General features: G+C 33.9%; 7 protein-coding genes across 13 annotated transcripts in view; 4 read left to right on the top strand and 3 right to left on the bottom strand.

Moving 5' to 3' along the window:
- Positions 1 to 13,546: 13,546 nt before the first annotated feature.
- On the top strand, positions 13,547 to 16,275 carry LOC123680475 (ankyrin-1-like). Its single transcript, XM_045618392.1, has 2 exons — positions 13,547 to 13,686; positions 14,626 to 16,275. The coding sequence occupies exons 1-2, from the start codon at positions 13,597 to 13,599 to the stop codon at positions 15,802 to 15,804; spliced, it is 1,269 nt and encodes a 422-aa protein (XP_045474348.1). The 5' UTR covers positions 13,547 to 13,596; the 3' UTR covers positions 15,805 to 16,275.
- A 14,129-nt stretch (positions 16,276 to 30,404) lies between these two features.
- On the bottom strand, positions 30,405 to 175,241 carry LOC123680476 (zinc finger protein 358-like). Its single transcript, XM_045618393.1, has 6 exons — positions 174,517 to 175,241; positions 63,514 to 63,796; positions 56,464 to 56,712; positions 56,215 to 56,384; positions 37,210 to 37,375; positions 30,405 to 30,542 (listed from the first exon to the last, which is right to left on the bottom strand). Exons 1-6 carry the CDS (start codon positions 174,706 to 174,708, stop codon positions 30,514 to 30,516), a joined length of 1,089 nt encoding a protein of 362 aa, XP_045474349.1. The 5' UTR covers positions 174,709 to 175,241; the 3' UTR covers positions 30,405 to 30,513.
- A 14,291-nt stretch (positions 175,242 to 189,532) lies between these two features.
- LOC123680478 (fibroblast growth factor receptor substrate 2) lies at positions 189,533 to 200,387 on the top strand. Of its 4 annotated transcripts, none has more exons than XM_045618398.1 (3): positions 189,533 to 189,733; positions 190,176 to 191,359; positions 200,187 to 200,387. In XM_045618398.1, exons 1-2 carry the CDS (start codon positions 189,721 to 189,723, stop codon positions 191,339 to 191,341), a joined length of 1,179 nt encoding a protein of 392 aa, XP_045474354.1. In that variant the 5' UTR covers positions 189,533 to 189,720; the 3' UTR covers positions 191,342 to 191,359; positions 200,187 to 200,387. The 4 variants fall into 4 exon arrangements, with proteins under 4 accessions (XP_045474354.1, XP_045474353.1, XP_045474352.1 ...); XM_045618397.1 differs by lacking the exon at positions 200,187 to 200,387 and adding an exon at positions 193,471 to 194,594; XM_045618396.1 differs by lacking the exon at positions 200,187 to 200,387 and having other exon boundaries at positions 190,176 to 194,594.
- LOC123680477 (brahma-associated protein of 60 kDa) lies at positions 197,319 to 199,978 on the bottom strand. Its single transcript, XM_045618394.1, has 7 exons — positions 199,722 to 199,978; positions 199,443 to 199,612; positions 199,092 to 199,373; positions 198,838 to 199,036; positions 198,349 to 198,723; positions 198,082 to 198,288; positions 197,319 to 197,622 (listed from the first exon to the last, which is right to left on the bottom strand). The coding sequence occupies exons 1-7, from the start codon at positions 199,836 to 199,838 to the stop codon at positions 197,467 to 197,469; spliced, it is 1,506 nt and encodes a 501-aa protein (XP_045474350.1). The 5' UTR covers positions 199,839 to 199,978; the 3' UTR covers positions 197,319 to 197,466.
- Positions 200,388 to 200,488: 101 nt separating the features above from the next.
- On the top strand, positions 200,489 to 201,162 carry LOC123680481 (eukaryotic translation initiation factor 1A, X-chromosomal). Its single transcript, XM_045618401.1, has one exon. It carries the CDS (start codon positions 200,621 to 200,623, stop codon positions 201,065 to 201,067), a length of 447 nt encoding a protein of 148 aa, XP_045474357.1. The 5' UTR covers positions 200,489 to 200,620; the 3' UTR covers positions 201,068 to 201,162.
- Positions 201,163 to 202,671: 1,509 nt separating this feature from the next.
- On the bottom strand, positions 202,672 to 204,411 carry LOC123680479 (peroxisomal membrane protein PMP22). The gene is made up of 4 exons (XM_045618400.1): positions 204,120 to 204,411; positions 203,967 to 204,062; positions 203,319 to 203,601; positions 202,672 to 202,942 (listed from the first exon to the last, which is right to left on the bottom strand). The coding sequence occupies exons 1-4, from the start codon at positions 204,206 to 204,208 to the stop codon at positions 202,838 to 202,840; spliced, it is 573 nt and encodes a 190-aa protein (XP_045474356.1). The 5' UTR covers positions 204,209 to 204,411; the 3' UTR covers positions 202,672 to 202,837.
- Positions 204,412 to 208,459: 4,048 nt separating this feature from the next.
- Positions 208,460 to 288,358, top strand: part of LOC123680482 — a 129,571-nt gene continuing 49,672 nt past the window's right edge. The window contains exons 1-4 of one of the 4 annotated variants that reach the window (XM_045618406.1): positions 208,460 to 208,766; positions 245,757 to 245,824; positions 273,848 to 273,853; positions 275,046 to 275,242. In XM_045618406.1, coding sequence (XP_045474362.1) covers positions 275,084 to 275,242 — 159 coding nt within the window. In that variant the 5' untranslated portion in view covers positions 208,460 to 208,766; positions 245,757 to 245,824; positions 273,848 to 273,853; positions 275,046 to 275,083. Of the gene's footprint in view, positions 208,767 to 242,154; positions 242,338 to 242,593; positions 242,684 to 245,756; positions 245,825 to 273,847; positions 273,854 to 275,039; positions 275,243 to 288,358 lie in introns of those variants that run through there. The other 3 variants (XM_045618403.1, XM_045618402.1, XM_045618405.1) reach the window with 3 other exon arrangements.

Consider the following 288,358-nt stretch of genomic DNA (forward strand, 5'->3'; position numbering starts at 1 on the left):
CGATGAAAATTTGATTGACATATCAGGTGATTTTTTTTTATTAATTCAGAGTATCAATTAATCGATATCCTCGTAGAATGAAACTGTTCAACAATATATTATTAGAGAAATGAGCAATATTTTACTAAATGTGTGTAACACATTCTATTGAATAATTTGAAAGTTTTCTGATTCATTTTTTCCTCTTATGAGTTGTTATAAAGGATTCTCCTTTCTAATAAGGCTTCACAATAAATATTACTGTGCATATTTGGTGAATGGTTTTCGTAAAAAAGGTTTCATTCTGATGGAAAAAATGTATTTTAAAAGAAATGAATGGATGTCTATTCCATTGTAAAAATACAGGTATGCCGAATGGTTACAGATGTTACGATTCCATGAAATTTTCCATGATCAACTCAAATATTTGAGGTTGTATGTTCACGATAATTTCACGAATTCCATCTTCAACTTATTGAATTTATTATGGAGCATTGGCATAGACCTCATCTTCCATGTGAAATCAAAGAAAAAATCTAAAACTGTTAAATCAAAAGATGTCGGTGGCCAAATGTGATCACCTCTTTTTTTCAAGCTCCTTGGCTTGATCTTGGCTTGATTTCAAGTCAAGCTCAAGTCAAGTAGTAGCTTTTCAATCTTAAGTTATGTATTCATTCATCAAGTACTCGAATCATATCGAGCTATTTGATTTTTAGCAGTTTTATTGTGTAGTGTAACATCAATAAAAAAATGATGAAATGAGAAGGAACCTTGCAAAAAAACACTTTTATTTTATAACTTATTGTATAAAAGTGCCGAAAATATCAACTCTTTTGAAAAAAAAAATTAAATCACTATAAATCATAATAAAATAAAAAATAATAAAGTTTCTTAATATTCAGAAACCTCCAAGCTTTGTTTGATTTCATAATTTTCCATCCAGGATCTAAGACACATGTGGCATCTTATAGATTTGTCGCATAACCTATTGTGGGTTGTTGTAACAGTCGAGCAGCTCTGGAAAATTGTCTTTTGATAGGAGCTGAAGATGGTGGCGTTGATAAAAAATCCTTGGCCATTTTTCCCAAGTTTGGAGAGATATTTCTGAAACTACCGATATCTACCAGTAGATTTAATAGAAATGTGAGAAAACTAATAATAAAGTCACACTGGCGAATGCTTCAGTCTCTCGGCTCTCTAGGAATCCCCTTATTTAGTCTTAGCGAACACGAGATTGCAGAAATATATACCGTGCGACGCGTGCATATCAAGCTCAAGTAATATCAAGTAGCTTGATATCAAGTCAAGCAATAAATATCTTAAATCAAGTCAAGTCAGGCTCAAGTATATAAATTTTCACGAGCTTGATTTTCAAGTCAAGTAGTTGGTTAAAATGTCAAGCTACTTGGCTTAATGAATCTCTACCCATTCATCGTAACAGTTACACCCAATTCACACCACCCGTCAAAAACCGCACCAAACAGAGACACGTTGAGGATGGAGAGGCTTTTCAACAATCATTCTTGGAGTTTGCGAGATCCAAATTCGACAATTATTGATTTCACTTTTGTTGGCCGAGAGACTGCAAAATTGTAACCATTTTTGTAATGTGGGTACCTATTTTTTACAATTTCAGTGTATTATTGGAAGGTGCATGGTTCCATTTTTGGTAATGGTGTTGTTTTAAAATTTTAAAATTAAACTCCTTATTGGAAATTACTTCACAATCTCAAAACATCCAGAAGATAACAATTTGAGGGACAATTGCTTATACGCCCTCTGATGTCGTGTGCGAAAAGTTAGAAACTTCAATTCTTCAAATATGTCAGATATTTAGTGCTTAATTAGTGCAGTCTAAACTTTTCAAGCATCAAAGTAAATAATCAGCAATATCTTGAAAAAAGTGTTTATGTTTTTTCATGATGATTCAAAAAACCAATAACAAAAATAATAAATCATTAATTAGTGGTAAAGGAATTTTTCCACAAATCGAAAATGTTGGTGTGAAATTTGTTCTGAAACTTTTAATGTTGACTTCTCAAAAAATACGTGTTGTTTGAATAGTTTTACACTTAACCAATAGACACTAATCAGACACTAAATATCTGATATAGTTCAAGAATTAGTGCTTTGAACTTTTCGCTGACATCACGCATCTGAAAGTGGGAGTATATGCAATTTTTAAGTGTTCCCAACCTAGTTATCTGGATGTAGGATGGATCAGATCAGATTGCAAAGGATTTATCAATAAGAGGTTCAATTTTGAATAACACTTTATGGACTATCGATGCTTTCTTTAGATGGGGTGGCTCTTTTTTTATCATTATATCATACCAATGTGGACTTTTTGTGCAATGATTTGTTTTGTTACATATTATCCGAAAAAAGGAACCCATCGCATTCCACCTTGTTCTTTTCTAATACTTACGTACCCATTATGTTACAAGAAAGCAATCTGCTGCCTGATTAATGAACTCTAGACATATAAAGAATGGGTACACGTTGCGCCACCTCAGTTGCATACAAAGGAGTAGACCATAAGCAACAGAAAAGAAGATCGTTCGTTATCAATCAAATAGTTCAATCAAAAACCTGCCGTTACACCTCATACGGACCTGAATTGATTATTTCAGACTTGAAAGTCGAATTTGATTAGATGAATTTATTAAAATCTTTTTCGGCTAACGGTTTTCGCTGACAGAAGGCAGAAGGATCCTCAGCGGGTCTCCATTTTGAAAGGTTTTCAAATCGATGTTGGCACATTTCAGGATGGGGTGCACCATACTGAAGAATTATTGAAATTTTTGTAGATACTGACGTTTATGTTTGGGTTCGGGTAGGAAGTATGCATTCAATTCGAAGATCAATCAAATAAATCGCCCTCAAAGTAATGATGCATCTTATTGAAGTGGCATTTATTCTTGTTCAACAATATAAGAAAAGTTAAGTTCGATGTTTTTTAGAGAGGCTTTGTTGGACCTTTCAGAAGTTCAGAAGTTTGCTGTATCTGGTGTCTCAAATGCGTTGTGTAGTCAAGATATTCACGGCTTAGCTTGATTTTCAAGCTGTTTGGCTTGAGCTTGACTTGATTTCAAGTCCAGCTCAAGACAAGTAGTTTTTCAAAGTCAAGTTAAGTATTTATTTATCAAGTACTAGCAGTTTCATTGTGTAGTGTATATAAGAAACGTAAATATTAACTTTTTCGAAATAGAAACATAAATTAAATCACTATAAATCATAACAAAATAAGAAATTATAAAAAAAATTGAGTTTCTTAATATTGAGAAATCTCCATGCCTTGTTTGATTTCATAATTTTACCCCCAGGATCTAACACACATGAGGCATCTTATAGATTTGTCGCCTAACCTATTGAGGGTTTGAGCAACTGGAAGAGCAGCTCTGGAAAATTGTCATTCAAGAGGAGCTGAAGATGCTGGCGTTGGCCAAGTTTAGAAAGATATTTATGAAGCTACCAAATCTAGCAATTAATTTGATAGAAATGTGAGAAAACCAGTAATAAAGTCTTTCGGCGCTCGAGAATTCCCCTTATTTAGTCTAAGCGAACACGAGATTGCAGGAATATATACCGTGCGACGCATGCATATCAAGCTCAAGTAATATCAAGTAGCAAGTAGTCAAGCTATAAATATCTAAAATCAAGTCAAGTCAAGTTAATGTATAATTATGTAATTTTTCAAGTCAAGTAGTTTATTTGAATGTCAAGCTACTTGGCTTGATAAATCCCTATCAAGGGATCTCATAATACCTTTGAGCTAGAAAAAATTGAATGGCACATTTTCGGGCTCGATTTTTGAGGGAATTGAACCCTGATAAATTCAATTGATTTCAAGATAAAAGAGAAAATTGGAAAAATGCTTGAAATGTAAAGTTCTTATAATTTTTTTATTACTGGTGCTAAAAACATGAAACAACACATTCTACAGGCACTTTTTCAGTGGAATCCATTGGTGTAACCATTCGTTTTCTATTGCACTTAGTTTTGAATTTATAATACAAACTCTTGTTTTTTTAAATGTGAACCATAAAAATTTTTACAACAAATTAAATTATTTTTTTCTCTTTCAGAAATATATAACATGCTATATAAAAGTTTTAGTTCCACACGACAAATCAACCACTTGTCTATCTATGGTAATCTGTAACTTCAGACAATTAAGATATACGGTGGCCACCAAGGACTCCGCTTTTAACACCGTTAAAGTTTTTCCTTAGTCACATTCAAATAACAACATTTGATATTTGAAATTGTTGAGAAAATCTTGTGACCATCGAATATTTTAATTATCTGAATTTCACAGATTATCATGGATAGGTACTTGGTTGATTTTGCCGTGTGAAACTGAAACTTATAGTTCGATAAGAAAAATCATGTTGCATATTTTTGAAAAAGGAAAAAACTGATTTTATTTGTTATAGAAATTTTTGTAGTTTAAATTGAAAAGAACAAGTTTGTATTATAACTTCAAAACAAATTGCAATTAAAAAAGAGGTTTTTTGAATCAATTCCAAGGATATGTAACTTATGTGAGAAAGTAAGATATAATTATATACCTATTTTAAGCATAACTAACAAAGGGTCATATTATTCTAAATGGATTGTACGTTGAGAAATATCTTATTTCATTATTAACAACGAAACAAGGTTTTTAGCATTCATGAAGTAATAAAATAAGAGGTAGGTTTAATACTCGACCTATGAATAGAAATGGAACAAACTATCAAAATATATTTGCTATGCATGATTTTTTTTTGGAACAGTTTCATGTACCCATTTACCTACAACAATTACAAAAGAACACTTATTGTACTTCTATTTTTAGCAAATTTATGCTCAAAATATTTTGATAGTTTAATCGATTATACTGGGAGAATTTTTGAGTTGAAACAGTTAAAAACCTCGAAATGGAAACGTCTTATAGAAAAATTAAATGAAGAAAAAAAAAATTGTTTTGAGGGGGTAGTCCACTTATGATACTACCTCTTCCAGTTCCTCCTTCACCTTTGTGGGAGAGGGGGCTCAATTTTGAAATTTTGAATGGAAACCTCAATTTTTTATAGCAGATCCGGATTCGGCAAAAAATACGAAAGTTTTGTATGAATAATTCTTCACAATTAGTCACAGATGGTTCTGTGATCGAATTTGAATTCTCCGTCCAAAAGACTCCAATATATCAGTTCTATTAATCATGAAATTTTAGTCGTAAATCACCCAACTATACGTTGGAACGATGGAAAACAGATCGATTTCAATTTTTTCTTTTCATTCAATTACATCCCTTTTAATTAATGGACTCGCTCTGCTCGCCGAAGGGGCTCCGCCCCTTGGACCCCGTCACTATGCCGGTAGATCCTTCACTGGGTATCCCTCTAGAAAATAAAAGATTTTTTTCGGAAACCTTGTATCGTTAGCTGATTTTAGACGATTCACTCGGTATCCTATGCTGATTCTAGGGTAGAATTCTATATGACTTCTTTCCTAGAACATACCATTTCGCCCTTGCTCACATGAAAATATTTGATGCAAATAACTTTCCATGACGACAAATCAAGGGCGGTCCTAGCCTTAAGTTTGAGGGGGTTCGCCGTTAAGGGTTTCGAGTTTTTCTATGGTACCAAATCCCAGATTACACCGATATCGAGCTTAACCTCTCAAAAATATTTATATTTAGATATTTATATGAATATTTATACAGGGTGTTTCAAGTTCGAAGGCCTATTAGACGTTTCTGGAGAACGGGGCCGATTTGAAATCTGAAAGTTCAAAATATGGCATTGTTCATGCTGCCCTATTCAGCTAAAATATTTTAGAAGTTCTGGCACTTCCGGTTATACAAGAATAAAAAAAAATTCTTCGAAAAAAACATTTTTTTTCATTTTATGTCTCAGATATTATCAAGATTTCCATTCTCAATTACTCTCTGCTAAAATTATTGCGTTAGTTCTCATAGTTTTCAAAATATTAAGAAAAAACCTTAAAAAAGAGAGAATTTCCATAGTCAGTATCACGTGAATTATTTTCACTGTGAATATCCTATGCGTAGGTATACTCAATTCACTTTCACAAACTAGAATGATGTTGGAATATCGTGCATATCTTGAATTTGAAAAATATCATCACAGGGTGTTTCAAATATTGTGCCAAAAATTGTAAACAAAATTTGTTCATAACTTTCGATTTTCAAATCTGAACCCTATTTTTTTGTGATTTCGTTGAATTCTACGGAAAAAAATAAGGGTAGTGTTCAAACATGATTGTGCTCTCAAATTCAATAATTCAAGAGTTATTCGAGATTTTATGAATTTATGTTATACGTAGAGTCAATTTCATTCAATCTGTTTCTAGAGTGCGTTTCAAATATTCAATTATTTCAAAGTGACAGGTGTACTCATTATTGAATCTAGTAGATTATAATTTGACGATATGAATCCCCGTTATTCAAATAATGAAATTCTGGATCTATTCCATATCTACGGTGAATGCAACAGAATTGTTTCGAGAACTTGTCGAGCATTCAATCAGAAATATCCACATTTACCACCAATTGACGAGAAGATAATTCGGAAGGATGTTTCAAACTTTCTGTTACTCCCTTTTCATCACCACGCTGATTTTTTCCTGAATTCATAAAATATATTCTACCGCTTTTTCATATGAATAGAATTGGCACACAGGAGTCCTGCATGATTTTATTTCATTTGGTAGGTAGAGGTTTTTTTCTTCTAGGTAGGTACTCCATCTAGTATAATGGATATTCATGAAGTATGCAACATCCTTTCAAGAAGATGAGGAAATTTCTAATTTAAAATTTGATGAGTTCTACCAATAATTCTATTGCATTCATCGTGAATATGGAATTAGATATTTATAATACAAGTGCAGAACTTATTGATATTCTTCCAAGAGTTCAAAATGACCGAGTAGTAGAATGAGCCTTCTGTACGAGTTTTAAACATTATGTTCCCGAATTCACTGCCTTTTTATTGAAATTGACGGAAATTTCCATAAATATCTATTAGTGATTTTTGCATTGAAAAATGTTGGTTGGCAGAACAGTTTTCTGTATCACAAATTTGACAAATAATAGATAAATCCGTTCCAGTCTATTTTGTTCCACAAAATGTGCCGGAAAGAACTGATTTGCCACTTAATTAGAGAAAAGTATATCCAGAATTTTGTCATTTGAATATCGGAAATTCAATTCGTGAAATCAAATTAGTGAAGCTTTGATAATGAAAATACCTGTCACATGTAAAGTAATTAGATATTTGAATTTCTATGGTCATAGAGTATTATTGCTAGTCTGTCTGGAAACAGATCGAATAAAATTGACCCTACGTATAACATAAATTCATAAAATCTTGAATTATTGAATTTGAGAGCATAATCATGTTTGGACACTACCCTTATTTTTTACCGTAGAATCCAGCGAAATCACAAAAAAATAGGGTTCTAATTTGAAAATCGAAAGTTATGATCAAAGTTTGTTCACAATTTTTGGCACAATATTTGAAACACCCTGTGATGATATTTCTCAAATTCAAGATATGCACGATGTTCCAACATCATTTTAGTTTGAGAAAGTGAATTGAAATAGGCAAAGGATATTCACAGTAAAAATAATTCAGGTAATTGTGACTAAGGAAATTCTCTCTTTTTCACGGTTTTTCCTTGATATTTTGAAAAGTATGAGGACTAACACAATAATTTTAGCAAAGAGTAATTGAGAATGGAAATCTCGATAATATCTGAGACATATAAAATGAAAAAAAAGTTTGTTTTGAAAAAAAATTTTTTAATTCTTATATAACCGGAAGCGCCTGAACTTCGAAAATATTTTAGCTGAACAATGTCATATTCCGAAATTTTAGATTTAGGCGTACAACTTTGGTCCTGCCGTTTTGCAATAGCTGGCTGTAACGGTAAGTGGTAGTCGAAATGAATATATCGTAGATGTCATACAATAAGTTTAGTTATTTGTGAACATAACGCCATCGACATGTTAGTCGATTTGTGTCTGCATCATAAAGTTATTCACGATTAACCATGTCAGCTTACGAGCCAAATTCTCGTCATTTGAGGGAGGTTTTAATTTTCTACTGAAATATGAATAAATCTGCGGCTGAGGCTCATCGAATGCTCTCAAATACCTATGGTGAGGCCGCTATTAGTGAAAGAACGTGCCGAGAGTGGTTTCAACGCTTCAAGAATGGTGATTTTGATGTCGAAGACCAGCATCGCGGTGGAAGAGAGAAGGTTTTTGAAGATGCAGAATTGGAGGCAATACTTGATCAAGACTCATTTCAAACGCAACAATAGTTGACAGGATCATTAGGACTACAAGCCATTTCAAAACGCCTGAAAGTCATAGGAATGATTCAGAAACAAGAAAAGTGGGTGTCGTACGAGTTGAAGCCGGGAGGTGTTTGAACGGAGTTTGACGGAAGGAATTTCTGCATCGGATTGGGACTGGAGACGAAAAACGGGTTCATTACGATAATCCCAAGCACATAAAATCATGTGGATATCCCGGCCATGCTTCCACGTCGACGGCTAAACCGAATATTCTCGGTTCTAAGGTCATGCTCAGTATTTGGTGGGACCAGCTCGGCGTAGTGTATTATGAGTTGTTAAAACCGACTGAAACGATCACAGGCGATCGTTATCGAACGCAATCAATTGAGAGACAAACCGCCGCAATACGACGAGAGAGTAGATGAATTGGTTTTACTGCGTGACAATGCTCGACTCCATGTTGCGAAAGTCAAGATATACTTGAAAAAGTTGAAATGGGAATTCCTACCTCACCCGACGTATTCTCCAGACGTTGCTCCCTCGGACTATCACTTGTTTCGATCAATAGCACACAGCCTGGCTGACCAGCTGACCTATCTTATGAAGAATTAAAAACTTGGATCGATTCGTGGATCGCTTCAAAAGATGACCAGTTTTTTCAATTCGTACGCTGCCCGAAAGATGTGAGAAAGTATAGTGATCAGCGATGGGCAATATTTCGAATCATAAATGTATAACCAGTGTTTTACAATAAAGCCTCAAATTTCGGTAAAAAAATTTGTGCGCTTATGTATTTGTTATATTATAATATATTTATTAACTTATCACGATTTTAGCCATTCAGGTAGAAATTTAAAAAAAAATAGTAAATCTATTGTTTCATAAGAAAAAAAAGAAGACAATTGGCAAGTATAACACAAAATCTAATTTGGTCTGTGAACCCTTGAAAACATTGTAATCACAGCTTCGTCGTCAACATCAATGTCCCTGTATATGTTCAGGAGGACTAAACTGAATCCGATGCCAATATCGAAAAAACCGGAATAACACCATATGAACTACCATTTATTCATCACGGAATAAGCCGAATTTTCTGCTCGAATAGCTTTGCGAAAATTATGAGTTCCCATACAGTTTTATAATACGTCATAATCTCAAACAATCTATTAATATGAATTTCCACCAAGTAAAAAACCGATCCCATCAAGAAGATCTGGCATACAGGCAACGTTGCAGATTATTAGACCTAATATTAGGTCTATGCATCTGACACACGTTACGTATTAAACATGATGGCCGCCGCCATATATAAACAATCGATAAAACCATCGATTTTGACGAAAAAAAGGCATTTTTATTTCAGGGAAAGCTTGAATTGTGATTAATTAATCATTTCTAACGAGAATCAGTTAATAAAATACAAGAAAACTAGCTATTAATGTGGATAACCTCGCCTTCATTAAGCCAATTTCACAATTAAAAAAAAAAAACTAGCTGGATTGAAGAATTTATGACAGCGGATTTGTGATCTAAGACCCAAAATAAGTAAGTCTGCAAAATTTCATCACTTTTGAATCATTATTAAAATTAATTCTATATAGTAAACATTGTTTTTCTTTTCAGAAGATGGATTATTTTCGTTTGGATGGATAATTATACAGGATATTTATTTGTCGAATATCAATTATAAGTATCTAGAGATGTTGGACCAATTCAAGTCTGAAAATTGAGATTAAAGCTTCAAATTATTAACTTATTTTTAAAGAAATACACAATATTTGATCAACAATTATATAGGGTGCATATATTTAAAGTAGTAATTAGACATTTTAAAATTTGAAATTCTCATTTCTCTAGAAATGGCAATTTCTTTCTATTTTAAAAAGTTTGGGAAAAATGCATAATCAAAATGTGAGAGTTATTATCAGTCAATAGAAATACTACCTGAAAAAGAAACTGCATTCAATGTTTATTTTCAGTTTTGACAAATATTGAATTTACATAATCATTCGATAAGATCTATGAAAAGACCTACAGTGAAATTTTGTTTTAGGAATATTCAGTATAGCTATAATAAACTGAAAAGGGGCAGAATAAATAGATCTACCTTTCAAAAACCCATGGCTAATGTTGCCTTACAAACAATCGTAATAATATCATATATTCTTTGAGAAATCAGGTTATAAGAAGTCCCTCATTTCCGAGGTTCATCAATACTTTTTTCAGTTGAGCAACAAATTATACTTCTATTTCATAATTTATTAAGAAATACAATATTCGATCAACAATTATATAGGGTGTATATATTTAGAATACAAGGAAGGACACCTTTTGAAATCTAAAAATTTGGTTAATAGTAGGTTATTTTCCATAATTTATAATATTGAAAGACCAATTGGACATTCCTGAAGAACTAAGGCGTTTTTAGAATCTGAAAATTGTATCGATGAATTTTGCATATTTCTTGAAGGTATATGGACAAAAATGATTTTTGTGGGTTCTGGTGAATGATCAAAGGGATACAGGTAACAATTTCATTAATACCAGTCGCGATGTAGTTATCATAGATAAGGGATGATATAGAAATTTCACTAGATAATTCTGATTCAGTGGAGGACAGCTGAATTCAAGCTTAATAATCGTGATGGTTCGTTACGTTATAGAGCAAGCTTGTAGCTCTGGGTTTTACTCAGAAGTAAATTGAACAGGGCAATATATATAGTAAATGAAATTTTGACAGATATTAGTTGAAAAAGATCAACAATTGAGCATTGTATTTACATAAAATCAAAAAATAACTTGCTAACTGTTGTTGCATTGTACTTGGATGACTTTTTTGTTTTAACAAATGTTAATTCTGAATGAATATATCTGATAGAAAATTTAAGTGATAATTTTATCGTAAAGAATTTAGGGAAAGCTAAAAATGTTTAGGGATGAATATCACTAGAAATTATGAAAAAGGTAGTATAGTAATTGTTTATATTCTTCAAATATGTATTGCAATAATTCAACATGTCTAATTGTAAACATATGAAAACTCCTTTGAAAACTTAATTGAAATTTGATTCAACAAAAGAGAGTTGTAATAATAGGTATATACATTTTTATAAAAGTTTAATCATTCATTCATGACATGGCAGGTATTAATAAATAGTTACCTTTTAAAGTATTTTATACCTACATTGAATTGCTGGAAAATTCATACCAATTTCGAAAGTAACTGCCATGTCAAAATTCTTCATATACTGAATGATCCTTCAAATTTTATTTCTGTTGTAACATTTTGACTAGTAATTCAAGTGAAAAATTCGAACTGATTTTATATATGTATATAGTATAGCTATAAATGAACAACCTGAAAAGAGACAGAATGAATAGACTTGCCTTTCGAATACCCATGGCTTATGTTACGTCATAAGCAAATTTAATATCTAGGTAGAACCTTTTTGAGAAATCGGGTTATAAATTTGAGAGTCTCTTAATTTCCAAGGTTTCAGTTGAACGACAAATAATATTATGATAATATAACAGGGTATATATGGTTGAAATTATTCGTATGAAAGATTTCACAACGATTTGATTTCTTCATTATAAATTCAACAGCACTGCACTCAAATTCTTCAAAAACTGATAGGTCACTTATATTTTTGCACTCTTCAGTCGTAAAAGTGTATATTTTAGATATTCAAAAAACACATGGAAATTTTTTGAATGTCATCTGACTAACTTGGCTCTTTTTCCAGTAATAAAGCCAATTGTGAATTATCTATAAGGAGTTTTTCTATCTGTTTAATACATGATCAGATGAAGCTTCTGTTCTCTTTTGTAGTTCCATCTTTTGTCGCAATAGATTCAAATTCTCACGAAAGAGAATGTAGTTTTATAGTTTGTGGAAAATAAACGAAAAATTCCTGAAATAAAGTAACATTCATCCAATGGAATCAATAATTATACAAACCCTTCAAACGAACCTGAACTGAAAATGCATTCGATGATATCAATGTTCATTTCCAAATTTTGACAAATATCTATCGAATTTTCGATTCGCCGAAGACTTTGCATTTTATCTGTCGGCATTTATTTAAAGAATAACAATTTTGGAAACTGCAAACTTTTTCAAGAACTTTCATATATCGAAATGGAATATTTATTATTAACATGACACTGACAGCCAAATTGTCCACAGATACCACAGAAATATGGGACTTGAAATGTCAAAATGATCCGAAACACCCCGTATACTCGAAAACCGCGGGGAGAATCGAAGGTTTGGGATTTTTCCCGGGATCTCCAGACGATTTTGAGGGGGGTCTTATTCTTGTCATTTTTGCTCTAGATGGTCCCGTTTGGGCTGTGATTTTACGTTTATAGTTTGACGTATATGTGCAAGCGGTTTTATATATACTTAGATTTGTTAAACCAAAGACACAAAGAACAATATATTTTCCCCTTTTCCAAATAATCAATGAGTGTACATGTACTGAAAACAAACAATTCAGCAGGGAACGTTAAAATTTCATGATAATCGAACAGATATGTTTAAGTCGTTCAGACAGAAAATTTAAATTCGATTGCAGTACCATCTGTTGGGAATTTAAAAAAATTGTTCGTACAAAACTTTTGTATTTTTCTATAGAATTTTAATTAGCAACAAAAAACAGGGATATCTTTTTGAAGTTACCCCCACAAGAGCGAAGTAAATGAAAGAGATTTTAAGATAAGCATATTCCTCCTTCAAAACCATCAATCTTTTGTTCGAAATATTTTCCTGTAAGGTTTTTCCTCTCTGACTGAATCAACATTAAAAATCACCTGGTAGGTATTGAAAAGTCTTATATAATTTCTGCAATCTGAACACTTGACAAAACTCTAAATGTATTTTTCGGAGTATTTATTAGTGTCGTACCATCTGCTGAGCTCTCGATCAGCATGCAAAGACATGATTACCACAATATTGAGTATGTAAACAATACAGTAGTTTTGATTTTTTGTTCACAAAATATCATGGAAATAATTCGCTATCAAATTAGTGGGTGACCACATCGCTTATCTTCTTTGATAAATAATTATAATTTTTTTTTAATTCGTATAGTAAGATATATTTGTATTTTAAAATAAAATAAAATATTTATGAAAGCCTCGTTTGTTTTTAGTAGTCCATAGAATTCATATGGCAATATGTCAAAGTGGTAAACAGAGGTTGACAGTCTTAATCGTTTTCTATTTCAGTAAAGCAAATAATGAATATCCGGTGTTTATGCTTCAATAGAAGTATAAAATGCAAAAAGTTATTACGAAATGAGTTTTTTGAAAAGTGAAGAATTGATGAGATTATATTTCTCTGAAATTATATTTTTGATACCGTATATTACGTATAATAATGAACAGGTTAATTTTTTCAGGTCTACAATCAATAGTTGAATTCGTTCTGATGTGAAATAATTTTTTTTTTGTTTTCACCTTCACCTATATCATAATGTAATTCATTTCGATATTTTTGATACCGTATATATCGTAGAATAATGAATTGGTGAATTTTTTCAGGTCTACAATCAATAGTTGAATTCGTTCTGATGTGAAATATTTTTTCTTGTTTTACTTCACCTATATTATAATGTAATTTATTTCGATATTTTTGATACCGTATATATCGTATAATAATGAATTGGTGAATTTTTTCAGGTCTACAATCAATAGTTGAATTCGTTCTGATGTGAAATATTTTTTCTTGTTTTACTTCACCTATATTATAATGTAATTTATTTCGATATTTTTGATACCGTATATATCGTATAATAATGAATTGGTGAATTTTTTCAGGTCTACAATCAATAGTTGAATTCGTTCTGATGTGAAATGATTTTTTTTGTTTTACTTCACCTATATTATAATGTAATTTATTGAGTGAATCATTTCAATTGAGCCTTCAATCATCTGTTCGAAATATTTATTCGATTTATTTTCAATCTCCTACGCTGCATGAATCAAAATTTATTATTATTATTTCAAATTAGTTGCAGGTGGATGTAAACCAATTCAAACTCTACTGGTGGAAGACATCAACTAATACAATATTACCATTACAATAACCAATACTACGTTATAAATTATGGTGGTTAACAATAGCAACCTAAATTTCAATTCACGTTATAATTTACCAAATAAAAATATTTTTCAGGTTTTTCAGCTGTAGTTGCTCCCAGAAATGTCATTTTATTAGCAATTTATCGATATAAATTAGTGAAAAATTATTGAAAATAAACAGTGAAGCCAATATCCATTAAAATAATTTCTTTTACCATGAATTCATGAATATATTTATTGCAGGTTGAAGAAAGAGAAGTGGACGAGAGAGGACGCAACGCTTTACACATCCTTTGTTCTCAAAGAGAATATGAAGAACCATATTGGATGATTAGGAGACTGATAAAGAGAAAATTCAATCCTAATACTCCAGATAAAGAAGGAAAAACGCCTCTGCACTTAGCTGTCATATCTGAGAATTTCAGAGCTCTGAAGCTTCTCATGAAAAACGGTGGTAACATCAACGTTCTAGATGAAGATGGCTGGCCACCTATGTTTTATTTAAGACGTTGCAAGCACATGGCGCACATACTTAAACATAATCCCGATTTGAATTATCGGGATAAGTATGGAAATAATATTTTTCAATTTTTCTGCAAATTCGACCCATTTAAAACAAATCCATTTTTTATGTTAGCAAAGCATAATATAAACTTTGGAAATGTAAATAACAAGGGGCAAAATTGTCTTCACATTCTAACTAGATACAATAAGTTTATTTATTTCGTTGGCCAAAAAGATGATCCGAAAATCAAATTAATGAAATTTCTTATACAGAAAGGTGCAAGTGTAAAACAGAAAAATTTTAGACTAGAAACACCACTGCACTTGGCAGTTGTATATGATCCCGATTTTGTGTCTGTTTTCTTACATGCAGGTGCTGCACTTGATGTGGTCGATGAAGATAACTTAACACCATTTGATATTGCAATTTACGAAGGAGGTCTAGCTCTCAAAGAAGTAATTAGGTATATAGTGTTCAGAAAGCACAGACGTTTACCTATTAAAAAAAGAAATATGGATTTAATTAATTCAATGGAGGATTTAAAAAAAATTTTTGAAGAACTTGAGGGTCCCATGGAAGATCTCAAGAATGAAAAAATTGTTCCTTCTTCTCCAACAACATACTACGACATTATTTCTAGCACCAAAAATGAACTTTTGCAGATTGTTAACAATTCTGGAATTGAGGGAATGCTTGGTGATGTGGGAGAACGATTATCGAACAATCAATATAGGGAAGAGATTTTGATGGTTATTGAGGAAGGGATATTTCTGAGAGATCAGCAATTAGCCATAGACATTCTGACAGAAAGTCTTGGACGTAGATTACCATATTTATGTGTAGAGAGAATTGTAAGCTTTATGTCTGCAGAAATGATCAAGGAATTGATTAATAGTAATGGAAATCCCAATCAATGATCTCAAGTCAAACAATTGTTATCATGTTATCATTTAGTTTCCACAAAAATCATTGCAACCCCTACATATTGATCTCATAACGTCAATAATCTTGCTGACAAAATGATTCCAAATATTTTATATGTATAATATACTTTTTTATTTATTTTAAATATTCGAAAAATAACGTAATGACAAAATTTGACGAATTATAAAAAAGTTGCTAGACTAAAAAAAACACATATTCTAATGATTGTATCACTTAATTTCATTTTTATTCTAGTTCATGTATCTTATAGATATATAATTTCTCTGTATGTTAAAATTTCCCCTCCAACATTATCTGTTCGAATTCAAACATAAGATGATAAAAATAATCAAATCAAAACTGAGGCTTTTATAGTTACTATGAAACTGCCGCTAATATGTGACAAACTTCTTATGTGCCTTAATTTATACTTTGTGAATATTCAATAAATTGTATAATTATGATAAAATGTTTATCTTATATCCCAAAAATTCTATCTCATGTAAGTTTAGCTTGGTTTTCACTGAGAAAGAAGAATCAATTTCAGAAGTTTACATGAATTCAAAAAAGGATTATTATTTGCATGAAATTATAATAATGATTTGATGTTTCTACCTTCATCTGATTCCTGATGGTTCAAAATGAATTATAATAACTTCATAGGGATATTTTCATTTTTCATATAAGTCATTTCAAAATGTCACAGATTATTATCACTAACCTGACAAAACTTAATAAAAAACCATTTGTTAGATACTACAAACATTATTGAAGAAACTGTAGTAGCAATTTAATAATTTATTATAAGAACTATCAAGTAAGAAATCATTTGGAAATGAAAAAATTCTAGTATTCATCCTATTAAGTTCTATCTATAAAATATTTTTATCGACATTTCCTTAGGGTTACATAGTTTTAAGAATTTTAAGAAATTGGGAAAGGGGGTGGAGAAAACTTTAATAATAAAAAGCTTTAGATAAGTTACATAGGCGTACAACTTCGCTTTTTTTTCGAAATCTGTGGCTTCATTGTGAAAAACTGGTTATACATTTATGATTCAAAGTATTGTCTATCGCTGGCCACTACTTTCTCCCATCTTTCGGGCAGCGTACGAATACTGCGATAAAAAAACTGGTCAGCTTTCGAAGAGTTGAAACCGCGAATAGATCCAATTTTTTTCTTCTTCATAAGACCGGAAGTGCTGGCCAGCCAGTCCATGTGCCATTGATACAAACAAGTGATACTCCGAGGGAGCAACGTCTGGAGAATACGGCGGATGGGGTAGGACATCCCATTTCAACGTTTCCAAGTATGTCTTGACCACTTTCGCAACATGAGTTCGATTGAATTCATGCAGTAAAATCACTTTATTATGTCTTTCGTTGTATTGCGGGCGTTTGTCTTTCAATGCTCAGCTCAAACGCATTAATTGCGTTCGTTAACGATCGCTTGTGATTGTGCCAGTCGGTTTTGACAATTCATAACACAATACGCCGAACTGGTCCCTCGAAATACGGAGAATGACCTTGGAACCGTGAATATTCGGTTTGGCCGTCAACGTGTAAGCATGTGCTTAGGATTATCGTAAAGAAGGTATCTGATAAATTGAATTCGATCTTTGTAATATATCATAATCTTAAAGATAAGACTCCTATACCCAAAGATCGAATTCAATTTATCAGATACCTTGCCTAAATTGCGAGAGGAATTATATAGGACAGACTAAGCAGTACCTCCAAAATAGAATTAGACTAGCAGGGGTCTGCTGGACATCATAGAACTTGCTGATGGGCAGACAGAAAGCCAACCAACATAATTCCGAGACCAAGCAAGACCATATTTCATATCACAGCCAGCAATCCAAGAAAATCTGTAAAGATGATAGAGGAGTCCAAACATAGAAGACATTTCAACGTGTTAAATATGGCCATGTTGACATTGAAGCGTTCACCACTTCAACTATTGACTCACGTAAGCTGGAACGTTTCAAGAAAGGATTTGTGGCGGCTTCTCATAAAGCTCCACATAACAACAATAAACACAGCACTCGGTGGCCTAGAGGATTCTTTTATATATATTTTCATTTTGTAAAATATTGTATGTCAATTTTTCTGGTACCAGATATTTTAAAAATTCGGATTGTGAAATACTTGTGTGAATATAAGAGGTGTTTGTCCCTTCCATTTGGTGAATTCGGAGATCAGAACCACTACTCAAATCAAACGACTGTTCTCGCGCATTTTGAGTTGTAACAAAGAGGTTACTTATAATTTTGGCGCCCAACGTGGGGCAGTTAAGGTCTTTTTGGCCATTTGATCATTAGATCTCTCGGTTTTCCTGGTGGAGGTGGCTGTTAATTCGGGGTTGATCATTATACTCGTTTATCATCATTTTTGGGATCATCTCCCAGCAATTATATCTGATTTTTCAGTTGGCATTTATTTTTTCATATTATTTCTATTGTTTATAAGCAAGTTTTGATTCCAACATAAAAACAGAGTGAAATTTCGCGGCATCAATAATTGAAATTCCGAAAACCTTAAGAGATGGATGAAGCAATTTGCTTTCTACGAACAACCAACCATCGTTCAAGACTCACATAACTTTTCGCCGGCAGCTTTAAAGAAGAAAAAACAATGGACGAACTCGAGCACATATTCCTGATTAGAGTGCAGAGCAGACACGTGACAGGAGCAGTGTCTAATTAGGAGTCCATCACGAACAGGACAACTACGATATGTGTTTAGTGTTTTCTAGATTTGCAGGCCGATACACGAGATCCAATCTTCCTATTTTTCCAATTTTCCCCTTTTTGTCTCATCCTGCCGAAAGCAAAAAGTAAAACAAAGGTTTTTTTTTTGGTATTTTTTCTTCACAAAATTCCTGATTGATGTTCCTGATAAACGCTGAAAGTTTGATTATTACATTGAGAGACCTTCATCAAAAGGCAGCCCAACATCATTGTCAATTGTCAGCTTACAAGCCGAAGTATTTTACTCTCCTTGCTATTGAAGAACTGTCACACCAAAGCTCTTATCAACTTCGGTGGAGGAAGATTGGCTCAATATAGAGCTAGGACTAATTTCTTCAGGGAAGTAAATTGTGATTTTGAAAAATTCTTGTACATTTATAAATTTCGGATTCACTTATATATATTTTCATTTTGTAAAATATTGTATGTCAATTTTTCTGGTACCAGATATTTTAAAGATTCGTACCAGATATTTTTAAGTTTCGGATTGTAAAATACTTGTGTGAATATAAGAGATATTTTATTGACCTGGGTTTTTGTCCCTTTCATTTGGTGAATTCAGAGATCAGAACCACGATTCAAATCAAACGATTGTTCTCGGGCATTTTGAGTTGTAACAAAGAGGTTACACATAATTTTGGCGCCCAACGTGGGGCACTTAAGGTCTTTTTGGCCATTCGATCATTAGATCTCTCAGTCAGATCCTGGTGGAGGTGGATGTTAATTCGGGGTTGATCATTATCCTCGTTTATCATCATTTTTGGGATCATCTGGAGCAATTATATCTGATTTTTCAGTCGGCATTTATTTTTTTATATCATTTCTATTGTTTATATGCAAGTTTTGATTCCAACATAAAAACAGAGTGAAATTTCGCGGCATCAATAATTGAAATTCCGAAAACCTTAAGAGATGGATGAAGCAATTTGCTTTCTACGAACAACCAACCATCGTTCAAGACTCACATAACTTTTCGCCGGCAGCTTTAAAGAAGAAAAAACAATGGACGAACTCGAGCACATATTCCTGATTAGAGTGCAGAGCAGACACGTGACAGGAGCAGTGTCTAATTAGGAGTCCATCACGAACAGGACAACTACGATATGTGTTTAGTGTTTTCTAGATTGCAGGCCGATACGCAAGATCCAATCTTTTCTGCAAGGATGGGTTATTATTTGCAGGCATGTCCTGGGGCGGCTTACTACTGCGTTTGGTGCTGCTGGTTCTTGTTTCTATCGCTTGCAATCAAGCTGAAATTGCCGAGTTGAAATTAAATGCGAATTTATTTGATTGGAAAGCGGACGTCACGTCTGGGGAATGCAGATGCCTTTTCATTACCGGTAGCACGTCATCCGACTTCTGATCATAATATGATCGTCTGCTCCTTTCAGATCATTCCGATGGTATTCAATATCTCATACCGTTTGTGCTTGATTATTTTCTATAAAGATTCGTTATTTTGCATTTTTTGGTTCGTTATATATTCGTACATACCAGCAAAATTAAGGGAACATCTTAACTAAGGTTGTTGTTCATTTTCTCTTGAACTCTTTGGCTTTTTTAGCAATTTTTTTCAAGTTGTTGCTTGATTCCTCTTTTCAAACTATCGTCCTCAGTTACTTCGTTTTTTGTTATACAGGGTGATACTGGTATCAGCATATTGAATGTTTATGTAAAAAGTTGTCTTCTGTTTGTTATGCTCTTTATAGGTTAAAATCTATAACCAATATGGAAATTTGCATGGCTTATTACAATGCTCAATTCAAGTCATGGATAATTTATGGCCTTGTATTCTGGGGGACTTCTCACGCACTAAATCGAGTCTTTCTTCTTCAAAAGAGAGCATTACGACATATGGCTGGAGTTCCTATGAGAACATTATGTAGAGGGCTTTTCAAAAAATTCGGTGTTTTGCCAGTGGTATCTCAGTTCATCTTGGAAATTGTAACATATGTAAAAACTAATGACGGTTCATTTCTGCGTATGAATTACAATCATACTTACTCAACAACACACTCTTCGCTACTAATCATACCACGTCACACTCTGGTGGGATATGAGAGGTCTCCCAGATATATGGGAATTAAGTTGTTCAATTCCCTTCCAAAGCACTATAGGGATATTGAAAGTGTACAAAGTTTCAGAAGGGCAGTTAATGATTTCTTAATGTCTCAATGTCTCTATACCCTAACTGAATATTATGATTGTTGTATGCATATCATGTTAGGAAGTTGATATACTTAATATGTTTTAAATAATGGCTAGTATGTGAAATTTTTCATTCTATTGTTGTTTTATTGACTTGTCCAATACGTATTTGTAATATGTCGCTATGGATGAATAAATTATTATTATTATTCATTGGTAAATGGGCGGACGCTAAGGGTATATAGAGGACACTGAGGCGAATCAGAATCACCTATATTTGTAGGGTCTTTCTCTCTATATAATCAAGATACAGGGTGTTCCATTAATGTTGTCAATTTCTTCAATTACCCATAACTTTCGAACAACCCTATATATTTTCATGATTTTTGGTCCGGCCTATAAAATATTGATAAATTATATTCAACCTTAAAAACCACCCTGTAAATTTCTTGAAATTGATAGGATATTCGAATGAAGGAGAAAAAACTGAAGGAAGCAAGGTATTTCTCGAACTTCCGCATGCGATTTCAATCAATAAATCTAGTAGTAATAGGAAAAGTTCAGAAGATAGATTTAGGCGATGAAATCGCTGGACTGGTTTTTAGCTGGATTTTGCGAAATCAAAAAATGTAATAAAGATTTTTATTTCGCGATGAAGCACAATTTACCAGAGATGGTATTCTCTCTCTCTTAATCTAACCCTCGTAAAGGTGTAGTGACATCATGTCGCGACTCTTTGAACGAGCTGCTTCCAGGACTCCCTATCTTGGGCATGATGAGATGGTATTAATAATTTAAAAAATCACATGTCTGTGCCGAACCAAATTTTTTTACTACAGAATAGGCCAATTGTCAATAGAGGTTTTCATTTAATGTATGGTGTGGTGTTTATATATAATAATATATTGGTTGGTCCGTACGTGTTATCACCCTTTTTCACTGGTGAGGTTTATTTTGACTTTCTTCAAAATATTTAACCTGTTTTGCTTGATGCAGCTGTTGATGTCGGAGGCATGTTTTTTCAACACGATGTGGCTGCACTTAATTTCAAGTCCATTATGACCAATTTCTTGAAAGTCAAATTTTCGAATAGTTGGATAGGTAAGGTTTAACCTTATAACTGGCTGCAAAGAGCCTCGACTTGAATCCTTCCAATTATTTTGTTTGGGGTTACAAAATCAGAAGTCTTCTCGATACAAATGAACGATAGAATGCAACTTCTTCAGAGAATCGAGGAAGCCTGCACAAATTGTGAAATAATCAATAAATGATAAGAAAATCAAATCAATTGCCATTTTGAGCAATTTTTGTGAAACTTTTTTTTTTCAAGGGATTTTTTATAGCATAGGGTTTTTATTAAGATATTATGTTAGATAGTTTAGTATGTTCTTCAAAACTTATTTTATCGTTTATTTTCAATTTAGTTATTCGATAAATAAATTTATGCCTCGATGTTATCGTTTTCAGTGGGGGATATCGTTGATTGAAATCATTAAAGATTCCTTTATACAAAGACCTCTGAAAACCTCTGCATTTTGTTGTATCTCAATTTTGTGACTCAAAAATTGACTAGATCGAGTATTAAAATCGCATGCGGAAGTTCGAGAAATACCTTGCTCCCTTTAGTTTTTTCTCCTTTATTCGAATATCCTAACTAATTCAAGATTTTTCAATATGCAGGGTGTTTTTTTTGGTTGAATCTTATTTATCAATTTTTTCTAGGCTGGACCTGAACAAAAACCGTTGCTATGTCTGTATGAATCATTTGATGCAAAGAATAAACGTACCAAATATTATGAGAATATATAAGGTGGTTCGAAAGTTATGGGTAAATGAAGAAATTGAGAAAATCAATCAAACACTCTGTATCTTGATTATAAAGAGAGATAGACACTTCAAATATTCTGACCCGCCTCAGTGTCCTCTATCTATCCTCAACTTCCGCCCATTTACCAATGAATCACCCAGTATACATGGGTAAACAAAAATAATGAAAAGTAAGCTTTTATTGACAAACGACTACGTTTACAAACACTTCATTTTTTCTGAACATTGGAAAAGAGGGTAATTTTGCACAATGCTTCATTCTTATGCATATTTTTCAGGTTATAAGCTCCTTACAAGGATGAATATTGGTCATTCCAAAAACGTTAAATATAAAAAAATCGACAACATTGTGTCCTTTCCTTCGCAATAATATATCTTTATGATATATTTGGTTTATGTTTGTCTTGAAATACAATTAATACAAAAAATGACAAAATATTAATAACCATCCAAAAGAGTATTCAAAAGAACTAAAATTGTACAAATTGAGTAAACGGTTAATTTAATAACTAAATTAACATAAAGACAGGCGTACGTTTCGGAATTTTTATTTATCAATACAATTTTCCTCATCAAGTAGACTCAATTAACTTTCATAATACCTTTATTACATTCATAATATTTTTCTAATACAATTTGCTTATGTAAATTTGTTTTTAACGTTTGATATTTTATTCCTGAGTTTTTGAAATAATAGGCATTTTGAAGTCTCTTTTAATCTATTATCTTCTATTTCTATCTCAATGTTTAAATTAACAACCAAGTCATTTATTAGAATCCTCTTAACATATGGATATCATTCTTTGAGACTATTAGTTCTAGGATTTTTTAATAACGTCATCTAGCCCATTCCTTGATATAAATGATTCGATGATTTCAGTATCCTCTGAGCTGCAGATGGCTAAATTAAAATAATATCCAACGTATATAACACAAAAATGGTAATAGATTTGAACACCAAAATGAAGCCTTACTGCAGAGATCGTTATGGTGAAAACAATGAAAAATATGAGTCAATTAATAGCCGGAGAATTAAGAATTGTTAATAATAAAGGGTATTTTTTTTAGAGCTATAGAACTTCAAATTGCAATAAAACAACGATGGATTATTCGATTGACATTAATTTTATTTATCCGCAAGATAATCTTGTGGCATTACATTTTAAATATGATTTCTGGAATATGACCGCCACAACTGGCTCGGATGTAGTCCAATCTGGACGTCCAATTTTTGATGACTTTTTCCAACATTTGTGGCCGTATATCGGCAATAACACGCCGAATGTTGTTTTCCAAATGGTCAAGGGTTTGTGGCTTTTCCGCATAGACCAATGAATTTACATGGCCCCACAGAAAGTAGCGGTGTTAAATCACAAGATCTTGGAGGCCAATTCATAGGTCCAAAACGTGAAATTAGGCGGTGACCAAACGTGTCCTTCGATAAATCGATTGTGGCACGAGCTGTGTGACATGTTGCGCCGTCTTGTTGAAACCACAGCTCTTGGACATCATGGTTGTTCAATTCAGGAATGGAAAAATTAGTAATCATGGCTCTATACCGATCACCATTGACTGTAACGTTCTGGCCATCATCGTTTTTGAAGAAGTACGGATCAATGATTCCACCAGTCCATAAAGCGCACCAAACAGTCAGTTTTTCTGGATGTAACGGTGTTTCGACATACACTTGAGGATAAGCTTCACTCCAAATGCGGCAGTTTGTTTGTTGACGTAGCCATTCAACCAGAAGTGCGCTTCATCGCTAAACAGAATAAAATGGACGTATTCCGCACAGAACCATTATTTTCGAAATGAAATTGCACTATTTGCAAGCGTTGTTCAGGCGTGAGTCTTTCAATAATGAATTGCCAAACCAAACTGAGAATAAATCACTTGACAGCTGTCCAATCGGTCGCCATCTTGAACAGTACTGCCAACTTAAAGTTATATACTTCGAAAAAAAACACCCTATATTTGAGAGGAGAGCCTGCCCTGAAAGTTCAAGTTTCTTGGTTTTCTTGTTCAAGAATTATTGGGTTTAAAGCTGGAACTTTCGAGCATATATTTGCTTCATAGGTTTTTCCAATGAGAGGTTTCATTTTGACTAGGGCACTATCTGGGCAGCTGTCAATTTTGAAGCGTTTATCCTTTGACATTTGAGGAGTGAAAAGTGTTGCTTTCACCAAATTCACAACGCAATGGATAGAATTCTGCATTTCATTGTACACTGAAGGGTTATTTTTCACCACATCCTCAAATCAGGGCAATCAGTTCTTCTTCTTAGTCATTGACATACCGTTGTTTCAATACCATAAGTGTACGATCAATATTTTCAGACTTCTGCAAATAAGACGTTCCTTTCAAAAATATAAAAAAGCAGAATAACAAGGAATCGATGTATCTCGATATGGCACAAACATATCGTTTATACTTATCTTAGGTGAGCGATGCAGGCATGCCGAAAAGATTAAAATATTTCAACTTCTACTGGGCGTCCCCATCTTAATTTCACTGAGTACCTGCCTCCTGTATTAATTTCCTTGGAGCGGGCGTCATGCACCATTGTGCACGCTCATGTGAAATACTCATTATGCTAACTCGTCGATGATTTGAATAAAATTAAGTCTAGTACATCAGCGAGTGCCTTGAAGTGGGATTTTATTTATAAGCTAATATTGTAAACGTCGAACTCATGCGATAATTTTCGATCCGGTAGCATCTTTTCAAATTAGACTTTCAGAAAATAATGATATATTAATACCCGTGAGTGCTACTAGTATGTAAAATAGCTTTATAATCTATATGGAGCGATGTATATTATTTAGCCGGCGGTTATAATTTCTGCCCACCATCTAGACGGAGCGTTATTACCCGCGTGAACCCAACGAATTGTTCAAGAATCAACTGACGCAGGTGAAAATATACACTGTGTCCGAAAAGTATGGAACAAATTTATTATTAGCTAAACAGACCATTTTAAGAAATAATCCTGAAACATGTCGATTTTAATTTTAATTTACCGTATTTTAAAATAATAATCTAATATACAGGGTGAATTACTTTCCAGTAACGACATCACCGACATTTTTTTCAAATGCAACACCCCCATTTTGTCTCAATTTTCCGATTACTCTAGCTGAGCTGATTCCAAAAATGTATCACATGTTGATTCCAATTGGTAATGGATGGACAAAAATACAATAGTTTTGTGTGTGCTCATAAAGTAACGCGTAACATTCTTTATTAATTAAATTAACAATATTATCAAAAATACTTATTGTCTAGCAGCAATTGGTTTGAATGTAACACCCTGTACTTTGTTACATTTTTAGATTAATAAAAATGAGCTGATTCCAAACTTAATGGATACTTGTGGTCTAGCAGACAGAATATGAAAGAAATTATTTCTTATCAATTAAAAAACATGGTCGTCTTGTTTTTTGTGAAATGTCATTATTTGTTTAGTAATTTATTGGTGTTCAATGACAGTTTAGTACTACAATATTTTTGGTATTCGTGAATGTTTTAATTATTGCTTAGATTTAATTTGAAGTAGAAATTATTTTTCGAAGTATTTTTGTCCACCCTGTACCAATTGGAATCAACATGTGATACATTTTTGGCATCAGCTCAGCTAGAGTAATCGGAAATTTGAGACAAAATGGGGGTGTTCCATTAAAAAAAATGACGGTGACGTCATTAGTCGAAAGTAATTCACCCTGTGTAATAGATTATTATTTCAAAATACGGTAAATTAAAATAAAAAATTGACGTGTTCTGGGATTATTTCTTAAAATAGTCTGTTCAGCTAAAAATGAATTTGTTACATACCTTACGGACACAATATATACACACATCGTCAAAAATCTTTAGCCCCCTAAGTTTCTCAAGCAATAAACAATCTATGTTCTGGAAATGAGATGAATATTTTCCTCTATTTCAACTGCAATATATTTGATAGAAAATCTTCGTTCGTTACTCTTTGTTTTATTCAGGATTAGACAAAATAGGAGAAATCAGAAAAAATCTAAATTTATCGATTATTTATTTTTGATTAATTATAGTTATTCCACAACTGAATCCAAATTCAATAGTCCGTATGACTACCTCTTCTTTCAATCAATAGGCCCAATATGCTTAGGCATCCCACGAATCAACTCAAACTCCAACTTCTGCTACAGACTCTAATGCAAGTCTCTCAGTTTGATCTGTTCAAGCCAAGTTGGACGATTTGCATGCTTCTATGAAGCAAGCTTAATATTTGTAGGTGTATGTGAGTCGTAAACAGATCTATGATTTTTTAACTACCTTGGACTAACAAACTGATATTACATCTGAATTATCTAAGTCAATGATTACCTTTTTTCCTACCTCGAGATTCATCGAAAATATAACATTTACCATTTTGAAATTCCGAACATTCTTATGATGATTGTCTACTAGATATTGGTCATTGTGGTATTGAAGGAAACGAACAAGCCGATGAACTTGCAAAAATGACCTCAAGGTTAACACCCGTTGGTCTTAGGACTTCCTGTGGGCTTGTAAAAGACCAATGTTAGGCAGAGGTCCAGCAATGGGAGTTGAACAATGAAAAACTGGAGGAACACCCCAGGACTTGCTCGGCAAAGAAATTTGTGATGCTCTCATCTACCTATACCAGGATGCTCTTAAACCTACCACGCGCTGGCCTTCGGGTATTGGTAGGACTGCTGACAGGACACTATCGGTGCAAATACCTTTTGTACCGCTTGAGTAAGTCAGGAGATTTGCGGGCTTTGTTGAGGTAGAAACAGCCAAATACATAGAGTGCAAATATCCGGGGCTGATTGACCTAAGAACCACTTACTTGGTAAAGTCAGTTCTGAATACTAACGAAGTAATATCCAATGCTCCTAAGGATGTCGTCAGTTTCCTTAAAAGTATCGATGGCCTCCCTGGGTTTGTATGAATAGGTAGGGTTAAGAACAAAAGATCAATTCGGTCGTAGCTCCCGGAAGGCTAACAGAGTTGCAACGATCCCGATTCAATGAAATTGAATTAAATTATGCAATAACTGGAGAGAGAAGGTTGACTATGCATATGCAAATGCATGCAATACGATCTCTAATAATTACAAGGTAGAAAACTCAACTCAAATTTACTACCATCAAAATTACCATCTATATTTCAAATAGTGGCATGTTCTAAAGAAGCATATGTGTGCCACGAAGAACATGGTTCAGAATTTCGAAAGTACCTACTTGCGTGAGCTGGTAGCAGATAAAAGTGCGATTATTCCATCATTTCCACCAAAAAAAAAAAAAAAATTCTTCAATGAACTAACTTCAACTCAGCTTAAACTAACTCAATTCCAATGATTAAAATTTCATTTCTGTCTTGAAACTCTGGCATGTTCTGGGAAGGCTGACGTGGAGTGTGTCTTTAATAACATAGCTCCAGATTTCGAAAATACCTACGCAGAGGTGGTAGCAGACAAAATGGCGTATCGCTGAAGGCAAATACTCACATGTTCAACGAATGCGGTTATTATAAGCATGCTATGTAGTCATCTCCACCATATCTTCACCCATGAAATCCTCTGCACGCACCTTGCAAATTTTCATTATTAAAGATGCAGTAGACGTCGATTTGGGAATGTTGCAGAATTACAGAATGAGCTTCCTTTGCCTCGGGGAAATCGTAAGTTACAATTTTCTTGATTATTTAGTTTATAATATCTATACCTGTATATAATATGACGATCTTATGAATATAATCCAACTGGGCACTTCTAGAAAACGGAGAAAATTAAAAATGATGGAATCATATAAAAAGTGATAATTAACTTAATTTTCTGGACAATTGTTTCACCGCAATGTGGTTGAAATTTTGCACGAAGCTTCTAATTATCATTATGAAATTATTCCGAATCAACATCCAGAACTGCGTCGGCTTGTGGTCACGGAAATATTGAGTAATTATTTTTCGATATTTTTTTTTAATTTTCTATAGTTTTGGTAATACGATCAGCATGAAACTTAGGAAGGCTCAAAATTCCCGTTTTAGAACCAAATGCAAATTTTCATTTCGATCGAATAGTAGTTTTGAAATTAACTGGAAAATAACCTTTCCAACGGCCATATGCAGCCTCTATTCGGATTTTGACTATTAAAATACTCAACCACGGTATTCGAGATCCAAAATTATCCTGAAAATTTCAAGTTTACAAGTCTTTTTGTTCGTGAGTTATCGTTTTTGTGGCCGGACAGACAAAATTGAATTTATTAATTAAAATATTAATAAAAATTAATAAAATTAATAATGAACTTCATTAGCAGGTAAAAATATGAAACAGAAAATCATGAATCACATAAAAAAACAAATATGACATAATAGGTATAATTTAATCTGCTAAGAGGAGACTAATGGTAAAAAAACTGTTTATATATAAGTTCCCAAAAAGACCCCCAAGAATACAAAGAAAAACAAAAAGACTTCAGCAGTAAGTATTAGGTACATGTGAGTTAGATATATATAAAAAAAAATAAATGAAAAAAACTAAAATAAGAAAAAATGAAAAATAATTCAATTCAATTCAGTATAGTTTGGATCTATTTGAAAAAAATAATAATGAAATAAAGTAAAAATATAAAAAATGAAAGAAATATATTTTCTTAACTTTTCTTTCAAGACGAATCCTGGCTAAAAATTGTTATTATATGAGAGCAATCTAGTCGGAGAACCATCGCAGAAAAACAAAGAAAATTAAATAAATGGAATCATGTATGAAAAATAATAATAATTTTAATTTTCATAAAAATTGTTTCATCTCATTACGGTTTAAATTTTACAATCAACATCTCAAAACTTAAAGCTACAACGTATGTGCTGTTGGAATATTATGATAATATTTGATGATAACTGGACGACAAAGGATATACCTAATGTAAAGTAAGTTTAGGTATATTGGAACCGGAATTTCCAAACTATCTGAAGAGTGATCTTTGGATACCTGAGTACTATTATTATTACTTACTTGGACTTGGCAGCTCACTTCAGGTTGTCGGTGGAACCTAGGATTTTTATCTGCGTTGAGGAAGTCAATCTTTCAATTTTTTATAATTTTTGTTTTGTTTTGTTGCTTACAATTTTTTATTTCTTCTAATCTTATTTCTTCTAATCAATAGGGGTGTCCCCAATAAACCCTCTTCCTTATTATGCCAATGTCGAGTAATATCTTAGTAGAATAAATGAAAGCATAGACTATTCTATATATTTCCTGATTGAAAGTTCCAGATTCATTATATTAATATATTTTGTTCTACCATTTCCAATAATGAAGATTTGGAATCTTTAGATGAAGAACAAATCACGCCATTGAAATTTTCATTGTTTTAGTCCTGCTAGGGTCATTTGATCTAAAGGCTGGAATGATTTGAAATTTTTTAAAGCAAAGTCCTAACCCAATATTTTCGGAGTAATTAAATTTTGATATTTGCAGGATATTCGTTGATCATTCTTTTCATTAACAATTTTTTCAGAAATCTAGTAAGAGAAAGAGGAAATAATAGACCTCAATGTAAAATGTATTTTTGTGTAATTTTGTTCTCTTAAGTGGGTACAATGTAGCTTCGAAACATTCGGTGCTTATTCCTTCGCTTTGTAATACAAAATAATAATTGAATTATTACTTTTAATGGAATAATTCGGTCTGAATATACATATTAAATAATTACGTTGTATAGATCATACTATGGATCATACAGTTATTTTTGAAGGATTGAAATCCAGGGAAATTGATACTCTGAGCTCAATAAAAGACTTTTATTTACAATTTTTACATATATGCATTTTGAAATACATAAAAATATTATTTCAATAATATATAATTTATAAAATTCAAATAACAATAAAATAAGATAAATTAAACTTAACTAAGATCACTTACATTTTTTTGTAAAAGAAATTTTGTAAAGAATATTCTTCTTGTTGTTCACCCCTTACGAGTACCGGATGGTTTGCCTGTAACAAAAATTATAATTAAGTTAAAAGATCCTGAGTGGGGAAAATAATTATTGAAAATTCTATTCATTTTTAGATGTCATAAAACTCAAGCAGACAGGCAGAAAAGCCATAAAACAATACGTATCCCTAAAAATGCCGACAGGACATAATTTCAATGAATTATCGAAGATCGCCAGAACATGTGAGATTGGACCCATCTGATCAAAATCGTTACCAATTTATTCACGTAATATCTATTAACTTAGTAATTTCAGCTCTTTGACTGACTGGTCGCATAATATAGTGATAGTGATTTGGGCATTCACTCAGCGTACACATCGTTGATGCTTCTGGGGGTACCTTGTAATTTGTATTCGGTTGGAAATTAAAATTCTGAAGTAGCCAAAATACTGAAAGAGTAAATTACGCCAGAGACGGAGTCAGGAAATTCTGGGCTATGAAATTTTTAGTTCTTATGGTACGAAATTCAGAATTTCACTACATACACCCAATAAATTTAGTAGGTAGATATAGCCTTTCTGTTCAAACATAGAGCGCAATAAATTGCAGCAGTAAACTACTTAGTTTCTGTAAAGATCTCCTGAATGATGCCAGAAAAAAGTGTCCTAATTTTCGAGTAATTTTATATTCTTTTTTTTCTTCTTCTTGCTTATAAGAGCTGGTAATTTTATATAATAGTAGTATATAATAGTATATTCTGAAAGAAGTTGCAGAAAAATGGCTTCTATTCCAACACGAACGCATGAGTGTTGGAATGGCTTTCCGCAACGAGAATTAGACGATATTTTCTCTATTTCAGTCAAGTTTTTTGACATATTGTCGAAATTCCATGATTAATTCAGATTATACATCCTAGTGACTTTTGTACTGTATTTTGGCAGTCGGTGGGACTGTTACGAAAATTGGCAGATTACGGAATTTGAATTTGGATCGTCCGTTTCAAATTTGAAATGATTTATAATAACGCATTGAATTCGTGAAATATGCCTGACGACATCGATTTAACACCACCAGAATCAAGAGAAATTGTGAATAACGTTGCAAATCATTTCACTATATCCAAATTATATTGTATTGATAATTGAAGTGTGTTAAAATTTGATAGGATCGGAAGTCATTGTAGACAACCACAAAACGAAAATTATAATTGAAATGCTCGCGTCGCAGGGCATATATTTCTGCAATTTCGTGAGCGTTTGGACTAAATAAGGGGATTCCTCGAGCTCCGAGAGACTGAAGCATTCGCCAGTGTGACTTTATTAGTAGTTTTCTCCCATTTCTATGGAATCTATTGGTAGATTTTGGTATTTTCAGAAATATCTTTCCAAACTTAGCCAAACTGACCAAGGATTCTTCATTAACGCCAGCATCTTCAGCTCCTGTTGAATTTTCCAAAGCTGCTCTTCCAGTTACAAAAACCCGCAATAGGTTAGGCGACAAATCTATAAGATGCCTCATGTGTCTTAGATCCTGGATGGAAAATTATGAAATCAAACAAAGCCAGGACGATTCTCAATTCAGAACCTTTATTTTTTGTATTATTTTTCATTTTGTTTTGATTTATGATGATTCAATTTATGTTTCTATTTCTAAAAAATTGATATTTTCGCTTTTTTTATACAATGAGTTTAATAAATAAAAGGTTCCTCCTCATTTCATAATTTTTTTATTGATGTGACACTATACAAACTACTAACAATCAAGTAGCTTGATGGATAAATACTTAACTTGACTTGAAATTGAAAAACTACTACTTGACTTGAGCTTGACTTGATTTCAAGTCACGTTGAAGTCCTTATGCCAATAATTCTCTGACTATTTACTATCTTAAAACCAACATTCGTCAAGATATTAGTGAGATATAGCCCGAAATGTGCACACATATCATCTGAAATTACACCACAAGGATCAAATCCTGTAAGAGATACGGGGAAGACATTTAAATGTTGTTGTATTCCACATATAATGGGAAGGTACAGGTATTATATTGAAATGAAAATTCGATCGATATTCTAAATGAAAGTTTGTTTTATTTACGTTCACTTTCGGAATTACAAAAGGAATAAAGTTTATAATATCAATTCGCATTTAAAAATATACAAGCTCTATTAGTGTGACGTCACACACCGCCATTTTCGGTTCTCCTGTCAGTATTCGGAATCCAAACAAATAAATTGTCATTCAAATTAGTACGGTGTCGTTGAAGGAATTGGTTTATGTTCATAAATAAGAGTATTTGAGGAACGATTTCGGTATTAATTGATAGACAGAAAGAACGAGGTTAATACCATTAAGTTTGAATCCTGTATCATTCTCCAGATTCTGTATAAAGCCGTGTTTATTGTGTTGAACTTCAAGTTCGAACTTACTGGCATTAATCTCGTGCCTTCCGTCTATCAATCAATAGTAAAATCGTGCCTTAAATAATGTTATTTATCAAAATAAGACAATTCCTTTAACGACAACGTACTAATTTGAATGACAATTTATTTGTTTGGATTCCGAACACTGACAATAGAACCAAAAATGGCGGTGTGTGACGTCGTCACTAATAGAGCGTATTGCTTGCGGTTTTGTTTACGAAATATTCTCGAACGAGTTCCGTGGCGATCTTCTAGTTCCTACCCTGTGCATTTCGATGAGCCCATAGTGCGACGGCAAGGCCAGATAATATCCCGTCCAGGGAAGAGCGGCCAGGGTATAATTACCCATGGACAGTAGTTCGATAGCGAAGCATAATCACAGGCCTGGGCCCCGCTGGCTGTACCCGTTCTTTGCTACCGTTCTCGAGGAAAGACGTTCGGATTACGAGGAGCCGATTAATAGCTTCAGGGCTTAGGGCACTTTCTGCGAAGACCGAACTTGTCAAGGAAAGATTGGATAATCAAGGCGGATATCCAGCGGGAAAATCGTTCCTAGAAAAAACGAGAAAAACGATGATGTGAAGGCTGGAACTTTTATGCGCTCGTTTATTCATGCGCCAGTTGCGCTCTTGAAAACCATATAATTGTTTCATGAATGAACGAGGGCCCAAATACCCTTAATTTCACGTCCGTACTCAGTGATGATGTCACTGATGACGTCACATCCATAGCCAAGACGAAGAACTGAGTGGTCTCAATGATTTGATGTGAATACAGTGAAAAATGAAGTGCAGAATTCTATCCATTTCGTTCTGAATGTGGTTGTAGCAACATTTTCCACTAACTGTACCAAAATAAGGTGTATCTTTTTTAATCATGAAGTAATAAACATAGATAGAGGGAGTATACGTCATTTTTACTTGTCCCCAACATGGTTAGATTAGGTTGTCGGATTGTGATGTATTTCCAAATCCACAGTTTTACTATATCATTATGAATGTATATTATATTGAACGAAAAATATGTGAGTGATTCCCGATTAAATATCTGAATTTGAATATTTGGAATCCGATATTTTTCCTAATTGTGGAATTTTTAATAAGCAGAATATTTATCATTTTCTGTATCTACCTGCTGAAATCCAAGGTTTGCCAACTTTTGCTACCCTAGTGTCATCGTTTGATTCACGTCTTTTGGCGCACTTGACGTTTTTTTTCTGAATTTCTGATATATTTAGCTATTTATTTCAATATATTTTGAGTTAATATGACACATTGTTTTACTATGGGACATAAGAAGTGCGTTCTTTGCGGAGAAACTCGCGAATTGAGTGAAATATATTATCACTGATACGTTTTCATTTCCGCACGCTTCATGTCAAATTTGATAGTTCATGTTGGAGAAAAAATTTGCTTACTGAAAAAGACATATGCTCCCTCTATTGTAAATGTTTAATACTCTGAGATTCTAATATAAGGTCCTCATGATGAAAACATTCAACACAATGTCACCTATGAACTTATGAATGTGACTACGAACAATTTTCCTTAGGAAACAAAAATTCTCATGAATATGACGCATATATACCTGAAAGTTTGGCTGGAAACACGATAACTTTCAAACGAAATTTTAAGGGTAGGTTTGGATCTCGAATGACAGGGATAAGATTTTCAATGAACAAGCTCCGACCACAGATTTTCTGTGAATACAGCCGTTCGAAATTTTGTTTCCTTGTTAATTTCGAAACTACAGATTATATCGAAATGAAACGCTGTACTCAGATGTGAAATAATAAATTTAAACTCCATACGAAATTTCAAATTGATCGCGACTCCAGAACCAGAGAAAATTCAAGAAGAAGATCGAAGAAACCCTATTTTTCCATTACTAAAAGAAACGTCGGAGCTGAGATGTACAACTTAGATTTAAAGTTACATTTTCAGCTTCTTGCAAAGTTTCTAGCTGAACACATATTCTAAACCATAAAAAATTAATGAATATTGACAAGAAATATTCAATATTACCGTGACAATAGAATATTTCGGGTTGAGATTTGCGTATAGAAAATATGTATAGAAAAAATAACATTTTCAAGATTCGCGTTAATATTTCGTGTAGATAGTGTCATCAAATTAAAACCATAAAAAGCTCAAACAACTCAATCTGGGCTGATTTTTCTGTTCTAGCTATGATTTTAAACAATCGAAAACAAATTTTAAACGGCAAGAGAATAACAGTAGCGAAATATTGTAGAAGTCTCCACCTTGAACGAGTTCAGAGAGTAATAAATATTAATATTTCCTTTAGTTAAATCGAAAATTTATCTACATCAGTGGATATATTAATTTCATTCTCCAATAAAATAGAATATACGGTAAGTGCTTATCTTGTTTCAAGAAACATCAGTTATAAGCGTTATAGCAAAGAAATTTGCTCAACGGGAAGAAATCCTTCTGCAGTGTATTTCTTGCTATCGCTATACAGTAATCTTCTATTACCCCAATAAAAATCACCCTTATCTCGAAACGACTACTGTTTTCCAATCGAATGGACTAATGGAATTCAGATCATAGAAGCAATCTCAATTAACTCAACTAATAAATTGTATCACATATATCATAAACGATAAATTCCGAGGAATACCGAACAAATACTTCGTTTTTAATGATGTGAATTTTAATTAAAAGAGAAACAAAGGGGTGGGGCTAGTTCTGACATCAAAGGGGCCGCTCTGATAATACTCCTTGCAGTGGCAGACTTGTGGATTCCGCTTCATTTGGGTCCAGTCAATGAGAAATTTATATCCGATAGATTACACACTAATGCAAGATCGTATATATCGTCTGGGTTCTTTATGAGAAAGCTGGGATGTTCATGAAATACAGATCGGGTATATATTGTTCCGAATTGAGGTTTTTTTTTGTAAAATAACTGAGTGATGAATTGGAAATGCAGAGCTTTCAGCTGAAGTTGTGTTACCAGTGATTTATAAACAAGAATTTATAATATTGCAATAAGGATGAAATATTTTATAGATCCGGTCTTCATGGATATTCATTTTGAATGAAATTATGAATTGATTTTGTAAAAAATGTCGTACAATTACGGAATAGCCTACACCTCCAAGTATTAAACAAAGATAGAGGGAGCATACGTCATTTTCAGCAAGCAAATTTTGTCCTCAACATGAACTATCAAATATGACATGAAGCGCGCAGAAATGGAAACATATCAGTGACACGATATTTCACTCAATTCGCGAGTTTCTCCACAAAGAACGCACTTCTTATGTCCCATAGTCAATCAATGTTTCATATTGACTCAAAATATATCGAAATAAATAGCTAAATATATCAGAAATTCAGTAAACAAACTTCAAACGCGCCAAATGACGTGAAAGAACCGATGACACTAGGAGAGCAAAAGTTGCCAAACCTTGGATTTCAGCAGGTAGATACAGAAAAGAATAAATATTCTGCTTATTATAAATTCGACAATTAGGAAAATATCGGATTCCAAATATTCAAATTTGCATATTCAATCGGGAATTACTCACTTAAATATATTTTGTTCAATAAAATATACGTTCACAATGATATAGTAAAACTGTGGATTTGAAAATATATCACAATCCGACAACGTAATCCAACCATGTTTGGGACATGTAAAAATTGATACTTTCTCTATCTGTGTTTTATTACAATATGGCCTACACTAAACTATTACATGGGATCATCGACAAACCATTTATTATTTATGAGCCTTTTTTTATTCAATATACTTTTTTAATTGGCTCTTACGAAATTTGTGATTCATACTGCATAGCTTACATTCATTTTCATACTCATATTATTCATATTCATTTCCCCCGTCATCATATTGTTAATTCTCAGTTCTCAGTAGTTCAATGGCAATTAATAATAATAATAAAATTTAATTAATAGTCAATGTGCAGAGAAAAACTCAACTGCGGATCCAATACAACACCCAGATATTTAATCTCATATTTGATTCAGAAAATTTTTTACAATCTGATTTTGAACCTAAAACCATACATTTTGTTTTGATAGTATTCAGTTAACTTGGAAAAATAAAGCATAATACATAAATCAAACAATTTGAGTGAAGCCTATCGGAATCTTAGAATGTTGTACCAGTACAGGGCTAATTTCGATAAATCAAATAAAAAGCTGCTCTGCGAATATCTGGTGCTTTCACATCTTAATTTTTTTGAGTTTGACAGTCCTCGATGAGACCGAGTTCATAGAGTTTAAAATTTCATTTTAATTCATGATGCTTACCAGTATGGAGGAAGAGATGATTTTTTAAATTTGTATGTTTTGAGAATCCTCTCGAACAGATGTGACATTTGAAGGGCCATGAGCCAGAATGGACGTACATATGAGATCTGAGGTCACCTGGAGTTGGAAACGATTTACTACACAGGTTGCATTTGTGTGGTTTATCCTGAAACAAAGAAATCATTTTAACCAACTTTCATTCAAAAAACAATGAATTACTCGTATAACATTAAATTTCATTAGCTCCACTTTAAATGTGTTGAAAATATATTGATGGTGCTTCAAATCAACGTATCAACATTTTCAATATACAAGAAACTTTTTAACTCTTCAATTTCATAAAAAAACAATTGATATATACCTAAATGAAGATAAATACCTATTATGATAAGGTCCTAAAAGAAACTTTTATTCCTAATCTATTAACATTTTCGAAATTCGAATTTTCATTTTTTTGTTCGCATCTGTACAGTGCATCCCATTTTGGGTGAGACAGCCAGGTTTCTCGCTTGTTATTTAAGATAGAGCCTTGCGGTTTTCACGTTCCTGTCCTACTTTTTCGTGAAACTCAAGTTGGTCTAATCAGATTCTGCATAACTGTTTCCGTTCAAAAGATACAGGGTGATTTTGGAAATTGATAATTTGCGGACTCCTCCTTTATCTCCGAAATTATTAGAAATAATGCTGAGCTGAAAACTACGTCTGAATCAGAATTCTGCGTAGAATCCAGTGGCGTACTCAATATTTTTTTTCGGGGTATGGTTTTGAAGATTCAACACAAACCTATATTTTTTTTAATGGAACACCCTATATATCATTACTTCGTTGAATTCGTTATTTTTTTCCCTTCAAAATGATATATGATACTATGTAGGTAGGAAGTTCAGAAATGTTAAAAAACACTGAAACGTCAAATAATGATGATTTTTTTGTAAATGGGCCATGAATTTCCTGTTTCAATAAGAGGATTATTACTTTCGATTTTTAAAATTAGTAGGTCATTGATTACACAAACATCCTTGTTGTTATTATGACTACTATGCATTTGGGAGCATTGTTTTATCAAGTAGGCATTGGAGGGAAAAAACCAATCGGATCTAGCTGTCATCGCTATAAATTATTGTTATCATTATTGATTCTTCTTTTCTATGAAAAATCCATTGCCCATTAACAAAAAATCATCATTATTTGATGTTTTAGTGTTTTTTTTAACATTTCTGAACGTCCTTTCTACATAGTGTCATATATCATTTCGAAGGGAAAAAAATAACGAATTCAACGAAGTAATGATACACATGGTGTTTCATTAAAAAAAACATAAGTTTGTGTTGAATCTTCAAAACCATACCCCGAAAAAAATATTGAGTACGCCACTGGATTCTACGCAGAATTCTGATTCAGACGTAGTTTTTACCTCAGCATTATTTCTAATAACTTCGGAGATAAAGAAGGGGTCCGAAAAGTATCAATTTCCAAAATAACCCTGTATCTTTTGAACAGAAACAGTTATGCACAATCTGATTAGACCAACTTGAGTTTCACGAAAAAGTAGGGCAGGAACGTGAAAACCGCAAGGCTCTATCCTAAATAACAAGCGAGAAACCTGGCTGTCTCGCCCAAAATGGGATGCACTGTACATAACAACGGCATCTAAACATGTTCCCAAGAAATCAAGCTACTATTCAAAAAAATTATAGCTAAAATCGTCTTGAGTTTTCAAGAGAAAATGAAATACTTCGTTGACATATGTATATTTTATGATATGATCAACATAATCGGCATATCAACATTTATTCAACAGTTATTAATTTTTTTTTGGCTACTCTTTCCTATGATTCCAAATATTTTATTATGAAATATAAAATTTGCAGTTTTTTTGTCTCTTGCTTCGTCCTTATTTAAAATCGTCATTAAAGTTCTCATATTCTTCTGATCATCTGAATACTCATACATATTCTTCAAACCGATCAGATTCAATTTGAAACTTCGAATATCATCTTCGAAGACACGAACACAAGAACGGGATGTGATAAGCAAGATCAAAGCACTCAGCCTCGCATCCATCCATCTCTGAAACCTTATAGTACTCGAACGAAATTAATGAGCCCGATAAAATCATATCTCATTTTTAGTTTTGACGTTAATACAAATAGAAATTCGTTCGGCCTTCCTTTTTTTTATTACATTTCTTTTCTTGAATGGCGGCAGGATAGCGGAGAGTCAAACACCTGCCCGATGCGTTGTGGAGAGGAGCGGTCGGATGTAATAAGCATCACGAAATAATACCAGTGGCGTAGAGAAGGGTTACATTCATGTAAAGGTGCTAAATTGGGATTTTTTGAAATTTGGCAATATTTTTGGGAGTCTCTGCAGTTTGAATACCATTTGGCCAAAATGTAAGTGTTTTGGTCCGAAAATCGAATCAAATCTCAATCAAAATTCATATCAAATAATATGAGAACACAAATCTAGTCATTAGAAGGAAATTGAAAACGTATTAAAATACTCGTACAAAGTGTATGACGCTAAATGAATTTAAAATCGTTGTACTATTTTTCTATGAAGCATGAAATTGAGAGTTTGGATTCTATTGGAATATTTGCTATAAACTTTCCTACACATACAATTGATGATTTGAAAAATTTATAATTATCTTCACTCTCATTGTGAGCCATATTTGAATTTTTGTGAACAATTTCATTTTATATAAATTACGATTGAGCTCCATTGCAGCAACATTCTCAAATTGCTCGGAAATGCACAGGTTGTACCAAAAAGTGTAAATAACGAAACATGATGTTTTTATCGAATTTTCAGGTTGCATGGAATAAATGAATCTAAGATTGTCCGAAGTTTTATATGCTCAAAACTTAGGTACCTACAATTTTTGCGATATTTCGATTTTTTATAAATTGTAGAGTGAAACACGTTGATTTTTCATTTTAATTTACCGTAATTTAAAATAATAATCTAATATACAGGGTGAATTACTTTCGAGTAATGACGTCACCGTCATTTGTTTCGAATGGAACATCCCCATTTTGTCTCAATTTTCTGATTACTCTAGCTGAGCTGATTCCAAATATGTATCACTAGTTGATTCCAATTGGTACAAAGTGGACAAAAATAATACATTAAATCTAAGCAATAATTAAAACATTCACGAATACCAAAAATATTGTATTACTAAACTGTCAATGATCACCAATAAATTACTGAACAAATAATGACATTTCATAAAAAAGTAGACGACTGTTTTTTTTTAAATTGATAATAAATCATTTCTTTCATATTCTGTCTGCTAGACCACAAGTACTAAACATGTTTGGAAACAGCTCATTTTTATTAATCTAAAAATATAACAAACTACAGGGTGTTACATTCAAACCAATTGCCGCTAGACAATAAGTATTTTTGATAGTATTGTTAATTTAACTAATAAAGAAAATTACGGGTTACTTTATGAGCACACACAAAACTATTGTATTTTTGTCCACCCTGTACCAATTGGAATCAACATGTTATACATTTTTTGGATCAGCACAGCTAAAGTAATCGGAAAATTGAGACAAAATGGGAGTGTTCCATTTCAAAAAAATGTCGGTGACGTCATTACTCGAAAGTAATTCACTCTGTATATCAGATTATTATTTTGAAATACGGTAAACTAAAATCAAAAATCGACATGTTTCAGGATTATTTCTCAAAATGCTCTGTTTAGCTAAAAATGAATTTGTTCCATACTTTACGGACACAATGTATTTCCGTTGAAGTACCTATCAAACATTATACTAGAAGTTTTTTCGATTTTCCAGAATAATACTTTTATAATGTTAACTCTATTGCTGAATTAGTCGTAGCGTCAGTGCATAATAAAAGAAACATTTGTTTTTTCCAAATCGAATCATAAATCTGCTGTAACAAATTTAATTGAAGACAGTAAGAGTCCGCATCTTTTTTGAAAGGTTGTACTATATTAAATTTCATGCTGGTTTTTATTCAACCAATGATTGAAAATTATCCAATTATTTTGGAAATGAGGATGGATGTGATTCTGGACAAATTAGGTGTGAAATTCGACTGGTGCTGTGAATTCAACAGAAGGCCTCAAATTAGTTCTGGTTTATTGATGTTGGAGAGAAATAACTCTGTGATTAATCTTCTGGGGAATCGTTCATATTGTTTTTAGAACGCGTTCACTCTCAACTTTAATTTACAACTTCGTGATTATAAAGAAATATCATTCAAACTAAGTTAGGAATCAGAAATTGGTAGTTGCATTTGAATACCACTGACATATTCCTCAACGATGAGAATATTATTATATAGCGTTATTGGATCGTTTGAAGGATGAAATCGTTAAGAAACGACCCCATTTGAAGAAAAAAAGATGATTTTTCATCAAGACAATACGCCGTGTCACAAATCAATGAAAACAATGACAAAATTACTTCGAATTGCTTCTGCAACCACCGTTTTCGACAGATCTGGCCCCCAGCGACTTTTTCCTGTTCTCAGACCTCAAAAGAATGCTCGCTGGAAAGAAATTTAGCGCCAATGAAGAAGTAGTCGCCGAAACTGAGGCCTATTTTAAAGCGAAAGACAAATCGTACTACAAAATTGGTATCGAAAAGTTGGAAGATCACTATAATCGCTGTATTGCCCTCGAAGGCAACTATGTTGAATAATAAAATCGAATTTTGCCAAAAAAATGTGTTTTACTATGGTAGACCGGGAACTTTTCAATTGGCCTGTTAGGAAATACTCTAACTCCAAAAAGTTCAGTGTTCACTATGGTTACTGTTACAAATGCTTCCAGTGGAGTTCTATGAGAATAATGAAGAGATACCTATCTCCCGTTTTAGCCAGTCATTTGCCTCCTACAGCTTCTGACAAGCGGGTTGACAGTTATTCAGGCCACTGTATTCATTAACATTGACATATCGAATGGCTCATAGGCAGTACAACCGCTTTATCTGATGTTTTCTATTCAGTTGAGCCGAAACCTATTCATCTCAAGAAGGCTGGATAGACTCCATAATATATACACGTCAGTCAATGGAGCTACAGCGTTTCGGAACTGCAAGAAACGTACCAGATCTTATCTTGATCGAGTAGGTACTGCATTAAAATCATATAGCAATTAAGTGGATTATTGAATATGAGAAAATCCTGATGCAGGATATACCACCACATGATTGATGGTTTAAAACAATGGAGCATATGTTCAAATCACAAAAAAACCATTTGGAATGATTCATTGATAAATATTTCTATTCACTTGATTTTTAGTTCTTCTAGATTACCATTATTCTTAAAAAATTGAATCGCATAAAAAAATAGAGTATTTTTCGACAATATTTTGAGACTTTTCAATGAAATTTATATTGTTTTCAGTCTTTTCAGAAGAATTATTGACAAAAAATATACAAAATAATAAGTATATAATTTGAAAAGAATAGGAAATAAGAAAATTGAATTAAATGAATGGTAATAAAAATTTCAGGATCGACTGAACGGAAAAGAGAATCCAGCAAATCAAAAAGTTGCATTGTATAATTTTCTTCTGCGTATACCATCCATTTTCCAAGAGAACTAACCGTAGAATGCCTAGAGGAGCTGCTTTTACACCAACATTTCTTCTTATTGAAATAGAAACATAACTTAAATCACTATAAATCATGACAAAATAAAAAATAAAAAAAGTTCCTCAATATTGAGAAACCTCCAGGCTTAGTTTGATTTCATAATTTTCCATCAAGGATCTAATACACATGAAGCATCTCATAGATTAGTAGCCTAACCTATTGCGGGTTTTTGTAACTGCAAGAGCAGCTCTGGATAATTGTCTTTCTATAGGAGCTGAAGATGCTGGCGTTGATAAAAATCCTCGGTCATTTTGGTCCAGTTTAAAAAGATATTTCGGAAACTACCAAAATCTACCAATAGATTTCATAGAAATGTGAGAAAACTACTAATAAAGTCACACTGGCGAATGCTTCAGTCTCTCGGTGCTCGAGGAATCCCCTTATTTAGTCTAAGCGCGAACGAGATTGCAGAAATATATGCCGTGCGACGCGTGCATATCAAGCTCAAGTAATATCAAGTAGCTTGATATCAAGTCAGGCAATAAATATCTAAAATCAAGTCAAGCCAAGCTCAAGTATGTAATTATTCACGAGCTTGATTTTCAAGTCAAATAGTTGGTTAAAATATCAAGCTACTTAGCTTGATGAATCCTTAATTACAGAGGAAAAAGTAAACCTAGTTTCCGAGTTTAAATATTTGTTTTTATTCTATTGTAAAATCTTCTTCGGAAAATAATAACTCATTCGACGACCTTGAATTCTAGATCACTGTTTATCATAATCTGTCATAACTAGAAACTTTATGAATAATATATTTCTCTCATGCGTCGCTCACAAACCTCAATAAATTAATAAACAAGTATGTTATACATAATTGAAAGTCAGTGGCAGGTGTTACACAAGTATTCTTTGCCTGTTCAGTAGGGAAAAAAATCCGGATTTTTTGACATTGACAGCAAATAAATAATTTCCGGTTTATTAGAATCGATTGATCTGTCACAATGGAATGGGTCTATATTCGAATTGAATTGTACCGACCGTATTTCACAATCTTATTGAACGCAGGTTGATTTTTCCGGTGCACTAGGTTGGAAGTTTTTTCTGTGCAGTAATCACAATTGCAGAACTATTTTCTCTATTTCTAATGAATGAATGTTGAATTAAATTGCGTGTCATATTATCCAAGGTTAAGGTGGTTTATAGTGGACAAAAATTCGATTCAAATTAGCGAAAGATAAAGGGTATTATTATTGCGAAACGTAAATTATTAGAAATGTGCTTGCCCAACTGATCCTTCAGATAGGGAAACGAATTTTAAACCTAGTTAATGAGTTTTCCATATCATAACAACGAAGTGACGTCAAACGTAATTGAGAGTGAAATTATTGTTCCCATTTGCCATTTTCTCATGATACCAAAAAAGCTCAATCCTACGACTTTGAATGATTCTTATATTTACAATGATGAATTGCCAATGTGTTTATGAAATGTTTATATATTTAAGGAGGTGATTCTTGGAGCCAGTTTAAGAAAAAAACTTTATATGAACGTACGTCGTAAACGTGCTAACTTTTGAGATACAAGGTGCTAAAGTTTCCGGCTCCAAGAATCACCGCTTTCCCCTTGAATATTTTAGCATAATTAAGGAACCAGTGTGAAGAGAAGAATTTCACCCCTTTCCCCTTAAATATAAGCATAATTGAGGTACACCCTGTGAAAAAAAGAATTTACTTGAGCTCGACACAAGTTACTCAAAGGCGTATAACTTTGCTTCCGCCGTGTTTTCCGAAATTCGAAGCTTTATTGCTCGTTATACATTTATGATTCAAAGTATTGTTCATCGCTGGCCACTACTTTATCCCATCTTTCGGCGGGTGGGGTAGGACGTCCCATTTCAACGTTTTCAAGGGTTTCTTGACCACTTTCGCATAATGGGGTCGAGCATTGCCATTCTGTAAAATCACTTTATCACGTCTCTTGTTGTATTGCGGCCGATTGTCTTTCAATGCTCGGCCCAAACGCATTGATTGCTTTCGATAACGATCGCTTGTGATTGTTTCTGTCGGTTTTAACAACTCATAATACACTACACCAAGCTGGTCTCACCAAACACTGAGTATGACTTTGGAACCGTGATTTCGGTTTGGTCGTCGACGTGGAAGCATGGCTGGGATATCCCCTTGATTTTCTGCGTTTAGGATTATCAGAATGATCCCATTTTTCGTCTCCAGTCAATATGCGATGCAGAAATATCTTTCTTCTTTGCCTTGCAAGCAGCTTTTCACAAGCAAACAAACGCCGTTCAAAATCTCTCGACTTCAATGCGTACGAAACCCAATTTCATTGTTTCCAAATCATTTCCATGACTTTCAGGCATTTTGAAATGGCTTGTTGCGTCACTGCCAATTATTGTTGCGTTTGACATGAGTCTTGATCAAGTAATGCCTCCAATTCTGCATCTTCGAAAACCTCCACTCTTCCACCGCCATGTTAGTCTTCGACGTCAAAATCGCCGTTCTTGAAGCGTTGAAACCACTCTCGGTACGTTCTTTCACAAATAGATGCCTCAAATATTTGGGAGCATTCTTTGAGCCTCAGCCTCAGATTTATTCATATTGAAGCAGAAAATTAAAACCTCCCGCAAATGACGAAAATTTGGCTTGTAAACTGACATGTTTAATCGAGAATAATTTTATGATGCAGACACAAATCGATTAAAATTTCGATGGCGTTATGTTTACAAATACCTAAGCTTATTAATAGACTTTCAATTTTGCCACAATAAAAGTCTCACTTTCATACCCAATACAACGCAGTATCAACGAAAGATTTCTAGAAAATTACCAATCAAAATGACTCAAATTCCAAATCAAGATATAAATATCAAGATGATATTATCCATGTAAAAACGCACGGAACCATGAATTCCTCCTCATTTTCCCACACACTACCCGAAGATTCCCTGATAGGTGTTTAACATGCCAGAACCTTACCGTGCGGTAAATTAATTCATTTGAATTACATCTTAGTTAATTTGGGCCACTGAGTCAGTAACGCTCAGCTAACATCCGTGAGAACTTCTTGAAGACGTTGTGGTTCGCTGCCTTCCAGACCTTATTGTTGGTGCATATATGTCATTAGGATGACCTTGCGGGAGCACCCTTTAACCTTTGTGACTCGGTGGTCATGGTCTGACTGTTCGAAATTGTTGAGAAATGTGGGGATATGTTTGTGGGTGGGAGTACCTATTGAAAGTACGAATTTCTGGACAAAAAATTGTAATTGTAAAGATTGTAATGAAGTATGTACAGATAAGCATTCATCAAGCCAAGTAGCTTGACATTTTTACCAACTACTTGACTTGAAAATCAAGCTCGTGAAAAATTACATGCTTGAGCTTGACTTGACTTGATTTCAGATATTTATTGCTTGACTTGATATCAAGCTACTTAATATTACTTGAGCTTGATATGCACGCGTCGCACGGTATATATTTCTGCAATCTCGTGCGCGCTTAGGCTAAATAAGGGGACTAAATTCGCCAGTGTGACTTTATTAGTAGTTTTCTCACATTTCTATAAAGATATTGGTAGATTTTGGTAGTTTCAGATATATCTTTCCAAACTTGTCCAAAATGGCCAAGGATTTTTGTCAACGCCAGCATCTTCAGCTCCTGTGGAAAGACAATTTTCCAGAGCTAATCTTACAGTTACAAAAACCCGCAATTGGTTAGGCGACAAATCTATAAAATGCCTCATGTGTCTTAGATCCTGGATAGGAAATTATGAAATCAAACAAAGCCTGGAGGTTTCTCAATATTAAGAAACTCAACTTTTTTATTATTTTTATTTTGGTTTGATTCGTAGTTATTTAATTTATGTTTCTGTTTCAAAAAAGTTGATATTTTCGATTCTTTTATACAATAAGTTTAATGAAAAAAAGTTTTTTTTGCAAGGTTTCTTCCCATTGCATCATTTTTTTTATTGATCAAGTAGCTTGAAATTATTCAACTACTTAATAAATAAATACTTGACTTGACTTGAGATTGAGAAACTCCTTGACTTGAGCTTGACTGAACATCAAGTCGAGCTCACGCCAAGTAGCTTGAAAATCAAGCCAAGCCGTGAATCCCTATGTACAGAGGATGTCCCAAAATTGATGCTGAAAGCATCTTGAGAACTATAAAACTTAGAGAAAAAATCAGAAAGAGTCTGAGGCGTCTTTAATATAAATGGCATAGTTTAATTTCCTCTGGAAGATTGTTATATATTTTGATGGCCAAATAATTCGTAACTTTCTGTACTAGCTTCATTTTATGATATGGCACGCAGATATCTTGTCATTGTGATGGAATTCACCACTTTCGATGTATTTGTGCTTGTTTTCATGAACATAAAGCATACAATTAGAGATGAAATGGTCATAAAAGGCCAGGATTTTGTGTTTTACAGTATTATCTACAGAGTCCAATAGGCAAATACAAAAAAGGTGGGGTTCAGGTTCTTCAGCCCCTCCTCAAGTTAGCACAGGGTCCTCGTGTTTGAGGATCACTTTACAGAATCTTCCCACAGCACCCCCAAACAACCTGTAGAAGTTTCATCAAGTTCGGAATTATTTCCAGCAGACCCCACTTTTTTTGCTCTATCACTGGACTATTATTTGGATCGACTGTATCTCAATTGATATTGGGTTGTTCACAAAAAAGTCTGTGAATACAAAATTGTAGAGAATTTAATGGACTACAACTTTGAAAATGAACGTTCTGGTCGAAAACTACTTAGTTTAGAAGTTATGAGCTAAAAACTGAGAAAAGTCCGAAAATTTTGAGGTTCTTTGGCCCTCCTCAAGTAGGCACAGGGTCCTCGTGTTGGATATCTTGACAGAGTGGAGGCACAATAAAACATTACCAAACCATTTTTTCAATATCAAAATCACACCTTTCATCGGAAAAACTTCTACAAAATATAAACTATATTTACAATGTAATCCAGGAATCTTGACCTCTTCGCCTCAGTACCTACAACAGCTGATGATCTATAAGCCGCCAAGATTATTCAACATGAGGAAACTTACGCAATTCACCGCCAATAGTTACCATCGACAATAAATTGATGCTATCATCAATGTAATTTAGAATGGGAAGCTTGGATGGCTTTAAATTACGACTAATCACATTATATAGCGTGGTCTAACATATGGTTCAGTCCTCCGTAGATCAAGATCGCGAGTTCCATAGATGATTGCTTCTCGAGTTATTTACCTAAGGGGGTCTTTGGGATGTTGCTGGCAGCATTTCGTTATTTCGTAAAATGACCGCCTCTCAACCGGTAGTTTCGTAGATAAGGTTCATCTACGGCAAGATCGTTCTGCTTCAAAAGTCCACAGTAATTCCTATACAATGTCCTTTGAGATTACCTCAACGCTAACGATCTGCTTGCTACCATTCAACAATATCGAAAATTTAAGTGAGAAACTAAAGGGTTTTACAATGAGAAGTTCAATTTTGATATTAAAAAAGAAATGAGTATATTCAAAGAGGAAGATGTGTCATTTTTCACGTGTCTGTCAAACTTTGGTACCCATTCATTACCCCTCTGGCATTCCTGCGATGACCAAACATTGTACCGTGTTCGAATTTGTACAGTCGCTTCATCTTCTTTTTTTTCGGAGCAAATAAGTAGAGGGCAGCACTGTACGACGACTTTCAGGAAATTATAATTTACCCCTTTTGTAATGATTTCTATAGGTTTTTTTTTCACGAATATTTCAAAAATATATCAGTGCATAGGGATTCACGGCTTGGCTTGTTATTCAAGCTACTTGTCTCAAGCTCAAGTAGCTCGACCTTGACTTGAAATCAACTCAAGTTCAAGTCAAGTAGTAGATTTTCAATGTTAAGTCAAGTACTTAATAAATAAATACTTGACTTGACATTGAAAAACTACTACTTGACTTGAACTTGAGTTGATTTCAAGTCAAGCTCAAGCTACTTGAGCTTGAGACTAAGCCAAGTAGATTGAATATCAAGCCAAGCCGTGAATGCTTAGAAGTAATAATGTTTAATAATAATGATGTATTTAATAATAATAAGTACCGGGTTTTTCACCATAATTTGACCCCCCTTTAACTTGTTACTGAAAGAAGTACAAAATAGTAATTTACGTAACAAGTCCGGAAAATAGGGTTTTTTTGGACGAATAGACAAAATAACACTTTCGCTGCTGCTTTCCATATTTTATTGCGATTGCGATCAAAAAACATGCAAATTTATGACAACTAATTTCATATGAACTGTCAGCCGTTATCTCGGTTGCTATGGATTCTATGATTCTTTTCCGGCCTAGTCCGGGAAGTACGTACTTTCTGGACTAGGCCGGGAAATGCTACTTTCTCAGAGAAAAAGCGTCCGGGAAGTGGTCACTTCCCGGTTGCCGAAAAAAATGTTTTTCACAAAAGTTTCAAGAAATCGACTAGTGTTTTTTTGAATGATTTCACAAAACGAAATAAATAGACCGAACATATGTTATATATTCGAAATCAGGAGAAAAAGAGCTATTCAAATAAAGAAAAATATACATATACAAAAAATTCCATTTGAAAAAATGAAGTTGCAATCAATATGTTGCTCACTCTGTATATATTTTGTTTTGTGAAATCATTTTGAAAAACACTAGTCGGTTTCGTGAAACTTTTGTGGAAAACATTTTTTTGTACCACTTTCAGTAACAAAGTTAAAGGGGGGGTCAAATTATGGTGAAAAACCCGATACATATCATCATTTTTTTTGCGAAAAATGAAAAGTTATCAAAGTTTTGTTTTCATTCGCCAATTAAAAATATTTACTTTCGTCGTCACTGAATCTAGTGCAGCTTCTGAGCGAAATTTTTTCAAATTGACATAACAGAAATAAAAAAATAATGAGTCGAGGAAAATTGTTTCGGCAAACTATTTCAACAGTGCAGAAAATTCTACTGAATTGATTAATAAATCAGTGAGTCTATTGAATTTGTACGACGCAATAAAAAATAATTGAGATTTAACCATTTTTAATTATAGTTAATGAAGTTCGAGAATTCAACAAACATTTACTTCCTCTGTTGAATTTCAGTCAAGTCACTATTTTGTCTGACCATGAAAGCATAAAAAGTGACTACTCTAAAATCAAACTTCAATATGTATTATGAACTGGAGTTAATAAAGTCGATATTCAACAACTTTTTTGGATTATTTATGTTTATTTAATGACTTCAACATTTATGGCTACGCATATTTTATAGTTCTTTCAATAAAGAGTTTTTTCCATAAATAGACCTCCTGATGGAGATGAAGCTCTGTTTTTCTATAATTTCAAAATATCTGTTCTATAATTTTTTTATTTCTTTCTGTAAAGCTTTGAAAGGATCAATAAATTTGCTATGTCACCCTGAAAAAATACTCCAAACATCTTCCTATATTTATATAATTTCAATTTTTTCCAGGATATCATAACGATCATTGTGTTCAATCAATGCACGAAACACCTTGCAAACGTCTGTTCGATTGCAGGTTCTTAACGAATCACGCAAAATCGTTAAGTCAAGTGGGGTAAGAGGCAGTAGTAGACTCCCCTGTCTCGAGTCCAGTCAAATGTATTGTGGGAACTCAAGAAACACAACGCTCTCTGGCCATCTGCCATCTCAAGCGAAGAGCTAAGACATCCGGTTCCTGCCCTGGCATCGCGAAAGATAGTGATCGATTGTGGCTTGAATAAATCACTAGCGCACAGAGGATGGAACCAAAAGAATATGCAAAAACGTTCGAACTATTGTTCTTCAAACATTACACCTATATTTATATTTTTTATTTTTATATTTTTAACTTATAATTTTTGTTATTTTATTAATTTTTATATTCAAGAGATTCATTACTCCCTCTACATCTGAAGAGTTGACTATTTTTGATTACCAAGTATTTCATCGAGATGATATTATACACTCCGGAGTAGAGCTTCAAATTGAAAAAAATAATTGTTAAATAGGCTAAAATATACAAGAGGAAATTAACTACAAACTTCAGTGAGATTTTATCCTTTCCCTAATTTTGACGATATTTCCCACTGACGTTCAATTAGAAATCAAAACTGATATCAGTTATTATTGACTCAATAAAAAAAATAAAACTTCATTCTTCACAAGTTCCTTCTCCTTGACATTTCTGGAGTGCTACTCGAAGGAACTCTTTCTACAATTGTCGAGTACTTCGAGAATTTTAATCCAAATATTAACGATCTTTTTTATAGTTTGTTGCCCGCCCATATATTTGCATGTGCTATCTGAGAAAACAGCGGGCTCTTCAAGTTTTAACGATGTTAAAATTACCTCTTTTCGTTTTATAGATTATTAAAAGACTGTCGACTTTTGGATTGAGAAATTAAAGTGCCGTTTTTCACTGTTTTATTTTATAATTGTAACTGTATTCTTCGTTTTTTATACGGACGTATCTATTTTTAGTTCCGATATTATGGTGATAAATTTCATCTTCGAAATATATCTATTAATGGTTCATAATACTGTGAAGCAGTAAGGATTTTGAGATTGAGAAAAACTGGAGAATTTGTCAATGATTCGAGAAAAATGCCAAATTCGTTATTTTATTAGACACTGTATGAGGCGCATTTCACTTGTTTCATTTCGTCTGTTAATGACATAAATGAATATTGATTTTGCGATTTAATTAAAAAATTGATGCGATATCGAAATAAAATGTAGTGACTCTTTGTTTGCCCGAGAGATGGCGCCCGTTCTGCGCAATACTCGGCAGAACGGTACCGCTGATGCAGAAAGCTACCGTTTTATGACAAAATCATCACCGAAATATTCGGTGATTTTTGAAGAATTTCTTACGAATTGAATTAATTCCTCTCGATTGATAATCCTTATTATGATTGAGTATAATGAAATAGACGGTGTAAGCGAAATAACGACATCTACGGAATACTGATTGAACTATATGGCATAGCGTCTATTTAAGGATGTGCTCGCCTCCTGGGAGATCCATAAATATCATTGTCTCCCAGTACGCTCAATTCAAGCTGAGTTTCCTTCCATAAAAGTCGAAAGATGCTCATCAAAACGTACAAGTGGAATCATTTGGAGCGGCTGCAAACTCGTAAAGCCATCCGATGGGAAAAATAAGAAGACTCCTCAGACATTTGTCGTGTTCTGTGATCTGAAGTGACTATTGACTAGGTGATTGACAGCAAGGGGTATCACGCTCTTTGATCCTTACAGGGCGCGCTTGATGAGTAACAGATTGCATACAACACGGTGAAGGAGGATTGACTGTTGATAGGTATTTAGACACTGTAGCTGTGTTTAGCTTTCTATGGAACAAATGTGGATATATCAAGGAACGTCGGTTGAGTTTTCCCTGGACAAATATACGTAAATATCAGGTGACAATTGCCGAGGTTTCTCCTTTTTTCGTCGGCTTCCTGTTTCAATCCCACATTTTACTTTATCGAAATTCAGAAAGTTAAAAACAACTTGAATACTACGACAATAGAGAATTTTCAATAAAATAACATTGATTCACGATCAAATATGCAAATTCGAATATTTGGGATTCAATATTTTTCCCAATTATCGAAAAATATCGAAAAATTTATAAATATTCTGCTTATTATAAATATAATAAGCAGAATATTTTTTAATTTCTGTATCTACCTGCCGAAATTCAAGTTTTGGCAACTATTGCTCTCCTAGTGTCATCGGTTGTTTCACGTCGTTTGGCGCGCTTGAAGTTTGTTTTCTGAATTTCTGATATATTTGAGTATTCATTTCAATATATTTTGAGTTAATATAAAACGTTGATTCACAATGGACATAAGAAGTGAGTTCTTTGTGGAGAAACTCGCGAGTTGAGTGAAATATCGTATCACTGATATGTTTCCGCGCGCTTCATGTCAAATTTGATAGTTCATGTTGGGGACAAAATTTGCTTACTGTTTCTAGCATTGTATATTTACAAATCAAGACGTATCCTAGCCAATACTGTATAACTAATGATTTTTTTTTGAAAGCTTGAGAATTTTAATATGTAGATGTAAGGGTAATTGGTGAATAACTTGAGTTGAGGATTGGCTTTGCTCCATATTCGGCAATTTTGCTTATTGACGAAGCCATTCTACTAGAACTGAGCTTCATCACTAAACGCATTTCTTTGGCAAAAATGCTCATCTTCAGCCAGTTTCAAATTAACCTAATCAGGAAAATGCGACAGAAACGATGTTCAATTGGTTTCAATTCCTATAGGAGTTGCATTTTATAGGCACTTAAGCCAAGATTCTTACGTAAAATTGTCCACGTAGTTGAAGGACAAAGGCCATCAAATAGAGAATGGCGACGTTCCTATCGACATTTCGGCATCTTCTTCAACGCTTCGCGCTACAGAAGCATTATTCTCTTCGGTACGCAAATTTCTATATCTTTTTGATATTTTAAAATCGAGGAGAGTAATATTAATGCAAAAATGATCAATAACTGCACTAATTGTTTGCTCACTAGGCCGATTATGTTGACCGTAAAATGGACCAAATGCTCTATGAACTTCACGAACAGATTTATTTTGAAAAATAACAAATAAAACGGCTGATATTTGGAAATAATCGATGAAAAGAAAAATAAGTACAATTTCCAATAGAGTAATAACATCATACCATATTAGATTTATTTTGTTCAAAGTAAATTTCCACAATTTATGAGCGTTGTTCTGGCGTTGAACGATTGTTGATGAATTGCCAAACCTTACTGAACAGAAATGTCAACATAGTTTGACATTCACAACTGTCAAACCATAGACAACGACCATCGAAACTTCTCTTGAATTTAAAAAAACCAACCGTTAGGACGTTACTTGTAATGAACTATTCAATAGTTTAAAACTTGCAGTAGGTATTTTTGTATTGAATATGTGGAGATCAAAACCTAGTCAAACCTTGCAGAGTGGTTCTTTTCTTATGGGAATAAAAAATAAATCATAGTACGAAATAAGTTTTATTGAAGAAATTTGATATACCGAAATTTTCCACTCATGGTCAACTTACATGGGGTAGGTATGACCCTTATTTTAACTAAATTCCAATGAGCCTTATCGTTGAATTGCACCATTTTTCACCTGCAATCCCAGTTAACACTAATCTCTCCTTTATTACCCAAAAAAACATAAAACCCACATCTCCAAGATTTGACATCTACATCGATGCCCCATATTTATATAATCCATACGGACAGCTACCTGCCTATCTTCTTGACAAATTCCATCCTCTCTAACCCGATTCTGATTGTTTTTTTTTTTTAATCCGCTGACTGATTCACCCTTTTCAACAGTCCACTTACGACGTTGTTACATTCTGGAAATCCCATATGTTTCTTGGCCTCTTTTCATAAAAAATGAATTATTGTAATTATAGAAGGGTCGCATCGCATATGTTGATATGCCGCTGAAAATTTCAACCTTGGCTCTGGTATTGTTTGGTGGATGGGTGGTGGTATCGTTGGTTCAAGCACCTGCTACTTTTATATGGGATACTTTAACGATCTTCGACGAACAAAGAGCTGTACACTGTGACTTATGAATCGAGTCCAAATTTGTGACTTTGCACCACTTTTTATAGTTTGCTTGGTGTAACTTATTCGTTTGTTTGTGAAATGAGTCCTGTGCAAAGTATGTTTAATTTGAACATTTTAGTTGTCGACTGCTGTGGTTAGAATCATATGAAAAGGTGCAAACTTCTTTTTTTCATTTTTAAAAATTTGGCAAAGTGACCCGCAAATCGGTGCGAGTTTGCCAATGCCTTAAAAATGCGTTTTTTGGCAATTTAATGAAGTGCTGGCGGTATATGTTAGTGCACTAATGCCTCCTAGTTCGCCCATATATATTTTCTTAATTTTATTCCAAAGAGTTCTTCTAGGAATGTTGTACACTTCGGAAGCTGTCTGTATTGAAATGTTTTCATTTCGAACAGCATTGATTGCTCGGATTAGTGTTTTTTTCGTATAATTACTATATTTCCTTGCATCCAACTTCTTTTTGTATCGATGACTCATAATTGTGCCTCAAAACAAAACAGGTGAAACAAATTTGGTATGTGGCAATGTCTCCCGCCAAAGGGACACAATAGAAAAATTTCCCGAAATGTCGAAATCCTTTCAACCAAATGTTTTCAGTTTTTTTTTAACGTGACGTTTAATGAATGTAAGCAGCTAAAAATATTTCGATGTACCGTTCGCCATATTTTCTGAACAACTCCTAGTATTTCGCATATATACCCACGTTAAAAAATTACCCGCTCACATAACATACCGTAGCACACCATTCAAAGTACGCCAGACGACTGCGACGGTTGCAACATGTGGGTATATAGTGTGGTTAAAGGTTCCGATTCGTGATTTCTGTAAGATGTTGCCAACTTTACGAAACCGCTTTCACCCGGCTTTCTTCCATTATTTCCTCGATATTAGATACTAAGAAAATACCGATGAAGTTCAACACTTTTTTTCTATTTTCTAGTAACCAATTAGCACATTTGCGGCTGTACCTATGTCTTCGATAATCATCTTTGAGGTCTGGAATCGATTGTGAAGCATTGACATATACCTTATCTTTCACGTGGCCTCTTAGAAAAAAGTCTAAAGGTGTTAAATAACAAGATCTCGATGGCCAATTGTAATCCCCTCTTCGAGAAATACCACGTTCAAAAACCTTTTTTTGCAAAGTTGCGATTGTTTCGTTGCTTGTGTTGTGAACTGTGACAGCTGCCTTAAAGTGGGCTATTCAAAATCATACATCTTATTGGAAAACCCTATATAATATTTCAGTGATCTTCCATAAATTAATCATGGGAAATTTTTCTTCTAGTCATTCCATTTAATTGAAGGATTACATACAACATTTGCATAATGCACTCGATAATGCATAAAAGTGGGTTCAAGATGTGTGAAAACCTGGAAAATATCATTCCATTTAGACGTTTAATATGGAAAATGATTTGATTCACAAGCGAAGCACGAATCTTGAATAATTGAGAAGGATAATTAGAACTGAGCTGATTAAAGCAGAAAAATGTGATCAACATTAAAAATAATAACTCAATATTCTTGTTATGATGGATTATGCATTTATAACAAAATTACTGATATGTACTCATATTATATCAGTGGAAGATTTCTTTTTTAAGTACGGAATGAATTATTCCATATGATTTATTACGATATAATAATATATAAGATGTGGTGAAGAATTCTAAAAATTCATCATAATGAAAATTTTATAATGAATCAAAACTTCATTTGGTATTTGTTGGTTCCAGAGCGCCGAACACTTTTTCTTGGTTAACAAATGGAGGCAAATCATTGTGAAATATCAAAACAATTCTTACCTTGATATGTGTCATACGGTGATAATATAGATTCGATGAAGCTGTAAACCTCTTCAAACAAACAGGACACTGATGTGGCTTCTCTCCGCTGTGGATCCTTCGGTGCGTATTCAACGAAGATGACGTGCTGAATCCTTTACCACAAACCATACAAACGTGTGGTTTTTCTCCTATAAAAACAAAACAAAAATCCAATTTTTAGCCTTCCGTATTTTTATAGACGAATTTTTTTCTACAAGCAATATTTACCCGTGTGTGTTCTCATGTGTCTTTTCAACAACGACGGTCTATCGAAGGCTTTACTGCAAACTCCACATGGAAGTAACGTCCTCTCTCTGGGCCTTGCTCTGGGAGTCGTGATCATTTTTTCGGGTAAATCTCCTTGTGAACTAGCTGCTGAACTGTCTCCAGATACTGATTTTCTTTCATCTTCGTTTGATGGCGGTGAGCTACTCAAGGCCCTCGATAAAAGTGACATTGAGAGATCTAAAGGTGAATCTGCAAGAAACATATTCAGTTGAATACAAAATTGTTTCAAATATTTATGTAATATAGATAAAAGCTACAATGTGACTTTAACATCCATAAATATAAAAAAGTCGATGTATTTCAGTTTCTTATTCATTACAAATTGTATAAAAAAATAAATATAAAAAAATGAATAATAAAAAATGAACTCAAGTCTGTTCTAAGTTTCATATTGGGTTTCATATGCTTAAAACTTACTGTTCTTGAGGTATTTTACTTTTTAATGAATTGGAGGGCCTTTGGAAAAACCTAATGTCTTCAAAATATATGAACAGAACAGAGGTAAGTTATGATCTTTTGATAATCATTGAAAACTACTGGGTGTTCAAAATGAGACAATTCATTGATGACTTATTCAAACGTTGATATATGACTTATTCCAAATGGCATACCCTATATTTTATTTTTTGTTATGTAGCAATTTTATAGGACTTTTTTTGCTTGAAATTATCTAAGAAATCTCTGATTTCCCTTTGTACTTCCAATTTAGAAACCCCCTTCATTTTTTTATTCATATCGAATTCATTAGGTTTTTTCAAAGACTCTCAAATTTATGAAAAATCGCAATAATGTTTTGAATAAAGTTTTTTATGGTCATTTACACTTTTTTGGTAAATCCTATGTATTTATGAACAATTTGGGAATATAGCTCTTTTGGATGCTAATGAGACTGTGTCGAAAAAAAATTGAAATTTCAGCGCAATAGAGCATAGCGTAAACGGTGGAACAATCTGTATATTTAGGTACACAGCTATGTGCATAGGAGCATAAATTCACGAGCTCTCAAAATATCCTGCGGCCAAGTCAGCACTTTTTCCTATTTTTCAGGTTTCAATGAACATGCAGATTTTCGAAAAATGATCAGTTCGCCTCTGGTCCACCGAGCTGGGATTCTGTTGAATTAATGGCTTCCTCATATCACGGTAGACAGTGTATCGAATTGGCGGAACGAGGCTGGCGCACATAGACGGTATTTAAAGAAGACTGGACGCTGTTTTTTCGAGAGACTGTTTTATACTGCAATACCGTAACCGTATAGTCGTCGTCGATACAGTCGTTTTTAATTATGTTTTCAGCCTACCACCGAGGTATTTATACCTATACCGAAAAAAAAAATAATTAATTTCTTCGGCATAACACATTGTCCGTCAGAATTGTAAATAAACACGGTGGAAAAAAAAGTTCGCTATTATTTTCAGGCAGGCAGCTGATTGATGAGTGTAATGAAGGACTATGTATTGTCTTTCATTTTCGGTCTTCGTTCGGTCTATCGGGTCTATTTTTTCTTTCAAATCTCGAATATTGTATGAGGAGTTGATCACGTAATTGCTCTTTCATAACACACGAAAATATTGCAATTTTGGTGGAGAAAAATTTTCTCGAATCCTATTATCATTGAATGTCAAGACTGCATACTTTTGAGGGCATATCTTCTACAAAGTTGAGTATACTAATACTATAAGAAACTGATGATTGCTATTTGATGTTGGGCTTGTATAAAATACAGCAACAAAAATAGATATCTTAATTCATGAAAAGTGTATTTTTCAGTGGAATATTTTTTCAATTTTAGTGAATAAAGAATCATTATAAAATAAACAGGTTGATTCAACTTTAAGTGGAATTTCAGGGATTTTTCATGCAATTTCAAAGAAAATTTTAAATACACACACATGCCTTTTATGCATTGTCACAGAGATATGGGTTGATCAAGTTTATTAGATAAAAGTATTTGCCATTTGATTGGTTAATCTAGTGTAACCTCAGAGTGATAAACATAGATAGAGGAAGCATATGTCATTTTTAGTAAGCAAATTTTGTCGCCAACATGAACTATCAAATTTGACAAGAAGCGCGCGGAAATGAATACATATCAGTGATACGATGTTTCACTCAATTCGCGAGTTTCTCCACAAAGAACGCTCTTCTTTTATCCCATAGTGAATCAACGTTTCATATCAACTCAATATTCAGAAATATATTGAAATAAATACCTCAATATATCAGAAATTCAGAAAACAAACTTCAAGAGCGCCAAAAGAAGTGAAACAACCGATGACACTAGGAGAGCCAAAGTTGCCAAACCTTGAATTTCAGCATGTAGATACAGAAAATAATGAATATTCTGCTTACTATATTTTCGACAATTAGGAAAAATATCGGATTCCAAATATTAAAATTCGCATTTTTATCGGGAATCACTGAAATAAATATATTTCATTCAATATAATATACATTCATAACGATATAGTAAAATTGTGGATTTGAAAATATATCATAATCTGACAATGTAATCTAACCATGTTGGGAACATGTAAAAATTCCCCTATCTTTGTTTATTACTTATTAGTGTAACTAAACAGTAATGTCTACGAATTTATTGACATTTATCGACAATGAAGTCTGAATCGTATACAAGGTGATGCTGTCATAATCTTTTATGCAATCCAAACTACCTACAGTGAGTCTCAAATCCCTCTTGATAGTTCACCACTTTTTGAATATGAGAAATTCGAAAATTATCTCTGAACTCCTTGTTATAAAAAGGGGAGCAGATAATACAAGCATATTCTAGTTCTCATTGTACGTTGGAATAGTTTTAATGTATGGAATGATTGATTATTCAGTTAATCCACTGATTATTTGTCGTATATTGTAGGCAAATTAGAAAATAGCACCAAATAAGGCTCAGTAATTTATACTTGTACTTTTGTGTCGTGGAAAGTATATTCCCTCCAAAAATTGTCTATAAGACGAATAGTGACTCGATTAACTAATGTTATCCTTCTTAAATTTCTCTGAGTATTCTCAAATCAGCACCAATTTTGATGATACAATTCAACAATTTCTACACATTGAAGCGTGTATCTTTTCACAACCTACTGAACATAAATACCGTAAGAAATGTCAAAAAATAATAATTCTAGGAGATGACCCTTCATTATAAGTGAAGCCTATCCATGTTCGTTTAGAAATTTCCTAATCAATCTAAAACTCTGGATTGGAGCATTATCTATTAATATCCAGCCACACGCACTTAACTTGAAGATTAAACTAAATGAACTAAAGTGATTCTAGTTCAAGTTTTAAATATGTAACTCGACTAAGTCAAGTGTAAGATGACGTCTGGAGACCACCTATATGGGGAGTGGACATTTTACCAAACTTACATACTCCTGAGAGCCAATCATTTATATTTCAGATTCATTTATGTCGTTATGCCATTGAAATTCTTAGTTAGCTGTTACAAAAGTATTAATTGACATGAAAGTGGTGTTTCTGAATACTTTGGCAAAAAAGCTTATATGGAAAAAATGTAATTCTTGATGAGGAACGTGAGATATTTTTCTCCAATAACTTGTTTCTTTACTTTTCGATCTTGGTTTTCATTTCCAGAAATCAACCTAAGTAATAAAAGCCTCAAAATTTTGAGAAAATTGGAAAGTACTTAACCATTCTAAATAATTGTAATATCCTAATCAATACATAAGTCATATGTTGAACTAAATGTTGAATCACTCTGTATGAATGATTTGATTTCAACGCGACGAAAATACTAATGCATGATCCGATCTCCATGGAACCACTAATGATGGATAGATATGGAATCTCGAGTGTTCTAAATTCAAATCCCATGAGACTTTAAGATCCCTTGGACCGCAGCATCTACCTTGATAATTCAATAGTCTGCATCGCAAAAGCCTCTCAAATCGCGAAACAAAAACCTGTCCATTAATACGTGATTGGCGTTCTTGCCATCGAACAATGGCTAATTCAGAGAGAATAAGAAAAGAAGTCCAAAGCCAGAGTGACGGATTTATAGCCCCCTTTGCACAATTTAACATTTTGATTGTGGTTAATTTTCGATCTACCTAAAATGGATGCCCCTACGAACTTGCAAGGGAGCTTTGCTCATCTCCGGCATAGACAAAAACGAATCAAACAGTTAGGTTATATCAGTGCCAACATGAATATGTTGAATATGGAGATGGTGCTTTTTGCTTGTTCGTGGAGGGCCACTCAGTTTTAATTGGATTCTTTCAAACGGGCTAGGTGGCAACCGGCAAACACAGAGATTCGCCGATTCTCTACTTTTCCAGGCCTCAACTTAACTTCTTATAATCACTTCATTAATTACCAACAGAAACAATTTCAGTAGAATATTTAAAATTTCTATCACATATAAGATGTAGTAAAAAGAAATCCTTTATCCACACAGAGAAACCTTCCTGGTAGTCAATCCTAGCTTGTCGACCGTTTTTGCTTGACGTTGTCGTAATTAATCCACTATTCAACTCCAGTCACCAACCGCTCCAAAAAATGGATCGATTTTGTTGCGATTCAGCAGCGATTCGCAGATGGAAATTCGGTCCATGAGGTTTATTGAGTTAACTCGTGCTTCTTCTTGAAACCAGTCTCATGCAAATGGTTCCAAACGGTTTTTTGTGCAATCTTCTGCTATTGGGCAATCGGAACAGTGCTTACATGTCGGTCGGACTTGACAATGTCCATGATTTCATCGACCTTATCAACAATTTTTTTTTTTCAATTGGCTTCCAGCACGTGGTGCATCTTTGACATCGAAATTACTGGAACGGAATCGAAGAAACCAGAATTTTTCTTGAATGCTGTTACAGCATCAGGACCATTAATATCATTTACATTTTTAGCCGCCTGGCTTTCATTTTCGCCTTTATCAAGAAACACTGAACACCTAAAATCTACATGTTCTATCATAATATAAACTTCCGTCTCATATTTGTATAAAGGTAACAGTCAAGAAATCTTGGGAAAAATTTCATTTCTACCCGAACTTATTTCCAATTTTTTCTTACCTCCTAGATAATAGGACTGCCAGATTATAATCATGCAAACCTTTATGGATTAATACTTTTCTTCAATCTGTAATCAAAGTATGACAAGAAAATTTGGCTTTTGGAATAGAGCTCTAATAATATCTTCAACAAAATTCTAATTGTTGATCCTTCAGAGAAAGTTCCAGGTTTCGATCTTCCAAGAAAAATTTGTTGTCATTTTGAAGAGCGTACTATTACAACGACCATGGCCAGTTCTGAGTCGATTCAAAATACAACAAATTTTCCTAGGAAGATTGAAACCTAGAACTTTTTCTAAAGGATCAACGATAACACTTTTGTTGAAGACATTACAAGAACTCCTTTCCGAACGCCAAATTCCCTTGTCGCTTTCATTAGATTGAAGGAAAGTATTAATCCATAAAGGTTTGCGTGACATTAATCAGTCAGTTCTACTATTTGGGAGCTAAGATACAATTGGAAATAATTTCGGGTAGAAATGAAATTTATCCCAAGATTTCTTGACTGCAACCTCTCTCCGAATATGAGGTGGAACTATATGTGATAGCACCGGTAACCAACGTAAAAGTGTAGATCTAATAGTTCCACTAATAATTCTCATAAAAACGTTAAGCTGTGCATCAATTTTATGAACATGAGCACTATTGAACCAAACAGAACAACAGTATTCAGCAGCAGAAAAAACCAAGGCCAAGGCTGCCGTACGAAGATTGCTGGCACAGCACCCCATGAAGATCCTGCTAATTTTTGAAGGGTATTATTCCTTGGCTTCAATTTCAAACGCAAATTTTCAAAGTGAACCTTGAAATTCAAAGGAGAATCAAGTTTAACTCCGAGATATTTGGGTGCATAATTATGATTCAAGACGGAATCATTGAAGGTTATTTTCAATTTTCTGTATTTTGTTGATTATTTGAATGAAAACAGGATACGTCTGTTTTATTTAGTTTAGGGCATACAAGAAAATAATTTTCCATAATATTTAGATCTTCATTGAAAGAGCAATATCATCGGCATAAATGAATTTCTCAGATGAAGTAACAGGGATATCACACAAGTATAAATTGAAAAGTATGGGAGACAAAACCGATCCCTGCGGAAGACCATTATTCAACGTTTTGAAACTACTACTTTTGTCACCAACAAAAACACGAAGTCTCCTATCAGACAGACAACATGTTTTCGATCAAACGAATCATGAGATAAAACCATATACAATCTTTGAAATCCTTCACACATATTTTCACATAAAGCTCCTCGAAATGATTAAAAGTTTATGGTACAAGATACCAGCTACAATTTTATGCTTTTACATTCGAGAATACCGATATTAATCTCTCAATTATCCAGAAATCCGTGGTATACTCTTCATGAACCTGACATACCTAGAATATGCGCCCACATAACTGCGGTAACCATAAAGGAACAAGGGGTAATCGAAGGATTTCCATTAGTCTATCGGCTTGTAAACAAATAGAGCCTCAAAACAATCCCGACTCGAACAAAAAAGTGGCGTTATTTATGAGAGTTACACCGGCTGGAGGTTTGAAATTGTTGCACGTAGACGCTATGCTGAAGCGTTCTAGCGCTCAAGACGCTCTGGTTGACACCAAGGGTATGGGAGATGTTAAATAAATAAATATTTTGTTTTTGTGTCCAGATCAAAACCTTTATTTTGTCCTAATCAGTAAGGTATTTTCTCTAATTATGTGTCAAATCCATTAATTCTGCCATTCCTTGTAGAAAAAATCGTGCGGGAATATCTCAGTTTCAAACAGAAAAATCACTAATAGTTATTTAGAATACAAGTGCAGAAGGCATTGATATGCTTCCACGAGTTCAAAAGTCAAAAACGAGCTATTTTTTAAATCGGGCAAAGTTAGAAAAATTTGGTAATATTTGAATAATAACTGAAACTATGTCTATAGCTACTCACCTTCTAAAATAGAATCCATGGTCTGTCTGAAGAGTGACGCCCTCATCCTGACAAAAAATAGTTCTTCCGGCCTTTCTGGAAGGTAATACACTAGGAGTTCTGTGTCTGGTGCTATTGGTTTGACAGCCTCATAAACAGGTTCACCTTTCATCTTTGTCGCCACGAAGTTGACAGAAGGGTTGAATGAATTCGAGATCCTTACGAAACGTACCCAGTTGCAGTGTCTGATTTTTCTCGATCCATCGAATGAAATTTCGTCGTAACATCCAAACCTATGTCGTATCTGAAAAAAAAAATTTCATGATTTACTTAAAAATTTACATATTAATTTTTTTTATTGCGGCGATTAAAATAATCGAATACTTGCATCCTCAATTTTCATTGAAAGAATTCAGTTGTGATTTATCGTGAACAGCAGTGTTAACTTAATTTTTATCAATTTAATTTTTTCATTAGTTTTATATTCAATTGGACATTCAAAGCCATTTTTATGCTTTTTATTTCAGACCCTATATGTTCTTCAACTAGAGTTATACTTGTTTATTTCTTGTACTGAATAAAGTTATGTTATGTTAAAGGCTTTTTCAATAAGAGGTTTCATTTTGGATATTGAAAAAAACGAGTACGTTTTGAGAGAAATTGGTGGATATTTCATTTTTTATTTCTATTTCTGACTGAATGAATTGATGATTCATGTTTGAAGACATCTTCCTCCTCATCCAAACGTAGTAAATTCTGCAATAATGCAAATTTAATTCCTCGAAAAATAAATGTTTATCGTCAATTAATAGAATAACCATAATTCCAAGAAGCAAATTGAAGTATTGAAAAATCCATATTCAAGAGTTTGTAATGACGTAAGTGATCCAGTACTAGAAAAGATTTTTTTTTTTAATATAGAAGAATTCATTTAAATTCAATATTCGAAAAATTCTTTCAATAACAAGTTATTAAATAACACATCAGGGATTTAATTAATGAAGGTATTTATAATTTGAATATGTATAGTAATAAGTAATATTAAGTGAATTCTATTAATTTCGAATTAAGATGAATTGAGAAGATTTATCCGATAAATTCTTCCAAGAATCATTAAAATATCACTGACATATCTCTTCAAATACATTAATTGTAATTTTCATTATCATCACTTTGAATTCAGATGCAGTTTATCAGGCAAACTGCTATTTATTATTTTCGATTTCCTGTTTTTTTTGTTTTTTTTTTAAGAAATAAGCAAATGTAGCATATTTTCAGAATAGTTTGAAATATTTTCTCTTTGCACCAAGACGCACAATCCTAGTGTTAGGCTTTGGATGTATGGTTGTGACATTTATATAGTTATATATTTATATAGTTATATATTTATATAGCCAAATTTTTGTCGACTTGACAGCCTAAAAATAAAAAAAATCATGCGGTAATGTAATATTAAATTTTCCGGAATATATTAGCTATGTTGCCTTTTTTTATTGAAATTTGAGGAAAAATAGCACAATGTAATTGAGAAATAATCAGTTCCATTTCATGAGCTCACACTTTAACTCCTAATAAAATAAGAAGAGCCATGAACTGAAGTTACGAATTATTGTTATTTATAATACAACATCAGAAGACATTCTTCCATGAGTTCAAAAACGATCCACAAAGTTTCGCTTGTACTACTAGATACACAATGTACTATTTCATCAATGAATGACCAATTTGACCCACATTTTCTCCCTCCAATAATTCATCTCCTACCACACCTACCCTTAATTAAAACTTCAAAACTATCCCCGATTCTCACAACCCTCGAAGTTCCATGGAACAGGTGATATTTGGAGAGTATTTTTTATGAATCAAGGTGCTCTCTCGAGGAAAGAATGACTTATATTTATGACGTGACAAGGAAATCATTATGAAAGGACAGGGTATTACCTGAAATTCACCTTGCTCAATCATTAAAAACGGTCTGGAATCTCGACGAATGCCTTGCTAGTTTTTAGTGTTACACCGATTATACTGAGTTTTTTCCCGTGGAAGGCACCTGGCGATCTTGTGTTCCGAAAATTAGGATAATTGAGATTTCTTTCACTGAAAATGAGGGTGGAGGATCTATCGGATCCTCCGGACATAAGGGAGAGGAAGCAATTAGGAAACAAAGATATCAAAAGGTGGTATTGGTAAGGGGGAAAACCAGATCAAATTAGTGCGGAGTGACATATGCCAGATCTGATTGTATAGGAGTTGTTTGTGTGGTTGAAATAATTAATCATATATGAACGGTGGTCTTGGCTTATTATATCCAATAAACCTTCGGAAATGATATATGTACAGACTGCTGCGTAACAGATTTTACTTTAAAAAAAGTAAAAAAGCACCTACCATAGAGTAATAAACAAAGATAGAGAGAGTATATGCAATTTTTACATGTCCACATCATGCTTAGATTACGTTGTCGGATTGTGATATATGTATTTTCAAATCCACAATTTTACTATATCGTTAAAAATGTATATTTTATTGAATGAAATATATTTATTTGAGTGATTCCCGATTAAATGAGAAAATTTGAATAATTGGAATCCGATATTTTTCCTAATTGTCGAATTTATTATAAGCGCAAAATATTTGAATAGTAATACACACAATGATTATGAAAAAACAGTAGGTATTTCGAAACTATATCACACATTCATATACCTCGAAAGTTAGGGCGTTCACGACATTCCTTCATTTGAAGTTTTTTTTTTAATTGAATGCAAGGAATCCCATCCTCAAATTTTATTATATCTTTAAGTAACACACTGTATAGCTCGCTGTATAGTAAATCAGGCACTAATTTATTTTTTGCAATAATAAAGAAATATTTTTTTTAGTGAGAGATGCCTTTTTTTCAATTGAATTTTAATCCTAACATGAAAAAAATTGTTAACAGGGCAATGACAAAGATAGAAATGCATAACAGTATATTCTAAAATGAGTTGCAAAATAGGCTCCTGTTCCAACACGAATTCGAAAATGAGCGACGAAGGAACGAGTCTTGGAATTTCCTTCTGCAACGAGTATTAGACGATATTTTCTCTATTTCAGTCAAATTTTGTGGAATATTGTCGAAATTCAATGAAATATTCAGATTATACATCCTAGTGACTTTTGTATTGTATCTTGGCATTTGGTGTGACTGTTACGAGAATTGACAGATTACGGCATTTGCATTTGAATCGTACGTTTCGACTTATAATTATGTATAAATCAAATAATTTGACAACTTTGTGTCTAATCCTTCACAATAATATATCTGTATGATATATTCAGTTTATTTTTGTCTTGGAATATATTCCAATTCTAAAAATGACAAATTTAATAATCAACCAAAAGAAAAATATATATATATAAACTGAATATATCATACAGATATATTATTGTGAAGGATTAGACACAAAGTTGTCAAATTATTTGATTTATATTAAATATCCTTCATCAAGAAGACTCATTAAACTTTTATAATTATAATTATGTGTTAAATTTGTGAATAATGTCTGTCGAAATCGATTCAACACCACCAGAATTAACAGAAATTGTGAAAAATGTTGCAAATCATTTCACTGTATCCAAATTATAATTGATATCATTAAATTGACAATTGACGTGTGTTGAAATTTGATAGGATCGGAAGTCAGTGTAGACAACCACCAAACAAAAATATAACTGAAAACAATGCTGTAATGAGATCATAACAGCAAAATTTTTAGTAAATACTGTAATAGTTATTTCTCTAATTCTGTGGTTATTCCGTTCATTCTTCCACATCTTGTAGAACAAAATCATGCGAGAATATATCAGAAACGCACAGTTTTCATGGTTATATTTTATTATTCTATGTTGGCACTCCGAACTTTCCGCTACGGCTTTATCTGTCAATTCATCAAATTGCCTTAAAGAAATCAGTTCTGCCAACCAACATTTTTCAATGCAAAAATCACTGAAATATATTTATGGAAATATTTCATTAATTTCAATGAAAATGCAATGAATTAGAGAAAATAATGTATAGTACTCGTACAGAAGGCTCATTCTACCACTCGTTCATTCCAAAACTCGCCACTTCGTGGCTCGTTTTTGAATTTTGAACTCGTGGAAGAATATCAATGCCTTCTGCACTTGTATTATAAATAACTATTCAAATCCACAATTTTACTATATCGTTAAAAATGTATATTTTATTGAATGAAATATATATTTGAGTGATTCCCGATTAAATGAGAAAATTTGAATATTTGGAATCCGATATTTTTCCTAATTGTCGAATTTATTATGAGCGCAAAATATTTGAATAGTAATACACACAATGGTTATGAAAAAACAGTATTTCGAAACTATATCACACATACATATACCTCGAAAGTTAGGGCGTTCACGACATTCCTTCATTTGAAGTTTTTTTTTTTTAATTGAATGCAAGGAATCCCATCCTCAAATTTTATTAAATCTTTAAGTAACACACTGTATCGTAAATCAGGCACTAATTTATTTTTGCAATAATAAAGAAATATTTTTTTTAGTGAGAGATGCCTTTTCTTCAATTGAATTTTAATCCTAACATGAAAAAAATTGTTAACAGGGCAATGACAAAGATAGAAATGCATAACAGTATATTCTAAAATGAGTTGCAAAATAGGCTCCTGTTTCAACACGAATTCGAAAATGAGCCTTCGCTCATTTTCGAAGGAACGAGTGTTGGAATTTCCTTCTGCAACTAGTATTAGATGATATTTTCTCTATTTCAGTCAAGTTTTGTGAAATATAATCGAAATTCAATGCAAAATACAGATTATACATCCTAGTGACTTTCATATTGTGTCTTGGCAGTTGATGTGACTGTTACGAAAATTGACAGATTACGGAATTTGAATTTGAATCGTACGTTTGGAATTTTGAAATAATTCATAATAACGCTTTAAATTCGTGAATTATGTCTGACGAAATCAATTCAACATCACTAGAATCAAGAAAAATTGCGAATAATGTTGCAAATCATTTCACCGTATCCAAATTATATTACATTGAATATTGACGTGTGTTGAATTTTGATAGGATCGGAAGGCAGTGTAGACAACTACAAAATGAAAAATATAACTGAAAACAATGCTGTAATGAGGACATTACAGGACTGTTTTTAGTACTTAAATGAACTAATTACTATAATGAAATAGGAAAAATTACATTTTTCTACCAGTTATGTGAAGATATAGGAAAATTTTCAGAAAGTTCTCTCTAAAACGTTCATTATTCAATATTACATCGACAATCTATTCAGTTGAAGTTTCGAATGGATCAATTAAATAAGATTTACCCACATCGACAGACCGACGCAATCGAGCCGGCATGCAGATGATCCCTAGACAAGGTGAAGACCACCCTACTACTTTTTATCTGAAAACAGTATCGTCGATGAATCGTCCGCGATTACAGACAATTACGATGGTCCCACGATAGCGGCCTGATTGGAGATAATGCGAAAAAGAGCGCAGGAACGCAAACGGTAGCAATTGCAGATAACTAACGACATCGGCGAGATGAAAGGAGCCGCGAAGGACCACGCCGGTGGATGCATAAACGGATGCAAGCATGTATTAGACGCGGTCCCAGCGCCGCTTCTGTATCGGAGACAATGGGACACAGTACCATTGGCGTGCAAGGATACTTTCTCGACGGAGAAAACTGAAACTATAATTATTTTTTAATATAATGAACAAGAATAATGGTAAGTAGGACAGCCAGTGGAACACAACTTTTTAACTGAGCAACGTTTCGTCTGTATATTCAGACTTCTTCACAGATAGAATACAATAATAGACCATTACAGAATCTTTGAAAAACTTTAGGTGGTGGCTCACCCTTAGTTCTTTGTTGCCGGCTAACTATGTGATACATGAAACTTTGAACACACAGTGTATAAATAAAATTTTGTTAAGTAGGGTAAATGCACTGGTTAGCCGACCGGAACTGGTTCTCGACCATTCCGTGATTTGAGATAAAATTATAATGAAAATATATCAGGGAGTGCAAAATTTTTTCGCGATACGTGTTCTCGACCATTCTACCTTTCCAAGATAGTTTGCATAGTAGTGGTAAAGGTCAAAGTTTTCGTGCTAAAAATTAGTTTATAATCGTCTATCATAGAAAAGGGTTCTTTCTCGTCCTCTCTTAGAAAAGTGCTTTGTGATATATGACCAGAAAATAGTAATTATTTCTTATTTTAAATGAATTATGTGTGTATATTTTGTTCCATATCAACTATAAGATATATTTTGGAGTGTATTTCAATCAAGAAGCAGATAAATGTATATTTTTTTGTTGAATATTCGGCGGTCGCGAACTGGTATTGTAAAATTTGTATCTTTTATTTCTCGACCAAAGTGGTCGAGAACCAATATGTTACTTCAATAATTGTTTATGTCAACCGATATATTTCTGTTGGATCATTTTCGTTTTTTTTTCCTATACCCTGTTTCATTTATATATTTACTTTCTGAATATTAGTTTGCGTCCACCGAATATACGTTGAAACACTTATTTCTACCCTTTGTTTATTCGCGGTCGAGAACCAATTTGATTGTACTTAATTCTCGACCACTGGTGGTCGGTGTTTTTTATTTTATTTACTCATGAGTTACTAAATAGATATTAAGAGCAAAATAACCAAATAATGTTGTATGAGTTGCTATTTTGAAATATTTATAGAAAGTGGAAACTTTTGCAAAATATTTTTTTTTTACGTTTCGAGTGTTTCTTACTTGATAAGCTCATCTGAAACCCATCTGAGTGATAGGTAGTGATGTCGATGGTACGTACGATACGAAATTAAGTACTAATCACTCATCTCGCTCTAAAGTTTTTCTATAAGATTTTTAGTGGTGCGGCCACTATTAGTAGTGGTCGAAAACTAACACAAAAATGGTCGAGAACTCTGCAGCGTGGTCGAGAACCGAAGGTTATTGAGATTTTCTATATGTTTCCACATTTCAAAGGTTAAATGCGGAAAGAACATTTGGAATTATATGACAAATCATTTAAAACTCGCCAAAGAATCGATGAAAACCAACACCATTGAAATTTGATAAGTTTATGTGTGAAAAAATCGTGCTCGAAATCGATGTTTCTGTTAACTGGTTGAGAACCAGGGCATTTACCATATTTACACTTAAAATAATAAATTAGAACAGACATCAGATTTAGAAATATGAAATGGAAAATTTACATGTCAAATGGCAATTTCAACTTATGAGCAGATGTATGATAACACAATAAATATAACAATGCGAAACAAGCTACACATGTGCATGTTATTCTTTCTCGCGGCTGGCCTCTATTCAATCTGTACAAATTCAAAATATTGGAATGAACAGAACTCAAATGTTGGGTATCAGTTCTGTCATTTACAGTGGGGTTAATATTGACATATACCATCTCACCGATGCACCTTTTATAATAACTAAATTCATAGTTATCAATACGAATTCTGCAATGGATATTGAAAATATAATGCAATAAAATAGTGTTTATGAATTCTCCATATAAAAATCAAGAAAGTGTTGGACGTCTCAATATCTTAGTGATGAATTGCGATAATTAGAAACAACATTGTTTTGGCATAAACTCCTGAATTTAAATGGATATTTTATTTTTCTCATCTCTATGTTAATGTTATCGATGTTTCATAGAGCATCGTAGAATTATAATCAATTTTCTCTGGGAATACGTATATGATTAGATAATAATCTGCGAAAATATTTTTAGGTAATTGGTTATTAGTTGTGACCTCAAGAGGAGTTGAATATATTGATAAATGATTCTAATATAGGGAAGAACAGTTGAATGTAATTACAAAATGTTGGATGGATGAACCGCTACTGGTTGAATATTTTTTTCAACTGACCTAAATGTTGCTGTTCATTAACCATAGTTTATTTTACCCGATATTCTTTTCACAATATTCATTCGTATTCTCAATGAAACATAACATTTTGTAGTGATTCTAGAAGGGAATTGTAGGTTTTTGTGACAAAGTAGGCAATAAACTATATTCTGAGGAACAAAGTTAAGAAAGCAAGAAGCAAAAATAAATATGGATTGACATATTGAGTTGCAGCTCGAACACTGTAACATTTTGACGTTAGCGTTGAGATTGAAATTTAATTAAAGAAGTTTCGTTCCACTGCGACCTTATGGTCTATTGTGCCCCCCATCAGAGCTATTCTCGACATAGCATGATCTACAGCTCGCCTTCCAGAGTTCCAGAGTTCTAATGAACTCCAGTATCTGGTATAGCTTGAAGGAAGCTACTTCCTCACTTTTACAAGTTTCTTGAGGCATTCCATCGCCAGGAGATCCGGAGTTTCCTCCCCACAGAATCTGTACTCGTTATTTTCTGCTAGACCCATTCTCATGAGGTGTTTCCTAAGGCCCTGTGAGGAATCCAGTGAGGAGCAAGAATATACAACATATGCTTGCTAAGATCAAGATACTTCTTGGATCTTGTAGTATCAAAGTTTCGAAGAAACTTTTTGGAATGATCCAATCCTGAAAGATTGCGCCAAAGTGTTTCTCTGGTTATTCTTGCCTATTTCATTGAGTTTTTTCGGCACTTCAATAGTATCTTAGTAGGCTGACTATCAGAATTAGCGTTACTATATCTTTAATGGAATAGACAAGGTGAAAGATTTTCAAATTCCTATCCATAATGTAGGAATACGTCTACTATTCTCTAACAGTCATGGCTTCCAGTTACCAAACTCATGTTTACACCTCGGGTTACACTTAAAAGTAACGTGATTCTTTCTGATTGATTTTTGAGATAAAATGGCTGATTGTTCCATATTTTTCATGAAAATCTTATTAAACTAAATGTTAAATTGAAAAAGAGTAATTTTTTAGAATTCTTTTAACATATTCTATTCTCTGAAACCATTAGATTTTGATTCTTTAGTTCTGTCATCTAGCATATTCTACCATCCTTTCCATTAGCGTTTATGCTATTGAACAATACTGTTTGCATTGCTCATTGTGTACATACTCCTCCCAAACTCCTACCCAAAATTGAATGACAATCTGTTATTCGTTGGTTGTGAGACCAGGTAGGTTCACCGAGCGCAATATTTGAACAACCAACGCTCAAGAGTTGTGGGAACAATACCGTGAAAGAGTATTGTGGGTGGTGACATAATCCATCAAACGTCCATTGGCGGTGGCCGGTGAACAAACCTTAACAAAATGAACAAGCTCGCAGCGCCTTGTACTGAAGGGATGACAATTCTATTCATTCTAGTAAATATTCGAAATTATTATAATTTATAAAAAAAAAAATTTTTTCGCTTGAATTGAAAAAAGATAGAACACCATGTTTCTTCAGGTTAGGGCATGAAAAACTATAATGAAGGTAATTAAAGCCTGAACAATGTAACAATATTTATAGCAGATAAATGTAAATCATTTCATTCAATTGGCATCATGGTTCTTTTCACAAATCATAAACAAGAATTTATATTCTGAACGATTTCCAATAAAATGAGAGTATAACATAAAAATTTCCTTTCATACATTCAATACGAAAAAGTTCACATGCATTTCTAAAGAAATACCCTAGAATACACCGGAGTCAGAATTAATTATCAACATTAACACTCGCACTTTTATACCCTTTGTGAGGATACAACCTGATATATTATCCCTGCAACAACCATTATAATTCATCCATTCAACGAAAAATATTTTCACGTGTTTGAAGTCAGCCTCAAGCAATTAGTTCCTTTTCTTGTACCAGGCAAACTTCCTGCTGGGTAACTGTAAACACTGAGTGAATACGCAGAGGCAACGCTGACCAAAAAGGCAAATGATATATTGCGTAATATTTACTAAGATATGGTATATTTTATTGTGACTGTATATCCTGCGGAATTTGCATCTTATCGGTAGCTGACTTCCATATCTCGTCAATATTTAACATCAAGGGAATTTCTTCTGATCTGCCCACGGTTCAAGAATCCAGGAATAGATAATGGGAAAATTTGCATCCAATCGATACTGAATTAAAAGTATCCGAGATTTGAATCAATTTCAAGTGATGTTCTGAACAGGATGCAATAACAAAAAATGAAAAGATATAACTCCTGAGATTGAAGGCTTCTGAAATGAACACAAAAATACTTTGATACATATTTTATCTACTTCAACATTAGCAAACCAATTGTTGCTGATAATTATTCTATCATCCGAGGATTATTTCATTATCGGTAGTACCTTCAATTTAGGAACATCTTGTAGGTGTAGCAAATAACAGTGAATTATTGTTTCAAATTTGAGAATAATAAAATAATTGAATGAAGCATTAACAACAAAAAATTCAGAAATCCAATACGCCAAAGTCGATGTTGATTGCAGAGTGAGTCAAAAATGTGCTTTCTGGAGGTACATTGAAAAATAAGTATAGTTTGATGAATAAACTAATGGTCTTAAATGCATATATAGATATATCCTTCCAAAATTGATAAAATTAAAAAAATTTCTCCGCATAACTTCTAAACGGTGAATGTCACCAGATTGAAATTTCATGCATGAATGTATGTTCTTATGATTTTAAATTTTTTTATTACACTTTTACATTTCTGATATTGTTATAAAGTTTTTTTTTAGTGGGTGAGTCATGATTTTTTTGGGACAACTTCTTTCGTTATATTAGTTTTGGTGAAAAAAATAGAAGCGAAGAAAATTACACGAAAAAGTTACTCTTATCCAAATACAAATAATTGAATCGTTTTCGAGATATTTGAGTTTTGTAGTGACATGATGTCATGATGTAGAAATGTAATAATAGTATATTCTAAAACAAGTTGCAGAATGGGCTCCTATTACAACACGAATGCGAAATTCGAACGCATGAGTGTTGGAATTGCCTTCTGCAACGAGTATTAGACGATATTTCCTCTATTTCAGTCAAGTTTTGTGAAATATTGTCGAAATTCAATGAAAAATTCAGATTATAAATCCTAGTGACTTTTGTATTGTATCTTGGTAGTTGGTGTGACTGTTACGGAAATTGACAGATTATGGAATATGAATTTGAATCGTACCTTTCGAATTTTGAAATAATTTACAATAACGCATTAAATTCGTGAATTATGTCTGACAAAATGGATTTAACACCATAAGAATTAAGAGAAATTGCGAATAATGTTGCAAATAATTTCACTTTATCCAAATTATATTTTATCCACAATTATTGACGTTTATTGAAATTCGATAGGATTGGAAGTCAGTATAGACAACCACAAAACGAAAAATATAACTGAAAACGATGCTGTAATGAGTTCATTACAGCACTTCTTTTAGAACTGTGATGAACTCATTACGATACTGAAATAGAGAAAAAAAATTATTTTATAAAAACATACATTTATTCACGAAATTTCAATCTGGTGGCATTCACCGTTCAGGAGTTATGCGGAGAATTTTTAATTTTATCAACTTTGGAAGTATCTCCCTTAATATGCATTTTGGGCCATAAGTTTATATATCAAACTGTACTTATTTTTCAATGTACTATCGCCCTCAGAAAGCTAGGTACACATTTTTGACACAACCTGTACAAGACATTGAAGTTCTCTTCATTTTTTCAATTTGTTAAATAGCCAATTCTTATAACTAACAAATACGATTCATGAATGAAAGTGTTCGTTAGTTTCAATCAATGGATCGACTTGAAGATCCTCCGGTTCAGATAACAAAATCACCGAATGTCAGTTTTCACACCGATCTGGCTTAAAATCAGGCTCGTCCGTGGAAAAACCTAAAACACAAGAGAAGATACGAAGAATCCGAAATCTGCATAAATGATATCGGTGTCCCTTGCTCAAAATTAGACGATTCTCATCAAACTATTTTAGCAGATGCACTATTGAAATGTTTTTTCTTTTCGAAATATGTTTCTCGATGGATAAATCAAATGTACCACCCTTAAATAAGTATTATTATCTACTGGGAGTTGTAACAGTGAATAAAATCGAATAAAACTTTAAGAACAAACAATTCAGAGCTCCAATAAGTCAGAGACAATGTAGTATATCAGACATTGAAGTTTTATATTCATTTTTTTAATTTGTAATAAAATAGTAAATTTTTCATGACTAACATAAATGCTATTCATGAATGAAAGAGTTCGTTAGTTTCAATCAATGAATCGACTTGAAGATCCTCCGGTTCAGATACGAAATCAACGAATGTCAGTTTTCACACCGATCTGGCTTAAAATCAGGCTCGTCTGTGGAAAAACCTAAAACACAAGAGAGATACGAAGAATCCCAAATCAGCATAAATGATATCGGTGTCCCATGCTCAAAATTAGACGATTCTCATCAAACTATTTTAGCAGATGCACTATTGAAATGTTTTTTCTTTTCGAAATATGTTTCTCGATGGATAAATCAAATGTACCACCCTTAAATGAGTTTATTTTCTACTGGGAGTTGTAACAGTGAATGAAATCGAATAAAACTTTAAGAACAAACAATTCAGAACTCCAATAAGTCAGAGACAATGTAGTATATGAGACATTGATGTTTTATATTCATGTTTTTAATTTGTAATAAAATAGTAAATTTTTCCTGACTAACATAAATGCTATTCATGAATGAAAGAGTTCGTTAGTTTCAATCAATGAATCGACTTGAAGATCCTCCGGTTAAGATAACGAAATCACCGAATGTCAGTTTTCACACCGATCTGGCTTAAAATCAGGCTCGTCTGCGGAAAAACCTAAAACACAAGAGAGATACGAAGAATCCGAAATCAGCATGAATGACATCGGCGTATATATGCCCCGATTGTCCCCTTTGGTCTGCCGCCGTGCAGCCCCACTGATACAATTTAAGGCCCTTATTCCATTATTCAGCGCATTATGCTGTCCACAGGCAGACCCATCACCCGTGTCCGATTCAGTTCGTCCTGTTAGGCTTGATTTATACGAATTCGGGAACGTAGTTTCGTTCGCGAAGTTGCATTGTCTGCCCTCTCGCGGTGTTTTACATGCTTATAATGGCTTTAAAGCCGTGCCGCCGCCTAAGATCCGACTGTTTCCATCTTGTGGCGATATCTAGATATCGGCTAATATCTCCCCGCATCTCTACACTGCTTGAATGAATTATGATAAACAGGCTGTATATACCGGATTTTATGTATTATTAATGGATTCGAGGTATGTCAGATTCGACTTTGCCAATTATTTTCTAGTTTTCGATGGAAATAAATCCAGCGGTGACTTGTTCGAGAAATTTATGGAGGGAGCGTATATGATTGGATACAGCTTTTATATACGAGATCGCATTGGTATCTCGAATCCATGAAACTACCGGACAAGACTGGAATGTTTTCTCCACGTTTACATATATTCCATATTCAATTAATTATAAATTATAAAACCTTACTCGTCTTTAAAATCGGTAACTTTTCAATAAAGATGGAAAAAAGTTACATGTTACAGATTGCTTCAATACCACTTTTTGACCCAACAAATTTCAGCTCGTCTGAGCCCATGACAAATATTGATGTGATCTTAGCTTTTGCTCTCGAAAGAAGAGAAACCGAAAAGCACATGTTGATATTTCCTTTTATTTGCGAGATATTTACATCACAAAAAAAAATAGCGAGAAAATAACATCTAATATTTACTTGATGATATATATCCAATTGAGTTGAGATTTGGCTTGTATATACATAATCACAATTTCTTTGTGCGCCATTAATTATATGTTTTGGTACTCATTTACCCAATCTGTAGAAAAAATGAATAAAGATTCGAAAAAACTGCTATAATCATAATAAAAAAGTTGAACTACAAGAAACGCCCTGTATCTCGAAAGAGTTTGCGGGCCCATATTTATTGGATTTCTTGTTTTGAAATTATCCAAGGAAACTCCCATTTTCCTTTGTTCCTCCAACTTAAGAACACCCTGTGATATATTTAATTCATTTTTATGATTCATAAAAATGGGTTACATTCCTATAAACTTACTGATGAATCAAATGATTTTCACGCACATTGAATTTCCTTCATATAACAAATTGGGCGTTAATGAATAATAAAATACTCGATCAAGAGAAGTGTTCAGAACAGTTGAACCAGGCCATATCGGTCTGTTGAATTGGCCAGCCAATTCTCCTGATATGGATCCTGTTGAGAATGTATGGGATTGCTAGATACGTTCACAATCGTATCAGATTGCAAATGAGCAAGCTGTAGCGACTAGCGATTGTAACATAAAGTAATGGAACAATATTCTAGTATACTATCAATCAGTCGATTATTTCAATGCAAAGATGAATCGTTATTTTATCAAACAATGGAGGAGATGATATCGACTGTTGAAATATATGTTTTCTCATTTTTCTGAATGAATACTATCAACATTTCGGAACCATTTGTTACTTAAGAATTTTTCATGTGCTATACTAATTTGTGGATTGATTTTATTTTTTTTTACTAAACACTGTTATAACCTACTATCGCTCTATTCAACGAGAAAATATTATGAGTAATATGTTTTAGAATAACTTGAATTGGTAATGTGCATCACTATTTGGGGTCATTTAATTCATATTTAGATAGTTATTCTGACATATCATATTGACAAAGGATTTGCAACTTACTAATGTAAGATTTTAGATGAAGTGGAATCATTGAGCAAATATACATACTTAAGTGTACCAATTTTTGGATAACATATACTAGTATAAATAGATGTATCATTAGAAATCGTAATAATTTCACAGAATCATTTTTGATTTCTTTTAATTCTACAGGATATTTCGATTCAACTGAAATAATCCTATAATGAATTTTATGATGAAGTTTCAGGATATATTTTCCATATAATGACACAAAATGCTAGTGAAAGAAATTTTTGAGAAACAAAGTTCTTAATAAATTATCTACATTAGAATTAAAACATCATTGAATAAAACTGAATGAAGAATTGAGGATAACCTAATATGAATTCAATGCAAATATAATTATTATTTATTTCATAAAAATCTCTTTAGATTTTATTGACAAAAATCCATCGAAAATAGAATATAAAATGATATTCTCTTCAAAACACATACTAAAACTTCAAAATACATTTCCGATCATCAAATGTATACCACTATAAAAGCACGAATTTTAAATTTCAACATATCATAGAAACTCTCCCAAGATCTTCAAATCCGCCTCTGTGGTCCTAGTATTCTTCAGGCATTCGACATAGCGGCAACTGACCGTAACATAACAAGAGGAACGCGCCTTTCTCTATTATGAGCAAAGGTCAGGACTGACAAAAAAAGTCTTGCAATTGGTCAAATCATCTGATTTCGTTCTGATCGTTGACTGAATCTGATTACTTGAAATTATCAATTTACTGGATTATTGTGATGTGATTGTTTGCTCGGTCTGAGGAAAAAAGGAATCATTTTTTTCTGTATGATTTTTCCAAATTTTTTTTTTGTATAAACCTTCTCATGACAGTAATGAACATAACAACAACAAAATTCCATTTGGTGCAGTCGATTGAACGTGATGCTTTTACATAATATCCATAGATCCTCATTTATACAGGGTGTTTCCAAGTAAGGCGTGGATTATTTTTGTGGCCAACGAGAAATCCGGATCTAACACCGTTAAAATAGACTAAGGAGCGAGAGGATTCAGAGTGAATTTCAGGCGTAAAGTAACAACTGAAGAAATAAGAAAGAGGGCACGTGAATGGTGCAGGTCATTTCAAACATAATTTATGAATACATTTTCTACTGAAATTACGAGTTTGATTGCAATGAAAAAATATTTAATTTTTACTTTCCTTTCTTCATTTCCTTCCCCTTTCAAACCAAAATCTGCTGAAACAAAACTACTGCCTGCATTCTAACGGAATTTTTTCAGGATATAAAGAAGGAATTTGTAAAATTTTTGAAATAATTTTGTCATACATAAATTGTGGAATTCGAAAGTTGCAGGCAAATTTATATTAGAAATTTACTCTTCTTTTCTTCATATACCAACATTCAAATCATACTAATTCTTATTCCACATCTAATACAGCATGGTTTTCCTTTTTTCATACTTATCATATCCTTTTCTGATGAAAATAATCCTAAATTTAAATCAAACTTGGTCAACGTAGAAAAAATTGACAAAAAATGAAGTAAGGTAAGACGTTTTTTGAAAAACATAAGAACTCAAATATCTTGGAAACTGTTGATTCTCGGTTAGCAATGAATATGGCTTAATCGACAGCAAATGAGTCCTTCAAGGTTCACGTCTAATTTGAAAACACCCTGTATATAAAAAAAAATAAGAAAAAATTAAATATTCCTACAAATATAGATTTAATAAAGAAAAAAAAATTACGTTTTCACGACAAAACGCTCATAAACTGATATGGGTAATTCCAATGATGCCATATCGATATACGAGATCCCGTTCTTCATAAATGCTACTCCAGAATGTTTTCAATGGAAATATTTATGCATTCCCGATTAAAATTCAATACGAAAGAAATATGCCTCAAATGCCTTATTGACTTGATGGAATCCAGACTGTATGGTATATCGCACTGACTGACCTGGAATATCTTGTGTAATTGAGGCTATTCATCCTTCAATATTAGATATTCGAAATGTGAAGTAGCGTTATTGATTGACTGAAAACTAGTATTTCTCGCTATGAAGACCATAAAAGCAAAACGGAACAAATAAAGCATCAATGCGTATCGTATCATTCATCTGTTTCTTTCATCCGAAACGAATCCACAATTGGTCCAATTTCCAAACAAACAAGAAAATTATTAAATTACATGATGGTTTTGTAGGTGAAAATGCCAAATATATTGAATTTGATCTACTTAAATTGAAACTATTAAAAATCTGCAAGAAGGGTCTGAAAATTTATTTTCCATGGCATATACAGGGTGTTCCAAATTTCAGGGAAATTAATTTGTGGTCGGATACAACAACTCTTTCCATGAAAAAGAAATCCTATAAACATATATCCTAACAAGCTTCGTTTTAGAAATACAGGATGTTTTGATTTGATAACAAATCATTTCTTTACTTATAACTCAAGTAGTATTGCATTCATTGTTTAAATTTTTGGGTATTGAAGTGTTGATAATGTAATGTTTCGAATAAGGTAAGTGTCTCCTGCCAAAATCATCCACTGGCGTAGATCTAGATGATTCTTTTCTTATTGAAAATTTACACCCCTATCTTCTTTTTAGAAAAATTGTTTCTTTTTTTAAATCAACAGAGCTTCATTGAGAAAAAGGATTGTTCAAAAATTTTAATAGAATGTAGGTACACTTTTCGAGATAATTGTTTACGAATGTACAAAGCAAACACTATCCACAAAAATCTATAAATATGAATTATTCAAATTTTTCCATTAATGAAAGTACAATGATTGATGTAATGTATCATGCTTTCAGATGGCATTCAATTGAACATTTCACAAAGAGAATTTATCAGACAACAAGAAAAAAAATTTACGAAAATGTTTTTTCGTTCGAGTGTCTTTCAGAAATGCTTAATTAATTGCCATCCTAAAGCATGCAGTACGTCAGTTTTTGTACTTTCTTCATCACTAATGGGAACATTTGAAAAATTAATTCCCTTCGATTTTTAAGGGGACTGTTTGATTTATACTCGATTATCTCGAAAATGGTATATTCTATAAAAAAATCAAGAAACATTTTTTCAATGAAGCTCTGTTGATTTCAGAAATAAAACAATTTTTTCTAAAAAAGACAGTAGTGTAGATTTTCAATAAAAAAAATTATCGCAGCCCTATGTCTATGCCACTGGATAATTTTGGCAGGAGATACTACCTAAATCTAAACATTTCATTATCAAGACTTTTGTACCTAAAAATTTAAACAATGATTATAATGATACTAGAGTAATAAGTGAAAAATTGTTTTTTTTTTAAACTTTAACACCCTGTATATCGAAAACGAAGCTTGTTGGAATATATGTTTATAGCATTTTTTCATGAAAAAAGTTGATCTATCCGACGCCAAAGTTATTGCATTAAAATCTGGACCACCTGTAGTATATTGACCACTTCCAATGTTTCATTGTGAATTGGTAATGAAAAATTTTATGAAAAGGATATGGTACTGCAACCGTAGCCGTGAGGGTCATTTTCTGATATTTTTCCATATTTATTAGCATTCTTTTCCTTTTACGATTAAATAAATATCCATTGATTGATTATATGTTTATATTAAAATGGAACTTCTTATTGGAAAATCCTCTAATTCACTGAGTCCAATATCTTTAGACGGTTGTTAACAATTTGAATGTAAGGTTTGTTTTTCCATATTCTCCCTGAATTTTATATGATTTTGAAGATGTTATTCGCAGAAATCTTAACCCTAATAGGCAGACGGACAGAATCGAATTTAAGATTGAATTCAACATCAGTGGAGTCGATCCTTATCGTTTGAGATCATTCCCAACTCAAAAAATACAAAACTGTGAAGAAATCATACGGATCAAACAAGCACTCAAAAAATATGAAGGTTGTATGTATAGAAAAGGTAGAGCATCGTGTCAGACCCAAATTTAACTACAATACAATTCATTATTCCCAATCCCAAGAACTAAGCATACTCCGGCAAGCTGCTTTAACATATTAGAACGTAAAATAATGATACGTTATGAAACACGCGATATCGACATTATCGACTATACGATTAAATACTTTATGATGATTGAGATATATCTCAAATGAAGATCAAGCAGTTTCATCAATGTAGAAAAATAAAGCTATTATTCGTGCCGAGAAGAATCTGGTAGCAATTACTAAAGCCAGAGTTGATGAACTGAAAACAATCGATTCTAGATGAACCAGGATGTTGCCGCCCATGAATCATTTTGTGACTTTAAATTAACGTTGAATTTCGTAAAACCGTTAACAGACAAGATGGGCGAGTGGTTTTACCCTTCGATAAAACATTGGGAGTTCTTATGAAGATTTATAGCCTGCACTGGCAATATAGTTTTTCCGCCGAACCTTTCACTAATATCCTGCATCAATATGTTAACGTTATGACTAAAGTGCAACTATAAAGCCTCGAATCGTTTTGTCCATTTACGTAAAGGAAACTAATTATCATTTTTTCCATCTGCTTCAGAATCCGCATACAAGAATTTACGCTCGAAAAATGAAGGCAAATGTGGAACGTACCTGAATGAAGATTAACCATCGTCAATTATTGTATACGGAATGATATAAACATAAACGAATTCATGCGTGTGTTTATAAACGAATTTGTAGTTTTATTACATAGGCGTACAACTTTGCTTCCAACGTTTTTTCCGAAATTCGAGGATTTATTGTAAAAAACTGGTTATACATTTATGATTCAAAGTATTGTCCATCGGTGGCCACTACTTTCTCCCATCTTCGTACGAATCCCGCGTCTAAAAATTGTCATCTTTTGAAGCGATCCACGAATCGATCCTATTTTTACTTCTTCATAATACCGGTAGTGCTGGTCAGCCAGGCCGTGTGCCATTGTTCGAAACAAATGATAGTCCGAGGAAACAACGCCTGGAGAATTTCAACGTTTCCAAGTATGTCTTGACCCCCTTCGCAACATGGAGTCGAGCATTGCACGCATGCTGTGAAATCACTTTAACATGTCTCTTGTTGTATTGCGACCGTTTGTTTTTCAATGCTCGACTCAAACGCTTTAATTACGTTCGGTAACGATTGTCTATTATTGTTTCAGTCTGTTTCAACAACTGATAATACACAACGTCGAGCTGGTCCCATTAAATACTGAGCATGACCTTGGAACCGTGAAAATTCAGTTTGTCATCGAGGTGAAAGCAAGGCCGGGATATCCCCATCATTTACTGCGCTTGGGATTTACGTAATGAACCCATTTTTCGTCTCCAGTCACCATGCGATACAAACAGCCCAAATAGCGAGCTATTCAAAACGAAACATCCCATTAAAAAAAACTACATTCTTAAATTATAAACTTTTCAAAATATCAAGAAAATCAACACCATGGTACCTTTCATCTCTATTACTTCAGCTAATTATTTCTTTGTTATGCAATCCCGAATACTTCTTCTCTGAACTCGGGGCTAAAATTTAAGGACAACTGCACCAGCTTAGAAGTAAATGGAAAGAAGAAGGAGTAAAAGTAAAGATTCAAAATTAATACTTAGCCCAGTTTTAATTGACCATACTGAAAAAAATGTATTAGTACCTACAAAAGGTGAGTTTGGCAAGTAACTAATATTTTTTCTATAATTTTCTGATAACTATTATGACCCAGCCTGTTTTCTGCTTTCAACTTGACGGGGACACCCTGTATTGAAATTTATTGAGATTTTTCATTTAATTACAAACATTTTCAATGAAAGGGCATCAATAACATTCTCGAAATTTATACTTTATAGTGTGAAATTCAGAATAAAGTTGTGAGTAAAACTATTGATGCTTCTCTAGGTATATCGTTGAGATTTTTTGTTGTTGAACGAACAGGATCCTCAAGAACGAATGAATAAACAAGAGACCGTTGCAATAAAACATAGAACAGAATATCCTAGCACATCCTAGGAATTCGCTCAGCGAATCGGTGTCAGAACCTATCCAAGCATAAAATTAAAACCATCAGCGACAGGATCATACACTTACTTCCTAGAGATCAAATGCAAACCGTTTCATAAAAAGACAAAGCCATCATGCATAAAGAAATGATATTAAACTCGCCTTGCCCACAGAAGATTAATAGCCGGTAGGAAAAAATTCAGGTTGATTTAAAGTAAATACCGAAGTGAAATTATTGCTTGGACTTGGATGATCTGCTTACTATACCTCAAGAATGTTCCTTGAGGGGACATGAATCTAAGTTGAGAATGATGGATTGTTTGTTGGTACGGTATTTTACGTGATAGTTTCTGGTAACGGTCTGATTGTTCATCAAATGATCAAAGACAAATGATCGAGTTCTTTTCCAGGGGGCAAATATGCTACCCACATTGTTCATACAAGGTGCTTCATTATTGTTTTCACCGAAAATTCTGGGACATCGATCAAAGAGTCAAGTTTGTTCTAGGAATTTATTTCCGAAACGAATCAACATATCTTTGAACGCATTTTAGTTGATTATTTCCAATTATAAATTTTTGGAATAAGAAAAAATTTTCGATGCTCCCCTTGAAATTTTCATACACTGTTTAGAGCTATTCTCGGAAACTGTAGCAGCTATTCGCATGACTTTTGGTACAAAAATTAAGTTGCTATACCGCACAGATCTTGCAAATTCGAGATTATGCTTCATGAATATTTGGAGGAAAATCATGAAGGAATTTGGAATGTAAAGGATGTTCCTGAATTGTTCCTAAGCGTCGCAACTGCTCGGTAATTTCACAAATTCCATGTTTAAGGTCTTGAATAGATTGCATTGGCATATACTTTACCTTTCACGTCGGTCCAAATAAAAAGTCTGAAAGTGGTAAATCACAAGATCTCGGAGGCCAATTGTGATCACCTCTACAAGATATAATACGAACGGGAAACTTTTCTTGCAAAATTGCAATTGTTTCGTTGCTTGCGTAGTACGTATTATAAACTTAGGGATTCATCAAGCCAAGTGCCTCGACATTTGAACTTGACTTGAAAATCAAGCTCGTGAAAAATTACATACTTGAGCTTGACTTGACTTGATTTTAGATATTTATTGCTCGACTTAATATCAAGCTGATATTACTGAGATCGCTCAGACTAAATAAGGGGATTCCTCGAGCGCCGAGAGACTGAAGCATTCGCCAGTGTGACTTTATCAGTAGTTTTCTCACATTTCTTTGAAATCTATTGGTAGATTTTGGTAGTTTCAGAAATATCTTTCCAAACTTGGCCAAAATGACCGAGGAATTTTTTATCAATGCCAGCATCTTCAGTTCCTGTTGAAAAACAATTTTCCAGAGCTTACTGTTACAAAAACCCGCAATAGGTTAGGCGACAAATCTCTGAGATGCCTCATGTGTCTTAGATCCAGGATGGAAAATTATGAAATAAAACAAAGCCTGGAGGTTTCTCAATATTAAGGAACTTTATTTTTTCATCATTTTTTATTTTGTTATGATTTATGTTTCTATTTCAAAAATGTTGATATTCTCGGTTCTTTTATACAATAAGTTTAATGAGTTAAAGTGTTTTTTGCAAAGTTCCTTCTCATTTCACCATTTTTTCATTGATGTGATACTACACAATAAGACTACTTAAAATCAAGTAGCTTGATATGATTCAAGTACTTAATAAATAAATACTTGACTTGACTTGAGATTGAAAAATTACTAGTCGACTTGAGCCAAATAGCTTGAAAATCAAGCCAAGCCGTGAATCCCTATATAAACTGGTCTTTTTTTGACTTAGTTTCGAGAGTTTTAATAACGTAACTTTTTTTGTTCATAGAATCAATCAATTTGTGTTTGTCTGAACCAATCGATACCTTAGAAATATTTTCATAAGGGACAACTAGTCAAAGTCAATATTTAATACAAAAAAATAGATATTTTGGTGTCAAAGAAGCCCCATATGGACGGGGATACTTTAACATGGCATTTTATTAAGAGAAAACCACCAATAAGTACCATTTGGTGGTTAGTTTGACACAAAACTAATGAGATTATTTCACTTCCAGTTAAAGGTAGCTTTGTCTTGTTGAAAATAAACGTCGTCTACATCACTATCTGACGATTTCGGCAATAAAAAAATCCTTCTTTTGCACTTGCCTTATAAATGACTACTTTGAACAGAAGCAACATTTTATAGATGTTTTCTGACAATTTAATTTCATGAACGTATTGAAACGATGTTTCTATCGACTAAATAAAGCAATAAAATTAATAGACAATGGATAGAAGATTGATAAAATCCACTACTATAGTAACATTCGTAATTAATTCTCATTGATTTATACACCTCTATCCCTTCGAGAAATCAACGAATAGCGATAATAAAACCGAATTCAAGACGAAACACAGTCGATTCCACGGCAATATATCCTTCACCGAAGAAGAATAATGTTCCTAGTCTCGTCTAGCCAAGGAACAGTTACGCCTCTGCCTATTACCTACTGAGGTAGCTCATATTGCCAGCTCCTTGCGGCACTAAGTAGGAACCACACCCAGGCAGTGATTACTATAAAATAAAACAGAGCGAAAACCGCTAGAAAAGAGAAGAAACGGAGAAGGCCAGAGGCGACACTCCACTCCACATCGCTCTGTGGTCGCTCTCTGGTCCGAGGGACGGGTGCGTGAGCGATCTGGAATCGGTGCTGCGGGCGCAAAGCTACCGATTACCTACACTTACACGCATATCAGGAACATCGCTATCGCACCGGACTTTTGCTCCGAAATCACGGGCGTAGGTAAATATTTTCTCTAAAGGTCGGTTCACACATATCAGTCATGTCATGATGCCGTTCTGTCAATTCCGTGAAGTATCAAAGAATATGTTTCATTGAAAGTGGCGCTGTTTACACTGGGCAGGCGCAGTCACTAATCAGAACCATCAGTCTCAGTGCAGTCACCAACAATTCCTTCTGAACGATGTCTTATGGTTTTGACGGACTAAATTTTTTCTACTTCAAATTCCTCGTCTACAATATCTAAGTGGTCAATATTCACCTATCGAAATACTCTACTTGTACCAAATTCGGAGAATAATATCCAAAAGGAACAAGAGCATGCAACACAATTTTACTTTCTTCAGTTCCAACGCGATACAGATGTTTTTACTCATTGATTTCAAAAATAATGAATGTCCAATGAAAAAACATATATTTGTAAATCTTGCTTTTATATATTTCTAGTTTACTATGCAGTATTTTGAAAGTTGAAACAACTCTTGGTCATTCTGAAATACTGAAAAAACTTCGTTTCATCGTCGATTCATTATTTGAATATCGCCTCTCTTTCTATTTCTTTTTCTATGGCTCGTGAACACATTTTCTTCTCTTCTTCTATTGTTTCACTTCCCTTTCAGTTAAAAAAATTGATTCATCAAGTATTTAAATCATATCAAGATACTTGGTTTTTAGCAGTTTTATAGTTTAGTGTTACATCAATAAAAAAATGTTAAGTAACCTTGCAAAACACACTACTATTCATTGAACTTATGTAAAAGAACCGAAAATATAAAATTTCTTGAAATAGAAACGTAAATTAAATCACTATAAATCATGACAAAATTTAAAATAATAAAAAAATAAAGTTTCTTAATATTGAGAAACCTCCAGGCTTTGATTGATTTCATAATTTTCCATCCAGGGTCTAAGTCAAATGAGGCATCTAATAGATTTGTCGCTTAACCTATTGCGGGTTTTTGTAACTGTAAGAGCAGCTCTGAAAAATTGTCTTTAAAGAAGAGCTGCTGGCGTTGATAAAAAATCCTTGACCATTTTGGCCAAGTTTATAAGGATATTTCTGAAACTAGCAAAATCTACCAATAGATTTCATAGAAATCTAAGAAAAATACTAATAAAGTGACACTGGCGAATGCTTCAGTCTCTCTGTGCTCGAGGAATCCCCTTATTTAGTCTAAGAGCGCACGAGATTGCAGAAATATATGCCGTGCGACGCGTGCAGTCAAGTTATAAATATGTAAAATCAAGTCAAGTCAAACATAAGTATGTAATTTTTCACGAGCTTGATTTTCAAGTCAAGTAGTTGGTTAAAATGTCAAGCTTCTTGGCTTGATGAATCCCTAGACCTGACTGATGTGTGTGGATTGACCTTAATTCTGTGGCAAATCCGTTCATTCTATCATACCTTGTAGTATAAAATCCATCGAGAATATCTCAGATTCAAACAGATTTCTTAGTTATATTTCATTATTTGGTGTTGGTACTCTTAATTCTTCTGTCAGGGATTTATCTATTATCTTTCAAATTTTTGGTAAAGAATACAGTTCAGCCAACCAATATTTTTTAATACCATAAACAGTGAACGATATTTTTGGAAATATTTCATCAGAAATGCCAGATTTTTTTAAGGGGGAAAAAGATGTCTAACACCATCTAGTTTACATTAAATCCATATTGTATTTTTTTGAAACTTTTAAGGGGGTCCAGGGGATTCCTGGCCCCCATCCTAGCGACGCCACTCTTCTCACCTATAATTTATAAATCCCCTCGATGAAGCACTTGGGAAGTATCAATACAGAAATAGAAATGGATGAAATCATCTTCAACCGGAAATAGCTTCGGAAATAAAATATTTCACATTAAAAATGAGAAAAAACATTGAATATCTTGACACAAACCATCACTGACAGGATGGTATATATATATCCCATGAAAGATCTTCTTGCACGCCATTGGAAGTACCTCTCCTTTTGAGCGTGCTCTGATCAATTTCAGCCAAAACCGCATCTAATGCTTATTAGGCGGCAAAAAACTAGAATGGCCTTAGGTTTTAGCCCAAGAAATCGTAAAGGTCTGTATAATGTAAGCTAGTCACGGACGGATACACTTGGTAAGATTCCATCGGACAAATCATTCATACATTAAAGCGAACAGTACTTGTTTTCAGTAATTGAACTGAAGTATTCACGTAGATTGAATCACAGAAATTGTAATTCTAATATTCATACTCGTGTTAATTCTTTTGATTTGCAGTTATAGTTTTATTTCACACGGTTTCCTGAAGGTACATAGGAGTACGAATATGTTATTTCGATTATCTATTGAAATATAGGCAACTTAATTTCTAATGAATGATAGAATAGTTATTTCTCTAATTCTGTGGTTATTCCGTTCATTCTTCCACATCTTGTAGAACAAAATCGTGCGAGAATATATCAGAAGCGCACAGTTTTCATGGTTATATTTTATTATTATATGTTGGTACTCCGAACTTTCCGCCACAGCTATATCTGTCAATTCATCAATTCGCCTTGAAGAAATCAGTTCTGCCAACCAACATTTTTCATTGCAAAAATCACTAAATGATATTTATGGAAATATTTCATTAATTTCAATAAAAATGCAATGTATTAGAGAAAATAATGTATAATAAGGCTCATTCTACCACTCGTTCATTCAAAAACTCGCCACTTCGTGGCTCGTTTTTGAATTTTGAACTCGTGGAAGAATATCAATACCTTCTGCACTTGTATTATAAAAAACTATTATTATACAAGTGCAGAAGGCATTGATATTCTTCCACGAGTTCAAAATTCAAAAATGAGCCACGAATTGGCGAGTTTTTGAATGAACGAGTGGTAGAATGGGCCTTCTGTACGAGTATTATACATTATTTTCTCTAATTCATTGCATTTTCCTTGAAATTGATGAAATATTTCCATAAATATATTTTAGTGATTTTTGCATCGAAAAATGTTGGTTGGCAGAACTGATTTCTTTAAGGCAAATTGATGAATTGCCAGATAAAGCCGTGGCGGAAAGTTCGGAGTACCAACATATAATAATAAAATATAACCATGAAAACTGTGCGTTTCTGATATATTCTCGCACGATTTTGTTCTACAAGATGTGGAAGAATGAACGGAATAACCACAGAATTAGAGAAAATTAGAATACAGCACTATCAGCTAACATTTGATTGAAAATATACAGGATGTTCCTAAATTAGAGGTACAAATATAAAAACACATTCCTCGAATAATTTTGAGAAAAAAATCCTAAAGTTTGCTTTTTTCAAGTCCTTTTCTCAAAGCACCATCTCTTCACAAGATTTAACTTGAATTGGGCATAGATATTCCAATATAAAGTTTTTTTCATCATGTACTATCCTAATTTTGAATGCAAATCGTCAAGGTGATATTTTTCTGGTGTCCGCATCCACCAGAACTGTTTATTGATGGATAACTGGTATTTGCAACGATTTTGCACGCTTCAATTCATGTTACACTATTGGGTTTTCATAGACGCGGTAATTTGTCAATTCATCGTATGCCATTGGTCGGGATGTGGATGCGCGTATCTAGAGAAGGAAACAGAGGGAATTTTTCTTGAAGATTTTCAGTAATTATCGAGACTTCAGGAAATATACGTTCCTTGTTTTTTGACTTCAGCCATTAGAATTAGAGTACTATAGCTTCCTGCTAAGTTCTGGTGTTAAGAAGGCTGAAAATAATCTACAGAAGACGTTACATCTTAATAGCACAGTAATTCATTAAAATCTGATTTGAGTTAAGTTTTTATTTCAATATTATTTGTTTAGAGGATTGATTTTTGTATATTTTAAATTTATTTGATTTGTAAAAACCTGGGTAGGAGTTTTTTTGCCAAATAAGCCTAACCACCCCTAAAAATCAGTCTTAGAGTCTCATGGACAATTGTAACGTTACAACAGCAATAAGGAGATCAGATTAAAAGTAAAGATTTTAATGCTCGATCAAGTGAGAAACAGAGACCCAAGTAGATCAAAGAAACGAATTAGATAAGTGGTCCCTAGCGTTATCCACTTCAAACCGTATAAAAATCCAGGGGACATACGATACGAAGGATCAATTTTCGTCAGCATTCATCAACAGAGTCAAGAGAATACCTCTTTTTCAATCACGTTATTCATCAGACGAAGTCGCTCGGAATAAATTCCTTTCAGAGTTCATATAGCTCGAATCTCATTGTTGTTTAATGACTCAATCCAGCCGTGTTTGTGAAGAAGAGAAAGCACGTAAAGGGATACCCATCTAACAACAAAAGCATTGGCGAGTCATCCTTTAATTGCAGTATGAAATAACAGGATAGAAACTCGTTCAAGATCACGGTCGTCAAGCACCCAAGGTGTTTGATATCACATTTACAGTTTGTTTACAATCCCCTTCTTTACACGGATTGCTGACTATGATTTGTATGGTATAGCACCAGGCTAAATCTTTGGGTCATGCTCGGCCGACCGTGTTTTGAAGGGGTGGTCAAGAGCTATTACACGAACAAATTGCTAGTTCAGATTAAATCATTTTAAACAAATTAATATGATGGTATCTTGTTATGAATGGCTGAGTATCTGTCGTCGCCTTTTAAGATTGTATCTTGTTAATCCTGGTTGAATTTATCAATTGCTATGTATGGGGGTGTGTCATCAATATTATTTATTGCGTCAAGGTTGAAATCCTTTCGTAAATGTCAGGGAAAATTTATACAAATATATGTAGGTAATAGAAACCTTTTTTTTTAGATAATTGATATTATTCCGATCATTGAGAGGTGACAATGGATAGAAGTATTGAACATGTCAAATTTTGCATTGCGAATCGAATTTCGTGTACCAAGATGCTAAACATTTTTCAGAATTTATTATTTTCAGTAGATAAAAGGAAGCGTGCAAAAAGTACTGAAGCCGACAAATTGAAAAAAAATTGGTTACAGAAATTCAACAATTGATTTCAATTACTTTTGATGTGTTGATTTCGAAATGTTCTCAGATTTTTTCTTTCAGCTCTGTTTTTTGAGACACAGGTCAATTGATGAAAATTCTTACACTAGCCAAAAATGAAGGAATTAATATCTTTAATTCAATTAAAAATTAAAATTTAAAATATCAAAACAAATAAACATCCCTCCATCAGTAGAAAGGCGTTTTCTAATGACCTCAAGAGAAGAGGCTTATTAGACAGTGATGAAATCATGTTGAAAAATCTGGCAATTGAAAGGTTTATATCAATCAAGTAACAATAGAATAATTCCTTTGACAAAACCAAGCCTTAATTTCTCAATCAAGAAAGAAGAACAAATTCAAACTATTCACAATCTATCTGGTTGTTCGAGTCATGCACGTTTTCCATTTTCTCATTCACATCTTCTTTGATCCATTGGCCTCTACGAACGCAATACTAAATTGAATAACAGTAGTTGACTAGACGGATATTTGAAAGTGAATTGCACGTGCCGTTCAATCTCTTCGAAGCCCTAGGAACATGGACCACGACTGTTCGTGATCGGAACTGAACAAGGATCGACTTCAACCAAACCACTTGATGTGCATCAGTTAATACCAGGTACGTATCGTGAATTATCCAACTAAAATAAATCCTTTTTTGGTTAAATTACACTTGCAGCTCACTCGGTATTTCATGTTCCACGAATAATGAAGGTAAGAAATTGCTTCAACTAGAATTTAGACGAGAATTTGATGGAGACTTCAACGGTAGGTTAAGAACGAAACCCGGAGATCTCAACGTTCGATTAAGCGCGAAACAGTCCGAAATACACAGGGTTAGAACCGTTGGAGACACAGGGTGGCTTAAATAACAAAAAAGTTGCGTTATTTAGGGATTAGTCTATTGGTGTTAACAGATCCAAAATATCTCCGATGGTTCCCGAAATATCTCCAAAAAACTAAAAATCGAGATTTTCTTTTTTCTGTATAAGTCATTTATTTTTGGAGATAACTTCACGACATTCAGTTTGTAGTCATTATCCAATGTAGAGATTCTAATGGTGTTTCACAAGATCTAATGGTGTTGTCAGATTTTTTTGTTTTTCATTGTTTCAGAGACGCAATAGTCAATGTTTTTTTCTTATGGACGCCATATTGGTTTTCATTATGAGGTGATGAAGACAAGAAATTAGAATTCAACAATGTATCACACTCTACAAAAATATCAAATCTAGGTAAGCAAATTTGAAGAGTTGTTATGTGAAATCATCACTTGACTATCGCGTCTCTGAAACAATAAAAAACAAAAAAATCTGAAGACACCATTAGTATTTCTATATTGGATAATGGCTATTAACCAAATGTCGTGAAGTTATCTCCAAAAACTAATGAGTTATACAGAAAAAAAGAGATATTTCGGATCTGTTCTCACCAAGACACTCATCCCTAAATAACGCAATTTTTTTGTGATTTAAGCCTGTCTTTCTAACTGTTTTTGATATCCCTGTAGTGGCCCTCTAAATAGTTCTAACCCTGTATATAATTATAACGCTTCATAAAAGTGGAATAAAGTACAGTCCTGCGCGATCACGGAAGTTTTAACGTTTTCATGTCAAATATTGTGACATTTAGTATTATCATCCTGTTCAAGTCACTATAACTCACATATATCTCCTGTTCAGCACCGAGTTTGGAGAGGAAATAAAAACTAGTACTTATATTATTCTCAGACTATTTGTCATCAATCATATTTATGAGTTTTTATATATAATCTACATTATAGACTTCTTGAGGTATTTGATGTTTTTGTTTTCATTGTTTATGAGGAAAATTATTCGTTCTTTATTATCAGCATGTTCCAACATAACTGTAGTGAGTTATGCGTTCGCATATTTATCAGAATTCATTGATCAGTTTTTGAGCTTGATGTATCAAGTAGAGAAGGAAATATTAATGATATAATTTTTATCAATATGCACGTTTGCATTGATAATTTCCTTCATTGTTAAATTGATCAATCAAAAATTTCCTTTTTGGAATGAATTCTATTCTGATTTTATATTGAATTCCTTAACATTAATTTTCGATAATCCAAATAGACTCAAATCAGAATTATTCTCTGTAAAAAATTCCATTTTCATTAGAATTTTCAGATTATTATTTCGGAATTAAGAGTAATTTTTCTCGAAAGCATCTCTCATCTGAATTGAACGTCAGAAATATCAAATTCAATGGAACCACAACAAAAAGTGAATTTTACATCAATTCCAGCAATTCAAGATATACTCTATAGGTATAAGTGTTACTCGAAGAGTCAAATGGATTTTTTTTCTTCTAAATAGATATGGTTCACAGTTTTTCAAGTACTTTGAATTTAGGACAGATCCCTCAAAGATGAAACTTGATATAGTCTGAGAACTAAAGCATATCAAAAATTAGAGCTAAGTAGCTGTTTTTTTTGCAAATTAAGCATTTTTTTAAAGGGTTTCAAGAATTTTGTGAACTGTGACTCTAAAATTTTCACTATTTTTGTAGTGAATTTCAAGGCATTGTTGAAGCGTTTTGGATTCAATTTTTAGTAATAGTGTTGTTTTTACTTGTCAAATGTCAAAAGATGAGAGCTTCAAAAGTGACATTTTCCAGATAGCAGACTATCAAAATGAAACCTCTCATTGGAAAACCCTATATTATAGCAATTCCGATTATGTCTAGTAAATAAATTCACCAAAAAGGAAATCACTTCAAAAAGAAGCCCAACGATAAAGTAGTCATACCTAAATGGAAAATATCTTATAAAAACAAACCCCATCTTCATGTCACGCCATTCATAACGAAAGCCATTGCAAGATCACCATCAGATTATCTACTAATGAAGATACTTAGTTGATCTGTAATGAATAATAGAGTCTTGCGTTTATTATGGCGCTATAACTGTCAACAGTAAATCAATCGTCTTGATTCTGAATAAAATAGCAACTCGTTGTAAAGTGACTCATTGTATATGGATAGATTTATGGTTTTGTATATTTTTTGTAGCATAAACTTTCATCAAAGCTCGAGTAACAGTCGCCTCCTCGAAAAAGGCTAATTCATCCTATAATTGGAGAGTCAAATAAGAACTTTACTTGTACCGAGAGTAATTCTAATTTTTTAAAACTGGACGATTCAAGCAGATTGCTGGAATTCGAGGCTTAAATCATTGGACCCATTAAAGCGAGAATAATTATTCCACTCTAATCGCGAATAACTCTGATATCCTAGAAAAAATTTAGCTCTTTAGTACCATTACCAAGGACTAATGTTATCTTGACGATGGTAACTTAACGAGCCCTGGTACTTGACTTTATGCTCGAATAAATTTACACACTTCTACAAAAAGCCTATTAATGAAAAATCTTTCGAGGTCTTCAAATCTGAAATGCTCATAGATAGAGCCTTAATATATTGACGTTTTAATTGGCTGGAAATGAGTTTTCAGTTTGTTCAATGCTGAATATTCGGCTATAAAATTATTTTACTGCCTGTCTTTATAGAGTTGTCGGGCTTTTAACAGTCTAAGGTGCATACAAGAGCCACTAAGCGCTTCCCGTTCTACAGAGCGATTCAATTTTAATTTTAATTTTTATTATTCATCAAATTATGCTTTTTAAGATCGAGTCAATAACAACTTATTCGATAATATTGATTACTCTTCAGGAATTTCCACATCATCACAAGACAGTCCTAAATAATTTCAACGTTTGTCTAAAGGGTGTTTTTTTAGAGCTATAGAACTTTAAATTGCATTAAATCAACGATGGATTATTCGATCGACATGAATTTTATTTATCGTCAAGATAATCTTACATTTTAAATATGATTTCTAGCATATGACCGCCACGGCTGGCTCGGATGTACTCCAATCTGGACGTCCAATTTTCGATGACTTTTTCCAACATTTGTGGCCGTATATCGGCAATAACACGGCGAATGTTGTCTTCCAAATGGTCAAGGGTTTGTGGCTTATCCGCATAGACCAATGACTTTACATAGCCCCACAAAAAGTAGTCTAGGGGTGTTAAATCACAAGATCTTGGAGGCCAATTCACAGATCCAAAACGTGAAATTAGGCGATCACCAAACGTGTCTTTCAATAAATCGATTGTGGCACGAGTTGTGTGACATGTTGCGACGTCTGGTTGGAATCACAGCTCCTGGACATCAAGGTTGTTCAATTCAAAAATGAAAAAGTTAGTAATCATGGCTCTATACCGATCACCATTTACTGTAACATTCTGGCCATCATCGTTTTTGAAGAAGTACGGACCAATGATTCCACCAGCCCATAAAGCGCACCAAACAGTCAGTTTTTCTGGATGTAACGGTGTTTCGACATACACTTGAGGATTAGCTTCACTCCAAATGTGGCAGTTTTGTTTGTTGACCTAGCCATTCAACCAGAAGTGCGCTTCATCGCTAAACAATATAAAATGGACGTAGTGCGCGATACGTATTCCGCACAGAACCATTATTTTCGAAATAAAATTGCACTATTTGCAAGCGTTGTTCAGGCGTGAGTCTATTAATGATGAATTGCCAAACCCAACTGAGAATAAATCACTTGACAGCTGTCAAATCGGTCGCCATGTTGAACAGTAATGCCAACTTAAAGTTATATATCTCGAAGAAAAACACCCGTTCTTATGAATAGGCTATGATGAATTCAAAAAGGGTTTTATATTATGTTTATGTTGAAGGATGTTCTTTCAATTCAAATATTGATATTATCGATGAAATGAAAGTATACAACACTGCAATCAGCCATGTTATCTGAAGCACAAATCAGAGCAAATAAGTAATTTTTAAGTGAAACCCATAGACATTCGTATGTTAGCATAATATTCTATTATCTTCCACATATTGAATTTCCAAACTATAGTCCAAACTTTAGCTGTCAAACATAATGATATTTTTTCCATTGAATTGAATTTTAATTCCTTTTATTTGTCTATTACAAATTTATCAGAATACTATATTGTTTAATAGATCAGATAATAGACATTTCTCGGGATAACTCTTGAAACTTAAAATATTATCAAGTATTAGTTTTTGTTTTTTAAGAATAAAAAATGCAATAAGTTCATCAGTTACATGAAATAGTCATTTTATAGAAAGAAATGTATTCAAATTATGTAATCATTATTTTTCTTCGTGTAGGGGTCTTATTTAGATATACTAATTTGAGGTTAATTTTTCTTGAAGACACTCTGTAGATATAGATAAGTTGAAAGCTTTCGCCGTCAGATTATCCACAGAGTTGAAAAATTTAAAGCTTTTTATCACTTAACTGCAGCTACGCGCTGCAATCTTTATAGAAATCTCTGAAGATGTAGTTGTAGACGAAAGTCAAGTGAAAAACAATAAAGACTTCAGCTTATAACTCTGGAATTATCAAACTAGTGGTAAATCCTTGTAAAATGAAAGAATTCGTTTTAAACGGAGCAATATAGTCAAAAAGAAACAAGCCATGGTATCAGAAAATCATACCATCAATTTCAATTGGTCTATTTATAACGGCACCATCACCGACAAAGAAAGCAATTCGTGAACGTACCGAAAAATGCTTCCATTATTGTTATTACTTTTTCAACAGCCAAATGAATATTCCTATATCAGTATATTATTATTATCAGGGAATTTATAGTACGTAATAACATGATTGATTTTCATTCTATCAGAACACTGTGGTCCAGCAACTGATCGTTATTTATGATCTGTTGGCTGACTATTGAAGAGATTGTGTCATGAAGAATTCATCATCATTGATCTTCAAAGATTAGGAATGAAATAATGAACACTAAGATTCATTAAAGAATTCAAATCAACATTTTCTTATGAATAATCAATCTCACTTATATTATGATTCAATTATAATCCTTTGAATCCTTTGGTTATTAAAAAAACAAGAAAATTAAAATATAACTTTAACACCTTGTTTCTTGGAAACGAAGCATTTCCGGACATATAAAGGGTGTTCTTTTTAGAGCTATAGAACTTTAAATTGCAATAAAACAACGATGGAATATTCGATTGACATGAATTTTATTTATCCGCAAGATAATCTTGTGGCATTAGATTTTAAATATGATTTCAGGCATATGACTGCCACGGCTGGTTCGGATGTAGTCCAATCTGGACGTCCAATTTTCGATGACTTTTTCCAACATTTGTGGCCGTATATCGGCAATAACACGGCGAATGTTGTCTTCCAAATGGTCAAGGGTTTGTGGCTTATCCGCATAGACCAATGACTTTACATAGCCCCCACAGAAAGTAGTCTAGCGGTGTTAAATCACAAGATCTTGGAGGCCAATTCACAGATCCAAAACGTGAAATTAGGCGGTCACCAAACGTGTCTTTCAATAAATCGATTGTGGCACGAGCTGTGTGACATGTTACGCCGTGTTGTTGGAACCACAGCTCCTGGACATCATGGTTGTTCAATTCAGGAATGAAAAAGTTAGTAATCATGGCTCTATACCGATCACCATTGACTGTAACGTTCTGACCATCATCGTTTTTGAAGAAGTACGGACCAATGATTCCACCAGCCCATAAAGCGCACCAAAGAGTCAGTTTTTCTGGATGTAACGGTGTTTCGACATACACTTGAGGATAAGCTTCACTCCAAATGCGGCAGTTTTGTTTGTTGACGTAGCCATTCAACCAGAAGTGCGCTTCATCGCTAAGGGGTTGTCCATTAATCACGTGAGGCTTGAAAGGGGGGGGAGGGGTTTGATAAAAATCACGAAAATATCACAAGGGGGAGGGGGGGTGTAGTAAGATATCACGTGTATTTATTTTTTCGTCAAACTCGCGATTTTTAAACAAATATTAAGCGGCACGGCGCGGCGTGTAGTGACCTTGACTACGTTGAATATATTCATGTACTAGTACAATACAAATTTTTCCTATGATTACACTTTTTGTTTATTATTATTGTTATGGCAATCAAAAAAAACTTGCAACCAGGTGTAGACATTTTTATTATGGTCCTTAATTTCAGAAGAAAGATTATAGTTTATACCTGTATTTAAATTAAGATAATATTCAGAAAATTTTAAGATTCGTTGTAGGTACTAAAAATACACGTGATGTTGAGAAGGGGGAGGGGGGTGGTCTTAAACCTCACTACGTATCACCAATGGGGGAGGGGGGTTTAAAACATGCTAAAAAAAGATCACGTGAAATTGCACTATTTGCAAGCGTTGTTCAGGCGTGAGTCTATTCATGATGAATTGCCAAACTAAACTGAGAATAAATTATTTGACTGCTGTTGAATCGGTCGCCATCTCGAACAGTAATGCCAACTTAAAGTTGTATACCTCAAAAAAAACACCCGTTATAATAAAAGGTTTATTCTTTTCTGATCGAATATAACTCAAATTATTAAAAAGAGCGAATAACGAAATTAATAAAAAGACGGTGTGTATATTGTTCAACATTTTAAGAACTCTGATAACATCAAAGTTGAGCTAATGAAATAATTGGAGAAATGAAAAACTATTTTGTTCACAGACCACAATTCTAAAATATGGTATCAGGAAGCTTGGCAAACGGTTTTTCTATGACTTTCTATTCTAATGTCTCCATTTCGCCACTCAAAAATCGTGTGCTAGAACGTCTAGTACAGTTTCATCGCTCTCCACAGATAGTAATTTAATTTTAATGCACGCTTCTCGCTGTGCTTTTTATAGCGAACCTACACCATGATCATTATAGAGTAATGCGAATCTCGTAACAAATAAAACTGTGGAATGTCGACTTATCTCTGAAGAAAGCCCATGCACGTTATCTTCTCTTAATTCAGTTCCTGGAAAGTAAGTCATACCCATCATTTTCACACCTAGTTACGGTTTTTACAAACATATTAATCTTCCTCACCTTGATCTCAATGACCAGAGCATAATCATCTTAGACTGGTGAAAAAGTCTCCTAATTCTGTAACACACACGTACACATTTCAAGAAGATCTCTTTTATTTTCTCCGTATGATTGCTGAGTGATACCTGATATTTTGCATGCCCGTGGGGCCCTAGGGGCCCCATCAAAACCGAATTAAATCGAGAATTATTTCCTTTTGGGATTTCGGATTTTTGAACTCGGAAAAATAATATATTTTCTTCGGCGATTATGTTCAGCCAGAAGAACGTCTTGAAGATTACAAGTTCGAGATTGAATTCATTTTAATGATGTTGTAATGTGGATTTAATGATTAAATGATCGGGGATGTGTCAGGATGGACGGTTTGATATGTTGACATGCAAATGAAGGCTTTTCTTACGAAAGTGATTAACATATTGAGAGGCGAGGAGGTTAAAAATTGTATATAATCTTGTTAAGGGTTAAATAATAATATGCAAATATGGAGACTGCGGAGAAATTAAAAATTAATATTTGAGGAGATTTTATGGGAAAAAAGTTGAATTTTTATAAAGGGGTTTTCAAAGGTTGGTTTCATTATAATATTGAGTATATTTTGGGAGAAATCGATAAATGTTTATTTCATTGTAAAGAAGAAGACCTACCATTCGAGTCAAATGGACGCCAGAGATATGGTTAAAGCACCCCTTCAAGCCATTTTTCATGACCAATTCACACGTTTGCGGCAGTATGTCCTCGATAACTTCACGAATTCTATCTTTAAGGTCTTGAATCGATTGTGAAGCATTAGCGTAGACCTTATCCTTCACGTGGCTTCAAAGAAAAAAAAAGGTTAAAGGTGTTAAATCACAAGATCTCGGTGGCCAATTGTGACCACCTCTTCGGGAAATATTACGGCCCAAAAACTTTTCTTGCAAAATTGCTATTGTTTTGTTGCTTGTGTGGCATGAAGCTTTGTCTTGATGAGAATAAACATCGTTTACATCAATATCTTCCAATTCCCGCCTCAAAAAATGATTAATCATAGGTCGATAGCGCACTCTATTCACCGTAACAGTTTCACCAGCCTCATTTTCGAATAAGTTTGGCCCAATCACACCACCAGCCCAAAAACCGTATCAAATAGGGACACCTTGAATAAGAATTGAGCGATTTGACTTGATATTCAAGCTACTTGACTTGATATTTAATTTAATTGACTTGAGCTTGACCTGAAATCAACTCAAGTTCACCCAACTCAAGTGAAGCACTTAATAAATAAACACTTGACTTGACTTCGAACTACTACTTGACTTTCAAGTCAAGCTCAAGTCAAGTAGCTTGAATATCAATCAAGATCAAGTCAAGTAGCTTGAATATCATTCAAGATCAAGTCAAGTAGGTTGAATATCAAGTCAAGCCGTGATTCCCTAACCTTGAGGATGGAGAGGCTGTTCAGAAATCATTCTTGGATTTTCTGAGTACCAAATGTGACAATTTTGTTCATTAACGTAACCTCCGAGGTAAAAATGGGCCTCATCGCTGACAATGATGCCTTGAGAGCTAAGCCTTTATGCAAAATACGGTGTTATGTCGTTTGTGAACTGCCTCATTTCCAAGATCGACAAGGAACCGACAAACCTGGTTTTTCGTCAACACTACAGGCTATAGCAGCAATAGTCTCAATTTGTTTTCACGACGACCCAAAAACGCTTTTTTTTCTGATCGAACCAATATTGAGCTATATCGCCTTAGTTACCATGTGTCATAACACACTCATATTTCCCAAGGGAAATATGAAACGTCAGTTCATATTTCCCTAGGGAAATATGAAACTATTTCTTTATTTAGTAACAAAATGGAAACTGCAATTGTTGAAATTTCCACTAAAAGTATTTCCACCAGATACAAAGGAAGAAGAAATATCTTGTTCATAATTATTCGACGACGAGACTACAGTTTTCTTGAGAACATTCCTTGCAGCAGCAGTCTCGGACGATTCTCCCAAAACGGTCTTCAAAGATTGTGATGCTGCAGATGGCTCACCCTCCACACCTGCTATCATCTTCGCTACCTTATTTTTGTGCAGCATACTGTCCGCCAGATAGCCTTCTGCAACAGACGAACTTTTCCAACCACCATGTCTCTTGAGTGTTGTCATTGAGGCTCCCGCATCGGCAACCAATGTCGCGGATGTTCGTCTTCCACAATGACCTGTATAGGTTTTCGGATTATCTAAACCCAACCATTCAGCAACCTTACTCGGAATTTTTCCGAAGGTATTTTTGCCGACAGGCTGAAGAGTACACTTCTTATTCCTATAAGCTACGAAGAACCTAAGAACGCCTTGCGGGCGCAACGCTGAATACTCCCTCACCAAACGAGCAGCACCCAGATCTTCTTCATCAATTATAGTGAATATTCTGTTTATATCATTCTTAGTCTTTGAGACTTTGATTATGATTACCGAACCACGATCTTCGATATCTGAAGATAGCATATTCACCAACTCTCGTGTTCTGCAGGCGCCAAAGATTTCCATTATTAAAACAACCTTCAAAATTATGAATGTAAAAATCTTATCAACAGAGGAAATCAAAATGAAACTTTTACCTTATACATCAAAAAAACGTCATTAGGAGCTTCACTCAAGAATGTCTTGAGCTGCTCCCGGGACAACACTGATGATTTTTTAGGAACGTATCCTTTATTTTTGTTCTTAACAAATGCTTCGACTTCATCGAATAATTTGACATCAGTTTTTTCCTTCAAATGTAGCATTGATCTTAACATCGATAGTTTCGGCCATAACGTGTTTGGAGAATATTTCTGGGACTGGGGATCGAATGAATTAATCATACATCAAGAATAACAAGAATCAGAGCAACATACCAAATCTTGGAAATATGCTAACAAAATACTATCGCTCACACCGTCCACCAATTTTTTTCTTTTCCACTCCTGAAAGCATTCGTACTCTTTACTGTAGGCAGCTTGAGATTTGGCTGGAACCAAAGATTCACGGGCCTTTGCCGCTTGAGTTTCGACGTAGTTCGACATTTTTTCATTAATTTTATTTTTGACAAGACGTCAAAATGAAACCAGTCAACCAAGATTCTCAGAAACATGGCCCATAGCAACGTTAAAAATTTAATTATTACAAAAATATACAATCTAATAATAATTTTTCCTTATCAGATTGTTTCAATCAGAAAAAAACTATTGATTACACCACGGGAAATATGAATACATTTCCCTCGGTTGTCTATACATCCCTCGGGCTCCGCCCTCGGGATGTAACTTTGACAACCTCGGGAAATATACTATTCATATTTCCCTAGTTGTAATAATAGCTATAGTTTTGCGAACTGTGATTTTATAGCGAATTTATTTAATTTCAAAGCGTTGTTCAAGCATGTTTCGTTGAATTTACAGTAATAGAGTAGTTTTTTGTCAAATGTCAGAAGATAACAGCAGCCCAGATAGCGTGTTATTCAGAATGAAACTCCTTATTGGTATACCCTTTACATTTTATGAATATCACAACTATAAGTTCAGTAATTACATATGAAAATTTTGAACATAAAAAACATTGAGCATGAAAACTCTTCTGAAGTCAAGTTCTACGAAATAATCCACAAGAATTTAAAGGGGAAGTAGCCTAGCAGTGGAAAGTAGTGAAGTTCAAATCATAATTGTGTAGATTTCCCAAGTAGGTACCTCTAGTTTTATCTCCTCTGAATAAACTCATTACTCTTGTATTATTTTGATTAATCCCCATCAATCTATCACGTTAATGAACATGCATTTGTAATACAGCCATTCTTCAGCACAATTTTCATGGATGATGAGTTTCTCATATTTATCAAGAAAAACATGATGAAGAGCTTGTTAAGATGGTATAAATCAAGATGGATTTGAAGCACGGAGTCGAACCTATTAGTCAAAAATCTGCATCATCAACGTACAAGTAACATCATTCTTCATTTGGTCGTGATGACTATGGGAAAGTAGAGAATAGCTTATTTAAGGTGAAGATGATCATTGCAGATCTCAGAATTTGTCAGGAATTCGAATTATTTGCATTGTCCTCGATTATTTCTGGTTGAAATGATCCTAAGAGCAATAAACATAGGTAGAAAGACAATATGTCAATTTCAGTGAGAAAATTTTGTCCCCAACATGAACATTCAAATTTGACATGAAGCGCGCGGAAATGGAAACATATCAGTGATTCGATATTTTACTCAATTCGCGAGTTTCTTCTCAAAGAACGGACTTCTTATGTCCCATAGTGAATCAACGTTTCATATTAACTCAAAATATATTGAAATAAATACCTTAATATATCAGAAATTCAGAAAACAAACATTCAAGCGCGCAAACGACGTGAAACAACCGATGACACTAGGAGAGCAAAAGTTGCCAAACCTTGGATTTCAGAAGGTGGATATAGGAAATAATACATACAGGGTAGTCATTTGAAAACGAAACAGACAAGATTACAGACGAAATAAAGATTTTCGATAGAAATGCTCGGACAGGTCGATTTCTGTTTCGAGGGGGACAACTTAAGATGTAGGTTACGGACGCATAGCGCTTCAACCCTTGCTGCTACAACCCCCACCCCCAATTTTTGAATAGGGAAGATGGGGTGAGTGATACCTCAATTTAAAGGTATTTTTATACTGATTTCAGCACAGTAATTGTTTTTTCATTTTATGCATTAGTTCTCGAAATATTCATGCGTTAGTTAGTTAGGAAGGAAGCCACAGTCATTGTTGTTTTGAAGTTCAAAATGTCGATTTTTCACAAAACACTACAAGTGCCATGAAAACACCACTTCATTTTCAAATACTTAGTTAAGAATATTTCGAGAACTAACGCATAAAATGAAAAAACAATTACTGTGCTGAAATCAGTTTAAAAATACCTTTCAAATGGGGTATCACTCACCCCATCTTCCCTATTCAAAATTTGGGGGTGAGGGTTGTAGTAGCAAGGGTTGAAGCGCTATGCGTCCGTAACCTACATCTTAAGTTGTCTCCCTCGAAACAGAAATCGACCTGTCCGAGCATTTCTATCGAAAAACTGTATTTCGTCTGTAATCTCGTCTGTTTCGTTTTCAAATGACCACCCTGTATATTCATAACGATATGGTAAAATTGTGGATTTGAAAATATATCACAATCCGACAACGTAATCTGACCATGTTGGAGACATGTAAAAATTTCGTATACTCCCTCTATTTATGTTTATTACTCTATGAAATGATCAAGTAGATTCATAAATAAGATCACAATTTCAATGATCTGACAGTTATAAATCCAAAACCATAAGGCAGATTTGGACAAATTCACACTCCAAAAGTATCCTGAAAATTTCAAGCCTTTTTTGAAATTTATCCAGTTCAAATTGAATTTGACTACGAAATCTTATCCATTCAACCTAATCGTTCTAAAATTACAAAAATTTCCTGAATATGACAGGTGCAATATGGAACCAACAAGCAACCATAAGAAAATGACAGTTTTCCTAAGTAAATATCCAAATGAGGTAGATATGCCTTTTTCCTCAGAGGAAAGAAAAGATAGAGGTGCCTTATAGCATTTGTTGACATCGCTATAAAATTTTTGTTTACAAACACTTATAATGTACTGCGTTGCCATTCTGAGGAAAAAGTAAACTTTTCTCCGTTCTGTCGCATAGATGTTTTGCGAATATTCTGTGGATTTGGCAACACGGTTCTGTTGTTGTTATTGCACGTGACAACTAGAGGTGCGTTAAGGGTTAACTATTCATTTTAATTTCAAGTTTGTAATCGGCGTTATTTCATACAAGTTTGTGAATTTTAAGTTACATATTGTTAATTTTAATCATGGTAAATACTCGAAAAACATGTATAGTGTTTAAAACATCGGAAATGAAAACCTAACCTATCATAGGTAAGTTCACGTTTTGAGTCCACAGGCGTAGAATATTTGTGAGATATCGAAAACTTAATTCAATGCTAACATTTGTAGGTTTCCTTCAAATAGAGAATTTAGCAAAATATGGTGCCACGCGTTAAGATTGCAAATGAACAATTTGCCGAAATATGCATATGTTTGTTGCAAACATTTCAGAACCGAAAACTTAATAAGAGGCAGTAAGAGAACCATTGACTACGCCACTGAAATGTTTACCGCCCCTCTAGTTGTCAATTTTGCAGGTTTGTTGTTGTCCTATCTCACTTTATCATCATACTGTTGCAATTGATTACAATACAACGCTATTTACGTCTAAGGGCACCTCTATCTTTTCTTTCCTCTGAGCCTTTTTCCTATATGAGATCAGTGCACTTCCTTGCTACCGATCAATAAGAAGTGTGAAACTGTTATCTCCGTAATTTCCTCGTGTATAAGATCAGATATTCCCCCAAACATCCACAGCCAATGCGATAATCATCGTGATACCCGAGCCGTATCCTTAAACTCAGGCCAGAAAATGAAATAGTGATCGTTACTCCGTGAACATTTTTCTAAATGAAGGATCGATGATTATAGACAAATGCAATACAGTTACATGTAATTATATCACTATTTATTGATCGGCAATAAAGTAGCACGTAAGGTAGAATTAGGATCAATTTGTTTTCAGCTCTGTATTGGTCACTTCAAGCCGGATAGTGTGTTCTTTTTTATTACTCTATGGTTAAATTACACGCTCCAGTACAGATTTCTACGAGATTGATGATTACTGATTTTAAAATATCTCCCGAATTTCCAATTAACTGTTGTAGACCACTGATTAACACTTGAGCGGGCAGAACTTGAATTTATGTTGTCAAGAATATAATCGTACACCTGGAGCATCGATGATCATGTAACTGGACATTTTTTAGTTGTAGGTGTGATTTTTTTTATTCCATTCATTATTTCGAATTTTATTCATTTTTAAGGATTCATCAAGCCAAGTAGCTTGACATTTTAACCAACTACTTGACTTGGAAATCAAGCTCATGAAATATTACATACTTAAGCTTGACTTGACTTGATTTTAGATATTTATTGCTTGACTTGATATCAAGCTACTTGATATTACTTGAGCTTGATATGCACAAATCGCACGACATATATTTCTGCATTTTCGTGCGCGCTTAGACTAAATATAAGGGGATTCCTCGAGCGCCGAGAGACTGAAGTATTCGCCAGTGTGACTTTATTAGTAGTTTTCTAACATTTCTATGGAATCTATTGGTAGGTTTTGGTTCAAAAATAACGCCAGCATCTCCAGCTCCTTTCAAAAGACAATTTTCCAGAGTTGCTCTTCCAGCTACAAAAACCCACAATAGGTTAGGTAACAAATCTATAAGATGCCTCATGTGTCTTAGATCCTGGATGAAATATTATGAAATCAAACAAAGCACGGAGGTTTCTCAATATTGAGAAACATTATTTTTTCATTATTTTCGATTTTGTTATGACTTATATTGATTTAATTTATGTTGTTATTTCAAAAAAGTTGATATTTTCGGTTCTTTTAAACAATAAGTTTGATAAATGAAAGTGTTTTTTGCAAGGTTCCTTCTCATTTGATAATTTTTTATTGGTGTGACACTACACAATAAAACTGTTAAAACTCAAGTAGCTATGATTCAAGTACTTGATAAATAAATACTTGACTATGAGATTGAAAAACTACTACTTGATTTGACCTTGACTTAAAATCAAGTCAAGCTCAAGACAAGTAGCTTGAAAATCAAGCCAATCCCTGACTCCCTATTCGTTATATACGCATCTGAATTACCGAAACAACGGAACTTTTACAAATTTAATGGTGAATGATTGATGCATATCTATATCTAGAGGGGTCTATTAAAAAATTTCGAAACTATTTTTCAAATTTAATTTCTCGAGTTGAAAACATTTTTAAATAACTGTTATTTGATTCAGTATTTTGTATAAATTCGTTCGAATCAATTCATAGAAAGCAGATTGAAGTAATCTATATAAATATTTGTATAAAACACTGAATTACGGTGAATTAAAGGCAAATATACTATGGGAGTGTAATGAGAATTTTCTCTAAAACTTTCCATTTCACTAATTAAATATGAGAAAAACTCGATATTTAATGAAACAATTGAAATCACTATCCTGAGTTGTAGGTATAGTAAAGTATGAACCATTTACAAGGTAACTACAATTCAATTCACATCATTGTTGATAAAATAGATGAAAGGCGTTATTATCTATTGTGAAATTAGTTTCAATTCAGAAAATCATTAATGTTCATTAATTTTTTTCTGATATAAATGAGAAAATATGATGACCTTCAATGAACTCTAATGTATTTTTCTTCCGAGATAATAGCTTGTCAAAAATTTGAGAAAATCAAGTCTTCCTGGAACTGAAAGCCACTGATCATCTTAACAGTACTGAAACAACACCCAGATTTTTTGATTCGACCATCCCACAAATGATGAATAGCTGTTCCATTAATTGCCTTTAAATTAGCTCGAAAATATAGCTTCATTAAATGATTGAGACACTTCTGAGAGTTATTATTGCTTGGAGTTTGAAATATATTGATGGTTGTTAGAATTTTAATTAGCCAGATGTACCGTCTACTGTATTTTTAGTTGAACGTAGTTCGATGCTTTCAACTGATGGATAGAATGGAATACTTTTTTCTTTGAAGAAAAACATCGTGTTACTTTCAAGAAAACTTATATTTTATCGTTGAGGATGAAACTTCTTAAAACTAACTTTTTAAGTGAACTTGAAATACTCTTTTGTTTTATCATTTTTATCAATTAACAGTTGTGATCGTTAGAGTAAAAATTTGAAACACTGGAAATTTTGGAATAACATTTTGGAATGTGTAGAATCCAAAAATCGAAAAGAAAGAGGAATTGACGTCTGCTCTTGAAGAAAACAATAAAGGTAAATCCAATAATAGGTTACTTTTTGAATATTCCTCCATCTGGCAACTATTTCTTTTGAATCTGTATTTTTTTTGACATTGAAACAAGTTAAATTACGCGTTCACATACTAAAAATGGGACTAAAACAAGCATCAGCAAAGATTAAAAATTGTTGAAACTCACTACAAAAATGGTGAAAATTTTTCAGACACAATTAGCAGAACTGAAGCACCTTCTGGTGGAAAAATTTAAGCCACAATATGAAAATTAGTCATGGAAAATTTCATGAAAATTATCCGGTGCTTCAACTGTAGCTGTATCGGCAATTTGACTGTTATCGTTAAGGGTGTTCGATTCCTTGTTCACGCCAATGCTATTCCAGTACTAATCAACAACATTTGTGAATTCCAAAATACAGGTCGGATTCATTTCATTTTTTGAGTGAACAATGACCTGATAGTGAACTTGAACGTATCGTTTCGAGTTTCAAAAAAAAAAATCGATCGTATTCCGCAAATTGAACTTTGAAATTAAACATAATATTCTTTACATGACTATTCAGCTTCAGAGAGACTTCTCATTTCAAGTAACTCAACGTTAAATGTTCAGTGATATTATGAGTTTTATTATATAGTTTATATAGCTTTCTTCAAATGTTGAAATGAAAACTCCTATTGGAAAACGCTCTATTAGCTGGAAATTTCTTCAAAATTTCGAATTCTTCACCGAATTCATTTTTGGGGCAAAACAAAAAGATATCTTTTCGAATTTGATAATATTATTTTCCAATATCCATCGATTAAGAATACCTGCGAGATAAAATTAAATGAATGAACAGTCCAGTAGATTGTTGAATTTGCTATTAAATTTCGATGAAAAAAAACCTCAGAGTAATAAACATAGATAAAGGAAGCATACGTCATTTTCAGTAAGGGAATTTGTCTCCAACATGAACTATCGAATTTGACATGAGGTGCGCGGAAATGAAAGCATATCAGTGATATGAAATTTCACTCAATTAGCGAGTTTCTTCACAAAGAACGCACTTCTTATGTCCCATAGTAAACCAACGTTTCATATTACCTCAAAATATATCGAGATAAATATATCAGAAATTCAGAAATCAAACTTCAAGCTCGCCAAACGACATGAAACAACCGATGACACTAGGAGAGCAAAAGTTGCCAAACCTTGGATTTCAGCAGGTAGATATAGAAAAAAAATAAACATTCTGCTACTATAAATTCGACAATTAGGAAAAACATCGGAGTCTAAATATTCAAAATTGCATATTCAATGGAAATCACTCAAATAAATATATTTAATTCAATATAATATACATTTAGAACGATAAAGTAACATTGTAGATTTGAAAATACGTCACAATCCAACAACATAACCTAACCATGTTGGAGACATGTAAAAATTTCATATACTCCCTCTGTCTATGTTTATTACTCTATGGGCAAAAACCTATCCAGTTTCATTCACACATTTCTAGTGAATCGCCACCGATATTTCATTCATGAAATTCGTCGGTATATTCCAGTTTTAACACGCGCTTGATTATTCGTCACAAGACCTTTTATTTTGTAAAACAAACATATAAACGTATAAACAACCACGCTGTTCCGCGACTCGATTTGACAAGCACGTACAGTTGCGATTGCTCAGGCTCGCTCAGTACAAACAAAGGGGGGCCTGCTACATCGTTATCACGTAACATCGAACACGGGTACTAGCGACTCCAGTTAACACTAGTTGACAATGATGGACAATTGATCGTATGCGGTCTCCGCTTGTTTCCCAGTCATGTACGAGATGAAATGACAATTAAATCCGCTGCGAGAGTGCTAACTAGATCGATAATTCATCAGAAATGTCAATTGGAGCAAATAAGAGCAATTATCATAGGTACGATCTGGTACTTCGGTGGTATGCTCTAATGAATGATTTAGGAATTCAATCCTAATTATTTTGTAAAGGGTGCTTCGGCAAGCAAATTTGATTTTACCGCCATATTGGCTATCATATTGACACAAGACAGATCGATACATTTCAATGTATGTGTATGGGGAGTGATTCAGATGCAAACAGCTTTTCTTTTTCGGCTTGTTGCTAATCGGACTGTATGTGGAAGGGAGGAGGGTGAATATTATATTATTGATGTTAAATCCTGAGATTTCAACTTGCCAACACTGTTTGTCTGTTCATTTACTATTGAATCATTGAATAAAACGGAAGACCTTCACATATACTCGTATGGAATATCAAAATATCCAACAGAGCTTTGGTACCTATAAAGCTCACTCCAATTGTTATTGCCAATCGATTTCTGTTTTAACACAGACCAATCATTTTTAATGAAAAGCTTTCAATTGTAAACTTCTTTGAGGATTATGATCTATAGATACCGATTTGTTTTATTCTATCAAAAAACATCTTAGACTAAGGACAAAAAAATTACTCGTCAGGCTTTCCACGACAACTAGAAAAACTATTTCAAACTTTCTGATTAGGTAAAAAAAACTTCTGTGGATGGAGAACTAAAAAAAATTGTTACCTTGAATCAATTGTTCCTCATATGGAAGCGTCTTGAATTCGATTAGGTCGAATGAAGATGATTCAATTATGAATTAACTTCAACTCACCCAGAATGAAAGAATGTTTTAAAACATTGTGAACTTACCTGGAATAAAGAGAAACATAAATTAATAAAATTACGTATGAAAGAGGTATAATTTAAAAATTTCAAATAACAATATTTTAAAAAACTTTCAAATTTATAGTTTTTCAAATAAAATAATGCATTTCATGTAAGTTGAATGTTGGTATCAAAATTTATGGAATGAATATTTGACATCAGAAATCATAAAAACTATCATATAAATTCTCAGAACTTATAAAATAGGCCAAAAGGTATGAGGTTAGGTAGTCGAAATTTCCACAAAAATGTACCCATTCATTTACTCTCAATTGGGTAAAAAAAAATATATACTCAAAATTATCGACTTTTTAACTACCTGTAGGGGAAGAAATTTTCTAACTCTCAAAAATAGCAAATGCAACACCTTATATCATGGTGAGCTAAGTAATGTCCACAAATGTATCTTTCATATTTTATCGAAATAATCTTCTCAAATTCAATTTCTTCATCAAGCTTAAGTAGTGTAATTCTGAATATGTATGAGGTATTCCTCAATCAACACTCCGAAAAATAAAAAACATAGATCACTTCAGGAGTCAATAATCTTTTCGATATATCTTTTAGCAAATATTCTTGTTAATTTGACAGCTCGTCTATTAGTCAAAAGATTGGAGATGGAAACCATGCTGCTTTTTATAATTGGTACTGAGTTGTGAAAGCAATTACCTTATCAGATTTTCAATGGACCCTCAACGTGGTATATCGGTTAATAACTTGTCTATCCACTTGTTTCGTGAATAGCTCAACGATCTGATCTTTGATCTAACAAAGAGTTAAGAGGTCCCTCCTTACTAGTTGAATATAAAACTTCAGGAGTCCAATGGACTCTCCCTTCGAATTGTATAAAACACAAAATAAATTTTAATGTTAGGTTTCGGAACTTTTTTTTTGTTGAGATCTCAAACTGCTATTAAAGCACTGAGAATAATAAGTTCTTTTTTCCACTACTGTTATGGTATAGTACTCAGAGGAAAGATGTATAGTATATCCAAAGTCACTTGGAGGAAGCCAGAATATTTGGATTATACAAGGGTTGTCCAAGTTTGCAGAAATTCTTTTGCGGCCAGTGAATTTATTGCCTAACAAATACTTTCAAATAAACCGCGGTATTTAGCGGATCGCGGTATCCACTTCAAAGGGACATCTGGCCAATCGTTTTTATGGACTAGTTCAAGTGACTTTGGATATACTATAGGGTGTTTTTTTCGAGGTATATAACTTTAAGTTGGCATTACTGTTCAATATGGCGACCGATTTAACAGCTGTCAAGTGATTTATTCTCAGTTTGGTTTGGCAATTCATCATGAATAGACTCACGCCTGAACAACGCTTGCAAATAGTGCAATTTTATTTCGAAAATAATGGTTCTGTGCGGAATACGTAACGCGCACTACGTCCATTTTATTTTGTTTTGCGATGAAGCGCACTTCTGGTTGAATGGCTACGTCAACAAACAAAACTTCCGCATTTGGAGTGAAGCTAATCCTCAAGTGTATGTCGAAACACCGTTACACTCAGAAAAACTGACTGTTTGGTGCGCTTTATGGGCTGGTGGAATCATTGGTCCGTACTTCTTCAAAAACGATGATGGCTAGAACGTTACAGTCAATGGTGATCGGTATAGAGCCATGATTACTAACTTTTTCATTCCTGAATTGAACAACCATGATGTCCAGGAGCTGTGGTTCCAACAAGACGGCGCAACATGTCACACAGCTCGTGCCACAACCGATGTATTCAAAGACACGTTTGGTGGCCGCCTAATTTCACGTTTTGGACCTCTGAATTGTCCTTCAAGATCTTGTGATTTAACACCGCTAGACTACTTTCTGTGGGGCTATGTAAAGTCATTGGTCTATGCGGAGAAGCCACAAACCCTTGACCATTTGGAAGACAACATGTTATTGCCGATATACGGCCACAAATGTTGGAAAAAGTCAGCGAAAATTGGACGTCCAGATTGGACTACATCCGAGCCAGCCGTGGCGGACATATGCCAGAAATCATATTTAAAATGTAATGCCACTAGATTATCTTGCGGATAAATAAAATTCATGTCAATCGAATACTCCATCGTTGTTTTATTGCAATTTAAAGTTCTATAGCTCTGAAAAGAACACCTTTTAGGTGTCAATCTCCCTAGGAAAATTTGGTATATTTTAAATCCTTTTAGGATTGTTATGGTCATGGTCGTTCCAATAGTATGCTTTCAAATGCTATGTGCGGCAAGTTTATTGACCAGCCTCGTCTGGTAAGTGTCAATTACCTCCCTTATAGTGTAAATAACTATTTAATCAGAAAATCAAAGGAAACGAAGATGCCATGATTCCAATACACTGGCCAGAAAAAGATCATACCAAATATTATCTTCAATTTCATCGAAATAATATCAAAACTCAATCGATAATTTTGGAATGCTAATCTACATCAAAAAACCAACCAATGCTGTCATGTTGACCATTAGACACATCGATTAATGATCTCGCAAAAGATAACCTCGAATCTCATTGAGTAAAACCAGTGATGGGTCCAAGACACCGCCTACTACGTTTCTCTAGAACATGATAAACAGCTTTATAAAGTGAGCCTCGTCCATTGACAGCTGTAACAAGACGCATTGACAGTAAAGGGCTTTTTATTTGCTGCATTAAGGCAGTTTATATTTTAATCTTCTATGCACCTTAATCGCCTTACACATTCGTTGATTCGTTATTCGGAGTGGTAATTGAATCTGAAGATACATTTTCTCACGGGGCATTAACTTTCAATGGAGCATTAAATCAGTGGAATATTAATCATATCGTATGGGACGAGAATGTCCTGTGCTCCAAGATAAGTCCTAGGGAGTTATGCTCATTTTACTAGCGATGGGACGTTTTGACTGGTATATCTGATATGTCTTTATTGGCTGTGTTTTTTTAGAGTCGAGTTAAGTAAAGTTATAATACAGGGTGTGCCAAGTTGAAGGGCCTATATTAGTCTTTTCTGGAGAACTGAACCTATTCGAGTATTGAGTTTTTGAAATTCGAAATATGCTCAGATTATTTTTGATGTGTCAAAATGCATTCACAATACTAGATGCTTAAGTAAATCTAGAAAATATTTTATAACAGGTGTTTTTTTTCGAGGTATATAACTTCAAGTTGGCATTTCTGTTCGAGATGGCGACCGATTTAACAGCTCTCAAGTGATTTATTCTCAGTTTGGTTTGGCAATTCATCATGAATAGACTCACGCCTGAACAACGCTTGTAAATAGTGCAATTTTATTTCGAAAATAATGGTTCTGTGCGGATTACGTATCGCGCACTACGTCCATTTTATTTTGTTTAGCGATGAAGCGCACTTCTGGTTGAATGGCTGCGTCAACAAACAAAACTGCCGCATTTGGAGTGAAGCTAATCCTCAAGTGTATGTCGAAACACCGTTACACTCAGAAAAACTGACTGTTTGGTGCGCTTTATGGGCTGGTGGAATCATTGGTCCCTACTTCTTCAAAAACGATGATGGCCAGAACGTTACAGTCAATGGTGATCGGTATAGAGCCATGATTACTAACTTTTTCATTCCTGAATTGAACAACCATGATGTCCAGGAGCTGTGGTTCCAACAAGACGGCGCAACATGTCACACAGCTCTTGCCACAATCGATTTATTGAAAGACACGTTTGGTGACCGCCTAATTTCACATTTTGGACCTGTGAATTGGCCTCCAAGATCTTGTGATTTAACACCGCTAGACTACTTTCTGTGGGGCTATGTAAAGTCATTGGTCTATGCTGAAAAGCCACAAACCCTTGACTATTTGGAAGACAACATTCGCCGTGTTATTGCCGATATACGACCACAAATGTTGGAAAAAGGCATCGAAAATTGGACGTCCAGATTGCACTACATTCGAGCCAGCCATGGCGGTCATATGCCAGAAATCATATTTAAAATGTAATGCCAAAAGATCATCTTGCGGATAACTAAGATTCATGTCAATCGAATAATCCATCGTTGTTTTTTGCAATTTAAAGTTCTACAGCTCTAAAAAACAACCCTTATTTGCTCAATTGGGAGATGTAGGAACGTTTGTGACTTTTACGGTTAGATCATTACTTCTGTAATCAAAGTCAGTTTGAAATTTTGAGCCATCTTCAATCTAATTAGATTAGTTCCCAATTCCAATTTGATGGAACTCGTACCTACACAAGTTTCAGTTTATGAATTTTGATGGTTTTCCCTAAATGTATATAACGCTCTGACGAGGAAAAATTGTTAAAAAATTTTTAATCTCACGTCAGTCTTTGTTTTTATTTACGTCAAAATAATATATTATATTGATATCGATAGTGAAAATATCCTCGTGAGAAACAACACAGTATTTGTAAAACTCACAATAACCTACCTCTAATTTTAGGAATCCACCTGTATGAAATTTATCTTAATAACATGAAATCATAGGAACTGGTTTTCACGAATATTCATAATGAATCCAATAAAAGAGATCAATGATTGACGGGATCTATCCTTTGAGAAAAAATGTATGAAAAACTATATAGAAACATTAGATATGAAGTCGTCAACAAACCAATGCCCTAAACAAAAATTGTAAAACTGGTTCTCATTCTAGAAATTTGAAAAAAAGTCCAAAAACAGTTACAATCAATTTTAGGAAACATCTAATCAAGAAACGAATCAAATTGAATGGGGTATTTGAAGATGTCGCTTGCAATTCTCCGAAAATGGGGATTTTAACTAGTCGATATCTCCTTAGGAGAGCCAACATATAGTGGAATGAATCTTTTTCACCGTTCTCTATTTCTGTCTAAATTGGTTCAAAATTCCATCTACAAAAAGCCGAAATGACAGACACTTTTTTATCGTCTAGCTTCTCGGAAGATGCCACTAATTGACACTTGAAAAACGACGTCAGATGTTACGCCATTCGATGTAAAAGTGGCAGAGATCAGTGAGGAACACCTATTAAGCTCATCTCAAAAAAAGACGTAATGTTCTTTCATGTTCTTAATGCCATAAAGTCGCAATTACACGATACGAAGTAGGCATTCATTACCTTAGAAGCGACTCTGTATCGTCATTTATTCACTTTGAGTCTTCAAGAAATTGAATAGCTCACTCGACTTCTAATACGATTATATTATTGCGTTGTGTTTTTATCCTCTTCTTCCAACGTTCATATATAGAAGACAGTTGGTCCGATGATTGTTGTTAATCTTCTGTGATGTGTTGTTACATTGTCAGTTTACTGCGAGGTTTTTGGTTTTGTTTTCTATAGAAGTGCGCACTGCGGAGTCTAGATTTTCCTGATTCAACATCATATATCTGCAGGAGTTATGTAATGCGATTTTTCGTTTTATTGAATCGGCGAACAGAAATGTTTTTACACCTATTACTATATTCTAGCTACGTAGAGAATAAACAATACTCGTTTTACAAGAAGAAGGTTTTACACATAAATACACATCTTTCTCTTTTTTCTTACATTCCATTTTTATGAGAATTAATTGTGTAATTGTTGTTGACAACTGGAATTATCAATTGGTTGAACATTTCACTGTACTTGACTTTTATATTTTTGGAGAACGTCCAAGAATGTTACTATCTCAGAGTAATGAACATAAATAGAGGAGATAGAGGAAGCATATGTCATTTTCAGTGAGCAAGTTTTGTCCCCAACATGAACTATCAAATAGCGCGAAAAAATAAAAACATATCAATTATACGATATTTTACTCAATTCGCGAGTTTCTCCAAAAAGAACGCACTTCTTATCTTCCAATCAACGTTTCATATTAACTCAAAATATATTGACATAAATACCTAAATATTTCCGAAATCAAACTTCAAACGCGCCAAACGACGTGAAACAACCGATGACGCTAGGAGAGCAAAAGTTACCAAACCTAGGATTTCAGCAGGTACATACTAAAAAAAATAAGTATTCTGCTTATTATAAATTCGACAATTAGGAAAAATATCGGATTCTAATTATTCAAATTTGCATATTTAATGGGGAATCACTACAATAAATATATTTCAGTCAATATAATGTACAGGGTGGGCAAATAAGCAAGGTAAGCGGCTATATCTCAGGATTCACTCATTTATTTTTTTTTTATCTATTTCAACGGTACAACCATTTTACATGATAACGAAAACAAATAAACAGTAATAAAACAAAGGAAATAATTCAGCTCAGCTGAAGGCCCAGAAAATATACAAAAAAAAATATGAACATGAAACAGTTTTATTCAATTATTGAAATATCTTTTGATCGCGAATAGGGACTCATTCAACAAATCCAAATCCGATTCATTAGATGCTCTCATCGCCCTATCCACTGGGTTGTTATAGGAATAGTTCCTGGTATGAAACTCAGGTACAAGAAAATCTCTGTGGCGCAAATTAACATGTACTGCATTGAAATTCAATCTTGCCAGTAGATAGGGGCAATCAATGAGGTCATTAAGGAGCTTATAAACAAACATTATCCCGAAATTTTTTCTTCGTTCCAGAAGGGTTTTCAAGGATAAGCCGGACATCAATAAACCATAGTCAATCTCACCAGACGGAATGCCCCGCTTATAACCTATCCATCTCAAAAACTCATCGTAGAGACTTGCGGTAAAAAATTTTACCACTAAAGTGTACAAGAAAACACACTGGAAGTTCATACCTCTACCGCTATGGGGCGTAATAGCTACCGTCGAGTAGAAAAATGAATTTTACTCGAAAATGTTTTATATGAAGTTGAAGAAAAAATATCATCACTGCAATCCTTGGAAAATTCTCTATCTTTTTGAATTGTCACTTTCGATTTTACGACATCAAATAAGGGTAGGTGAAAGGAAGAAATCTGACTGATTGAAACACCTGTAACTTCAGTTTGGCTCAACAATTTTGAGCAAATTAGATCTCGTCTGAAAGATAATATCTTGTTGATTGAGGACAAAATATAGTCATGATAAATTTGTTTTTGCTGCTTTCAATAGGGGGCGCTAAGTCAGAAGTTCATTGTTTTGTTCATTTTACTGCGAAATTTCAAATGTAATGATAGGATTTTCTTAACAGAAACAGAAGTTCCATCAAATTTGCATGAAAAAATCTGAAGGTGGAAAGCGATAATTTCAGGCGTTCTGAAGTTATGGCCGAAAGAAGATTTTCTTCAACTGATGCACTGCGAAAAACCAAATCGTGTCGTTAAGTTCTAATAGAAACAGAAATCCCATCAAATTTGTATGAAAAAACCAAAAGGTTGCAAAGCGATAGCTTCAGGCGATATAGTAAAATTGAGGATTTGAAAATATATCACAATCTGACAACGTATTCTTACCATGTTGGTGACATGTAAAAATTGTATATACTCCCTCTATCTATGTTTATTATCCTATGTATGGTTACTATGGAAATGATCCCAATATTGAAGTAGGCGAAACACCAAAACTATTATACCACGTCGTCAAGGGTATATCCATCTTATCAATACAACGTAACTATGGGAAATTTACGGATTCTATTGATTCATCAGAACATGAATTATATAATTGACAAAATACCCACGAACGTGGGACAAGTGAATAAAAAAAAAGTTTATCTTAATTATAGCTAACAAAAAAAACTGTCGTAGAATAGACCCCTGATGAAGTCCAATCTCCTGTTTGTTGTTTTACCATTCGAGCACATTGACGCTCCTGAATGAGCTCATTACCGCAAAAACACTCGAACCAAGGCCTCCGATGTATCGGCCGAAGAAAAATTCGTGGTCAAACCCACATCCATATCGGGACGGCCAGAAGTGGAGAGCTTATACCTTTCACGCTCTCCTTAATTTATGGTGTACAGAACCGTAAGTCAGTAGTTGACGTTATTATGATACACTGCAGATTTACCCTTTACAAAGGCCATTATTAAGCATAAAGCTTCTCACTCCAGTGGATATTTCCCGGATACCGGCTACTTTATTATTGCTTGGTAGCGTTTTAAATTCAGAGTTGATTAACTAACATCAGCAGCAAGGGATTTATCTAATAAAAATGAGATGAAGTGGACGTTATGTTATCCTCTTTGAAATGAATCGGACCATATCACGCAAGTTTATCGAGGGGGCTGTACTCCGGTTAAAAACACGCCTATGGAAATTTAATTAAATGGCTTTCACACCCTTACACCTACTTATAATAATACATATAATAATTTGAGAAAAAATTGAGAAAATTAATGATGAGTCAGAAGCTTTTTAGCAGTTGTTCGTCCATAAACTAATTTTCTTTTCACATGAAATATCTATGTGGATATATAGGGTGATTCACCGCGATGGCCCAGTAGACGTTAATAGACCATTCGATGTTTCGATAACTAAATTTGGCATTTCTTGAATTGTAATCAATTATTCGTAATTGAATATTTTATTGGTTAATAGATATCTCAACAATCCCAACGAACAATTGATAACAATTCATGGAATGTTAAATTTAGTTATCGAAACATTGAATTTTAGTTTATTTTCTGTGTTTTTCGCAAGTCACAGACTCTCCACACAATAAGAATTTGCAGTTTTTCCCCGTTTGAAGTTCATTCCCGATAACTGTTAAAGCATTCATTCTAGATATATAGGGTTTTTCCAAGTAATCTTCCCTCTTTTTATGCGTAGAATTTACTGAAATAATAAGAAATATGGGTTCTAATTTAATAATCTTTGATAAATTGGAGTTTTCCAAGTTTATAATCTTCTGATAAACACCTTATAAATTTCTGGTCCAAACCGCAAACAGTTTTATAATACACCGTATTTGCAGAATCGGGAATGAAAAAGGTTTTCCCGAGTACAATTTTTTTTTTCTGTAAAAATATTTTCAAAAAATGTGAGTCTTCGTCATCACCATTTTTTTCATAAGAATCCCATTAACTCATGAATCGTTGAATTTATACCTAAGTTATAGCATATTCCTGAAATTGTCCTCAAAAATTCTATCTAATGATGCAATAACATACTGGGTGTGTCATTTGAAATATGGAAGTAGTAGTCTATTTCCGGTATAACTGGAAGTTGTAGAGAGCTGAAAATATTTTATAGAGAAAGATCATTGCCTAAAACCCCAATATGCAAATCTTAAGAACAAAATTATGATTATTTTTCTATGAACGTCTAATAGGCCATCGCGGTGAATCAACCTATTTTTCAGTCAATCAATTCGATAAATCGACGTAAAAATACAAGAAATATACGGGGTGTTAGTCAATAAGTACGACAAACTACGACAAACTTCAGAGAGTGATTCTGCAGGACGCAAAAGTAAGGACAGTTTGTATGATAACAAGAGTTCGCAAATGATTCATATTTCGAGATACGAGGTGTTGAAGTATTTACTTATTGCTCTCCCTTTTTTGTTGAAGTATTTACTTATTGCTCCCCCTTTTTCGAAAGAAAAATGGTGCGTAACTGAGATATTTCAAACTAAAAATCATTTTTGTATTGCTCGTTTAATTTGTGACAAAAATCTCCCATTCTTTTTTTCGTATGAGGCGCAGTTTTGATACAAAAAAATTAATCATCTCAACTTTTATACACTATCAAAAAATATCTATAGTTGGATAATTTATTAAAGAAATGAAAAATACGGAAAAAGGCATCAGAAATTTTTTTGTTTCAAATTAAACGAGGACTTCAAACATGATTTTCAGCTTGAAATAACTCAATGGAGTAAAATTTCTTTCTTCAAAAAGATATTGTGACCCTTGTGAACGAATGATGAACATCAAATTTTCTAATATTCTTCTTGAATTTGCTGTGGTTTTGATGATGTGTTCAGCTTAAAATTTTGCACTTGCGCATTTTATATCAACACCCAAAATCTGAACTGAATTGGTTTTTTAGTCAAAAAAATATGGTGTAATTTTTATTGATATATTCTTGAATATTTGAATTCTATTTTTCTGCACATGTACAAATTTCCGCAGGAATTATTGTTTTGCTCAGACAATTTCAAATTACTATTATGTTCATACATAACAAACTAAAAATATTAGAAGACTGAAGAGTTCATATGATTCATATTCATATTGTTCACACTGTTAAGCTCCCTTTGCATTCTTACCGAAACAGTCCTCCTAAACCAGCTCACCGTATATTTCAAGGCATATGCAATTTACCTTACACGAAAGAGGGGGTATTGATTTTAACGTCACGAAATAGACTATATAAATATTGCCTTACGTAGGTGTAGATGGAATATCTTAATTACAACACGACTGAAAGTTTCAATCATAAACATGTTTCATCGAATCTGTTTCTTTGTCTTGAAGAATTATCTTTGAAATGGTAGATGGTCGGTAATTGTGACTGAATGTAACCGGTATCGGTAGTCGACATTTTGTAATTCTGCTGATTACATTCAAAAATGTTCAATTTTTGCTTGACATCTAGTCGACTAGATTGAAGGTTTGGAGACAATACATAAATTCAATTCGTATTAACTTTTGGATTATTCAAATTATATAATGTGAGGTATTATGGTATTGAAGGAAACGAAAAAGCCGATGAACTTGCAAAAAGAACTTCAAGGTTACCACCTGTTAGTCCTGAGCTTCTCTGTGGGCATGGAAAAGACCAATGAGCATTGGGAATGAAACAATAAAAAAACCCACTGGAGAAATACTCCGAGTCTTGCTCAGGCAAAGAAATTTGTGGTGCTTTCACCAACCTTTATCAGGAAGCTCCTGAAGCTACCACGAGCTCAGCTTCGGTTAATGGTGGGGCTGCTGACAGGACACTGTCGGTGCAAATACCTTTTGTACCGCATAGATAAGTCAGTAGATGAGATCTACAAGATCTGTGGGAAGGATGTTGAAACAGCCGAACACATAGTGTGCAAATGTCTAGGGCTGACTAGCCTAAGAACCACACATATGGGAAAGTCAGTTCTGGATACTCACGAAGTAATAGCCAAGGCTCCTAAGGATGTAATCAGTTTCGTTAACAGTATTGACGGCCTCCCTGGGTTTGTATAAATAGGTAGGGTTAAGAACAAAAGATCAATTTGGTAGGAGTTCCCGGAATGCTAACATTTGATTACATGTATAAATATTCGCCATTAAAAATTATATGGCCTGTCAAAAAAAATATATAACAGAACAGTAATATTTAGGTAGACACTACAGTTACACAATATGAAGTATATAAACATATCACAGATATGCAACGTTAACTGACAGAAAAGGTGAGTTCAAAAAACTCAGTCATATTATAAATTGTATCTTCGAGAAGCAAACTTTTTACCCGTCTCTTGAATGCAGGTATGCTTAATGTTTTTACATCGCTGGGGAGCTTGTTATAGAGTTTCAGGCATGTATGATTCGGACCTTGTTGTGTTCTCTTTATTCTTGCATATGGGACAGCATAATGATTTTTTCCCCGAGTATCATAATTATGATAGTTTTCATTTCTCGGGAATTTGTTCTGGTGTTGATGAACATATTTAACGCAAGCCAGTATGAAGAATGAAGTGATGGTAAGTATTTTTTCCCTCTTAAATATTTCTCTACAGCTGTCTGTGTTCTTCATCTGGTATAAGGTCCTTAGAGCAATCTTCTGTTTTATGAGAACTCTTTGAGCATCTGCACATTGTCCCCAGAGCAATATACCATACGTGGCCACACTATGGAAACTCGAGTAATATGTTGATTTTGCGGTTTTTATGTCGCTTATTTGCCTCATTCGTCTGATTAGGAAGACGGAGGTTGATAATTTTTTACAAAGATTGTCTATATGCTTACTCCAATTCAGTGATGGTTGAAATTCGAGTCCCAAATATAACAGCGATGAATCAGAGGGCTCTCTGTTTGTGAACAAAAGCTTCTGGGTTTTTGTCGAATTCATAAGAAATCCATTGGCTGAAAACCATCTCTGTATCTATTGACGGGGTCCAAGAGGTGGAGCCCTTTCGGCGAGCAAGGTGAGTAATAATAATAATATATGAACGCTTTCATATCTTAAGATATAACTAAGAGGCTACACTTCTGAGAGTAACTCTTGAATATAAATGGACTCTTGACTCCACGCCATCACTAGTCGCTCATTTTTTTTTTTTTCATTTCACATGACAAAGTAGTGAATGATAATTCATTAGTCCCTACTTTCATTTTTTGCAGGTGTTAATTAGCGAGCGCATTTCCCGATATGCATAAGATTAAAGCGGATCCACCTGCATATAGATATTAATTGATCCACAATAACCACTGGAGCCCCCCATAATTACCAATAAATTCCATCAATGCCAAAGACACGATCAGGGCAGTTTATTAGTGCAAGACACGTGTGCATCCTTTCAAATCTATATAGATTTATTGAGAAACTCATTCAACTGTAAATATAGAAATGTACGAGAAGAAACGCTTGATTCGTTATAGATTTTCCAGAAGATCGTTAGTAAGAGATCTGCTTGTCGCAGGATGTACGTAAGTGTGTTTTGTATGGGCTCAATATATCAATGTTGTTAGTAATTGGAAGAACGAAGACCTGACCATTCGTCAATCCTCCACAATTTTACTTTCAAGAGTGTTTCATACCGGTAGAACGAAAGTTTAATGATGGAAATATATGACTGGCGTGCGATCGCCAAATGAACGGAAATGTTTGGATTATATACGGCAGCATTGCCTGAATGGCGTCAGAAATGGCTTTGGAATTCAATTCATCCATTACCACGTCTATAGATTCTTCGACAGAAGACTTTCCTGTCAACGTACAGCTGGAGTTAGGTGCATTGATGAGTCTAATGCGATCTTCTCATCAAGATTATTTCTGATACCTTCACTAGATACAGATTCGTTTAGAATTAGAAATAATGATTTTTCACCAATCATAACTTACGCGAAGTTACCTTGTTGTCATATTTTCTTTGTGTTTTGTAAAGTTTTTTAAATGGATTGCAATCAGTATAAATCTATAGGAGATGATTCCCCAATATAAGGGCCTGTAGCGATCCTGGTACACCTGGGGATTCGATAAATCAGCGCTTTGGAGAATCGGTCCTCCAAGAAGGAAACCCTCAGATTTCGGAGCGCAGAGTTGGTATTATTTACTTGAATATTGAAGGGATTTTTAAGTACAGAGGTGATTTATTTTGTAGACATTGGCCATAGATAGTGACGCAATGGTGATCTTTCTTTGAGAAACCCGCATGGTAACTGAAGATCAACTCCGTGAAAGAGGATTTTTAGCAGGTTATGTATAATTAGATTGCCTTTTGAGGTCTATTTGTCGTTTGATTTGTTACGTTGAAAAATCATCAGTAAGTGGTGTTGGATTGGTCTAGAAAGATGAAGTGGACGAAAAATTCGACTAGGCTGAAACTCCGTTTGTAGATGTAAAATAGCTGCTAGAATGGAAATGACAAATTTCAGCATCTATCATCTAATTGAACGAGTGGATACAATTCCATGACTTTCAGAGCTTTTATAAATTATCCATTGATAATGATAATGAAGAATATTTCAACTTATCTTTATCATATACAACTCTTTATATTTCTGAAGATTCACAGGAACATATCGAGGATCAATAATCAAAATATATTCACTAACTGATGAATAAAGTATCTATTCTATTGCATTATTCAAATCTTTCTTTTGATGGCTTGTATTTATCTTACAATGGGAATGGATTTGTCAATTGATACAAATTCAATTCAGTTAGTTGAATGAAGAAAGTATGTATTTATGTAGGCTAGAAATCTACATGTTGTTTCTTAGGTAAATACCCTAGAATCTTATCCATAGTTCAAGAGAAGTGTCTTCAAAAGCTTCATTGAATGGAATCTAAATACACACATCGTCAAAAGTTTTGCACCCCTCTATCAACTCTCAACTTGTGGAATGTGACATGAAAATTTTTTTTTTTGTTGAAACTTATTTATCCCATTAGTTTATATAGTCCCTACAGATCCAATACCCAATATATCAGAAAGTTTTTTGTATGTGGAATCTCTACTATCATATCACTTAAATGAAAACAATAAACCAGCATAAAATGTTTCTTGTTCGGGAGAATGAGGGTGTATTCTTAGTTTTCAGTTTCAGTTTTCAGCGATTAACGAGAATTGTAATATTGAGTATGATCCGTGGAAAAGGCCAGGACATCCAATTTCTCAGTTTTACCAGGCAAGAATAGTAGCCCTACATCAAGAAGCTTTGTCGAACCACCAGATTGCGCAACGTTTGAATATTCCAAGTAATTCAGTAAGGGGTATAGTTGCCCTTTTCCTGGAAACTGGCAGAGTTGCCTGGAGACAGGAACCTGGTAGAGTAACATCTGCAAGGAAAGACCATTATACCGCAAATTTCACTCAAAGGAATCAAACGGTATCTGTAACAGCCCTTCGAAGTCATTTTTTGAGGATCTATAGGCGAGTAATCTCAACCAGTACCAAATCAGGAGACTGTTGCATTCCTCAAATTTAAGAGCAAGAATACCTCTAAGAATATCTCGGCTATCACCTGGACATAGAGCTACCCGTCAGCCAAGGGCAGAACACCACCAGACTGGATAATTTCATTTATCAGGATGCTAACGCCCCACCACACCGCACACGAAGGTTTTAAAAGATTATTCCAGAGACCAATATCCAGAGAATGAACTGGCCAGCAAACTCACCAGACATTAATCCAATTGAGCACGTATGGGAATACTCAGAGAGAGCAATATCCAATCGCCAAAACTCACCTTCAACTTTTCAGGAATTGAGTTTAGCCTCTCAGGAAGAATGGAAAGATATGCCTAAAAATTTCATTAATGACTTGATTCATGGGATGCCTAGGCGTATTGGGCAGTTGATTGAAAGAAGAGGTGGTAACATGATCTATTTTTGAATTTGGATTCAGTTGTGGAATAACTATAATCAATCAAGAATAAATAATCGATAAATTTAGATTTTTTTCTCTTTTTTCCTATTTTCTCTAATCCTGAATAAAGCAAAGAGTAACAAACAAAGATTTTCTATCAAATATATTGTAGTTGAAATAGAGGAAAATATTCATCTCATTTCCAGAACATAGATTGTTTATTTCTCGAGACCCCTAGGGGGCCAAGACTTGACGATGTGTGTAATATGGCAAAATGAAATGAAAATTTCACCTTCTGAACAATTCTGCGTCCCTCATGAAAAACAGGTGCATAATCATAAATATAAACCATGAAAACGTCGTGAGCAATAAAATCATTACGACCGCTCCCTTGATGCCTGAGATTACAACGAAATGTTACTTTGTCACCTAATAAGGCCATTTTCTCCTATCTCAGCCAGATCGAACGTGATACAATCACCTCAAGGAACCGAAGTGTGCAGCCGTATAAGCTAATTTATGTAAATAGGAACAGCAAATATTGAAATACATTCACCTTGAGATTATGTGGTAAATTCATGTATCAAGTTCAAGTAACATTATATGAAAGATACGGTGTAAGTATACAGTGGCACGCCACCGTTGATTTCCTTAATTATAATACTAGCAATAATTAGGCAAAAATCATGGTTACCTCAGGTGCGTCAAGCATTTTCAGTTAAGCTATTTTGCGCTGTCGAAGCAGGCTAGGCATCGGTGAAATTCCGTTTTGAATTATAACAATATACAACTATACACACATCGTCAAAAGTCTTGGCCCCCCTAGGTTTCTCAAGAAATAAACAATCTTCATTCTGGAAATGAGATGAATATGTTCCTCTATCTCATCTGCAATACATATATTTGAAAATCTTTGTTTTTTAATTTTTGCTTTAGGCAGGATGGCAAAATAGGAAAAATGAGAAAAAGTCATTCAGCGATTATTTAATTTTGATTAATCATAGTTATTCTACAACTGAATCCAAATTCAATAGTCCGTATTACCCCCTCTCCTTCCAATCAACTGCCCAATACACCTAAACATCCCACGAATTAAGTCATAAATGAAATTTTAGGCATATCGTTCCACTCTTCCTGAAGGGTTAAACTCAATTCCTAGAAAGTTGAATTTGGGTTTTGGCGATTGGATATTGCTCTCCCTAAGTAATCCCATACCTGCTCAATTGGATTCGTGTCTGGTGAGTTTGCTGGCCAGTTCATTCTTTGGATATTGTTATCTTGAAGGATATTTTGAATCCTTCGTGTGTTTCTGATAAATTATCTCCAAATTCGTTGCGTAGAGAAACAATGATTGGTTCCATCATGTTTTCTACGTAGATGGCACCAGTCACAATCATCTGGCGAAATTGAGCTGCTCTATTCTGCCTGGACCTCTCCAGACCTTTTCTCGTCGACTATCTCTTTGTAAACCGAATCTAGACTCGTCCGAAAAAATGTTGCACCATTCTGATAAAAGTCAGTATTGGTGGTGTTCTGCCCATTGTCGACGAGTAAAACTAGTCCATGTGATAGCCAAGGTACCTCAAAAGGTCTTCTTGCCCTTAAATTTGAGGAATACAACTGTCTCCTTATGGTACTGGTAGAGACTACCCGTCTATAGGTCCTCAAAAAATTACTTCAAAGGACTGTTACAGATACCGTTCGATTCCTTCGAGTAAAATTTGCGATATAATGTTCTTTCCTTGTAGAAGTAACTACTACCGACACCACCACAAGAAACCAAAAAGTTTAGTACCTAATTTATTAAAAAAAAAAACACCGAAAATAACTTCTGGAGGTAAAAAACCGGTACTTTTCCATAAAAAAATCACTCTATAGATTTGCAATCGAAAATGGCATATCACGTGATCAAAACGTGATTTAAAAGTCCGATGCTATGAGAAAAAAAATTGAAACAAATCAAACTTCAACACCCTATATTCTGTATCCCGAAAACAACGATATTGCAGGCACATGTTTATAGGACCCTTTGTTCTTGAAATTATCCCAGAAATTTTCAATTTTCGTTTATACCACCAATTTAGGAGCACCCTGTATATGAAGATAAATTTATAGAAATAGAAATTTATTGAAAAAAAAAAGATATTGTAGGAGTCATAGCCATCTTCGTCGAAGTAATGTAAATGTATCTATAACTATGAAATATGGCCTTTAATTATAGAGGATATTACATGAAGTTTTCAGTATTTCTCAATGATTTCAAAAGGCAAAAAATGTACAGTGTGTTCATTATTATTCCGAAAAATGGAAAGATCTGACAACAATGTAAATACAACCATAATATCGACCATATCAGCAAAATATTTTTCCTATCTTTTTCCGAGATAAACGAGGCTGTATGAAAATTACCACGTCAAAACCTTCATATCCGAACTGACCACGAACGAATCTTTCTTCTTCTTCTTTAGGGGCACCATTCTCATATTTCTGATATCCTGGAAGGTTAGCAACCGATCATCAATCTTCGTACCATCGGACTAGAAAGTCCGATATCTTTGCAATCCGATCCTGATGTGTGAGTTTTTGTCATCCATGCCTACCAACACAGTCATTAGCGCTTCCTGGGGCTAAATGGAAACGAGGCATAGCGCAGGCACGTGCTGCAGAAAGAGTTAGACTACGAACGCAGCCTCAGGTTATCTCCGTAGTGCATTCCATCTGATTAAAACTAGCGCACACTTCCTTGCACTGCCTGCAGCCGATCATTTATGAAAATGGACTGAATTAGACCAAGGTCATTGTCCTTGCACTTGAACACAGAAATGCCTCCCGCAATGTTTTAATGGTTTATATGCTTCTATGTTAATGATGCTTGTATTTATGCTAATTAACATGCCAGAAGGAAGCATATTGATGGTTGCGAAAAATGAGATAGATCATTAATATATGTTCGAATTTTGTCGATTTGGAATGAAAATCTTTATCAGTACATCGTATCGGCTTGTACATTGTGTAAGATTGATTGAGAATTAATACTCGTTATCAATCCAACAAGTGACAATAAGCATGTATCTAGTGATACAATCGTAAAATATATCTGAGAGTAACAGTTAGTGTGACTGAAAACTAGTTCTGTGATACGTGATATAAATATATTAAGTGCTATCGAATGTAACACTGTGGATCCTAAAAAAAGCAACCTACATAACTTTCGGTCTTATTACGCTATTATCGATCAAAAAGTTCCAATTTTTTTCATTCACAACCCTTAATGTATGTAGAGAGAACTGAAATTCTAATGGAACAGCTAATACCAAATTCAATCAAAATGGGAATGGAAGAACTCAGGAATTTTATTTTTGCGCATTCTAAACGAGAATCGTATATTTGAAAGTAAAAAACTTGATCTCAGATAATGCTCAAACAGTTGTGCAAATGACAAAAAGAATTTCAATCTTCTCGATTAATCGAGACACAATTAAACATATCTGAGCATTATCGTTAACTTGTTGTAGACTTCTTCAACCTTATTAATATATATTATAATTTATAGTGATCATTTATTGATCAGAGTCATCATCAACTAAAAGATGAAATGAAACTCCCTAAAATTGTTATTTCTATTGTAAATGTTGGTTTGTATACCTATTTCACAGAAGAGTAAGAGGCCGCCTGTTTAAATCGCTATCTCTATAAATCCTTACTAGAGAAACAGTTTCTTTGAGTTAGCCTAAGGGTTCCTTAAATGCAAGTTTGTGAAATAAATATACAAGTTTTAGGTTTTCAAATTCAGGAAGTATTTGAACAATGAGACACTGATGGGGAAAAATTGTATAAAAAAATACAAAAACTCCGAAACGCCTATCTTTATGTTAATTGAGTTATTTAATTCATTAATCGTTCACTCAATTTGTACAGTTTTTGTCAATTTATTTTTCTTTTCGTTGTCATTTTGAAATTTTATTTCTAGACAAACAAATACATATCAAAGGCATACCAAAAAGTGAAGTTTTTGTCACAATAATGTTATGATTTCGATAGTTATATTAATGTTTATGTTGTCAAAAAATGTTTGATCACTTTATTACCACTTGTAAGATACTACCCTGAGGTACTCCACTCCAATCTCTATCAGTGCAACTGACTTGAACCTTCTAACTCATTATATCAAGTCTCTCTGCTGATAACAATGGACTCGATATCTTATCGTCGAAGGTGTTTCAAAGACACACAACAGTTATCTAAAGTGCGAAACAGAATAGATATTGTTAAGACAAGTTGCGAAGTGTGAATAAAGTAAAAACCTTCCAGACTTGGTGCATTATCGAGTATATACGGCTATCTGAATTAGATGTTCTACCGGACAGTGAGAAAATACTTATCATTAAGACTGAATTCGATTAAATATAAAAAGCCGAGATACACCGGCTACTTTTTCATTATGCTAATAAAGCCAATGAAAAGATCTTGTTCGGGGTGTGTTCATCCTCTAATTGGATTGGGCTAACTTAACTGATTTTTTTCTCTTATTGCTACCATCTACATGAATTCTCGGTTTTCATTCAACACCAGTTTTGAAATCGGAAAATATTCATTTTGTCAGAAAAGTTAAATACCGTTATTTCAACACTGTGGCCTTTGATCAACAAAAAAAATATGTTTCAAATATACAACATATTCCTGTAAGAAATGTTATTTAATGAGGTGATTCCAAGGACCATTTCAAGAAAAAACATCCTAATTTTGAGATACAGGGTTATAAAGTTTCGAGACAAAAATATTACCTTTATAACCATATTGCAACTATTGTAGATATATTTGTTATAGTGCAATATGACATTAATGCATCAAAATAGATATTCTGATGTATAAAATATTTTATTATTTTTGCCAGGTAATTCTGAACGGATTTTACATTTCTCTTGAAATAAAAATGTTTAGATTTTTAATTCATTTCTCATTATATTCAATATTTTGATTTTATTTCGACCGTTTGACTTCAGGGTCAAATCGCTTAAATGACTGTATTATAGTTTTTGAGTTAATTCAATCTCAATTGTTGAATATAAAATTTTAAATAACCAGAGAAAATCATCTGATTTTACTCCAGAAAAAAGTAAATTTTTTTTTTTTAAATTAAGACGTTAACAATATTCATTCCTATGAATGCTTTCTCATCCACAATAACGTCTCAAAAAAGATGTTATCCTTCCGAAAGCAATACATAATTTCATAATAATTTAATATTCATTTTGCCAGAAAAGTTAGATACCGTTACTTCAGGTTCAAATCGATTAAATTACTGTATTATAGCTTTTGAGTTGATTCAATCTCAATTGTTGAATATAAAATTTTAAATAACCAAAAAAATCATCTGATTTTACTCCGGAAAAAAGTACAATTTTTTTTTTCAAATTAAGACGTTCACAATATTCATTCCTATGAATCCTTTCTTTTGAAATCCAAACATAACCTTAAATATGAGCATGTCTTCGAGGAACATCTTGGATAGTTCATATATAGGTTTCATAATCTCAATATATGTTATCAAAAACTAAGTTTTGAGTCTATAATAGATAATAGAGGATAGTCACTCAAAAAGTAGTGCAACCAATCTCAAGAAAATAACAACTATTGAAAAACCTTTGTACAGGATTCCTGAATTATATAAACAAGATGCAGACACCGTGTCCACAGAATCTTCCTTTAGAGTAAGTATACTCTGAATCTTCGATGAAAAACGAAACCATGACAAATTTCTCAATTTCAACGAATGCTCATCCGTCTGTTCTTTATTACCCTCATCCACAATAACGTCTCAAAAAAGATGTTATCCTTCCGAAAGCAATGCATAATTTCGTATTGTAAAAGTAGAATGAACAATTTTTTACTCTGGCTTGCCACAGTTGCGATTAGTAGATTTTATACGGTAATTCGTTTTAACAAGTGACTTATGATGGTTACCTTGACATAAATTAGTACCTATTGATGCTTTCATATTTAAATCTTTGATAATTTAAACAATCGAGGGTTTCTTATGATGTTATCCGAATTTGATCTATTTTAGTATTTTCAAGCAGAAAAAATATAGTGAAATACTCTTTTATGTTGAAAACATATTGAAATTAGGCCTATGGTTTAAAACAGCAATATAAACTCGACATGAAGATCACGTCACAAAAATCATAAAAAATTCAAGCAAAATACCGCAAAAATTGGAGAAGAATGAAAACAATAAACCAGCAAAAAATGTTTCTTCTTGGTCGGGAGAATAACATCTGCAAGAGAAGACCATTATATCGCAAATTCTACTCGAAGAAATCGAACGGTTTCTGTAACAGCCCTTCGAAGTCATTTTTTGAAGAACCTATAGACGGGTAGCTCAACCAGTACCATAAGGAGACGGTTGCATTACTCTAATTTAAGAGGAAGAAGACCTTCAAGAGCTACCTGTCGGCAATGGGCAGAACACCACCAAACTGGATAATTTCATTTATCAAGATGATAACGCCCCACCATACCGCACACGAAGGGTTCAAAACATTCAGGAAACAGCATCCATAGAATGAACTGGCCAGCAAACTCACCAGACATGAATCCAGTTGAGCAGGTATGGGATTACTCAGGAGAGCAATATCTAATTGCCAAAACACACCTTCAACTTTTCAGGAATTGACTTTAGCCTTTCAGGAAGAATGAAACGATAAGCCTGAAGCTTAAAAAATCACTCCAGAGCTTTCCTCATGTTTTGGTTAGTCATGATGGAGAAGTAGGAAGATGAATTGTAAGCAAATGCAAGTTTCAAATTTGCGGAAGCAACACATCGAGAAAGTAATTGAAATAAACTGCAAGTGCGCTATAACACCATAAGGCTTAGTTTGGATAGAAAATCCGTTATTTCACCATGAATTATTTCATATTTTACCTTTCATAAAGATTCCGAGAATATTTCAGAGATTAAGTGTCTTAAGACCGTAGGTTATCACCGTCAAGATGTGAAAGTACTCGTGCTTGCAATCTAAATGTTGGACAATACAGCGAATTCTACGGTATAAAAGCGTTCATCACCTTATGGGTCAGAGGCTGCATTCATTATTCCACAGAAATAACTGGTGACGACAGGTTACTTTTTGAAAAACGTTCCTTTAGTACGACATTAGATCCAACAGAGTGTATCGTAATTGATATGCGAGAAACATGCGCCAAGCAGATGGAATTCAATTTTTGCATATAGAGCGTGTCCCATTAAAACATTCTGGGTATGAATTTCCAACTAACCTAGAATCATCCTTTTTGAGAAGAATATAGAAGAACAAGCTCAAAGCAAGTAGTAGTTTCTCAATCTCAAGTCAAGAGTTTATTTATCAAGTACTTGCATCATATCAAGCTACTAACTTGATTTCTAGCAGTTTTATTGTGGAGTCTCATCACTAAGAAAATAATAAAATGAAGAGGAACCTAGCAAAAAACACTTTTATTATTATTTATTAAATTCATTGTATAAAAAATCCGAAATTATCAATATTTTGGAATAGAAACATGAATTAAATCACTATAAATGTTAACAAATTAAAAAATAATGAAAAATAAAAATTTTCAATATCGAGAAACCTCCAGGCTTGTTTGATTTCATAATTTTCCATCCAGGTTTTGAGACACATGAGGCATCTTTAGATTTGTCACCTTATCTATTGGTGGTTTTTGTAACTGTAAGAGCAGCTCTGGAAAATTGTATTTCAACAGGAGCTGAAGATGCTGGCGTTGATGAAAAATCCTTGGCCATTTTGGCCAAGTTTGGAAAGATATTTCTGAAACTACCAAAATCTACCAATATTTTTCATAGGAATGTGAGAAAAATCTAATAAAGTCACAGTGGCGAATGCTTCAGTCTTTTGGCGCTCGAGGAATCCTCTTATTTAGTCTAAGCGCGCACGAGATTGCAGAAATATATCCCGTGCAACACCTGCTTATCAAGTTCAAGTAATATCAAGTAGCTGGATATCAAGTCAAGCCATAAATATCTAAAATCAAGTCAAGTCAAACTCAAGTATGTAATTTTTCACGAGTCTGATTTTCAAGTCAAGTAATTGGTTAAAATGTCGAGCTACTTGGCTTGATGAATCCCAAAACATGGCAGCCCAACCAATATGGACAGAATACCCTATTACACTCATTGAAAGAGAGATAAAATCATTATGTATCGCATAAAAAACAAAAAATAACACTACCTTCTTTTTCGAATGAGATTTTTGCTCACCAAAATCTATAAAATCGTGTGATCTGGAATTCGTATCCATTTATCACCATTTATAAGAGAAGTGATGAGAAGATGAGTGAAATAGAGAAGTTGCGAGAACTCACAAACGGCAGTAGCTGGTAATGCTCTTTTGAGTCTATATTTGAAATACCTAAAGCGTTAGAAAGAGCTCTATTGAAGAAGCATTATTTAGTGGGCGCGCAAATTTACATTTCTTATAGTTTTTCTTCCTTATTAAGCATACTCTTTCTTTACCGTTAATGTACTTCGATTCGAGAAACTACCTCAAATTGCTAGCCATTCAGCTAACGTCTCTTTGGTTTCTGGTCATATTAGAAAAGCTCAAGTTCAATTAGTGTAAGACGTGGTTGTTTATTAAGCTATTCACCGCAAAAATACGATTCTAATGAACTGAAACCATAACAGAATACCGAAGCCCACTGTATCTCCTACATTTGCATACCTCCATTTCAAAAACTCACCTGCAGCGCGATTATTAACAATTTTCTTAGGAATAACTGAATTTCATTGCGGGAATATCGAATGCAAATCTTCTGGTTTCTTCCGAGATAATCATGGCAAATCAGTGTACACATCTTGTTGGTCAGATTTCATATGGAAATGCAAAGATATGTATGTATCTCATACGGTTCTAATGCAGAACAGTCCTGGGAAAGTCAATTATATATTTACGGTAGGAAATAACATTATCGTGCATTGAATCGAATTGATATGTTGATTGAATCACTGTATATGACGGAAATTAAGGATTTTCTTTGATATTCCGCTATAATTGATTGGAAGCTGGTGGAATAAGGTACGGTTGGAACTGATTCCATCTACATAATTATGTTTATTTTAATGCACTCATTCAGGAGTTGAAGCTGACAAATTATATTCCGCCAATTTTGATAAACCTGGGAGCGAATCAATTTGCCAGTTCTTTTTTTAGTCAGAATAATGTGTGAAAAAACGGCATCTGCTCCTTTTTTTGTTGTTGAAAAAAATTTTATCTGGTTTTTATTGGGCTTATAATATGAATACCATAAGGTTTTTTTGATGTTTTTCGGATCACAGTTATCAAAAAAACTGTAGGACAGTTTTGAAACTATTTCGTAGATGATCATTCGAAAAAACCTGCTTGAAGGCATTATAATAATTCTTTTTGTCACTAAGTTGACACACCTCTTTTCTATACTGATGTGAAGTTTCAGCGTCATCTCACATTTTGTTCGTTTCTGGTGGAACCACTTCCATTTGAAATATCGATTAAATTTTTATGTCAATATGATGCTTGGATCTTGACATTATCTGTCTATTTAGAAAATTGAAAGTAACTAGCTGGTTCTTCATGGGGTGCTGATGCCAGCATTCTTCAAACTGCAGCTTTGGCCTTGGTTTTTTCTGCTGCTGATACACAGCTCAAAGTTCCTATGAGAATTATCAGTGGAGCTATTAGATCTACACCTTTACATTGGTCACCAGTGCTATCCCATATACAGGTCTAATCGAACTTATTTTCAATAGTATCTTATCTCCCAGATACTAGAACTGCCAAATTAGCAAACCTTTAATCTAATGAAAGTGATAAGGAAATGGACTGAAATGGAAAAGGAATGAAAGTGACAAGAAAATTTGGGGTTCGGAATGGAGTTCCTGTAATGTCTTCAACAAAAGTTTAATCGTTGATCCTTCAGAGAAAGTTCCAAGTTTCAATCTCCCTAGGAAAATTTGGTTAATTTTTAATCGACTGAGGACTGACCATGGTAGTTACAAAAGTATGTTCTTCAAATGGCATTCTATTGAAAGCCCATTATGCGAGTGTGGTGTAGAAGAAACCATTGACCACTTGGTGAACACTTGTCCAATTCCATAGTTGTCTTGAAGCTATCCATTCAGTTTCAGATTCTTATTCAGAATGGGTCGTTAACTTTAAATCGATATAATGGAAACTATAACATTTACTTCTTTCTCCTTCTTTTCTTTTTTGATTTAAGATTTAATTATAATATATATGTCATCAACTGAAGAGGAAGAATGGAGGGGATTTTGTTTGAATGAAGAAGAGGACCTTCAATATACATGTCAGCTCATTCTGTAAACAAATACACAAACCAATCACTACACCTTTATCTGTACTCTTACATCATACTTCGAAATATGATGCCTCGTTTACATTTCCTTTGCTAATACTGAGTTGTTTTCTAAGAAAAAGGTGACCAATAATGCCCGCCAAGACATTTAATTTTGTGGTGTTATCATAGTTCATTTAGTGAAATTGTTCATTCATTTATTATTACGAAATAAAACGTGAACCATCAGAGAACTTAAACTAATTTTACGATGATACAGCATTCCATTGGATGAAGTAGAAGTGTATCTATGACAGAAATCCTATGCGAAATCGAACTTTTTACTACCAATCCGATATATCCAGCAATCACATCTATTTTATTGATCAGTTTATAACCCATTCCTCTAGAAGTCACTCTACCACTGTCTAGCAAGTCGTTGATGCGGGAAAACGAGGTTAGCTGTACTTGTATATTGATGAAGTTATCGATCAATCTGAGGATGGGAAAGAATGAACATAAACCCCATATATAAATCGAATATAATGAAAAACCAGCCTGGTATAGATGTGAACGTTGAAAAAACTCGAAATATATTCGAAGACAATTAATTACCAACTCTGTGAGATATTTTCCCTACATCTCCGTTTTCATCATAATTTGCCTAATGAAAGTGGGTTTTTTAAGGCAGGTTAAGGATTGCCATTTAAAGAGAGCATACGCTTCACGCTGCACTAATTGATAGAAGAGACGTTGTTGGAATTATTTCAATGTACCAAAAAGGCCTTATCGGATTTTTAATGATCAGTCAATGCGTCTCTCTGTTTCTTCGAATGAGAAAGAGATGAAAGATGAGTTTTTTCATATTGTTAATACATTAGTTGGGTAGATTTTAATTTTTGGAGGATGATGAAGGAGCTTCAATAGAAAACTCTAACTTATGCACACAGGGTGTTCCACTATTGACGCGACGCTGCATCGCGGTTAAGCGCTGAAATTTTTGAATTTTTTTTCGACATTAGGCTCCATCAGAAAAACTACTATAACAATTTGTTTGGAAATACACTGGGTGTACCCAAAAAATTAAAAGACCAAACATATGATTCATCTTAAGGCACATCCTTTCTTTTTATTTTCAAGTTTGTTGGATGTTTTATATGCTTTAATTTACCTTTTTTGAGATATTTCGATTTTTCATGTATTGTTGTGAGTTTGAAATACATTGGCTCTGAAATGAATGAATTTATTCGAATGAGATTTGGTTTCTTCGACACCACACTCACATAATGGGCTTTCAACGACCATGACCAGTCCTAAGTCAATTTAAAATACACCAAATTTTCCTAGAAAGATTGAAACCTAGAACTTTCGTTGAAGGATTAACGATTAGACTTTTGTTGAAGGCATTAAAAGAACTGCATTCCGAACGTCATATTTCCTTGTCACTTAATAAGATTAAAGGAAGGTATTGATCCATAAAGATTTGCTTGACTTCAATCTGGCAGTTCTAGTATCTGGGAGGTAAGATACAATTGGAAATAAGTTCAAGTAAAAATGAAATTTTTCCCGAGATTTCTTGACTGAGGCCTGCCTACGAATATGAGGCGGAAGTATATGTGATAGCACTGATAACCAATGTGAAGATGTAGATCTAATAGTTCCACTGATAATCCACATAGAAACGTTAAGCTGTTCATTAATTTGATAAACATGAGCACTATTGAACCAAACAGAACAACAGTATTCAGCAACAGAAAAAACCAAGGCCAAGGCTGCCGCACGAAGAGTGCTAGCATCAGCACACAAAAAAGAACCGAGTAATATGAAGGGAAATGACAAAGGTTTATTTTTTTACCAATCCCAAAATGATCGTATAATATATGATAATGAATATGATAATTTTTTATACAGATTTGAAATTGTTGGTTTTTATTGATGAATATTTTCACTATGTTATCAACAAAATTCTTCAAAAATATGCCTTCATCTTTTCATTTCTCAGTGAAACACCCCGATTACCCAATATTTTCTCGCATTCAGCAGAGTTGACTTCTGTTAGGACTCCAAATTGGTTCTCTGTCTAGAGCGTCAGTTTGACTAACGACGGCTCTGTCTTCAGGAACAAGATTAAATCTTCATTTGAAACCATTTCGTGGTTTTTACGGAAATGATCGAATACCGAGCAACCTCATAACCAACACCATCAAATTCCATGAAAATAACCTATCGCAACCAATTCGTGAACAGGAAAAAAAAACGACAGCACGTGCATATCCTTCTATAGAGCTGAAATAGATCCACTTGCTCCGCATAATTCAACATACCGTCAGAACCGTAATTTGCGAATTAAATACACGTGATTAGGGCAAAATCGAGTTATAATTATAATAATCGCAACCTAACAACGCTACGAATGCAGTTAGCTATATATTCTTTCACCGCAATCCACGGCTGCTGGAGAAGGTGAGAGACCGCGCCCGACTACCTTTAGCTCTAGGGGGTCTTCAGTTGAGTTTACTACCAGTGTGCTTTCATTTCATTAGACTTTCGAACACGATATAAGTTATACGGCGAAGAAAATCTTACACTCTCGTTGAAGATGAAAGGGACTTCCTTTTCATTCATGAAAAGTTTTCTACGAGTTCTACGCTCACATATCAACTCACAGATCTACATCTTTGGAAGGTCAAATGAACTGGTAGATCCGCAGATCTAATAGGAGAGATCCACAGTTCTAATAGGAGAGATCCACAGTTCTAATAGGATCGATCCACAGTTCTAATAGGATCGATCCACAGTTCTAATAGGATTGATCCACAGATCTAATAGGATTGATCCACAGATCTAATAGGATAGATCCACAGTATACACTGAAAAACATTGGCTCATTGTATTTAGGAAAAACAATCATCAACTTGATTTTATTGATTGATACAATGAACTTTTTTATCACTATAATAAAATTTTATCCTCTAATGTATATATATTTTTGTGTTCGCTTCTGTATGTAACGGAAGAATGAAGTGAAGTTATGTAAATGTAAGTAAAGCAATGTTTCCGAGCAGTTGAGCTTCAATTTGGAAAAAATTATTGCTAAAATCGAGCAAAAAGTTCAAGAGAAAATGAGCTACAAACTTTTTTTTCTCCGTTTCCCCAATTTTGCCTAAATTTGATAAAAAGTAGATTAAAATTCCTGAAGGAACTTTTAATTGATTCGATTTGGGCTCTAATTTTCGTGAAATATCTTTCACTAAGTTCGTTTGACGTAGAAAAAAAACAACAACTTTTATGTAAAATTTGCGATTCAGTTAGACATGTCAGATCAGAAAATTTAAACAAAATTCAAATCTTGACTTGTGATATGTAACATTGGGCGCCTGTTTATAGCCAATTATCCCAGTATAATTTAACGATATCGAAGTCCAATTTAGAATGCTCCAACAAATTAATGAAGTACTATAATATAGTGGCTGCTACTGTGTAGCATTCTGATAAGAGTTTTATTGATTTTTGTGATTTAAATATTCGTTTTCAAGAACGGACTTTGAATAAATTATGAGAGACTGGTTTTTGGGTGGTTATATTTCAGGAGATAAGTATTCCATTGTGGCATAACATTAGCGTCTATTCTTTAGTGAGAAGTCTCTTTTGCGAAGCCTTACATTGTTTTGAAATTATTTCGTGAAATATTTGACAAAGAGGTATGTCTAAAGATGTTAAATCATATAAGATATCGGTAACCAATTGTGATCACCTCTTCAGTTACATTATCGCCGACCGAAAAGGTGCTTCACAACTTCTAAAGTGCTTTAGATTTTTGAACTGTGTCTGCAAAAATTTCACCATTTTTTCTAGAGAATTTTAATAATTTCAATACGTTGTTGAAGCGTATGTAAATATCGTTTCATTTTCAGTAATGGCGAAGTCTTTCTTGTCAAATTTCAAAAGATGACAGCATCAAAAGTAACAGTTCAAAACGAATCCTCTTATTGGAAAATCCTAAAATGATATACAGGGTGGCCATTTGAAAACGAGACAGACGAGATTACAGACGAAATAAAGTTTTTCGATAGAAATGCTCGGGCAGGTCGATTTCTGTTTCGAGGGGGACAACTTAATATGTAGGTTACGGACGCATAGCGCTTCAACCCTTGCTACTACAACCCTCACCCCCAAATTTTGAATAGAGAAGATGGGGTGAGTGATACCTCATTTGAAAGGTATTTTTATACTGATTTCAGCACAGTAATTGTTTTTTCATTTTATGCATTAGTTCTCGAAATATTCTTAACTAAGTATTTGAAAATGAAGTAGTGTTTTCATGGCACTTGTAGTGTTTTGTGAAAAATCGACCTTTTGAGCTTCAAAACAACCATGACTGTGGCTTCCTTCCTAACTAACTAACGCATGAATATTTCGAGAACTAATGCATAAAATGAAAAAACAATTACTGTGCTGAAATCAGTATAAAAATACCTTTAAATTGAGGTATCACTCACCCCATCTTCCCTATTCAAAAATTGGGGGTGGGGGTTGTAGCAGCAAGGGTTGAAGCGCTATGCGTCCGTAACCTACATCTTAAGTTGTCCCCCTCGAAACAGAAATCGACCTGTCCGAGCATTTCTATCGAAAAACTTTATTTCGTCTGTAATCTCGTCTGTTTCGTTTTCAAATGGCCACCCTGTATAATGAATAGAGAATAATTCTTGAACTAATCATCCGAGAATGAGAATATCATAGGTACTCCAAATATGTATATCGGCATAATGAAGACCACTTTTTCATAATGACTCATTCCAAATTTTGAGCACGGACAGAATTACTTATTATTATGTTTTTTTTTTTAACATGTGAGCCTCGAGCTGTATAATATTATTCTTGTTGTTCTTCAGGAACGATTTCCACTTGATGAGTAAATAATTGTGAGTCAAAAATCTAGGTGGTTCTATTCTAAAAATAAGAACGTTATTCAAGCATTCCACATATTTCTGCTGTTCATTAGCGTTAGATCTTAGAACGTATATGTAATGAAAGGAATAATAAATAAGTAATATTTCTTAGACGTCGTGATTATTCTCCACCACTCAATGTACTGAATTTTACCGGGAGATTATACTCTTTCAAGAAATATTTTCCCGTATTTCTATACCTACATAATTGTTTTCCTCTCACTCGAGCGACTAGTAATGGACGATTATAAAAAATTCGAAAAATCCAATATCGATTCCGTAATAAAGTCTGAATCACGTACTTCTGCGTCACAGTATAAGAAACAGTCGAGACACAGTTGAGTTGCTTTCACGATGATCAAAATGACAGTTAAAGATATTCCCTTCGTACTACTATTGTTGTGGAATCATTGCAAAGAAGAATTATCTGTTTCTTGCTTTTATTTCAGTGTATCGGTTCGTAGTTTCAATTTATTTACCTCATTATCTATCATCGATAAGTCAAATTAAGACCCCGAAGAAAGAATTTTAGATTAACGATTTTCAGATTCGAACAGAACAGAGAAAAGTTTAGTATATCGAAAAATTATAGTTTCTCGCTTCATCTCCTATTGGGATCACCTAAATTCAACTCAAATTGCTCTATTTGCTGATATGCTAAAAAAGTACCAAGATAGTTAAATATAAAATATCTTAATGATTATCTTTCAAATTTATTCAACTCACACCTACGAATAATAAAATCATAACAATTATTATTATTTTTTTATTATTATTAGTAAAGGAAAAACAAAACAAGCATAATTATTAATTGAAGATTTAATCCAACAAAGAGAACAATACCTTATACTAGCAAGTGAAATAACGTGTACGGGAAAGAGTTTTTTGATTAATTTTCAAGAAAATCATGCTTTGGAATTAACAAACTGAATAACACAATAATATAAATATGGATCATGTAAAAAATTAGTAATGGAATTTTGATAATTTTTTCAAAAACGATTCAAATAAAATTGATTTTTTAGACGCTGAACTATTTTTTAGCATTCGTTCTTTGTTCATTTGATACAATGTGTGTGTTTTTTTAATTTTGTTTGAAATTATCCTACTTTTAACACTTTTAAGTCGCTAAAAAACACATTTCTGAGTAAGTATTGCAGAAGTTTTTTGAAACGCATTTTTAAGTTTGACCCTTCTTTGAAGAGAATTCCTTTTCTGCAACTTCAAGTAAGACTATGACAAAATGGAACGGTTCCAAAATTTTTTTTTTACTTCTTGTGAATATGCTTGCACAATTTGTCTCAATCATCAACAAATCGCAATTAGAAATTCATTTTGAACAATTTTGTATATTATACCCAGTACTCTCTTGAAAAAATATACCTGTATATTAAATAATTAATACTTTAAAATCTTCCAATTAATTTCAATACCATTTCATTTTTTTGTCACGCGAAAAAAAAATTAAAATTGAATTAAAAAATTAGATCATCAATAAGAAAGTAAATAACGAATAGGCGTTAACATCACTTTCATATAAATTAATTCAAAGCAACGAGCTTGTGATATGAATATTTCAAATAATCTTACTAGTTCTAACTTTCATTTCATGTCAAAAGTGTTTATTAGTATCAATTACTCCTGCTCGATAGGAATGTGTATAAAAACTAATTACTCTTGCCCGATAGATCTGGAATGAATCTTATTTTGGAGAGACATTCATGAGGAAAGTTGTATTCAAGAGATGGTGAATTTCTCTTCTTCATTTTTATCAATATATATATTCATCCATATTCAATAACTGCGAATATATCCAATTATCAAATTTGAGAACGATATTCATGTGGAGACATTGGTTATAATCTCAGAGTAATAAACATAGATAGAGGGAGCATATGTCACTTTCAGTAAGCAAATTTTTTCTCCAACATGAACTATCAAATTTGATATGAAGCGCGCGGAAATGAAAACATATCAGTGATACGATATTTCACTTAATTCACGAGTTTCTCCACAAAGAACGCACTTCTTATATCCCATAGTGAATCAACGTTTTATATCTACTCAAAATATATTGATATAAATACCTAAATATATCAGAAATTGAGAAAACAAACTCCAAGCGCGCCAAACAACGTGAAACAACGGATGACACTAGGAGGGCAAAAGTTACCAAACCATGGATTTCAGCAGGTGGATACAGAAAATAATAAATATTCTGCTTATTATAAATTCGACAATTAGGAAAAATATCTGATTCCAAATATTCAAATTTGTATATTTAATCGGGAATCACTCAAATAAATATATTTCATTCAATATAATATACATTCATAACGATATAGTGAAATTGTGGATTTGAAAATATATCACAAACCGACAACGTAATCTAACCATGTTGTGGACATGTAAAAATTGCATATATTGCCTCTATCTATATTTATATATCCAATTAACAAATTTAAGAACTCAGAATAACGATAGTTATAATCTGTTATTTTCAAATAAGTTCATGTGGAGTGTGGAGACCTTGGTTCTCGAGTATAATTAAAATATCAAATTAAACCGAGACTCAACATAAACATTGTTGAGTCGAACTGTTCCTATTCATAAACGAATGAGCGATACCATAAATTTCTCATCATTCCATTACGGTAGTTGATTCCGTAAAAGTACCAGAAATATTCGATTTCTTTTTCAGGGTAGGTTCCAGCACTGGTTCAAAAAAGTTGTGGTGTAACGCACTCGACCGTTTAGTGTTAATGTTCCACCTATTAAATGAGGAATCATCGCCCCAAGGAACTAATTAACCAGTTAAGACAGGATGTTGTTAGTTATCTATTACCTATTATTGTGGGCACCAAAAGTTATTACTAACTGCTCACAAATTGCCGAAGCGTTTCAGTTGGTTCATTAATTAAATCTCCCGCAAATACAAAATATGTATCTACATTACAAAAAAAAAGAGGAGCACTGAAGTAAAGCATTGGCGCACTTATTCAAATTGGCGTTTATGTCATTTTTTCACTAAATTCGCATGTACGTTTGTGACATGCAATGAAAACATGAAATTACGTGATACAGTATAGTAATATCCCTAGGACATTGATAATAGACAAGATAATTTTTTGACAATCAAAAGATAGTTACAGCCAGTAGCCAAAGGTTTAGGTCTGTTACCAAGATACGAGCTTGAGAAATTTGTCATAAAATTATGAGGCATTTGTCAATGCTCGAGGGATATTCGGCGGAAAATTTTTTGACAAAAAAATTTATGACTTTATTAAAATTTAACTCAACATTAGATTCGTAAGATGATCTATTATCATTGCATCGTCGGCATCTCGGGCTGATTTGAGTACCATGTTGTTGAACGGGTCAATAATAATGTTAAAGTCATTACTTATAGTACTTTTTTGCTAGAGTTTGCACAAAACATTCCACATTGTCTTCACCGTTGCTTCTTCATATTCGGTCCCATCTTTCTTTCTCATATTGACCGCCCAATCTTTTAGTATCAACGTCATTTCTTCTGAGCTCCCTTGTCCCTACATTCAATTCATATTCTCGTTCGCAGCAAAAATCCATAAATCTTCCCCAGATATATTTGTGACTGTATGTTTTATTTCTGGGGTTTTTTTCTCCGATTAGCACATTTATACTTTGTTATACTCTGAACATTCTAATTTCCAAAAACGTGGAGTTTTGAAGTTTGTTTGGAATGAACTTGTCAAACTCAATCGTGTTGTCATAGTGATTGATAATTGCACTGAATGAAATTATCGAAGACATACAGCCTCAAATGCAACTCTTTTTTTCAATATCAAAAAGAAATCTATGAAAAGCTTTTTATATCTATTATTATATCTATTTTTTATCTCTACGATGTATCTTTGGCTTTCATCCAATAACTCACATGACTGGGTTGGTCAGAGAATGTTGACCAACGTTCACCTATCTCCGGTTGAGATGTTCTTACAACCCCTGGAAGAGCGGCTCTCCAGAGGTCTCGGAGAATGAATAATTATGTGAATTTACAAAGATGTTATATGTGAGTCCGGCCCGTCGCTTTTATGGACAGGTCTTTTTAGTTGACTTTCTTTCCCTAGGGACAGGATTTAAGAAAAAGTCGATTAAAATATTAAAACTAAATATAATAAAGAGAAAGAAAATATCCGAAATTACAATATCCACGAAAATTTTCATATATTGAACTCACCGGCCAAAACTTTATGATTAAAAAAAAATGTCTCAAATAATCCATTATGCATACAAAACAAACAAAATAACCAAAATTGTCTACTCAACTGTTAACTAGGCAGAATCGGGACTACTCAAATAACTTATCTTCATCGAAAAAGTATTCAAAAATCATCAAATAAAAAAAATAAAAATTAAGTAGCCAAAATATTGTTAACTTGCCCTTATCCCGCGGTGCTAGGTGAGTAAATAGGCCCTGCCTATACCTAGTTTTAATTATTTTAAACTTTTCACTGGAAACGTGTAATTCCTTTTTAGTAACTCCTCTCATCCCGATTCGCACACTCCGAGCTAATCTAATTCATACCAAAACAAATTCTAAAACTTTATCCCAAAAAATCCCCGTTTTTCATTTCTGACCTCTCATCTACTAAATTTCCTTTATTTTTTATTCAACCTTGTTAAAAATTACTCTGATCTTCAAAAGGAATTGTTTTAATCTAAGTCCGGTTTCGCGACTGACGTACGATTTCTCAACCCTTCTCAATAAGAGACCCTAAGCGATAGTGACTTCCTCCTTAAACCTCAACAGAATCGTAACCTCGTACTTATCTAAGACCGCCCCAACAATTGCCCAAGATAACATGCCAATTAGATCATTGGTTAAAAATTTTTTATCCTTCTTCATTTTTTCGTCAACAGACCCCACTTTCAACCTCAGCTCAAACTAGATTTTTGCTGCTGTCTCAACAAAAATCATACTTCGACTTTGCCTAACGAACTTTTTGCTATGTCATCTGGGAACGATCATAACGGTTCTTCGCATGTATCGAACTCAGATAAGTTAAGATTTCCCCGTATCTAAAATATTTTTCTTATCCGTGAAAAATATATCGATTTCACCAACGCAGTGAGACGATAACTAAAAAAAGCATTAATCGAAAAATAAAACATCCTGCTTCTAAGATAAGATCAGTTTACATAAGTCGCGTCCGCTCTTTTGAATTTAACGTATATTCCTTCCGAATAATAATTCCAATAATTTCCAAATTTCCGATTCACTACATAACTACCGATTTCAACGTTCCACCCTTCAGCAGATAAGAATCTGCGTCACCGTTCTGCAGTTTGGCTCTGAATCAACCTTGCCCAACAGTGTTGTTAGCAGGGCAACCCAGTTCCGCTTCAACTTGAAAAAAATCAGCGTCTCTCTGCCGTTCACCGTCCACTTGGTCATTTTCAATTGCGGTCTTTCTCCCTGTAGCGGACCAGAACAATAGCAATGTTAATCATTTGTGTGCAGACTTACACTTGTGACTTGCAAATAATTCACACCAGATCGTGATGGTTACTGTTGTTATTATTGCTATTGAAATGTAGACCTAATAGGAATTTGTTGCAGTCGGATGCATATTATCATTATTGACCATCTATAGAGAGAGGCAACTTTGAATGGTACATGTCTGACTCTATTCTGATAAATAATTGGTTTTTGATTTATCGATGTGGGTCAGAATTTTTACCTACAATGGCAGGCATATTTGTACGTTTCATTCTGTATTCGAAAAGGACGTGAAAGTACTTTTTCATCTAGTACCTTTACCTCATCCAAAGTTATGTGGAATTATTTTCTTAATTACAATACGAATAATTTTATTTTCTCTATTTCTGTATCGTAATGAGTTCATTATATTTCTAAAAACAGTGCTCTCATGAACTCATTACAGCATTGTTTTGAGTTATATTTTTCGTTTTGTGGTTGCCTTACTGACTTCCAATCCTATCAAATTTCAACAAATGTCAATAATTGTCAATATAATATAATTTGGATATAGTGTAATGATTTGCAACATTAGTCGCAAATTCTCTTTATTCTGGTAGTGTTGAATCGATTTCCTCAGACATAATTCACGAATTTAATGCGTAATTGTAAATTATTTCAAAATTCGAAACGTAAGATTGATATTCAAATTCCGTAATCTGACAATTTTCGTAACAGTCACACCAACTGCCAAGATACAATACAAAAGTCACTAGGATATATAATCTGCATTTTTCATTGAATTTCGCCAATATTTCACAAAACTTAACTGAAATAGAGAAAATATCGTCTAATACTCGTTGCAGAAGGCAATTCCAACACTCATGCGTTTCGAATTTCGCATTCGTGTTGGAATATGAGCCCATTCTGCAACTTGTTTTAGAATATACTATTTCTTAGTTCATCAAAAAGAAAACCTTAGTTAGTGAAATGATATAGAGATTTTTTCCGAGGTGCACAAAGCACTGAGGAAAAGCTCCCAAGATTCCCAAGGTGTCTATACTATTTTTGGACCAGTACCAATAATTCAAATTGTTTAAACTCAAGTAAATAACTCAACTGTCAATATGAAATTTCAAAAATGGTGAAGATGACACCCTGTTGGAAATTTTTTGACCGTTCTAACAACCAATCAAAATTTGTCAACATTATACTGATTGATTTCTTCACATGTCAAAATCTGACATGGTGACTTTAACATAACGTTGAACAATATAGTATTTAAATCAGCCCGAGATGCCCACGCTGCAATGATAATACATCATCTACTATAGAGAAGAGCAACGAATCAGATGTTTAATCAAATTTTAATAATGTCATGAATTATTTCGTCAAAAAATTTTCCATCGAATATCCCTTGGGCATTAACAAATGTTCATAACTTCATGACAAATTTCTCAAGCTAGTATCTTGGTAACAGTCTATGTTTACTTCAAGATTGTTGAGGTGTTATTACTCTATTTCCAAAGAATTCTTCCACATTCGAAAATCACGATAGTTTTTGCTATCGTTATTGCGTGATTCTAAGTTTTTCTTGAATTAATCGGATGTGACAAATATTGAGAAAGAAAAACAAATAATTGAAGTTGATTGAGCAATTATTGTCAAGAGACAATCGTCTTACTCAAATACCTAGCAGCCATACTTTTTATATGGACTGCTCTAGTACCACGGCAGAAGTGATTACATTCACAGCACTCCCAGAAGAATAGAAAATGAGTGACTGTTTTATTGGCCCATTAAAGACAAACACTTAACATTCGATCGTGTCTTAAAGGATATCCAGATTTGAGTCGCTTGACTTCATTTTCAACGCCTTATTAGTGTACCCATCTAATTGGATATTATATACTGGATGCTCTGGTCATTCACACAGGAAACGGACAGTGCTGGAGACTGTCCCAAACCGTTGTTTGGTGACAGCGAAAGGGATATATCTCGGAGAGAAGAATTTGTTCCGTTTAGAACTGGCGTTATGCGTTACATTGAATAATTCCTCTATTTCAGAATCGTAATGGGTTCATTACAGTTCTGAAAACAGTGCTGTAATGAACTCATTACAGCATTGTTTTCGTAAGTAATTGCACAAGTGCATCAAAATTACCAATTATTATTATTAATATATAATAGGGTGGGTGAAAGGGAGAAATCTGACTGATTGAAACGCCTGTAACTTCACGCCTGTAACTTCAGTTTGGCTCAACATTTTTGAGCAAATTAGATCTCGTCTGAAAGATTATATCTTATTGATTGAAAACAAAATATAGTCATGATAATTTTGTTTTTGCTGCTTTCGGTAGAGGGCGCTAAGTCAGAAGTTCATTGTTTTGTTCATTTGACTCCGAAATTTCAAATGTAATGATAGGATTTCCTCAACAGAAACAGATTTTCCATCAAATTTGCATGAAAAAACCTGAAGGTCGCAAAGCGATAATTTCAGGCGTTCTGAAGTTATGGCCGAAAGAAGATATTATTCAACTGATGCACTGCGAAAAACCAAATTGTGTCTTTAAGTGCTGAGAGAAACAGAAATCCCATCAAATTTGTATGAAAAAACCAAAAGGTCGCAAAGCGATAGCTCCAGGCGTTCTGGAGTTATGGCCGAAAGAAGACACAATTTAGTTTTTCAGTGCATCAGTTGAAGAATATCTTTTTTCGTCCATAACTCCAGAACACCTGAAGCTATCGCTTTGCGACCTTTTGGTTTTTTCATACAAATTTGATGGGATTTCTGTTGCTCTTAGAACTTAAAGACACAATTTGGTTTTTCGCAGTGCATCAGTCGAACAATATCTTCTTTCGGCCATAACTTCAAAACGCCTGAAACTATCGCTTTGCGACCTTTAGGTTTTTTCATGCAAATTTGATGAAATTTCTGTTTCTGTTGAGGAAATCCTATCATTACATTTGAAATTTCGGAGTAAAATGAACAAAACAATGAACTTCTGACTTAGCGCACCCTACCGAAAGCAGCAAAAATAAATTTATCATGACTATATTTTGTCCTCAATCAACAGACTTATCTTTCAGACGAGATCTAATTTGCTCAAAAATGTTGAGCCAAACTGAAATTACAGGCGTTTCAATCAGTCAGATTTCTCCCTTTCACCTACCCTCATTTGATGTCGTAAAATCGAAAGTGACAATTCAAAAAGATAGAGAATTTTCCAAGGATTAGAGTGATGATATTTTTTCTTCAACTTCATATGAAACATTTTCGAGTAAAATTCATTTTTCTACTCGACGGTAGCTATTACGCCCCCTAGCGGTAGAGGTATACACTTCAAAACAATTTCCAGTGTGTTCTCTTTATCACTTTAGTGGTGAAATTTTTTACCGCAAGTCTATACGATGAGTGGATCCTGAGATATAGCTGCTTACCTCGCTTATTTGCCCACCCTGTACATAGAATTTTTGATAGGAGGGAAATATTCAGTATAATGTTGTTGTTGACATGATTGGGTGAAATTGTTTCATATGACACAAAAGTAAAAAATTTGATAGACCTGTCATTATAAGATTCATTTTGAGGCGTGCTATTTTGTGCAAGATTATAAAACCAATAAACCATGATCGAAAATTTACTGTATTTCATCCGGCCAAAGAAAATCTAAATAATTTCTTCCGATGAATCACCATAATCTAAACGTTCAAACCGAGCAGCTCAACGATCCTGCAATCCAAACAGCCAATAAACAATTACTTTTTTGTGCATATCGAGTGATTGAATCGAGTGGTCAACGTCTATACGCGTGTTTAGATCGTTTATAACCATTTATATACACGGCATTGATCTTGGAAAATGTAGAGCAAGTTTATCGACTCAGATCGTTGCCCTGTGGTGGAAGAGGAGCTTTTTGCCCGTTCGAAATTCGCTGTAGGCGCTCTTATCACATTTGGTCGAAAATGTGCTCGCGATTCGAGTGGAATTAATCTTATTGTGCACGAGTAACGTACTGGTTTGAATAACGGTGTTGTGAAATCGACCATAACGTAGGAACTGATGGAATAATTTGCTCGGGTCGATTTGCCCCACCTTTTTAAGCAGTTAACGCTACTACAAGCAATTTTTTGGTGTGCACAATCTGATTTACATTTATCATTTTCCAATTGGGCGTGTGAAGAGCCTTGTAAGACCGGCACTATCATTTCGGCAGAAGCAATCGTAAATATATCCTCGATCAGATTTATATCGTAAAGAATATAATTAAAGAAGGGAGCTATTGTTTTTGTGTGCTTTTCGCCAAAGGTTGATCAATTTCTATTGAACAATTTTTTTTTCACTACTGATATAGTGAGTAGACCATAGAGTAATTAACATAGATAGAGGGAGTATACGCAATTTTACATGTCCCCAACATGGTTAGATTACGTTGTCGGATTGTGATATATTTTCAAATCCACAATTTTACTATATCGTTATGAATGTATATTATATTGAATGAAATATATTTATTTGAATGATTCCCGATTGAATATGCAAATTTGAATATTTGGAATCCGATATTCTTCCTAATTGTCGAATTTATAATAAGAAGAATATTTATTATTTTCTGTATCTTCCTGCTTAAATCCGAGGTTTGGCAACTTTTGCTCCCCTAGTGTCATCGGTTGTTTCATGTCGTTTGGTGTGATTGAAGCAAGTTTTCTGAATTTCTGATATATTTAGGTATTTATTTCAATATATTTTGAGTTCATATGAAACTTTGATTCACTATGACATAAGAACTGCGTTCATTGTGAATAAACTCGCGAAATGAGTGAAATATCGTATCACTGATATATTTTCATTTCCGCGCGCTTCATGTCAAATTTGATAGTTCATGTTGGGGACAAAATTTGCTTACTGATAATGACATAATATACTCCCTCTATGTTTATTACTCTGAGGAGTAGACTGATACAACATCGATTTGATTGAAGTAAGCACTACTTATTGAAATAGCTTGGATTACTTGACAACAGGAGGAAAGTGAAAAATTGAATCACAACTTTTTATTTTCTTAATATTTATGCTACAATTTTTACGGTCAGAATTGGAGGATATCGATGTGGATAACGTTTTTTTCAACGCTACGTGCTATTCAAACAGCTGAACAACTGCAATTTTACAAGTAAAGTTTCCGGCCATCATTATTTTTCGAAAAATTAATACAACAGACAAATGAAGTTAATTCACCTCTTAAAAATGAACTTATTCACTTAAAGGCATGAACCAAGAAATAAAATATTGAAAATGAAAGGTTCTAAAAATAAATTCACAGGATGTTTAAAAATTGGAGTTTAAAAACAGATTTGTACTCAACATGTATCATAGCTAATAAGCCAGCATTTAACCAAAGAGTGTATAGAACTTTAAATTAATAATTTTATATACAGTTTTCAGAAAAAATTTTGAAAATTGAATCAAGAATAAAAAAACTATCAGACCTCAAATTTTACCAAATATCGACTTGTTCCTTTTTCTTATGTGAGTGTAGTTTAAAAATTCGGATCGGTAGAACAAGTTGTTGCATTCGCCACTTTAATAGTCGAACATTCAAGATCATGCTCACTATTTGGTGGAACCAGCTCGGCGTAGTGTATTATGAGTTGTTAAAACCGACTGACGCAATCACAGGCAATAGTTATCGAACGTAATTAACGTGTTCGAGCCTAGCATTGAAAGACAAACGTCCCCAATACAATGAGAGACATGATAAAGTGATTTTACATCATGACAATGCTCGATCCCGTGTTGCGAAAATGGTCAATACATAGTTGGAAACGTCGAAATGGAAAGTACAGCCCCACACTCCTCATTTTCCAGACTATCACTTATATCGATCAACGGCGCACGGCCTAGCTCACCAGCACTTCCGGTCTTATGAAAAAGAAAAAATGGGATCGATTCATGGATCGCTTCAGAAGATGACCAGTTTTTTCAACGCGGGACTCGTACGCTGCCCGAAAGATGGGAGAAAGTAGTGTCCAGCGATGGAAAATACTTGGAATCATAAATGTAAAACCAGTTTTTTGCAATAAAGCATCGAATTTCGGAAAAAAAACGGCGGAAGCAAAGTTGTAGGCTTATGTAACTACGTAGGATTTAAGCAAAGAGTGGAAATGTAAGTTAAAATCAATAATTTTATCTACTTACAGTTCACAGAAAAAAAAATTGAAAATTGAACTGAAAACAAAAAATCTATGAGACTTCAAATCTTAGCAAATATCAACTTGTTGCGTTTTTTTGCATGTAAAGTGCAGTTTCAAAATTCGGATCGCTAGAACAAGTTGTTGCATTCGCCACTTTAATAGTCGAACATCCAAGCGACCAAGCAGTATATACAAGACATCAACCAGTCCTCTTTATTGTCTTGAACGACTTTCAATACCAACATTCACAATTTAAGCGTGGACACCGAAGCACAGAGCGTTTCAAATCGAAAACGGTTTTTGTACCGGCATAACTCTAATTCTGAAAAACAATCCTTACTGTCTAAAACCATGGGTTGGCTATGAAATACAGTAACAGTCCGTTGTGCTCGTAAATTGGTACAGTCAGGAATGCGCAATTAAATAGCCTTTCCTCGACCGTGTTTGACCAAAGGTATACGGAACTGAATGAATAAAACGATCGGCTTAGTAGGTTGGAATAGAGTATCGGCACATATCGAGGCCCTAAGATGTATGTCATCTCATTATCCGGATGGTTTCTTATTTGGTCACCAGTTACAGCCGTTTAAGTTGGCTCGCTGGTCATTTTCACGACTGGACCAATCTGTATCTGGCCGCTAGCTGAAAATGAATTATCTGAATAACTTATTGTGGTCCTTAGTCTTCGCCACAGCAAGCGAACTGTGGAAATGATATACAGGGTGGCCATTTGAAAACGAAACAGACGAGATTACAGACGAAATAAAGTTTTTCGATAGAAATGCTCGGACCGGTCGATTTCTGTTTCGAGGGGGACAACTTAAGATGTAGGTTACGGACGCATAGCGCTTCAACCCTTGCTACTACAACCCTCACCCCCAAATTTTGAATAGGGAAGATGGGGTGAGTGATACCTCATTTGAAAGGTATTTTCATACTGATTTCAGCACAGTAATTGTTTTTTCATTTTATGCATTAGTTCTCGAAATATTCTTAACTGAGTATTTGAAAATGAAGTAGTGTTTTCATGGCACTTGTAGTGTTTTGTGAAAAATCGACATTTTGAGCTTCAAAACAACCATGACTGTGGCTTCCTTCCTAACTAACTAACGCATGAATATTTCGAGAACTAATGCATAAAATGAAAAAACAATTACTGTGCTGAAATCAGTATAAAAATACCTTTAAATTGAGGTATCACTCACCCCATCTTCCCTATTCAAAAATTGGGGGTGGGGGTTGTAGCAGCAAGAGTTGAAGCCTCGGTTGAAGCGCTATGCGTCCGTAACCTACATCTTAAGTTGTCCCCCTCGAAACAGAAATCGACCTGTCCGAGCATTTCTATCGAAAAACTTTATTTCGTCTGTAATCTCGTCTGTTTCGTTTTCAAATGGCCACCTTGTATATTTTTCCGTAATCTTAATAATGATCTTCAAACCGTTCGAATATTCGGGCCTACTGAATTAGAATTGCTGCCAATTGTTGACTATGATTTGTATGGTATATTCGGCCAATTGAAAAGTCCCCGGTCTGATGCACAGATGGCGATGCTAGTTTTGAATCCATATGATTTTTAGTTAGTACCAACCTTCAAACGGTACGTGTCAAAATTTGACACCAGTCCGACCATTAGTTTGTGAGATATTGCATTGTGAGTGTAGTTACTTTTGTTTTTTAAAAAAAAGATGAAAAAAAAAATTTCTTGTGCTGATGAAATATTGCTTTTTGAAGGGAAAAAATACAGTTGAAGCAAATCTTGGCTTGATGAAGAGTTTTCGGGGTCTGCACCAGGAAAAGCAACCATCATTAATTGGTATGCTAAGTTTAAATAAGGTGAAATGGGCACCGAAGATGTCGAACGCAGTGGACGCTCAAAAGAAGCTGTCACCGACAAAAAAATCAAAAAAGTTCACAAAATAATTTTGAATGACCGTAAAGTGAAGTTGATCGAGATAGCAGACATTGTGAAGATATCATCTGAACGTGTACATCATATCATTCACGAATATTTGTACATGAAAAAGCTGCGTACAAAAAGGGTGCCACGCGAGCTCACAATCGATCGAAAGCAGCAACGTGTTAATGATTCTGACCAGTGTTTGAAGCTGTTTAAGTGCAATGAACCTGAATTTTTGCATCGATATGTAACAATGGATGAAACATAGCTTCATCATTTCACTCCGGAGTCCAATCGACAGTCAGCTGAGTGGACTGCTCGCGTTGAACCAAATACAAAGCGAGTAAAAACACAACAGTCAGCTGGCAAGGTTATGGCATCAGTATTCTGGCATGCGCAAGGTGTAATAATCATTGATTACCTCCAAGAGGACCAGACCATTAACAGCGATTATTATATAGCGTTATTGGATCGTTTAAAGGATGAAATCGTTAAAAACGGCCCTATTTGAAGAAAAGAAAGGTGCTGTTTCATCAAGACAATGCGCCGTGTCAGAAATCAATGAAAACGATGGCAAAATTGCATGAATTGGGCTTCGAATTGCTTCTGCATCCACCGTATCCGCCAGATCTGGTCCCCAGCGACTTTTTCCTGTTCTCAGACCTCAAAAGAATACTAGCAGAAAAGAAATTTAGCGCCAATGAAGAAGTAATCCCGAAACTGAGGCCTATTTTAAAACAAAAGACAAATTGTACTACAAAAATGGTATCGAAAAATTGAAAATCGCTATAATCGCTGTATCGCTGTCGAAGGCAACTATGTTGAATAATAAAATCGAATTTTGCCAAAAAAAAAGGGTTTCACTATGGTAGACAAGGAACTTTTCAATTGACCTGTTAAGATGTATGTCATCTCATTATCCGGATAGTTTCTTATTTGGTCACCAGTTGGTTCTTCGAACACACCCGTTTGAAGTTGGCTCGCTGGTGATTTTCACGACTGGACCAATCTGTATCTGGCCGCTAGCTGAAAATGAATTATAGGAATAATTTATTGTGGTCCTTGCCACAGCAAGCTGTGGAAATGATATATATTTTTCCGTAATCTTAATAATGATCTTCGAATATTCTGGCCCACTGAATTAGGAGCTTGTTTTTCTATTGCTGACCACATCGATGGCTATTAGTCATTCCAGAAATGATTCTTGTAATACTGGGTCATATTGGTTCACTATTCTTTGTTATACTGTTAGTTCAAGGTTACGCTTTTCTATGAGAGCTTTTCGCATTAAACAAAAATCAATTGATATACTGTATTAATCCTCCCCTGTTAAAAAATACGATATAAGAATCTGGAGCAAAAAATACTACAATATTTTTTACCGCACAGTCCTAGCACTTTTCGAATAAAGGGTTTCACTTTGATGTAAAAAAAACTAGTTTATTTTAAGAAGGAACACCTCCACGTGACTGTTAATTTCAAAACGAAATTAGAGATATTTCTTCTAACGAATCACCGATTTTTATGGGGTTTGTTATGGACTTTGTACAACCTACTGATTTATTTTTGAAATATTCGTAAAAACAAACCTACCAAAAATCATCACAGAAGGAGTAAAACCATAAATGCATGAAAGCCGTCGTACAGTGCTGCCCTCTACTTATTTCTTCGAAAAAAAAAAGAAGATGAAGTGAATTTACAACTACATACACCGTAAAAGTTTGGTCATAAGATGATTTTCAATGAAAATCCGGATAATTTTCATACATTTCAAGGAGCCAATCAGGTATCGAACATTACTAACTTGTCTCAAGACCTAAAATGTTTTCACCAGTTTCACTATTGCCGGCCGAAAAAGTGCTTCAAGACAACCAAAAGTGATTTAATTTTGCGAACTGTTACAGCAAACTGTTAATCATTTCTGTAATGGATTTTAAAAATTTGAATGCGTTGTTAAAACGTTTATCGTACCATTTTTAGGAATTGCATAGTTTATACTTGCAAAATGTCGAAAGATGAGTTGCTCAGATAGCTGGCTATTCAAAATGAAACCTCTTATTGGAAAACACTTTATGTAAAAGTTAAACTCGAAAGCAAAGAGTGTCGCATTGATTTAAAGAGAATGTTGATTTCTACATTCTACAAACACAAATATGAATATATCAAAAATGTCAAACCTTCAATAAATGAAAATGTCTCCCACTTAATGAGGGATATAGGAAATAAAAAGATGGTATTTTTATTCTAGCAAAAATTCTTGAAATATGTCGATTATAAACCTTGAATTGTTCCGGGCTTTTGTATGCATTCCTGCAATTTTCTTATTTCGAACAAAAAATGATTTTATGTGTGAAACTGAAACTTTTAACGACCTTTATAGTTCGATAAGAAATGTATATATCATGTTATATCGAGCCCGAAAATCTGCTCCTCATTTTTTTCCATCTCAAAGGAATTCTAAAATTACCCCACTAAATAACGAATTTGAGACACTCTTAAAAGTGGCTATGTTGATGAATGAAGTCGAATTTATATATATTATATTATAAAATGTGTTTTCATTGGTTAGGCCTGGGACTTACTGAGTGAAGTGTCAAATCTTTGTGTTTCACAACCTTGAAAATCAGAATAGAAATCAACATAAAGTTATGACTTGTTCAAAGCTATTTAGATCAGAGATCTCAACGAGTGATGAAGCGCGAAACCTGTGAAATCATTTGTACTGAAATTTTCAATGTAGTTTTATACGGCGATAATACGTTAAGATGGAGGTGTTTAATGATTTCCCACATTATAAATTCAACTGAATCTACCCGAACGAGTTTACTTGTTACAGAAATTGAAAACTGCATGAAAGAAAGTAAATCTTGTGGAGCTAATTCAATTTGCGATATTCCCATGAATTACTTATAAAAGAATCTCTACTCAAAGCAGTTTATGCATCTTCTTAAAGAACAATTGTGCGAGTCCTAGATAATATCAAGTTTCAAGTTACAACTAAGCCGATTAAAGCTTTATATAGAAAGTATATACTCTTACTAGACTTAGATCGATGATTGATTATCGAAATGAATCGCATAATCCTCTTACCTCTTTTGTCTTTCAGATGCAATCCTCACCTTCATTCTCCGAGTAGTTGTATACGCATCCACTAATAACTCATTTAACTGCGAGTTTTGATCATTGTTCTGAAAATATAGCCCATAAATTTTGTGTTTTATTTGGAACAATGAGTTTCATTGCCTCATTTGCTGTAGTGATTTATGACAATATGCCGACAGGTGCGATGTCTTTATTGAGGGGTATTTCCAAGGAATGATAGGTAGATATGGCTACTCTGGACGAAAATTTATTATTCCTTGGATGTTATATTGTGTATGTAAATTGATGTATTTATCTATTGAATTCTTCTATATGAATTTGTTGGAGCCTTATTATAATAGGTTTGGTTTTTTATTTATCAGTATATCTAGTCTTTCGTTTATTGTCTTGAATATGTAGCACAATTAAAACATTACTTTCACGTTCATATTTCAATCAGTATCTATGTAATTATAGCAACAAATATAAAGGAATTCGCATTTGATCATGGCTACTATTGATTGAACATTGCTCTTTCTTCTATCTCTTCCTCTGGAATCACTTTGTTATAAGAAGATAGGAGTTCTATTTTAATTTTATTTATAAAAAACATGGTAAGAGCACTGATGGAATTGAGTATATTCTAGAAACTGACTTCACCCAACACAAAATCATGTCATCTAGAATTCTCTAAATAAATATTCGTTTGAAATCGTTTTCTGTTCTAAATTATAAAATTACAGAAATTGCAGGAATGCTCGTATAAGCATACAAAAGCGCGGAAGTATTCAAGGTTTGCAATTGACATATTTCATGTATTTTTGATTGTCTGCTAGAATAGAAATACTTTCTTTTTATTTCGTATATCCCTTATTAAAGTAGGTAGATTTTTAATCATTGAAGGTTCGAAATTTTTGATATTTTCTTATTTGTGTTCGTAGAATGCAGAAACCAACATTCTTCAGTTCAATGCGACATTTTTTGCTTCCGAGTTTTTCTAAGGTAGACAACTTTGTCATGATTAACTCTTACATAAAGTGTCTTCCAATAAGAGGTTTCATTTTGAATAGCTCGCTAGCTGAACAACTCATTTTTTGACATTTGACAGGTAAAAACTACGCCATTTCTAAAAATGGAAGGATACACGCTTCGACAATGCATTTAAATTGTTAAAACTTATTACAAAAATGGTTGAAATTTTGCTGCCACAACTCGCAAAACTAAAGCCCTTTTTTTAACGCCATTTTTCAATTTTCTCTCATAGCTTGAAAACAGTTGAATGTATAAGGTTGCTCAATTGTATAAGGTGTTCAAGCATCTACACGACGCTTTATTAGGATTAAGGCCTGAAATTTCCAATTTTTTGCGACACAGTATATCATTAGGCTCCATTTCAGCTACATTCTCAAATTATTTGGAAATAAACAGGGTGTACCAAAAAAGTGTAAATGACCACACATATAAGGTAGCAAGTTTTATTATCTTCGAAAAATGCTCTACCAAATGAAAACATGAAATACAGGAATAGCATTTGCAATAAGCCCGATATTCACGTTGGAATAAGTTATCAATGAATCGTCTAATTTCGAACACTCAGTAGAGTTATCAATTATTATCAAAAAGTCAGTACGTAGCACCTTTCTTCTAGTGTTCACATTTTTCACATATGAAACTTGAAACAAAATTCCCATACAATCTGAAAATTCAATAAAAACAGGGTGTTCTATAAGAAAAAACATACACGTTTGGTCATTTTATTTTTGGTACACCCTAGGTATTTCTAAACAATTTGAGGCTTTGATGAAGTCTAAACATACTGTGTCGAAAAAAAATTCGAAAATGTCAGCGGTTAAACGTAATAACAGAGCGTTGAGTCAATGGTGGAAAACCCTGTACATATAGCCTATTTTGCTGAGTTTTTTTTGTCTTTTTGGCGATGTGGTCTCAGGATTAGTATTACAAACACTGATGAATTGATTTCATAATAGAAGTACGCGGATCATTCAGAAACCCATCGTTCATATGGATCATCAGAAAAAAAAATTAATAGTAATAAAATGTCCATGACTTTGGCTCATCGTATTCAGACTGGTAAACTGGTTGCTGTAGATCCTAACAGTTAAGATACGCTTTAGGCGGATCTGGAAGCCACAGGCTTTCATCCGCTTCTCTCCATGAATTATTTTGATGAACTGGACTTTATGTCAGCCATAAATGTTTGAGCAGGAAGATTGTTAAAATTGCGGTTTATTGGCTCGAATTTGATTGAGATATAAATTGTAATTTCCTGTCGTTGCGTGAATAACATAAAATGCGGTATGGAAACAGTGCAATGTATGTTTTACTGTACTTCCTACTGATTCTGGCTATGCTCATTGATTTTACTGACATTTCCCCAATTCTATTATGTCGAAGCAATTTTTACATGTCCCCAACATGGTTAGATTACGTTGTCGGATTGTGATATATTTTCAAATCCACAATTAATTAACTATATCGTTATGAATGTATATTATATTGAATGAAATATATTCATTTAATTGATTCCAGATTAAATATGCAGATTTGAATATTTGGAATCCTATATTTTTGCTACTTGTTGAATTTCTATTAAGCAGAATATTTATTATTTTCTGTATCTACCTGCTGAAATCCGAGGTTTGGCAACTTTTGCTCTCCTAGTGTCATCGGTTGTTTCACGTCGTTTGGTGGACTTGAATTCTGAATTTCAGATATATTTAGATATTTATTTCAGAATATTTTGAGTTAATATGAAACGTTGATTCATTATGGAACATAAGAAATGCGTTCTTTGTGGAGAAACTCCCTTATTGAGTGGAATATCGTATCACTGATATGTTTTATTTTCCTCGCGCTTCTTGTCAAATTTGATAGTTCATGTTGGGGACAAAATTTGCTTATTGAAAATGACATATGCTCCCTCTATCTATGTTTGATACTCTGAGTATTATATAAATGTGGAAAAAATGACGGGTGGTTTGAAACTTTTGAATGCTCCTTCACTCATGCGCAACTTTCGTCCTTGGAGACCATATATCATAATATACAGGTTGAGTCAAAAATGTGAACCGAGCTTTCTTGGGGTGATAGTACAAAATGCATATTAAGGGAGATAAATCCTTCCAAAGTTAATCAATTTAAAAATTTATCCGCTTGACTTCAAAACGGTCAATGCCACCAGATTGAAATTTCTTGGATAAATGTAGGTATATTGTTAAAATATAAATTTTTGTTATACTTCTACATTTCTGATATTGTTATGAAGGGTGTTTTTAGAGGGTGAGTCATAATTTTTTTTTGAACAACTTCTTCCATTGTATTCGTTTTGCTGTAAAAACAGCAGCATTCGATAAAGCGAAGAAAATTGCACGAAAAAGGTACTACGAATACAACAAATGCGAAATTAGGCACGAAATTTGAAATTATTGGTCAATAAGTGCGATAAACTTCAGCTGGTGATTCAGCATAAAATAATAATTATAGTTTGCTATAATTTTTGTTAGCAAATGCTTCTCATTCAGAGATAAGAGTTATTGAAGTTTTCCTTAAAAACTGACTATTTATTTATTGCTCTGAAACCGGTCGAGATATTCAAATTAAATTTGGTGGGTTTCAAGAGGTAGGTATTTGCGCATTTATTGACATGCAATTAAGAATTTTATGTTCATCATTAGCGCACATATGGGTAATTATCTCTTTTTTCGAAGGAAAAAACGCCACTGAGATATTTCAACCTTAAAATGATTTTTGGATTCAATTTGTGACAAAAAATCCCTCATGCCTATTTTTATATGAGGCGTCATTTTTTTACAGAAAAATTAAACATCTTAACACTTATTTTTCAATTTGAGATTTCAATCGAAATAAATACTCGTAAGTTTGTTAAAAAACTCAAAATTAAAACCAAATTTTCGCAGAACAAAGTCTATTCATAAAATAAAATTTTGATTATCTTTAAGGTTGAGCTATCAAAATCAGGATCGAAAAAAACAATTCAGGATTAAATAAAATTGTAATATAATAGAGTTACATAATTTTTAATTATTTAACCGTGAATATGACGAACCAAAATCATGGTAAATCATCGATTAGGTACCAGCACAATTAAACCATAGATAAATAAAACTAAGAGATCAATTTCTTAATGTGAAAGCAGGAAGACGAATCAAAAGATGCGATCTTAGTTAAATGACATATTTAGAATAAGAGAATGTTCTCAGCAGAGATTGTAAAACTGCTATTACGAAAGCTTTCCATGAAAAATGATTATATCTCCGACAATCTTTTGTCAACCCAAATTTACCTGAATAGAACCTATCGATAACGCTTTTTTCTAAGCAAAAGGAAGAGTATATCATTCCTTGAATAGGAAGACCGCAAATTATCCAATTACGATACTCAATTTAATTATGTAGTTGTACAGATTTATAATTTTTTTTTTCTAGTAACATGCTGTGTAATTCTAAATAATTGGATGGCTATTCGATATTAAACGGAGTTTTTGAACGTTTAAGATTACTAATGGAGTAATTCGAGTAGCATTAAAATATAATAATATGGAAAATGACGAGTTTGGAGATAAAAACTACTTTGTGTACATCGCCATGATTATAGATGAATATGATGTTGAAGTTATTACTACTCAACATATTTCCATTCAAAGTGTGTGCCTCTAGTGAATGTAGACAGGAAGTTCGGATATCGTTTATTTTTTTTACGATGGAGAGCCTATATACAAGCGTAATGAACAGAACTTTTTTTACAAGTCAGTATCTGATCTTCCTTTCCAACTATTATCCTTAATTTGAAACCTATAATTGGGAAATTGTTCAAAATTTATATTATATTGAATGAAATCTATTCATTTCAAAGGTAATCCACTACCGCAATGGTCTATTAGACGTTTATGGAAAACTAATCATAATTGTGCTGAAAATTTGCATTTTGCAATATCTTACTGTGTGGAGTAGTCTGTGACTTCCAGAATACACAGAAAGAAACTAAAATTTGATGTTTGGATAACTAAATTTGACATTTCTTGATTTGTAATTAATTGTTTGTTGGGATTGTTAAAAAATCCATAAACAATTCATGAAATGTCAAATATAGTTATCCAAACATCAAATTCTAGGTTCTTTATATGTTTTCCGGTCACAAACTACTCCACTCAGTTAGAAATTACGGTTCTTCCCCAATAACTCTTAAAGTATTCATTTCAGGTATATCGTTTGCTCAAGTAACTCCCCCTCTTGTCATAGGTAATTTGAAAATCTTGAATTTTGATGAATTTGAGTTCTCCCAGTTCATGATTTTCTGATGAACACATTGTACATTTTTAGTCCAAACCGCAAACAGTCTTTTGATACTACATATTGGCAGAATCGAAAATGATAAAGGTTTTTTCGAAAAAAACTTTTTCTGCAGAAATATTCAAAAAAATGCGAGTCCTCATCGCCATCATTTTTTTCATAAGAATCTCATTAACTCATGAACCGTTGAGTTGAAGAATATTGCTGAAATTGTCCCTAAAAAAGCTATCTATAATGATGCAATAATGTACTGGGTGTGCCATTTGAAATAAGGAGGTAGTAGTCTTTTTCCGGTATAACCGGAAGTTATAGAGATCAGAAAATATTTTAGGGGGAAAGATCATTGTCTCAAACCCCAACATGCAAATTTTCAGCACAAAATTATGATTAGTTTTCCATAAACGTCTAATAGTCTATCACGATTAATCACGCTGTATGCTCTAAGTTCCAGAAATACCTTCTTATCGGGAGACATAACCATCACTTATTCAGGTGGGTATATAGCATCTAATTTAAATTAGGAAAAACATAAAATAATCTATATGAGTATTCATTATCAATGTTGGTAATCTTATTCCCTAAAAATGGAGCATTAGTTTAAACGAATAGTCGAACTAGAAGCATCTTAGTACCACGAGTGTAGAACCTTTTAGATAGCGTTTCGAATTATTGATCTAGTCGTTTTATCTTCTCCGCTTCAAAGCCATGAAATTGAGACAATCAATTCTAAATAGTTCAGGCAGTTAAGTCTAGAAATTTCGAATTCGATCTGGCGGTAAAATTTTTACGATCTACATAAACTGAATAAGTGCAATTTCTGGTTTCCACTTTGGCTTTATTACTGAATTTAACAGCTACTTGATTGGACCGGCCATCCTGAGATTTTTCACGTGATATAACACTTTGAGATTAATTCGAGAAACTGTTCTTTTTAAGTAGTTTCCTCATCTCGTCAAAATTAAACTGTACGATAATTCATATTACTACAGGTTGGAACAGTTTTTGAAAAGGAAAAGTTCACCAAATACAGTCGTTTGAAACCACGAATGGTGGAGCTTAAATTGATTATCTACCCATCAATTTCATCAACATTGACCACTAGAAAAGTTAACTCATAGGAAGTCATCTACAAACCTAACCGGATACGATGGCTACAAATTTCATCAAAATCTGACAGGAAATGTGGATGCTAACGCTCTTACAAGGATTAGGGGCACTAAACGACAAACAGACACAAAAAGGAAGACCAAAATTTTATTCATATTATTTTTCTGTTATTTCTCGGATAGGTGATCACAGTGGGCCCCCGTGATCTTGTGATTTAACACCTTTAGACTTCTTTATTTTGATCCACGTGAAAGATAAGTTCTATGCCAATGCTTCAAAATCGATTCAAGACCTTAAAGTCTTGTTCTATTTATAAATTTCATGGTGATTTCCAAGCTATCCATTCAGTTTCAGATTATTTTTTAGAATGGGTCGCTAACTTCGAATCAATATATTATTCTTTTCTGGTTCTTTTCTTCTTTGTTTTCATATTTAATTAATCAATAATAAAGTCGTCAATCCGTTGGTGCAAAGAAAGAATGGAGAAGATATAATTTTGGATGAAGAGGAAGCCCTTCAATATAAATATGTCAGCTTATTCTGTCAACAAATACACAAACCAATCATTACAACTATACGGGGAGACAGAGTTTTTGCTGAGGTTTTTATCTGTTCCCTTGTATCATACGTTGAAATGTATGATGGCCCGTTTACATTTCATCTGCTTATACTGAGATCTACACCTGCTTTGTTGTTTGAAGTTGATAATTTTTTGTAATGCTCTATCTCAAAATAATATATATGTAATCTGATGAATAAAAATAGCTAATAATAAAAGCTTTAAGCCAAATTATGGACTCGCTAAATTCCTCCTTTACTTTACTGCGTACACATTATGCATTCTAGTTAAAATGAGCAGCATTATTGTGAGTTGCAAAGAAGTACTCTCTATGCATTGCCATTGGTAGTTAGTTATAAGACGCACCTACATTTCAAACCTCATCATAATAAAATAGAAAATTTTTGTATGAGTGTACCTGAACACGAAATGCTTTCTTCAGATTTTCTGACATAATATAGAGAAGTCGACCCTAACCTAACCTACAAAATATATCACTCCGCTAATATATCTAGAGATCTACTAATCCTTTGATACTGTGTAATAATGCTTGATTCGATTTAAGTCTGCCTTGAATTATAGCTTTCCCTACCTTCCCACTGAGGCAGGTATGAGTGGTAAAGCCAAGTACTTTATGAATAAATCAAAAGAAGCGTCCTTTTGTAAGCTTACATGTGTTTGCATGTTGGGGCAGAGGTATGTGATGAATCTATAGGTCGTAAATTTTCAATTTGTTTAATGAAAACGCGAGGGTCATCATTATATTATTATGGAAATTTTGTGCAATTCGCGATTTCATAGACTAACGAAGAGCCTAGCAAGGCACACCAGGGGTTTGGTGTATACCGACTTGAGAATTATTTACCTTTCTACACAATGGTAGTTTTCTTATCCATAAATACAGTCCTGTCATTCGACTAATATATTTTTCCCATATTGTCTGCCAGGATCAAATATTATCAATATCTAAAACTTTCATACTCAACATCGAAACCAGATCAAAGTCGCGGTATCAGTAGTTCATTTGAATTTATAGGTCTCCACATAAAGTAAATCATTACTGATAAACATTTGTATTATTCATTATAAAGTCATTGAAAAATCATTAAAATGTATCTGTATGGCAGTGGTAGTTCATTTGAACAGTAATTTAATTTCGGATAAGTTGTAAATTCAAACGAATAGATCCACATTGAGAGTGGATCAATACAACCAATAAAAACTACTAAAGGGTGTTTTTTTTAGAGCTATAGAACTTTAAATTGCAATATAGCAACGATGGATTATTCGATTGACATGAATTTTATTTATCCTTAAGATAATCTTGTGGCATTACATTTTAAATATGATTTCTGGCATATGACCGTCACGGCTGGCTCGGATGTAGTCCAATCTGGACGTCCAATTTTCGATGACTTTTTCCAACATTTGTGGCCGTATATCGGCAATAACACGGCAAATGTTGTCTTCCAAATGGTCAAGGGTTTGTGGCTTATCCGCATAGACCAATGACTTTACATAGCCCCACAGAAAGGAGTCTAGCGGTGTTAAATCACAAGATCTTGGAGGCCAATTTACAGGTCCAAAACGTGAAATAAGGCGGTCACCAAACGTGTCTTTCAATGAATCGATTGTGGCACGAGCTGTGTGACATGTTGCACCGTCTTGTTGGAACCACAGCTCCTGGACATCGTGGTTGTTCAATTCAGGAATGAAAAAGTTAGTAACCATGGCTCTATACCGATCACCATTGACTGTAACGCCATCATCGTTTTTGAAGAAGTACGGACCAATGATTCCACCAGCCCATAAAGCGCACCAAACAGTCAGTTTTTCTGGATGTAACGGTGTTTCGACATACACTTGAGGATTAGCTCCACTCCAAATGCGGCAGTTTTGTTTGTTGACGTATCCATTCAACCATAAGTGCGCTTCATCGCTAAACAAAATTCGCTTACGAAAATCGGGAACAACGGCAATCTCATTTTGGGCCCATTCGACGAATCTACGCCTCACTTGATGATCGTGAGTCTATTCATGAGGAATTGCCAAACCAAACTGAGAATAAATCACTTGACAGCTGTTAAATCGGTCTCCATCTTGAACAGTAATACCAACTTAAAGTTATATACCTCGAAAAAAAACCACCCTTTAGAAATAAAATATTCTATAATGAAATAATCATTTAATTTTCATGACATTTCTTTTAATTTGCTAAAATCACGAAATTGATACTATTCAATAGTAGTTACTGAAAATTAAGGAATCCTTTAAAAGGGATTACCACCGCGTGGCTGTCCGGAGCTCCTGCGATGACCAAACATTCATCTTCTTTCTCTTTACGAAGCATATAACTACGGTCGATCATTTTTCTCAAAAAATTATGGTTTTACCTTTTTTGTAGTTTTTTTTTACGAATATCTTGAAAATATATCTGTGCTATATACATTGAACATATCATCAATTCTTTTGCGATAAACGAAAAGTTACCAATATTTTTTTTTCATTCGTAATTTAAAAATATTTGAAATTAATTTCACGGTATTCAGACCATTTTTCAGTTCTGGAAAAAGTACCTACTCGAACGGGACTCGAACCCGCAACCTCCGAATAACTAGTCCGATGCTCAAACCAATAAGCCACCGAGGAAGCTGAAGATTCTTCGCAATCAAAAATTGTCATTCAGAATATCGTTTAAAGAAATTATGCGAAAATCACATAAAAATCGGTGGTTCTAAGAGAAGGAATTCATAATTTCATTTTGAAATTGGAAGTCAGGTGGTGATATTCCCTCTCAAATTTCAGCCATCAGTGATCTACCATATTCATTTCGAATTCCCAAGATATTCACAGTTGAACTTGTAGTTTTTTAAAGCTTCGCTGAGAGTTCAATTCCATTCGGAAATTAAATAATAAATATTATGATTGTATTACGATAAAGCATAAAATTGAATCGAAGATGATCATACCTAAAAGAGTCATCAAGTTTTTATAGTTAACATACGAATTCGAAATGGAAATAATGAAACTTTTGATCGATTGAAGAATAAATCCACAAATCGTATTATTATAAAATCATTTTGTACATCGTAAAATTCAGAAAGGAATGTAAATGAAGAATTCGCTTTCTTCTGCACACTCTGTCCATAGTAGGCAGATGCAGGCGAGTAAATCAAAATTAGGTTCACCCATTTTTACGTGAAGGTGTTCATAAAGTCATTAACACACTTTCGAGAAGGATGCTATATATCATAATAAGAGGGAATGGAGACCAATAGCGAATGTGGTTGGTAAAATAGTTTAATCAGATCGAGAGTCTACGTGCTTTTCAGGTGAGGTGACCGTAGAAGGCCTTGGGTTCTAGGATATCACAATCACAATGGTCAAGTCTGAAGAGTGCCCTAAAGGCCCGGCTGGTGTATAGGCTAGTGCACTCTCCTGTGCACTACTTCCTTATATCTGGCCATATCGCAAAACAGTGGCGGATGGAAAGTCACCGACAAAGAGGCAAGTATGCATTGTTTGTTCGTTTGGAACATCGTGAATTTGAAGATATAAAGTTGTAGGTAGTTATTTAGAAACTAAAATTTGATTCTAAAGCTATAAAATTCGAATAAACCGCCAAACCTTTTGGATCAACGTTAACAAGTTAAATTTTATATTCAGCATATGTTTTTTTTTTCTTTTCGAATATATTTTCGTTTTTTCAAATATTAAATGGATCTTTGAAATATTGATACATCACCTGAACTTAAATAATAAATTCATCCATTCTACTCTGTTTTCAGCTATAATATCATTCCTTGCCAAGCATTGACTGACTTGAATTTCATAATTATCGACAAGATCAAGTAAAAGTTAAAATTTTATTTTAGAAAATCTGAATCTGAAGATATGGATTAGCATGTTTGAAAGAGTATAAGAATTAATATCTATATTATGCCAAAAATAACCCTGTGTGACTTACTTTTTTCAATTAGTATAGATTTTCTTTGAAATCAGAAGAAATTTCAATAGTAATTTATCGAAATGCAGCAGTTACTGATGAATAATAATTAAAAAGTAAATAATAGTAATCATAACGGGTGTTTTTTTCGAGATATATAACTTTAAGTTGGCATTACTAATCAAGATGGTGACCGATTTAATAGCTGTCGAGTGATTTATTCTCAGTTTGGTTAGGCAATTCATCAAATAGTGCAATTTTATTTCGAAAATAATGGTTCTGTGCGGAATACGTATCGCGCACTACGTCCATTTTATTTTGTTTAGCGAAGAAGCGCACTTCTGGTTGAATGGCTACGTCAACAACCAAAACTGCCGCATTTGGAGTGAACCTAATCCTCAAGTGTATGTCGAAACACCGTTACATCCAGAAAAACTGACTGTTTGGTGCGCTTTATGGGCTGGTGGAATCATTGGTCCGTACTTCTTCAGAAAAGATGATGGCCAGAACTTTACAGTCAATGGTGATCGGTATAGAGCCATGATTACTAACTTTTTCATTCCTGAATTGAACAACCATGATTTCCAGGAGCTGTGGTTCCAACAAGACGGCGCAACATGTCACACAGCTCGTGCCACAATCGATTTATTGAAAGACACGTTTGGTGACCGCCTAATTTCACGTTTTGGACCTGTGAATTGGCATCCAAGATCTTGTGAAGTCATCGAAAATTGGACGTCCAGATTGGACTACATCCGAGCCAGAAATCATATTTGAAATGTAATGCCACAAGATTATCTTGCTGATAAATAAAATTCATTTCAATCGAATAATCCATCGTTGTTTTATTGCAATTTAAAGTTCTATAGCTCTAAAAAAATCACCCTTTATATACATATTGTAAAATTATTCAATTCGTTGGTTAAATTCTGAATATCCTACATTTTCTCTCAAATATAACTATTGAATGTAGAAATATGTTGAAACGGGTGCTGAAAGGAGCATATGCTTCAATTGGTAGAGTACCGAGCATTCTCTTAGGCCTTCATTATTGCACTACAATAATGTAAGAAACAGAATAGAAAATTATCATGCTACTTTAGGGTTGAAAGTTTCAGTGATATAATTATTTCTATTCAATAAGCGCCAAATGATGTACTATAAAGGGAGTGAAATCTAAATCTAAGCTATAGACTCAACGCCACTGGCTTTTACTTTGATCGAGAATGGCCAAGTAGGTACCAGTGCTATCGCACATCGAACAATCTCTTTGATCATACTTTCAGGTGTTTCTTCGAGTGTTCAGTCAACCAACGATGCTAATACCATCACCAGGAGGTCACTTCGAGTGGATACTTCATATCTGCATAAATGAACGTGATTATGGTTTGTCGAATCAATAACTCAGGATATTGTTTGAAATTGAATTCAATTTGAAAGTGAAAGAAACACCTAGGTTCTTTCTCTACTGTTGCTCACAAATTCAAATATTTATTGCAGTAATTGAGATTAAACATCATATTTAGATGTACATATTATATGTAGTCCACCAAGGAAATATGTTCAAGGATATGCAAGAAGAAAAAAATCGTTGAATAATGTCGATTTTATCATGAAATGACAATAATAAAAAATTCGGAGAGACTGCATCTGTTACTGATGTCTTAAAACCCATATATCATCGAAAAGCAAGCTCGACCGAAAATATTGCTGCTGTTAGTAAAAGTGTTGAAGAAGATCCAAATTTCTCGGCGCGCACAGCTTTGGGCCTCTCTCACGGCACGCTATTTTGTATCTGTATTTCCATCTCTATCCTTATTTCTTATAATGTTCTGTTGATTGGGTGCTTGAAAAACAACGTTTGGATGACGATTTTTCGCATCGAATTTTCGGCGACAAAGCACATTTTTCACTCTGTGGCTATGTAAACAAACGAAATTTTCGCATAAGGTGCAGTGAAAATCCTAAAGTATCAGCTAAGACACTAGGGATGCATCAAACCAAGTAGCTTAACATCTTAACCAACTACTTGACTTGAAAATCAAGCTAGTGAAAAATTACATATTTGAGCTTGACTTGACTTGATTTTAGATATTTATTACTTGACTTGAGATCAAGCTTCTTGCTATTACTTGAGCTTGATATGCACGCGTCACACGGCATATATTTCTGCAATCTCGTGCGCGCTTATACAAAATAAGAGGATTCCTCGAGCGCCGAGAGTCTGAAGCATTCGCCACTGTTACTTTATTAGTAGTTTTCTCACATTTCTATGGAATCTATTGGTAGATTTTGGTAGTTTAAGAAATATCTTTCCAAACTTGGCCAAAATGGCCAAGGATTTTTTATCAACGCCAGCATCTTCAGCTCTTGTTGGAAGACAATTTTCCAGAGCTTCCCTTACAGTTACAAAAACCTGCAATAGGTTAGGCGACAAATCTATAAGACGCCCCATGTGTCTTAGATCGTGGATGGAAAATTATGAAATCGAACAAAGCCTGGAGGTTTCTCAATATTAAAAAACTTTATTTTTTTATTATTTTTTATTTTGTTATGATCAATAGTGATTTAATATATGTTTCTATTCAAAAAAATTGACATTTTCGGTTCTATTTATACAATAAGTGTGATAAATTTGGAATTGGAAAAGATTCCACTTTTTTTTAGAAATAAGTTAACTTTAACTTTATTTTAAGGATATGGCATCGATCTACTGTTTTCTTTGATAAGAAAGTTGTAAATTAATTCAACTTCCAAATTTTAACTCTTTTGAAATAAAAGTGTTTTTTGCAATCTTCCTTCTCATTTCACCATTTTTTTATCGATGTCACATTACACAATAAATCTGCTAAAAATCAATTAGCTTGATATGATTCGGAACCACAAAATAAATAACCCTCTGCTACAATTAACACCCATGAGTTCTGGCTAAATTATGCAATGAAAATATTGTGATATTTTCTTCGCCTATACAATACTCATTCAAGCATAAACAAATCAACCAGCAATATACATTCAGATCACATATACGAACCAATAAATATCAACCAGATCGGATATATCACTTCTATATTGACCTTGACTACTGTTATGACGTCAGTATTACCATATCAATTCCAGAGAGGAAGTCCACCTCGAAAATCAACCCAAACAGACCAACAAATACTCCCAGGCATCAATAAAATGTTCAGCCATTAAGAATGGATCTTTATGAAATCGAAAATTAATTGTGAGAACCGCTTTTTATGCTCGGTCTTTAATATTTGTAAATTGCCGAATTATTTTAATGCTCAAGCGGAAGCTGCATTTATGGTCTTGTAAATGACGGGAATCTCACATCCGTTCAACGAATTCGTATCACGTTCCCATACTTGACCTCAGAGTTTGAAGTTCAGTCTCCTAATTATTTGTTTTTGAACAAACTCGATGAATTTAATCATATTATATCATTAGATAGGTATATACTTCTGATTATTACTAGAATGAATTCGCTAGAGTTCATTAGAGAAACCGATGACGTCATTAAACAGTAGTGCAGGTGTGTTCTATGTATCCATATAAATTGATCGTGTCGGAACATAGGAATCAATCATTATTAGTTCGAAAGTTAGAAGTAATCATTCATCATTTTTCTGCAAAGACTATCTCGCCGTGAAATGAAATCTACGTTTTTTTTTCTTACTCTCATCCTGTTTCAACTGGCAACACAAGTTTTTAAAGGAAATAAATGAATCACTGACTTTACCTGGATCATTCGACACGTATAATATATCACTTCATTATAAATATAGTCTTAAGTAGAATAAAACAAAGCCTTGCAAAAAATCAGTGATTCGAGCAAAAATATTCCAAATAGTTGATTTTACTACAAATAGAGGACATATTGTTACAGCTTCTTTAAAGAGTGGTTACAAACTTTGAGAGTGAAAATTCAAGACATAAGAACTGAAGAATGAATAATTTTAAAATTTCAACATATCTAATAGTTATTTTTTTTACTAGGCAGCAAAGTAGTAGATTGACTGCCGCGGCTGATAGTCCAGCCAAGGCAGTAAATCTACTTTGCTGCCGAAATAAACATAAAATTTTTCTTCGATTTTTTATGATGATATATGTAGAGTTTTTTTTTTCAAATTATTTCAATTCCTAGAGTCTTTTTATTTTTTCTGTAGTGATAAATTAAAACGAAATTTGATAGGAATCACAATCGTAAGAATGGTTGGTTGGTATGGAAATGTATATGTCCGTGATAATTATACTTTGACAACTAATGAAATATCTGACAGTTTTTCAGAAAAATATCGGATATATTTATATTATGAACAATGATAGCGACTTAGAAGTACTTACTCATCCAGAAATAAGGAAGGGTTTAAAAAATATTATTTGTCAAAAAATGTCGAATGTTTTATTCGCATTGAGAATATCACTTTGTTGATTGATATGTGTCTGCGAAATCAATATTTGCTGTCAATCGGAGAAAAAATATCTTTTTGAAATGAATTATAATACTTTTTATTTGAGTCCCTATGAGAGCTCTATTCAATTTTTGAAATATGCTCAATTTTACAGACCATAATATTAGGTAAGTAATGACTCAACTATAAAACTTCAATAGATAATTTTGGGTAAATTATCTATAGTGAAATATTTGAAATTCTGAAATAAGCTAATCAACTATTTTCGTACATTTCATTCAGTTGAATAATTGTCCTCAAGAAAAATTATTTTTCCATTTAGAACAACGTAGTAGAAAATATGCATATAAATGGAAAAATATCATCATAAATGAAATTCATTCATCAGTGATTGGCAAACGAATGATCAGGTATCTTATTTTCCTAATCATTCAAGGTTTGTTTTCTACGTGCTAATTAGTGTATGTATATGTGATTTAATAACATAACACCTAACCTTATTGTTGTTGTTGTGATAATAATATCGTGGGAAATAAATAACAATTAGTACCTCCTATTCTGATGATTTTAAATTCGTCTGATCATAAAGATTTCTTATTAATTATATCTAAATAAAATTTGAATCTAGTCATTGTGAGGATATTTTTGATTTTAGGAAAAATTATTGATATTATTTCTGAATTCTATTCAATCTATTGTAACTTATTCAGTTTAGATAATTCTCCATTTTATGATTTTGAAGGTAATTTTCTGTAAAATATTTTCAAGAATAAAATCGTATCAGTTTCTGTCTTGATCGACTGTTGAAGTCTCCGATATTTTATTCAATATCTGCTGTAAATGCATGAGTATAGTACTTCTTCGACCTAAACAATTGTTCATTTCTCTATATGGTCATTTCATATCAATTCTAATTGAAGTTACTCACATCGTCATCTTCCAGCTGACCATAAACATCCAGCTTGTCAATTCTGATCGTCCCTTGAAAGGGAAAACATTGAGCTCCTTGCGCTATCGCTGTGTTCGAAAATACTGAAACCTCAGGTTCGCCCTTAGAGCCAAGTGGTGGGCTCCTTACGCAGAGGCTGAACTCTTGGGGGATGAGCACACAAGTTTCCATTTCAACTGATTAATAAAGTCTCAACAGATTGATAAACTCATAATATTAACTAATAACTAGTGCAGACAACCAGGTGCTTCTCAACAACAGTCCATAAAATTTAAGATGAAGAAACGACCATAGAGATATTAAATCAAAACTTATCACAGAGTTGTCTGTTTTCTTAAAGTCTAAAGTTTTTCTCGGTATTTTAGCTGATTTTCACAAATCACTGAAACTAGTTGATATTCCTTAGTAATTTAGGTGCATGTATAGTCCACTGTCTTTAATAAGTCACTAGGAAACGTCAAAATAATATAAGGTCCAATTTTTTAGAGGGTGCAAATTAAAGCACGTGTGCAGTTTTGAACTTATTTAATGTAGGGGTGCAAACGGACGCCCGGTGTGCTTTTGTTTACGAGTTCGCGACGTCGCGACGTTAAGATCGAAGGGTCAATCGACTTGATCTGATGACCGCAGCCTTCAAGTATTGGCACTGAACTAACATTGACCCTCACTGGAGTAAAGTCTTGCTTCTACCTTAGTTAAGTCCCCACCCTCATCAGCACGTGGTTGCGGCAGGTAGATCGTTCTATCTCTTGCCGTTAAGAAGCCGGTGCTCGTTGGTAGCAGGTGCCAAGATCAAGAAGGATTCAACCGTCTTCCTCTTCAGCGTTTTGTAACTGCCGATCATATTCTGGAGGGAAATTCGAGCTGGATGTTGATACCAAGTTTGTTGTTATTGGTTATGATTCATTGATCTCAATTCAAGTTTGGAGTTTTGCAGATATCGATTTGGATTTTTGTTCTTCAACACTCGATTTGGTCCTTCGAGCCGGATATAAGACAGATTTTGGAATAATTCCTGTAATGTGGGAATACGTTTACTAAAGGGGATAACCCTAACCCTTTAGAATAATCAGAGATGTCATTTGGAATATCCTGCTGGTTGTCACGTTGTCATCTTTTGACATTTGAACAACGCACTGAAATCGTGAAAGTTAACTACAAAATGGTAGAAATTTTGCAGTTACAGTTCGCAAATCTGAAACACTTTTGATCTGAGCTATGGGTCATCGTTAAGCACCTTGCAATGGTGAAACTGGTGGAAGAGTTTGAACTGATGGGACAAGTTAGTAATGGAAATAACTGAGTGCAGTAGCACGTAGAGTTGACAAAAACCATGGTTTGTCGATTCCTCGTCGAACTAGGAAATTAGCATTCACAAACATCATTAAACTTATTTTGGAGAAAGACTTGAGGCTTTCCTGAAGCACCTTTGAACCAATGTTTCCTATGGAGAAGAGTCTGAATAACTCTTAACAAACCATCGTTTTGCTTGCGCAGTATTTTTCATTCAAGCATTCTTTTGAGGCCTTCAAAAAGTCAGTAATCACTGGATGTCAGATCCGAAGAATAAGTTAGGTGGTGAAAGCAATTCTTTCAATTTGACCATGATATGTGATGAGAAGCATTGTCTTGGTGGAAGAGATTTTTTCTTAATTTCTACACTCAATTGATTCATTAACGTTATGTAATATTCAGTGTTGATGATTTTACCTTTGTCAAGATAGTCGATGGACAATATACCATACACGTCCTATCTCAGATCTTCTTTTTGTATAAGAACTGGAATTATATGCCCTATACCTCTACTTTAACTACTCCGATTTCCTACTGTTGTCTAATTGGGAGACTTTTCTCCCTTCTGAAATTTCACTTGTTTCTTCTATTTAGTTCATTGAAAGAGGTATTTCTTCTTATCTATCTTTCTTATTTTGATTTGTAGTATCTTTCCTAATTCTTCATTTTCATGCTCTTTCAGCGTCTCTATTGTCTTCTTTCTTTATTTGTTAACTATTTCCTCAATAGTTTCAATTTTCAATTCTTCTCTGATTTGTTGGTTGCTTATATACAATAGGCCGCCAACCGCTGTTCTGATAACTGTATTTAGTGTACTTGATCTTTATTATTGTCTTTCGTATTATACTTACCTGGTTACTCCTGCATACGGAATACTTGCCATTAGTACAATTTTTATTATCTTTAGCTTGTTTTTTAAGGAAAGTTTAGTTTTTGAGTTGAGCAGCGGGTACAGTCTCAAGTGCAAATTCATTGCCTTTTTTCTTTTTTTTATATATGTTTGTTAAAGTTTATTCTTCCATCTAGAAGTACTCCCAGATGTTTTGCTTCTTTTCTCCATTCTATCGTCTGATTTTCGAATTTGGCGTGTCCTGCTTTCTTTTTCTTTACTGTTTTTCCTCCGAAGTAGATTACAACTTTTTTGTCGTATTTTCTTTGAATCTCCATTTCTTGAAGTGTTCCATCAGTTCAGTTAGGTCTATCTGTAACTACCTAGTAATTGCTTTCCGCATTCTACTGTAATAGTAAACAGCGGTGTCATCTGCAAACTGGGCTATTTTGCATCCATTCATTTTTGGTATGTCTGCCATGTATAAGTTGAACAGCAGTGGTTCTATCACGGATCCTTGGGGAACTCCAGCTTCAATTTATCTGATTTATTCTTCTTTTTGTCAGATACGTTGTATTAATCTCGTAAGTTTGGTTGGAAATTTCATCGACTTCATATTGTATATTAGACCTTGAGGCCACATTTTATCGAATGTCCATTCTATATCCAAGAATATCCATGCACGTCCTAAACTACGGATGCTTTAACCTTGCCAGTTGATGTTTGGGATTTTGGTCGCTTTGGACGGCTATTTTACGATTGCTTTCCACTCAGCTGACTTTTTTTTAACTCAGGAGTATAGGATGAATCCATGCTCAACTACTGCCGCATATCGATGCAGAAAATTCTGTTTTTTCTTCGCTTAAACAGCTCTAAACGGCGTTCGGAATTGACGATGCGTTGTTGTTTTTGATCAGCGGTAAACAAGTACGAGAGCCATTTCGAGTTAAGATTTTTCATGGAAAAATGTTCACACAAAATTTCGAGGACTTTTTCGATGTTGTTCTGAAACAACTGCCGGCGAATTCGGGCTGCCAGAGCGTTCAGTATCTTCGATCACATTCAAAGGCAACATATCACCTTTTAACCATTGTTGACGATGGTGCAGAGTCTGAATTTCAATTACGCTTGCACAGTATTTTTTCTCATAAAAGAACAGCGTTTTGCCATTACATAAAACTTATTTTTATCAATTCTGCAAACAACAACAAATGAGGCGTCACTAAACCTTCAATATCTCGAAGCTTAACTTTTGAAAATTTTCACACGCACCTTTTGAAGCTTGGAGAGCTTGGTACTTACTAGAGGAAAAATGTGGTATGACAGATAAAATAGGACTCAAAAGCTTTTAACATCACGTAAGTACTTTTCTTGAAATTTCCAATTATTCCAATAATAAAAGAATATCACCTTAAAAAGTTTATTCACCTCATGCTCAGGTGAATTTGCTCGATATAAGAACAAATATTGCTTTTCTTCCTGGCTATTCTAAGCCTGCCTGATGAGACCTCTCGAAAACGGCAATAGAACTAATTGTGAAATCGAAATTCTTCCATCTGTCGTTAAACGATAAACAGACCATATATTGGCCCTTTTTCTAATTTGATTCCAACAAATTATGAATGGGGCAATATACAACACCTACAGGAATTTCTTGTTACAGTATACCTTTGTGTACCGGTGCTCCAATATCAGTTGCGTAGCTATATAACCGTCGGACAGTCATTCGATAACGTTTTTTCTATCCAAGATTGTTATCATCTTTTTTAAAGGAAGACGCGGCAAATTCTCATGTCCCTTGGCATTAGTGTCAAATGTTCCACCTGAGGAAATTACCGAATATTGCCCTCATAATGTGAGAGAACCTTACGAAATTCCCCTCAGGCTAAACTATTAAAATGATGATAGCTTCGCTACCATTAAGATCGCTCAATATTCAAAACCACCTCAAAATATCCATTAAGGCTTATAGTCAGGTACCGGTAATATGAGTAAAGAATATTGAATTTAATTGGAGTTTCTACAATTGTAAAGTTTTATCAATTATTGTCAATACGAAAAAGAGACAAAAATACGTAATATCCATAACTTGATATTGAAAGGATGTAGGTAGTTAAATTTATGCATAATTCACATTTAGACGAAGAGTTATGATTCTTATTCAATGATTGATCAGTTATTGGTTATTTGTAGGGATCTCGGCTTGACTTGATATTCAAACTACTTGACTTAAGCTTGACTCGAAATCAACTCAAGTTCAAGTCAAGTAATAGTTTTTCGATGTCGAGTCAAGTACTTGATGAATAAATACTAGACTTGACATTGAAAACCTACTTCCTGATTTGAAGTCGAGTGGATTTCAAGTCAATCCCAAGTCAAGTATATAGCTTCAATATCAAGTCAAGCCGTGAATCACTAGTTATTTGGATTTGTGGTTTGAAATCCTTATAATTATATTTAGGTATTGATCTTCGGAACTTTCCTGTCTCAGATATGTATATTATTTGTCAAATTTATGATACAGAGAACAGTTCTTCCAAAAAATATTTATGGAAATATTCCATCATTAATAATAAAAATTCAGGGAATTAGAGAAAATAATGTATAGCACTCGTACAGAAGGCTCATTCTAACACTCGTTCATTAAAAATGAAATTATTGAATTTTAAACTCGTGGAAGAATATCAATGCCTTCTAAACTTGTGTTATAAATAACTATTTAATCCTTTTAAATATCTTAGTAACCTAATGAGCATTCAATAGGTTTTTAATTCTATAAAAACTAATAGAACCTACAGGCAGAAGGAATCTTAAAAAATCCAAAGTATTTCCATAAAGTACCAAGTGGGTATTTCGTTATTCGTAGGCAGGCACTCCAATAATGCAATTAATATGGTATTCTCACCGAAAAAGTTCATACTTTATTGAAACTTGAACTATTAAAATTGCTTATAAATTAAAAATTATGAATATAATTTGGCAGTCATGTTGTCAAACTGCGAATGACAAATAATCCAAAAAAACAGCTACCACCAAAAATTTTACGTTAAATAAATTACCTATTGAAAAGTGTAACACAATATTTCAACATAGCAAAAATCATCATGCAAATTTTGAATAATTTCGAGATGAAAATAACACAAATATCTGATGTAATAAACAACTTCCTCTGATTGACTTTATCTAGGTACCTATCCGCAGCATTACTGCAAAAAATTGTTTTCCTATTTTGCATACTGAAAAAAAAAGGTCAATTGGATGAAAAAGTCCATATTCAATTTGTGATCAATTTTGCAATTAACTAAACTATTATCCAATATTTTAATATACATTTAACATGAAACTCCATAGAGCAGAATTGCGTATCTATCTTTAACGTATATAACTTTCATATACCTAATAGACATCAAGAACCATAAGAAACCATAGAAATTTCACCTCAGTGGGTGATATATAAAAAACTGAATAAAGCATAAGCGAATATTGTAGATCTTAGCTGTTATAGCACCTCACGAGGACCTCTGGGAGACATCTGTACCAGCACTGCAAGAAGCTTCAATCTGTGTTCTGCACCTGCCGCGCTATCCTCTCTTCTATGGGCGTGTTCTTGAAACTAGTCACCCAATGGTCTGCTCCATCCCATGCTCACGCAGCCAATACCCACACTGATTTACCATCATTCATTCCTTTATTCTTACCATTTCTTATCCTACCTATTTGCATAGGCGTTTCAATGCTAAGTTATCGGGATCTGCAGGAAATGAATTGTAAAAAATCTTATGTAGATCCCATATGGTAATCAAGCTACGTAAACATGAGATACTTGGTGAATATATGGGCGTCATCTGCGCTGGTATGGTGGGTTTTGTTCCTTTCAAGTTGCAAGCTGTTGATAGTGATTTACTCTGATGAAAATCGAAATTTGAGATTGTGTGAGGATTGCCTTCGGTTTTTAAGTATTTTTAGAGAATATGTTTTCGTTGTCCATTGAATATTTTATTTGGATACAACCGGATAATCTTTTGAGACATATAATAACATGCATTCAAGCGAGATCAAATATAGCTGAGAGGTTTCGCGCTTTATCGACTGTTGATGTCTCCAAATTAAAACCGATTAGGTGATCATCATATTGAAAATATCTGAGTCCATTATTAATTTTTCTTTCAATATTTTTAAATTATACAACGTCTAATATGGGAGAATATTTTTGAGATACATATAAAAGGATTAGTTCAAATATAGCTGAGTGGTTTCGCGCTTTATCGACTGTTGATGTCTCAAAATTAAAGCCGATTAGATTATCATAATATTGACAATATCTGAGTCTATTTCAATTTTTTTTTCAATATTTTTCATTTATAAAACGTCTTATATGGGAGAATATTTTTGAGATACATAATTGGATGCACTTAAGTGAGTTCAAATATATCTGAGTGGTTTCGCGATTTATCGATTGTTGACGTCTCCAACTTAAGGGTGATTAGATGATCATCATATTGACAATATCTGTCTATTTTTATTTTTTTTTCAATATTTTTCATTTATAAAACGTCTGATATGGAAGAATATTTTTGAGACACATAATATTATGAGATCAAATATATCTGAGTGGTTTCGCGCTTGATCGCCTGTTGATGACAGATGTTTAAGGTGGATAGAGTCATATTTGGGTGAAAGACAACAGTATGTTTCCATAAGCAATATTGATTCAGATAATAATATAAGAAGTGTCAATTCGAATTTGTTGGGTACCCTAACTGGAGTGCCACAAGGTTCTATCCTTGGTCCAATATTTTTCATTTTGTTTATCAATCAATTCAATGATATTGATCTTGATGCTTCATTTGCAGCTTTCGCAGATGACATATCATCCCTGATATCTGGTGGTTCTGATGTTACTCTCGAGCGGAAATGTAATAATCTGATTGAAAGAATTGACGGTTGGTTTTCTGACTACGCACTTCACTTGAACCCTAATAAAACGACATTTATGAGATTTCACCATTCTCAGAAGAGTATTAATGAGCTGAATATCAGATTATATGACCAGTCATTATCTTTTAGTGACAGCACAAAGTTTTTAGGCCTATATGTTGATGCTAACCTTAACTGGAAGTCACACTGTGAATATTTGGTACCAAAAGTTAACTCTCGAAGCTATGTTCTGAGACAGCTGAAAACTGTTCTAACGGAGAAACAACTGATTCAGGTATATCATGCTAATGTTGATGCAAGACTGAGATATGGTGTCTGTTTCTGGGGTTGGTCGACACTCTGTGAGGACGTATTTGTGGCCCAGAAGAGGTGTATACGTTCTATTGCAAGTACACCGAAAACTACTAGTTGCAAAGACTATTTTAGAAAGTTTAAAATTTTGACTGTTCCGTCGTTGTTTTTGTATGAAATGTGTTTGTATGTTTTTACAAATCCCGATAAATTTAGGAGGAACTGTGATGTTCACAATTTCAATACCAGATATAGCTCGAACTTGAGAACCAATGTTTGTATGTCTAAAGTTGCATTTCGATCTCCCCATAATTTAGGCCCTCTAATATTTAATAATTTGCCAGATAATATTAAAACTTGTCAATCACTAAATGAGTTCAAAATCAAGTTGAAATCTTTTTTTATTGAGAATTGTTTTTATCGTGTGGACGAATATTTAAAAATTTTAATATGATATGTTATCTTGTTTTTATTTTTTTTTTTGTATAATTTAGTATTGATGATATAAGTTTGGATTTGACTATTCCTATACAGTTGTAAAATTGTCTTTGGAAATAAATGAATTGAATTGAATTGAATTGATGTCTCCAAATTGAAGCCGTTTAGATAATCATTATATTGACAATATCTGAGTCTATTTTTGATTGTTTTTTTAAAATTGTTATTCCATAAAACGTCTAATATGGGAGAATATTTTTGAGATATATAATAGGTTGCATATAAGTGAGATCAAATATATCTGAGTGGTATCGCACTTTATTGATAGTTGATGTCTTCAAATTAAAGCCAATAAGATGATCAATCATATTGACAATATTTATTTTCAATATTTATACAACGTCTTATAATATGGGAGAATATATGCAGTAATTATTATTACCGAATTTTATCACCACAAATATTGTTTACATCTTTCTTACCGATTGCAACGTTTTTGAACGTAAATCAGAATATTTTATATGTACCCTATAAAGAGGAAGGAAGAAGGATGGTTGCTTTTCGTAATGGAATCCCCTAAATAAAAAGGTTTTGAGAGTAATTAACTAACCAGAAGTTGTCTGAATAATGTTTTTAGAAAAACAATAGAACTAGCCAATAATTTTATCGAGAGATAATGAAAACGTCTGGAACTATATGCAATAACTTTCGAACGGTAGGACTTAAAAACTTGAAATTTTCAGGAAACGAGTATGTGTTCTGATCTCGAATAACACAATTAAGTTTGATAATAGGCGAAAATCCCACTAGGGATTCCGTAGATATGGCTATATATACCTATTGTGTTCCTGTACTTAATTTAAAATACACATGAAATCGATGAAAAAGTGCATTTACTTCCTTTTTCGTTAAATACAGGGATGAACAATAAAAATTAAAAGTAAGGTTTTATTTAGCACATCCTGTGGAGTAAATACTTGACAGATTACATTGTTTACGTGATGATTGCCATTCTTCAATACAATGAACAAATTTTTCTCAGTGTAAGTTATTTTTGATTATATTTGTCAGTGAGATTTGATCGAGATGATAATATGCATTTGAATTCAAAATGACTATTTGAAACATCATACGAAATTTTATATTGATCAGATAATCAGAAAATTCAAGAAAAATATCTAAAAAAACATTTCGCAATATATCCGGGAGCATGAAACCAACGGAGTGAGATCTAAATATTGACTAAAATAACAATTCCAAACTCCGTGCAAATCAGATCGTCAGAACCATAGAAAATTCAAGAAGAATATTGAAAAATGGTTATTTATAATACAAGGGCAGAAGGCATTGATATTCTTCCACGAGTTCAAATTCTAAAAACGAGCCACAAAGTGGCAAGTGTTTGATTGAACGAGTGGTAGTGCCTTTTGTACGAGTATTATACATTATTTTCTGTAGTTTACTGAATTATTATTGAAATTATTTTATATTTGTTATTCGAAAAATTCAGAGATCCGTAATTTATGATTTATGCATTGAAAAATTTGGATTGGTAGAATAATTTTCTGTACCACAAATTTGACAGATAGTATCTAGATAAGTTCTTGCCCTTCAGGAGAGTTCCGAGTACCAACATAATAATAAACTATAACCATGAAATCGGACTAGCAACCAAAGCGTTTGCTTTGTTTTCGAGATACAGGATGTTAAAGTTTGAGTTTTTTCGAGTTTTGTTTTCATAGCACCTTCCCTTCACAAGATATTCAACTCAAATTTATCATAGATATTTCAATTCGAAGTTTTCATCATGTGTTATGCTAATTTTGGATGCAAACTTTCAAGGAGATATTTTTTCTGGAATAATGCCTGCTTCTTTCTTTGGAGTCACAATTGGCAAAACTAAAGCACTTTTGGGTAGTTGTTAAGCACCTTCTCGCCCGGTAATAGTGCGACTGATAGAGAAAATTGAGGGACAAGTTAGCGATGTGAAGGATTGAAACCGTGTGCGTCACTCAAGAACAACCGAGAATATTGTTTTAAACCCTGCAAATAAGGCTGCTACAACTTGGTGAATAAATTGCGCTACCGAGCTATGATTGATGATTTTTCATAGCCGGAATTGGAAGATATTGATGTGGACGACGCTTATTTTCAACAAGACAGCGCTACGTGCCACACAAGCAATGAAACAATCGCAATTTTGCAGGAGATATTTCCTGATCGTGTTGTTTTTCGAAGAAGTGATCACAATTAGCCACCGAGATCTTATGATTTAACATCTCTAGACTTTTTTCTTTAAAGCCATTTGGAAGATAAGGTCTATGATAATGCTCTTAAATCGATTCAAGACCTTAAAGATGGAATTCGTGAAGTTATCGAGTGCATACAGCCGCAAATGTGCGAATTTATCATGGAAAATTTCATGAAAAGTACCTTTATGGTGCTGTAACCATAGCCATGACGGCCATTTGGCTGATATCATTTTCCATCGTTGATGGCATACCTAGGGATTCACGGCTTGGCTTGATTTTCAAGCTACTTGGTATGAGCTTGACTTGATTTCAAGTCAAGTTCAAGTCAAGTAGTAGTTTTTCAATCTCAAGTCAAGTCAAGTATTTATTTATCAAGAACTTGAATCATATCAAGCTACTTGACAGTTTTATTGTATAGTGTCACATCAATTAAAAAATGATGAAATTAGAAGGAACCTTACAAAACTTTTACTTATTAAACTTATTGCATAAAAGAACCGAAAATATCAACTTTTTTGGAATAGGAACATAAATCAAATCACTATAATACTTAACAAAATAATGAAAAAATGAAGTTTCTTAATATTGAGAAACCTCTAGGCTTTGTTTGATTTAATAATTTTCCATTCAGGATATAAGACACATGAGGCATCTTATAGATTTGTCGCCTCACCTATTGCGGGTTTTTGTACCTGTAAGAGCAGCTCTGGAAAATTGTCTTTCAACAGGAGTTGAAGATGCTGGCGTTGATAAAAAATCCTCGGCCATTATGGCCACGTTTGGAAAGATATTTCTGAAACTACCAAAATCTACCAATATATTTCATAGAAATGTGGGAAAACTACTAATAAAGTCACACTGGCGAATGCTTCAGTCTCTCGGCGCTCGAGGAATCCCCTTATTTAGTTTAAGAGCGCACGAGATTGCAGAAATATATACTGTGCGACGCGTGCATATCAAGCTCAAGTAATATCAAGTAGCTTGATATCAAGTCAAGCAATAAATATCTAAAAATAAAGTCGAGTCAAGCTCAAGTATATAATTTTTCACGAGCTTGATTTTCAAGTCAAGTAGTAGGTTAAAATGTCAAGCTACTTGGCTTGATGAATCCCTATGCATACCATCCTTTTCGCAATGAAATAAACATCCATTGATTTGCCTTGAAATATACTCTTAATAACAAAATGATACATCTTATTGGAAAACTCTTTAAGTTGCAAGCTTCCAGAATTTTTTCTGGAAACCAAAAAACCAAAAAGTTCCACCGAAAGGCAACTATGTATGTTATAACTTCCTGTAGGTACATGATTCCTGCGAATCGTTAATAGATTATTGATTAAAAGAATTAAGCACAACCGTTACATCGATCGAGGAAATTTCAAATAAATCATTTCGAAAATTTTTTCCTTGATCTGAATACAAAGTTTTCCCGTTCATTCCAGATCTTATTGCATTCCACCGAGCCTTCACAGCATTTATTAACGTCAAAGGTGCGAAATAACCACAACAAATATTGATAACACAAAGTAAATTTCAAGATACCAGTTGTCTCAGACCTTGCGATAATTAATAGCTCTGATTGCAGTAAAAAATAAAAGAGCAGCCAATGGTCCTCCATTCAAAGTATCAGCTTGGACTTAATGAATCGCAAAGAACACGCATATAAGAGGGGACAAAAAAAGAAACGCTCTGGGCAGGTGGAACATAAATTTCAATAAGTGCCATTGAATTGACACGATCATTTTCCAATATAGATAAGTCACGACAACAAGGCTAGATCAATTGTGAATGGTTTATATTTGCTGATTGCTGTTGAAAAATTGCGGTATGAAAAACATTGCGGAGTTGAAAATTATTGCTATGATGAAATGAATCAACTTGAGTTGTCATGTGAGCAGAGGATGGTAAAATTACTGTACCAGTTTTACTGAAGAAGTAATAACAACAGCTGGAGATGAAGAATCTTACCAGTACTAGACATGTGAAAGGATTATACAGGGTGATTCACCGCGATGGCATATTTATGGAAAACTAACCATAATTTCGTGCTGAAAATTCACATGTTGAGGTTTGAGCCAATAATCTTTAACCCTAAAATATTTTCAGATCTCTACAACTTCTGGTTATACCGAAAACAGACTACTACTTCCTTATTATCACATACAGGTCATACCTCATGTACCTCCGTGATTTTAAATGGCACACCCAGTATATTATTGCATAATCAGATAGCTCTTTTGATGAAAATTTCAGCTATATACCATACCTTGGGTATAAACTCAACGGTTCATGAGTTAATGGGATTCTTATGAAAAAAATGGTGGCGACAGGTACTCATGTTTTTGAATATTTTTGCAGTTTGGATCAAAAATGTACAGGGAGTTTATAAGAATATCATGAACTTGAACAACTCAAATTCATCAAAACTCAAGATTTTTTCAAATTAGAAGCTATATTTTTTATTATTTTAATCGATTCTACGTAAAACAAATAAGGGGGGTTTACTCGAGCAAACTGTATACCTAAAATGAATACTTCAAGAGTTATCGAGGAAGAACTTTAAATGAGGAAAAACCGCATTTTATAACTGCGTGGAGTAGTCTATACTTGTGACTTCCGGAAAACACAGAAAGAAACTAAAATTCAATGTTTGGATAACTATACATTTCATGAATTATAACTAATTCCATTTTAAATATGATTTCTGGCATATGACCGCCATGGCTGGCACTAATGTAGTCCAATCTGGACGTCCAATTTTCGATGACTTTTTCCAACATTTGTGGCCGTATATCGGCAATAACACGGCGAATGTTGTCTTCCAAATGGTCAAGAGTTTGTGACTTATCCGCATAGACCAATGACTTTACATAGCCCCACAGAAAGTAGTCTAGCGGTGTTAAATCACAAGATCTTGGAGGCCAATTCACAGGTCCAAAACGTGAAATTAGTCGGTCACCAAACGTGTCTTTCAATAAATCGATTGTGGCACGAGCTGTGTGATATCTTGCGCCGTCTTGTTGGAACCACAGCTCCTGGACAACATGGTTGTTCAATTCAGGAATGAAAAAGTTAGTAATCATGGCTCTATACCGATCACCATTGACTGTAACGTTCTAGCCATCATCGTTTTTGAATAAGTACGGACCAATGATTCCACCAGCCCATAAAGCGCACCAAACAGTCAGTTTTTCTGGATATAACGGTGTTTCGACATACACTTGAGGATTAGTTTCACTCCAAATGCGGTAGTTTTGTTTGTTGACGTAGCCATTCAACCAGAAGTGCGCTTCATCGCTGAACAAAATTCGCTTATGAAAATCGGGAACAACGGCAATCTAATTTTGGGCCCATTAGAGGAATCTACGCCCTACTTGATGATCGTTTGGCTTCAATTCACGAGTTGGATTTTGTAAGCAAGCAAACCAAGATCCTTCGGCAAAATCTTCCATAAAGTGGATGGACACAGATACAATTCCTTGTAGTTTCCCTTCCTTGTCACTCCTGCAAAGTCCCATTTGGTAGAAACTCTCCAAAGAGCTCAGCTGTATTGCAATCCTCCATAAAATTGAATTTTCCCAATCCTAATCCCAAATGGGAAACTTCAACAGCCATATACGAAACCAGATGGGTGGAGAATCACAACATTTTGCTCAAGTCCAAAGAGATCTTAAGGACTATTATTTAAACACTAGAAAGTCTTAGCATAAGTCCAGCTATTGAGACATCTTCAAAAGCTAAAGCATGGTCTTTCCATATATGCTTGCTTGTGAAATTACATATATTGTGTCTTTGTTTATTTGCTAACATATTCTCAGCCACAATTTCAGTCTGCAAACAGCTTCAATATCCCTATTGTAACCTAAGGTCTGTAGTTGACCACATTGATAAAGTTTTTGTAAAAAATTATGGGAACACGACTGAAATTCGGGATGGATATCGGGTTACGTTTTTTTTCCTACCTTTAAAACCTAGTTCATACATTTCAAAGGCTAAAACTCAAGCCATCAAATAGAAAAAATATATTTCTACCCTTAATATGGTAATAAATATTTGTTTCGGTATGATTAGGTCAGATTTGAGGAAATAATGAACCACTTAATGTGTATCTAAGTAAAATTCGCAATGTTTTTCACCGAAAATTCACAAAACTCAAAAAAAACTATCAGTCGTGTTCCCATGTATCTACCTTGAATGAAGACAAACATTTTCAAGAGGGCAAAAACATCTGACATGTTTTTAGAACATCTCCCTTCTTGTTTCAACAGCAGCTATCTGGAAAATGCCTCCCGTAAACACCAAAAAGGATAAACAAAAATGTTCCAACGTTTAGCATTGGCGGTTAAACTAAATCACCACAGCACAGCAGCCGTAATTTGAAGAATTCTTGCCTAATAACATAAAATTGCTACTGGTAATGTGTACCTGCTTCCTCTCGATTTAATTATACGATGCCAGAGTCTGTGGGTTCATGCCATAAATTATACTGAATTAAAGTGGATAATATCTGAAAAATATGGAATTTTTCAATCAAAATGTCCAGATATTTATGGTTAGCCTGATGGCGGACAGAATAAACGACTCTTTTTTGAAAGAGCAGATGGTCGCTTTCTGTAATACTCAAGCAATAAGAACAATGAATCTTTCAGCATTTTATCGATTCATTTTTGTATGAGTTATTGCTATTAAACATTTGTAAGTGGACTGTGGATGTCCTTCGTCCTTTTTCTATTGATAAAATTTAACTTGAAAGTAATCAATGAAAACAATAGGAAAAATATATGATTCATTCAATATTCTGATGTTTTCAACTAATTATATTTATAAGAACAAGATATTTTTTAGCGGAGCTGCTTTTATTTCATTTGAGAAATCTTGCCCCATGAGATACAGATTTAGGCTAACAACAATACACGTCTGAAATCTATTTTTAGAGGTCGAATCGTAGAACAGAAACGTCATTTAAATTTCAGTTGTTATGGCTTAATGGAGTTAAATTGATACAGCTACCTAAAGATGTTTTTTATTTTAGAGCTGAGGTAGTATCATTACATCGAAGTATTGATAGAATTCTCACTGAATTCCAAAATGTGAATTCGGAAATACTTCCTGTTAGAAAAATGTTTACTGCTTAAGATTCGTATGCGATTGATAGGTAAGTACACAACAATGGAATTTAACCTTGAATCCCTGGTTCGGTAAATTCCAGGGGACTCGTTATTTGTTTTCGTTTGTTTTGGGTAATATATTTACCTACTACTTTAATAGAAATTTGTCTGGTGAATCAATATGTAATTCAGAGCTGAGGAAGTATAGAAAAACGTAGTTTCAATACTTGATTAGATAAAATTGACGATGCACTTTAAATTATCTTGTTTGGAAAAGAGGTAATTTTGAGTTGATTATCTATAACTCATTCATTTTGAGTAACAACTTATTTAACAGCCTCTATGATTAAATATCTGAACTTTCCTTTAGAACATCTTTATAGCCAAAAAGTTGAGATTATTGGGTTGATTGAACCATATATTTGCCAAAGCAATTATGTGATTTGATTTTTTGAGTGCTGGTGAATTGAATCGTCTATTATTTTTCAGCTATGGGGTGTGTGAGCGGCAAACAAGATATTAACGATATACACCCCAACCTATTTCAAGTCACAAATGTGAATGATGATAGAGAGCTTGTAAGTCCTGGACAATTAGAAATTACTGAATCCGAATTGATATTGCATCAAAAGGGAAGAACACCTCTTATTTGGCCATTACGTACATTGAGAAAATATGGATTTGATCAGGAAATATTCACTTTTGAATGCGGGAGACGATGTCCAACTGGAGAAGGAATATATGCTTTTCAATGTAAGAGAGCCGAACAATTATTCAATATTGTGCAACAAAATATCTCCAGAAATGCTGGAGATGATTCAAACATAAACAGTGATTTCTTGAGTGGCATTGGACCACCTGTAACTCGCCGTATGCCGTCCCAAATTCAACCTGAAGGTTATTTAACTCCATTAACTGCACCAAATGTACATACGCTAAGAAGCTACCCGGCGGTTAGACCTGGCTCAGTAACAGCATCTGGGCCTATAAGTCCTCCTGCAGTTTCATCTACACCTAATGTAGAAAATCCTCTAGAGCATAATAATAATAAGCGTGGTAGCCTAATTTCCAATAGTTCTTTCTCGTATACCAATACAAGTGCTCTTGAAAGTAGTGAAACACAACCAAATTATGCAAATTTTGGTGTAGAACCTGCTTTAAGTAATACCGATCCTTTTGTGCAAGAATCTGTGTGCCACGTATATATGAATATAGATACCAAAGAAGTGTTACCGAACCCAACCAAAGAAATTCCAGATCAACAATTAAAATCTGATAGTCATGAAGATGAAAATAAACATTGCTATGCCAATATAGATGCCAAAGATATGGAGCAGCTACGAACATTCAGATCTAGTCTTAACCATGTACCAAATAGTTTACATCAACCTGCTAATATTTATTTGAATACAAGAAAAGTCAACTATGCTAAACTTGATTTTGACACGAAAGATGAGACAATTGTACCTCAAGTTCCCCCAGAAAGTCCCACGAAGACGAAAGAAAGTTATGCAGTAATTGACTTCTATAGAACAAATGCTCTCTCCCAGTCTACTAATCCCACTATGGATGTTGAGGAAGGTGTCAGAAAAACAAGGCATAATTCTTCAATCAGTGATGTCGTTACACGAACTAGCACCTCCTTGAGTGACTGAATACATCGAAAGTGTAAGGTTCGTGATTTTATTATTAATTGAACTTATTTAATTTGGTGACACTTATGTTCAATATGGAGGGTCGATTAAGTGATTTAATCGCCTTGTGTTAACGCACACTGAAACTCAGTTCAGTTGAACTGAGGAAAATTTCATTTGACTCGTATTTGGATACTTTTTTTTAAACCTTGACAGAAGGGTTTCAAAAAGATTGATCAAAATGATTCAATAAGAAGCCAGTTCGAAGCGTTTATATATCTCTCCTTTTTTTATAAACAATATGGTTACTCTACCAAAACTAAATTCTTGAAAAATTTGTCATAAATGTTGAATGTAGATATGGAAAAATGAGTATTCTATATAAAACCATTTGTCATTTAAAAAAAATAGGAGAGGTTAGTCAAGCTTTTCATTGAAATAATAAAGGAAATTTTGATTTTTCCTAATATGTCATTTTATCCAAGTTTTGTTTTTTGGTTTCTGGTTTTTTTTTTTTTAGGCCACCATTTCTGGCTTTTCTTGGTTTATTAGTTATTGGTGGCCCAAATGAACTAGAAGACCTTCTTAATTAATAGAATATTCAACATTGTTCCAGAGAACAGTGCAACAATAATCAAAAAATTGCGTTGTATGATATCAAATAAACAAGTGTTCTTTTTCAATGGCGAAGTGGGGATGGTCACAGGGCTGAGCTGTGGGTCCCCAAACATGGGATGAGTTGTGATACCACATCGGTTGAAAATAAAGTAGATTCCTTATAAATCAAAATGTTTAGTGTGAAGGAAAAAATTCAATTTATAATAAATTTGGCTGAACGAGGTGGATTATTTGAACATTTATTTTAATTTGTCGACCCTCAATTCCGCATTTTTTATAGGTTGCTTTTGTTTTTCTTTATATTCATTACTTTGGTAGGATTTATTTTATCTTCAAACCAGTTCTGGCCAAAAAGAACCTAAGTTCTCATTTTCACCTCCTGTGACCATCCCCACTCTGCCATTGAAGAAGAACACTCGTTTATTCGATATCATACCAGATATTTGATTGTTCTCTGGAATAATGTTGAATATCCTACCTTTCCTAATGTTTTTTCCAAACCTGTATATTCAAGTATTTATAGAAATAGTTTTGTATTCCTGACTGATATTATGACTGAACATTAACAGCTAGGATTTCTCCGATTTTACACAAACTTTCAGTTCCTGTTTGGTAAACCATGATGTAATATCGTTTATGTATAATTCCAATTATACTATTTTTCAAGTTACAAATTTCTGAAGATTTTAAGTTTAACCAACAATGTAACGAACTTCTGTTCATGAACAGATTTAAATTACATATCTAGAATACAAAAATAACCAAGGTATTTATAGAGAAAAATAGATTTAGAAAAACAGATAATATTTCTTCTAATAAAGAGTATCCAAATTTGAGTTAATGAAAATTATGAAGAATTTGAAATAGTTTTCTCCTACCTGAATATATCGATATAATCTGATGCCTGACTCATTTGTGTTATTGGATATACCACAAAAACAGCCATCATTTAATTGAATTGAGAGATTTCAATAGAAATATTGTAAATATGTTTAAAAAGATTGGGTGAAATTATAAGCTGATTAATCAAAAAAATATTGAAAAATGATGTTTGACAGTTTTTGTTTTCTCAAGCACAAGCAAACTTCCTGATCTCATATGTTTGATGAATATTTACTCAGGAACTCAATGCAAAATATTTTCTTTTTGATTAGCAAGATAAATCCTTGAATCAATAATATTTATCTTTTTCATAACACATCCGTATCCAAAAAAATTTTGTTCAGTTATTCTATTTTGATAGAAGTACTTGAATTTTGTTAATTATACATTGGAGCGAATATGTTCAATGTTTTCTGTTCCAACTCCTAGGCCTCTATAAGACGTCTCAGAAGCTTTGAGCTTGTAAGAGTTGGGAGTTGTCTAGGCTCTGGTACAATTTCAATTTTATTTTGTGAAACTGAATATAATTTAAGGGCTTCCCAATAACACATCGAAATAATTTGAAATTTGATTTAACCATGAATAGTATAGCCTTGAAACAAATTGTATAGAAAAAAAGTGATGTTGATTTAATATAAATGTTGTTTCAGTATTCTCATCGACATATTTTTATGCCTGTGTATCAACCAAGTTGGATTTATTCATTGTTAGAATGTTACAAATGTTATATTGTATGTGGTTGCTTGCAGTGAATGGTTGGTGGTCATTGTTTGTCATGAATATGGATTGATATAGGTAGATTTGATATGAAATTTTATCTCAGAATTTCGTTTTTTCTTTCAAGAAGATGATGATCTTGTATTGTTGATTTTTCAGATTTGTTTATATTGATTTTTTACAAACAAGGTATGAGAAAGTTTTCAATATATATTGAAATTTGAAAAAGATATTGAAATGCATGCACCACATCGATCTGTCTTTTAATGTACAGAAATATTAAAAATATAATTCAGAACAGGTTTTATACATTTTGTGTTTTTACTACCAAAAGTAGTAAAAACGTAAAAAGTATAAAACTTGTTTTAATCCTGATCAACTACCCATTAGTAACAGCTGAAACAGTTCAATATTTGAAAAATATAATTGTTTATATTGTTACTATAATTGTTTATATATACCTTGCAATATTTCGTGGATAGTTAGAAAAATTTTTTTTCCATTTGTATCAATTTTTCTCAAAATACAACACAATTCAGATGAAAGAATGTTTCTGAAAAAACAATCTCTAAGAATTTATATTTGCTTCTTCTTCAATTCTCATTATTTTCCATTCACTCATCAAACCATCCTTTTGAAGCAATGAATCCGATTATTGAAACCTATTTCCATATTTGAAACTTATATATTTTTTCTGTATGAAACTTACGAGTAACAGATCTTCATTTGAATGAACAAATGTTTTCATAAATGGAACTTTCTGAGCATATAACGTACAAAAGAGGTTGAAATGTTTTTCTTCATACATTTGCCTTAGAATAATGTTGAAGTAGAGAGTTAGAGATTTGAAAAATGCTGTCACCTTATTAACTAAGAAATGATTTATGACCAGAGATTTTTTTAAAATTATACAAAATGCCAAAGATAATTGTTGAAAATTCTGAGATTGTGTATATATAAAAAAAGATGTATTATTTAAGTATGTTACCCATATCTTGTGCTATTAGTGAAGTATATTATTACACATATTTAATTTTTAATAAATATTTTACATACATATCAATATTTTCATGTAACCTACCCCTTATTATAGCTGAGGTTGAAATATCTCTTCATTCCTTCAGCTTGCAGGGACATGGTGACATTATGTACTAATTGCTCAAACATATGAACTGATTTAATCTTGCCTGAATTGGAACCAGAAATTATCAGATTTGCTTAAAAGGTAGTGAGCAAGAAAGAGGCAGCGGACTGTATTTCAAAGTATTTGAATATTATCAATTTAATGAGCTATAACCAAATACCTAACTTTTTAACTTATGTTGAAGATGTCCCTTTGTATATCTTGGACGATATCAACCAATTTCGTTTTAATAGACTATTATTATTTTGAATTGAAGTAGTTTCGGCTCAATGAGCCTTATTGCACTGAAACAGTCACCAATGGTTTTGCCAAGAGATTTGAGTCGGAGCTTCCCATTGCAAGATATTTTTATTGCTTCTAGCAGGCTATAATTCACCTGTAGAAAGTAGTTGTATGCATAGCTTCCCCAACACCAATAATATACAGGCCAGCTTTTGCAATTTCTGCAGACGGCTGACTATGATGACCTCTTCCGAGTTTTCCTCGCTTGTAGAATATATATACAGGGTGTATCACGGTCGATGGTACGTTAGACGTTTACAGAGAACAGAATGCAAAAATTCATTAAAAATTTGGTTTCTAGACCAGAACAACTGCTTTATCGATCTGAAATATTTTCAGTCCTCCGGTCTTGCCGCTTATGTCAAAAATAAGTAGGTACTTTGTTATTTCAAACACCCTGTATATTATTGCATTTTTCAATTCATCGTAGTAACATGATTAATTTGGTATCATTCTCTCATACTCATCTTCAGCGGTTTCTGAATAATGATTTCCTCTTTTTTTGTGCAAAACATAGCTTTGATTGGACATCCATAACTTCCATACTAAAATTCTTAGGAAGTTGAAATTTCGGACGCAGATTGCCAAGATCGTATGCATCATGTACGTGTTTCAAAATACGCTTCTAATTATACAAGGTCATTCGAAATTCGATGAGTTACCGAGACCTAAAAAAACGGTTGAAAGTGCATTTTTTCAAATGGAATGCCTGTAAATTTTGAGATTTACTAAGAAAGAATTATATTTCCTTCCAAATGATATTCCTATCCTATACCAAGATTGTAAGATTTTCGAATTAGAAGCAATAAGTTTCTATACAAGTTAAATTATTAAATTTAATTTCTTCAGGTTTTATTTTATTACATCTTACTGTACTAAATACCATCAGTTTTGTTTTCTCAGTATTGAAGAGCAACTGATTTGAATCGAACCAGTTTTTAGCTCTAATGAAAAAAATCTGAACCTGCCTTCAACTTAACCTTTTTCGTCATAGCTCCTGTGAGTAGGTTAGTATAATCAACGAAGTTGACCAGCCATTAATTTTCTTCCTCCACAATATCCTCCAAATCATTCAGAAACACCAGACACAGAAGAGGCCCCAGAACACTTTGCTAAAACTGACGATACTATAGTATTACCTCCTTTGACTATTTTTACTTTGTGTTTCCTATCACTCAAGTATGATCCTATCCAATTGAGAGCTTGTCCCCTTATCCCATGATCTTTTAGTTTCTTCAATAATTGTTCTTGATTTAGTCATAAGCTTCAGAAAGGTCCAAAAATATTGCTAAAGCTAACTTATTTTTTTCTATTAAGTCCACTATCGCCTTTGTCAAATCAAATATGGCTGTTTGAATCAATCTACCTCTCAAATAGCCATGCTGTGTTTTTGAAAAGAAATTGCATCCATATATAGAAATATGATCATTTAGAAGGAAATTTAATTCTTTATCAGTAATTCTCAAAATATATAGAGGCATTCCATTTGAAAAAATGCTCTTCCAATCATTTTTGTAGGTCTCGGTAACTCATAAAATTTTGAATGACCCTGTATAATTAGAAGCGTATTTCGAAACACGTACATGATGCATAGAATCTTGGCAATCTGCATCCGAAAAGCTTCCTAAGATTTTTAGTATGGAAACTATGTTTTGCACAAAAAAAGAGGAAATCATTTAATTACTCAGAAACCGCTGAAGATGAGTATGAGAGAGTGATACCAGAATAATCATGCTACTACGATGAATTAAAAAATGCAATAATATACAGGGCGTGCCATTTTAAATAACAAAGTACCTACTACTTTTTGACATGTGCGGCAACACCGCAGCACTGAAAAAATTTCAGATCGACAGAGCAGTTGTTCTTGTCTAAAAATCCAACTTTTCAGTGAATTCGTGCTTCCCGTTCTCCGTAAACGTATCATCAACTGTGATACACCCTGTATATAAATGACGCGACAGATGTATATTCCAAAAGGTAAATCATGAGTATTGAATTGATATTGTTCTCTTTGTCCCTAAATTGGTGTTGCGGTAACTCTTAAGCGTTTTTCATCGAATCTATATAATTTTCGAACTAACTTAATACTCACACTCTCACGACGTGTCCAGATGACTTTAAGATGCTTTTCAACTGGCGATCTTCAGACCAATCTAGTGCACAAAGGTGGTCATAATGATCCAAATCAAACCAATAATTAATATTACGGAAACAATTGGTATGGTACATTTTGTTTCATACTGATAAAATGACCACTATCACTGAGCTAATAATAAAAATCAAATGGTGTAATTGAAAATTAGTTTTCAGAAAGAATACCAACAAATTTATTTTTTATTTTTTTATTTCAAATTCGAATTCTATTTGAAGCAATTAAAATTTCTACAATAAAATTTTTACAAAACCATAATATGTATGCTTGTTGTGTTCTTATGAATAAGGAAGTACACAATATCAACTAATAACACAAATACTGTCAAAATATCAGTTATATAAAACATTAATTGTTACGAATGCCAAGAGCTTGCTCCAGTTCAGCTCTCTTTTGTTGAACTTTTGTATAGAAGTAGCGGCACACTGCTTCTTGAGCCCACGGTTGATAGAAGAAATCTGACCGTCTCTCTTCCTCCGGATTACCTACTACATCCGTCATTGCCTGGAAATAATTTAATTGAGTTAGTCGTCTATTGAATAAAAACTGAAAAACACCTCAAATTTTAGACCATTTTGTAATAATTTCCTCATATATCAATGAATATTGGATATCTAATAATTTTTCAATGAAAATCCACTTATAAAATAAGAAAAGAGATTCAACCTCTTCGGAATTACACCTTTATCCACTAGAACACAGGTCAAGCCCTTGAAACACATAGCCACTAGAATGTGTTGAGTAAACAAGGTAGAGAAGTTCATAATCAAAAGAAAGACAAATTTTTAACTCCAAAACTATTGGATTTTAAAAATCAAGGGTTTTCCAATAAGATGTTCCACTTTTCAACAGATTTTTTTTTTTATTTTGATATTCAACCTCGATTTTATGATAAAGAAGTCTCCAGAATATTAGGAAAGATAATAAAACAAATAATAGTCATATAGAATAACAAGAACTTACCTTCAGATCTCTGGTTTGAGACACAATCCATTTGTGAATAAATTGCTGTGGATCCTTTGCGAAACTCAAAAAGAATTCTCGATTGGTTTTCAATTGATTTATAGTATCCACTGTTTCATGAATTTTTGTATCCAGTCCTTGGATCTCTTGTTGGCTCGCTGTACTTAATAAGAAATTGTTCATTTGTGTTTTCAATGTATCATCAACCTAAAAATATAAATATAGAGATTATAATCAACATCAGACTTTTCGGTGAAATTTGAGTACCTCCACATCAATATCGTAACACGCAGTTTGCTTGCTTTCGGCTCCACCTTCCACTGAAATAACGTGATTGATAACGATTGGATCTGGAGGATGAAGAAGAGGATTAAGTCGCTGTGGTATTTCAGCAAACTTCATTTTTGGACAACCAAATATTTGTTCCAAATATTTGTCACAAACTATATATTCTCTTTCATGAGCATCCTGCAATCTATGTGTCTTTATATACTGCCAAAGAGCTGATATGATCACCGGCCGAGTTTGGGTATGAACTCCAAGAAGTCTAGCTAGACGAGGATCTAATTTGAATTGTAACGGTTGATAATCTAGAAGAAGCAAGATGGTACATCTCACATTTTTATCACCTGGTCTCTTCACCTGAAATCAAATTTTTAATTTACTCTAATCCAATATGAAATAATACGTGAAAATCAAAGATATTTTTGAAATTTCCCCACTTGAAAAAAGCATCTCAGCCATATAAGCCATTACCTGAAAACCATCAGTTTCTTGAGTAGTTAAAGTTCTATGCCATTCTACTAAGTGATTATCAGGTCCATACAAATCTTTGTCTAATTCAATTACTAAAGATTTGAAAAATGAGGAAAACTTTCTTTTAACTTTGTTAGGGTCATTTTTTGAATCATCTAGTAATCGCCCTTCAACTCTCAGTTCCCAAGAAGCTACACTCCTAGAATAAAAATAATATTAGTTTTTCATTTAAAGATATAACTATGAAAACAAACCCTTCCTGGCCGGATCCTTCAGGAGCGTCAGTACAAGGTTCTTTAGCAGGATAGAATGTGTTAGAAATGAAAATTCTCAACTTCCTCTTTTGTTTCATAGGCCTTTTAAGTGCTTCTTGAATATCCAACCTTTTCCTCATAATGGTAGCATCTAATTTCCTTTCAAAGGCTAACAAATCCATATAAGCTTGACTCTCGGGCACTAAATCTCTTACTTTTTGTGGTAAAATTTTATCAGCTAATTTCTTCTTTTTCTTACTAGTCCCATGGTTATAATCGGCCCTAAGAATTAACAAATAGAAAATTCAAATATATATCTCTGATAACAAATCGAAATATTTTTTAATTTACCCTTTTTGTTGCATTGGATTCCTATTATCGGCTGGTCTTTTACCAGCCTGTTGATTCTGCATACTTCCACCTCTCATGGGTGAATAGGGTGCTTGTTGGGGACGTTGTATCAAACCACCTCCACTAGTACCCATATTAGGAGGAGGAGTATTATAACCACTAGCCCTTTGCTAAAATATATAAAAAAAATTACATACATTTTCTCATAAAATGAATGAAATAATGTACTCAAACTGTGTTAAAATTTCTCAGTACGAAATCTTCATAGATCTAACTAACCGGAAAATTTTGTGCTCCATACGGTCTCATTCCTGGAGCTTGCTGAGGAGGATACCTTTGTGGTGAAGGACCTCCTGGAACCTGCGACGGGGCAGGTCCGGGAAACCTCTGAGCCATCTTGGTTGAACACTGATCAACAATCTCAATATTATATCAACAGAAAAAGCGATCAAAAAATCCAAATTAATTATTTCACTGAATACAAAACATTCAGACTTGTCAACTTATTCAACAAACGCCAAGCTATTTGTCAGATTTGTCTGTCAGATAGAAATGTCATTATTTGTCAACCAATTATCAGACCATAGAGGTGCATATTTTATCGGCAATGTGTTAAATGTGTATACTCCGGCATTCAGCCTATTTTCACCAATGAAAAATTTTCAACCTTAGGCAATGAAAGGTAAAATATCTTATTCAAACACAATCTTTCAATAGCCAATACTATAACTCTTGTTATTACAGATGAAGAACGTCGACTACTCCGCTGGAAGCGCTTTGATTTAGACTACACAAAATGCAAATAATTCAGACTTTACACTCATGTCTCCTAGATGAACCGCTGTTGCCTACATACATCCCAAAGATATTTCACTGTAATTTACATACAATAGCTTTTTAGTTTCTGTTAAACCTAAAAAATATTTAATAAATTATAAATTGCAATAATTGTATTAAATAATATGTTTAAATAATGTTCGTATGTAATGTGCACAAGAATAATATTCTGTAGTGCCACTGAAACCACTGATGACATTTTTGACAGGACATTTGCAATTTCTTGTTCACAGTAACTCAGAATATGCAAAACTGCAATTGAGTTACACAGTTATTAAAAGATATAAATCTCTTCAAATTTTGGTGAAAAGTTAGTGAAATTAATCATCTGATCAAGCAACATGCCTAAGAATAAGGGAAAAGGAGGTAAAAACAGGAGGAGAGGAAAGAATGAAAATGAAACCGAAAAACGTGAGTTGGTATTCAAAGAGGATGGTCAAGAATATGCCCAAGTAACAAAGATGTTAGGAAATGGTAGATTAGAAGCCATGTGCTTTGATGGTACGAAAAGATTGTGTCATATTCGAGGGAAACTCCGGAAAAAGGTCTGGATCAATCAGGGTGATATTATCCTCATAGGCCTTCGTGACTACCAAGATGCCAAGGCTGATGTTATTCTCAAATACACCTCAGATGAAGCTAGAAATCTCAAGACATACGGCGAATTCCCTGAATCCGTTAGGATAAATGAAACTGTTACTTTTGTTGAAGAAGGATTGGATGAAGATATTGAATTTGGAGATGATATTAGTTCAGGGGATGAAGCAGATCCAGTTGATGGAATCTAATAAAACATTTTAATGTAAAGACAAACATAGCTGTAACTTATCATCTACCTGCTGAGTTTGTTTGGAAATAATGTTGAATTAAATAATAAGATTTGTTTTATTCTTTATTGTATACCTAACAATTGTGTACAAAATTAATTTTGAAATTTAGGTAAGAATCATTTAAATCATCAGTGCTGTTTACAAATCCATTATTTATAGTTTTAAGTGAGAATTTTGATTGGTTTTATTTCCAATAAACATGTTGGTTATTATTTTTGCCAATTAATTCACTTACACATGTTAGGACCCAAATAAATCAAAATGTGAATTTTGTAGGAAATAACATCATAGAAGTGAAAGTTGGCTAGCGTTTGAGCGTTTCTCCTGAGCACTTGTTTCTTTATTTACTTAATAAAGACTGATTCAACTGTCTTTTATTATATGGTAGATGTAAAAGGTGGTTAGTTAAATGAGAAACTTCGAAATTATGGATTTTTACTTTGTAAATTATTGATTATGGCTGCTTAGGCTCAATGTCAGCATTTTGGATTACTTCAAAATTGAAGTAGATGGAGTAAGATTACTGAAAATTGAAATTATTGGGTAATTAGAACTTGACAGTGAAAACAAAATCTTATCTTTTGTCAACCAACTTGAATGAGATGTGGTAAGTGTATATTTCTCAGCTTGAATAATATTATGACTCTGGAGCAAACAGAGTTTTTCGCAATTTAACATAGGAGTAAACACCATTTAGTTCATGAGTTCAATAATACTGATATATTTCTAATTTGTAAGTAGCACACTCCGATATAGTGACTTTATTTGTCTCAAATCAGTTTCTTGGTCTTACCTCTAAAAAATGAACAGTGGTGTTAGGACACAGTAAAAAAGCCTACAGAGAACACAACTGGTTCACCTAACTGTACAGGCTTAGAAGAGCCAGAATAAAAAACAATACATAAAACAGGTACTTTTTTGTGATTACTATAGTTATAACAGTAATTTGCTGTAATAATTTTTCAATGGCTGCAGGACTAATACTGTTGATGGCCAATAAATAGCGCTTGTTAATTTTTTAACTGTTCTGCCAATTCAGATTTGCCTAATTGTCTTAAAAAATTAATTTGAAAAATTTAAATTGCTCTATATCAATATTCAAATAAATAATTCATTATGAAGATATTAATTTACAGTCCAGGTTTTGAAAGCAAGTTTAATTTCTGAAATTTTCCCATAGACTTGAGTTTTATTAAAGAGCTGAATTGCATCAAGTGGGCACACCCCAAAATGTATTCAGAAATGCAAATTTTAGCATATTCTCTCAACCTTCAAGATAAAGACAATACAAGAAGATTGGAAGAGAGATTTTAATCTTGTTTTAGGAAGCCATAATTTCCATCTTGGGATTTTAAACCAGTTTAAATCATAGAATGTTTCATTATGAGAATTAATTAAGTATTATTTTTTATTAACTCAAATATATTTTGAGTGAAACTTATATCTCAACACTTCCTTTTTTCATAAACCTTCAAATATTTCGAGACAATGATTTGAATTAATTAATTAATATGAGGTACTCTATCTACCAACATAATTGAATAAAGGATTCAATAAAAAACTATCATATATATGTATATTAAAATATCTTTTTCCAAAAAATCTATATGAAAATCAACCGAAACAACCCATAAATAATATAAAGGATATCAACACTTGGACAAATATATTATTAAAATGCTTTTTATGATCACTTTCTTTCTCTATTCAAAGGAAATTTTAAAATGATCACTTCTTGATTTTTCTGCTTGCTCTTATTTCTTCTTGTCTCCTTTTATTTGAAATATAAATTGTCCAAAAGAATGCTATCAGATTTGTCACAAGAGAGCGGACCTGAAATTGATAAAAAATATAATATATGTTAAAATCTGGAAATTACTTAAAATTTTTATTTCTTAAAGCTAATCAGTTGGATATTTTTAATAATAAATAAACATTTGGAATTGTCAAAGGGAACAAATTTTTGTTTATTCACATTTTGGAACAGATGATGCAGAGGTTCGATTTTAGCCTTTGGATATTCATCGAGGTTTTTTCATTGATATTTCCATATTTTCTTTCACATATCAAGATATTTTTTTTAAATATGAAATATTCAACCATAATTCAAAGTTTGCAACAGTAGAAATAATCATAATACAAAAATATTTACACATAAATTTATGTAAAAATCAATATAATTTAGTTGACAAAGCTTTTCACAACTTACCACAGGTGGAACCACCATTTGGTTCATGAGTTCAATAATACTAATATATTTCCAACTTGTAGTTAGGACACTCCAGTATAGTGTCTTTATTTGTCTCAAAGCAGTTTCGTGGTCTTTACCTTCAAACCTAGCTAACATATATAGAAAGAAGGCTTGAAATAGTGGGGTGTAGATAATTCTTTCAACTAAAAACCTCTTTACTACAGCCATTCCCGCTTCTTCAGAGATTAAATTGTCTAAACCTAAGTAGAAAAAGTGAGGGATGGTTCCCCCAAATAAAAGTCTGAAAAAAATATTTAAGAAATTCACCATGAAGCAATCAATTTCAAGATTTATACACTTTTCTAATCTATAACCTATGAAATTTGGAAGAAATATTAAATTAAAAACTCACCATAAAAAAATTAAATTTTACATAGGTACTTGCAATTCCCAATGTAACAACATAAAATCTATACAAGCATTATCAAATCTTTTTTTCTAATGACACCAAGCGGAATATTTATTAATAAAAAATTTCTTAATCCCTTGAGGAAATAGAGGAAATTTTGAAAATCCAGGGATCATATATGGATAATTGAATTCATTTAGATAATTTCAACTTTCACAATAACAGTTTTAATTATTTGAAAGAAGAAATCAACTCACCCAAAAGCTCCATAGGCTAAAATTGTCTGGTTGTTAATAACTTTTTTCCCTGCTAAAAATTGTGATGCATAATTTCCTCCTGCAGCTATCAGAGCCCTAATGATGAAACATAACATTAATCAATTTTCAATAAAAATGTTTCGGTCAACTCACCCAGTTATTGCATTTGTTCTAATTGGATTAGAATACAATTCACCAAAATAAATTTCAAGTACTTTCATTAAAGGTTTTGAGAGCACCATGTTAGTATGTTTTATAAAAATTTCAGGTCAATCCTATATTTTGTGTAAAAGATATTATTTGACACTGGACTATAACCCCAAGATTGAAAAGTGAAATCAAGAAGTCAAGAAATCTTCTGATCTGACCTCAGCTAAGTTCAATATCTACATTCGAACTAAAATTTATGGATCAACAGGACTATTATCATTAATGGGATAATTTTGAATTGAAGATTTCTTCTTTTGAACACTAATGAGCGGCAAGTTTAGGCAACAAGATAGATGTTTCACTATTGAAACATATTTGGGTTCACTGGAGTCCGCGAACGACCTTAGCAACGACTCCGTGTAACGTTGGTTGCAGCCTCCCGCATCACAATGGAGAAGATTCATCAAAATATTACGCGCCCTCTGTTGAGAGATTGCTGTCTATCCTCTCGCGATTACCAATGGAATTATCAGTAAATTTTGCCAAATCAAGGGTCGGGTTTTTATTCTGAGTTGTTATAGACCAATTATAGAGGAGTATATAGTTACAATTCCCTAATTGTCTAATCGTACCTTTAATATACCCATACACCGAAAGGTATCAAATGGGATACAGATTATATATATATACCTTTAATATTGACATTTTTTGGTATATGCCAGAAAAAAAATGTTTTTGCAGCTGAGACAATCATTTCTATAACTGAATATTTCTCGATTTAATGAGCACTGAAATTTTCGAATTTTTTTTTGACACAATAACATTTGGCTACGTTAGAGCTACATTTTCAAATTGTTTGGAAATAAGTACCTACCACTTAAAACTTTTTGAAATATTCCGATTTTTCATAAATTGAAGAGTCTTAGAAAAAACCTTATAACTTCGAAATGAATGAATTAATTTGTATCAGATTTCGAGAGTGAATATTAGAAGAACGGAGGTGAGTACTGAAGACTTTGATAATCATTGAGAATTCTACTGGGTGTTCATAATGAGACAATTCATTGATGACTTATTCAAAAGTTAATACTGGGCATACTCCAAAGGGCTCACCCTATATTTCTCATATGGTAGAGATAATAAAATTTCCTACCGAATATTAACGTTTGAATAAATCATCGATGAATCGTCTAATTTTGAACACCCAGTAAAGTTCTCAATGATTATCAAAAAATCTTTTCATTTTTCTAGTATTCACTTTCAGAATCTCATTCTCAGTTTTTAGGTTTTCCAAAGACCTATCAATTTATAAATTGATATGAATTGAATACTAGAAAAAAAAGGAGATAAGTACTGATGATTTTTTGATAATCATTGAGAACTCTACTGGGTGTTCAAAATCAGACGATTCATTGATGATTTATTCAAATGTTAATATTCAACTTAATCCAAATGGTAGGTACCTATATGTTTTCTTTTTTTTTGTAGGTAGCAAATTTTATTATCTCTAACATATGATAAATATAGGGTGAGCCCTTTATGAAAAACTAAAACATCTCAGGCTCAAGTATATGAAACTTCGAACAAAATTGGGTTCATTTATTCCATACAATCTGAAATTTCAATAAAAAGCATGGCGTTTCGTAAGAAAAAATGGTACAATCTGTGTATTCCCAAACCTAATGGTTCTGGGTTGAAAAAAATCCGAAAATTTCAGCGCTCAACCGTAATACAGTGTCAAGTCGATGGTGCATATTTTAGCGCTTTCGAATTGCGGGTTCTTGAATTTTCTCTGAAGGAGCCTCTGTTACTCCCCTCAGGCATCTTTTTAGTTTAATATGAAAACGTATTTTTGAACGCAAAATCACCTTCACAAATTTATCAAAGTCTGTTTTGCGGATGCTTAATTGTTTAAAAGTAGGACGCTTTATAGTAAAAAAAACGATGAAGTTCTTGAAGGTGCAATTTAGTACCTATTTGTATTTTCATAAATTTTTGAGAGCGCCTATTCGAATTCTTCAATAATGTTGGTGCTTGGCGATTTTTTAATTTTAATGCAAAAAGCGGTATCACTGAGAAAATATTTTTGTGTAAAATATTATGTCATTTTTTTTTAACTGACTTTGCGCCCCAGGAATTTGGCGCCCCGGGAAAATGTCCGGCTGGCCAGTCCTGGCGGCGGCTCTACCTTATATTAGGTGTAGTGAAAAGAAATCCATTATTTTTCCAATAGTTATTTGTATCTCGAGTTGTATGAGTCCGATCGGGCTCCAATCATAGAAACATAATATATGTATTATATTTCTATGGCTCCAATAGATGGAATTAGAAACATGAGATTTCGTACTACAAAAACTTTCCTGACAGTTTTGTGATAAGTTGATTAAATATAGTTTGAGCACGTGTCAAAAATAGATATTTGCAAAGAGAAAATGTGGTATATTTTAGAGTTTTTCAAAAAATGCAAGCCAGGTGGCTGAAACTGTAAATGTTGTTTTAAATCACGCGCAATTTTGGTTTCGTCGATTCCGTTCCGGTAATTTCTACGTCAAAGATGCACCACGCACAGAAAGGCCAATTGTAGAAAATGTTGATAAAATCATGGACATTATTGTCGAGTCTGACCGTCATGTAAGCACTGTTTCGATTGTCCAAGAGCTAAAGATTGCATAAAAACTGTTTGCATAAGGCTGGCCTCAAGAAGAAACTCGATGAATGGGTACCATACGAGTTAAGAGGGAATATCACCACGTGGTTGCTCAGTTCGAATCTAAATTAGAGATATTTCGTGAATATTTTTAATTCGAAATAAATATAGTAGATGTCATACAAGATGCTTAATAGGTACATATTTGTAAACATAACGCCATCGAAATATTAGTCGGTTCGTGTCTGCATCATAAAGTTATCTCGATTAAACATGTCAGCTTACGAGCCAAATTCGCGTCATTTGCAGAAGGATTTAATTTTCTGCGTTAATATGGAGAAATCTAGGGTTGAGACTCAACGAATGTTCTCAAATACCTATGGTGAGGCCGTTTTTAGTGGAAGAACGTGCTGAAAGTGGTTTCAACGCTTCAAGAACGGCGATTTTGACGTCGATGGTCCGCATGGAGGTGGAAGAAAATAAGAGAAAAGGTTTTCGAAGATGCAGAATTCAAGGCAATACTTGAAGACTCGTGTCAAACGCAACAAGAATTGGCAGGATCATTTGGAGTGCCTTAACAAGCCATTCCAAAACGCCTGAAAGTCAGGGGAATGATTCAGAACCGAGGAAATTGGGTGCCGTACGACTTGAAGACGAGAGATGTTGAACGGTATTTGTTTGCTTGTGACCAGCTAAGCAGCTGTTCACCCTTGCAAGCGCAAGGTAAAGACTGAAGAAATTTCTGCATCGCATTGTGACTTGAGGAGAAAAATGGGTTCATTATGATAATCCCAAGCGCAGAAAATCATGGGGATATCCCGGTCATGCTTTCACATCAAAGGCCAAGTCGAATATTCACGGTTCCAAGTTCATGCTCAGTATTTGTTGGACCAGCTCGGCGTAGTGTATTATGAGTTGTTAAAATCGACTGAAACATTCACAGAAGATCGTTATCGAACGCAATTAATGCATTTGAGCCGAGCATTGGAAGACAAACGGCCGCAATAAAGTGATTTTACAGCATGACAGTGCTCGACCCCACGTTGGGAAATTGGACATACGTATTCTCCAGACGTTGCTCCCTTGGACTATCACTTGTTTCGATCAATGGCACAAGGCCTGGCTGACTAGCACTTCCGGTCTTATGAAGAAGTAAAAAATTATATCCATTCGTGGATCGCTTCAAAAGATGACGCGGGATTCGTACACTGCCCGAAAGATGGGAGAAGTAAGGGCCAGCGATGGACAATACTTTGAATCATAAATGTATAAGTTGTACCAAACTGATACGCGAAAAACCACTTGGTGGTAATCCCTCTCAACGCGACAAAACCTCATGAATAGAATTTCAATTTGCAAATCGCTGTTGAATCGCAACAAAATCGACGCATTTTTGAAGTGGTTGGTGAAAAAATTGGACCACTTACGACAACGTCAAGCAAAAACGGTCGTAGTCGAAACGGTGGCCAAGTTAGGATTGATGACCAGGAAGGTTTTGCAGTGTGGTTGGTAGCGAAATTACACCCAGTACCCTCCCATACCTACGCTCCTGTCACTCGGCGGATTTTCTAATCAACAATTTCCACCTAGGACATACAGTTCGCGACCTTTGCCCCCGCGGGTCCGTCCCTGAACCGAGCTTCTCAACCGTGCCCATCCACCGGTTGTTCTTCGTTCAGTTCCAGCCCAAAGCACGCTAGATCCCCCGTCATCCCATCGCGCGTTATTTTCAGGTAAGTCCGACCGATCTCAGTGGGCTCGGGTCCGGCTTGCGTTAACGTCTCTCCACCTAAAGCTCCGCATTCGTGGCAGGATCGCAGCACGTGCGAGCTTATCGGACGTTGCAGCGGCGGTTGTAAATAAACAAAACGAAGGACTATTGTTGTTTGGTACGTTGTTGTACAGTTTCGCCGTTTCGGATTTTGCGAAGCGAGAGTGAAAGTGTACTGAGTGTCTGCGAAGGACGTTGTTTTCGTGGATTTGTATTTGGGGGAAATTGATTGGTACGTATTATTTGACGTTTTGTGATGATTCGGTTTGTTTGATGATTTGACTGGATGGTAGTTCGAATTGGTCGTTTGAATACAGGGTGTTCCTAAATTGGAGGTACAAAGGAAAATGGGGATTTCTTGGAAAATTTCAAGGAAAAAAGTCCTACAATTATGGGTTTAGCGAACGCTTTGTTTTCGAGATACTGGGTGCTTCTTTTTTGGGTTGATGATAATACGAGTTTATCGAATCTTTATGAATCATTGCCACATATCGGGAAAATAAGCTCTAAAAATATTACTTAATTTAATCATCACAGCTTACTGATTGGACTTTTATGATGATTTGAATTTTGCCAAGGATTTCGGGAAAATTGTTTGAAATTTTTTCTCGAAATAGTAGTAGTTTAATATCGGTTTATAGTTTTTTTTTTACATTTTTTAAAACTACTATTGGTCCACCAGAAGAAAGTTCTGGAGGAAAAAAGTGGATACCCTGTGGATTTGCAATCGAAATTGGCATTTTCATTTGATTTCAACTCTAAATTGGAGCAACTGTGTCAAATTTCAGTTGAATATCTTTTATTGTGCAGATGCTATGAGAGAAAAACTTGAAAAAAACCAACATTTTTTTGTAATGATTAGATATACAAGTTACATATACAGCTACAGATTGGGTAATTGAATACCAAAACTTATGATTAATTTATTCATCACAGCTTACTAACTGGATATTTAGATATAATGATTTGTTTTATCCTGAGGATTACTAGAGAATTGTTTGAAATTTTTTCTCGAAATCAGTAGCAGATATGACAGAACTACAAGAAACCAAAAAGTTCAGTACTGGACCAAAGTTTATTTTTACATTTTTTCTAAATTACCAGTGGTCTGCTGAAAAAAAGTTTTGAAGAAATGAATCAGGCACTTTTCCAGAATCCAGAACCCTATAGGTTTGCATCCAGAATCACATGATGGAATCTTTAAATTTGAATATTTATGAATATTGAAATTGAATATCTTGTGAAGGAAAGGTACTATGAAAAAAAATTTGAAGAAAAATCAAACTTCAAATCTCAAGCGTTTGCGAGCTCATGTTCATAGGACTTTTTTTCTTATAATGATCCGAGGAAGCTGTCATTTTCATTTGTTGCTCTAATTTGAAGACACCTCTATACACATCAGCAAAATAAGGAACACGGACAAGATATCAACAAAGTTTGTGATTCATTTTGTTTTAAACCCTTTGGCCGATTTTAGCAATATTTTTTGAATTGTTGCTTGATTTCACGGGATCATAACTGTTCAGATGCCTTTCTTAGTTAGTTCGTTTTTGTTATATACAGGCGTGAACAAAAAGTATGAAAAGCAAGCTTATATTCAGAACACTCTGTGGAGTGATTGTTGACAGACGAAAATGTTTACGAACACTCTGATGTTCCCTAATCTTTATCACTTAATTTTGACTGAAATCACAGCAGATTGACCTAGCGATCACAGAGAATTCAAACCTATTAGAAATTTCCGCATTTACTTCTTGAAAAACCTCAACAAGGACTTTTCCCTGAAAAATATAATTCAAAAGGTACACATGCTAGTGAAAGTGTTACTTGCTTAACCGCTAGTTGATATCTCCAAATTTGATACACTATAATTTGATACGTACAATATTAAAATGAAAGAATATTGTTTTTATAGAACCGTGTTGAATTAAGCCAATATTCCATAAGCAATGTTTTGATTTATCAAATCAAATTTATATGGTGCAGTTTGTATCACATTAATACATGAAAGTATATACAGGGTTGGGATAACGTATGGAACCAAGTAAATATCGTTTGAGCGAAAAGGACAATATTTATGAAATTTTGCAGGTAAGTGAAATGGCTCATAATGCATATGATGTACAATTTTTTGTTGATAATATACTTCCGGTTGAACCGGAAATATCCTCAACTTTTTTAATTTATATGGGATATTATTGATGAATGTGAACTAATACGAGGAGAGGTCTTGGAAAGAGTGACTCAAGAATTTGTTAATAAGATGGTACATTGTCAGGAGGTGAACGATGAGCATTTTGGACATTTGATTCAATATTGTTCGAAATATTATTCTCATTAGAAAAATGGAATTGGAGTTTCTTCGAAATTTAAACGAAATTTTGAAGCTCAATTAAATCCAAAAAATTGTTTTTCTATGAAAATAAGAAATTTGAAAATTCTATATCAACCGAACGTTTTATCATACTTTAAACAGTTATTCTATAAACAAATAACAGTTTTTTATAAGTAGCACATTTTCAATATAATATATTGAAAATGTGCTACTTATAAAAAACTGTTATATTATGTATACATACACATATAGGTGTATTTCTATAAACTCATATTATTATCTATCTATATAAATACCTTGTAATTAAGGTATTTATACACCTTCTGTGAATCACTTCGTAACAACTAAGTAGTACAAATTACCATTCAAAACAGTAGAATTGATAGAATCCAATTCGAATTACATGTGAATATGGGTACTAAAATGAAATTTATTACTTTATCTCATCGGAGGAAAGTGAATGCTACATCAGGATCATTAATCCAAGCCATGTTACTATAGTCTAATTAGGTGTTTCAGAACCGCAAAAGAAACTTGGTGTGTTTCCAATTTTGTTGGGTAGGGTAGGAAGATTAGTATAGTTTAAATTAAGTGTTTTACCGTTACGTTTTTTGGGAATTTAAAGCCCACTCCAATGATGGGTTGGTTAGACAGAGTTAATCGATATTTTATGTTACAATTTTCGAGGTCAGAAGAACCTAATGATTACCATGGTGCTACATAACTATTTTTCTGGTATTTGCTTGCATCACTGAAATATAGTGCTCTAAATTGGATAAGTTTTATTCATTCAGAATTTTTTTTATGTATATGGTATTTAGAATGATGAAAATCTCAAATCTACTCTTGAGCATCAAAAGATATCGTAACCATTGTAAAGTTAAAAGAGTTACGTGCAAGAAAGTCAATGAAACCTTAGTGTCGAGTATTTTCTGATTGTCGCCCTTCTATTTTTTTTATAGGGGCAGTTCTGATAACTTAATATCAAGTTTTAGTAACTTTCGAAGCCTAACTGACGTAAGAAATCAAGATTATTACGTATATTTTGATATAATTCCTTGATTTCTAACGTTATTTCGTATTTTTAGCAACAGTTCGCATTAGATATAAAGATTATTTACAAAAGCAAAACTCTTTATCAAGTCTTGTATTTCCCAGACGAAAAAATCCTACGTACTCACTATTGAATAATGCAAATATTTAATTTTCACAGTAATACATCGAAATAACTTTGTAATTCGCAGAGGTAAGTTGGATTTCTTCGAAAAATTGATTGAACAATTGCCAAACGGTCGAAATATATTTTTCCTAAAAATGCTATGAAAAGTGGCATATTCTTCATAGTTTACTCAATTTCAAAACTATGTATTGCTCATACTGTGGGAAATATTATTTCTCACGGCACTTTGCCCACACCTCGTTTGGTAGACCAATGAAATTGGGCTTTTGAGTCGTTTCTATGGAAACGCAATAAATTAGCACCTACTGTCAACGAAGGCCATTTTGATTTGAATCAAGTCCATTACTTGAATTATTGAAATTTGTGCAATTGTAGGAAAAGTATAGTGTGCAACATGTGGAGAAAGTCCTTTTCTCGCTCGTGTGTTTGCGGCACTCGCCTTTCAGGCTCGTGCCACAAACTTCCACACTCGCGAGAAAAGTTGGACTTTCCCCACTTGTTGCACAATATACTATTTTCATATAGGTTCTTTTTGCTCTGCTTTGCAATGGTATTTGAAAAAGTTTATGATGAATATATTCTGTCGTTGTTAATTTTTGGAAGATAAAGGTTCATATAAGTGTAGTTGATTTACAACCAACTGATAAGTTCCTATTCTATATTTTCTTTCCTCAGAGTAATAAATATGAATAGAGGGAGCATATGTCATTTTCAGTGAGTAAATTTTGTCTCCAACCTGAACTATCAAAGACATGAAGCGCGCGGAAATGAAAACTTATCAGTGATACAATATTTCACTCAATTCGCGAGTTTCTCTACAAAGAACGCACTTCTTATGCCCCAAAGTGAATCAACGTTTCATATTAACTCAAAATGTATTGAAATAAATACCTGAATATATCAGAAATTCAGAAACTTCAAGCACGCCAAACGATGTGAAACCACCGATGACTCTAGGAGAGCAAAAGTTGCCAAACTTTGGTTTTCACCAGGTAGATACAGAAAATAATAAATATTCTACTTATTATAAATTCGTCAATCATGAAAAATATCAGATTCCAAATATTCAAATTTGCATATTTAATCGGGAATCACTCAGATAAATATATTTCATTCAATATAATATACATTCATAACGATATAGTGAAATTGTGGATTTGAAAATATATCACAATCAGACAACGTAATCTAATCATGTTGGGGACATGTAAAAATTGCGTATACTTCCTCTATCTATGTTTAATACTCTATGATTCTGTCGAATAAGAAAGAAAAGAATAATGTATTTTTCGTCCAAAAATTCGACTTATATAAACTTCTTATAGAAAAACCTCGTTGATTTTGTCAAAATATCTGTAATTAAGCTCTCAAATTCATGTTAATGCTATTCTCATTTTTGAGTATGAGTTGGGTTTTATTATTTTATAAAAATCCTTGAAAGCAAGAGCATAAATAGAGGATATTCAGAGATAACGTCGAATCAATGAGGACAAATAGAAGATGTAGAATGAACCTTCACAATTCTAGATTGGATCAATTCCAATCTCAGAAAATACTCTGACAAACTGATTTTCCTCTAGAAACACTTCGATATAAGAAATACTCTGTACGAGGCAAGGTTTTTCAGGCAAGGCAAAACATATATGTAACAGCTATTAACGTCACAAGTACCTTGTTGTAACTACATCTTTTGCAAATCACTTTCTCATTATATCAAGCCGTTTCGTGACTTTGCTGAATTGTACAAATCACCGGCATTCAAAAAAGTTGAATTGATGTAATTTAATTCAGATTACACGTGAATATGGACACTAGAACAAAATTTATTACTTCATCTCATCGGTGAAATCGGGATCATTAATCTGAGATCTGTCAGAGTCTAATTAGGCGATTCAGAACTTCAAAGGAAACTTCGAACGTTTTCGATTTTTTTGATGTTTATATTTAGTTTGAATTGAGTACTTTATCCTCGAATTTTTGTTAGATCTTGTAGTGCAGCGTTTCGTTGTTTGGTAGTAGTTGATCGATGCTTTATGTTCTAATTGTCGAGGTCACAACTAACGAATGGTTTTCACGAATCTCTATTTCTTCAGGCAATGATTGCCTCAATGAAATTAAATTTAGTATGAGGGACGAATGAATCATATTCTTTGAAAATATTATTATATCAGAAGTAGTAATTGTGATGTTCTGTGGTCTCCAATGGTGCAATTGACGCAAATGAACAAGCACTCAAAAACTCCTGACTCAACGTTAGTGATGTCCCCTTTTTTTTCGATATTCTTATTGAATTTTTACATAGCTCCACAGAAAGTAGTCTAAGTGGTGTTAAATCACAAGATCTTGGAGGCCGATACACAGGTCCAAAACCTGAAATTAGGCGTTCACCAAACGTGTCTTTCAATAAATCGATTGTGGCACGAGCTGTGTGACATGTTGCGCCGTCTTGTTGGAACCACAGCTCCTGGACATCATGGTTGTTCAATTCAGGAATGAAAAAGTTAGTAATCATGACTCTATACCGATCACCATTGACTGCAACGTTCTGGCCATCATCGTTTTTGAAGAAGTACGGACCAATGATTCCACAGCCCATAAAGCGCACCAAACAGTCAGTTTTTCTGGATGTAACGGTGTTTCGACATACACTTAAGGATTAGCTTCACTCCAAATGCGGCAGTTTTGTTTGTTGACGCATCCATTCAACCAGAAGTGCGCTTCATCGCTAATGGACGTAATGCGCGATACGTATTCCACACAGAACCATTATTTTCGAAATAAAATTGCACTATTTGCAAGCGTTGTTCAGGCGTGAGTCTATTCATGATGAATTGCCAAACCAAAATGAGAATAAATCAATAAAATAAACCATCTTGAACAGTAATGCCAACTTAAAGTTATATACCTCGAAAAAAAAACACCCTATAGTATGTCATTTTGTCCTTAGTATACGGACAAAATGAATTTTGTTAGAAGTCAAAATAATTTCTTATATCTTTAATTTTTTTACTTTAATTCAATTATCAGCTTATACTATTTAAAAACAATTAACCAAAGTTAGTATTCAGCACCAAAATGGGAGTATTATTGCAATAACTAAAAATATATGATTGAAAAACAAAACAGTATGTCATTTTGTCCGCATTTCCCCCACTATTCTCTTTATCAGAATTTTTAAATAAAAAGTAACTAGTTGGTGCTGTGAAAAAAAAATTTCTCGGAACAGGTACTGTACCAATGTTTCAGAATGAATACGATACCACAGAATTATCTCGAGAAGAAAATTGGGGTGATCACATTCATTATCAAGTAACAATATCCACTTTCCAACTTCTGTGTATCCGTAATCTCTCAATTACCATGATATTCACCTATTCATTACTATGTCTTGCATGATTCTGTTTCATAACATATCAAATGACTCGCGTATCCTAGTAATGTGATACATACCGGTGGGTATCTGCTATTCTTTAATATACATGTATACAGATGTAATGATCATTGAGAAATTCTAATGGAATTTTGATTATGCCCCACCGTGATCCGTACAATTAAGACTTATTTACACTAATTTCCTATGATTTATCCAGGCTGAAAGAGCCATCGTAATTATTCCCCTTAAGGCGATTGTGGAAGAATGTTCAGTTTTACCAATTTTGGAATGCGTGAATCGTTGGAGGATTATATCCTCGATCTATTGTGTTCCCACGATTTACGAAGATTACTGAATCTAAAAAACAGGTAGGAAACACTCATCACAGGAATTTTTTGTTATATTGTCACCGGGTTAAAATAATTTTTCAGAGCTGCAAATATTTTGGTTTTCTATCGTGTTATAGAATGGAAATTTCAAATACTACTTGAAAGGTGATATATCACGATATCGAGAATCATATTACAAGAGATCACTAGAAAATCTATACACTGTGTCCGTAAACTATGGAACAAATTCATTTTTAGCTAAACAGACCATTTTAAGAAATAATCCTGAAACACGTCGATTTTTTATTTTAATTTACCGCATTTTAAAATAATAATCTAATATACAGGGTGAATTACTTTCGAGTAATGACGTCACCGACATTTTTTTTAAATGGAACACCTCATTTTGTCTCAATTTTCCGATTACTCTAGCTGAGCTGATTCCAAGAATGTATTACATGTTGATTCCAATTGGTACAGGGTGGACAAAAATACAATAGTTTTGTGTGTGCTCATAAAGTAACGCGTAACATTCTTTGTTAGTTAAATTAACAATATTATCAAAAATACTTATTGTCTAGCGGCAATTAGTTTGAATGTAACACTCTGTAGTTTGTTACATTTTTAGATCAATAAAAATGAGGTGTTTCCTAACATGTTTGGTACTTGTGTCTAGAAGACAGAATATGAAAGAAATTATTTCTTATTTTTATACATTTTTATTAATCTAAAAATGTAACAAACTACAGGGTGTTACATTCGAACCAATTGCCGCTAGACAATAAGTATTTCTGATAATATTGTTAATTTAACTAATGAAGAATGTTACGCGTTACTTTATGAGCACACACAAAACTATTGTATTTTTGTCCACTCTGTACCAATTGGAATCAACATGTGATACATTTTTGGAATCAGTTCAGCTAGAGTAATCGGAAAATTAGACAAAATGGGGGTGTTCCATTAAAAAAAAAGACGGCGACGTCCTTACTCGAAAGTAATTCACCCTGTTTATCAGATTATTATTTTAAAATACGGTAAATTAAAATGAAACATCGACGTGTTTCAGGATTATTTCTTGAAATGGCCTGTTTAGCTAAAAATGAATTTGTTCCATCCTTTACGGACACAGTGTATAAATATCAAAAAGATGACAATTTTGTGTTTATACCTTCACAATAATATATCTTCATGATATATTTGGTTTATTTTTGTCTTGAAATAAAATTCCAATTCTAAAAATGATAAAATGAATAACCAATTAATAATTAAATTAATATTGTCAATTTTAGAATCGGAATTTTATTCCAAGAAAAAAATAAACCAAATAATTCATAAAGATATATCATTGTGAAGGAATAAAGACAAAGTTGCCAATTTTTTGATATTTATATTGAATATCTTTCATGGAGTAGCCTCAATAAACTTTAATAATTATCTAGATCTTGTTGAAAAGTGATGTTGTAGTCTGTATTTACACTTCATTCTGAAATCATCGTCAAAAGTATGTATATTATGAAAGACACTAGCCGCGAATGAGAATCTTGAGGAACACCAGAAAATGACATGAAATAATAAATCAAATCTGCTCATAGAAAAATTTTGCATTAATCATTCGGCAGTTATTTCACCGTCATGTATTATTATTATATTTTCTTCAGGTGGAAAGATAAAAAGTATCTAACAATCTACAACTTTTAGACTTTTGATGTTCCTATGGTAACAATGTGAAGCCTGAGGTAATATCCTCTCATAAAAACCATTCCTGATCATTAATATGAAACTTCGTAACTCAGGAGCTTGTTCCTTCTTCTACATCAAATAAATTTAAGACAACTTCACACACTATAATTCATTTGGAATATAAAATTTATAAGTAGCGATCAACTAGGAACGCCTTTATTATTCAAATTTATGCATATTGTATCATTTCTTGTCTCTGATTCAGTTGGTTGAAAAATGCGTTATAAAACTCTGAGTAATTACTCCGTAGTCTTTCTTCGTTCTTTGAGGAAGGAATAAAAAGATATCGGCCAACATGCGCCAGACGATCTGAGCACGGAAACACAGCATACAGTTATTGAGATTTTCAATTATGGGAACTCTTAATTAATATGTAACAGTACCTAGATCACTAAGGTCACTATTCTCCGATGCACATCGTAAAGATCGCTGCATTTTCATGTCTTAAGTTCACGATTCCTCTTGTTTGATGATTCTTTTCTTACCCAATAATTTGCGTGACATGATCTCTTGTATAATAGGTTTCTTCCTTATCTAGGAGCTGTTATTTGGACTCGCTTTTATTGATCCCATCAGTAGGAACAAGTGAGAAGTATACGTAGCAATTTAAATGTTCTTTTCCATGCTTCTACTCTTGCTTGGTTTTTTATGTACCTTCATGGTGAAGACTAAAACACATGCGTGTTTATTGGAATGTCCATTTCATTTCAGTTCGTTATTTATCTCCTCTCTGTTTCTTAAGGCTAATTTCAATGAAATTAATTTTATTTTTAAAGATGATTAACTGGCCCTTCGAAAAATTCGGTTAATGAATACATGACATTGATAGGTAGAGGGTTATCCATTTTGTAGTTCTGAATGTAAACGTAAATAAAATACACTTTTTAGAATATCGATCAAAATATGCCATAGCGTGCCTTAAGAGAGGCCCAAATGTTGTGTGCGCCGAGGAATGGACAAATTTGGATCTTCTTCAACACTTTCACTCACAGTGGCAATGTTTTCGGTTCTATGCAATGGTATTAATCACTTTTTTTGAATAATTTTCTATAGGAAACGAATGAGCATATAAAAATCATGAATTAATGCTTGAAAGATTTCCACATTTCAGTACCAATTCACGGAAGAAGAACATTCTGAATTAAAATTTGTATCTTTCGTAAAAAATTCATATTTTTATTGAAATAGACAAACTTTCAATGAATAATGCAATGATCTCGACAACCAACGAAAATTTCGTCTTTGTAGTTTTTTACATCTTGGCATTTCTTCGACCCTCATTGCAAACAACCAAATAAAATCGAAAAATGTGTTGGATGCACTCTTAATTTCATTTTTTTCATTTTAGGGTATTGGTGTTGTGTAAATTTTTCTGTATTTTTTCCTGAGATTTTTAGGCTTGTATGCCTCCTCTCTTATCCATTTTGTAATAATAATATTTATAATAATGAAATACCTCCTTCCTTTGAAAGATATTCTATGGTTCAGAGAGCAATAAAAAATTATATTTTTCGGCAACCGTCCGGGAAGTGCTCGCTTCCCGGACGCTTTTTCTCTGAGAAAGTAGCATTTCCCGGCCTAGTCCGGAAAGTACGTACTTCCCGGACTAGGCCGGAAAAGCATCATAGAATCCATAACAACCGAGATAAAGGCTGACAGTTCATATGAAATTAGTTGTCAAAAATTTGCATGTTTTTTTATCGCAATCACAATAAAATAAGGAAAGCAGCAGCGATAGTGTTATTCTACATGGTTGCCGAAAAAATATTGTACGCAACACGCCCGAAAATGGTTTTTTTGGACTCACAGACTTCCAGGACTCGCTTACGCTCGTCCTGGAATTTTGTCTATTCGTCCAAAAAAAACCCTATTTTCCGGACTTGTTACGTAAATTACTATTTTCGGCAACCGTCCGGGAAGTGAGCACTTCCCGGAAGGGAAAAAAATAACGAATTCAACGAAGTAATGATACACATGGTGTTCCATTAAAAAAAACATAAGTTTGTGTTGAATCTTCAAAACCATACCCCGAAAAAAAATATTGAGTACGCTACTGGATTCTACGCAGAATTCTGATTCAGACGTAGTTTTCAGCTCAGCATTATTTCTAATAATTTCGGAGATAAAGGAGGGGTCCGAAAAGTATCAATTTCCAAAATCACCCTGTATCTTTTGAACGGAAACAGTTATGCAGAATCTGATTAGACCAACTTGAGTTTCACGAAAAAGTAGGACAGGAACGTGAAAACCGCAAGGCTCTATCTTAAATAACAAGCGAGAAACCTGGCTGTCTCACCCAAAATGGGATGCACTGTACTTCCCGGACTAGGCCGGAAAAGAATCACGTCGTTCGTGTCATTGTGAATATGAAAATCTTGGTAGGTATATTTTTAATAAATGCAGTTGATCATTACCATAGCAACCGAGATAACGGCTGACAGTTCATAAGAAATTTGTTGTCAAGAATTTTCATGTTTTTTGATCGCAATCGCAATAAAATATGGAAAGCAGCAGCGATAGTGTTATTCTACACGGTTGACGAAAAAATATTGTACGCAACACGCCGGAAAATGGTTTTTTTGGACTCACAGACTTCCAGGACTCGCTTACGCTAGTCCTGGAATTTTGTCTATTCGTCCAAAAAAACCCTATTTTCCGGACTTATTACGTGAATTACTATTTTCTCAATTCAAAATATCAAAAATTCAGCCAAATTCACGGAAAACCATTTCCCATATAAAACGTGCGAGGTCCTTTGAATTTGATTACTCGCTTTTCTGATGAACTTCATAAACTCACAAAATTTCAATAGAATCTAACGAACGATTGGGCTTTAAACAAATATGTATTACATTTCCGAATACCGAAAAATCTAACGAAATAATAAAGTCATTGTATACCTACTTCAAATGAGGGAAGTTTTATAGAGAGCAATAAACTTATTTCTGTCCTATACACCTATGACACTTACTATTTTTCACTTCATAAGAGTCACACCTGGTGCTTTATGCACGATGAAGTTTATTGCCTGATAGCGGTGCATTCAAAAGCTTTTTCTAAAAACTAATACGATAACTGACAGTCCAAGATAGTTTACAACATGGTGTGAAAAAGGACTATTGGGCAAAACACCCTAAATAATCAAATCCAATCATATAACTTATCTTATATTGTCGGGTAGACTCCGCTGTAGAGACATGAGACTTTTTGAAAAAGGTCCTTCATATTTAACGTTTTTCTGGATATTTTTCACGTTGTCCCAAAGTGATCATATCATATTCCAAATACCGCTGTATATTTTAAACAAAGGTTGATTATTTTCGTTATTCTCAAAAAAATTTAATAAGATTTCTACATTTGTACATTAAAACAATCTTGATGAAGAAGCATAGTTATGAATTAAATATAAAAAAATATTAAATTTAAAATCCTAATTTCAAAATATGTATACATGTAAAATGAACATAATATATCTATCTATCAATTTAGTTCGTAGGTAATCCTTAGTTTTAGAAATACAGTTTTTCAGAAATTTTTGGGGGACTTCTAATACTCTGAATTTTTTTGCTAAATAAACATAAAACTATGAAATTGAAAATAGAGAAATGTATAACAATACTGAATGTCCTATCTTTGGTATTCAGTACAATTAGTTTTATCATAAGGTTTTTGAAATTTTATTTGGGAAATGAGATAGAATGTTAAATGTTCTATCATGATTTTTTATAATTTGCATTTTTCAGAAACGCCCTCTAACTCGAGAACGATCAATATATCTAAGATCTGCTTTCTAGTATCTTGTTATTTCGAAAAAAGTGATCCTGGAAGATTTTTTCTCGAAGTTATATAGTTCTCGAGATGCTTTCAGTGAGTATCGAATTTAGGACACCCTGTACCTACACTCTAAACTCAACAATTTTAGCAGTGCTTAAATTTGGTTTATTGAAGGAGTATCTACATAATTTGGCATAGGTGATTATCTAGAATGAACACACTTTTTATAAGCTCGAATTGATTATTATATTATTCAGGATTCGCAATTGCTATCTGAAATTTGAAATTTGTCTTTGACATTGACATAGACATTCTACTCTATTCTGTAACTTCAAATCGAATAGAGATGGTATGAATCGAATAGAAATGCACCGGACTCGTTTCGAATTGGTATTCTGTAACGTAACTCGAGTAGAATTACTAGGGATATCAATTACGAATAACATTTGGGTGCTAGAAGAAGAATTAGAACCCAGAAAACCAAATTTGGATACGATAGAATTGAAATATTACGATTTCTCATATTACGATCAGCATCATTCGTTTGTATTGGAGCTACAGAATAGGAGTGATTGTCCTTTCATATTGATATTTATGTTGCTTTGAAATTATTATAATTAAAATTTCCAAACGAAAAAATTTCATATAACTGTTATAGGTACCTGTTCGGAAGGCATCTGTGCTGTGGAGAGCTTAGAATTACCAAATTCATTCATTATTCATGGTGGACTATAAATTAAGCCTCTATTCCTACTGCTAAAAGGTTTACACACTAGTAGCAGAGAAAATCTCGATCATAGATACTCTTTAATTCTTTTTTCATTTTATACGATCGCCAATTTCATCCTCCGCTGCTCAAATTGGTGAAATTTCAAACCATTTTGGAATTAATAGAAAATTAATACGTATCGAAAATTAAATTCAACAGTTACCTAGATCAAGATCGAGATTGTATAATCAACACGATGAATGCTTCAATTACTGGTTTACGAGGAAAAAACTAATCAGTATACAGAAGCCTCTATGATATGAGTTAAAGGAAAGCAATTCACATAAAAAATGTAATACACTATAATAAACCCATCAATCAAAACGTGAATAATTTAACTCAGAATTGATGGGTGTATCAACTCGAGTATAGGAGATCCACAGGTGGATATAAAACATTCAAGTTTCATATTGAATGGATTGAATTACTGACATTGGAATGATCTAGATTGTATCTGCGAAATTGCTCATTTCCATTTGGAACTTCGTGAACCAGATTCTGCTATCTTTACGGGTTTTTGAGAACAATCTTATCACTTTGATATAGCGTATCCTATCAATTATAGGAAAGACATTTGGTTTTGAGTTGGATATTATTGATAATAATGATCGAACGAGGAAGAACGCGAATTCATAAAAAAAATTTTACATTCTTGTTGTGGAGGATTTTCGAATGAGAGGTTTGATTTTGAATAGCCCGCTATCTGGGCAGCTGTCACTTTTGAATCTATCATCTTTTGACAGTCGAGAAGTAAAAAATACGCCATTACTAAAAATGGTACGATACACGTTTGACAAAGCATTGATATTGTTATACATAGACGTACAACATTGCTTCCGGCGTTTTTTACGAAATTCGAGGTTTTATTGTGAAAAAATGGTGATACATTTATGATTCAAGGTATTCCATCTCTGACCACTGCTTCTTCTCATCTTTCGGGCAGCGTAGGAATCCCTTGTTGAAAAATCTGATCATTTTGTGAAGCCATCCACGAATCGATCCAATTTTTTACTTCTTCATGAGACTGAAAGTGCTGGTCAGTCAGGCCGTGTGTCATTGATCGAAAAAAGTGATAGTACGAGGAAACAACTGGAGAATGGGGTAGGACTTCTCATTCCAACGTTTCCAAGTATGTCTCGAGCACTTTCGCAAAATGAGGTCGAGCATTGTCAAGCTCTAAAATCACTTTATCCTGTCTCTCGTTGTATTGCGGTCGTTTGTCTTTCAATGCTCGGCTCAAACCCATTAATTGCGTTCGATAACGATCGCCTGTGATTGTTCCAGTAGGGTTCAACAACTCATAATACACTATGTCGAGCTGGTCCAACCAAATACTGAGCATGATCCGTGAATTTTCGGTTTGACCGTCGATGTGGAAGCATGGTCGGGATATCCCCATGATTTTCTACACTTGGGATTATTGTCCATTTTTCGTCTCCAGTACATTGCGATGTAGGTACCCATACATCTAGCATCTTCTTTAGACCAGCCTCATGCAAATAGTATTCCAAACGGTTTATTGCGCACTCTTTAGTTCTTGTGCAATCGGAACATGACTTGACATTGTCCATGATTTTATCGATTTTTCCGACAATTGGCCTACCAGTGTGACGCGCTCAAACTTAACTGAGTCGACTAATAACAAAACAGTCAGAAAGTTTTTGTAGTGCGAAAACTCATCTTTCTAATAAATAGAAACATATGAACATATATTAAAAACTCAACAAATAATAACAAATAACAAGAATAATAACAAAACAAATAACAAGAATAACAAAGTCTCCTATGTTTGGATAATATTTTCAACTTTCAGACTACTTCAAATGGTCCTGTGTACCTATATGCATTAATGCCAATCCATTCAACCTGTCGTCAACAATTCTAGATCTTACTTTCACCCTTCTGAGTGTCAAGACATATTTTTCGATAATTTAGGATACAATTTTATATATTTATGAGGTCCGCGAGGGAGGTCATGGACCCTATGGCCCCCCCTCTGGATCCTCCCCTGTTTTGAATTTTACATATTCCAAAACGTAAACTGTGAAAATTTCAGGGGGGCTAAACTGATTGACGAAAATTGTACGAGGAAATATTTTTTATTTCGGATGATTCCAAAAGTTATTTTATGAATTAGGTAGGAAGAATCATGAAATTCATTCAAAAACAATTCAATTCAACAATTTGAAACCTCATGTTGTAAATTGCTTGAAAGTAGTATTTATTTGCACCTGAAGCATTCTCAAAAATGATTGTATTCCTAACACTCTCACATATTCATCTCGAACTTCATAGTTTGACTAGTGCAACCTTGAGAAGCAAAACATTAAAACAGTAATTCCAGTGCATAAAGAAACAATGGGAAAAATTCAGAACCAGAATATTCGCCTTCGCCTTAACCATAACTCCTTTCTCGTATGGTTTTTTGAAACGAAGATCTCTCACGTGGACTCGCTTTTAAAATTCAAACGGAGCATAAAGCCAACTGGTTTTACATCATCGTTTTCACAGGACCTATAAACTGAAGCTGCATAATGAAGCAAGTCCATTTGTGAGGCAAATGATCTACATAGGGTTGAGAATGCACTCAATTTAACACCGCACCTTCTTTATCTTTAGGAGGCCGTTCTTGAAAGAGAGTGGTTTGAAAAACTGATAACTTTTCATTTTCTGAATTATGAGTAGTTTTTCATGTCTGATATGCAGCTGATATAAGTGAATGTTGAGTTTTCTCAATGGAAATGGAAATGTTTTGATGAATTATATTATAATGAAACAATATATATTTAATCAAATTTTCAAATCAATAAATTCGTAACTGCCGAAATAAGTTGTAAAATTTTGAAGAATTCTAAAGAAAATGGCAATAATATATGGAATATGGCTGAAGGACCTCGGTCGATAGCCTATTGATTCTTATCAATAAAGAACTTCTTGTTGTTATATGGAATATTTAGGAATATGTTTTCCTAATTTTTTCTGTCAATAGTCATTTAGTAGGAGTGATTATGATTTTAAGCTTTGAAAATTATCTACCTCTCAGTTATCCCATAATTTTCAATTTTTACTTGTGTGACATCCCTGTTACCTTATCAAAAAAAGTCATATTGCTCTTGTGTTTCGTCATTCTGATTTCGGAGTTATTGAAAATACTCTTAACGAAGATTTAAAAATTGTGGAGTTTATGTCCTGATCCAACCAAATCAGAAGTTTTCTCTTTTCATTTAAATAATCAAGAGAAATATGGAAATTGGAACTTTCAATAATTCCGTCTTAAATCATAATTATACTCCCAAATATCTGGGAGTTAAACTGTATTCTTCTTTCAAGTTCATGGTCCACTTGGAAAATTTGCGTATGAAATTGAAGTCGAGGAATAAAATTCTCAAAAAATTAGCTGATTCTTCATGGGGTGCTGCACTCGTACGTCAACTTTGGCTTTGGTTTTTTCTACTGCTGAATACTGTTGTTCTGTTTGGTTGAATAATGCTCATGTTCATTGATGCACAGATTTTTCTAACGTTTCTATGAGAATTATTGGTGGAACTGTAATAAACTTCAAATATGAAAAAAAAAAAATTCAGAAACTGTTTTGTAGGATCTTATCTGTCTATCTATCTATCAACTATTGAATAAAATATTCCATTGAAAAAATGCAATCTGATATGTTCTTTATAACCAGACAATCGAAGAATGCGATAGGTGTGAGATTCGTTCCCCTGAGGCAACTTTGATCGATTCCATCGGTGTCTTAACAATCTTCAAGTCTTTGCCACGAACTTCTTCGTTTTCATATACGATCCCACGGTAGATTCTCCAACGTATTTGATCTCATGCGAAACTGATATTCGATCTTTCTAGTGGTGGGAGTTATCATCTTTGCTCGAAATAAATCGCACAAATAATGAGAAATACCCAATTTTACAATTTTATGTCTTCATTTTATGAGAATTAATAGAGATAATCCGAGAGATAATCACACTTCAGAAGCTAAAGATCACCAAATATTACAGAGTACTCGAAATTCTCATAATTCAGAAGAACACTAAATATAAAATATTAAAGGCATATATTTTATTTATATATATGCCTTATGAAATAATTGTGGTTCTCAAATATATTTTGAGGTGTCATTTCCGAACAGATCGCTCTATCATGTCCTCGATCATGTCATCACGATGTCTTTAATTTTATCGATAATTTTAGCAATTTGAGTCGGCAATAGTCTCAAACGATAAGATTCGGCTCAATAAAGACAAATCCGCCTAAGGATTCACGGCTTGGCTTGATTTTCATGCTACTTGATTTGATTTTTTAGCTACTTGGTTTGAGCGTGACCTTATTTCAAGTCAAGTCGTTTTTCAATCTCAAGTCAAGTCAAGTATTTATTTATCAAGTACTTGAATCATATCAAGCTACTTGATTTTTAGCAGTTTTATTGTATAGTGTCACATCAATGAAAAAATGATGAAATGAGAAGGAACCTAGCAAAAAACACTTTTATTTATTAAATTTACTGTATGAAAGAACCGAACATATCCACTTTTTTGAAATAGAAAATTAAATCACTATAAATCATAACAAAATAAAAAATAAAATGAGGCATCTTATAGATTTGTCGTCTAACTTATTGCGGGTTTTTGTAACTGCAAGAGCAGCTCTGGAAAATTGTCTTTCAACAGAAGCTGAAGATGCTGGCTTTGATAAAAATTGCTTGGTCATTTCGGCCAAGTTTGGAAAGATATTTCTGAAACTACAAAAATCTACCAATAGATTTCATAAAAATGTGAGAAACCTACTAATAAAGTCACACTGGCGAATACTTCAGTCTCTCGGCGCTCGAGGAATCCCCTTATTTAGTCTAAGCGCGCACGAGATTGCAGAATTATATGCCGTGTAACGCCTGCATAATAACCTCAAGTAATATCAAGTAGCTTGATATCAAGTCAAGCAATAAATATCTAAAATCGAGTCAAGTCAAGCTCGAGTATGTAATTTTTCACGAGCTTGATTTTCAAGTCAAGTAGTTGGTTAAAATGTCAAGCTACTTGGCTTGATGAATCCCTAAATCCGCCGTATGCGGTCTCCAAGAGCGCAATTAGCTCATAAATCAACTGGCGCTCGAGAGCTATACTGATATTGATGTTTTTCTTGAATTTTTGGACGTGGTTTCTTCTCATCAGGAATCCAACATCTTGACCCATTTTACATATAAAATGAAAAGTTTTCGAGTAATATGCAATTGATTCACAAAATTACTCTCTTTGTCTCTCCACCCATTTTATCGGGACATATTATCTCTTTCTTCCATCTCATATTAAATTCCGTATATTAATTATATTATTCATATCAATTTCATTCGTTTCCTCACTTCTAGACGTAATACACTTCAACACACACCCACCTCTTTAAGGATACAAGTATAGCCACTTTAATCTTGAGTAGTTGAGTCAACAACTTCACGTGTGGTAAATATGACCAATAACAATGGTAATGCACACTATTGTTGAGTAATAGGATTTGGCTTCCACTTATGTGAACACAATCGATGAGGGGTATTATGTTTAAAAAAGCCTAATTGTATGGAAGAGTGAAATGAAGAGAACAAATCGTTTTCTATTGCATAAATATTCCTATACAAATGTTCAGTTTCTTCACAGAATAATTTATTGCGAACTATTGAAAATTATGGATCCCATAATATGCGACATACCAGAAGGAATGTCGCATAGCTTTTTGTTGAAACTTAGATCCTTCAGATGCCTCATCGAAATTATCTTCGATATTTGGGAATGTAACATAATTTGAAAAACTAAAATTTATGCTTAAAAAAATTATATCGAATATTATCAGCTGACATTCATCAATTTGAATATTTATAATGTTTTTAATGCTACTTACATTTATGTTTAGGTACTGATATGATTTCTTTTGCTAAAATATTTTTATGTTGATTAATTATTATTTCTTTTAAATTTTGATAATTGGGGTGGATTCTAGTCACAATCGAAAAATAAATATAAGATTTTTAAATTCACAAATTTAGAATTAGGTATATTTTTTAACAGAACAACGAACCTAACTAAACTATCTAACCTTACTATATTCTCTAATTTCAATTATGAAACAAACTATATTATAACTACTTAAAATTACTTAACTAATATCCAAGTTCCATTCAGCTTGCTAATAAATTTTTCCAACTCAATTCTGCTCCACTATCAAATCCAACCTGTCTCAACTCAATCAATCTTAATTTTTCCTTCTCGATGAAATTATATATTCCATTTATTAGTTTTTATTCAGTTTAGTTTCTTGTTTGTTTCTCTTCTATTAACGATTTATATTCTCTTCTGTAGTATTTCTTTGATGAATACTTTTTGATTCTAGAATTTTCCAACTTATACACCACTTATGATTTTCATAAAAATGAAAAATGATATTTGAATTTTGAATACAATTATCAACTGAAAGTTTCCAGTTGGGCTTTTCGATGTTGAAAATGATGCTTCAGAAGTAATAACAGTGATGAAGGATTGAAAGGATAAGGGCATTATTTCCCATCCTATTCATTAAATGATTAATTCCTTTGATTAAGAACTCACTCACAATATCCTTTACGTGTTCTTTTTTAACCATGATATAAAACACTAATCTTTTGTTTTGAATTCCATTAAATGATAATAAAGGGTGTTTTTTTTAGAGCTATAGAACTTTAAATTGCAATAAAACAACGATTGATTATTCGATTGACATGAATTTTATTTATCCGCAAGATAATCTTGTGGCATTATATTTTAAATATGATTTCTGGCATATGACTGGCTGGCTCGGATGTAGTCCAATCTGGACGTCCAATTTTCGATTACTTTTTCCAAAATTTGTGGCCGTATATCGGCAATAACACGGCGAATGTTGTCTTCCAAATGGTCAAGGGTTTGTGGCTTATCCGCATAGAACAATGACTTTACACCCACACAGAAAGTAGTCTAGCGGTGTTAAATCTCAAGATCATGGAGGCCAATTCACAGGTCCAAAACGTGAAATCAGGCGGTCACCAAACGTGTCTTTCAATAAATCGATTGTGACACGAGTTGTGTGACATGTTGCGCCGCTTTGTTGGAACCACAGCTCCTGAGCATCATGGTTGTTCATTTCAGGAATGAAAAAGATAGTAATCATGGCTCTATACCGATCACCATTGACTGTAACGTTCTCGCCATCATCGTTTTTGAAGAAGTACGGACCAATGATTCCACCAGCCCATAAAGCGCACCAAACAGTCAGTTATTCTGGATGTAACGATGTTTCGACATACACTTGAGGATTAGCTTCACTCCTAATGCGGCAGTTTTGTTTGTTGACGTAGCCATTCAACCAGAAGTGCGCTTCATCGCTAAACAAAATGAAATGGACGTAGTGCGCGATACGTATTCTGCACAGAACCATTATTTTCGAAATAAAATTGCACTATTTGCAAGCGTTGTTCGGGCGTGAGTCTATTCATGATGAATCGCCTAACCAAACTGAGGATAAATCACTTGACAGCTATTGAATCGGTCGCCATCTCGAACAGTAATGCCAACTTAAAGTTATATACCTCGAAAAAAAAACACCCGTTATACTTATAAAGGTCATATTTCATAGCAGTCCTAAAAAAGATACATTTGTTCATAGCCAGATTATGAGGGGTACATATTTGATAATCAAAATCTAAATTCCGACTCAACCTAGCAGAAACGAAGTTGAGCTAAAATAAAAAATCATTGAATACCATCAGCATAGTTTTCAGCAGTACAGTATATTAAATGGTCAAGGACGCCAGACAAGTCTATAATGAACATCAAATGAAAGTATTTGATGAATGCTAAAAAAACATTTATCTTTCGATGAATCAATATACCTCCAAGCATACACTGAAAGATTATGGTGATGCGAAATGATAAACAATAGGTGATACGCTATGATTACGAGTATAAGCAACTCGAAATAAAAAAATCGATTAGATGAAGAAACAATAATATCAGAATATATGAATTGCTATTGAAATTAGGTCAGCTAATATTTATAATTCCAACATCTGAACTGTCATGAAACTAGGACAACAAGTCTCAGAATCAATAGAAAGATCGAACATTCAGAACGTTACTTATTGGTTTTTATCCATCAATATACTTCAATCATTGGAATTAGGCACCATTCTTCATTTGTTTTTATTAGCGGATAATTACATAACAAATTTAAGAAAATTAGATGGAGAGATTTATTATTATAACTTGCACAAATCTGAAGGCCAACGAACTATATATTATAAATAACATAAATGTGTATTTTCATTCCTATATAGGTACAGGGTGTCCCAAATTCGATGCTCACTGAAAGCATCTTGAGAAATATAAGATTTAGAGAAGAAATCTTCAAGGACCTGATCTCTTTTTCGAAAGAAAAAGACCTAATAATTCTGGGATTTTCTAAACCCTAGATCGTTCAAGAGAAAGCAGTAGGTAAGAGGGGACCCGGAAGAAGAAAATCATGGTTGCGGAACCTGGTTTGAGAAAAGCTCAGCAGAACTGTTTCGAGCTGCTACCAACAAAACTATGATTGCCAACATTCGAATTGGTTAGGAACTTGAAGAAGAAGAAGAAGATCGTCAAAAAAATCATGTAAAGTGGGAGTTCCTGCAGAGCTTTTTCTGTGTGAATACCTTGTAACATGCGACCTTATATTTGATTTCTTAGTAAAGCCTTTTCCAATACTTAGCAGGTTTTATTTTGATATTGAAAAAAAAAACGATTATGTTTTAGGAAATATCAATGGATAGTTATGTCATTGTGAAGATGAAGGTATGCCATTAAGGAAATGTTCAAATGACCTCCACGGCTACGGTTATTGAGGCACCATAATATGCTCTTCATGGAATTTTGCGTGAACAATTTGCACATTTGCTGCTGTATGCCCTAGATAATTTCACGAATTCCATCTTTAAGGTCTTGAATCGATCGTGGAGCATTTTCATAGGCCTTATCTATCACGTGGCTCTCAAGAAAAAGTCTAAAGATATTAAATCACAAGATCTCGATGACCTATTATCACCTCTTCGAGAAATAACATGGACAGGAAACTTTTCTTGCAAAATTCCTGTTCCTATTATGGAGTATTGGTATATACCTTATCTTTGACGTGGCCTCGAAGAAAAAAGTCTAAAGGTGTTAAATCACAAGATCTCTTGTCAAATGTCACAAGATGACACCTTCGAAAGTGACATCTGCCCAGATGGCGGGCTATTTGAAATGAAACCTCTTATTGGATAACTCTCCACAAAACAATTCGTTTCTGATAACTCTTCTCAAGAATTATTCCGGCTGATTGATTGAAGGTGAAGAAAAAACTGCAGTATTTTTTCGATAATCAGAATTTATCATGAATTCGATGAATCATTCCCGACAACGAACACGTTCAACAGAATTTTTTGGCTTGTTATGTCTGCTAAACAATGGAGCTTTGGAAATAATTATCTAACAACAATCATTGTAGCATGCAGTTATTCATGAAGCGTTGTGGCAATGTAATAATATCAAGTCGATCTGCTTTGTCCTTCACTTTTATCGAATCATTCTATAAATCACTGAGATTTGTATAATGCAAAGGAAGAGTATTCACGATTTCGTCCAACTGATTCAAGCTCCGAGATTCTTTAACCTCAGTGTGAACTAATATGGGAGAAATTTGAAAATAAAATAATATGATAATTGAAATATCGAAATTATGATGCCAAAATCTTCACTATCTGGTATATTATCTTCTTGATATATGCACTTTTGTCTAGAAATACAATTCCAACTCACAGAAACTGACTGAAACTAATCACAAGAAAAATGAATTATCGAAAACAATACAATTGAGTTAACTGCTAATAAATTGAATAACTTAATTAACGTGAAGACAGACGTTCGTTTTGGAATTTTTGTATTTTTTGATACAATTTTTTCCATCATCTTTTATTCAAAAAACTTACTGAATTCATAAACTCAAAGAAAAGTTTCATTGGTAACATTTACAGAAATAGCAATCTCAACAGGTAGTCATAGATCTTCTCTCTTACTCTTCTGTGAAATGGATATGCAAATCATCATTCGCAATTAAAATAACAATTTTTGAGAATTAAATTCATCTTTTGGTTGATGTTGACTCGAATCAATATATGCTTCTTGAATTCCATAGTCTTTGGAATTCATTCTAGAAAAGAAATATAGTTTTGACTAGCATTTTGTTCAACAGCTGAAAACCTTAGTAACCCAAGGCGATATTTTATTGGATGTCAATAAATTACAATCTAAATTCATGCAAAAAGGGAATTGAAAATCAATTTTTGTAGTGGAATAGTTATTTATCATAAAAATGTAGATAGCATTGAATTTTTGAATGAATGAGTTTAAAGTGAACCTTCTGTACGAGTATTATACATTATTTTCTCCAATTCACTGTATTATTATCGAAATTAATAGAATATTTCTCTGAATATCGTTTGGTAATTTTTATATTGAGCAATGTTGGTTGGCAGAACTGTTTTATACATCACAAATTTGATAGGACAGCTCCGAGTACCAACAAAAAATTATGAAATATAACCATGAAACCTGTGAAACTGAAATATTTCCGCACTTGCCTCCCTGATGGAAGTATAAATATATAAACCCCGAAATTAACGAGCTGTGGTGTGAGTGTGCTAAATTTTCAATATCGAGTGTCAAGGAAGTTTTTTGTCAATCCCATTAGCAGAGTATTTTTAATATTTCGGTGTAATTTTTTACACATCTATATACTCATATCTATATTACTTTTACACAATGGTTCATTATTTATTGTTATTCTACACACAACATTTCCTACCATTCGAAATAACCCAGCAAAGTAAATCGACAATTTATCTCAAAGTCATATAATATGAATGATTATTATTAGTTACACGACATCGCATTTACCTTGCAACGTGTTTTATGGCGCTCATGGTATCTTTAGAAGCTCACAGCGAATATTTTCGTATTTTACCAGCATATTATCGTAAATCAACCGTATAAGGCCCGGTGCACACATCCGACTTTTGCAGTTACGACACCCGTTGCGGTGTCGTACCTATTGAATGCACACTACATACTACACCGGCGTGGTTGCGGAGCCGGATCAATTCAATGTGCACTAGTTTCCCATTCAGCATCGTGAATGTAATACTTTCTGGACTTATTTGATTATAATCAAATAAGTCCTGAAAGTATTACATTCACGATGCTGAATGGGAAACTAGTGCGCATTGTATTTGTTGGATCATAAAAATTTAAAACTTTTTCAGTTTTTCATGATTCCTACGAAACTGTCACTCATATGATCTTGAAATCTCTAGCTGTTTCAAAAATTGAATTTAAATTTTTATAAGAGTTTGAATAAGACACTTTATTACTTTCGCAATAACTATAGACAATGATAAAATCGTTCGGAAGAAAATATATAGGCTACCAGCTGACTCAATTGATCCGGCTCCGCAACCACGCCGGTGTAGTATGTAGTGTGCATTGAATAGGTACGACACCGCAACGGGTGTCGTAACTGCAAAAGTCGGATGTGTGCACCGGGCCAAAACGATCGTATGCTGGCAGTTACGACGTCGCAACTGCACGGCGGGTAGTGTGCATGATCCCATTTGATTCTTTGTACCACAGGCCGCAAGTACGACACAGCAACGGTGTCGTAACTGCAAAAGTCGGATGTGTGCACCGGGCCAAAACGATCGTATGCTGGCAGTTACGACGTCGCAACTGCACGGCGGGTAGTGTGCATGATCCCATTTGATTCTTTGTACCACAGGTCGCAAGTACGACACAGCAACGGTGTCGTAACTGCAAAAGTCGGATGTGTGCACCGGGCCTAAGTGTATCGCATTACAAAGCCCAGCAAATATAAAATCAGCTTGGCAACAAGTGTCACTAAGCTACGTCCTAAGTGCATGATTTATCACTTGTTTTATAATAACAAGAGGCTCAACTGGATTTCACCTACCAGTTTCGCACTATTAAATAGCCTAGAGACATTCATCTAGATAGAATTCGATATTATCTGAATTTACAAGGTCCTATATGAGCAGCAATGCTGATGAATGAATTCCTAGATTTAGTAGGTTTACATCGAGAAAAGTATTATGAATTTTTACACTGAATCTGGAGGTTCCAACAAGGAAAATTGAATCAAACTGCTGAATTTGAAGCTAGAAATTAACACATCACTAAAAACAAATGATTCCCTAAAAATTCGACTTTATTCGTCAAAATGTAAAGAAATACATATACTCAAACTGTCCTCTAACATTTCAGTATCTATAAATATTAAAATTATTACATCATAGTACCAAAACCTTCACTTCCTGATATATTATTTTGATTTATATATATATATATATATATATATATTTTTTTTTTGTTTGAAAGAAGAATAAATGATACAAAATTGTACAATTGAGTAAACGGCTGATGAATTGAATAACTAAATTAACATAAAGACAGACAAACGTTTCGGAATTTTCATATTTTTTCAATACAATTGTTCCTCATCAGTGTCTTCAAAAAATTTACTAATTTTACACACTCACAACTTGCATATTCATTTCACTAACTTGCATATAAAAACACCGTAGGCTAACTGAAAGTAGAGATCTTTGAGAAGATTTACTGAGATACTCAACAAGTAAATTTATAGATCTCCTATCTTACTCTTCTGTGAAATAGATATGCAAATCATCATTTACAATTGTAATAACAGTTTTTGAGAATTTGATTTTATCTTTTGGTTGATGGTGTCTTTCATCAATGAATGATTACTTTAAATAATAATGATTCATAATGATAATCTAATTTCTAGTGTTCTACATTAATCGAAAGAAAAATTCGAATGTTGGTGATAGTTTAAAATTCAATTTCTAAGTGAAATATTCAAGGAAACGGAACTTCAATATTTGGCTCATTTCCATGAAACATGCCAGAATTTTTGCGACCAATATTGAGGTTGAATTCATTTTCGGTACCATTCTTGGAAACTCTCATATGCTGTTTAATAACGTTTCTTAGTTTAGGAAATCACATACAGCTTTTGTTGCTTCTTGAATGTCATCAATTAAATGCCAATTTTTTCACTTTCATTCATCTCTAATGGAAAAATTCGAAATAGTAAAATAGGATTTTTTGGACGAATACACAAAATTCCAAAAGTCTGTGATTCCAAAAAAACCATTTTTCGGCAACCGTCCGGGAAGTGCTCACTTCCTGGACGCTTTTTCTCTGAGAAAGTAGCATTTCCCGGCCTAGTCCGGAAAGTACGTACTTCTCGGACTAGGCCGGAAAAGAATCATAGAATCCATAGCAACCGAGATAACGGCTGACAGTTCATATGAAATTAGTTATCAAAAATTTGCATGTTTTTTGATCGCAATCACAATAAAATATGGAGAGCAGCAGCAATAGTATTATTTTACATGGTTGCCGAAAAAATATTGTACGCAACACGCCCGAAAATGGTTTTTTTGGACTCGCAGACTTCCAGGACGAGCGTAAGCGAGTCTATTCGTCCAAAAAAACCCTATTTTCCAGACTTGTTACGTGAATTACTATTTCGGGCGTTTTGCGTACAATATTTTTTCGGCAACCGTGTAGAATAACATTATCGCTGCTGCTTTCCATATTTTATTGCGATTGCGATCAAAAAACATGCAAATTTTTGACAACTAATTTCATATGAACTGTCAGCCGTTATCTCGGTTGCTATGGATTCTATGATTCTTTTCCGTCCTAGTTCGGGAAGTACGTACTTTCCGGACTAGGCCGGGAAATGCTACTTTCTCAGAGAAAAAGCGTCCGGGAAGTGAGCACTTCTCGGACGGTTGCCGAAAAAATTAATTTTTCTAGATTTTTGTGGCTATTATTTGCTTTCTACTCGATTATCTCGAAACTGGATTATATGAAAATTATTCAAGAGACTCCTTGTTGTTGATTTCAGAAATGAATCAATTTTTTCGAAAAAAAACGACAGTGGTGTAGATTCTCAAAGGGAAAAGGATCATCGCACTCCTCTATCTACGCCACTGGATAGGTTTGGCATAAGATACCTACTTCGAAAACATTACATTATCAAGAATTCAATACCTGAAAATTAGAAAATGGATGTAATAATACTAGAGTTATAAGTGAAAAACTGTTTTTTTTCAAACTTTAACACCTCGTATCTCTAAAACGAAGCTTTTTTGGATATATGTTCATAAGAATTTTTTTCATGAAAAGAGTTGTTCTAGCCGATGCCAAAGTTATTGCACTAAAATCTGGACCATCTTGTATATAAAAATAGGAATTAATGCGGTGTGAGCATGCTAACTTTTCAGTATCTAAGGTCAAGAAAAGTTTTACCTCGCCTATTAGCAGTGTTTTTTTTTTTTTTTGGTGTACCTATTCAAACTTCTGTATATCTCTTATCTATATAATTTTTTTAATTGTTTGGTGTACCTATTCAAACTTCTGTATATCTCTTTCCTATATAACTTTTACACAATGGTTCATTATTTCTTGTTATTCTACAGCACATTTCGTACCATTCGAAATAACCCAGCAAAGTAAATCGACAATTTATCTCAAAGTCATATAAAATGAATGATTAATATTAGTTACACGACATCGCATTTACCTTGCAACGTGTTTTATGGCGCTCACCGTATCTTTAGAAGCTCACTGCGAATATTTTCGTATTTTACCAGCATATTATCGTAAATCAACCGTATAAGTGTATCGCATTACAAAGCCCAGCAAATATAAAATCAGCTTGGCAACAAGTGTCACTAAGCTCCGTCCTAAGTGCATGATTTATCACTTGTTTTATAATAACAAGAGGCTCAACTGGATTTTACCTACCAGTTTCGCACTATTAAATAGCCTAGAGACATTCATCTAGATAGAATTCAATATTATCTGAATTTACAAGGTCCTATAATATGAGCAGCAATGCTGATGAATGAATTCCTAGATTTAGTAGGTTTACATCGGGAAAAGTATTATGAATTTTTACACTGAATCTGGAGGTTCCAACAAGGAAAATTGAATCAAACTGCTGAATTTGAAGCTAGAAATTAACACATCACTAAAAACAAATGATTCCCTAAAAATTCGACTTTATTCGTCAAAATGTAAAGAAATACATATACTCAAACTGTCCTCTAACTTTTCAGTATCTATAAATATTAAAATTATTACATCATAGTACCAAAACCTTCACTTCCTGATATATTATTTTGATATATATTTTTTTGTCTAAAAGAAAAATAAATGATCCAAAATTGTACAATTGAGTAAACGGCTGAAGAATTGAATAACTAAACTAACATAAAGACAGATTAACGTTTCGGAATTTTTGTATTTTTCAATACCGTTTTTCTTCATCAGGGTTTTACGGTTCAGAAAACAACAAAAAATTTACAAGCTCACAACTTCTATGTTCATTTCACTAACTTTCATTTGAGAACATTCTAGGCTAACTGAAAGGAAAGTTTCTTTGGTCAGATATACAGAGATAGCAATCTCAACAGGTAGTCATAGATCTTCTCTCTTACTCTTCTGTGAAATGGATATGCAAAACATCATTTACAATTGAAACAATTTTCGAGAATTTCATTTTATTTGTTGATTGATAGTGACTAGAATCAATATATGATTGCTTCATAATTTTCAATACCTCTGTAGAAAGATTCGTTTTAGCTTTCGAAAAAGGCTTTGGCAATAACTTCTTCATTTGAGTCAAATTTAAAGTGAACACACCACCTTTTAACCGTTATTCCTGATGGAAAAGAGTCTGAATAACACTTATCAACCCATTGCTTTGCTATAGTATTTTACCGAAATTTTCACACGCATCTTTTGAATCTTGGTACTAACGAGAAAAGAACTTTCGGACATTCATAACCTAAAGAAATTGGAACAAGTTGAACTGATACATGGCATGACGAACAATTATATAAAGTCAAATTATAGATTTACACTAGTACAGGATGTGCATAGTCATAACACCCGAGATAGAGGTACCATCAGAAGTGAACTCAGGTTTACAAGGAAAGCCCAGGACTCCCCAATTTACCATTTAGCATTTAACCAAATACCACCAGAAATAAAGTATATAAGAACTAAGAAAAACTTTAATATTGAGCTTAAGTTGTACCTGAAAGATTTATTTTGTTTAGTTTAACTTTGTTGTTGTTTTGAATATTTTATAGTATTATTTTTTTTGTATATTATTGAATAGGCCTTGTCACCAGAAGAAGTCAAGTAAGAAGTCAAGAATAAAGAAGTAAATGAATAAAATAAATAAATAACGAGAAAATAAGTGGTCTTACACTGATGGTGCCACCTTTGCACCAGGCTCGAGCTATTTTGAAAAGTTTGGCGAAAATATAGGTTGCACCAACTAATAGTTCTTCAAGAAACCAAATGGATACTAACATTGATATTGTTGTGTTGTTCAAGAATGGCTTGTTTTATATTAGTGTTTCGGTTTAGGATTGACGACTTGTACCTACTGAACTGCAGAGCTCCAGGATCAGTTCAGAGAATGGAAAAAATGGTCGAATTTTTCAACACATAGGTGTTTGACATTGACTCGACTAATTGGAACCGAAGAATTCCCTTCAGAAATTAGAGGGATATAGTTTTAACGTGCTTCTGACGTAAGTTGGTAGTGCTGTATCCAAATATTGACGAATTCCCTTCGCATAGCGTTTGGCTCGTTTCGTTTGTCAGTGACGTACGCTTTCTTATGAGAAGTAAATATTGCCATTTGGAGAAACAAATGGATTTTATGTCGAAATATGAGAACTTTTTAAGATTTTAATTGAACAAAATGAACGCCTTACTCGAATTTCAAAGTGTCTTCCAAGGTTTTCCAATAATAGGTTTTATTTTGAATAGACCGCTGTCTGGGCAGTTGTAACCTTTGGAGCTATACTATCTTTCGACATTTGACAAGCGACAGCTACGCCATTACTAAAAAAAGGAAAGATATACGTTTCAAAAACGTATTGAAATTGTTAAAAGTAATTCCTTGAGTAATTTGCAGTCACAGTTCGAAAAACTAAAGCACTTTTTGGTCGTTGAGCTGTTGGAAATAACTGAAAATAATACTGCTGTTGTCTGTAGTGTTTACGAAAACCCAAATTTGCTGATTACTCATCGATCTTAGAAATTATGCATTCTACAAACGATATTACACCGTATTTTGCATAAGGACTTGGGTCTAAAAGCTTTTAAAGTTCACTTAACACAAGAAATCAAGCCAGTCGATCACCATCAACGTCGTATCTTTGCTGAGGATCCTTGAAATACATCCGAATGACGTTTATTTCCAACAAGACGGAGCTACGCTCCAAAAAAGCAACGGGATAATCAAAATTTTGCAAGAAAAGCTCCCTGGCCATGTTATTTCTCGGAGAGGTGATCACAATTGGCCACCGCTATATTGTGATTTAACATTTCTCTTATATTATAATCGTTTTAATATCAGAATAAAATTTCTTATTAGAATACCCTTTATTTGGAATACTGAGAATGTTCGTCGAATAATTTCCCAAGGATCGAAAGACATGGAATGATATCCAGAAAGTTGACCTAGGATAGGTAAGTCATAACCGTTAAAACAAGAATATGATGCCCCCCATGGGTAATTTGATCAAGGGTTGGTTATCCGTTATAACGTTCCTAGAACACGTGTTTCACTAGGGATGAATGGACAATAGGATCTGATTTGCCAATATGCAAATGAAAGGTGCATTACCCTTTTGAAGAGAGATTAATGGAAGGTAATTAGTCAGGATTAGGTCTGAAAGTGTACATTGGTCATATAATTTTAAATCAAAAAGGATTTATCTCTACAACGTGAATTCAAGGGTATTTGAAGTTGTAAAATAGTAAATTATCTATTTCAGTTTCGTAATGAGTTCATCACAGTACTGAAAACAGTGCTGTTATGAACTAATTACAGCATTGTTTTCAGTTATATTTTTCGTTTTCTGGTTGTCTAAACTGACTTCCGATCCTATCGAATTTCAACACACGTCAATTGTCAATATAATATATTTTAGATATAGTGAAATGATTTGCAAGATCATTCACAATTTCTCTTAATTCTGGTGGTGTTAAATCGATTTCGTCAGACATAATTCACGAATTTAATGCGTAATTATAAATTATTTTGGAGTTCGAAATATACGATTCAAATTCAAATTCCGTAATCTGTCAATTTTCGTAACAATCATACCAACTGCCAAGATACAATACAAAAGTCACTAAGATGCATAATCATAATTTTTCATTCAGTTTAGATAATATTTCACAAAACTGACTGAAATAGGAAAAATATCGTGTAGTACTCGTTGCAGAAGGCAATTCCAACACTCATGCATTCGAAAATTCGAATTTCGCATTCCTGTGGAATATGAGCCCATTCTGTAACTTGTTTTAGAATATACTATTATATATTTCTCGAATTAATCGATATTCTTTTATGCATCAGGCTATTCAGAATTCATCTTCAAAAGTAAACTAGTTTAAACTAATTGAATTAAACTTTTCAAACTCTTTTCTGGGTGTTAAATACGCAAGTATATCTAATCCAAATTCGAGCTATATCTATGGAATAATTTCTACTCCAAATAAGGTATTAATTGGCTACAACTCTACAGGATTTTGATTTGAGAAAACAGTGAATTTGCATGCTAATTTATTATCTATTTATTCATCATTATTTCAATAACATCAAGGTCAGATCCTTCCTTAGATATGCGAAAAGTTCGTTTATAAATATATGAAAACACTTCGTTTTGTGAATTTCGTTATTGAAGTTACTTTAATCGTTTTCGGTTCATTATTTCCAATATCAAAATTTTGAAGTGGGGCGAAGAAATTTTGTTGAACCTTAACAGTTGGTTCAAAACTCAGTCGTTGTGCTTCATCAATCCTCCTTATTTGAGAACATGATCTATGAATTTTTAAGGCAAAAATTGAGGAATCTAGTAGATGACATATGATTCAATGAATTTTTATTAGCAATAATTTTTAGAGTAACAACTTTTCTATATATCTAAAATTTTCCAGGGCAATTTATACATTAAAGTTTAGAAAATCAGTTCACCTCTTGCATTACTCAGAAAAATGTAGGTCAGAAGTCAGGAGAGTTCAGTAAAATCGTACAAAGTATGCGAGGGACATTGAAATTCACAGATGAAACATGATAATTGAATAGAAATCTTGCGACCTTGTGACTTGAAGAATACTCGAAACAATGGTTTGAATTCCGTTATAAGTTCATTTGTAACATTGTACTGTTTTGTTGTGTATTATTATCATCATTGAATTATTGTCTCTTCGGCTCTTCAATGACTCGACCTCTATTTTGTCCCATTTTTAACAGAACTTCCTGGAAATGTTAGAATAATTTCACTGAAATAACGAATTTTTTTACAATAATAGTGAAGCGATTTGAAATTGCTAATACCATATCTACTTGCCAGGAATGAATCTGTTCAAATATTCATATAATTCCGGATGAATGAGAAAAAGTATTCACATAAAGAACATTAAACAAAAAATTAATGACTAATTAATTGATTACACTCTGTTTAATGTTAAATTATAGCAGTTCTTCAGATTTATATCATTAACATATGCTGACATATAAGAGAGAGTTTATAGTATACAAAGTTTACCTAATAAATTAAGGATTTTTTCGAATAACGATTTTCAATTTCAATCTCATTGCCTGTGAAATAATTTCCTTGACAATCGATTCGTTTATTGTTGTGAAAATATATCTAAATAATAATAGCTCAGTTCAATGTACACAAAAACATCTATTGATGACCCCCCTTTGATGAAAAATTATTTCTCCGCCCATGAAACATAGAACTATCCAAATATTCATCACAACTTTAATGAACTATGTTTAATATTTTTCATTTAATTGAGGTCTGTATACTGTCAATAATTAGACATCTCTCTGTCATTTGGCATCTCTCTGTAATTTGTTATGTGCTTTCAACAATCCTACTTTGCCGATTACATTGAACAAAAATGAATTACGAAGAAAATTTTTCTTCCATACCGCCAGATGTGGTAATAAATGTTAAAACAGCATCGTTGAGTTTACTAGCCGAAAAAAAAAGAGCAAAATTTATACGAGAAAAGTTCGTATTGTGGACATACTTTACAAGAATTGCAGAAAAGGAAATTCTAGTAAGTTTATAGCCAATATACATTCTATGCTGAAACCAACTTGAATGTCAAAAACGATATTGATATTAGCGTATACCATAAATTAAATTAAAATTATAATGTTCATCAAATGATAAAGAGTGAGATATATCTCAATATACCCAAGTACTCGAACAAGAACATATTATAGAAGAGTTTATAGCGAATACTTCTGATAATATAAATGAAAAACAGAACTATCATTATTCGATTTGTAGGTCACATTGATTTTTGGAATAGTGGGTTCATTGAGGAAATTTTAATCAAAAACACACTTTGGAATTCAATCAAGAGATGTATATCCTTAGGACCTGCTCACACTCTACACGTTTGGTTTATCTTTTTATAAAAACTATAAATGTTGAGTAGCCAGTGGGCATGAATACATTTTCTAAATTACCGTCAATAATCGCAAAGTTCCTCAAATTAAAGCAACCACATATTTATACTGGTCATAGCTTTCGGCGTTCTTCTGCATCTATTCTTTCTGAAAATTTTCATCTCAATCATTAATCGCTGTCATTAATAAACCAGTCGATTGTGGAGCATTGGCATTGACCTTATCTTTCACGTGGCCCTAAAAAAAGTCAAAAGGTGTTAAATCACAAGATCTCGGGGACCAATACACGACTAGAAAACTTTTCTTGCAAAATTGCGATTCTATCGTTGCTTTTGTGGAACGAAGCGATATTCACATCAATATCTTCCAAATCCTGATATAAAAAATGATAACTTAATTTCCTAAGATCGAAGAGGAATCAAGAAACCTGGGTTTTCATCAACACGACGGTCTACAGCAGTAATGCTCAGTTGTTTTTGAACGACCCAAACGGTATAGATTTTACACATCACTAACTTATCCCAACAGCTCAAATGTTTTCCACTAGTTTCACTATTGACAGCCGACGATCCAAAAGTGCTTTAGTTTTAAGAACTGTGAACACTTTCACCATTTTTGTAGTGAATTACAATTTCAATGCGTTGTAGCGTGTATGTTCCAGTTTTAGCCCCGGTGCACACATCCGACATTTGCAGTTGCGACATCGTTGCGGTGTCGTACGCTAGTGTGCATGCTCCCATTTGATTCTTTGTACCACAGCCCGCATGATGGCAGTTACGACGTCGCAACGGCACGGCGGGTAGTGTGCATGCTCCCATTTGATTCTTTGTACCACAGGTCGCAAGTACGACACAGCAACGGTGTCGTGACTGCAAAAGTCGGATGTGTGCACCGGGGCTTAGTATTGATTGGCGTAGTTTATACTTGACGAATGTCAGAAGATGACTGATTCAAAATTACATCTGCTCAGATAGGGGGCTATTATTGGAAAACCTTGTAAATTATCCTCAAATTTCTCCATGCTGAAAACTACACACAGAACAAAAGAAGGAGTTGATACTTCAGAATATACAACTCATGTTCTGATGAACCAATAGAATTCGCAAATTTCCCATAGTTACGGCGTATCGATAATAAGTGAATATACTACTTGACGACGTGGTATAATCGTTTTGGTGTTTCGCCTCCTGCCATATTGTGATCATTTATTCATTTCCATATAGTAACATTCTTGGAGGTTTGGCAAAAAATAAAAGTCAACCTCAGTGAAATGTCATTGAATGATCAAAATACAGTGCTTTGGTTACAGTTATTGAAATCATTCGATATATAAAGAATACAACTCGAGCATAGACAATATACACTGCGCAAAAGAATTAACGCACATTATGGAAATCTCAAATTAATTCTACAACTGAAGGTGTTCTCAATGATAATTATTTTTATCAGAATTATGCATGCATATGTTATCCACTTTCAACGTTTTTCTTCAATACAGATGTTTTTTCCCAGCAGAAATAAAAAAAGTTGAGATTATCAGATTTTGAATGTATTGGCTCCATCCTGAAATCAGTTGTTCTCGATCAATTCTAGTGATCAATAGTTTTTCTTTCGTTTTATTTTCTACACTCGATCGCTATGCAACGCGAAACACGCAATTTGACCCAAGAGGAATGTGCCCAAGCTGTAGTTTTGCGAGAAGAAGGGTGGACATACACAAGAATTGCAGAAAGGTTTGGAGTTTCCCATACAAGTGTGTCCAGAATGTTGCAGCGATTCAGGGAGACACGTATGAATGTCCGAAGACCAGGACAGGGTAGACCACGGGTAACAACTGCCATTCAAGAACGTTACTTGAGAGTTTCTTCGTTGAGACAATGGTTTGCAACCGCTCGCCTCCTTCAAAATCAGCTTGAGCAGACTCATGGGGTGCAAATTAGCACTCCAACAATAAGAAATCGCCTCAGAGAATATGATTCAAGGCCTAGTGTCGCGGTAAGAGGACCAGCTCTTACCCAAGCCCATCGAAGGGCGCGTTTGGATTTTGCGAGAGAGCATATCCATTGGGAAGAGGCTGATTGGGAAAGAGTTCTCTTCACAGATGAGTCTAGATTCTGCCTCTACCATTGTGATCAACGTTCTATTGTATACAGACGTCCACATGAAAGATATGCTCAGTGCACTCTTTTCCAATCAGCCTCTTCCCAATGGATATGCTCTCTCGCAAAATCCAAACGCGCCCTTCGATGGGCTGGGGTAAGAGCTAGGCCTCTTGCCGCGACACGAGGCCTTAAATCATATTCTCTGAGGCGATTTCTTATTGTCTGAGTGTTAATTTGCACCCCATGAGTTTGCTCAAGCTGATTTTGAAGGATGCGAGCGGTTGCAAACCGTTGTAAAATCGAATATTGTCTATGCTCTGTTGATATTAAAACTGAATATTTTAAACCACGTGCTTTCTTGAAACGTCAGAATATGAAATACATAAATGAAGATAATGTGAATGAAATAATATGAATATAAAATAAAATATTTAATTAATATTTACTTTATATGAGCATAATAAAAAAAAAATTGTTGTATGCCATTCGTAGAGTTGTGTCATTGTATAAAAATACTATTTATACAATAGTATTTGACTTGAGAGCTAGTAGAATTGATAATTCTGGACTTGAACTTATCCCAAAAAACATCTGTAGTGTAGTAGTATGAACTATTTTAGCGAAAAGGTCAATCTTCATCACCATATGAATAAGCATTCACTTTTCCAATTAGTGAACGAAACCTTCAATACCAATTAAATCATATCTAACAATTTCAAGCAAGGCTTCATCTTCTTCGTAGCCGAATACCTACATAAAATTCTGATAACGGTCTAACGAAGATAATAACTGACGGATTACCTACATTCACTTTCACATTCTTCAAGTGTGGAAGATTATCTGGTCCATTTAAAATTCGAATATGGTCGAAAATCCCCTGGGTTCTTCTTCAGAATCGGTTCAATCAATATGGATTCATTATATAATCAATTCATCACTAAAGATTAATTTTATTTCAGGTTGTTGTGCTTGGATGAACTTGGACTCATTAGGAGGTTTCATACTGAAGTTCAAGTAGTTGAAAACGTGAGTATATCATTTTATTTCATACTGATACATTACAAAGGAATAAATGCTTAGTTACCGTAACTATAAACATTGTCATAACTCCCTTGAGAGTTAAACAGGGCAGTTATAGATCTTTAACTCCCTCTAAAGTGTTCACAAAAACAAACCGACAGTTGTCGAATTTACCACTAAAGTTGTTACCCGAATTGCAAGGATTTTCTATTAAACGGTTGTCACTGTTAATGACTGTATTCAAACATGATGTTGTTTCCCTTCTTTCATCTGACATGCCAGCTAACATTCTTGCAGTTTTGTTTTTCAATTCCATGCTGTCGGCCAAATACCCTTCTGCCACCGTTGAACTTCGCCATCCACCATGTCTCTTCAATGGCAGAAGTCCTTCGCAGACAATGTCCTGTGAATGTTTCTGGATTCGGCAATTCCAAAAAACTAGCAATTTTGCTTGGAATTTTTCCGAATGTATTTTTTCCAACCGGTTGAACAGAGCAACGTTTTCCGCGATACGTTAGAAAAAATCTTTCCGGGCCCGATGGACGTAGAAGCATATACTTCCTCACTAGACTCAATGCAGAGAACTCGTTTTCTTCCACAATAGTAAATCTCTTACGAATATCTGTTTTACTTTCCGGAATGTCAACCACCATAACAGAGCCCCTATCTTCGATGTGATTAATTTTCATATTCAAAAGTTCTTGACATCTACAGCCCCCGAAATAACCCATAATCAAAACTACCTGTGAAACAGAACAATAAATGTGCAATCGTTACAGTTTGCATTACATGCATTACGGGCAACGCAACAATCCCTCGGGACTTACGTCCCTCGGGATTGAAATCTGTTGCCCTCTGTGGTTAAAAAATATCTATTGTACAGTTTACGATAGATGATACGTAATACGTTTTCAAATGAAAAGTTCAAAAGTAAGTTTGTGGCAATAGCTTCAGGTAATACTCATTCTTTCTTGGTGGGAAGAATTACTCAGAATTTTGTTTCTAATGGATGTTTTTTAGCATGGGATAGTGAGATGGTTGTTGTTTATGGTTTGGCAGTTAAGAATGTCAAACTGAGTTGACATTTCTGTTCAGTAACTTTTGGCAAGTCTTTACGAATCGCCAGTACAACGCTTCCAAATTTTGGAAACTTACTTTGAAAAAATAAATCTGTTCGAGAAGTTCATAGAGCACTTTGTCCATTTCACGATCCACATAATCAGCCTAGAGAGCAAACAATTCGTATAGTTATTGTTCGTTTTCGCACCAATTTTATCCTACTCGATTCAAAACTACAATAAGACAAATAAATGCACGTACCGTAGAGAATATGGCTGCTATAGCGCGAAGTGTTGAAAAAGACGCCGAAACGTCGCCGTTCTCAACTTGTTGGCTCTTTATACTTTGGAAAATTTTAATAAGATTATTGGTTTATGTGCCTATAGATCGTGCAAGAATTAAAGCCAAATGATTATCGTTTACTTCGCATTTTTGTTGATTAGGCCGAAGATGAGCATTTTTACCAAAGATAAATTGATGAATTGATGAAGCTTTAAATGACTTTGTCAATAAGCATAATTGCTTCATATGGAGCAAAGACAACCCATGAACGAATCAGCATTACATCCAGTAAAATTGATTGGTGCGATTTACACGCTGGTGGCATTATCGGTTTTTATTTCTTTCGAAATGATTTAGGAGCTGTGATTACAGTGAATGGCGCGTGCTATAAAGCCAAGCTGACTGATTTTCTGTTTGCAAAAATCTCAGAGTAATGAACATAAATCGAGGGAGCATATGTCATTTTCAGTAAGCAAATTTTGTCCCCAACATGAACTATCAAATTTGACAAGAAGCGCGCGGAATTGAAAACATCAGTGGTACGATATTTCACTCACTTCGCGAGTTTTTCCACAAAGAATGTACTTCTTATGTCCCATAGTGAATCAACGTTTCATATTTACTCAAAATACAGGGTGTTTCCTAAACATGCGGCAAAAATTCAGGGGGTTGTTCCTTGGACTATTCTAAGAATATTTTGTCCTTTGATAATTTTTGAAAAACCTCTTTGTTTCGAAGATACAGGGCGAACAACATTTTTCATATTTTTAAAATTAAAAATAGTTTAAATAAAAATGCGTACCGCACTGTGTTTACTAAGTAGGTACAATTTATTTTTAAATTTGTTTAACAACATTCCAATTACTAAAAACGGCCAGTTTTTTGACTGAAAATTGCTAATACATCACAAAACGAATTCAAATGAAAACCGTGTTTAATCTGTATTCCTTTACCATCTGCACTTATCAATTTTTAGTCAAAAAACTGGCCGTTTTTAGTAATTGGAATGTTGTTAAACAAATTTAAAAATAAATTGTACCTACTTAGTAAACACAGTGCGGTACGCATTTTTATTTAAACTATTATTAATTTTAAAAATATGAAAAATGTTGTTCGCCCTGTATCTTCGAAACAAAGAGGTTTTTCAAAAATCATCAAAGGACAAAATATTCTTAGAATAGTCCAAGGAACAACCCCCTGAATTTTTGCCGCATGTTTAGGAAACACCCTGTATATTAAAATAAATACCAAAATATATCAGAAATTCAGGAAACAAACTTTAAGCGCGCTAAACGACTTGAAACATCTCATGACATAAGGAGGGCAAAAGTTGCCAAACATTGGATTTCATCAGGAAGATACAGAAAATAATAAATATTCTGCTTATTATAAATTCGACAATTAGGAAAAATATCGGATTCCAAATATTCAAATTTGCATATTCAATCCGGAATCACTCAAATAAATATATTTCATTCAATATAATATACATTTATAATTATATAGTAAAATTGTGGATTTGAAAATGAATCACAATCCAACAACAATTGCGTACACTTCCTCTATCTGTGTTTATTACACTTTGGCAAAAATTAATCAGCTAAATAAAAATCGACAACATTTGGTTCAAACAAGACTAGCTTCTTCATCAGTTCATTTGTAAAATCAATTTGGTGATAACGTTATTTCGAGAAGAAGTGTTAAGTCAAACAGCAACTCTTGAAAAATTTCTAGATTTATTCGAAAAAGTAGTGAAAAATTGGACTTATTGAGTGGATTATGTAACTCGCGACAATCATATGCCGGAAATCATATTTAAAAAAATAAATGCTATGCTATTATCTACCAGATTCTAATAATGAAAAATTAAAAATATGTATTTCCGTCTTGTATCATTATTTAAAGTTCTCAAGCTCTTAAAAAACACCTATTATACCGAAATAATTACAATCTCTAAGACCACTATGAGCTGAAAGAGATTGCATGATTCATTTCACGAATGAGCGAATATTGGTGGTATTGACGTTCTCGATAAGAACCTTTGTCATGCATAAATAGAAGTACAGAGCAAAGCAATCAATACCTAGGCTTATGCAGAGCATGGATTTAAACACTAATTTCACGCATAAGTATCATTTCACTTTTTGTCGAGCCTTAGTATTCGGATTCAATGCACTTGCATAACCAATCACGAAATAAATAACAATACCTTGAAAAATGGCTTGTCTTTGGCTTGATTTTGAAATTTTAATTGGGATAAATCTGATAGTTGAGGAATTAGCTATTCGAATGTGAGACGGAAAATTATATTGATCATTGCTTCGAAACTAACTAGAAGAATGATAACTTTTCGGAAAACTATTCGATTGACCAGAATTTTGCTACATTGGTCAAAAACATAAACCACTGGTTCGTCTAAATATTAGATAGAAGAAACCGCCAGTCTCAACATTGAATACATTTATGTAGTACTTGTTGAAGATGTTAGCTATAGTTTATTACATATAGCAAACTTTGGAACAAAAAATCATCGACTGTCAAATTAATTAATGTAATCAGAATCTTTTCTGTCAGAACCTAGCTACTTTTAATTCAATAAATCCTAAAGAATTACATCGGCTCAATAGTAATGAGTGTGGGCGATAAATATAAGTAACATAACACAAAAAAAAAATAACTTTGCTCCCGTCGTTTTCCAATAGATGTCTGTAGCGGTAAGTAGCAGTCGAAATGAATAGGTAGATGTCATACAATTAGCTTAGGTATTTGTAAACAACGCCATCGAAATATTAGTCGATTTGTGTCTGCATCATGAAGTTATTCTCTATCAAAGATGTCAGCTTACGAGCCAAATTCTCGTCATTTGCGGAAGGTTTCATTTTGCTGAGAAATCTGCGGCTGAGACTCATCGAATGCTCTCAAATACCTAAGGTGAGGCCATTATTAGTGGAAAAACGTGCCTAGAGTGGTTTCAACCCTTCAAGAACGGAGATTTTGACGTCAAAGACCAGCATGGCGGTGGAAGAGAGAAGGTTTTCGAAGATACAGAATTGGAAGCATGTCAAACGCAAAAAGAATTGGCAGGATCATTGGGAGTGACGCAACAAGCCATTTTAAAACCCCTGAAAGTCATGGGAATGATTCATCAGAAACAAGGAAATTTGGTGCTGTACGAGTTGAAGCAGAGATATGTTGAACGGAGTTTGTTTGCTTGTGAATAGCTGCTTGCAAGGCAAAGATGGAAGGAAATTCTGCATCGCATTGTGACTGGAGACGAAAAATGGGTTCATTACGATAATATCAAGAGCAGAAAATCATGGGGATATCCCGACCATGCTCCCACGTCGACGGCCAAACCGAATATTCACGGTTTCAAGGTCATGCTCAGTATTTGGAGGGACCAGCTCGACGTGGTGTATTATGAGTTGTTAAAACCGACTGAAATAATTACAGGCGATCGTTATCGAACGCAATTAAGGGTGTTTGTGCCGAGCATTGAAAGACAAATGGCCGCATATATGGCCCATACATGATAAAGTGATTTTATAGCATGATAATGCTCGACTCCATGTTGCGTAAGCGGTCAAGACATACTTGGAAACTTTGAAATGGAAGTTCTAACCCACCCGCCGTAATCTCCAGACGTTGCTCCTTCGGACTTTTTTCGATCAATGACACACGCCCTGGCTGACCAGCAGTTCCGGTCTTATGAAGAAGTAAAAAATTGGATCGATTCGTGGATCGCTCCAAAAAATGATCAGTTATTCAAGAAGGGATTTGTACGCTGCCCGAAGGATGGGATAAAGTAGTGGCCAGCGATGGACAATACTTTAAATCATAAATGTCTAACCAGTTCTGTATAATTCCTCTAATTTCGAAAAAAAAAATACGGCGGAAGCAATGTTGTACGCCTATGTAGATTTTTATTTCGTCTGTTTTCTGCAATCGCTAATATTCTAAAATCATCTAGTTGGAGCAACTTTCAGGCTTTGTTTCGTCGAAATGGGATGCAAGTGAAAAAAGTAATTGTCTTTTAAACATAGACTTTCACGCGGATGAAATCCATATAAAAGCTAGTTAGGAATTAAACCCTGGCAATGTGCAATCTGTCAGTGTAATGATTGTGATTTGATTTGGTTTTAGCCATTCGTTCCGTTGTGCTTTCATCACATTCGACTATTTAATTGTTGTGCATTTAGATTTAGATAGTTCCGTAATAAAAGTCCTGACTAAGTTGAAATTCAGTTCGTATGAAAAAATACATCAGTCACCTTCATGATTGATACATGTACTTCAACGTTCCTCTAACTTTTCATTACCATTTCTGTGGAAAATATCGTCTTTGCTTTCGAAATAGGCTTCAACCTCGGTAATCACTTTTCATTGGAGCAAAATTTCTTTCCCTTGATCATTCTTTAGAGGTCTGCAAAAAGGTATATCTGGGCAACAAGCTTGGTAATCAAACATTTGGAAGAGCAATTCATTCAATTTGATCATGGCTCTCGTTGTTTTGTGATAAGAAGCATTGTCAATACACGAAACTCGTTTTTCATCAATTTTTCAATCAACAACATTTGACCACCAATATCTTGATCCACCCCACAAAATATCAAAAGTTGATAAATCACAAGATCTTGGTGGCCAACTATCATCGTCGAAACGAGAAATTACGCGACCTATGAATTTTTCTAGTAATAAAGCCAAAATGCGTCGTATTGTGTGGCTTGGTATATCTTCTTTCTAGAATCAGATCTCTTCCAATTTCATATCATAGATTTCAGGCCAAAAAATCGGTAATCATTTGGCTACAGCGATGAGAATTGACGATTTGAGTGACACTTTCCTTTTCAAAGCAATGCGGGCCAATCACTCCATCAGACCAAATTGCATATTATGCAGAGACTTTTGATGAATATATTGAAAATTTTCAATTCAATGCAAAAAATCGTCATCCAAACGTTATTATTCAAGCACCCAATCGGAATATGTTGAAGGCATTCCATGGTCAACTGGCTCTAGTTTTTGTATCCACTGAATCATATAAGAATGAAGATACAAATTCAGATGCAAATACGCCATAGCGTGTCGTAAGAGAAGTCCAAATGTTGTGCGCGCTGAGAAATGGATAAATTTGGATCTTCTTCAAGATTTTCACATACATCAGGAATATTTTCGGTCTAGCATATATTTCGATGATGTAGGCCTTAAGACATCAGTAACACATCCAGTCTCTTCGAAATTTTTCAGTGTCTTACCAATTATAAGCTCAGATGGACGATTATGTCGACCATAATCTGCCCGTAATGCACGAAACGTATACTTACTATAGAATAATTATTTTTTTCGGCAACCGTCCGGGAAGTACTCACTTCCCGGACGCTTTTTCTCTGAGAAAGTAGCACTTCCCGGCCTAGTCCGGAAAGTACGTACTTCCCGGACTAGGCCGGAAAAGAATCATAGAATCCATAGCAACCGAGATAACGGCTGACAGTTCATATGAAATTAGTTGTCAAAAATTTGAATGTTTTTTGATCGCAATCGCAATAAAATATGGAAAGCAGCAGCGATAGTTTTATTCTACATGGTTGTCGAAAAAATATTGTACGCAACACGCCCGAAAATGGTTTTTTTGGACTCACAGACTTCCAGAATTTTGTCTATTCGTCCAAAAAAACCCTATTTTCTGGACTTGTTACGTAAATTACTATTGTAGTGATCTGTCACAATTTTGCCACGATCAGCATCCGTATTGTTAAATGGCTAACATTCAACGAAGCATATTACGCATCGGATGACAGTTCTGTATGACACTTTCCATTGAAACAGGTCTGTAAAATCCTGTCATGATATGGATGATCCAGTCTTTTACATATTTAGGAGGAAGAAAAGAAATAATTGGAAGTTGTTGCAAAATTAACTTCTAATTACTGAAGCCTTCAGGTTATAATACTAGCCTAACCCAAAACGCTCTTTGGCCATTGCAAGCTTGTAGATCATTTTCTGACGGTTGAACGAAAATGAAACCAAGCCTACTCTACCGAATCGCCTCCATGTATTCTTCTTCGACAACAACTCGTAATCGAACTGCTATTCATGAGACGTTCGGAATTAAGTCCGATTCTTATGTGTATGCATGAGCCCCGAGTTCTGTTATGAGCCGAGATCCAACTTATAATCGAATTTTGTGCTTCGACGACCGCCGCTTATTGTAAAACTCTTTCTCGCCATATCCTGACACGCCTGGATGGAGTCAGAAGCAATAATAAGCGGAATTTATGTATCACGTCTGTTTGGTATATAAGGCTACTTCCAGCTACCGTAACTCAAGATGAAAGGTCTGGAAGTGGACAATGATATCTTGCGAGACGAAGAATAGAGAATGTGTATATCGGGACAAGGGCGTAGAAATGGGAGGTACTGGGGGTAATTACCCCCGTAAGATTTCCAAAATATAAAATTTCTTCACAAAATGAACCAATAATAATCATCTTACTTTCCTTTGAATCGATACGTCAGTAAAAAATCAGACCCCTTCACGCTTTATGATCGCTTTCGAGATGAGTACTTTTATTGCACTACGAGCTCGTCTTTGTCCGAGGTTTATTATTTTCCTTTTTCTATCTGCTTTCTCGGCATCGCCCTTTGTTTGCCATCTGTGATTTTTGCATTCGTCATCGGTATACACTTACTCATTGTTTTCGGTTTTTTGTATCATTCTCCTCACAAAATTTCAATACTGTAATTATCAAAGAACTGGACTGAGTAATTCGCATCGAAAAATTGTATGGGCTGTGTTGTACAATTTATTGTGTTTCATTCAAATTGCAATTTAGAGATCAGTTTTGAATTGACTATATCTACAGGGTGTTCTTAAGTTGGAGGTACAAATGGAAATTATAGATTTCTCGGATAATTTCAAGAAAAAGTCCTATAAAACATGAGTCCGCAAACGCTTGGTTTTTGAGCTACAGATGTTAAAGTTAAGGTTATTTCTCATAGCACCTTCTCGTCACAAGAAATTTAACTTGAATTGGTATAGATATTCCAATTCAAAGTTTTCATCATGTGATATCCTAATTCTGAATTTTTTCTGGGGGAGTGCCCGCTTCTTTCCTCCAGAATCATTTTTTTGTGAACCACTGCTAATTCAGAAAAATTTAAAAAGAAACTCTGGTTCAATACGACACTTTTTAGTTTGTTGTAGTTTTGTTGTATCTGCAATCGATTTAGAGAAAAACTTCAAACAGCTCTCTATAGTAATTATCAGGAAAATCCAATTTATTATAAGTATCCAGTTTCTTCTTCTTTAGCCCTCTTTCATCCAGTGTCGGACATAGGCCTCTTCCAGTTTTTCATACTTGTCCTTTGCTGTTCTCATCCATTGCTTGCCAGCTACATCGACTAAGTCGTCTATCCATCTTTTTCTCGGTCTTCCAATGCTTCTTTTTGTCGCTCGAGGTCTCCAAAACGTCACTTTGTGTGACCATCTCTCCACACTCTGCCGTGTAACATGTGCCACCCACTGCCACTTAAATTTCGCTAGCTGTGATAAATAAATCAATTATAAGTTTCGGTACTTCTTTACCAACATTGTTGAGAAAATTAATAAAGATCCGATAAACTGGTTAAGCATCACAAAAAATTAGGACTACAAGAAACACCCAGTATCTCGAAAACAAAGCGTTTGCGGGCTCATGTTTATGGGTAATTTTATTTTTAAAATTATCCAAGGAATTTCTCATTTTCCTTCGTAACTCCAATTCAGGAACACCCAGTCTAAGATGAGAACAATCGAATTGGTAATAAAAAAAAATTATTTCGAGTATTTCGGTTCAAACTTCGTTATCAAACCTCTTTTTCTCACATTATAGATATGAGTAAACAATGCCGTCAAATTTTCTTTTCGATTACCCCTCTCAAGAAAAAAAAAGATCTACGCCCTTGATCGGGAGTTTGTTCTTGTTGCCGATGGTCAAGATTATCGTTATTGAGTCACTGGAGTGAGAATGCATGAACGGAAATTGGAATTCAGTTAGGTTGTTGTGAAAGAGATGATGAAGATTTACCGGCATAACCAGAAGACATAGATAGTTTCAGTTTTTGCTGTGTAGTTTCATGAAGAATGAAGGTTAATCGGTCATTTGGCGTGGCGGACGATGCTTTCAGCTCACGTTGCAATTTTTTTGTTTGTATTATGCGGTTTGTTAGATCATTTCGTATATAATTTCAAAAGAGTAATAATGTGATGTTTAACCTATAAAATATGGGGTCTACTTTCTCATGGAAATTTAAGTTAATTTTCAGTATGTTTTGGTTCATTATTTCGAATTAAACTTATGAAAAGATTTTAAACTTTTGAACACTGAAATTTTCGAACTTGAACGCTTCAGAATGAAGACGAATAGAGCATTGACTCAGTTTCGAGTGACTTCGAGCGCTCGTCATTCATGGGCCTATCAGAGAACACAGAACTCTTGGAATAAACAGGGTGTTTCCAAATTAAACGTGAACCTTGGAGGACGTGTTAGTTTGGCTCATTTGCTGTCGTTTGAGCTTTATTTATTGATAACCGAAAATCAACAGTTTCCGAGATATTTGAGTTCTTGCGAGTTTTAAAAGATTTCCCACCTCACTTGATTTTTCGTCAATTTTATTTTCATCAGATAATTTCCATGCTGTATCCATAAACAAAAAGAATATCTGCATATTCAGCAGTTGTAAACGTACACATCATCTTGTACAAAATAATAAAATACTTAATAAGTGATAGGATATTGGGATCTTGATCCCTTTTGATTAAATATTCACTATTTTTATTCCGAACATTCAAAAGGTTTCTTATAAAAAATTCTGCAGTTGCAGGCAAATTGATATTAGAAATTAATTTTTCTTTTCTTCATATACCAACTTTCAAATCATACTAATTCTTTTTCAACATCTAATACAGCATAGTGTTGCTTTTTTCATACATATCATATTCTTTTCTGATGAAAATAATCCAAAATTATAATCAAACTTCAACGTAGAAAATTTGACGAAAAATGGAGTAAAGTGGGAAAAAATCACCAGAACTCAAATATCTCGGAAACTGTTGATTTTCAGATATCGATAAATATGGCTCAAACGACAGCAAATGAGTCATACTAACACGTCCTCCAAGATTCACGTCTAATTTGGAAACACCCTGTATAATATCAGATGTGATTTATTATGATGTAATTGCTGTCGGTTCTTCGATCTAGTTGAGTAGTTTTGATGAAACGAGACTCCTAAAATGCGTGTAGAACATTTGAAAGATTATTATGCGATTGAACCTTACTTATTCGAGAATGAGGCTGGTGCACACTTCAGTAATTCCAAGAAAAACTAATAAATAAAAACAAAATAATTTTTTTTCGTTTGAAATCATTTATCAGCACTCTGTATAGCACAGTCTTACAAGGAACCATCGGATTGTTGACAATTGATGATTGACCAGGAAGAATCGAGTTTATTCGACCTTGACACTTACTCTGTAGGCCCATTATTATACATAACAAATGACCTTATAACGATTCAATCTCAGATGAATCATGATGTGAGAACCTCCTATCGAATTTACCTACTTTGAATTTACGTGTGAAAATATCACGTATTCGATAAATTGAATTGTAATTGCTGGATCAATTAGTTTTTATGAAATATTCATGGAATTATAAAGTGCTCATATGTATGCATGAAGGCTGTATTAAAACATTTATTATCCTCATGAATTAGATGGATATTCTCCATTAAGAGGAGTAATACTTTCTTTGAATTAACATTATTTAATTTTTTAATCTTTAGTCTTGTGTGAAACGTCTTAGAAGATCTGAGCTTGTGCGATTCGAAAAGACCGTTTTCTGCCTAGGCTCAAGAAAGTTTATTCATTGGAGGAGCAAAAAGAGCACAATTGTATTTGTGAAAAAAGAATAACCTTCATTTTAATTCGATTCAAGATGAATTGCCATCAAGTAAAGACCGAGTCAACCCAATACCATTTTTATACTAACTGACAAAGAAACTGCAACACGCAGAAGGAGCTGTTTAATTTTTTTTTTGTGAAACATAGATACTATAGCAAGGAGTGAATAATTGAAATTTGGAGAAAAATTGAAGGGCTTACCATTTTTTTTAATTCATTTGTTAATGATGTGTTTGTCCTCCGCGATTATCTATACACTTCCAAACACATCTCGGCATTGATGCAATAAGATGGTCTATTTCTTCTTGAGAGATACTATCCCAAGCTACCTGTACTTCATGTCTCAGAGCCGCCAAAGTCTGTGGGGGCTGGGGTTAATTTCCAAGCCTTCTAACCATGATATCCCAAACATGCTCTATGGGCGAAGGATCGGGGGATTTGGGCGGCCATGGCAAAAGATTCACATGGGTCGCTTCGGAAAAGTTTAAACTAACTCTGGCAACATGAGGTCGGGCATTATCCTGTTGAGATATTGGATTTTCGAGCCGGTTAAGGTAAGGGAGAACATATGGCTCCACTATTTCTTGAAGGTAACGCAGCGCTGTCATGTTACCTCGAATGAAGACTAAAGGTAACCTACTTGCATGTGCAAAAGCACCATATACCACAACGCCTACTGTCCGGTGTGCATGACGCTTTACATTGAACTGAGGTTCACGTCTTTCTCTCCGACGTCGTCTAACCCTACTTCGGCCACCATGTGCACCCAAGGAGAATCGAGATTCATCAGAAAAGACGACCTGACGCCATACCACATTTCAATGTTGACGTTTTCTGCACCACTGCAATCGTTGCCGCGCTGCTCAACCTTCAGAGGTAACACAAGATGGGGTCAATAATGCTGCAGTACAAAAAACCTTATCCGGCGGTAAACCGTTCGGACAGTTACAGAATGGCCTTGTTTTCCTAACCACTCATCAGCCAAAGATCGAGTTGTCACAAATCGATACCTAAAGGCCATAAGTCTTAGACGTCGATCTTGAACTTCATTTATGCCCCTTCGACGTCTGGTACCTACTCTTCTTCGATTTTGGGCATTATCAAACCACGCTTAACAACATCTCATAACAGTAGTTGGATTTCTGTTCGTACAGTTAGCGATTTCTCGAAATGACAACCTCGCCTCCCGTTGACCAATAATTCGACTTCTTTCAAATTTACTTAGTTGGTGATAAATTCCGCGTACAGTTGCAGTTTCTTTGTCAGTTAATATATTTTGCATCACCTTATGTGATACATAAGAAATTAAAATACATACTTGTATTACATAAGAAACAAAATTGAATAATTTCAACCAATGGAATTCATTACGACCAAGTGTGAACAACATGAGCAAATATGAAATCTGCATATCCTCTCTCAGGGATCACATCTTGGGACTGATTTTTTCTGGGTTTACTTGTAAACGTAACCAAACGGCCAAAACGAAAGATCTGACTGTAGAAATGAAGAGAGATCAAGAGAGAATTAAAATGAAATGTAAACAGTAACTGAACACTGAACAGTCAAGAGTATGTATAATAAATAACCATTAATTATCTTTAAATTTTTAGGGTTTTTTTTAGTAATCTGTATCAAATTTCGAAAAAATGTTCCTGTACTTGCCATTTTTCAAAATTAATTCCTAGTAGAACCAGAAATCAGAAAAATTCAGCCTTATGTATACTTATAGGACAGTTGGTCTGGTTGGTAGAAGGCCGAGTTTGCTAAATCCCCATATCGCTATTCACAGATCTACGTCAAACGTTCCATAATAGGACATTCTGAAGAAATATACACAGTCATATTCAATTCTATCAAACATATCAATGCACCTACCTGTACTTGCCAGAGCACCATATCATGCACACTGGTATCTGCCATCAGGAAATGAATCAAAACGGACAGCATATTCCAAGTAGCATAGCCAGCAGATCTGATTTTATCGGCATATTTATCAAAGTTCGCGTCCTGTTAGAATTAATTGATGATTTATATTCAGAACTTACACATATACATATCTCTCCTCCAGATACCGGACATTAGGCCTGAGTAATACAGGTAGATTTCGATCTTTATTATGTACGAAGATATCGTTTCGATTGAAACGACCCTAAGGAGACTACCAAATTGGCTAATTCAATTAAATGTAGTTCGTATTGATCATTCTGGTGAACAAAAAAAATCAATGAACCGTTAAATGTGACAACTGTGGATATGAGGAAATGTAATCTTCGAACGCGTGAAGGAAATGAATATGTTGGTTATGTTAGCACATGCATAAAAGACGTAGATACGAGTCTGAGAGAACAGTTATACCGTTTTCGCCATTATATTTAGTGTTTGTTAACTGTGGCATAAAATTTGATAGTACTTGCAACCGTCGAAGAAATGGCTCCACTTGAGTATAACAATCTTATCGTCATTGTTGCCTAACGATTGCTGATCGATTCTAGAGAAATGTTTTGCAGGAAGGAGTATTGTTCAAATAGAACATTATCTCGTCTTTATAGTTCCGCTGAACTCGTTTAGACTTGTTCTCCTACAGGAAACGCGTTATTTTATCTCTGGTGAAGATTTACTCACATTGAGGCTTGAATGATGGATGACTCCATGTGAGTTCATTGTCTGTTCATTTTTGTGCTCTTGTTATAAGAACTTCAACATCTTATTTCTTTCTTACTTCTTTTGTTTGAAAGGATTCTTCACATCACTAATTTGTGTCAACAGCTCAAATTTTTCCATAGGTTTCACTGTTAACGGTCGAAAAGGTGCTTCACGACGACCCAAAAGTGCTTTATGTTGCAAAATTTCAATGTGTTATTGAAGCATGTTTCTTTCGATTTTAGTAATGATGTCGTTTCAATAGAAAAATGTCAAAAGATGACAGTTGCCCAACGGGATATTCAAAATGAAACCTCTTGTTGGAAAAACCTTTAATTTAGGCGCTGCCATCTCGACATCACCTTCACCAACAGTCATTATTACGTAGAAGTCTATGAAATTTAACGTATTGAAATTAGTTTTGATATTTTAACACATATGTTATCAATAACACAAATTCAAAGGGAGCCACATATGGAATTTTTATTTATTTAAATTTCAATTCGAATATCAATAAAGGTCCATGGAAGTGGCAGAATTGAAATATTTTTATGTGTAATAGTTATTTGTTTTACTAGGCAGCAAAGTAGTAGATTGACTGCCGAGGCTGATAGTTCATAGCTGAGCTTGGCGAGGTTATGAATTCAGCCAAGGCCAGTGCCCTATTACCGCCTAGGCCAACATAGGCCATGGCCTAGGGGCGGCACAATTTTAGGGGCGGCAAATTTTTCGGTGAATAAAAAAAAATTCTTTAACTCCTCTACGAAAATGTAGAAATAGCCATCTGTCAGAAGAAGATTTAAAAAATTTGAATTTTTAAAATTCTCTTTACTCATAGGGGCGGCAAATTGTTTTTGGCCTAGGGGCGGAAAAGAGTTTAATCCGGCCCTGGCCAAGGCAGTCAATCCAATGTATCTTTGCTGCCGAGTTGAACATACAATTTTTTCTTCGATTGTTAATAATAATATATGAAGGATATAGTGAAAGCAAATTATTACAATTCCCACAATCTCTTCATTTTTCCCATAGGGATAAATTAAAACGAAATTTGATAGAAATCGCAATTGTTGGAATGCTAAGTTGTTATGGAAATGTTTATGTCCATAATAATTAAAGTTTGGCAACTTATGAAATATCTGAATTTTTTGGAATAATATCGAATATGTTTATATTATGGATAGTGATGGCGACTTAGAAGTACTAACTCCTGCCGAAATGAGGAAGGTGGCAAAAAATATTGATTGTCAGAAAATGCTGAATGTTTTATTCCTATTGAGAATAATCATGTTGCCTAGGCAGGAAAAGTTATACTTTTCTGATTGATATGTGTCTGCAAAATTAACATTTGCTGTCAATCGAAAAAAAAACTTTTTGTATTCGAGTTTGTGCTCCATTGAAACGTCATTATCAACTAATTGAATTTTGCTTTCATTATTTATTGTTCCACTCATATTATCTTCGAAATGATCCATTACGGAATTCTATTATTTGCTCCAATCCAAGTCGTTCTAATTCATCAAAATTATGTGGTACTTTTCAACCGTAATCGTTATAACCAAAGGCAAGAAATTTTAGATTCATAAGTGTTTTTTAATACCCGTATTTTTTTCTACTGCTTTGGTGCCTCGGGCAATGAATAAAAAATTACATAGAGGAAGCTACTTCTAAAAGAAGTAATAACAGTCAGGTATAAGTTTGGCTCCCACACTTACGGTACATAGTAGGATATGAATTATCAGTGTATTAACTATTCTTTTTAAATATTTCTTGCATGCACAATGGCAATTTCACATAATATCTCATCAACCTGAGTACGTGTAATATTTAGAGTGTACTGTAATAAATGTCATATTCTTGGAATTTTATTTAGCAAAAAGTAGTAGCATCCATTTGAAATCAATTATGCCAGAGTTCTGCATTTAAAATGCTTTCCACAAAACGAGACATAGATTGAAATAATTATTTATGATAGCTATCAAGGCATTGATATGCTTCCACGAGTTTTTATTGATTTTGTTAAAGACTCTTTTTAATGATGATATATTTCACGAGAAGAGAATCAACTATTGTGTACAAATTTTAGTGTTTATTGACATACTACTATTAGAGTTATACCATGTATTCCTGGCCTTATATTGCGATGGCGAATGCCCATTAAAGCGAAGAAAGTAGAAAATGAGGAAAAACATTCACTGAAATTTATAAGTCGGATCTTCCTTCAACTTGGCCTTGTTCACAAGAAGTAAAAAGTTTTCCTAGTTGAGAAACGAACCTAACCAATTATTATTGCGCAACAGTCTACTGTCGACTTCCATAAGTGGTAGTACAAGATGTTCCTAATTGGTCAAAGATTTCAGCCAATTTGCTTCCACTGTTATCTTGGAAAATATATGTAAATAACAGGGGGATCCATGCGTTGGACGTTGTATTACGTGAGATTTACGAGTTCGTAGTTTTGAGCAATCGACATTTATTCTATTTGTAAGCCGTAAATTCCGTCAACAGATTGGCACGTCAAACGAAGATTTATGTTCGTCCGAGACCTCTTCTTATCTGAGTTAACGTAACGATGTGTTTTGCGATCTGAGCGAGAAAACTCTCCTACAAGTTATCTGTAAAAAAGTTTTTCGCGCTGAAGGGATGTAGGAATTCTGATAAATATCAAAGTTATAGATATCGGTGCACTCGATATACCGGATTGGTAGGAAATGAGCACCATAAGAGATAAGGGCACTTGCTATACATGTAAATTGAGCCACGAAAAAATTTCAGTGCATATTATTATGCAGGTCAGATCCCCGATAAGAAACGCTTATGAAATCATAAAATTGACTGACTTGCATCAGGAGCTTTTGTCCATTCATGCGCCTATTGCACTCACACTGGGTTTCCAATGCGAGGTTTCATTTTGAATAGGCCACTATCTAAGCAGTTGTCACTTTTCATCTTTTGACATTTGACAATTGAAAACTACGCCTTTATTTAAAATCGAACGATAAAATGCAATGAAATTGTTGAAATAAACATAAACATGGTGAAAATTTTTCAGTCACAGTTTGTGATTCCTCGTTTATCTTGGGAATTGGGTGTTCTACAAACAATGTTACAACGTATTTAGAATAAAGACTTTGGGCCAGTTTCATAAACGAAAATGACGTTTTTTTGCTGATTGCGTCTTTGAAATGCAACAAAATGAACCAGATTTTCATCAAAACATCACATTCAGTGATGAGGCCTATTTTCATATCTGCGTTAGTAAACAGACTTGTCGCATTTTGGTCAACGGAAAAGCCAAGAATGATTGTTGTGAAGTGTCTTTAGCTTCAAGATATTTGGGCGATTTTTGGGCTGAAGATGTAATTGGGCCTTACTTATTCAAAAATGAGGCTTGTGCAATTGTAACAGTGAATGGATTGCGCTAATAGAATTATTATCCCATATCTATGATTAATAATTTTTTTATGGCCGGAATTGAAGATATTGATGTGGAAATCGTTTATTTTCAACAAGACGTCGCTATGTGCCACACAAGCAACGAAATAATCGCCATTTTGCAAGGAAAGCTTTCTGTCCATGTTAATTCTCGAAGAGATGATCCCAATTGGCCACCGAGATTTTGCGATTTAACACTTTTAGACCTTCTTTCTTCGGAGCTACGTGAAAGATCTAAGCCAATGCTCCACAATCGATTCAAGATCTCATGATGTTGGAATTTGAGAAATTATCGGGGACATTCTACAGCAAATGTGCGAATTGGTCATAGAAAATTTCATGAAAAATATATGGTGCTTCAACCCTAGCCACGGCGGCCATCTGATATCGTTTTCTATTGTAAATTGCATATCTTTTTCTTTACAATGATATAAACACCCATTGATTTGTCTTAAAATATACTCGTGTTCTTTTTAATATCAAAATGAACCCTCTTATTGGAAAACCCTTCACATAATATGCGTTTCAATGAATAATTTCCAGAAACCTTGAATATTTTGCTTAATCACATTTCGTATCACATGGTAAAAAACCTAATAATGAATACCAGAATTAAAAATTAGGAATCAAAAAGGGTTTTTTCTGAAGTAACTACCATATTAAAAATGACCTGATGTTCATGATAAAGTAATTAACCTCTACATAATAAACTAGGCAAGCAAGTATCTTATTGAGCATCTTCCCATCAGGACCAAAAACCTGATGATCGAGAATTCCACATCCAGCACTTTGTGACCTAGCGATCTGTAAATAAATCATTAAATCTCATCAAAAAGCCTAATACATGTACTCCCGATTAATTAGGTGAATAAAAGCAGATTTCCGTGGTTCATCGAGCAGGAATATCGGGTATTAATTTACGGAAGTTTTCTATCCATAAAAAACTTCCTGCGGATCAGAAATTAAAGCTGTTTCTCGGAAAAAGCTTTATCGATTGGTATAATTATCACTTTATTGATGAGGCACAACCGGTCAGGTGTTCAGCCAGTAAATCGGGAATTGAAGGTAGGCCTGAAACACAGAATATTCAAACATGAGCTTTGAACGGATTATTTAAATATGATTTTTTTTTAACTAGGCGTGAAAGTGGTTTTGATTCGTAATTTTCAGCAATTTAAGTTACCAGAGTTCAATTTTTCCTCTAGGAATGCCTAGGAACGCTGTCTACACGTACTTTGTGCATTTAAAGCTTTATTTCGAGTTTTACGTTAAGTTTATTTATCTACTCCTATTGAATTATATATCCATTATTCAACTGCTTTTGAGCAATTAATACTATCTATTAACAAACATCGTGAGTTATAATAACTCACTACTATAACTCACTATAATAAATCGGAAAATATGGATCTGTGCTTCTATACTTCTCTGTTTCTATTCGATTGGCCGAAAGGGAACATTCCATTATTGTTATTGAGGGGAGGAATGTCCGAGGGAATGTCACTTTAATAATTTTGACGTTTTCAAATTAATTTGATATCTAAGTACTCGGAATGTTTTGCTGAAAACGATTAATTCAGATAGTGAAGATGAAATATTATATAGGTATACATTTACATTTTCAAAAGACAAACAGCTAATGATTGATAACCATACAGAATTACTTGCCCGAAAAAAATATAAAGGAGTTTGTTGCAGTAAGGTCATTAAGTCGTCATTTACAGGGAATGTTTTTTGGTATATTTGAATGCATTTTTATAGGCAACTATTGAGGTTTTTCAATATAGTTCTATGTCTGTACATACTCTATACTGAATTCGAGCTAGCCGAAGCTAGTTCGATTGTGATTGTTGACACTATGTTTCCATCTCTCTTGTAGTTGGGATCGAGCACATATGTTTATTTCCCATTCCTTCTGTCTATATTCTAAGTCTGTATTTTTTTCTTAGTATTTATTGATATAGTCGTAGATAAAGTATAGTATTCAACTTGCGGTAATGGTCATAACTCACTTGATGAATCACAGCACTCGCCTGCGGCTCGTGCTGCAAACTTCATCTGCGTGAGTTATGACCTACATTACCGCTCGTTGAATAATATACTATAAATAAATAAACCCTTAATCAGCTGTTTTATGACTCAAGAATATTTTTGTGAAGTATTGGTGAAGCTTTTGGACATATGGAATGCACGTTGAGTCAGAGACTTTTGGGCGCTCGATCATTTATGCCCCAATTGCACCCTTATAAACCACAGAACTGTATACAGGGTGTTCCACCAATGACGCGATACTTTATTACGGTAAAGCGCTGAAATTTTCGAATTTTTTTTTCGCCACAGTATCATTAGGCTCCATTATCATTATTATCATTATCTTCCGTGAACTGCGACCATGTAGATCTTTTGTTCTCTACCCTATTCATTCACGGAAACCCAAGGAGGTCGTCAATGGTGTTGATAAAACTGACAACCTCCTTAGGGGCCTTGGCCGTTACCTCACGGGAATTCAGGACAGGCTTCCCCATATGAATGGTTCTTAGGTCAGCCAGCTCTGGACAATTGCATACCATGCGTGTTCTGCTGTTGCTGCTTCTGATCCACAGAGCCTGTAAATCTCTACTGCTGACTGCCCCGTCAGCAGTCCCACCATCACCGTAAGCTTAGCTCGTGACAGCTTCAAGAGCTTTCTGGCGTAGGTAGGTGAAATCATTACGAGTTTCTTGGCCTGAGTGAGTCCAGGAGTGTTTGTCCAGTGGGTTATCCTGTTATTCAACTTCCATTGCTGTACCGCTGTCTTATATTGGTCTTTTCCTAGCCCACAGAAAGGCTCAGGTCCAGCAGGTGTTAACCTTGATGCACTGTATGCAAGTTCATCGGCTTTTTCGTTTCCTTCAACATCACAGTGCCCTGGTATCCATAAAAGAGCCACTTTATTGTCTCTGGCCAGTTGACTTATGGTGTTACGGCACTCCCAGGTCAACAGAGACTCCTGGCAATACGATTCCAGGGATCTCAGCGTGGTCTGGCTGTCCGTGGTGATGTAGACACGGAAAGTTATTTATATGAAATTTCGAACAGATATGGATTCATTTATTGAATCCAATCTGAAAATTCAATAAAAACAGGGTGTTCCATACTAAAGAACAAATGTTTTTTGATACACCATGTGTATTTCCAAAGAATTTGAGAATGTGGCCTAATAATACTATCTTGGTGGTCAATGGTAGTTCTGTGGTTTCTAAGCGATAAATTGGCTCATAAATGACGATTGCTCAAAAGCTCCTGACCTTGTTGCCCCCTTGGCCATACCTACATGCAATTATGTGGTCTTCAAGGGCACAATTGGCAAATGAATGAACGACCGATCAAAAGCTCCTGACCTCACGTAATTTTTCCTACTTCAAACCCTCACTAGTTTTCTTATGTGATGTTCTATTATTATGGAGATCTATTTTTATTCTGTGCGGATATTGAAAATTTTATCAATCGTGTCTCAATAATTTCAAAGATGAATTTAAAATTTTTTTCATTAAATCGAATTACCAATTGTTCTAGAAACTCCTCCAAGTAAAATTTTTATTTGTCACTTTCTTATTCGGTTATATTTCAATTTATTGATATTCTGAATATTCAATATGAAATACACGAGAACGAACAATCTTTTCTTCTGAAAAATCTCTAAAGAGATTCTTATTTTGTCATCAGAATGTAAAAATTCCCAAAATTGAAATTGAAATTCATAATTGAAAGACTTGAGTTACGATTGAAAAACTCTTCAATTTTCAAAGTGATATAAAACAAAAACAGTATATCATAATCTAAACTACCATTCAAAGGTTTTTTTTTCCAAAAATTGAAGGAATCGATCAAGCGATTTTTGCACCGAATCAAAATGAATCTGCACTGAAGAACCCAGTGGGAAAGGTATGTGCAGAATCTGCTACTGTGCTTGCATCCAACTTGCTAGGGTACATAAATTGTTTCAATTTCAAATTGACAGAGTACAGAGGGAATACACAAAACGTCCTATGAAAAAACAAAATGAGAAATGATTGATGTTCCTAGTCTTCAGTTTTTTGCGCTCCCCCTTTGAAAATACGTGGCTGTGACGAACCGAAGTTCACCTATTTTGAAATGGTGGAAGGTGAGTCCTTTTCACGTTGGAATCGAACCGAAAACTAGAACGGATTATATTATTCCTGCCTCTCAAGCAGAATCATTTGATTATTGTGTTCAAACCATTACACCATTCATTTTGCCCCCTTTCTCGTCAACACTAGAAAAGGGATGTGCGGAAAATATACATAACCAGTTCTAGTACGTGTAAGGGTATATAAAGGTGGTGCATGGCTTTTGCTTCTTTTTTTTAAGCAATGCAAACGATATCAATCAAGAATCTTTGTAATCTTCTAGGGGTATCAAAATTAGGATTTGATTTTTGACTCCTGTGAAGTGGACCTAACACTTTTCTGACAAATGGTTTGTGAAATACTTCACGTTTGATTGTCTTTTCTGTCATTCTACAATAGATTCGATCTTCTCAATGTGAGTTATATAGGGTTTTCCCTCAGAGTAATAAATATAGATAGAGGAAGCATATGTCATTTTCAGTAAGCAAATTTTGTCCCTAACATGAACTATCAAATTTGACATGAAGCGCAGGGAGAAGAAAACATATCAGTGATACTATATTTCATTCAATTCGCGAGTTTCTCCACGAAGATCGCACTTCTTATGTTCCATAGTGAAACAACGTATCATATTAACTCAAAATATATTGAAATAAATATATCAGAAATTCAGAAAACAAACTTCAAGCGCGCCAAACGACGTGAAACAACCGATGACACTAGGAAAGCAAAAGTTGCCAAACCTTGGATTTCAGCAAGTAGATACGGAAAATAATAAATATTCTGCTTATTATAAATTCGAAAATTAGGAGAAATATCGGATTCCAAATATTAAAATTTGTATATTTAATCGGGAATCACTCGAATAAATATATTTTATTCAATATAATATACATTCATAACGATATAGTAAAATTGTGAATTTGAAAATACATCACAATCCGATAATGACATCTAACCATGTTGGGGACGTGTAAAAATTGCGTATACTCCCTCTATCTATGTTTATTACTCTATTGGTTTTCCAATAAGAGGTTCCTTTTCGATAAAAAAAAAATAGTATGTTTTTCAGAGAAATTGATAGATGTTTATTTCATTGTGAAGGGAAAAACGATATCAGCCAAATGGTCACCACAACTACGGTAGCAGCACCATATCCTTTTCATGAAATTTTCCATGATCAATTCGCACATTTGTGGCTGCATGTCTTCGATAACTCCACGAATTCTATCTTTAAAGTCTTGAATCGATCGTGGAGCATTGTCATAGACCTTATCTATCACGTGGCTCTCAAGAAAAAGTCTGAAGGTATTAAATCACAAAATCTCGATGACCAATTGTGATCACCTATTCGAGAAATAACACGGACAGAAAACTCTTATTGCAAAATTGCGATTGTTTCGTTGCTTGTATGGCAGGTATCGCAGTTTTGTTGAAATTAAACGTAGTTCACATCAATATAATTCAATTCCGGCCATAAAAAATTATTAGAAAACCTTTTTTCGTCAACACTCGGGCTACAGCAACAATATTCTCAGTTGTTCCTGATCGAAGTATACGGTTTCGATTCTTCACATCACTATTATATTATCTTGGACCAACAGCTCAAATTTCTCCACCAGTTGGACTATTGCCGCCCTTGAAGGTGCTTCTCAATTACCCAAAAGTGCTTTGATTTTGAGAACTGTGAAATTTTCACCAATTTTGTAGTGAATTTCAATAATTTCAAAGCTTTGTTCAATCGTTTATCATTTTAGTGATAGCGTAGTTTCCTCTTGTCAAATGTCAAAAGATGACAGCTTCAAAAGTGGTAGCTAAGACCAGATAGCGCACTCTTCAAAATGAAACCTCTTATTGAAAAACCCCGTAGATGACTTCGATATAATTTTTGCAATTTGTCGAAAAATGCATTTTTGTGTATACAGGTTTTGAGATTCCGAGATTCTCACTTAATTTTTACTCAGATCACTGGACAAGTACGTTTCTTTAGATAATTGAGTTACAATTGAATTGGTTTGTTTTTAAGTTTGATTTTTAATTTGAATTCAACAAGTTTGCTTGAATCAATTTTGCTTATCATTTAAACTGAACAATATAATGTTGCCTCATTGTTGGATTCATAACCTGAGCTGTCGAACTGAAATTATAGCAAAATGAGCATTGCCATCTCGTTGAAAAAAAAAAATTTTCTAGAAATTGGGTAAACTGTTAATTGGAGTTCATTTGTCTCTTAAAAAATGAACTAGTGCACTCAAAGGCATAAACCAATAAACAAAATGTTGGAAAGGATTGATCCTCAATAAAAGTTGAAAGAATTGGAAATAATTCGAGCAAAAACTTATTCCAAAGGTGTATTGAAATCAGGGTTAGTGTAAAGGGTGGGCCAAATTGAACACTTTTGAATGGGTCCTTTTTCTATACTAGATAAATGAAAACTGGTGTCGGTGTCTAAGGACCAATTTCCATGAGAAACTCAATATCCGCATCTCCATAGCTATCACCGTTACATAGTAACAGGGCGTTTTTCGAAAATTTCATTTTCAAAATATTGCTGTAACTTCTTTCAGTTGAAAAGTCTTCATTTTTGTAAAAACAATCTTGTAGCAACTTTTAACGTAGAATTCAATGACGTTAAATGAATTTTCCGCAAACTGATATTTCATGAGATATCGCTACGAACATTTTTTTCCAATTGGTACACCCCGTATATTTCTACATATTTCAATAGAGCTGAAAATTACCATTCCAAAAAAATAGCATACTTAATATTTTATTGAAGTCAAGTTCGAATTCCCAACAGGTGGCCGGCTAACTCGCCTGACCTAACATCTATGGTGAAGATTATATCTTTTAATCTTCTCCAAAGCTAAAAGTCCATAGAAGTTAGGTCAGGTGACCATCCAATTTGGCCTACATTTCAAACCGATCGAAAACAATTATAATAACCAAGGGGACCAGGTCAGACAATTTTTGACAGAACCTGAAGCTTCCAACCCTCACCCTAGCCAAATTTCAACGGTCGTCCAGTCTAAACCACTAGACCGAAACCATCCCCGAGCAGATGTTCAAATGTTCCGCTGCATCGCCTGCTCATCAGTACCTAGTGCTCTAAATCAATTCGTATAAAACATTTATGTTCATTTAGCTACTTCGACTTCCCCCCCTCCCCAGTTTGATTTATGACATATTATTTTGATTCATGTACATGCGAGCCCCGCCAGTGAGTTGTTATGTTGATTGAAATTAAAGTAAGGAAGAGTTATGGCCGTATTTGACATTCGATTTCAGCATATAATAATTGCTTTATGATTCTTCGTATAGACTCTTTAAAGTTTTTTTTAAAAGTTCATGATGATGAATGTGGTATCGTACGATGAAAATATTTTCCTCAGTCTGATTTTTTATTTATGTTATTTTGTGATCCGATTTATAAAAATGCAAGAGAAGCACTGACGTGAAGTTAAGATACTTTTCCGAATAATAAAGAAAAATTGAGAGTCGCATCAATCAAAAAATTTTGGATGTCTCTATGTGCTTATCATAAAATTCAAACGTTTCCTTATGCGGCTGAGTGTACAAAAATATTATTTCTTATAACATCAGTTTCAAGACGATAAGTCTTTCATTATAAATTCTCGATGCTCAAAAGAGTGCTAAAGAAAGATCTCTCATGAATTAGTGAATTAGTTGTGACTTGATTTTCTTGTGTTTTTGGTGTTTACTTTCGAATAATTCATATTTAATTTGATTACCTTTATTGTATTTTTTGTATCACATGCAATATTTTACCATGGAGTGAACAAATTCAATGCATTTTAGATGCGTGTATCGTTCCATTTTTATTAATGGCGTAGTTGTTACTTGTAAAATGTCAAAAAATGACAGCTGCCCTATTGAAAATGAAACCTCCTATTGGAAAACCCTATACATTTTCTTTCAAAATTCGTAAAAAGCTAGGATGGTACAATAAATGAGATAGATTATATAGAGTTTGACTACCATACCCGATATCCTTGAATTGGCCATTGTAATCCTATTTTGATTTTCGTGAATTATGATGAGGAAATGATAAAAAATTATGTTGAATATACACTGTATTCATTCAATTGAATGTGATCTAAGATCAAGATAAAGACATCGGTGAAAATCTCAAGAATCATTTACTTTCTGCCAATAACGTGCAACGATTTTGCACGCTTCGATTCATGTTATGCTACTGGAATTTTCAAAGACGCGGTAATTTGTTGATTCATCGTATGGAATTGGTCGGGATGCGGATGCACGTATCCAGAGAAAGAAACAGAGAGAATTTTCTGAAAGATTTTCAATAATTATCGAGATACGTATCTTGTTTTAGATTTCAGCCATTACTAGTTTAATTTGAGATTAAGAATTTAATTTCTCGGCAAGAATTGTGTCGGGATTCTCGCACTTCCCGTGGTATTGGAACAACAAAAATCTCTCTTGGAATTGAAAAATATCAAGAAGTATTTCCTTGAGATATAGAAGTTGGAATAGTACGTACGTTAAAGCACTTGAGTTCCTGAAACTGAGAGAATACCTGCGTCACACTTGGCGTTATTATTTCAACGTCGCTGAATGGGAATTGGAGTACTATAGCTTCCTGCTAAGATCTGATGTTGAAATGGCTGAAAATAATCTACAGAAGAGGTTCCATCCTAATAGCACAGTAATTCATTAAAATCTGATTTAAGTTAAGTTTTTATTTCAATATTATTTGATTATAGTGAAAAGGATCGATCTTTGTATATTTCAATTTTATTGAATTTGTAAAAACCTGGGTAGGAGTTTTGTTGCCAAATAAGCCAAACCACCCTTAGAAATCAGTCTTAAAGTGTCATGGGGAATTTTAACGTTACAAACGATATGAAATATTCCTGATATGGGTATGTACGATATTTATGACTGAAAAAAAAAGTTTAACATGAATTATTAGGTCTGCAATTTGTGGAAAAGCTCTAAAGCTGATTAGCCGATAATTCATTTACCGACAATTGTTTTTCTCTGACTCAAATGTCTATATTAGTTGTTCATGAGGTAAAATGAGGTGATTCACTTATTGGATCAATTTGTATTACCTCCGTATTGAGCTGCGAGAACTATTCAATAACAACTCCGTATAAAGTGCCATTTAAAACAATTTAGAAATCAAACACCATTATGCCATTAATCATTTCCAATCCGACAAGTTGATTATCTGTATTCAATGAACTATGAATACATATTTCACGTGAAATAATCACTGCAGCAATAAATGTACGAACAATATTTCAATTGCGCGAGATTGGCAGGCGATCGTGAACTTGACGGGAAAGAAATGTTCGTTTATACAGGGTGGTTCACCGTGGTGGACTATTAGACGTTTATGGAAACCAATCATAATTTTGTGATGAAAACTTGCATGTTTGGGTTTGGGACAATGGGATCTCTGCAACTTCCGATTATACCGGAAACAGACTACTACTCCCTTATTTCATATGCCACACTCAGTATATTATTCCATTATTAGATAGTTTTTTTGATGACAATTTCAGCAATATGCCATACCTTGGGTGAAACTCAACGGTTTAAGAGTTAATGGGATTCTTATGAAAAAATTGTGGCGACGAGTACTGAAATTTTTTTGAAAATTTCTGCAGAAAAAGTTTTTTTCGAAAAAACTTTTTTCATGTTAGATTCTGTAAATACGTAGACTTTTAAGACTGTTTGCAGTTTGTACTAAAAATGTACAGGGTGTTTATCAGAGGATCATGAACTTGGACAACTCAAATTAATCAAAACTTAGGAGTTTCAAATTAGAACCGATATTTTTTATTATTTTACCCTATACCAAAATGAATACCCCAAAAGTTATCGAGGAAGAACTTTAAATGAAGAAGAACCGCAATTTCTAACTGTGTGGAGTAATGTTTGACTTCCGGAAAACACAGCAAGAAACTGAAATACGATGTTTCGATAACTAAATTTTGCATTTCATGAATTATAATTGATTTTTCGTTGAGATTATTTAGAATTCCATAAACCAATAAAATTTTCAATTACTCATAATAACATCGAATTTTAGGTTCTTTCCGGAAGTTACAGACTACTCTACACAGTTAGAAATTGCAGTTTTTCCTCGTTTAAGGTTCTTCCTCGATAACTCTTGATGTAGGTAGTCATTTTAGGTATAAGGCTTACTTAAGTAACTAGGAATTCACGGCTTGGCTTGATTTTCAAGCTACTTGGCTTGAGCTTGACTTGATTTCAAGTCAAGTAGTAGTTTTTCAATCTCAAGTCAAGTCAAGTATTTATTTATCAAGTACTTGAATCATATCAAGCAACTTGATTTTTGGCGGTTTTATTGTGTAGTGTCACATCAATAAAAAAATTATGAAATGGGAAGGAAACTTGCAAAAACACTTTTATTTATTGAACTCAATGTATAAAAAACCAGAAATATCAACTCTTTTGATATAGAAACATGAATTAAATCACTATAAATCATAAAAAAATAAAAAATACTAAAAAAACAAACTTTCTTAATATGCAGAAACCTCCAGGCTTTGTTTGATTTCATAATTTTCCATCTAGGATCTAAGATATATGAGGCATCTTAGAGATTTGTCGCCTAACCTATTGCGGGTTTTTGTAACTCTAAGAGTATCTCTGGAAAATTTTCTTTCAACAGGAGCTAAATGGCGTTGATAAAAATCATTGACCGTTTTGGAAAGATATTTCTAAAACTACAAAAATCTACCGATAGATTTCAAAGAAATGTGAGGAAACTACTAATAAAGTCACACTGGCTAATGCTTCAGTCTCTCGGCGCTCGAGGAATTCCCTTATTTAGTCCAAACGCGCACGGGATTGTAGAAATATATGCCGTGCGATGCGTGAATATCAAGCTCAGGTAATATTAAGTAGCTCGATATCAAGTTAAGCAATAAATATCTGAAATCAAGTCAAGTCAAGCTCAACTATGTAATTTTCCTCGAGCTTGATTGTTTAGTCAAGTAGTTGGTTAAAATGTCAAGCTACTTGGCTTGATGAATCCCTATCCACGCAGTAAGAAATTGCTCATTTATGGTTCTTCCTCGATAACTCTTAAAGTATTCATTTTAGTTATAGGGTTTGCTTAAATAACCTCCCCCTTTTTTACACTTAGAATTGACTGAAATAATAAAATATATAACTTCTAATTTGAAAATCTTGAGTTTTGATGAATTTGAGTTGTTCAAGTTCATGATCTTCTAATAAACACCCTGTACATTTTTAGTCCAAACAATCTTATAATACTATACGTATTTGCAAATTCGAAAATGAAAAACTCATAAACCGTTGAGTTTTATCCAATTGTTGAAATTGTCATCAAAAAAGCTATTTTAAGATGCAACAATATACTGGGCGTACCACTTGTAATAAGGAAGTAGTATTCTGTTTCCGGTATAACCGGAAGTTGTAGAGAACTGAAAATATTTTAGAGAGAAGATCATTGTCTCAAACCCCAACAACCACATTTTTAGCACAAAACTATGATCAGTTTTCCATAAACGTCTAATAGATCATCGAGGTGAACCACCCTGTATATATGGCCGAGACTATGTGATAACCATTAGACGGGCCTCCATTAAAACCTAATTAATTGGTAATGAAAATTTCATGGTCCGTTTAATGCATGAAATTTTAGTATTCATGAACAACTAAGAACGTCCTCGATTTTTTTTTTTCAGGCTACACGCCGGTCTATTGCCAAATAAGCGACTAGGATGTTGCCATGAGTGACCAGGAAGAGCCAAGTCTCCAGTCTCGTTCCCAGCTGCCCTCAGGGGGCCGTCGTTCGGTCTGTTCACGTCCCCCTTCCCATCTACTCTCAGACTGTCCAACTGAGCAAGAGGAATCGTCTACCATTGGACAGCAGAGATCTGTTTCGCTGGTAAGGCATATATTATTATGGTTTTATCATTACTTGAGAATATAATTCTACATTTAATCCAATTTTATGTAAATAAAGAAAAGAATATCTTGAGCAAAGTTTTAAGTCTTTTTAATATATAATATAATAAACTTAATTTAGCACTCGGCTATTGAAAACAATACAAATGTAATCCACTAACTTAATTAAATTCTTCATAAATATAACTGTCACAAATATCTACAATAAAATTCTTGTAACCTGCTGTATAATGTTCCATTTGAACAAAATAAATTGCAATATAAAAAAAAACAAAGAATTACCAAAATTGGAAATGCATGGGTTATCTATGTCGTGGTATGGATTTCATATCCTTGTTTCAATGAAGGGTCATATGTTTAGTTGAAGGTTCAGAGTAATAAACATAGATAGTCATGTCATTTTCAGTGAGCAAATTTTGTCCCCAACATTAACTATCAAATTTAACATGAAGCGCGCGGAAATGAAAACATATCAGTGATTCAATATTTTACTCAATATGCGAGTTTCTCCACAAAGAACGCACTCATGTCCCATAGTGAATCAATGTTTCATATATACTCAAAATATATTGAAATAAATACCTAAATATATCAGAAATTCGGAAAACAAACTTCAAGCGCGCCAAACGACGTGAAACAACCGATGACACTAGGAGAGCAAAAGTTGCCAAACCTTGGATTGCAGCAAGTAGATACAGAAAATAATAAATACTATACTCATTATAAATTCTATAATTAGGAAAAATATCGGATTCCAAATATTTAAATTTGCATATTTAATCGGGAATCATTCAAATAAATATATTTCATTCGTTATAATATTCATTCATAATGATATAGTAAAATTGTGGATTTGAAAATATATCACAATTTTACAACGTGATCTAACCATGTTGGGGACATGTAAAAATTTCGTATACTTCCTCTATCTATGTTTTTACTCTATGGTTGAAGTTTACAATTCAACAATATCGATCGTTTATCTGCCGCTGAACATGTGAAAATTGTGACTACTCATTACAAAAATAATGATTCTTCAGTAAATGCGTTTCGTGCATTACGGGCAGATTATTGTCGAGATAGTCGTCCATCTAGGCGTACAATTCGACTGAAAATACTGCTGCTATAAGCAAACGTGTTGAAGAAGATCCAAATTTATCCATTCCTGGTCGCGCACAACATTTGGACCTCTCTTATGGCACGCTGAGGCGTATTTAGCATCTGGATTTGTACTCCATCCTTATAAGATTCGGTTGACACAAAAACTAAAGCCAGCTGACCATGTAATATGTAGAACATATGCCGATTGGGTGCTTGGACAACAATGTTTGGATGACGATTTTTTGCAATGGATTTTCTTCAGCGATGAAGCACTTTTTTTACTTGGTTTGGTAGCTATGTAAACAAGCTAACTTGCCGCATATGGGGCAGTGTAAAATTCTTATGTCACTGCTGAGAGAGCATTACATCCACAAAAAAAAACACTCACTGTATGGTGTGCAATTTATTCTAATGTAGTTATTGGCCCGTACTCCTCTCTGAAAATGTAAAAGGTGTCATCAATTTTCATCGCTATAGCCAAATGATTACCGATTGGTTTTATTTCGAGAAAAATCCCAGGATGCGTAACTTTCTCATCGTTTCTGCGATATGAATTAGCCACCAAGATCTTGTGATTTATCGCCTTTCAATTTTTTTATGGGGTTATGCCGATAATTCTCAGACTATTGACGATCTGAAAACCAACATCCGTCAAGTTATTTGTCAGATATTGCCCGAAATGTACCGAAGAGTCATCGAAAATTAAATTAATATAAAAATACTTTAGAATTATGGAATTTGCAGTCCACAAATTCTGAAATATTTATGGTAGGTTTCATAAAACTTTCATCGTGGTGATTTGCTCGATGAGGATTTTTAGCTTAACCAAGTATTGACACATTAATTCCTGGTAAGGATATGTACCTACTCTGCAGACTTAAGTTAACATTTGTCTAATTCAAAATGTGCTGCTCTATAAATAATGGAAATAACAAGTGTAAAAATAATTAAGAATTGAAAAAATTTCCAGGTCCATCGAGTATATGTTAAATTCATTTTGTATTTATTTGCTCATTCAATATTTCAGGGGGGGCTCAGAACCGCCTTGCTCTCCCTCTAGCGACGCAGTGGCGTCCGATAAAGTATCGCACTAGATATCTAGATACACAATGAACGATTTTAATAATTTAAAAAAACAGTAGTAAGTTAGGAATTTTGCTTCGAATATTTAAATTTTCAATACTAAAAAATATTCCGTTGCATCCAAACAAGTTTTTTAATACAGTTCACTAGATATTTGTATTCAATAGTAAATGAAAAGAAATTGATAATGTGTCAAATTAATGATATGTAATGATATTTGGAACTCCATTACAGTAAGATCTCAAATGAGGTCTTGACGATCAATTTGTACCTTGTCAAATTTTCTTCGAATATCGTAATTCTTCTTGGAACTCATTAACAGCAATAATAAATCAGAAAATCGATAAATCGGTACTTCTTCCTACCTCCACACCGTTCAATCTGCTTTTTGTTCTTGAATTCTCATTCCAATTTGACGCTAAAAACAAATTCTTCTCGCAAGAATTCCCGACAGTCATCGGAAGGAATCCACCAAAATAATCCATTAAAATTTCATGCGGTCCGAAGTTAACGTGTGATGCTTTTGCTTTCTTTCTCGACCGTCGGTTTCGATTTCGTTCTCCACTTTTTTTTTTCTTTTTCGTTTTGTACTGCCTAGCAGCGACAAGGAACGTGGGTTTGCAATCCTTGAGCAATGAATAATGGGATGCTGGAGATCGAACGAGCCGATTTCGTGTGGCAAGACTGAATTGGTAAGAATAATTGGTCGATTTTATTCATCGACTGGCCGATATTAGGTGTGAAGATTGATTTAGTCAAGTTTTTTTCGCAGTAGGTTAGGTGACAGATTTTGAATATTGATCTCGAAAAAAACTTATTTCGTTAATAAACACGTTTAAAAATTGTGTCTCGAATTACCACAAGTTTTCATGGAAATTAATGAGATCTTAGTAAAAGTACACAAATAGAGTTGTAAGATAATTAACAGACCAATTGAAAAGTCCCCGGTCTACCATAGTAAAACACATTTTTTTTGTAAAATTCGATTTTATTATTCAACATAGTTGCTTTCGAGGGCGATACAGCGATTATAGCCATCTTCCAACTTTTCGATACCATTTTTGTAGTACAATAAGTCTTCCGCTCCAAAATAGGCCTCAGTTTCGGCGATTACTTCTTCATTGGCGCTAAATTTCTTTTTAGCGAGACTTCTTTTGAGGTCTGAGAACAGAAAAAAGTCGCTGGGGGCCAGATCTGGCGAATACGGTGGATGCAGAAGCAATTCGAAGACCAATTCATGCAATTTTGCCATTGTTTTCATTGATTCCTGACATGGCGCATTGTCTTAATAAACAGCACCTTCTTTTCTTTAAATGGGGTCTTTTTTAAAGATTTCATCCTTCAAACTATCCAATAACGCGATATAGTAATCGCTGTGTATATGATGTACACGTTCAGATGATATCTTCACAATGTTTTCTGTCTCGATCTACTTCACTTTACGGTCATCCAAAATTATATTTTTTGATTTTTTTGTCGGTGACAGCCTCTTTTGGGCGTCAACTGCGTTCGCCGTCTTCGGTGCTCATTTCACCACGTTTAAACTTAGCATACGAATCAATGATGGTTGATTTTACAGTTACATATTTCGTGAGTTGTACAAATTTCGTCATTTTCTGTAAGAGGAGTAAAAAAAAACAAATTTTCATCATAATATATCACGTACCGAATTTGTAAATAAAAACGCCTGAGTTCAAATCTTGTGGCATTGGGTATATAATTTTTCAATGTGTAAGATGAACCACTAGAAAATTAATATGATTTTTTTTCTCAAAAAAAAACAAGAAGGAATAAACAAATAGGTGTACCTACCTATTTGTTTATTCAAGTCAAATTGTTATTGAATATAGGTTATTATCCGAATTATATAAACATGTTACACATTTCGTATCTGATATATTTCAATTGATTCTAAAATCGTATTGATGAAATATTCCGAACCTCAACTACAGAACAAGTTAATCGACCAATATAATTTTTTAGTAATTATGTGATTTGTTGTACAATGGAAATATAATAGTATAATCACTAATAACCATTGATTCTTTTTAGAATCACGGAAATTTTCGCAAGGTTATGTATATTTGATAGCTTTTTTATATTGTTCTATCAATAACGTTTTTCTGTTAGTTTTGCGCCGGTTCCTAAATCGAGTGAAAGCGAACAAATTCAAGTTCACTTTGAAGTTTTCTTGTTTACAATGTATTTTGCATTTGATTGCGCGGCAGTTTCTATTTCTCATGTAGATTACTAACTTCGCGATATATAATATAAAAATTCTGTTATAGTGTGCGGTGACTGTTATTGAACAAAGATTCTATTAGTGACAAAATGGAATATATTAAAAAATTTCGTGTAAAGAGGAGCAAAGTAAGTAAACGAATTATGGAATCATTTAATCTTCTGCTGCAATTTTGTTTCAACCTAGTCTTGAGAATCTATAATTTTGGTAGAATGTTATTATTCTGTGGTGCACGATGATTTTTGAAAAAGAGACCTGGGTACTACAAATTTTTATGGTACGTTTGAGACTTGAAGGTTAGGAGCAATTCGCATTTTTTTTTCAATAGTTGAAGAATGCGTTATTTCTTGAAAAAAATTCAAGACACAAAATACTCTAATCAAAATACATCCCCACTGTTATTTCATGAAGGTTTTTCTAATTAGGGTCTTGAACCATTATGAATCTTTCACATCACCCCAAAAAAAAAGACCAAATCACAAAGTCTTGGAGGCCAATTGTGATCACCTATTCTAGAAATTACATCACCAGGAAACTTTTCTTGCAGAATGCTATTATTTCTTTGCTTCTGTGGTACGCAGCGCCTTCTTTTTGGAAATAAATGTCGACCATATCTTCTAATTCTGCCCATAATAATTATTATTTCATAACTCGACAGCGCCATCCATTCACCGTAACAGTTGCACCAGCCTCATTTTCGAATAAATAAGTTCCAGTCACATCATCAGCCAAAAATCGCACCAAACTGTGACTTGTTGAATATGGAGGGGCTTTTCAATAATCATCCTTAAAGTTTCCAAGATCCAAATGCGACAATTCTGCTTATTAACGTAGCTTTCGAGGTGAAAATGGGTCTCATCACTGAAGATGATTTTTTTTATGGAAATCCGGATCATTTTGATGCATTTCAAGGATCCAATCAGCGAAGACAGGACTTTGCTAGTGATCGACCGGCTCGAGTTCTTGTGTAACTGAACTTAAAAGCCTCAAGACCCAGATCTTCATGTGTAATGTCAATTGTGGAATGCTTTATCCTCAAGATCGACGGGGTATGAACAAATCTGGGTTTTCGTCAACACTACGGTTCTAAGGCCCAGTTTCACCAAACAACACTTGATCCCAGATTGATTAAACTCCGCTTGTTACTAAAGCAGGCTTAACAGTGTTTTCTGTTTCACCATGCATCAACCCATCCGAAGATGATCGCGATTAACTAAATCGCGATTAAATAGTCAAACCATTTGGCAACGTTGTGAACAAAAAGTTATATAGTGTTCTGTATCGTATTAGCAGTGATGACCACCATTGGCGCTAGTTGTCCGGTGTCATTCATTCATAACTCATAACATTTCAAATCATTTGTCATCTTGTAAACAAAAAACAAAGTTAATTTTTGCCGAAAATGTCGAGTGATGTACTTCGAAATGTCGGAAACTTGCAGAAGTTAAAAAGAAATTATCCCATTTCACAAAACCACACATTCTGGAAAAAAAACAATGATATATAAGTAATTTTATTAACTTATTTATTTTTATTAACAAGTTTAACTGCTTCTTAAATAATATTTCAATCAAACATATCAATAAATTATTCTTTGCAATAAATTTCATAAAACACAAAAACAAAGTTTACGTGTATTTTAAATGGGAAATATTGAGCCTATACATATAGTCATATTTTGATAAAATTGACCCAAAAATTAGAAATTTCCGGAAAAATAATTACATAGACAAGAGTTCCATACTGATAAATAATTATTAATCTCAACTTGAAAGGTTATAATCCTTCAAAAATGGCCGATTAGTGCTAAATCGCGATTGGTCGATTAAATGGCGCTTTGGAGTGTGGTGAAACGCTACATTACATTAATCGTGATCTAAGGCCTCACTTAAGAGCCAAGTCAAGATTGAAGCATTTGGTGAAACTGGGCCTTAACATCACTAAGTATCCCAATAGCTCAAACATTTCAACCAGTTTAACCATTGCCAGTTGAGATGGTGTGCCAGCCGAAAGGGTGCTTCACGACAATTCAAAAGTTCTTCAGTTTTGCGAACTGTGATTTTTTTTTGTGAATTTTAACAATTTCAATGCATTGTTGAATCGTGTATTATTCCATTTTCAGTAATGGTCTTGTTTTATTTGTCAAATTTCGAAATATGACAGCTCCAAAAGTGACAGCTGCCCAGATAGCGGTTTATTCCAAATCAAACCTCTTATTGAAAAACCCTTCATCTTCATGTGACATTGTAAAATATTAATTCAAGGTCACTTTCGGATCGAAATTCGAGAGATACTGCCAACTGATAACGTCTTGTTACCTAGAACAAGCCCATAAAAAGTAAAAGTCGATCTAATTCATCTCCCACGCATTGTCTTCGATCGTGTTTCGTTTAAAAGAATAAAATATGGGTTTAAGTGAGATTTTCGTCATCCCGTAACTCTCGCACTGCACGGATTTGAAATATTTCATTCCTGTGAGAAAAGGAAACGAAATTGGCATCCAGGCAAGCAGAATTCATCGACATCGTAAGTTCATTGCTTCGTTGTTGACCTTTCAAGTCACGTTTTATTTTATCTCTAGAAATCTGTGTGAAGTGCTTTTTGTCATTGAGGGCAAGCCAAGCTCCTTTTTTTCACTGCTCTACACCTCGAATGTAACTCAGGTCTACATGAATAACTTTTTATGGCGTTATGCATGGAGATTTTACTGAAGAATATACACAAAGTGTTGCTGAATAATTGGGGTGGCTATACATATCGGAACACCTTGTTTATAACAACAACGACAACAAACACTCTTTATTTCAGTGTTAACAACAACAAGTTTCTGACAACAAATGAAATGAAATAGTGTCAAATGAAAAAAATTGATGCTCAATGCTCTATATTCAAAAGAAGTCTGAAATTTTTTCCCTTGAATAATTCAAAGTTGCTTCTCCTCTGTATAACATACTTCAGGTAGACCATTGAAAAGTTTCAGGCATCTGCATTGTAGGTATTTATTTTTTACTTGTCAACCTATATTTCGGAAGATTATTGAATAAGATTCTGGTATTACATATATCTTTCTCTAAAATCTCTATAATTGGTGAACATTTGTTGATTCATATGGAAAAATGAGAAGAAATTTCTGAATATATCCCATAAATCGTTAAAATATTTGTCTGAATGAACTTCAGGTTATACATTATTCTGACAGCATTTTTCTGCAGGACAAATGAAGATGAAATATTTCCACTGCCATAGAAAGTTATTCCGAATCTCAGTTGGGATTTTATTGTTCCATAAAATGTAGTTCTTAGCGTGGTGGAGTCGATATACTTTGCGATAATCCTCAGAGCATAAACTGAAGGTCCTATCTTATTGCAAAGTTGTTGTAAGTATATGAGATTGCCAGTTTAGTTCTTCATCTACATGGAGGTCAAGAAATTACTCGAGGATTCTTATAAAATATATTCTTCATTTGAAACAAAATATCCTCTAGTGATTTCTGAAAAATATAAAACCTTATGAGGAATGAACAAACCTGAGCCAAATTGTGGGAAACAACCTTGTTTTCTGAGTGATATTTGTATACCATAAGGTATACAAATGGGTACAAAACGAACAGAGCCCTGTCTAAGGTGTCAATAGGACCAAGAAAACACCGAAAAGAAGTTATTCATTCATGAGTCAATTGCACTCTTAGATATACCTATATGTAGTTTTGTGGTATACCGGGTGGTTCAAAAGTCTGGAAACGGTGAATTTATTTCGCCAGAGGAATCGAATGGGCTCATCAGATTTTGGACCCAAAAAGGCCTTTTGCGAAATATGAGGCCCAACTTTGAAATTGCAAATGCAAACCCATCTTTTTTTATTGCAGATTCGGATTCAGCAGGAAATTTTACATCCGATTTGGTTGAAACCAAAATTTTTGCGTCCTTTTTTGGGCAGCGCTGCGTTCTTTGTTCGAAAATCCGGGTGCTTTCATTCAGGTCAGGATGCAAAAATTCATATTCTGATACTGAGGTCCTTAGTTATTTTTCACGTTGAATCGATTGAGCCCATCAGATTTTGGGTGCAAAAGGGCATACACGAGATAAGAGGCCCAACTTTGAAATCAGCTATAGAGATGGGTTTGCATTTGAAATTTTAAAATTGGGCCTTTTATCTCGTAAAGGGTGTTTTTTTTAGAGCTATAGAACTTTAAATTGCAATAAAACAACGATGGATTATTCGATTGTTATGAATTTTATTTATCCGTAAGATAATCTCGTGGCATTACATTTTAAATATGATTTTTGGCATATGACCGCCGTTCGCCACGGTTGGCTCGGATGTAGTCCAATCTGGACGTCCAATTTTCGATGACTTTTTCTAACATTTGTGGCCGTATTTCGTCAATAACACGGCGAATGTTGTCTTCCAAATGGTCAAGGGTTTGTGGCTTATCCACATAGACCAATGACTTTACATAGCCCCACAGAATGTAGCCTAGCGGTGTTAAATCACAAGATCTTGGAGGCCAATTCACAGGTCCAAAACGCCGTCTTGTTGGAACCACAGCTCTTGGACATCATGGTTGTTCAATTCAGGAATGAAAAAGTTAGTAATCATGGCTCTATACCGATCACCATTGACTGTAACGTTCTGGCCATCATCGTTTTTGAAGAAGTACGGACCAATAATTTTTTTTTTTGGATGTAACGGTGCTTCGACATACACTCGAGGATTAGCTTCACTCCAAACGCGGCAGTTTTGTTTGTTGACGTAACCATTCAACCAGAAGTGCGCTTCATCGCTAAACAAAATAAAATGGACGTAGTGCGCGATACGTATTCCGCACAGAACCATTATTTTCAAAATAAAATTGCACTATTTGCAAGCGTTGTTCAGGCGTGAGTCTATTCATGATGAATTGCCAAACCAAACTGAGAATAAACCACTTGACAGCTGTTAAATCGGTCGCCATCTTGAACAGTCATGCCAACTTAAAGTTATATACCTCGAAAAAAAAACACCCTATGTAAGGCCTTTTTGCATCCAAAATCTGATGGGCTTAACGAATTCACCGGCGGTATCCTAGATCCGAACCTATCCTGTAAATGTTAAGCCGGACATGATCAAATTTTGGGACGAATTCGTAATTAATGAGTCCAACCTCATCATTTGAGACCATACCCTGTTCAAAATCGAAAATTACAAACATTGCGACGAAACGATACAGCAATCAGTTCAGGGAACGAGCGCTCAAAAATGAGATCTCTAAATACCCTTTAATGTGCAAATGGTGTAATTGCTGATGGAAATGGATGGAATCTATTGAGATTAATCTTCCGACTATATAAGGTACCTAACAACCAAAGAATGTAGACTCTCTCGTGCAGAAGTACAGGTTGGATCTGATGAGAATGAGCTGTTTCAGCTTTCTCGGAAGTTTATGAAAAATTGAAATAAAAGCACAACATGCCTTATGTGGCTGAGATGAATTACTGTTTCTGCGGCCATCCTCATATGCCGGCTGGACGAGATGAAGAAATTAGAAGCTTCCGTACTTGTGCCGCGTCTACAATTTCCGCAAGAGGTATAATTATTCAAGTTTCATTTGGCGTTTTTTAAATAATTGGCACTCGCTGGTACTTTTCATAAACATATCTTGACTTGATGTTTGTTTTTCATTTTTAATACAACTTTGCTTCCGCCGACTCCAGTCACAATGCGATGCAGAAAGTCTTTCCGTCTTTGCCTTGCAAGCAGCTGTTCACAAATAAAGGCCGTTCAACATCTCTCGGCTTCAACTCGAACAGCACCCAATTTACTTGTTCCTGAATCATTCCCATGTCTTTCAGGCATTTTGAAATGGTTTGTTGCGTCACTCACAATGATCCTGCCAATTCTTGTTGCGTTTGACACGAGTCTATATCAAGTAATGCCTCCAATTCTGCATCTTCGAAAACCTTCTCTCTTCCACCGTCATGCTGGTTCTCAAAGTCAAAATCACCGTTCTTGAAGCGTTGAAACCACTCGCGGCACGTTCTTTCACTAATAGCGGCCTCCTCATAGGTATTTAAGAGCATTCGATGAGCTTCAGCCGCAGATTTCTTCATATTAAAGCAGAAAATTAAAATCTCCCGCAAATGACGAGAATTTGGCTCGTAAGCTGATATGTTCAATCGAGAATAACTTATGGTGCAGACACAAATCGACTAATATTTCGATGGCGTTATGTTTTCAAATACCTAAGTTTATTGTGTGACATCTACGATCTATTTAATTCGACTACCACTCAATGCTACAGTCATCTATAGCAAAACGGCGGAAGCGAAGTTGTACACCTAATATTATGTGTAGATACAGCACCATTTAAATGTCCTTCGTGAGATCTCTTACAGTATTTGCTATTTGCGAGTAAATTTTTGTTAACTTGCAGGCACATTTCAATAACCTGGCGGTTTTCAGATCGGCATAAACACGACATTTCCCATAACCCCCAAAAAAATCTAAAGGCGATAAATCACATAAATTTTTGCAATAAAGCCAAAACTGGTCGTGTTGTGTGGATTGTTGCACCATCTTGCTGGTAATGGTCTCTCTGAAGATTTTCCACTGCCCCATACAAAACAATTGTGCTTGTTTACATAGCCACCGAGTGAAAAATGTTCTTCGTCGCTGTTGTTCAAGTACCCCAATCAGCATATATTCTACACATTCTATGATCAGCTTGCTTTATAAATAAATAAATAAATAAATAATTAAATAAATAATTTATTGAATCTCTTAGGACAAATTATGTATGAGATAAGTCAGTTAAATACAATATAATGCGACATATACTGGCACTAATAAATAAATATGTAGATATATAAAAGTACAATATACAGATAATATAAATACAAATACATAAAAAAGAAAGAAATTTGACATCAGGACAGTTTGTCATTCAGAAATTCAGTAACACTATAAAAACATTTTTTCAAAAGCATTGACTTAATAGTTTTTTTGTACTCTCGAGAGTCCAGGCGTTTAACATTTTTGGGAAGGTGATTAAAAAACTTAATGCCCTGGTACAGCGGAGAATTCTCGAACTTGGTAGTTCTATGCCTGGGGAAGCACAACATATCATCATTCCTGGTGCCATAACTATGATGATCCGAAAATTTTGACATCAGGGAAATGTTATCTCTAACGTATATCAGACAACTCAAGATAAATATACAAGGGAGAGGCAAAATTCTATATTTTAAGAAGGCGGGTCTGCATGACTCAAGCGGACCCAGACCGAGCATCATGCGAATAATGCGCTTTTGCGCAATGAAAATACGGCCGGCATCTGTCGAATTTCCCCACAAAATAATGTTATAACTGATGTTACTGTATACCAGGCTGTAATAAACATTAAATAAGGATGTCAAAGGAAGAGAATTTTTCACTCTATTTATAGCAAAGTATGATTTGCTCAACTTTTTGCTGAGGTTATCTACATGATCGCTCCATCTGAGTCCGCCATCGACATAGACACCCAAAAATTTAGTGACGGACTTTGAGGTTAATGTTTCATGATCATATTTAATGGTCAAAGGATGATTCGAGCGATTACTACATTTGAAAAATAAGCATTCCGTCTTGGATATATTCACCATTAGATTATTCGAATGACACCAGGAACAAAAGTCACGCATGATCAGGCCGCAATTAACAGTAAGCTCCTCAACGCTCCGTGCCGTTACCACCATCGACGTGTCATCAGCAAACAATACCAAAAAGGATGCCCCAACGTATTTAGGTAAGTCATTAATGAAAAGTGAAAAAATGAGAGGTCCCAACACGGAGCCCTGAGGAACCCCAATATCAACAGGAAATCTCTCTGAGGATGAGCCCTCAACTCTCACATAAAATGATCTTCCCGAGAGATAACACATTATCCAGTCTAAAAAGACACCCCGGAAACCCAAATCATACAACTTGGTCCGAACAAAACCAAGCCCAAGACTCTCGAAAGCACGCGCGAGGTCAAAAAATAATCCCGCTACAAACAATCCCTCGTCTAAACGTTCATAGACACATTGGACAAATTCACCTGCTGCCGTCTGAGTAGATCGTCCTACTCTGAAACCGTGTTGATTTTTACAGATAATATCGAATTTATTTAAATAATTCATGATTCTGTTATGAACAATCCTTTCAATGATCTTAGAAAACACGCTCAGTACTGAAATCGGTCTATAATTTGTTATATCATCAATAGCATTCTTTTTGTGAATTGGCGTTACAGCTGCGATCTTTAACCTCGTCGGGAACCTACCGGAAGCAACTGACAAATTCACGATATGTGCAAGTGGTCTTGCGATAGCTGAGCTCATAGCTTTTACTACTCTCGTAGACAAGTGATCCAGTCCAGTACTACTTTTATTATTTAAGTTCGTAATTGTCGAAATTACTTCCTCCTCGCTCACTGGATAGAAAAAAAAAGTTCCGTTTGACACCATCTTAGATGTGCAAGACAATGACCGAACGGGTCCGAAGTATTCATCGAGCGTAGAAACTACCACTGATGAAAAATAAGTGCCAAAAGCATTTGCGACTTCTTGCGGTTCCGATATGGTAACGTCATTGACATTCAAATTAATTTTTTTTGAACTCAAATTTTCGCGTCCAGTAATAGTTTTAACTAAATTCCAAACCGTTTTG

Source organism: Harmonia axyridis, chromosome 5, assembly GCF_914767665.1.
Source record: "Harmonia axyridis chromosome 5, icHarAxyr1.1, whole genome shotgun sequence".
Lineage (NCBI taxonomy): Eukaryota > Metazoa > Arthropoda > Insecta > Coleoptera > Coccinellidae > Harmonia > Harmonia axyridis.

What these genes read in the sequence shown, in the direction of transcription:
- LOC123680475 (XM_045618392.1), top strand. Translation starts at nt 13,597, where the DNA reads ATGAGTTTTTTGAAAAGTGAAGAATTGATGAGATTATATTTCTCTGAA. An exon ending in TTACGTATAATAATGAACAG is followed by an intron (nt 13,687 to 14,625) that starts GTTAATTTTTTC and finishes TATTTATTGCAG; the next exon opens with GTTGAAGAAAGAGAAGTGGA.
- LOC123680476 (XM_045618393.1), bottom strand. Translation starts at nt 174,708, where the DNA reads ATGGAAACTTGTGTGCTCATCCCCCAAGAGTTCAGCCTCTGCGTAAGG. An exon ending in CATGGATTCTATTTTAGAAG is followed by an intron (nt 56,713 to 63,513) that starts GTGAGTAGCTAT and finishes TGTTTCTTGCAG; the next exon opens with ATTCACCTTTAGATCTCTCA. An exon ending in ACACATGAGAACACACACGG is followed by an intron (nt 56,385 to 56,463) that starts GTAAATATTGCT and finishes TTGTTTTTATAG; the next exon opens with GAGAAAAACCACACGTTTGT.
- LOC123680477 (XM_045618394.1), bottom strand. Translation starts at nt 199,838, where the DNA reads ATGGCTCAGAGGTTTCCCGGACCTGCCCCGTCGCAGGTTCCAGGAGGT. An exon ending in AATCCAATGCAACAAAAAGG is followed by an intron (nt 199,374 to 199,442) that starts GTAAATTAAAAA and finishes GTTAATTCTTAG; the next exon opens with GGCCGATTATAACCATGGGA. An exon ending in CTCAAACCAGAGATCTGAAG is followed by an intron (nt 197,623 to 198,081) that starts GTAAGTTCTTGT and finishes AATTATTTCCAG; the next exon opens with GCAATGACGGATGTAGTAGG.
- LOC123680481 (XM_045618401.1), top strand. Translation starts at nt 200,621, where the DNA reads ATGCCTAAGAATAAGGGAAAAGGAGGTAAAAACAGGAGGAGAGGAAAG.
- LOC123680479 (XM_045618400.1), bottom strand. Translation starts at nt 204,208, where the DNA reads ATGGTGCTCTCAAAACCTTTAATGAAAGTACTTGAAATTTATTTTGGT. An exon ending in AGAACAAATGCAATAACTGG is followed by an intron (nt 204,063 to 204,119) that starts GTGAGTTGACCG and finishes TTTCATCATTAG; the next exon opens with GGCTCTGATAGCTGCAGGAG. An exon ending in TTAGCCTATGGAGCTTTTGG is followed by an intron (nt 203,602 to 203,966) that starts GTGAGTTGATTT and finishes TATTTTTTTCAG; the next exon opens with ACTTTTATTTGGGGGAACCA.